The 288,358-nt window shown below is 43.1% G+C and overlaps 2 protein-coding genes across 5 annotated transcripts; one reads left to right on the top strand and one right to left on the bottom strand.

Annotated features, from left to right (window-relative positions):
* Positions 1-63,728: 63,728 nt before the first annotated feature.
* Positions 63,729-134,364, top strand: EMP2 (epithelial membrane protein 2). 3 transcript variants are annotated; one of them, XM_075831333.1, is made up of 5 exons: positions 63,729-64,013; positions 113,974-114,085; positions 116,725-116,824; positions 117,132-117,278; positions 132,490-134,364. In XM_075831333.1, the coding sequence occupies exons 2-5, from the start codon at positions 114,008-114,010 to the stop codon at positions 132,657-132,659; spliced, it is 495 nt and encodes a 164-aa protein (XP_075687448.1). In that variant the 5' UTR covers positions 63,729-64,013; positions 113,974-114,007; the 3' UTR covers positions 132,660-134,364. The 3 variants fall into 3 exon arrangements, with proteins under 3 accessions (XP_075687448.1, XP_075687449.1, XP_075687450.1); XM_075831334.1 differs by lacking the exon at positions 63,729-64,013 and adding an exon at positions 93,554-93,711; XM_075831335.1 differs by lacking the exon at positions 63,729-64,013 and adding an exon at positions 96,500-96,780.
* Positions 134,365-143,136: 8,772 nt separating this feature from the next.
* On the bottom strand, positions 143,137-235,744 carry ATF7IP2 (activating transcription factor 7 interacting protein 2). 2 transcript variants are annotated; one of them, XM_075830091.1, is made up of 11 exons: positions 235,586-235,741; positions 211,077-211,929; positions 209,950-210,041; positions 207,835-207,966; positions 180,376-180,483; positions 170,103-170,254; positions 148,442-148,503; positions 146,948-147,009; positions 146,704-146,764; positions 145,008-145,213; positions 143,137-143,578 (listed from the first exon to the last, which is right to left on the bottom strand). In XM_075830091.1, the coding sequence occupies exons 1-11, from the start codon at positions 235,625-235,627 to the stop codon at positions 143,180-143,182; spliced, it is 2,169 nt and encodes a 722-aa protein (XP_075686206.1). In that variant the 5' UTR covers positions 235,628-235,741; the 3' UTR covers positions 143,137-143,179. The 2 variants fall into 2 exon arrangements, with proteins under 2 accessions (XP_075686206.1, XP_075686207.1); XM_075830092.1 differs by lacking the exon at positions 180,376-180,483 and having other exon boundaries at positions 235,586-235,744.
* Between the last annotated feature and the right edge of the window lie 52,614 nt (positions 235,745-288,358).

Genomic DNA, 288,358 nt, shown 5'->3' with positions numbered 1-288,358 from the left:
AAGGATTTCTCCTTTTTTTCCAATCCACACAATTGTTACTCCAGAATTGACATGTTCCTCATAGATAAGGAACTCTTACTCCTTATGGACAAAGCTACCATAGAAACTATCAAATGGTCCGACCACGCAGCCATAACACTTTCCTTAAAGGAATATCATAATTCCAACCCCGCATTTATGTGGAGATGTAGTCCGTTTTTGTTATCCCACTCTAGATTTCAACTGGATATAATTAGAGATCTGGGGGAGTATTTTGAGATGAATGATACAGGTGGAATCCATATCAACTCACTCTGGAATGCACATAAGGCATTCATAAGGGGATCACTAATACGGATGGGACATATTGCTAAGAAAGTACGTCTAAGCAACATTACAAAGTTAACGGAACAAATCCACGAACTAGAAATACTAAATAAAACAGCTCCTTCCCCTATACATGCCACCAATTTAAATAATTTGCGCCAGGAGCTCAGATTGAATATGATCTCTGAATATGAAAAAAATTTACGCAAAACTAAAACGAGATATTATTCTCAAAACAACAAAGCGGGCAAATTACTAGCAGCACGTCTAAAACACCATCATCAAAAATCTAGAATACCATACCTCATAGACTCGAATACGCAGGCTCAAATTACACATCCAGTAGATATTGCTAATAAATTTAAGGACTTTTACGAAGCATTATACAACATCAACAGAGATCCCTTCACATCACAACCAAGGGAAAACGACATCAGAAATTTTCTAAAGGACATTCCCTTACCAAAACTATCACCGAGTCAACTAAATAGTTTAAATGCTCCAATTACAGAAACGGAAATATCTGCCATTCTTAGATCCTTACCACCAGATAAGGCACCAGGTCGAGACGGTCTAACTAACGCTTACTATAAAACATTCCATAAAATTCTTGCCCCATACTTAAGCAGATTTTTCCAAGCAGCTCAATCCTCAGGATCCTTTCCTAAGGAAAATCAAGAGGCACTCATAATTACGCTGCCCAAAAGTGGAAAAACGAATGATCAACCAAAAAATTTTAGGCCCATTTCGTTACTGAATATTGACCTGAAAATATATGCCAAATTAATAGCGAACCGATTGGCTCCCATTTTACCACACCTCATAACAGACGATCAGACGGGCTTCATAAAAGGTCGACAAGGTTCGGATAACACAAGAAGGGTGATAGGTCTTCTACACCACATTGAAAGTAAACACATCCCGGCAGTATTATTAGCATTAGATGCAGAAAAGGCGTTTGATCGAGTCTCCTGGAGATACGCCTTTTCTGCATTGGAACACATGGGCTTCTCAGGGAGTATATTGTCGGCCATCCAAGCTCTATATTCGGAACCATCTGCTAAAGTCTACACAAATGGGGTATTCTCAGGTGGATTCGATATCTCGAATGGCACCAGACAGGGATGTCCACTATCACCCCTCATATTCGTGCTGTCCATAGAACCACTAGCACAACTACTCAGAACACATAAAGACGTAAAGGGTATTCAAGTGGGGACGAAAACCCACACAATATCCTTATATGCAGACGATATAATTTTATCCCTGTCTGAGCCGGAGACATCTCTAGAAGCTGCAATAGAGTGTATAAAGCAATTTGGACAGATATCTCTTTATAAATTGAATACACAAAAGTCGCAGAGTCTCCCTCTAAATCTTAATACCTCAACCCTACACTTTCTCCAGTCCAAATATTCATTTCAATGGAACGCAATGGAAATCACATATCTAGGCCTCACATTGACAGCCACACACAAAAAGTTATTTGGAGTAAATTACATACCACTGATACAGATGTTTCAGGAAGAATTAGATAGAATGATGAAAGTAGAGGTATCCTGGCTGGGTAGAATTGCCGCTTTTAAAATGCTTCTCCTACCAAAATTATTATATTTATTTCGAACTCTTCCCATACATGTTCCTGCATCTTATTTCTCTCGCATCCAACGTATCATGATGGACTTCATTTGGGACAAAAAGAAACCACGGGTGGCTTCTCACATTCTTACCAAAGATAAAGGAGCAGGGGGTCTGGGAGTCCCCAACATATTTGGATATTATGTCGCGACAGTAGCGGCCCAAGCAAGGGCGTGGTGGAAGGAAGACAACCCGAAACATTGGGTAGACATGGAGGCATCTTATTTAAGGTCAGGTAGTTTAAAATCACTTCTCTTCCTCACACTATGTGACACACCACTACCGAATGAAATTTCCCCCCTTACCAAGACTACTCTGACATGCTGGACATTCTTACACACCCATGCAACACAGAGACTGCCTATATCTAGGTCGTATCTGCAATTAGATTTTTTAGAACTTGCTATACCATATATGACGCTCCAGGGATGGATAGCAAGGGGACTGACCTCCTGTGAACAATTGTTCCAAAATAACCAAATGATAAGCTTTGAGCACTTACGGTCTGCGAACGATATTCCTCAGAGAGAAATATTTACATACCTTAGGGTAAAACATTTTATACATAGCCACGCAAACCTTATTTACCAAGGTAACCTCACAGTCTTGAATGGTTTTAATAACGGGAAGAAGGGGTTGAAATATCTATATAACTCCATTTCATTCCACTCAGAGTTCCAAAGAAATGGTCCAATTGTAAGATGGGAACATGACCTGGGAAAATCGTTTGCAGACCACCATTGGATATTAGCCTTTAAATGGATACATACTTCACTGAAATGTGTATCCCATGTAGAAGCAGCAATTAAGACATATATGCGATGGTATTATACACCAGATCGTTTACACGCCATGTTTTCAAATGTATCCTCACTATGTTGGCGGAATTGTGGGAAGGAAGGTTCGCTCATACATGTATTATGGGAGTGTACGATTATTAGGAATTATTGGACAGAGGTGATCAACTTACTGTCTGTTATATTTTCTATGGAGGTTGCACCAAACCCACATCTCATCCTACTTTTCTTGGAATTAGATCCGATCCCTGTTGAACATAGGAGGTTATTTTGTAAAATTTTAGTTATGGCAAAATTAATCATAACACGGTATTGGAAACAAGTAGGAATTCCCCCAATTGCTGAACTAGTCATAGCTATAAATACATCATATAAATATGAAAGGGCGATAGCACATGGCAACTTTACAATCTCATCCTTTGAGAAACATTGGATAGCGTGGACAAACTCTCATTTTTGTTCCAAACTGTAGAAGAAGAAAACCCAGACAGGAAGAGAGTTGAAATCAGATTGGGTTACTATTATCCCCCCCCCCCTGAAATAAAAAATATGCACAGAAATAGAGCAAGTATTTGTGAGATCGGTTCTGCTAGCGAATATTGTTATGCGTTGTTTATTTGTTATTTATGTTTATGTCATCTCACATCTGCTAACAACACCAACATTGATGTACCTGAGGAGTATGTTTGTACTTTGATTAAAGATAACACGTCATGATAATTGATGTATTATAAGTGCATATCATATACCAATGTTATGAGATGATACAGTGTTTGAAGTCAAGTCATTTGTTTTGTATTTATCTGAAAACTTTAATAAAAACTATTGAAGAGAAAAGGGGTCAATGTTTTCCAAAGGGGATGTAATTTAGACATTATTTTTTATAGCTCATAGCAGGTGTAGATTTAATTTCATGATTGTCAGACAGGGAACAATGTACCAACTTTATTAAGAGGTGTGCACAAAATTTGGGGCAAGTCACTCCAACTACACCCTTTACATAGACTGGTGTAAAAACCGCCAGGCTTAGTAAATGTGGACCACTGAATTGACATTTGCAGAGATCTTTCCTCGAGTCCCAGGGTGATTTTTCTTCCACCTTCTTACAAGCTTTGAAACAAGTCAAACTAGAAAATACAGTAAAGTTAATAGCCACGTACTTGCACACAAGCAGGGATTTCCTCACACTAGTTCAGCCTGTTTGACCAGTCCAGACAGTAGGAAATGAAATCAAACCTTTATCTTACAGATGTCTATTAGTAGTGCATCTTTATCATGAAAGATACACTTAAAGAGGCTCCGTCACCAGATTTTGCAACCCCTATCTGCTATTGCAGCAGATAGGCGCTGCTATGTAGATTACAGTAACGTTTTTATTTTTTAAAAACGAGCATTTTTGGCCAAGTTATGACCATTTTCGTATTTATGCAAATGAGGCTTGCAAAAGTACAACTGGGCGTGTTGAAAAGTAAAAGTACAACTGGGCGTGTATTATGTGCGTACATCGGGGTGTGTTTACTACTTTTACTAGCTGGGCGTTGTGTATAGAAGTGTCATCCACTTCTCTTCACAACGCCCAGCTTCTGGCAGTGCAGCACTGTGACGTCACTCACAGGTCCTGCATCGTGTCGGCACCAGAGGCTACAGATGATTCTGCAGCAGCATCGGCGTTTGCAGGTAAGTCGATGTAGCTACTTACCTGCAAATGCTGATGCTGCTGCAGAATCAAGTGTAGCCTCTGGTGCCGACACGATGCAGGACCTGTGAGTGACGTCACAGTGCTGCACTGCCAGAAGCTGGGCGTTGTGAAGAGAAGTGGATGACACTTCTATACACAACGCCCAGCTAGTAAAAGTAGTAAACACACCCCGATGTACGCACATAATACACGCCCAGTTGTACTTTTACTTTTCAACACGCCCAGTTGTACTTTTGCAAGCCTCATTTGCATAAATACGAAAATGGTCATAACTTGGCCAAAAATGCTCGTTTTTTAAAAATAAAAACGTTACTGTAATCTACATTGCAGCGCCTATCTGCTGCATTAGCAGATAGGGGCTGCAAAATCTGGTGACAGAGCCTCTTTAAAATACTCTTAGCAGATACCTGGACCTATTGTAGACTCAATTAGGACCATTAGGAATGTTTCCCACCATACACATTACTCCCCCTCCACTATTGTTCTTCCAAATGCCCATGTCAGATCACTAAATTTAGAAGCCAATCCCATGGGCACTTCTAACTACATAGCACATAGGCACTTTAAGCAATTCAGTAGAGAACAGTGGTGTAGGGGGGGGGGGGGGGTATTTTTCCTGACACTGCCCTGGATTACGATTAGAGGGCTCCTTTTCTCTAAATTAATTTTTCTTGCCTCCCTATCACCATTTTTATTATAGTAAATGCTTCCAATGCAATAATAGGAAGTGGTATTAGATATAATTCACAATAAAAAGGTTCACCAGAGGTAAACCTACACTATAATCAACTGTATCCTTTTTAATATATATACAGGTTTAGTAAACCATCTTATTCATTGTATTCTTATGTCACATAGAGGTCACATACAAGTTTTAATTAGTCTGTTTTTATAATAACTAAAGTGATTCATGAAAATGATTGACGATAAAAGAAACAGACAGTTCACATAAAGTGCTCTATAAGGGTGTAACTTCATTTATTATATACAAATGTTTAACATTTTAATCCTTACTCAAATTTACAGCTTTTATTTAACAAAGTTTGTACGATATTGACTTTGAATGTAGATGGCAACATTTGTATTTACCAGTCTGTGATCTTTACTGTACTAGTGACTTGGTAGACGCTGGTATGTCAACAGAGAAGAACTAAACATTGTTCAAGATGGACATGTATGAAAAAGTTCTGAGTTGTAATTTTTTTTTATATTCAGTATATTATATTATGTGCACATAGATTCTGCCTTATTTCTCCAACTGCGTTCACAGGGGACATCAAGAATTCCAATTTAACTAGCCCCAGAAAAGGGACATTTAAATTGAGTTGACTTTTACCAAGTTTTAATTATTCCATAGCATGTCCTGTAACTACTGCAGCAATGGTTCTTATAAAGACTTCTTACAATTAAATTTTTACTCATATTGTCTTTTCACTGGACTCTAACCATTTACATTTTCTCTCAATCTGTTCAATTGGCAACTGCATCTTCTGGGTTGTTTTGCCTTCCTCTGGATCAACACTGTAGGATAATTGTACAAACTTGATAAGCAAAAAGGCAAATGGGTATGTATAAGGCAAAAAACTGTTAAGTCGCTGTATGTTACACAAAAATAGATTTTATTAGAAGTATATGTGGTGTAGAAATACACCACATATGCAAAAAGAACCCCTGAGGAAGCCACAAAGTGGCGATACGCGTGGGGCATCGAGTCCCCTTTTCCCCTCCTTGGCAACAACGCTACATGCATACAGACGGTTTGATGCAACATTTTGATTTATTTATCTTCATGTATTAGCGACGCATGTTGAGGGGATTTGGTGGGTTTGTGGGGGTTATTCTTTGGCCGCTTACCAGGGTGGCAACCCCCCAAAGATTGTATGTTTATGCTATTTGAAATGGCTTTAAATTTGCTTCTAATAAAATCTATTTTTGTGTAATATAAAGCGACTTAACAGTTTTTTGCCTTAAACATACCCATTTGTCTTTTTGCTTATTGGTTTCTGAAGTTTTCAGGGTATGTGGCAAGATTGGTGCAGTGCCCGCTGGGGTAGTAGTCTTTATGACTATGAACTATAAGTAGTCTATAGGACATGGCTCTAAATATTTTGAAATCATGATAATACACTGTGTTAAAAGATTTTTTTCTACATCTGATCAAAGGTTTTTTTGGGCCTAACATTATAAATCAAAAAACTTTACAATACATTTACCTCTCACATTCTTCTCCATTTCATTGTCTGAATCCCAGCCACTGATTCTTTTGACTCTGTCGCAAGGATGTGTCACCCCTAGTGACATAATTTCACTTCACCAGCCAATCACTGATCATCAAGTTAAAACTTAGTAGCAACGAATGACACATCTGCACTCTCCACTCTACCTAGACAATTGGACTATAGTGATGAACAGCCATAGAAGTATGTTGTATGATTAAGTGCAGCTGAGTCTATTCTTCATGCAGTGTCTGAATGGGCTGCTGTTCCTCTAGGTTTATTTCAAGCAGGGGAGTAGCTATATGGTGTACAGTAGTCGCCGTCACACCCAGGCTCCCAAAGGCATAAGCGGAGACTAGTTTTATATTTAAAAAAACTAATGGTAGGTGGGGGAGGCCCATTACAGATTTAGCATCAGGGCCCAGTGCCACAGCGTTCACCTGCCAGCACAACACTTTGTACTGTAAGAGTCCAGTGGGTTGGTGCCGTTATACAGAATCATTAAAAAAAAAAAAGATCTCCCTGGCATTTTCTTTACCAAGTTCTGTCATAGGCCTAAGACCACAGGTGCCTATATTACAAACACAGTCTTGAGCTTTTGACTAAGATTTATGGTACCTAGCCACTGGCAGGGGTTTTGTTGTCCGCCTGATGTAGTTCCTCTTAAATTTTTATTTCTTATGGCATTACCTGTTAAACCTGTTTCTCCCACATCCCTGTTAATAAATACAGGAGTTTTCGTACGCTATTATATAGTGGTGTCTTTTTATTTGTTTAGTTTTAACACCTAACTGAACAGGGATTCCTTATGTTAACCACTGGTGAGAGAACAGTCCTTCATTACCCACAATACAGATGGAGGCGCTGTGCCAGCAGTTAATGTGAGAATGTACACACATACACAGACATCACAATGCTCAGTTTCCAGGGCATTACATAACGGATGTGTCAAACCTGAAAGGGAATAACTGATATAAAAGCAAAGACTAATCTACAGTAGATTGACCTGCAAACGGGAGTTGCTACAGAGAGAGCAGGTGTAGCAGTCCCAACTGGGCCCTCGTGCCTGAGGGGGCTAAAAGACCCCTCTGCCACATAGGAAACACCAGTGTTATAAGTGACACACGGTACAGTATGTAGTGGAGCTATTACAGATTTAGAATTAGGGCCCAGGAAATTAAAGTGACACCTCAGCCTGCAAATAAAATAAAGAATATCTAAATGACCCCTCATGTAAATTACCTACACATGTGACATTGTGTTCTGAATTTTCAGACTCTTTGCTAAGACTCTGTTCACATCTGCATCAAAGGCTCCGTTAGGAGCCTTTATTGCGGATTCTGTCATTTTTTACATACAAATTAGCTCTTCATGTAGCACTGTTTTGTCTGGTAAAAAAGACGGACACCATAAAAAAAAAACAACAGAACCAATTGAAGTCCATTGGTGTCCGTCATGGGACAGATCTGGTGCTATCATTTTCTCGTTATCCTCTTGCTATGATGGAACAGAATCATGTAAAACCCAGCGTAGATGTGAACTAAGCCTAAGGGTCAATGCATACGATGTGTATTATGTGCGGTAATACAGTACCAGCATAGTCAATGAGATTCCTGGAAATCTCATGTACACGCTGCTGTATTTTTTTGCACGTAAATTGACCTTCGGCGTGGATTTTAAAATCCGCAGCATGTCAATTTATCTTGCGTTTTCTCTTGCGAATTGTATATGCCTAGTGCTGAGGAAAATCGCACAAAAATCTGCAGCACGAAAATGCGCCGAAAACCGCACCAAACGTAAAAACCGCACCAAAAAACGCATTGAAAAACACACGATAAGTGCGGTTTTTACCTGTGAATTTCCTGCGTATTGCTGCGGTTTTAGTGCGTACTTTGCGCAGCAAAATACGCAACGTGTGTATGTAGCCTAAAGTCAACCCTAAGTTTATGTGACTTCCATAATTAAATGGCTCAAACTGACACTATTCAGTGTTGACTTATATATAACATATATATGTCTGAACCACAAGGACAAGAAACCACAAGGTCTGCTACAGTTTACCATCCCCATCATTCCAAGCTAATTTGTCAATCTGTGGGCAGTTTTCTCCTGATCATTACAAAGGATGATGGACATAATCTGAAATATAACATGAGCTAAAACGAAAAATAATTTTATCTACATAATTACAACTCGAAAAATGTGGTGGAAAATATATGCATATTTTTTAACCTCTCAATTCGTTTTGCAAAACTTTTGCCAAAAGCCGGAATTATTTTTACCACTGTCTAGCTCAACTCTATATTTTACCAATAATTGCCTGCTAAACTTGCCCTGAAAGTCAAACTTAATTGACCTCCCAAGTCGTGGTCCTGAAGGGAATTATGTGGCTCATGTTAGATTGCTACTAACAAGGCTTCTTACTAGCTCAAAGAAACCTAAAACATTATTGCTGGGGTCTGCTGAGAGCAGACGTGGTCTCTGAAAACCCGATTTTTTTGTTATAAATCAATATGTTTGAAGTAAAAATTTGGGGTATTCATTACAACATCAGCATCAGAAAGCCACAGTGTTCTTATATCCATTTGTATAAGCCTTCATATGCATCATTTTCAATAGAATCATAATTTCCAGTAAAAAGTTAAAACCTAGATTTTTTTGAACGGAATCAATAGCACAGCCCACTGCGCTATTGATTCCGTAAAAAAAAAACAGAAACCTTAAGGAACGGAGACAAACGGAAACCATTAGCAACAGAGCTATGGTTTCCGTTTGCCTTTACGTTGATGGGTTCCTCTGACGGAAAGGTCTAACGGAACCCATCGACGGAAACCAAACGCTGATGTGAACATGCCCTTAATGCTTGTAAAACAGGTTGTTGATCCTTGCCATTTCTACCCTTTTATAAAACTAAAAAGCTATATTTAATCTGTTTGGAATAAAGAAATATGAAAGCATCTGAAATGTTTACAATGATGTACATGCCAGTTGCATCATAGATTTTAGAAAATTTTAAATAGAAATTGTAACAGATTGTAATCTATTTTCCAACATGAAATCATTTAGTGGCAATGGACAATAATCCCGTCATCATTTCCCTAATAATCTCCAGTGCTAAGTATTACACTCCCAGGGTACTATAATGATGTCATTTGCATCCTTACATATCCTTCATAGCCATTTGCCTTCTACACTGAATTTGTGTCACTTCATCAGATGCAATAACATTACTCATTTCATGAAAGAATAAAGTCCAACTTTCTTAAAATTAGCCTGATTTCAAATAGGATTCCATGGACTTAGTCTAAGTGCAGTACTTAGGAGATCCTAATTTAAACTAAGGTGAAGTCATTATGTTCTGCACCACTTAAACTTACCCAAGATTAGTGAAGATGCCATTTACGATAATGGATAAGAGGTAATTACAAGTAACCATCCCCCCCAGTTCATACACTCTCATAACAGTCAACTCAGACACGACAAATCCATGTGTATCGAGATATCGAATGCATTATGGGTGCGCAGTCCAATCTTATATAAATAAATCCTATGCAATGTATAACGAACATTTATAAAACGTTCTAATGGTATGTGCACACGACCTATTTTCAGACGTAATTCAGGCGTTTTACGCCTCGAATTACGCCTGAAAAGACGGCTCAAATACGTTTGCAAACATCTGCCCATTGCTTACGCGTCGCTGTCTGAGCATCTGACTCTTATGGCTCTATGGGGGGAGCTAATCCCTTATAAAGCCTTCTGCAGTCAGTCAGATAATCAGTATAATCCTCCCATGGGATCGGTCAATCCCTTTAACATTAGTGGAGTGCAGTAAGCGACGCTCACACTTTTACACATGCCTGTCGCAGTTCACTCACCTAACTGCCCTGCTTTTCTCTTCAACCTCAGAATGTGAAGAGAGCGCTCCTGCTGTCCTGCTCCTCCTTGGTGGTGCGTGCAGCAGTGGCATAACTACCGATATAGCAGCCGTAGCGGCTGCTATGGGGCCTGCGGCATGAGGGGGCCCGTGTCGCCCGCCGGCATGGGCCCCCACCATGACCGGAGGCTCCGCTAGCTGCCGCTATGGCTGCTACAGCGCGACGCCACTGAACTCTATGCCGGAGCAGGGAGTTATCTCCCCGCTCTGCCATTAAAAGGCCTGTTCCTATATAAGATAGACAAAATAGACGAGGAGACAGCACTTCCAAAATATGTCAGCTTTTTTGTTCCTATATAAGACATGTATCCCTTATCCACAGGATAGGGGATACATGTGTGATCGCTGGCAGCGATAGGGAGAACGGGGGAGCGAAAGTCCCCTGAAGTTCTCCATCACAAACCTCGGATTTCCGGGGTCTTTGTCGGCTGCTCCGTAGAAATGAATGGAGCGCCGGTCGCGCTTGTGCGCATGCGTGACCAGCGCTCCTTTCATTTTTATTGAGCTGCGCAGACTCCGGAAGTCAGAGGTTAGTCATGGAGAACTTCGGGGGAATTTCGGTCCCCCGTTCTCCCTATCGCTGCTAGCGATCACACATGTATCGCCTATCCTGTGGATACGGAATACATGTCTTTTGTAGGACACACTATAGGTCGGATTTTTTGGGGGGGTTGGGGCTGTATGGCGTTACCTACAGTGGGGCTGTATGGCGTTACCTACAGCGGGGGCTGTATGCCGTTACTTACAGGGGGGCTGTATGGCGTTACCTACAGGGGGGGCTGTATGGCGTTACCTACAGGGGGGCTGTATGGCGTTACCTACAGGGGGGGCTGTATAGCGTTACCTATAGGGGGGCTGTATGGCGTTACCTACAGGGGTGGCTATATGGCTTTACCTACAGGGGGCTGTATGGTATTACCTACAGGGGGGGCTGTATGGCGTTACCTACAGGGGGGGCTGTATAGCGTTACCTACAGGGGGGCTGTATGGCGTTACCTACAGGGGGGCTGTATGGCGTTACCTACAGGGGGGCTGTATGGCGTTACCTACAGGGGGGCTGTATGGCGTTACCTACAGGGGGGCTGTATGTCGTTACCTACAGGGGGGCTGCATGTCGTTACCTACAGGGGGGGCTGTATGGCGTTACCTACGGGTGGGCTGTATTGCGCTCTCTACAGGGGTAGCTGTATGGCGTTACCTACAGAGGGGACTGTATGGCGTTATCTACATGGGCGTCTGTATGGCGTTATCTACAGGGGGGACTCTGTATGGCGCTATCTACAGGGGGTGTCTGTATGACGTTATCTACAGGGGGCTGTATGGTGTTATTTACAGAGGGGGCTGTATGGCGTTATCTACAGGGGGCTGTATGGCGTTATATACAGAGGGGGCTGTATGATGTTATCTACAGAGGGGGTGTATGGCGTTATCTACAGAGGGGGTGTATGATGTTATCTACAGAGGGGGCTGTATGGCGTTATCTACAGTGGGGCTGTATGGCGTTACCTACAGGGGGGCTGTATGATGTTATCTACAGAGGGGGCTGTATGGCGTTATCTACAGGGGAGGCTGTATGGCGTTATCTGCAGGGGAGGCTGTATGGCGTTATCTACAGGGGGGCTGTATGGCGTTATCTGCAGGGGAGGCTGTATGGCGTTATCTACAGGGGGGCTGTAAAAAAGGCACTATCTACAAGGGGGGGTTGTGTGACACCCAGGGGAGGGGGGGCCCACTCAAAAGTTTGCTATGGGGCCTAGTCTTTCCTAGTTACGCCCCTGGCGTGCTGTGTACGAGAGTCGTGTTCTACCAGATGTAGCCATGGTGCCGCACGTCTGCTAGTTAAAATAAGGCAGCCTCTAAAGATGTAGGTAGTGTGGCCATGGCGTATGCCCCCTGTTCCCTGGCCCAGCCCGCCCCTGCAATAATAGCTACCCCTACACCCCCCATCTCTTTATTAGCCGGTGGGACCGACAACCGTTTGAATGAGGCCGGCAGCAGCCCTGCATAGTTTTTTAAATTATGTGCAGTTAGTGCGGCAATGGGCCTCCTGGAGGTCTTAGGCCCCCGGGCGGCCTCACGAACCGCCCATATGAACTGTCAATGGGGTGTTTCTATCTAAATGGCAAGGGGGCGTGATGTCTTCGCTGTGACACTGTCCAATCAGCTACGGACAGTGTCAGGGCAGCTTGCGCTGTGTTCCCTCTCGCGAGAACACACACAGACTGGTGGTTCTGCAGAGAGCGCTCTCTCAGTCTGTGTGTGCTCTCGCGGGAGGGAACACAGTGCAAGCTGCCCTGACACTGTCCGTAGCTGATTGGACAGTGTCAGAGGGAAGACATCATGCCCCCTTGCCATTTAGTTAGATAGAAACGCCCCATTGACAGTTTATATGGGCGGTTCGCGAGGCCACCCGGGGGCCCAAGAACTCATTGACAGTTCATAGGATTATTTACATATCGGGCGCCAAATATAACGGCACCAATGTAAATAACGGAGGAAGATAGGAAAAAAATGGAAAGTGAGACACTGTTTGTGAAGCCCTGCCAATAACATGGTGCACTCAGCTGCACATGTATGGGCAGGTGAAAGGTTCTCTTTAAGGCTGTGTTCACATCTGCGTTGTGAATTCTGTATTTCTGTTCCATAATAGGAGCTGAAAAACAGAACGGCACCCGATGGACCCTATTGATTTATAATGGGTTCAGTTGGGGTCCATCATGGTGTCCATTGTTTTGATGGAAAAAATAGCACTGCATGCTGTCCTATTTATTCCAGAAAATATGATAGAATCTGCGATGGCTCCAAACATAGCCAACCTTACCTTTACTCCCATTAGCTCATACTCAATGGCGGATTATCATAGGGTGATTTTGCCGCAAATCGCAACGAAACAGCATTTTATATGTCAGGGGGTCTGAAGTCTGTATCATTTTAAGGGGTTTAGGGTCTGTATATTTAGGGGTCTGTGTTAGTTTAAGGGGTCTGGGGTCTGTATTTAGGGGGTCTGGTGTGGGGTCTGTATTTAGGGGGTCTGGTTTGGGGGACTGTATTTAGGGGGTCTGGTTTGGGGACTGTATTTAGGGGGTCTGGTCAGCATTTAGGAAGTTTGGTGTCTGTATTAGTTTAAGGGGTCTGGGGTCTGTATTTAGGGGGTCTGAGGTCTGTATCAGTTTAAAGGGTTTAGGGTCTGTATATTTAGGAGTATTTGTTAGTTTAAGGGGTCTGGGGTTTGTATTTAGGGGGTCTGTATTAGGTTGACATCTGGGGGTCTGTATTTAGGGCGTCTGGTCTGGGGTCTGTATTAATTTATGGGGTTTATTTAGGGGGCCTGTTTTAGGGTCTGTATTTGTTATGGGGTCTTTATTTAGGGGTCTGTACTTAGGGGTCTGGTCTTGGGTCTGTATTATATTAGGGGATCTGGTCTGGGGTCTGTATTAAGGCAATCAGGTCTGGGGTCATTATTAGTGTAGGGGGTCAGGTCTGGGGTCTGTATTTAGGGGGTCTGTATTCGTTTTAGGTCTGGGGTCTGTATTTAGGGGGTCTTTATTTAGGGGTCTGGGGTCTGTATTAGTTTATGGGGTCTGTATTTAGGGGGCCTGGTCTAGGGTCTCTATTAGTTTAGGGGTCTATATTTAGGGGTTTGTATTAGTTTAGGGGGTCTGGTCTGGGGTCTGTATTAAGGGAGTCAGGTCTGGGGTCATTATTAGTGTAAGGGGTCAGGTCTGGGGTTTCTATTTAGGTGTCTGGTCTGAGGTCTGTATTTATTTAAAGTGCTTGCTCTGGGGTCTGTATTGTTTATGGGGGTCTGGTCTGGGGACAGCAATAGTTTAGAAGGTCTGGGGTCTGTATGTATTCTATGATCTAGTCTGGGGTCCAAATTTATTAGTCTGAGTAAAAGGGGTTGTCCAGGCACATCGATAGGTCAACAGTATAAAAAAAAGTCTGTGCCGGGACAACCCCTTTAATTTATGGTACTGGGCCTTGGTGTCTAAATTTGTGTGTTTCTATAGAGGCCGGAAATGGCTGCAGCAGCGATGGGAAAAGATGTCTCATCAGGAGAAGTCGCCATAACGGTCTGCGTCAGATGGAGAAGAAAAGAGAACGACTCCCATCAGAGAAGATGTCACTTGTGAGTCACTGGATCTATAGGGGATCTGTCCCCTCTCCTGACATTTATGTTGTAGGAAATCCTTGTATTCTACATATCTTTGCGTACCCGGGACTAATAGACAAATGCATGTCACCATTCCCATTGTCAAGTGGAGATGGTTGGAGACTGTCAGTATGTAGGGACACAGCCCTTTGACAAGGGGAATCGTAACAACCATTTGTCAATGCTCGCAGAAAAAGGTGGTGTTCACTATAGACACGGCAGAGCGGCGGTGGGGAAGGGTGGCCCAAGTTTGTGGAACAGACCAGGGCCTATGGTCTACTTAATCCGCCACTGCTCATACTGGCATTTGGGTAATCCTCAATAAAGACGGTAACAAGACGAGACAAATCTTAGGAGCAAATCCTTTGGGAGACATACAAGAAGTTATCTTTTCTAAAGTCATCGAGTTTACAAACCTTATCTCACCACTGGAAAACTGTACATTAAAAGCTTGCTGATTGGAAGAAATAGTTATTGCTTAATCAAAATTCCCACTTGAGGGATGTAGGGGATCTAAACCACCCATCCTCAACCAAGTAACCAGTTTATCAAGCCCAAGAATTTTATAGTGGCTAAAGCCATCTAATTTTATGATCTTCGTTAATGAGGGGTGTAAAATGAAATAAGCCTGCTTGGTTTGTCATTAAATTTGACAGCTCTAGAATATACACTGTGTGCACAATTATTAGGCAAGTTGTATTTTTGAGGATTCATTTTATTATTGAACAACTACAGTGCTGTCAGTCAATCCAAAATGTTAATAACCTCAAACCTGAATATTTAAGAAAGTAAAAGTGAGGTTTTGGCTCTCTTAGGAGAATATCTATGTGTGCATAATTATGGGGCAATTATCGGAATTATTAAGCAACTAAATAAAAAAGGAAAATTTTCCCATCTCACTTGCTTATTTTCATCTGTTAACCCCTTAATGACCAGGCCATTTGGCACGTTAATGACCACGGATTATTTTTTGTTTTTTCACGGTCGCATTCCAAGAGTCAGAACTTTTTTTTTAATTCCGTCGACATAGCCGTATAAGGGCTTGTTTTTTGTGGGACGAGTTGTATTTTGTAATTGTACCATTTTTAGATGCTTATAATATATTGATTAACTTTTATTAACTTTATTTTAGGAGAGAATTGAAAAAAAGCAGCTATTCCAGCATTGATTTTCACATTATAAATTTACGTTGTTTACTATGCAGCGTAAATAACATGTTAACTTTATTCTATGGGTCGGCACGATTACGGGGATATCAAATATGTAAAGGTTTGATATGTTTTCCTACGTTTGCACAATAAAAACCCTTTTAGAAAAAAATTACTTGTTTTTGCATCGCCGCATTCCAAGAAACGTAATTTTTTTATTTTTACGTCAATGTGGCCATATGTGGGCTTGATTTTTGCGGGCCCATGTGTAGTTTTCATTAGTACTATTTTGGGGTACATAGGACTTATAGATTAACTTTTGTTTAATTATTTTATGGGGGGGAATGGGAGAAAAGAGAGAATTTTGCCGTTGTTTTTTGCGTTTTTTTGGACGCCGTTCATCCGGCGATTTAATTAATGTTTTAATTTTATTGTTCAAGTAGTTACGATCGCGGGGATACCATATTTGTGTATGTGTTATTTGTTTTGCCACTTTTACAAAAAAAAGTAATTTTATTTGATTTTAACTGTAAATTATTATTATTTTTTTAACAAACTTTATTTAACTGCTTTACATTTTTTTTTTTAGTCCCACCACGTACTTCACTATGCGATCTGCTGATCGCATATACAATGCTTTGGTATACTTAGTATACCAAAGCATTATTGCCTGTCAGTGTAAAACTGACAGGCAATCTATTAGGCCATGCCTCCGGCATGGCTTAATAGGCATTTTCTGAAGACAGACCTGCTATTTCTTTGCGATTTGTTTGCGGCGGCGCCGATGGGGTGACAGAGGGAGCTCCCTCCCTCTGTCAAACACATTAGATGTCGCTGTCGCTATTGACAGCGGCATTTAATGGGTTAAACTGCTGGAATCGGAGCGCACTTCGATTTCGGCAGTTGCAGCAGGAGCCAGGCTGTGTATAACAGCCGTGCTCCTGCCGCTGATCACGTGTGTACACTGTCAGTACCCACGCGATCACAGGATGGATATATCCGTCCTCCTGTGCAAACTAGCATATATATCCGTCCTTCGGCGTTAAGAGGTTAAAGTGAGAATAATAAACAAACAACAAAATTTTTTACAAATAAACATTTCCAAAAAAAAATCAGTGACCAATATAGCCACCCTTCTTTTCAATAAGGGTATGTTCACACAGCTTATTTACGGACGTAATTCGGGCATTTTCCGCCTCGATTTACGTCCGAAAATGCGGCTCGATAGCGTCGGCAAACATCTGCCCATTCATTTGAATGGGTCTTACGATGTTCTGCTCCGACGGTTATTTTTTTTACGGCCCACTGTCAAAAGGAGGGGCGTAAATAGACGCCCGCGTCAAAGAAGTGCCTGTCACTTCTTCAGACGTAAATGGAGCCGTTTTCCATTGACTCCATGGAGAGCCAGCTCCATTTACGTCCGTAATTGACTCAGCGAAAAAGCGCCTCAACATGCCATTACAACTGAAATTACAGAGCTGTTTTCTCCTGAAAACAGCCCCGTAATTTCAGCCGTAACGGACGCTGCCGTGTGAACATACCCTAACTGTCATAAGCCTTCAATCCATGGAGTCTGTCAGTTTCTTAATATGTTGACGATCAACTTTTTGTGCATCAGCTACCACAGCCCCCCAGACACTGTTCAGAGAGGTGTACTGTTTTTCTTCACTGCAAATCTACCATACAAGTTCTCAATATTGTTTATGTCAGATGAGGAAGGGGGCCATAGCATTATTCTTTCATCCTTAAAGGGAATGTGTCGCTAGAAATTATAATTTTTTTTTTTTCAGGTAAACAATTAGTATTTGAGTGATTACACATTGTTTTAATTTTTTTTAAATTTTCACAAGTCAGAAAATATTATAAATTAGATTCTAATTTATAAAATTTCCATGTGCTGACCACTAGAGGGAGCAGTCCCCAAAATTGCAGCATGGTCACTGTGGTAAAGCAACCTCATTGATTTATGCTGCAAATTTGGGGTGGACACACTCTCCTCTAGTGTCCTCACATAATCCCCCCTCCCTTCTTCTGGCTAGTGCCAGGAGAAGGAGGGGTTTGAATGTCTTCAAACCTCCTACACTGTGTGCCGCCATTTTCTGAGCGACTGCACAGTGTAGGAGGATTAGATACAGGGCTCAGCAGACAGTATCACATGAACATACACGAACATAATACACACATCACATACATGAACATAAATTACCTGCTCCTGCCGCCGCCGCCGACCCCTCCACTGGTCTACACTCCTATTCCTTGCGCCTTCGCTTCGTTGAACATATGGCCGATAGCCGCGTCATCTTACTGTCCGGCAGCGGCTTCCGGTCCACATGAAAATGGCGCCGGATTTCGCTCTACGAATGAGCTTCATTTTGGTCTGTGTGGGAGCCGTTCCCACACAGGCGGCGTATGCTTCTGGGAATGGAACGGCTCCCGTTCGCATTCTCTATGGGGTTGTATGTGCCATATAGCATCTCTGTATGTGTCGTTAATCGACACATACAGAGTTGAAAAAAAAATGGCAGCCCCCATAGAGAAGTAAAAGTTTGAATACAGTAAAAAGTAGAAAGCCACAATACTAATAAATACATTTTTTGTTTATATTTTATTAAAAGCAATATAATTTAAAATAAATAAATAAATCATGACACCTTCCCTTTAAGGCTTTTACTGGCTAGCCATGCAGTGGAGTACATCTATGCATGCAATGGAGCATTGTCCAGCATAAAAATCATGGTTTTCGTTAATGACGCAGACCTTTTTCCTGTACCACTGCTTGATGAAAGTGTCTTCTAAAAACTGGCAGTAGGTTTGGGAGTTGATTTTTAGTCCATCTTCAACACAAAATGGTCCAACTAGCTCATCTTTAATAATACCAGCCCATAGCAGTACCTCACCTCCAACTTGCTGTCGTCTGAGTCTAAATGGAGCTCTGTGCCGTTACTAATCCAGACACGGGCCCATCCATCTGGTCCATCAAGAGTCACTCTCATCTCATCAGTCCATAAAACCTTTGAAAAATCTGTCTTCAGATATTGCTTGGCCCAGTCTTGATGTTTCAACTTATGTGTCTTGTTCCATGGTGGTCGGGTTTCAGGCTTCCTTACCTTGGCCATGTCTATGAGCACTGAAAACCTGGTACTTCTGGGCACTCCAGGGAGGTTGCAGTTCTGGAATATGACAGCACTGGAGGATAATGGGTTCCTGGTTGCTTCACGTTTGATTCTTCTCAAATCTTTTGCAGTTAATTTGTGGGTTTTTTCTCAACATGTTTCTTGCGACCCTGTTGACTATTTGCAACAAAACGTTTGATAGAGTGCTGTATTCCTCTGAAAGACTTTTAACAATTTTTGACTTTTCAGAGTCAGTTAAATCTCTTTTTTGGCCCAATTTGCCAGAGGAAAACAAGCTGCCTAATAATTCTGCATACTTTGATATAGGGTCTTGATCTCCTTAGGCCACACCCTCCCTGATTACACAAATACACATCACCTGATATGCTTTATCCAATAAGCACTCAAGTTTATACAGCTTGGAGTTGGAAAATATGCATCAAATTTATGATATGGTCAAAATACTCACTTGCGTAATAACTGTGCACACAGCGTACATTGTCTAGACCCAACGTATTCCAATGCACTTTACAAAGTCACATTATTATGACCACCTCCTACTTTCGACGTCGGCTGCACGTAGCCAATGAAGGAAGTGATGTGTCATGGGCAGGCTTGGTATAAGATGTGCGATAGGCTGTCTGAACACATATCACTCGTTGTTGTCCTGGGTAAAACGGGCGATTTATCAGAGTTGCAAAAAGGGATGAATATTAGCTTTCGGCCAAGGGTGGCAGTATTTTTCAAAAACCGCAGTATGTGATCTGTTCGCATGCTGCTGTGGTGAAAGTGTATTGTTAGTGGACAAATGGCACCATTCGGAATAACCGTCATGGAAACTGTGGAGCACCAAGTGCCATTGATGTGAGAGGTGAACGTCGGCTACAGTGGACCACCTTACAGTGAAAAACAACCAGGGTGCTACCAGACGTGTGTCTAAAACAACAGTTCAGCAAACCCTACTGCGTATGGGGCTCCGAAGCAGATGGATGGTCACTCCTCCTATGCTAACAAAGGTGCATCGGAAAAAAAGGTTCCAATTGCATGGCAGTATCGGAATTGGACCACCGATGATTGGCAAAGGGTTGCCTTCCCCCGATGAATCACGTTTTCTGCTTCATTGAACGGATGGACATTGGCATGTCAGGCGAGAAACTTCAGAGAACAAACACTCTGCAACCATTGCTGGAAGAACACAAGCTGGTGGTGGCAGTGTTATGGTCTGGTTAATTTATTAACGCCATTCTCTGGGCCCACTCATCCATGTGGAAGGCACTCTGAACCGATTTAGGTATGAATCCATTATTCCAGATCACGTCCACCCATACATGCTGTTTGTCTTCCCTGGGGCATATGGAATCTTCCAACAAGACAAAGCGACACGTCACACGGCTAGAAATGTCCGACAGTGGTTGGAAGAGCACAATCAAGACTTCCAAGTATTTCCATGGCCCCCTAAGTCACCAGACTTGAACACAATTGAGCATCTGTGGGACCACCTCAAACATCTTGTTCACTCTATGGATCCTCCTCCACGCACCCTCCAGCAAATGTGGGATGTACTGCGGTCAGCATGGCTCCAAATTCATGAGACAACCTACCATCACCTAATTGAGTCACCCCCCAGCCCGTCTAGCTGCTGTCCATGCTGCACATGGCGGTTACTCGGGATATTAGCTGGTGGTTATAATAATGTGACTCAACTGTGTATATATCCACACTGGCCTCACTAGAGCTATGGTTGAATTTCTGTAGCGTCCACGGCCGCGGACCATCGGGATTACTCACACCCCGATGGCCACAGCCATGGATCTGTGAGCGCTGGCCCACCTCTCCTCCACAGGAGACACCAGCGCTGACTTCATCTCCATTCTGTTGTGTCCCATAGGGTACTCGCGCATGCTCGTGCCCGGCCTTAAAGGGCCAGCGCACGCAAATGAAAAGAATCAATTAACCCATGATCACCCTGGACTATAAAAAGGGCTCTGCCCTTTCACTCATTGCCTGAGCGTTGTTGTGTTTACTCGTGTTAATCTTGCATATGGTCCCTTAGTGTTATCCTGTTCCCAGTGTTCCCGTACCTGCTACCTGTATCCTGTATCCCGTGCTACCGTTGTTCCTGAGCCTTAGAAAGTTGGAGTCGTGTTGTGCCATCGGTCACGCCTGCTGTGTTACACTACGCCTGGTGTTTGCTGACAAGGTCCCATCTGAGCCCAGCCGTTACTACTGTCTGAACTGATACAGGTACCCTTGTGCTTGGACTATATAGACATTGACTTGGTACACTGTTTGGCCAGCTGCTATCCCGCTATGGCTGTATCGCCCAGTGGGTCCACATACCCACAGATCGTGACAATTTCCCTTAATATATCAGACGTGCACAGTCTAGGGTCATTTTCTAGACCACCTACCTGTCTGATAGTGCTATATGAATATATGTGTACAGGGTGTTTGGAGAATAACTGATGGAAGCAAGCAGTTGCATTGTCTAGAAATCAAAACGATGGCCCCAGAGTTTTAAGGCATTTGTACTACCATGGATAAACTAATTTTGTTGTAAGTCATTGGCATTTTTCATACAATTTTTTCCAAGTATTTGTCCAGTAACATTTGTGTTCTCAATCAATAGAGAATACTGTTAGCCATAACCCTAGCGCCGCCCTTGAAAATAACTACAGATGAATAGATCATTCCATCTTATATGCTTTATTCATAATCACATGGCACACAGAATTCCTTCCATTTACATTCACAAGAGCTTGGATGTCTGATGTTTGCTCCAAGACACAGGCTGCTTGCCATCTGTATCCTCCGTTAAACTGCTGAATCTAAAGGACACATTTTACTGAAGAATTTAGAAAGTGGAGCTATAAACATTCACAATAGAAAATGACTTTCTTGTGCACTGCAGAGGAATGTGACAAACGAAATATGAGGGCGTTTTCATGTGGATCTGTAAAATGGGAATTACAGTGTCTAACGTTTGGACAATATAGTATCTGGACATGAATAAAACATTTTGTGAGATTGTGTGGATCATTAAAAGCTCAAGGTTATTAAATTTACTGTTAGGCCTGATTCACACGAGCATATTTTACGTCCGTGTGACGGCCGTTAAAACAATGGCCGTCACACGGACCTATGTAATTCAATGGTGCCGTTCACACGGCCGTTGTTTCAACGGACTGTGTGAAGGGTCCATTGAAAAATAGAACAGGTCCTATTATCTTCTGTTTTCATGGATCCCTCCATAGGCTCAAGTCTATGGGGATCCGTAAAAACGGGACCCGCAAGGGGCACCTCGGACATGAAAAACGTCAAGTTTTTCCAGTCCGAGTCGTGTGAATTTAGCCTTAGGGCTTATTCAGACGAATGGGATATACATCCGTGCAACGCGCGTGATTTTCACGCGCATCGCACGGACCTATATTAGTTTATGGGGCCGTGCAGACAGTTGCGTGATTTTTACGCAGCGTGAGTCCGCTGCAAAAAAACTCACGACATGTCCGTTCTTTGTGCGTATTTCGCGCATCACGAAAGTCATGAAGTCAATGGGTGCGTGAAAATCACGCGCACAACACGGAAGCACTTCCGTGGGACGAGAGTGATTCGCGCAACAACTGTCAAACTATGAATGTAAACAGAAAAGCACCACGTGCTTTTCTGTTTACAAACATCCAAACGAAGTGTCATAATGATGGCGGCTGCGTGAAAATCACGCAGCCGTGCATCATATGGGGCTGACACACTTGCTGTTAAGTGCCTTTTGCGACGTGTGAATCCGACCTCAGAGTATGTTTACACAGGGCAGATAAGCACACAGTGTATCCGTCCCGGACGCCACAGGGAATTCTGGCCGAAAAACGGCACCAAATTGTGGTGCAGTTTTTTGGCCTTAATGTCCGCTGTGGAAAACTGCACATAAAAATAAAACGTTTCATACCTACGTAGCCATGGCCACTGAAACTACAAGGAAGGGTGAGCTTTTTCCATCTGTTCACTGTTTTGTGATGTTGTGTAGTGGTCTTTGTTGTTGTGGTGCTGTGTAAAACCCATGCCCACAGACCGTCAGGATTACTCACCTCCTGACGGCCGCAGCCAAGGATCAGTGAGCGCTTGCCCGCATCTCCTCCTCAGGAGACGCCAGCGCTTACTTCCGCTCCACTCTGCTGAATTTGATACCGAATTAGCCCATACTCACCCTGGACTATAAGAAGGGCCCTGCTCCTTCCTGCATTGCCTGAGCGTTGTTGCCGTTTACCTACGTTCATCTCTGAAAATGGTCCCTTTAGTGTTTTCCAGTTCCTAGTGCTCCGGTTCCTGCTACCTGTATCCTATATCCCGTGCTATTTTGGTCCAAGTGCAATTTAGAGTTGGAGTCGTGTTGTGCTGTGTACTGCGCCTTCCTGGTTACACCACGCCTGGTGTCTGCCTGCTACCAAGGTCCCATCCGAGCCTATCTTCGCTACTATCGGAAGTTACCACAGGTACTCCTATCCGAACTATAGACTTTGACTTGGTATCCTGTTGGCCAGCTGCTATACTGTCAAGGCGGTACGGCCCAGTGGGTCCACGCACCCAACGTGACATGTTGTATCTGTAGGGGGACGTGGCCCAGAGCCAAGGTGGCTTAGTCTGACAGCATGGGTGCAGTTTGTCTCCTGGGTTGCTCCCTCTGCAGGTGCTGAGTTGCAGCGGCACTGGTTGCCATGCGATACTGCACTTGATAGAGTAGGGACCCACTTAAAAGAGGACGCCGTGAAGCAGCAAGTGTGCTTATACAGTTTCATCAAAATGTTTACTAAGAACCTCATGTTTGTACATTTGTATTTTGCTGAGCCGCATTAGATCAAGTATAGCAAAGTGGATATGCGGTCAGTGCCGGATCATCATTAGGGCGGTTTGGGCGGCCGCCGGAACCGCACATGACAGCACGGACCCCCTCATGCCCGGTGGCGTCGCTAGCACCGGAGGGGGCCCCGAAGCTAGCGGCAGCCACATTCATTTGTATCTGAGACCTCAGGACTCAGATACAAATGAATATTAAAGGCTGCAGGCCACGTTAGGCCTGCAGCCTATAAGGCGCTGGGAAGCCTCCCTGCTCAGGCCGGCGTGATGAGGTACTGCATCACGCCGGTCTGCGCGTGGGTCTAGTCTGGAGGGGAGTGCTGTGTGACACTATGTACAAAGGGGGAGGGCTGTGTAGCACTATATACAAGGGGGGGCTGTGTGGTGCTATCCACAGTGGTATGTGTGTTGCGCTCTTTACAGGGGGGCTCTGTGGCACTATTTACAAGAGGGTGAGGGCTGTATGGTGCTATCTATAGGGGGCTGTGTGTAACGCTCTCTACGGGGGGGGTGCTAGCTATAGGGGGGATGTGTGATATATACAGGGGACTGTGTGTGGCACTATGTACAGGGGGCTGTGTGTATGTGGTGTTTTACAGTGTATGGTATTATTATATTAAGGCGCGCAGTGTTTGGTGCTATTATATTTAGGGTTACAGTATGTGGCTCCATGATAATTTTATTTTCGTTTATAGTTGTGGAAATGTTGGAAAAGTGAGAAGCCGAAGACATCTGACATTCTGCAAATTCTACAGAAATGGGTCATGGCCGGGAGAAGTCGTCATGAACTCTGGACTGGATGGAGAAGAAAAAAGGAAAAAAACAACTAGAATCTGAGACGTCGTCACCTGTGAGTCACTAGATTTATAGAGAATCTGTCACCTCTCCTGACATGTTTATTATAGGAAATCCTTGTATTTCACAAAAAGTCTTTCTGCAGTCCGGGACTGATAGACAATTCCCCTTGTCAGGAGGATGTGTCCCTGCACAGTGTGATCCTGTCAGTATGTCGGGACACAGCCCTGTGACAAGGGGAATCATAACACCCATTTGTTAATGCTTGCCCAAACAGGTAGTGTTAAAAATAGTTACGGCGCGGCATGGCGGTGGTGCGGAAGGGAGTTTTGAAAAATGGCCGCGTAAAAAAACGGCCGCGAAAAAGAAGTACAGGACACTTCTTGGGACGTTATTGGAGCTGTTTTCATAGACTCTATTGAAAAAAGCTCCAAAAATGGCCGTAAAAAACGCTGCGAAAATCGCAAGTGGCTTAAAAAAACATCTGAAAATCAGGAGCTGTTTTGCCTTGAAAACAGTTCCGTATTTTGAGACGTTTTTGACTCAGCGTGTGAACATAAGGGTATGTTCACACGCAGTGGTTTCAGATGTAATTCGGGTGTTTTACGCCTCGAATTACGCCTGAAAAAACGCCCCTAATACGTCTACAAACATCTGCCCATTGCTTTCAATGGGAATTACGATGTTCTGTTCCCACGAGCCTTTATTTTACGCGTCGCTGTCAAAATACGGTGCGTAAAATGACGGCTCGTCAAAAGAAGTGCAGGACACTTCTTGGGACGTTTTTGGAGGCGTTTTTCAATGACGGCCCCAAAAACGGCTGTTACATACGCCGCGAAAAAAGCGAGTCGCCTTAAAACAGCTCCGTATTTTCAGACGTTTTTGCTCACTGCGTGTGAACATACCCTCAGGGTAAGGCCACACGTATTGACTGACGGGCAGTTTAACCCACAAAACTGCGCAGCCATTAACAATCAACTTGAAAGGCACGCTGATTTGCTTTAAATACGCATGCCGGCACGGTTTTCTGCTGCATCGCATCCGCGTTTTAGCCGCCCGGCGGAGGCTACATGTGGATATACTCTGAGGGTATGTTCACTTGACCAATTTTGACATACTCGTGTGAATTTTCAGTTGATTTTTGGGTCGTAAATACCCCGAAAAACGGCTGAAAATACAGGGGCTGAATGCCTCCAAACATCTGCCCATATATTTCAATGGTAAAAACGGTGTTTCGTTCCCACGGGGCGTTTTTTACGCGACCGTTTGTAAAAACGCCCCATGAAAAAGAAGTGCATGTTACTTCTTGAGCCGTTTTTGGAGCCGTTTTTTCATTGTCTCAATACAAAAACAGCTACAAAAATGGCCGTAAAAAAACACATAAAAAAACGCTTGATGCATAAAAAACGGCTGTAAATCAGAGTCTGTTTTCGCCTGAAAACAGCTCCGTATTTTACAGCCGTTTTTTGTTAAGCGTGTGAACATAGCCTTAGGGTGGAAATTCTGAGCATTTACAGTAGCAGCAAAGTGAATGAAATTTTAAGAAATTTCATGTCCACTCTGTGGAAAAAAAACACAGCAAAATCTTTCATTAATTGAATTAAATTGGAATGTAAAACAAGCAACAAATAGTCAACTGTTGCGACTTTTGCAGCGGAAATGCTGCGATTCCGTCGCAAAAATCGCAAGAAGCTTTTTTTTGTATAAAATAAGCTTATACTTACCACCTGGGCGTCGTGGTAGCGACACTTTCTTCTGTTCTTCTTCTAGGCTGGCCTTCTGCGATGACATTTCTTCCTATGTGACTGCTGGAGCCTGTGATTGAATCATAGGCTGCCTAAGGCCGGGTTTCCATGGGTCGGATACGCTGCGTAATAATCACATAGAGTATCTCACCTGGATCTCACGAAGCGTATCTCACCTCATTCCGTCCAAAAACTGGCACCAACTTGTTGTGCGGTTTTTTGAACGGAATTTCCGTAGCAGAAAAAAGCGCTGGGAGAAAAAAACAAACAATCATACTTACCTCCTCCCTCTTCTCTGCACGTAGTCTGGTTTCCTGGGGTGAAGTTGCAGGCCATGTGACAGCTGCAGCCTGTGATTGGCTGCAGCTGTCACATGGGATGAAACGTCATCCCAGCATGATGGACTGCAGGAAGGAGGAGAGATTTCTTGGTAAGGCCTCATGCACACGACCGTAGCATGTGATTTTCAGGACAGACAGCCACGGAGTGTCACCCACGTGCAGCCCGCTAATTGCAGGCCGTGCAGATGAGCTGGTGAATTACGGACCCATTCATTTCTATGGCACCATGTACACGACCGTGATTTTAAGGGTATGTTCACACAGAGTGGTTTCAGCCATTTTTCGGGCCGTAAACGCCCGAAAAATGGGTGAAAAATCGGAAGCAGAACGCCTCCAAACATTTGGCCATTGATTTCAATGGGAAAAATGACGTTCTGTTCCGATGGGCCGTTTTAAAAAACGGCCGCGTAAAAAAACAGCCGTGAAAAAGAAGTGCAGGACACTTCTTGGGACGTTTTTGGAGCTGTTTTTCATTGACTATAGAATTCTAAACAGCTCCAAAAACGGCTGCGAAAAACGCAGCAAAAATCGCGAGTGGCTTAAAAAACATCTGAAAATCAGGAGCTGTTTTCCCTTGAAAACAGCTCCGTATTTTGAGACGTTTTTGAGTTTGTGTGTGAACATACCCTCACAGTCCCTTCCAGGACCGCAAATATGAGCCGCAGAAACTCAGGACATGTCTTATTACAGCCCACAAATTCGCTACGGACTTGGCGATAGAAGTCAATGGGCCCGTGGAAACTGCGGATATACCTCCGTGTGACATCCGTAATTTGCGGAAGTGTTGCTAAGCGACGACAGGAAGTCAGCATCATTGTTTTCCTTGCACTTCATTATATGATCCGCATTTTGTAGATGACACAAAAGCACTACGGATGACATTTCATCTGCAAAATACGGACCACGGTCAGGGAATTTGCGAACCAGAAAAACACTACGGTCGTCTGCATGAGGCCTAAGTATGATTTTTTGAGGCGGAATTGCTGCGACCCCGCCACAAAAGTTGCAACACTTGGCTTTAATTTGCGGGTTTTGCATCCCCATTGAATTCAATGGGGAAAACCTGTAACAGAAAACCAACGAAAACACAGAATAAATTGACATGCTGCGGAATTAAATTCCTAATTCAAAATCTAATTCTAATTCCTAAATGATAAATCTCATCCACTTTCGGCCCCATGCACACGAACGTAAAAACGCCTGTAATTACGGCACGTTTTTACGGGCCCATGGACTTCTATTGGCCAAGGGTACCTCCCCGTATGCTTACGGTAAGGTGCCCGTGCCGTTGAAAAATATAGAACATGTCCTATTTTAGGCCGTGATTACGGCACGGGCAGGCCCATCGAAGTCTATGGGGCTCCCGTAATTACGGGTGACTACGTGTGTGCACCCGTAATTACGGGAGCGTTGCTAGGTGACGTCAGGAAATAGTCACTGTCCAGGGTGTTGAAAGAGTTAAACGATCGGCAGTAACTCTTTCAGCACCCTGGACAGAAACTTCCGATCACAATATAGATCAACCTGTAAAAAAAAAAAGACGTTCATAGTTACCCAGAACTCCCTGCTTCTCCCTCTAGTCCGGCCTCCCGGGATGACGTTTCAGCCCATGTGACCGCTGCAGCCAATCACAGGCCAATCACAGGCTACAGCGGTCACATAGACTGTCGCGTCATACAGGGAGGTCGGGCTGGATGTCAAGAGAGGGACGCGTCACCAAGGCAACGGCCGGGTAAGTATGAATTTCTTTTACTTTTACCTCGGAAAGGGCTGCCCCTTCTCTCTATCTTGCACTGATAGAGAGAAGGGGCTGCCGATTAGTGCAGTGCAATTTTGCATCGAAAACGTGCCTGTAAATACGGGTGGAATACTGGTGACACCGGACCCGTATTTACGGGCACGGGTCCGTAAATACTGGTGAAATACGGGTCGAATACGTGTGACCAAGGACCCGTATTTACGCCAGTATTTACGGGAGGGAAAAAATATGTTTGTGTGCATGAGGCCTTCCTGCTACTGTAAATGCTGTGGAATTACCGCACAGAATTCCCGGCCTAATAGGTTAGGCCTCATGCACACGGCCATCCCCGTAATCACTGCCCATTTTGGCATGGCCGGCGCAATCAAAGTATGGGAGCACGGTCCGTAAAAAGAAAAAGAAAGGACATGTCCTATCTATTGCATCGGCTTTCTACGGCTCGGACACCTTCCTGTAAATAAACTGGAAGGTGTCCGTGGACAATAGACGTGAATAGATCCGTAATCCCGGATCGTAATTAGGGTCCCCAATTACGGATGATTTTTACGGTCGTGTTCATGGGGCCTCTACGTTTGCTTCTCTCCTATAGAACTTGGCTACATAGACAGACATGTGCTTCAGCCCCAATCAGAACTAATCTAAAACATCTGATAACAATTAGAGCTTCTTTTTCTATTCATCCCATGATTAAAATGTTTTTACTTTTATTGCTTTGGTATGTTATCTATTATATCTAAGCAGACGTTCATACAATCATCTTTGTTTGTTTAGACCATGTTCAAATGAGGCCCATTTGATATGGATTTTCGGTATGGATTCCACACTGAAAATCGGCGACACATTACAGTAGAATACATTTCATTATATTTTCAAAACTACTACCACATGTGGGGGCATGTTCACATTGATTTTCAGGCGGAAAAAAAAGTTTTTAAGAGAAATCAGCTTGTGAAAAACAGGCGTTTTTGGAGCAGATTTATGCCCTGTTTACACAGAGTTTTTTGTAGGAGGAAAATTCTGCCTCAAAATTCAATTTGGGATTTTGAGGCAGATTTTGTCCTTCCTGCACGTCGTTTGCCGCGATTTTCACGGCGACCATTGAGTGCTACTGGAAAAATAACTACGCAAAATACGCTTTCTCTGCATCCCATTGATGTCAATGGGAGGTCAGAGGCGTAAACGCGTGAAGATAGGGCACGTTCCCTTCTTTCTCCCGCGAGGCAGTTTTACCGCTCGCGGGAGAAAACCGCCCCCGCCTCCCATTGAAATCAATGGGAGGCATTTTCGGCCGGTTTTTGACGAGTTTTGCGGAACGGTTTCCACTCCAAAAAGCTCGTCAAAATACTCCGTGTGAACAGGCCCTTACAAAGTGTTTTTGAGGTGCATTTTCTAATCGTTTTTGGCATTGTGAGGGTATGTTCACACAGAGTGTTTTCCGACGTTTTTCGGGATGTTGAGCGGGTTTTACATGGAACAGGATTTCACTATATTTTTTGGATGTGCCATTAATATATTTATATAAATTAATCATGTCCCCCCTTAGTCGTCTTTTTTCAAGCTTAAATAGGTTTAATTCTTTTAATCTTTCCTCATAACTTAGATTCTCCATGCCCCTTATTAGCTTCGTTGCTCTTCTTTGTATTTTTTCCAACTCAAGGGCATCCTTTCTATGAACTGGAGCCCAGAACTGAACTGCATATTCTAGATGAGGCCTCACTAATGCTTTGTAAAGTGGTAATATTACATCCCTGTCCCGCGAGGCCATGCCTTTTTTAATACACGACAATATCTTGCTGGCCTTTGAAGCAGCTGATTGACACTGCATGCTGTTATTTAGTTTATGATTTACAAGTACACCCAGATCCTTCTCAACAAGTGACTCCCCCAGTGTAGCTCCCCCTAGGACATATGATGCATGCAGGTTATTCGTACAAAGGTGCATAACTTTACATTTATCTACATTAAACTTCATTTGCCAAGTGGATGCCCAAACACTTAGTGTGTTCAAATCAGCTTGCAATTCACGAACATCTTCCATAGACTGAACTATATTACATAGCTTGGTGTCATCTGCAAAAATAGAAATAGTGCTATTAATCCCATCCACTATATCATTAATAAATAAGTTGAATAATAGTGGTCCCAGCACCGAACCCTGGGGTATACCACTTATAACTGGGGACCATTCAGAGTAGGAATCATTGACCACAACTCTCTGGATACGGTCCTTGAGCCAATTATCAATCCAATTACAAACTATACTTTCTAAACCTATAGTCCTTAATTTACCCATTAGACGTCTATGAGGTACAGTGTGAAATGCCTTTACAAAGTCCAAAAACACTATATCCACAGCGGCCCCTCTGTCTAGGCTTCTGCTCACCTCTTCATAATAACAAATTAGGTTGGTTTGACAACTTCTGTCCTTAGTAAAACCGTGTTGGCTGTCACTTATAATACTATTTTTTGTCACATAATCCTGTATATAGTCCCTCAATAGCCCCTCAAACATTTTACCCACAATGGATGTTAAGCTTACTGGTCTATAATTACCCGGGGAAGACCTAGAGTCCTTTTTGAAAATAGGCACCACATTTGCCCTGCGCCAGTCCCCTGGCACTATACCAGTCACTAGAGAATCTCTAAATATTATGAAGAGGGGGACAGAAATAACTGAACTAAGCTCCTTAAGAACTCTAGGGTGTAACCCATCTGGGCCCGGGGCCTTGTGTACATTTATTTTATTTAATTTAGCTTGCACCATATCTACATTCATCCAAGTCATTAAAACCACAGAAAAGGCCATACTCACAGATTAGGTGGTGGGTAAAATACCCGTTCCAAACAGGACGCAACCAGGTCAGAGAATGCTGTTGATGGGAAGTGCCCAAGTGTGTTTAAATAATGATAGCCACTCCCACTATGCCCAATGATGATAGCCACTCCCACTATGCCCAACACACCACTCCCCTCAAGGTTAGTGGGAGTGGCTATCGTTATTTAAACACACCTGGGCACTTCCCATCAACAGCATTCTCTGACCTGGTTGCGTCCTGTTTGGAACGGGTATTTTACCCACCACCTAATCTGTGAGTATGGCTTTTTCTGTGGTTTTAATTACATTCTATGTCCCATTTTTATTTTTTTTTGTATTATTCATCCAAGTCAGTATATCAACTGATATATTAACAGCACTGGCACCAGCTACATCAACTGCTCTTTCTTCTGTTGTATATACAGAGCTGAAGAACCCATTTAGTAACTCTGCCTTCTCTTGATCCTCTGTGACCAACTCCCCATTACCACTATCTAGGAGTCCCATATGTTCAGACCTTGGCTTTTTTGCATTTATATACTTGAAGAATTTTTGGTCAAAAGTAAAAACACGCCTAGTTGTCCATTAAGAAACTAATTAGCATAAATCTAAAATTGCTCATAACTTGCTCAAAAATGATCGTTTTTCAAATTAAAAACCACTGCTGTTTTCTACATTACAGCGCCGATCACATTATGTAGGAGATAGGGCACATATAATCTGGTGACAGAGCCTCTTTAAAATGTACTATTTATTTTATATCTAGAGCTTCTATGTACACATATGTGTCTCCATGGTAACAGACAACAAACTAACTCTGTGTAGTCTGATTCTGCAGTCAAACTCCCTTTCATCTGTCCCCTACGTACATTTGGTAGGTTAACAAGGAGTAGGGGACAAATGGTTTGGAGTATGAGTGCAGGATTAGACTGCACCGATTAGGTTTGTAGGAAATCCAAAGGTCTGCATATGAGCTATAAAAACAAAACAATAAAACATTTTGAGTCAAGACCTATTGCACAGTTGCTTAATTTTTCATTTAAGATGCATTGGAGCAATACAAATGGTTAGGGTGATATAGATATATCAGAATAAACCTCTGGATTAATTACCCATCTTCAGCAATCTAATATAATCACAGCTTCGATCTGGGCCCCATAGCTCAGGGGGCCCATAGGCCTCCATACCACATTGGGGCCTTTAGGGCCTGTCACACAAGGTCCTGTCTCTGAGCTGCATCAAGGGGGGGGGGGGGTCCAGTGGCACATACGTCATCTTGATGCTGGCTGGCATAAGGACTGCATGTGCTGGGAACTAAAGAGAATAGAAGCCAGGAGGGAGGAGAGGTAACTAATTATGTGACTTTATCTTTTGGTCTGATTAATTTTGAGGTATGATCTGGCATCTGAATTAGGGGTCTGGGGTCTAATCTGTGTTCTGATTAGGGGTCTGATTTAGCAATTTCTGTGGAGGATGCAGAGATGTGTGAGGAATATAATGTTTCATATTATGAGCAAAAGGTGGACAAAATTACCTGTGGGTGAGAGGATTGTGCACCATCTGGAACCTCGAGTAGTGATATCACAGGGGATTCCCTATGACCTTTGGCAATACAAGCTAAAGTTTACCACATTTTTCACCGTGTTTGTAATATGATTGCTTGGAAAAGAATGCTTTTTTCTGAGCCTTATTATTCAAGGAGGTTTGGTACAAATGGACTTTGCAAAGCCACTCCGATTTATGATGCCCGGTTGGATCATTGATATACTGGAGTTCGTCTGCCAGAGCATCATTGGCCATTTGAAGTTCGTTATGTGCCAAACCCCTTTTCAAGTCATTAATTGCCACAGAGAGCACCCCACGTACATATGCCTTGAAGGAGTCCCACACAACTAAAGGGAAAGCACTGCCGTCATTGTCAAGAAAAAAATGATGCCACTTAGCCTGGTAATAGTCAGCTGAGGGGAGAATTTTCAGCCAGAAGGGGTTCAATTTTTTTTGGGGGTATATTTGAGAGTCTAATACGAAACGGCCAGGGGAGTGATCAGAAAGAGACCTGGAGAGATACTCCACAGGGTCTACAGCCGTCAGGAGGGAAGTGTGTACAAGCATTAAGTCAATACGGGATAATGCCTCAAATTGAGGAGTAAAGCAAGAATATTGTCGGTAAGAGGGTTTTTGGTTCTCCAGGCATCCGTAATATTGAATTCTAAAAGGAGAGACTGGAGGAAGGAGGGAGCCGGAGATACAGGGACTAAACCAGGGTAGAGGAACTTGTATAAATGCTTGTCCCAGGTGGAGTTAAAATCACCCAGCCAGATACTAGATACAGACGGGTGGCTGGTTATAAACGACAGGATGGCATTGATAGTGGCAGGGGAAAAGGGAGGAGGAACATAAACCACTATCAGGGAAAAATGGCTTATGATAAAGGAGACAGTGTAGCAGGACAAATGTACCACTCGGGTCCGAGGACATATCTACCATGTGAAAGTGGATAGAGCGTTTTATCAATATTGAGACACCCCTGGCCAAATTAGTGAATCTGGAATGGTATGACCAACCAATCCAAGGTCTATTTAGAAGACGGAGACTGTCATCCGTCATGTGGGTCTCCTGAAGGCATATAATATCACAGTCATGCTTTTTTAAATCGCAAAACACAAGGGCTCTCTTAATGTGGTCGTTAAGTCCTCTCACATTCCACGTTAAAAAGGACACTAAGTAAGAAGATATGGTAAAGGGTAAAGGTGCAAACCTGGGCCCAGCCATTCAGGACGGACGGACTAGTATATGAGCAGCATAATACACCTGAGACTTGGAAAAATTAGAAGTTTGATATGCATTGTGGAAACAAACATGTAGAAAAAACAGGTGGAAACAAATCCCCTCACCCCCACCCTACTATCATTCACACAGGCATGAAGTCTTGGTTCCCTTAAATCAAATGTAGTCATACCAACAGTAATACCAATTACAAACAGTAACTATCAAAGTGCATATGAGAGAAGGGTGCAAGGGCGCAACCCCCCCCCCCCTCCAGCAGAAAAAATGAAACTGAAGGATGAAGGTGTCCATACAGTGAATGAATGATCCACAGTTCCATCACAGAATGTCAGTAACTAGAAGTATTCCAGAAGCTTGGAACCGCGGGACAGTAGAGATACACAACTACAAATGTCAGCACTTAGACATCCGGCAGACGAGGAGAACCAGCTTGACCACGAGGACGAGTTTCATGCCAGTCGAACACCTCCAGGGGAGTGGTGAAGAAATGCGATCTGCCATCCACCAGAACTTTCATCCGTGCAGGGTACATCATTGCGTACTTGAGATCAAGTTCTTTGAGCTTTTTCTTGGCAGTGAGGAACAAAGCTCTCTTTTGGACCTCAATAGAGAAATAAGTGTAAACTGAGATCTGTGAGTTGGCATACGGAATTGATCCTTTTTCTCTTGTGAGTTTAAGGATAGTGTCCCTGTCCCGGTAGTTGAGGAGTTTAGCAATAAACGTGCATGGCGGAGCTCCTTGAGGTGGAGGTTTGGACAGAATACGGCGCGCTCTCTCCACTGCAAATATAATGAAGAATTTCTCCCTGCCAAAGGTGATAGTGACCAGATTTTCCAGGAAGGATTCAGGAGAGGAGCCTTCCGAACCCTCCGGCAAGCCTATAAAATAAAGGTTACAGCACCTCAGTCTATTCTCCTGATCGTCCAGGTGCTGATGTAGTCTGTTGAGGCCCTGTTCAATGTCTACAAGACGTCTAGAGATTGGCGGGGCTTGGTCCTCCAGGGTACTAACTCTATTTTCCACCTCCGTCACCCTTTCTCTGGTGTGTTGAGAATCTTGGCGTAGAAGGGAAATCTCAACCTTAATTTCCTCAATACGTGTGGTGAGGGTGGTCTGACATGTATGAATGGCCTCCAGCACCTTCAATGTGTCAGGATTAGAGTCTGACACAGCAGAGGCTGGCTGGTCCGACTCCACCAGGGTTTGGTCAGGAATCTGTGAGGAAGAAGGCGTAGATGCCAAGGGGTCCGCTCTGCGAAACTGGTCCAGCTTAGCGGTTGAATTGGTTTGTGATTTTGGAGGCGCCAGTGCTGAGCATTAAGTAGCTGCAAGTACAGGTGTATGGAGCGCGGAGGCATAGTTAGACCCCTGGGAGGGGATTCAGCACCCAGATAATGTTAGAGCGTTACATTACATGGGAGTGAATACGGTATATGGACCCAGGGGGGTCTTTATCGGGCAGAGGGGCACGTTGGATAAGTCAGCAAAAAACAGTGTGTTTGCAGGTGACCCACAAACAGGTATAAATACATAGCAGGTAAGCATTACTAATAGGTTATGAGGACTTACATATAATTTTATAGACTAAACTGTATTTCAACTTTAACTCTGCTTTTAAGACCGCAGTTATCATTTTTATAACCATAAGTAGAAGATTAGTCAGGATATGTTTATTTTCCTGACCTTAAAATTGAGGCATGAGGTGTTCTTCATAGACCACATGAAAATAAATAAGAAATACTGCACCTTTATCTATGCAAATCTCATCTGCCAACTGTATTGAGGGCAAGCCAAGGAACAAATTATATTGCATACAGATAGGATTGTGTGGATGTGGTTATATGATCAAACAGACTGAGATACAAAAGGAAGGAATTCCCCTTTTGAAATTACATCATAATATGAAAATAACTTTTACTTTACAGTAAGACTATGTGAGCAAAGAAAGGACCATTTAAAGGGAATGTGTCATGTATTTAGTTTTAGTTTCATTCATTAGATGTAATATACACATGATAAATAATGACTTTAGTCTATTTTTTATTTTATTTAATAAATTTTTTTGCCAAACCTTCCTCGGGGTGGCAACATTGAAGACACAAACCCTTTCTGTACTTCCTGTGTAATTAGTACACCAGGGTGTTTGCGCTTTATGGCAGATCAAATGAATGGGAGTCAATTGACAGAAAAATCTCATAGATTTTAACAGCCTCCAGGAAATTATGTAGAACAGCCCCTAACGTAGAGACTAGGGGAGATACATACAGAGCCTTATCGCGGTGTATAGTGTTGCTATCCTACTGTACCTTATCTAGGCTTCCAGTAAGAGTTACAAATAGGCAAAATGGCTGTAAAGAACCATAAGGAGGGCCATATTGTCTCCAGGATGAAAGTGGTAGTGGTGACGAACCTTAGATACTTTGCTAGGAATAGGCATAGTGTAGTTAAGGGTCATCTATGTCCAAAATGGAGCTGGCCACATGGCTGGCGGCTCCAGGCAGTCTAGGGGGAAGAGGAAGGAGAACATAAGGAGGCGGTTTTGGCATAAAGACAGGTGTAAGGTAACTGAGTGAGGGGATTAGGGGTGGAGTAAAGCTAATGTAAAGGATCTGCTAGGCACAGCTTCTGTGTCAACGCCCATAGGTAATCAGTCTGCACCTGCTTCTATGTCTGTGAGACTGACTCCATCTTCCACCTCGGATAGGCTCTCCCACTCCTAAGCCTGCCATCCTGAGTGGTGGAAGATGGAGTCAGTCTCACAGACATAGAAGCAGGTGCAGACTGATTACCTATGGGCGTTGACACAGAAGCTGTGCCTGGCAGATCCTTTACAGCTAATTGGGTGAGAGGATTAGAGGAAGCGGGATTTAAGGCAGGGCAGGTGAGGAATAACAGGCTAGTTCTGTCTACTTAAATGGAGTATCAAGACCAACCGAGCCCTTATTATAAGTTTGTTGTGATGTTCTGTGTTGTAAGGCAGGATTCTGGCACTTCACATGCAGTCGGTAGCTATGGACCACGGTGAGATGACCAAGAGCTGTGCGGCTGGTCCCCAGTGTGAACAGACCCTGAAACCGCAAAGGTTGCTCGAGGGAGCCAGTAGATGTGTGCGGGCACTACTGGCTTCTAGTCGATGGGAGGGGCAGGTGTGCCCCAGCCAATCTTAAGGGGAGCTGGCACGCAAGCGGTTGGGTTCACCCATCTGAGCTGTATGGTGTTGTAAATAAAGACTGGCAAATTTATTTGACACAATATTGTTGTTGTATGGCTATTTGTGTGAGATGAGTTGGGATTTAACATGTGCACTCCTTAATACAATATAACTGTCATTAACTGTCCCACTTTCTCCTCATCCTGTTCCTGTAAATACAGCAAAGCTGACAAGTGAGCTACAGAGAACAGGAAGTATCAGCTTTTTATGACTGCTCTAGTGGCCAGTGTGAATATTGCAATATTTCAATGTATCTGAGAAAACATGCATTTCTGCTGCATTTACATTCTCTGCTCTGCTACACCTGTATTTAGAAATTAAAACATTTTTTAAAATGTACTGAGGCTGGGTTTACACACAGCAATATGGGCCCCAATCAGGATTTATTTTCAGGACATCATCTGAGGTCTCTGTGAAAATCATTCACAAAATTGCTAATAAATCTTTCCCTAAATACATTAATTCATTCATTCATTCATTCATATATGGGTGGAACTGCAGTGTCACCATAGCTGTTCTAACAAGGAGGTGGTCCAGGTAGAGAAGAGGAGGGCAGGCCAGTTTGTATGCAGCGTGGCAGTGTTTAAAAAAACAATAAATGGCCACTTCAATAGAAACACTCATCTAATAGCATATTGGACCTCCTTTGGCCTTCAGAACTGCAGCAATTCATCAAGACATAGATTCCACCAGGTGTTGAAATTGTTCTGCAGTAATATTGACCCATGTGGACAGGATAGCTTCTCGGAGTTGCCACTAAAATGTCTTTCCACCATAGGGTAAACAGCAGTCATGAAGGGATGAACTTCATCAGCCACAATGCTTAGATAAGCCTTACTGGTCCATCAACAGGTATCAGAAGAACTAGAGTGTGCCAAGAAAACATTCCCCAAACCATTACTTCACCTCCACAAGCCTTAATTGTTCAGACCTGACAGAAAAGATCATTGTTTCATGCTGCTTTCACTAAATTCTGACGCGCCCATCAGCATGGTGAGACAGAAATCAGGATAAATTTGGAGTTTTGTCTTTCTGTTTCCCTTAGGCAGCAATGGTGCTCGAACTGGTTGTCTGCTGTTATAGCCCATTGGTGCAAAGGAACGTCGAGTTGGGCATTCGGACACGTTAGTTGGAGTATCAGCGTTATATTCGGCTTACATTTTTTGACTGTTCACCCCTGTACGTCTGGGCAATACTTGACATTTTTCCCTGACCCCTTTCATCAACGCCCTGTCCAGATCACATTTATGATCTACCCTTCACAACTACGCTGGGAAAAGCTTCTGGTGTACACATTAAAATTCTACATTTTATTGGAAAAAAAATATTTTTTAATTTTCACTACCTAATTCAACTAAATTCAGCAAAAAAAACTGTGGGGTGAAAATGCTCACAATACCCATAGATGAATTCCTTATTTGGTGTGGTTTTCTAGATGGAGTCACTTTTCGGGTGTTTCCACTGTTTTGTCCCCTTAGGGGCTTTGCAAATGCGACATGGCACCCAAAAACCCTTACAGCATAATTTGAGCTCCAAAAGCCAAATGGCGCTCCTTCACTTCTGAGCCCTGCCATATGTCCAAGGAGCCGTTAATGAAAACATATGAGGGAATGCCGTATTCGGGAGAAATTTCTTTACAAATGTTGGGGTGCATTTTCTCCATTATTCCTTATTGAAATGAATTTTTTTTTGCTAAAACTACATTTTATCAGAAAAGAATAACATTTTGATTTTCACGGCCTAATTCAATATATTTATCAAAAAAAATGTGGGGTCAAATTGCTCACAATAACCCTAGATAAATTAGGACCAGCGCTGAGAGTGATGAATCTGTTAAAAACTGGAAACTTCTTCCAAGTTTTAATGTTCCTTTAGTAAAAACAATAAACAAAGAAATAATGGTGACGGGCAGGTAATGTCCGAAGTACAGAGATAAGCCATGACTAAGGACCCAGCAGGGGTCTGAAACGCGTAGGCTACCGCCTATCTTCTCATCACTCTCTGTACTTCGGACATTACCTGCCCGTCACCATTATTTCTTTGTTTATTGTTTTTACTAAAGCAACATTAAAACTTGGAAGAAGTTTCCAGTTTTTAACAGATTCATCACTCTCAGCGCTGGTTCCAACTTTCTTTTTCTGCCGTTTCCCTTGCGTGTGCCGACACGAGGATCCGTGCGCTGACTACCATACCTGTGACAAGGTGAGCTGGAGGAAATTCCCCCCCCCCCCCTTTTTCCTAGATAAATTACTTAGGGGTGTAGTTTCCAAAATGGTCTCTTTGTGGGGGTGTTTCCTATGTTTTGGCACCACAAGACTTCTTCAAATCTGACATGGTGCCTAAAATATATTCTAATAAAAAATGAGGCCCCAAAATCCTATAGGTGCTCCTTTGCTTCTGAGGCCGGTGCTTCAGTCCATTACCACACTAAGGCCACATGTGGGATATTTCTAAAAACTGAAGGACCTGTGCAATAAATATTGAGTTGCGTTTCTCTGGTAAAAGCTTCTGTGTTACAGAAAAAAAATGGATCAAAGTGGATTTTCTAAAATAAAATGCAATTTGTAAATTTCACCTCCAAATTGCTGGAATTCCTGTGAAACACCTAAAGGGTTAAGAAATTTTCTAAGTGCTGTTTTGAATAGTTTGAGGGGTGCAGATTTTAAAATGGGGCGACTTATCTAGGTTTTCAAATTTATAAGGCCCTCAAAGCCACTTCAGAACTGAAAAGGTCCCTAAGAAACTAGATTTTGGAAAATTTTCTTGAAAATGTGAGAAATTGCTGTTCTAAGCCTCCTAAAGTCCTAGAAAAATAAAAGGATGTACAGAAAACGTAAAAAAAAAAAAGGATGTGCAAACATAAAGTAGACATATAGGAAATGTTAACTAGTAAATATTTTGTGTGGTATTAATATCTGTCAAGCAGATACATTTAAATTTATAAAAATGCTAATTTTTGCAAATTTTCTCAACATTTTGGTGTTTTTTTTTACAAATAAATACTGAATTTATTGACCACATTTTTCCACTAACATAAAGTACAATATGTCACAAGAAAAAAAATCACAGAATTGCTTGGATAAGTAAAACCTTTGCAAAGTTATTACCTCATAAAGTGACACATGTCAGATTTTAAAAAATTGGCTGTGTCCACAAGACCAAAATTGGCTGTGTCTCGAAGGTGTTAAACATGAAAAAGTAGAGCATGCAGCCATGGAAAAATGAATGGCCAACCATGAAATACATAGAGGGGCCTGGTCCACCAGATCAAGAACCATTCTTTTCAAGCAAATCTCTGCTCCAGCTCATATGACTTACAGTGAAGGAAATAAGTATTTTGATCCCTTGCTGATTTTGTAAGTTTGCCCACTGTCAAAGATATGAACAGTCTAGAATTTTTAGGCTAGGTTAATTTTACCAGTGAGAGATAGATTATATAAAAAAAAAAAAGAAAATCACATAGTCAAAATTATATACATTTATTTGCATTGTGCACAGAGAAATAAGTATTTGATCCCCTACCAACCATTAAGAGTTCAGCCTCCTCCAGACCAGTTACACGCTCCAAATCAACTTGGTGCCTGCATTAAAGACAGCTGTCTTAAATGCTCACCTGTATAAAAGACTCCTGTCCACAGACTCAATTAATCAGTCTGACTCTAACCTCTACAACATGGGCAAGACCAAAGAGCTTTCTAAGGATGTCAGGGACAAGATCATAGACCTGCACAAGGCTGGAATGAGCTACAAAACCATAAGTAAGACGCTGGGTGAGAAGGAGACAACTGTTTGTGCAATAGTAAGAAAATGGAAGACATACAAAATGACTGTCAATCGACATCGATCTGGGGCTCCATGCAAAATCTCACCTCGTGGGGTATCCTTGATCCTGAGGAAGGTGAGAGCTCAGCCGAAAACTACACGGGGGGTACTTGTTAATGATCTCAAGGCAGCTGGGACCACAGTCACCAAGAAAACCATTGGTAACACATTACGCCGTAATGGATTAAAATCCTGCAGTGCCCGCAAGGTCCCCCTGCTCAAGAAGGCACATGTACAGGCCTGTCTGAAGTTTGCAAATGAACATCTGGAAGATTCTGAGAGTGATTGGGAGAAGGTGCTGTGGTCAGATAAGACTAAAATTTAGCTCTTTGGCATTAACTCAACTGACCGTGTTTGGAGAAAGAGAAATGCTGCCTATGACCCAAAGAACACCGTCCCCACTGTCAAGCATGGAGGTGGAAACATGTTTTGGGGGTGCTTCTCTGCTAAGCGCACAGGACTACTTCACCGCCTCAATGGGAGAATGGATGGAGCCATGTACCGTCAAATCCTGAGTGACAACCTCCTTCCCTCCACCAGGACATTAAAAATGGCTCGTGGCTGGGACTTCCAGCACGACAATGACCCGAAACATACAGCCAAGGCAACAAAGGAGTGGCTCAAAAAGAAGCACATTAAGGTCATGGAGTGGCCTAGCCAGTCTCCAGACCTTAATCCCATCTAAAACTTATGGAGGGAGCTGAAGATCCGAGTTGCCAAGCGACAGCCTCGAAATCTTAATGATTTACAGATGATCTGCAAAGAGGAGTGGGCCAAAATTCCATCTAACATGTGTGCAAACTTCATCATCAACTACAAAAAACGTCTGACTGCTGTGCTTGCCAACAAGGGTTTTGCCACCAAGTATTATGTCTTGTTTGCCAAAGGGATCAAATACTTATTTCTCTGTGCACAATGCAAATATATATAATTTTGACAATGTGATTTTCTTGTTTTTTTTATTTTATATAATCTATCTCTCACTGGTAAAATTAACCTAGACTAAAAATTGTAGACTGTTCATGTCTTTGACAGTGGGCAAACTTACAAAATCAGCAAGGGATCAAATACTTATTTCCTTCACTGTGTATATGCCATAGTACGATACATGAGACAACCTGTCACTAGATTTTAGGACACTAAACTACTAGCATGTCTGGGGTTTAGCGTCCTAAATATACTCCTCTTTTAACTGTCCGTTTTAGCATTTAGTATAAAGAGATGTTATAATACAGTGTGCACTGTATGTAAATTACCAGAAATGAGTCAAGTCCAGGTGTAAAGGATCTGCCAGACACAGCTTCTGTGTCGATGCCCGTGGTTAATCAGTCTGCCCCTGCTCCTAGGTCTGATAGAGTGACTCGATCTGCTACCACTCAAGCTGGTAGGCTCAGGAGTGGGAGAACCTATCACAGCCTGGCCGGATGGTTCTAGCTCCCGCCCTCGGCCTATTTATACCTTCATTTCCTGCTTGTCTTTGCCTGTGATTTTTTTCTGTTTCCTGGCTCTGCTGCTCCTGCTATTATTATTGACCTTGCTTCATTTTGACCCTGGCTTTACTGACTACGCTCCTGCTCTGCGTTTGGTACCTCGTACACTCCTGGTTTGACTCGGCACGTTCACTACTCCTGTTGCTCACGGTGTTGCCGTGGGCAACTGCCCCATTTCGCTTAGCTTCTGTGTACCCTTGTCTGTTTGTCTGTCGTACACATATTGAGCATAGGGACCGTCGCCCAGTTGTACACCGTCACCTAGGACGGGCCGTGCAAGTAGGCAGGGACTGAGTGGCGGGTAGATTAGGGCTCACCTGTCTGTCTCCCTACCCCATCATTACACCAGGTGTACCGGCCTCAGCTTCATCTGAACACTGAGTAAATGCAGGATGTCGTTGAACTCATCTCAATACTTTACTTGGTAATTTACATACAGCGCACGCTGTATTAGAACTTCTTTTTAGACAAAATGCTAAAATGGACAGTTTTGAGAGGGGCATGTTTAGGACGCTAAACCCCAACGGTAATATGCTGGTGGTTTAGTGCCCTAAAATCTAGGCTTAATGGCTTAAGGGGTTGTCTGTTCACCTTAGGTGTATAGCGTCATACACTCCTCTGTACGCCCACTTGGTCATATAGTAAAACACGCCCAGTTGTCCATTGAGAAACTCATTAGCATAAAGCTAATATAGGTCATAACTCCGTAAAAAATGATAATTTTTCTAAATAAAAAACACCGCTGTAATCTACATTACAGCGCCGATCACATCATGTACAAGATAGGGCACTTATAATGTGGTGACAGAGCCTCTTTAAGTAGGCCACATACATTTTCCAATTGTTTTGTCAGAATAGTTCTACCGACTATTGCTCCAACTGCTCATTATCGATCATACTGAACATATTATCAAATGCTAATGACTATCGTAAAGTCAATGGAAACCTTTGATACCCTTATTTTTTTATTTCATGTATGTGTTTTGTGAAAATAAGCACATTTCTAATACTTCTATTAAAAATTTTGCATTGTTCCAGCGCTGCAGCTTCTATGTATCCACTGTACATAGAAGCTGCAGAACAACGCTGTCAGCCGAATTCATCAGTGAGCTGCACTAACGGCTCAAATTACAGCTGATAAATATAAATATCACCCAGTGTATTAAAGTGACTTTAAGGCTATGTTCACACGGAGTATTTTGGGGGAGGAATATCTGCCTCAAAATTCAGTTTGGAACTTTGAGGCAGATATTCCTCTCCCTGCACGCCGATTTTCGCGCCGTTTTTCGCCCGCGGCCATTGAGCGGCGCGGGCATAAAACAGCGAGAAATACGCTTTCTCCTGCCTCCCATTGAAGTCAATGGGAGGTCAGAGGCGGAAGCGCCCGAAGATAGGGCATGTCGCTTCTTTTTCCCGCGAGGCAGTTTTACTGCTCGCGGGAAAAAGACGCCGACGCCTCCCATTGAAATCAATGGGAGGCGTTCTCGGGCCGTTTTTGCCGAGTTTTGCGACGCGGTTTCCGCGTCAAAAAACTCTGCAAAATACCCCGTGTGAACATAGCCTAACATGCTGGGTGATATTTATATTTATTCTCTGTATGTGATCAACATGACACAGATTTTTTGATAAAAATAAATATTTATCGACTGCACTATTGATTCTGTCAAGAACAACAGAGTCCTGTCACAATGGTGACAAACGGAAACCATTAGCAACGTTTCCGTCACCTTTGAGATCAACGGCGAGGGAAACGGAAGCTAAGGTTTGAGTTTGCCTTTCCGTTGAGGGGTTAACCCGACGGAAACCTCCGACGGAACCCCTCAACAGAAGGGCAACGCTGATGTGAAAATGTATATTGCCCTGTGTGCCTCTGACACCTCATCTAACCTTGGCATCAGAAAATACATAAATTACATTAAAAAAAATTGCATCAAATGTTTCCATAGCCTTTAACGCCTTAATGACCGCCGATACGCCTCTCCACGGCGGTCATTAGTGAGCTTTATTCTAGGCCGCCGCCTTTTCACGGTGGCCTAAGCAACGTCCTGCACGGGTCTCCCGTGCAGGCTGGAGCCGGGGCTCATCTGTCTGATGACAGCCGGGCTCCTGCTCCAAAGGTAGCAATCGAACTTTACTTTGATCGCGGCCGTTTAACTCTTCAAATTCCGTGGTTATTAGCGACCGCTGCATTTGAGATGTTTACAGAGGGTGTGAGCTCCCTCTGTCACCCATCGGCGGCCCACAAGTGCAATTGTGGGCATCCGATGGGGTGCTATGGCAGCCGGGGGCCTAACAAAGGCCCCCAGGTCTGCCCTGGCTATATACCTATTAGGATGTGCCAAAGGCATGTCCAAATAGATGGCTGCCCTTTCTATACTGACAGGCACTAATGCTCTGATATACAAACTATACCAAAGCATTATATCTGCGATCTAAAGATCGCATAGTAAAGTCTCCTAGTGAGACTGAAAAAATAATTAATGTGAAATAAAAATGAATAAGGTACACATTAAAAAAATAAAACAATTTTTTTGCCATAAAAAATGGTTTTATTTAGTTAAAGTGTAAAAATAAAATATATTGTATCCCTGCAATCGTAATGACCCCAAAAATATAGTTAGCATATTATTTAAACCGCAAGGTGAGCCCCGTAAAAAAAAAATTGATATTTTTTTCCCATTTCCCCCCAAAATAATAATAATAAAAGTTTAATCAATAAGTCCGATGTACCCCAAATTGGTAGCAATGAAGTCCCGCAAAAAACAAGCCCTCATATGGCGACATTGACGGAAAAATAAAAGAGATATGGCTCTTGGAAAGCAGCGATGCAAAATAAATTTATTTTAGTTCAAAAGTGTTTTTATTCTGCAAAAGTAGTAAAACATAAAACAACTATACATATTTGGTATCGCCGTAATCGTACCGACCCATAGAATAAAGGTAGCATGTTATTTATGCCGCGCAGTAAATCAGCGTAAATGTAAAACGCATAGAACAATGGCTAAATTGCTGTTTCTTATATATCCTCAAAAAAAAAGTTAATAAAAGTTAATTGAAAAAATTCTACATACCCCAAAACGGTGCCATTGAAAAATACAACTCATCCCGCAAAAAAGCAAGTCCTCATACAGCTATGTCCACGTGAAAATAAAAAAAGTTATAGCTCTTCGAATGTGACGATGGAAAAACTAAAAAATGTGTTTGGTCATTAGGGCCCAGAATGCCAGCAGGGGGAAGGGGTTATGCAATAAAACAGTATTTTACCTCATTTAATCATAAACACAAAGCAAAACGATAGTACAGGAAGCAGAGATGTGATTTACATCATTACATTTACTACTGCAAATAAATCAAAACACAAGTGTAACAACTTAAGTCTTGCAATCTGTAACCTCTTTCCCACACTTTCCGTTGCTGAACCTGCTGTCAAGAGTATATTGATGAGTAGATGTGATACAGACGCTCCTGGGGGCTCCAGGTTTTACACACTAGGAAATTGGATTACATATTCACCCATGTGAATGTAATGAAGTCAAAACAAACAGCAGTATTCACACACTGTAACTGAAGAAGAAGAAGAAGAAGGGATGGGCAGCAATGGGCACACCAGCTGCTACCAGACTATATGTCCCTTGAGTACAAGATTTTTCTAAGCATAGTGCAAAAGAATAAGTGTAATATATATATTTTAATCTATTTAAAATCTTTAACCGCTTAATGATAATGTACTGAGAAACGGCAAAAAATAAATAAAATTATTGGCGTTTCGTTCATCGTGCGGTTCACATGTTCACTGTATTCTACAAGTTGATACAGTTAGGGCATGACCACACATGGCGGAATTCCTCCGCAACTGTCCGCATCAATGCCGCACAGAATCTGCGTTGCAGATTCTGCAGCGGATCTGCACAAAATGTGCAGAAAATTGATGCGGACTGGCCGCTGCGGACTGCAGGAAAAGTGCTTCTCTTCTCCCTATTCAGTGCAGGATAGAGAGAAGGGACAGCACTTTCCCTAGTGAAAGTCAAAGAAATTCATACTTACCGCCCGTTGTCTTGGTGACGCGTCCCTCTTTCGGCATCCGGCCCGACCTCCCTGGATGACGCTCCAGTCCATGTGACCGCTGCAGCCTGTGCTTGGCCTGTGATTGGCTGCAGCCGTCACTTACACTGAAACGTCATCCTGGGAGGCCGGACTGGAGACAGACGCAGGGAGTTCTCGGTAAGTATGAACTTATATTTTTTTTTACAGATACATGTATATTGAGATCGGTAGTCACTGTCCCGGGTGCAGAAACAGTTACTGCCGATCGCGTAACTCTTTCAGCACCCTGGACAGTGACTATTTACAGACGTCTCCTAGCAACGCTCCCGTCATTACGGGAGCCCCATTGACTTCCTCAGTCTGGCTGTAGACCTAGAAATACATAGGTCCAGCCAGAATGAAGAAATGTCATGGTAGTAAAAACAATACGCTCCGCAGCACACATAAGATCTGCGGACTTCATTGCGGAATTTTGACTCTCCATTGAAGTCAATGGAGAAATTCCGCCATGAGTCCGCAACCAGTCCGCCACTGCTCCGCAACAGACAGAGCATGCTGCGGACACCAAATTCCGCTCCGCAGCCTATGCTCCGCAGCGGAATTGTACGCATCGTGTAAACGAACACTGCTAAATTAAAGTGAAAGTCAATGGAGAAACGGCTCCGCTGCGGATTAACGCTGCGGAGTGTCCGCAGCGGAATTTAAGTGAAATTCCGCCATGTGTGAACCCGCCCTTACGGTCATATGGTGATAAAAAAAAAATTCTGTTTGAGTTTTATTTTAAAAAAAAATTGTTTTAAAAAAAAATAGTTTTGTGAGAGCCATAACTTTTTTATTTTTCCGTCGATTCAGTGATGTGATGGCTTATTTTGTGCGCATGCAACTTTTTGATCATGTTTTATTCAATTTTTTTGGGAGCTAAGATGACCAAAAAACAGCAATTTGGGCGTTTTTGATTAACTTTTTTACAGCGTTCACTGTGCAGGTTAAAAAATGCATATTGTGATAGTTTGGTCTTTTACGAATGCAGTAATACCAGTTATGCAAATTATATATATATATATATATATATATATATATATATATATATATATATATTTATATCAGGCTTGATAAAGATCCTATTGTAGGTTGAAACGTTGCTGTTGTATCTGGAGTGAATAAACCACCACTTTTTTCATATTGGAGTGCTGCAAATTTTCTTTTGCTATATCTTACATTCCGTCCGAGGATCGGGACGTTTTGCTGGGCACCTGGTCAATGATTTTTGTGTGAGTGCTGCTGCCTTCTCTTTTGCTATATATATATATATATGCATATATATATATATATATTTGCAGCACTCCAAAAGTGTGAAAAATAAGTGGTTTATTCAGCCAACAAACAGTGATGTTTCTGTCCTACAATAGGACCTTTATCAAGCATGGTGACATACTGAGTGATAACGGTTTATAAAGAGCAAAAGAGCATTTGCATAATTTATCTAATTAAAATACAAATAAAGTGCAAAGTGGCAGAATTACAGAGCATTGTGTATATGAATGGTATCAAGTACAATCAAGATATTGATACATAAAGTGCACGTGCAGATACATTTAAAATAAACAACATTATCGCATAATAAACATGCAATAATACAAGATTACAACATAATCAAATATACAACAGTTGTGTCAGAGCCAGTCACATTAGTTCCCCTCACCAATCAGAGCTTCAGGACCTTCATCATCCAAATTGCGTACAGGCTATTTGTATAACAGCACTCAGTACACAGAGCATGGTATTGTAAGATATGTGGGTGTGTGTATATAAGTTGCCGACATCCGGTTAGAGGACCGGAAGTTTTTACGTCGCTATGCAACAGGATGCTTCAGGAGCGCAGTGATGACAACGCATTCACCGCCCCGAGCACCTCCCTCGCAAAGCGTTCACCGTTGTCAAGCAACCATCAATCACAAAGCACTGTGTGATTAAAGAGATACATATTGTAACGTTGGTCATCTTTTTTGGTGACATGATTTTATTATATTATGCTTTATCAGTAATTTTTTCCTTGTTATTAACATATTTATTTTTTATTATTCTAGATTCCAACGGAACTACGGGAGCATTCTCTCATCATCATTGATCCAGTTGTATTTGCAAAAATTGATTCCTGGTGTTAGATCTAGTCCCAGCCCATATAATAAAGATAATTCTCTATATACATTGCTTATTTCTTGTCTCGTATGGTGATAGTCAGTAGATAAGATGGGGTTAAATACCCAGGCATATATATATATATTTTTATATCGCTTTTGCGGACTTGGCATTGCATCGACGAACATAGGTCCGTTACACGTTTGTGATCTGCTGGGATTCCACATACACATTACATTGTGTTTGGTTGGATCCTAGAGTTCCTGGGGACTAGTTCCCTCTTGACCACGGAAGTGTGGACAGGGATCTAGTATACCCGCGTGTGGACCTTTGGGTGCTCTGTATCCGCCAACATGTATGAATCGTTATAAACATCGCTATAATAATACTGACTGTCTCCACGAGCCTATTTTTTAGATCAAGTTTTGATCTTTTACCTGATTGGGACTATATACGATACCAGCGGTAACTACGTTACAACATGTATCTCTTGAAAAAGGCTCCTGTGTTGAGCTGAAACGTCGTGTTTTGTTTGGACCAATAAAGCACCTTTTTCTACCTTGCTTATATTTTCGAGTGTTGCCTGATTTTTGGATTTTACTACAGCAGGTCTGTTAGCCCTGACCTGGGCAGGTCGGCACCCACATACGATTTACAAGGCTGTGCGGCTGACATTTGTATTTTATATATATATATATATATATATATATTGCGCACACACACACACACATATACGTACATACATACGTTACACGCCCGCACACACACTATGGCCTCATGCACACGACCGCACTGGTTAGTTGTGCATTGGTGTATCATTAGGATTCACGGATCCACAACAATTCACCATTATTGGCAAATCCGGACCGTAAAATTACTTGTCTTGAGTTTTTGCGGTCCGGATTTGCAGCCCCCATACGGATCAGTGTAAACCACGGTTGTGTGCATAGGGCCATAGAAATGAATGGATCCGCAAATATGCGGATAAATTACAAATGAGAAAAAAACGGTCATGTGCATGAGGCCATACTGTACGTATGTACATACACACTCTGATACATACACAAATATATATACACACACATACAGTACGTACATTACATACTCGTGTGTGTATATTATATATATATACACACACACACACACACACACACACACACACACACACACACACACACTACACACATACAGTACATACATTACACATACAGTACACACTACACATACAGTACAGACACTACATACTAACATATATATATATATATATATATATATATATATACACACACAAATACACTACACATACAGTACACACTACACATACAGTACAGACACTACATACTCACATATATATATATATATACACACAAATACACTACACATACAGTACACACTACACATACAGTACAGACATTACATCCTCACATATATATATATATATATATATATATATATATATATACACACTACACATACAGTACACACTACACATACACATTACACTTACCTTTTGTGCAGGCTGCTACCTATTTGGATCTTCTCTCGCCATGCACGGAGACTCCAGAGAAAATCAGGAAGAGGTGGTGATTTCCCCTGAGCCTCTTCATGCCGGCGGCAGTGCAGTGCAGTCACGTGCTGCACGCTGCACTCTCCGTCCCGACACTGAGCAGGATCATATTACAATAGGGACAGGAGAGTGGAGAGCAGCGGGGGAAGTGGGGGGGGGGGGGTATTAAGGTGGCACAGGAGGGATGTTTTCCTAAGGAGGCAGCACATCTTGCAGCTGCTAATAAGTGGTGTAAAGTCAGCCAGCAGCTCTGTAATGCCGCCCCCTCTGACACTCTGCAGTGTGCCGCCTGAAGCCATAGGCTCAACTCGCCTCATGGTAGGTGCGGCCCTGCGTGTGTGCCACCTGAGTCTCATCCGTGATCCGTGGAAAGATAGGACATGTTCTATCTTTCCACGGATCGGAGTGTCGGGTCAGTTTTCACGGACCTGATTATCCCACTAAAGTCACTTCCCTTTTCCTGGAAAGGGCAAGGGGGCATGATACTTAGCGCTCAGACAAGTCCAATCAGCTACGGAAAGTGTCAGAGCGGTTTGTGCTGTGTGATCTCTCTGGCAAGATCACACAGTCTTGTCATCACTATCTTACAAGAGCTGGAGAGAAGGAGCGCATGCACTCACAGCTCCAAAGCTGCTGCTGCTGCCACCCCTGAACAGAAGAAGAGAAGAAGAATTCACATCCAGTATGACATCGTCGGAGCTGTGCGTGCATGCGCGGGCTCTCCCTCAGTCTCCAGCTCTTGTAAGACAGTAAAGTTAGTAAGTCTGACATGTCACATGAACAGAGTACTTTACTTAAAGAGGCTCTGTCACCAGATTTTGCAGCCCCTATCTGCTATTGCAGCAGATAGGCGCTGCAATGTAGATTACAGTAACGTTTTTATTTTTAAAAAACGAGCATTTTTGGCCAAGTTATGACCATTTTTGTAGTTATGTAAATGAGGCTTGCAAAAGTCCAAGTGGGTGTGTTTAAAAGTAAAAGTCCAAGTGGGCGTGTATTATGTGCGTACATCGGGGCGTTTTTAATACTTTTACTAGCTGGGCGCTCTGAAGAGAAGTATCATCCACTTCTCTTCAGAACGCCCAGCTTCTGCCGGATCACTGCTGTGACGTCACTCACAGGTCCTGCATCGTGTCAGACGAGCGAGGACACATCGGCACCAGAGGCTACAGTTGATTCTGCAGCAGCATCAGCGTTTGCAGGTAAGTAGCTACATTGACTTACCTGCTAACGCCGAGGCTGCTGCAGAATCAGCTGAAGCCTCTGGTGCCGATGTGTCCGACACGATGCAGGACCTGTGAGTGACGTCACAGATCTGCACTGCCAGAAGCTGGAAAGGGCAAGGGGGCATGACGTCACAGCAGTGATCCGGCAGAAGCTGGGCGTTCTGAAGAGAAGTGGATGATACTTCTCATCAGAGCGCCCAGCTAGTAAAAGTATTAAAAACGCCCCGATGTACGCACATAATACACGCCCACTTGGACTTTTACTTTTAAACACACCCACTTGGACTTTTGCAAGCCTCATTTGCATAACTACAAAAATGGTCATAACTTGGCCAAAAATGCTCGTTTTTTAAAAATAAAAACGTTACTGTAATCTACATTGCAGCGCCGATCTGCTGCAATAGCAGATAGGGGTTGCAAAATCTGGTGACAGAGCCTCTTTAACTATTGACTGTATGTGAAACTATACTACTACGTTACTATATTCAACAACACGTAAATATTGGACACTTGAGGTGATTCCTCTGAGGATTTTTAAGCACTGAAACAATTCTTATCTTCTATTATTACAGGTTCTTAAAACCATTCTGAAATAATCTGACACATGTCACTGATAGTATCAGTTTGTTTAATGCTGCTGTATGAGTCGTTTATTTTTCCTTTCTTGTATACAATGCTGTCATGAATGACATTTATTGTATTTTATGGCCATTTTCCCATTTAAAAAGTGACCAATTCCTTTTTTTTTTAGTAACTTAAAATAATATCCAAATAAAGATGTAGCCAAGTTTATCGTGACTGATAACTTGCTGCAGCGTGACATCACATAACAAAAGCCATTGAAAAAGTCAAGTTAAAGGTTCTTGCCGCTGTGCATTTAAAGAGGCTCTGTCACCAGATTTTGCAGCCCCTATCTCCTATTGCATGTGATCGGCGCTGCAATGTAGATTACAGTAACGTTTTTATTTTTTAAAAACGAGCATTTTTGGCCAAGTTATGACCATTTTTGTATTTATGCAAATGAGGCTTGCAAAAGTACAACTGGGCGTGTTTACAGTAAAAGTACAACTGGGCGTGTATTATGTGCGTACATCGGGGCGTTTTTACTTCTTTTACTAGCTGGGCGTTAGGAATGGGAGTGTATGATGCTGACGAATCAGCATCATCCACTTCTGTTCGTTAACACCCAGCTTCTGGCAGTGCAGACACACAGCGTGTTCTCGAGAGATCACGCTGTGACGTCACTCACTTCCTGCCCCAGGTCCTGCATCGTGTCGGCCACATCGGCACCAGAGGCTACAGTTGATTCTGCAGCAGGATCAGCGTTTGCAGGTAAGTAGCTACATCGACTTACCTGTAAACGCCGATGCTGCTGCAGAATCAACTGTAGCCTCTGGCGCCGATGTGTCCTCGCTCGTCCGACACGATGCAGGACCTGGGGCAGGAAGTGAGTGACGACACAGCGTGATCTCTCGAGAACATGTGGATGATACTTCTCGTCAGAACGCCCAGCTAGTAAAAGAAGTAAACACGCCCAGATTTATTGAAACAAACAGACTACACGTTTCTACGCCGAACTGGCGTCTTCCTCAGGTCAAATACCTATGAACACGAATGTCTATAAATAATGTTCTTCTTCTACTGTAGCATAAAATCATATCATCCCGACCTACAAATAACACTGCCGTTAGCTGAGGTATTGCCTCTACCTAAGACTCTTTGCTCTAAACAATGCAATAATCCATTGGCCTTGGTGTTATATAACTTCATCAAGGTGTTGTAGAGAGGGGGTTAAGTAAAAGGGGACACTGACCTCCCTTATCTCATAAAGCTTTATTACAGATGGTGCAATTTGTATTAGGGTAGGGCCACGCGGAGCGGCCCTGACACGGTCGCAACGTGACTAACAACCGCGCCGGCACCATGTTCGGTGCGGCTGTCAAACAACCTGTTAGTGGCCGCATGTTAACTCGGATAAACCGTCCCTTTATCTGCAAAATCATGCGGCCATGAATTAATACACCATTTATGGCCACACGATTTTGCAAATTACAACAACTTACCCCCTATTCATTCTCTATGGTAGCGCCGGAAAAAGCCGAACACTGCACTCGGCTATCTCCGGCGCTCCCATAGAGAATGAATGGAGTGCCAGTGCGCATGCGCATGTAAACGGAATACCCTTTAACGAGGTATTTGACAGCTGCTCCTACATAGTGCCAGCGCGATTGTTGGCCGCGTTGCGACCGTGTCTGGGCCGCTCCGTGTGGCCGTACCCTTACACTGTTTCTACATAGCAGCCAAAATATTTATCTGGGTAAAAAGATCACCATTTGAGTATAATTTCAACATGAGACCCTCATGTCCCTGACACAAAAGGTTTTGCAGAATCTAATATCCTATAAAGATCTATTTGTCTGATATTTGTACAGAATTTCCTCTGTTATTCCTCATGGCAATACATTTAAAACGGCATTACAATTCCCATTTTCAATGTGGCGTGTTCCTACACAACCTGACACTGAATGGAAAGCATCAAAGCATAGATTTTATAGTACCACTTAATTTCATATTGTAATTTATGATACTGGGAATTCCTTAAAAATCATCATGTATCCTTTAGCCAGTATCTCCACCTTCAGTTCTGCTAGTGATAGCTGAAGACCTGTCCAACTATAGTAAATCTTAACCCAGTATATAGTGATTACTCCATTTCTTCCTCCATTCTTTATTTGTTGTTTGGAGTATGGCAAACATTTACAGCATTCATATGAAACTATAAAGATTGTATTGAATGTTGTGCATATAGCCATGAAGGATAAAGCTTGTTTTGACATTGAAGTTATATCATGTTTTACACGCTGACAGCTTGTCTCCATGTTTCATGTATCAAGTTATTTTTCCCAGATGTACAAAGGAAACCTATGTAAAATGATCTTTCAGTGTAGAGGGAATCATAAAATACCTTGGGGTCAGAAACATAAATGTACAGTATAAATACTATACTAACACTAATGCATAGATTTGGCCTTTATGTAACGTGGTAGATCATGTTAAACAATTTTACTGGGTTTTCTGCACTCGCAAGTAGGAATGGTGTAGTCTACAGCAATATTCATATAAAGTTATTTTTCTTCCATGGGAGGCATACATCCGGAGGAGTTCCAACATATATCTCCAAGGTAAGGTAGCAACGTATTTCACTATAAAGGCATACAGTGGGATGCGTTGCGCAAGCTCTCCGGACACATGGCTACTTTAACCTGTGTCCGGGAAGCCCTTGATGTCACTGTCCATATATGGTCAGCGACCTTAGGAGCTTTGAGATTCTGAAATTCCCGGCCAAGGCGTCAGCAACGCTCTGGCCAAGATGATTCTACTTCTCGAAGAGCCCCTGACTTCCCTGTCCATATAGGGACAGTGACATCAGGGGCTCCTCCAGAAGCGGAATCCCCGGGCAGAGCGTTACTGATGCTGTGGCTGGGGATTCAGTAATTGAAAGTCCTTGACATCACTGTCCATATACGGACAGTGACGTCAGGGGCTTCCCTTGGGCCAGAATCCACAGGCCGCTACCTGGTGCTTTTCATGGTGACTTCGGCCCTGGGGGAAGCTCCCTGAGGTATGCATTTAGCATATACCTCTGACGGATACAATACAGTAGCATTCATCACACATAGGCTCCCATGTTAAAAAATTTATTCCACACGTTATACTTTTTTTTTGCGTGATCCCTAGGGATGGAATAGCGTAGTTTACTACATTATTTCATCCTCGAAAAAAAAAAGGCATACTGACGTATACCAGCCTGACAGAGTATTAAAAGGCACTCTGACCTTTTGGCCTTTGTCAGACTGGTACACGTCAATATAAAAAAAAATTTGGAGTGTGGAATAGCATTGGAGACTATGCTTTTCCATCCTCAGAAAAAACATATACCGCGTAGTATACTTTTTCTTAACATGGGAGCGTATGGGTGATATATGCACTGTTATAAGTGACGTAGGCTACTGTATGGTATACATACAAGTATACGTTAATGGCCTCTTCAATAGCCTTTCATGACGTACACATTACGGATACCATTATAGTCTATGGGCAACATATGCATTTAACGGATGCCTAATAGTGGCTTCTGTTGCCCATAGACTATCATGGTATCTGTTTAACGTATGCATCATGAACAGGGTCATGAGAGTTCATGACGTATATGTTTAACGTATACCATTAAACTTTATAGTGACAAATGTCACTGTTAATCTATCCGTCAAAGCCTACATTTAATGTATACGTCAGGAGCATTAAACTTAGGCCAAAAAATATGGTGTGCACAGAGCCGAAGGGCTATCATATATATTTTAACAATTTCTGGCAAACTTCTGACAAACTTTTTTTCAAAGTTTTTGCAGAATCATAATTCTAAAATTAATTTTTATCAAGGAAATACATACGATAGAGGAAGACTATGATGCTGCTATAGGGCCCTTGGAGAGAAAGGGCCAGACCTGGTTGTTTTTTATCCCCCATGCTACTGTGTGATAAGAATCTAAGCAGGACTCCCCTCTCTAGAAGAACCACATTATTAGCAAACGAAGTGTAAGGAATCAGTCCAAGGGACATGGAAAGAGCATGGAGCCTAGGTGGCAAAACTTGGCATCATAAGGGGGGGCTCATTTTGATCATTGTTGTGAGGCTCCCTCTCCCTTCTATGTACACCACTGATTTTTAGACTGTGCTTTTCCAAGGAAACAGTGGGTGCTATGAACAGAACATAAGAAATTACACAAAACAGTAAATGCAAAAAAGCTCCCAACATACACGTTAAACGTAGGCTATGATGGATGCCTAACAGTGGCATCTGTCACTATAGACTATAATGGTATCCATTAAACAGATAGAAGTCATGGACTTGGGACATGAGAGTTTATGAGTTGTTCATTAAATGGATACCATTATAGTCTATGGGTGATGAATGCCACTATTAGGCTTCCGTTTAATGCATACGTCGCCCATAAACTATAATGGTGTCCATTTAAAATATACTTCATGAAAAACTATTGAAAAGACCAAGACATATACGTTAAACTTATGTGTGACGTATGCCATACAGTGGCATATTACTTCCAGAGTTCGGACAATAGCACACATCTCCAATAGTATCCAAAAAGTGGTATTAATTCATCAAACATCATAGTCAAAATGTAAAGTAAAGTAAAACTGAAAAGTTTTAACCTATCGTGCATATAAGGTCTTTCGAAAGACCCTATATGCACGATGGCTTGAAACTTTGTTTTTGCTTATGATGTTTGACAAAGGGTCTTTACGCTTCCTGCTCTGCCATTCACTCCTCCTGAAGCGGAAACCCTCCCAGAGGAAGCCACAATGGCTCTATTTACAGGGAGGAAGGGGTGTGGCCCTATCTACAAGGGGGTGTGTGGGGGAGTATGAGGCACAGAGTGGAGTGTGCGGCATCATCTACAGGGGGGCTGTGTGGCACCATCTCCAGCGGGCTGTGTGACATCATCTACAGGGGCTGTGTGGCATCATCTACAGGGGGGCTGTGTGGCATCATCTACAGGGGGGCTGTGTGGCATCATCTACAGGGGGGCTGTGTGGCATCATCTACAGGGGGCTGTGTGGCATCATCTACAGGGGGGCTGTGTGGCATCATCTACAGGGGGCTGTGTGGCTCTATCTACAGAGGGCACTGTAGCACTATCTAAAAAGGGGATGTGTGACATTATCTACAGGGGGCTACGTGGCACTATCCACAGGGGGCACTGTGGAATTATCTACAGGAAGCAGTTGGTGGCAGTGTGGAGCACCATCTACAAGGGGCACTGAGTGTGGCACTATCTATGCTGGTTTTTAAAGTGAGACATCACCTGGCTGTAAACAAATGGATAACCAGAGAGATACTGGCCACCATAGTAGTTGTCAGACAAACTAGTGCAGAAATTTATATTTATTTGTATGCAGAAATTCTGAAAGAAAGCCACACCCACCAGATAAGCCACTCCCCATAAGACACACCCATGAAAGCCGCCACACCCTAAGTTTCCCTGGAAATTTTTTTTTGCCAACTATGCTTTTTTATTAATACCAGCCACTGGGAGGAACAGGTAGAAAACTTGGATGAAGAAGAGATAGTACTGTAGATTAATTTTTATTTTTTGTCATAGCCTGAAGTGAAAAGAAATCCTAACCAATGCTTGATGATTTATACCTATAACTAAAATAAAAACACACTGCTAAGCTGAGCAATATAAATCAATTTATTTAGTGAAAGTTACAGAACTCACATACAAAAGACATCAGAAAGTTGTGCTGAAAATAACCTCTAAAGTGAACCTGTAGTTAATCCCTTTATAAACATGCGCAATCTGACTATACAGCTGCATACATCTGCAATTGACCGCGTGGTATATTTATATAATTTTTGCATACAGTTGTATTGAAAAGCGTAGTTGACTATTCTTTTTAATACTGTTATGCCTCATGCACACGACAGTTGTGCCACTCGGGTCGTATTTGACGGCATCTGAGTGGCACCCAATAGTCTTCACGGACCTATTCACTTTAGCGGGTGAATCGTTTCCGTGAAAAATGGTCCGAGTCTCCGATCCGTGGAAAGATAGAACATGTCCTATCGGACGACACACACAGTCGTGTGCATGAGGCGTTAAGGCAAAGGTATACCACCATATACCAGCACACCAAACATGTATTACAAAAGGACAATTTTTTTTAATATACTGTAGAGTCTAGAGAAATACATATGTGGGAAGAATTTATCAGTGTCACCCATACGTGGTGTAAGCCTAGGCTTGTAATTACAGTATATTATATTATTACATTATATAAGGGAACTGCTGTTTATGCACATTGCTAATCGAATTTTTAACCCTTTAATGACCAGCCTATTTTAGACATTAATGACCAAGCTATTTCTTATGTTTTTCCGTCGTCTCATTCAAAGAGCTATAACTGTTTTATTTTTGCATCGACATAGCTGTATAAGGTCTTATTTTTTGTGGGACATGTTGTCATTTTTAATAGCACCATTTTGGGGTACATCGAATTTATTGGTTAACTTTTATTATCTTTTTTTTGGGGGGGATAGAAAAAAAACAGCATTTTTGCCACACTTTTTTGCATCCTAAATTTACGCCGTTTACCGTGTGGTATAAATAACACAATAACTTTATTCAGCGGGTTGTTGCGATTGCAATGATACCATATTTATATAGATTTTGTATGTTTTACTACTTTTACACAGTAAAAAACTTCTTTTTCAAAATTATTTGTTTTTGTGTCTCCATATTTGAAGAGCTAGAACTTTTTTATTTTTTCGCCAATGCAGTTGTATGAGGGCTTTTTTTTTTGCGGGGCGACTTGTAGTTTTTATTGGTATCATTTTTAGACGTACACCGTGCGGGTTTTTAATAATAAAGCAGTTTGTAAGGGGAAAAAGTGGGTCTTTCATTTTTTCTCACTTTTTTTTTTTTTTTTTAACGTTTTATTACACCTTGTTTTAACTTTTTTACTAGTCCCACTAACGGACTTCACTATGAGATCCTCCGATCGCATTTATTACTGCCTGTCCGTGTAAAATGGACAAGCATCTGCTAGGCCATGCCTCTGGCATGACCTAGCAGGCAAACACTACAGGCAGACTTGGGGGCCTTTATTAGGCTGCCATAGAAGACATGACACCCGACGATCTTATCACTGGGTGCCGGTGGGATGAGAGGGAGCTCCCTCCGTCTCTCCAAAACCACTCAGATGCTATAAAAAGGCTATTGCATCGGAATAAAGCCCGTTAGTGGCCGCCGTAAACACACTATGGAGCGGTTACTAACGGTTTAAAGCGATCAGAAACAGAACTTCACTTCAAAGCTTACAGAGGCTCTGTCACCATTTTATAAGTGCCCTATCTTCTACCTATAGGCGCTTTAATGTAGATAACTACTGTTTGTTTCTTTTTTTAAACATTTATTTTTTACTAAGTTATGATCATTTTTAGTGTTATGCTAATTTGTTCTGAATGCACAACTGGGCGTTTTTTTTACTTTTCACCAAGTGGGCGTTGTAAAGATAAGTATATGACGCTGACCAATCAGCATCATACACTTCTCTTCATTCATACCCAGCTTGTTTCACAGCACAGCGTGATCTCGCCACGGGACTTCCTCCCACAGGTCCTTCACCAGAGCCATGTAAGACTGAACAGATATCAAATCCAGCCGCTGCAGATTCGGATAAATGTCCTGGCACGGCTGGAGGCGATGTCTGTTGACTCTTCCGTCGCTCTGGTGAAGAACTTGCGGGAGGAAGTCCCGTCACAGCGTGATTTTGCGAGGTCACGCTGTGCAGTGAAACAAGCTGGGCATGAATGAAGAGATAACTGTATGACGCTGATTGGTCAGTGTCATACACTTTTCTTTACAATGCCCACTTGGTGAAATGTAAAAAAAAAACGCACAGTTGGGCATTTAGAACACATTAACATAAAACTAAAAATTATCATAACTTGGTAAAAAATTAACCTTTTTTTTAAAAAAAAACACCTGTTGTTATCTACATTAGGGCGGATTCAGACGAACGTGAGCTTTTAGCGTGACAGCTCCGTGTGTCCTGTTCATATGGATGCGTGGCTGCATGCTTTTCGTGCAGCCGCCATCTTTATGGCACTCCGTTTGGATGTTTGTAAACAGAAAAGCATGTGGTGCTTTTCTGTTTACATTCATTCTTTTACTGTTGTTGCGCGAATAACGATTCCAGCAAGCCACGCGTAAACGGGTTTTTAATTTCCCTTGCTGGAAATCTCACAGAAAAGATTCAGAAGTGTCAGGATTCTGAATACACATGACGTCCAGGCTGGAGGTAATGTCTATTCATTATCAGGACACTTGATTAACGTTAATGTCTGTGTATGTGGCTGCACATCGCGTTCTAGTAAGAACTCGATGCTGCTGTGTAAATGAATGGAGAGGAGTGCATGACGCTGATTGGTCAGCGTCATCAGTGGCGGATTAAGTAGACCATAGGCCCTGGGCTGTTACCCATAGTTGGGCCCCCCTTCTCCACCGCCGCCCTGTAACTATTGTTAACACTTCCTTTTTGTCCAGACATTAACAAATGGGTGTTACTACTCCCCTTGTCAAAAGGCTGTGTCCCCACATACTGACAGTCTCCAACCATCGCTGACAGTATCGCGCCGTGTAGGGACACATTCTCCTGTCAAGGGGAATAGTAACACTTATTTGTCTATCAGTCCTGGACTGCACAAAGACTTTGTGAAATACAAGGATTTCCTATAATAAACATGTCAGTAGAGATGACAGATTGTCTATAAATCTAGTGACTCACAGGTGACGAGGTAGTTTTTTTCCTCTTCTCCATCCAGTCCAGACTTCATGACGACTTTTCCTGGCCATGACCCATTTCTGCAGAATTTGCCACTCAGATGTCTTTGGCTCCTCACTTTTCCAACATTTCCACACCTATAAACAAAGATAATATTATCATGGTGCCACACACTCTGCCCCTAAATATAATAGCACCAAACACTGCGCCCCTGAATAAAATAGTACAAACACTGTGCCCCTAAATATTATAGCACCATAGATTGCGCCCCTGAATATAATTGTGTCAAACACTGTCGATAGCACCACACACAGCCCCCTGTAAATAGCGCTACACAGTCCTCCCCCTCTGTAAATAGCGTCACATAGCCCTCCCCCTCTTGTATATAGTGCTACACAGCAATCCCCCTTAGATATAGTGATACACAGCGCTCCCTTCTTTATAGTGCTATACAACAATCCCCCCTTGTATATTGTGCTACACAGCGTCTCCCCCCTTGGACCTGCAGCTCTTGTAATTGCTCAGTATAATGTCCCACGTAGCTGCCCCCATAGTATATTGCCACCCATAGCTGCCCCCACAGTATAATGCCCTTCATAGCTGCGACACAGTATAATATCCCCATAACTGCGACACAGTATAATGCCTCCATAGCTGCGACACAGTATAATGCCCCCATAGCTGTGACACAGTATAATGCCCCCATAGCTGCGACACAGTATAATGCCCCCATAGCTGCGACACAGTATAATGCCTCCATAGATGTGACACAGTAAAATTCCCCATAGCTGTGACACAGTATAATGCCTCCATAGATGTGACACAGTAAAATGCCCCATAGCTGTGACACAGTATAATGCCCCATAGATGTGACACAGTAAAATGCCCCATAGCTGTGACACAGTAAAATGCCCCATAGCTGTGACACAGTAAAATGCCCCATAGAGGTGACACAGTATAATGCCCCATAGCTGACACAGTATAATGCCCCATAGAGGTGACACAGTATAATGCCCCATAGAGGTGACACAGTATAATGCCCCATAGCCGACACAGTATAATGCCCCATAGCCGACACAGTATAATGCCCCATAGCCGACACAGTATAATGCCCCATAGCCGACACAGTATAATGCCCCATAGCCGACACAGTATAATGCCCCATAGCCGACACAGTATAATGCCCCATAGCCGACACAGTATAATGCCCCATAGCCGACACAGTATAATGCCCCATAGCTAACACAGTATAATGCCCCATATGTACGTACCTAATAAAAAAGAAAACATAATTACTTACCTATCCCGGTTCCCACGACGGTGGGGGATGCTTCTCCTCCTCTGCACTGTGCTGTGAGTGACTCCGTGCAGACAGGCGCGATGACGTCACTACATCGCGCCTGCCTGCACCGAGCCGCTCACGGCAGAGTGAATGCTGGGGCGAGGCTCCAGCATTCAACCCAACTGAATCTGCGTCCTGCGGACGTAGATTCAGTCGGAAGCGGGCAGCGCTGCATAGTTTTTTTAAGTTTGTGTGCGGTTCGGGCCGCGATGGGCCCCCTGGCAGCCTCGGGCCCCGATGGGCCCCCTGGCAGCCTCGGGCCCCGGGCGACTGCCCGAATCGCCCATATTATAATCCGCCATTGAGCGTGATACACTCCTCTGTACAACGCCCACTTGGTCGAAAGTAAAAATACGCCCACTTGGGCATTAAGAAAGCTCATTAGCATAAACCAAAATCGCTCCTAACTTTGTGAAAAAAGATCGTTTTTTAAAATAAAAAGCACTGCTGTCACCTACATTACAGCGCCCATCTCCTTATGTAGGAGATAGGGCACTTATAATGTGGCGACAGAGCCTCTTTAAGTTCATCTACAACAATATAGTATGGAATATAGTATGGAATTGCACATCTATATATAACAATATTTACTATATTCTGACTGAATCACTTTTTTTCAAATGCAAGCAATTGTAATAGAGCAGGGCGATAATAATGTAGCTGTTTCGAGGTAGGATTTTGGTTACATTTTTACTTAACCCTATGAACCTAGGAGTTTGTACATATTTTATGCATAAGACTTTATTTGATGGTCAGTGAAAGTAATACAAATTATGTTTTGATTCTTATGTTTCTAATTTGTGTGCCTGCTGCTTCAAAGGAAGAATATGGGCATTAGCCAGAAGAAACAGGGCAGTAGCAGCAACTTTGAATGCCCTGCAATAATATAATAACATTATATTAGGCAATTGTTATATATGCGATTCCCTAACTTATTATTGTGTATTGCAAGTTAGCGCCAAACCCTGTGTTTTCTCTGCTGACAGATGTTTTTAGCTCCATGTGCTAACCGTATGTTGCTGACACATATTTATTACTTTCGCTAGTTTATTAAACCAAAGCAGCAATGATAATTTTGTTCTCAGAATTCCACATATGATACAATGATGTTTATGGAGGGAATGAACACTATGTATAAATGTTTGCAAACTTACAGTTGAAATTCCATCCTGAAAGCACAACTACCCCTCTATCTAACCTGGCGCAGATTTTCAACATAAAAGTTCAATATCTTCTTTGTAGGTGGCAGCGCCAGAACGAAAACAAATACTTGAGCCTCCTGACTGGAGATGTGTGTTTTTCTCTCCATCTGTTTTGCTTTGCTAGGGTGGAGTTTAGTCTAAGTCACTTGGATACATAGTGATCCGACGTGTGTAACGTTGAAAGATAGGTCTGGGTGCATTTTTTGAATTTGAACTCTGCTGCCGGGTGGGAAAAAAAGATCCACTTGCAAGTTTTTTTTGTAGGTTGCTTTATATAGACAGAGTGGAATCTATATTTCTTTCTCCACACCCATCTTACGTGTGATCTCATAATCCAGGCATAGGAGAGAAGGGGAGGGACTGGCGTGGTGTGAGGGAGAGGTTCAAAACAAGTCCCAGATTCATACAAACTAGCAGCTGTACTTTACTTCTAGAGTTGTCTGCTCTGCAAAATCTACAAGGACCTATCTATCCCCTCGCAATAGAAGATCCCAAAAGTACAGGTGAGTAAAGCTTCATTTTACTAAGCAAGGAAAGCAACGAGAGGCAACTGGGCTGTGAGTGGAGTCTGAGTGGAGTGTGAGTGAACATCTGCTTGTTTGTTCCTGCTAGAATGTTTACTTACAATGTGTGGCAGAACAAGGTTACCATGGCGACTTTTCTTATATGTTGCAAAGTTGTTCATGCATTGCAGTGAAGCGACTTTTTTTTATTTTTGTAGGTATATAGTTACATGGGTTGCAAAAAAAAAAAAAAGACATGTTTTCATATTCTGCCACTGGGATAAAGTTTGTTGCAGTTCTTCAGTCTGTCCTATTTTTTACATGCAACTTTTTAAAATGTTTTTGAAAAAAGAAATGATATTGTTGTGTAAGGATGAGTACTGTGAAGGGCTGAGCTCCGAGGGTCTTTTCTTCTTATTTCTAGATCATCTTAGTCGTTTGCATTTGGTAAAGTACACTTAGTGACCTATCTCCTCCGATGCCCCAGGGGCTCAGGGAGGGGCGGTTGCCTAATGAGGAATGTGCCTGAGGATGGATTTGGTCAATGCAAGTCAAATTCTTTTTTTTTAACTCCACGAGATGCAAAGTGACACATTGTAAACAACTGTAATTTGTATATATTTTATATTTAAAGAGTGAATTATTATGTAACACTTGACTCACTTTTACAGTTTATATTTTAAAACTTTCCAAGCTCCCTCCGTCTTCCTCATAAAGGTGTGGCTGTCCTTTTTTTTTTTTCTGAGTAAAATGTTCCACCTAGTGGTGTAACATTGTTCTCATTCGTCACAAAATAGCAGATTTGGGAAATTAAGCAATTAAGTGTACTTAAAAATATTAAAATGTACGTCTGCTGTGTCACATGTAATACTTAGATGTGAAGTTTTCATATAATTCAAAAGCTCTGAAATAAATTCATACTTAGTTCCCTTTATCCCAGTTCACTCTGTGCATGACTCTATACTGGGGTTCCCTTCCGTCAGGGGTTCCCCAGAAAACAGCAGCAACACGAGCAGTCACTATTACAGTAGGCATTGCAAACTCCGCCTGCTCATAGATGCTTGCTATGGGTATAGGAAAGACAGTCAATAAATCTCAGCCAATAGAATTCTTAACCATCCCTACACCAGGGGTTTCTTTTTAATTTTTTAATGGGAGTAAATTGCAGATGTTTGTTACTGTATAATCATATGTCTGGGGCATACGTTCGGCGGCACACTTTAAACCTTCATTTGAACGTATCCCTCTAACACCTTGTGCAGTGTTTGCCAGTTGGAGGTGGCCTTATCAGTGTCCTATGTAATAAATATATAAAGAAAGTCATTTTACCAGTGTTCTAGGTAATAAGCACATTAAACAGTTGTTTGTTCTCGATAAACAGGGAATAATTGAGGTCAGAATCTTCCTGATACACTGTTTGTGTTGGTTAGATGTTTGCTAAGTTTTCCTGTACAGACAAGTTTGGAAATAGTTGGAGATGGCTGAGAGCGTTGCCATTATCCATTCTCTTATGTATATGCATTGCATGAATGGCATCTGCTTGACATGACGCATCATGTTTCCCACTCGCTATTGCTTTGCTGAATGACGGCACGAATAGTAGTTGTTTGTTAGGGATTTCGGCTTTATTGGGTAGAAATACAGCATTGTTGATGTGTTTTTTTTTGTGACGTTGAAATACATGAACATTATTTATTGTATATATTAAAACACAGCATATTTATGTTTATAGATGTTGTCTCATCACAGATAACCCCTTTATTATTAATATGATCAGATGATCTCAGCAGGCCTGGCATCCAAAGTTGGCTTTGGTTGCTTATTTTCCCTGCAGCATTCAATGTAATGCCCGTCCATGTAATACATGAACAGACAGGGTTTGCCAGAGAGAGACCTGTTGCTTATTGGCAGCTTTCTGCTCTGACTAATAGAGGGGTGTCTCTAATGGGGGAGCCCCTTCTATGACGTCCATATGCCCTCATAAAAAATGTGGAAAAGACTTGTCAAGATGTGTCAGTTGTTCCAGACTGCAACTGATGCCTACTTTTTATAATAAAGTCAGTAACCCGCAAGGAAACAAATATCGTACACTATACAAATGTAAGAGGCACGTGCCCGTAGTTTTGCAATGAAGCAATATATATGATACATTCATTGATATTTTTAGTGTACAGTGGCACACTGGTAAGCACTTCTTCCATGGGTGTATGTACTATAGAGGCAGACATTGCAGAAGCTTTGGGGCTGTGAAAAGGGAGGACCAAGGCTTAGGTTGCCCATATCCGCCTTACTCATCAGCAGGTTGTTCCATTTGCAAACCAGGGAAGGGATAAGACTCACTGCTCTTCTCTTATGTGTTGGAGAGGGGCAAACTAGAGTCATGTCCACCTGTCCTGAGAGGTTGCAGTTTCATGTAGCAGGACTAGGGTGAATATTGCCCTCTGGCTTGCTCCCTCTTTTTTGTGTATAACCTTGAATTGGCATCAGTGGGTACATGGGCTGCTTTTAAACAGTGCATTAATAGTCTGGTCTTTGTATTTTGTCCTGTTGTTGGCACGTTGTAAATGCAGAAAAAAAGCGCATGAAAAAATACTGCCGATATAACGAATATCCCATGTCATTTCCATTATTTTTTATGTGTGACTGTATGTCTGTAGTTAGAATGAAAGCTTCATTGAGGTGGGGCTTGATGTGAATAAAGAAACTCTCTGTACAGAGCTGAATGATATGTCAGCATTATATGAATAGGAATGAGAGTTAATCATGCACCAGGCGTAACACCTCCAAACCTGATATGCTTCTTTTTATGCATCAATTTTCTCTGGAGACATGTAAAATATTCCTCCAGGGTGAAGAATCAAAGCCACGTGATAGCATTCACCTCAGAGCTGAAGTTTTCAAATCTACGCTCACCTCCCACAATCTACAGACTGCCAACTGTGTACTAATGCATAGTAAAAGGCCGCTCGATAAAAAGCAGCTATGTGATTGGCCAGTTCTGTAGGTGGTAGAGGAGAGCAACTACAAGAGTTTTACAAAGTAGTTACACTTTAAAGTGAACCAGTCAACATTTTATTTTATTCCTATTGAATAATACTGGGCTAAAAATACAAAATAAACAAAAGGAATGCTCCTTACAGTAGTAAACATCGGATAAAATGGCATAAAAACGAAGAGTTAGGTCTTCACATATGCGTTGGAGGCTCCGTTAGAGGCCTCCATCGCAGATCTGACAGAGATTACCGGAAACAATAGAGCAGCTATTGTTTCCGGTAAAACCACGGACACCCCGACAGAAAGCTGATGGAATCCATTTAAGCCAATGGGTTCCATCAGCTGTTGGTGGTGTTCATGTTGCAACATGGCCTTATTGTGAACAGGGACTTATAAAAACTAATATATATATATATATGTGTATATTACAAAATCAAATTGTTGGTGCGTATTGTTATGCTGCTGATAGATACAACTCTATAGCATTTGGTATACTAGCTACTACTCAGTGTTACCTTAAATAGGATACAAGGTAAGCCAAAATGTGTAGATGGTTCTGTTTGGTGTCAGAAGTCCCAATGAAGAAAGGCTGTTGATCTGGTTTTTATTGAACATGATCCATATTGACAATGTCCTTCAAGGGTTGTACTAACCCCTTCATCAGCTGAATAATATTACCATGCATTGTATGATCCCCCTGTTGTGATTTCTTTTCCCTAGACTTATATTTTTGGATTTCACATTGTAGTGACAATATATTCCCAGTGTACTCTGCATAGATTGTTCAACACCTCTGTCAAGCAACCTAGGCTAATGATGATGATAATAATAATTATAATATAGTACTAATAGAATATGTATATACATACTGCTGCAGGGTTGGACTATCCCTTAGAGTACATGTTCTGTTTAGATGTAGGGTGAGTCTACAAAAAGAATTTCCCCGGTGGGCCGAAGGATTCACAGTCCGCTGCTGCACTGCATTTTTAAGTAGTGTTGAGCCCGAGGCGACACGTGGTACAAATATGGTAGAAATGTCTGCGCATAGCAGAAATATCAGCCTCATTGTTTTCTCTCCAATCATCTGGCAAGGTGAGGTCTACAATTGTGTCTCTCATTTAGAAGGTCAAAGTTCATTGGGATGGAAATTGGGTGACCTGTTGATGTCAGCAGGTATTAGTAGAAAGTACTTTACTGGGTGGCACTTAATTGCTCTATTAGTTCTTGAACGTAACAGAGACAAAGTATCAATATTTTCGTACGGCTTTTACAGAGCTTCCTTAATACTTTTGATCACATGATCTCCAATTTTGTTTGGAAAGGATTTATACAAGTTCCTTAAACTGGGGTTATTAAGATATTCTTAGTAAAATATGTCTGACCATCTAATTGATAAAACTGCTTAAGACTTCTGCATATGACTGTATTACAGCTCCATTCAAAGTGTGAGTTGTATGGAGCTGTACTATGGCATCTATAGAAGTCTATGGGACCACACAGGATGCCCATCTTCCTTCATTTTCATACAGAATTGTGGCATGCTCTATCAGACACAGTAATATGGTGCCATACAGGGGTATCTTACATTGGTTCATGTGGCTCCTTACAGGCTCTGCGCCCTCGGCTCTACCCTGTGCATTACGCCATAGACTGATTAAAATGGCACCATTAGTGGGTTCAACCGGACATCTTATGAAGACTAGGGGGCACTGCTCCAAGTGTATCAGACTTCAATAAATATGTTGTGACATTTAATACTTTATACTTCTGGGCATGTGTTTGCTGATACAGTATGTACATGTAACTTGTAGTAGTGACTCACAGCAGGGGAAGTTATGAATGAATAGTCATGAGATACAGTCATTTACTTTAGATTTCCCCCTTGGCTTTGTGATGAATGTAGATTTATCCTTAGAGGTTAGTGGAATTTTATCACAATTCCTTTTGGCATGTGTTCAAGTATGAGTGATGATTCCCAGGCTCATTCATCACCACATTTTTCCCTTGCGCTCAGATTTCCAAAAACATGTGGATATACCTTCTAAAAGGATTTTGCAAAATCCTCGAAAGAGGATATCGGGGTTTCCACTACTGTTCCATATTATGTCTACTTTATTTTATACCTGCAAAATTACTTCATGAGATTCAGTTTTATGTCATTTTATGTTAAAGGAACACTCCGGGCAAAAGTGAAACACTGTATTAAAGAGGCTCTGTCACCAGATTTTGCAACCCCTATCTGCTATTGCAGCAGATAGGCGCTGCAATGTAGATTACAGTAACGTTTTTATTTTTAAAAAACTAGCATTTTTGGCCAAGTTATGACCATTTTTGTATTTATGCAAATGAGGCTTGCAAAAGTCCAAGTGGGCGTGTTTAAAGTAAAAGTCCAAGTGGGCGTGTATTATGTGCGTACATCGGGGCGTTTTTACTACTTTTACTAGCTGGGCGTTCTGACGAGAAGTATCATCCACTTCTCTTCAGAACGCCCAGCTTCTGGCAGTGCAGACACAGCGTGTTCTCGAGAGATCACGCTGTGACGTCACTCACTTCCTGCCCCAGGTCCTGCATCGTGTCGGCCACATCGGCATCAGAGGCTACAGTTGATTCTGCAGCAGCATCAGCGTTTGCAGGTAAGTAGCTACATCGACTTACCTGCAAACGCCGATGCTACTGCAGAATCAACTGTAGCCGCTGGTGCCAATGTGTCCTCGCTCGTCCGACACGATGCAGGACCTGTGAGTGACGACACAGCGTGATCTCTCGAGAACACGGCTGTGTCTGCACTGCCAGAAGCTGGGCGTTCTGAAGAGAAGTGGATGATACTTCTCGTCAGAACGCCCAGCTAGTAAAAGTAGTAAAAACGCCCGATGTACGCACATAATACACACCCAGTTGGACTTTTACTTTAAACACACCCACTTCATTTGCATAAATACAAAAATGGTCATAACTTGGCCAAAAATTCTCGTTTTTTAAAAATAAAAACGTTACTGTAATCTACATTGCAGCGCCGATCTGCTGCAATAGCAGATAGGGGTTGCAAAATCTGGTGACAGAGCCTCTTTAAGTCTAGTGCAAGGTCTAAAAGGGCAGTACATTACACAAGTGAGAATTCCTGCCTAAGCCCTTCATAGGCTATAACACAGTGTTCCTCTTTTAGCTGGAGTGTAAGGCTATGTTCACACGGGGTCTTTTGCAGAGTTTTTTGAAGCGGAAACCGCGTCGCAAAACTCGGCAGAAACGGCCCGAGAACGCCTCCCATTGATTTCAATGGGAGGCATCGGCGTCTTTTTCCCGCGAGCAGTAAGGGTATGTGCACACACACTAATTACGTCCGTAATTGACGGACGTATTTCGGCCGCAAGTACCGGACCGAACACAGTGCAGGGAGCCGGGCTCCTAGCATCATAGTTATATACGATGCTAGGAGTCCCTGCCTCTCTGCAGGACAACTGTCCCGTACTGTAATCATGTTTTCAGTACGGGACAGTAGTTCCACGGAGAGGCAGGGACTCCTAGCATCGTACATAAGTATGATGCTAGGAGCCCGGCTCCTTGCACTGTGTTCGGTCCGGTACTTGCGGCCGAAATACGTCCGTCAATTACGGACGTAATTAGTGTGTGTGCACATACCCTAAAACTGCCTCGCGGGAAAAAGAAGCGACATGCCCTATCTTCGGGCGCTTCCGCCTCCGACCTCCCATTGACTTCAATGGGAGGCAGGAGAAAGCGTATATCTCGCTGTTTTATGCCCGCGGCGCTCAATGGCCGCGGGCGAAAAACGGCGCGATAATTGCTGTTCACACGGAGTATTTTGGGGGAGGAATATCTGCCTCAAAATTCCGTTTGGAACTTTGAGGCAGATATTCCTCCCCCAAAATACTCCGTGTGAACATAGCCGTACTTTTAACCTATTTGACTTTTACTGGACATAATAGCCCACTACATGTATTAACCTACTGCCATAGTCAATTTTTGTAGTGTCTGTATCCAAGTCCTCTTGAGAAATTAAATCGTACTAATAAGTTGTGTGGACATTGTCTAAGAGTCTGAGTATGTTGACTGAATAATGTAATGTATATAGTACAGCCACCATGCAGTAACAGTACGGTCAACTACTATTAATATACATGTGTGGCCATTGACAAACCACATTAATGGGAGCCAAGCAGTTTGCTATATTGTTGATATGCCAGGCTAGTTTGACCACTTTCAGAGACAATCTAAATTAAAGGCCAATGTTTTTTTGTACAACGGGGAGGACTGACAGTGATCTAGACCCAATAAAGGTCACCGGTCTCAGACCAAACACCACAGCTATGATGACTTTGAGGTAATAAAATGCATTTTAGAAGCATTTATCACTTGCATTTATTGTATTTTTCTCCAGAACTTAAAATTTGGCTTTAGGCCACACCCATGTACGGCAACATTTCCCAAAAAGTCTTACATGCTGGAGATCCCCACTGTACTCTACTAGGCCACAGTAGGAAGGTAGGTCCTCTCTGAAATTATGGCATTCTGTCAAGTAAAACTATGTGGAGATTATGAGCTCCATGGGACCGGTCAAAAGTTGAATTTTCATTTTTAGGGGTTGTCTGGTTTCAGCAAATTTTTGTTTTGTTTTTTGTATAATTAAAAGTTATACAATTTTCCAATATAATTTCTGCATTAATTCCTTATGGTTCTCAATATCTCTGCTTATTGTTATTCAGTAGGAACATTTATTGCTTACCTCCAGTTCATTACATTTCTGTTCATGGTCATGTGATGGACACACAGCTGCACAGCTTGTTACAGTCTCCCAGCACCTGTGTGTCCATCACATGACCATGGACAGAATTTTCATCTACTGAAAGTAAACAAAGAATTTTCCTACAGAATAACAATAATTAGTACGGACAGTATATAGGAAAATTGTCTACCTTTTAATTCTAAACAAAATGACATTAATTAGATTAAACCGGAGAACCCCATTAACAGAATTTTTTTTTTAGGTGAATTTGATGGTAAATTAGTAAACTTGAGCCCGAGTAACATGCTAAGATCAGGAGGCCACGTCTAAGATCTTCCTGACTGTCAAATAAATGTGTAAAACACTTGGTCAATACAAAGTGGGTATGAACTTGACCTTCCTTAGTGAGATATTTGTACCGTCACCCATAGAGTTCACCATTGTTATTCTGGTGTTACGTATTATGATAAAATGTTTATACGAGTACAACTAAGCAATGGGAAGGTTATGATGGCTACAGTTCTAGGAAGCCGGCTGTAAAGAATTTCCATTATGGGTTTGTATTTTGATTTACGGCTTCTTAAAATGATAATCTTTTCCGTGTATTGTTCTGATTGGTTTGTTCACTTTCACTCCACAGGAAGGAAACATGGAGAACACTTGTTGTGGAGAGATTTGTTTAGGTTAAATGAAATTTGCTGCATCCTGCTTTTTAATGTTAAATCTCATCAGAGCTTTACTTATATCCCTCTTGAGTAATTCGACATAATAGACTTCACCTGTGAAAATAATGCGCCACCTGATGGCTGTTTTGAGCGTCTGGGACCGGCTGGGAAATGAAAATATAATTGCGACGTCTATTATCTATGCACATTGGTTATGAAATTGATACTGGTGTTAAGAAGACACGTCAAGCCATACAGGCCAGAATGTGACAAGCTTTGAAGAAAGTTGACATTGATGGTAATATTAATGGAAATTGATGATTTCCCTAGGTTTAAGGTTAGGGGAGCGCATTCGTTTGCAGGAGTTTCCATCAGTTTTTTTTAATCATCCATTGACTTCAATGGCAAAAGAAAAATGGATCATGATGGAACTGATGAAGACTGGTCCCATTTTTTTATACTGCTGCAGCTCCGATGTGTTGTCCTAACACGTAACTGTGGCAAATAATCACTGGCCACAGCGGTGACTTTAATAGGGTTCACACGTCACCGCTATAAATAGTGTTAACTGCCGTGGTCATGTGTCAGGACATCACGTCATCGCTGCAGGGGTGTAAAAAAAAAAGACCAATTCGATTATATTTCGTTTTAAAGCCTATACCGCTTTTTTTACATTTATTTTACAAGCCTGGAAAACCACTTTAAGGGTATGTGCACACACACTAATTACGTCCGTAATTGACGGACGTATTTCGGCCGCAAGTACCGGACCGAACACAGTGCAGGGAGCCGGGCTCCTAGCATCATAGTTATGTACGATGCTAGGAGTCCCTGCCTCGCTGCAGGACAACTGTCCCGTACTGAAAACATGATTACAGTTGTCCTGCAGCGAGGCAGGGACTCCTAGCATCGTACATAACAATGATGCTAGGATCCCGGCTCCCTGCACTGAGTTCGGTCCGGTACTTGCGGCCGAAATACGTCCGTCAATTACGGACGTAAATAGTGTGTGTGCACATACCCTAAGGATTGGCTGTCAAAGTACTTGTTTTCCTGGTATCCTTATGATGGTGCTAGAACATCTGTTCAGAGTTCACCAAAGATGCAAACTTATAAGTTTATATGAGATAAAAGATATAAACGTATAAGTTATGAACTTAGATGAGATCGATAACAGCTCGATCCTGCGTGTCAGATACACAGGACCCGCCAACACTGAACCCGTCACTGACGGACTCAGTGTAAAATGAACGATACAGCTGTTATGTATGGAGAATACAGAATAGCTGTATCTCCAAAAGTAAAACAATTTTTTAATAAAAAATTAATTGTAAAGTTACACTAAACTGATCTCTTTATTTAAAAAAAAAAAAAAAAATGCCCTTAAAGGTGTCCATAGCCTTTAACCCCTTAGTGATCAGCCTATTTTAGGCCCTAATGACCAAGCTATTGTTTTCGGGTTTTCTATAGTCGCATTCAAAGAGCTATAACTTTTTATTTTTGCGGGATTAGTTGTACTTTTTAATGGCACCATTTTGGGGTACATATTGTATTTTGATTAAGTTTTATTAACATTTTTGTGGGGGAATAGAAAAAACCCTGAAATTCCGCCATTGTTTTATGTGTTTTAGATTCGCGCCATTCACGTTGCGGTGTAAATAACATGTTACCTTTATTCTATGGGTCGGTACAATTACGACGATACCATATTTGTAGAGGTTTATGTTATGTTTTACTACTTTTGCACAATAAAAACTCTTTTGAACTAAAATTATTTGTTTTTTAATCGTCGCATTCCAAGTGGGGTAATTTTTTTATTTTTCCGTCAATGTAGTGATATGAGAGCTTGTTTTTTGCGGGACGAGACGTAGTTTTGATTGGTACTGTTTTGGGGTACATGGAATTTATTGATTAACTTTTATTATGACATTTTTGGGGGGCAATGGAAAAATATAGCAATTTCGCCATTGTTTGTTGTGTTTTTTTTTTTACGGTGTTCACCTTGCGGTTTAAATTACAAATTAACAGTTTAAACCGCTGCGATTTAAATAAACTTCGATCGCGACCGTTGGAGCAGGAGCCCGTCTGTCATCAGACCGCCAAGCCCCAGCTCCAGCCTGTATGGGACATTAGAAAAAAAATATCCTTTTTATTTTTCCAGAAACAGCGCCACTTCTGCCTTTGGGCTGGTCTGGTATTGCGTCTTTGCCCTTTCCAAGTGAACGTGTCTGAGCTGCATTACCAGACACAGCCTATGGAGAGAAGTGGCGCCATTTCTTGGAACCACTTTAGTTTTAATTTCTTAAATTTATAGAACTACAATATTTTATTCCTCCAAAGACATTAAAGTGTAAACGTTCAACAAACTTCTGACATGACATCAAGTTTTGATTGGTGTGGGTCCGAGCACTGGGAGCCCCACCAATCGCTAAAACTAAGCAGCCGAAGCGCTCGTGTGATTGCTGAGGCGCTTAGTCTCTGTCCGGCTTTTTCTGGAAAGCAGATTTAGCGGTGTATGGGCTCATAGACTTTCTATTGAGCCCGTACTCCGCTACATCGATGTCACTATAACATGTAAGAAGTTTGAAGGTTTATTTACCCTTTAATACACTATACATCACTATAATTCTCACCAAATTAAAGTATATATCTAGTACAGTACAGTCTCCGTACTTTTTGGAACTGATATTGTAGGTCATTATTTGCCCTCTATCTGAATTGCATTCACAGATGTGTGGGAATGGAAAGGTTTTGTACAGAAATCATACTTGTTACATGAAGCAACACTTTGCATGATATAATATACATTTTTTTATTTTATTTCATAAAGTTCCTTAAAATCCGGGTGTGCCTGTTTCGCACTATCCCAAGTGGCCGACTGACCACAAGGGTTGTTTTGTTTCTTGTGATTCAATATAGCACAGCTGGAAACTGTATAAATGAACAGAGATGTCTGTTAAACACATGAACTTAATCTATTTCTCAGATGTCTGGAGTAGAAACCAGAGGCGGGCAGGAAACACAATCACGGCTTTTGTGATTTAACTATAAAGTATAGAACTTTCTCAGAGAACTTTGTGCTTTGTGAGAAAATACTTTTTACAATTATTTACTGCTCTAGGGAACCAGCATCACCAGCCAATATCTTTGAATATATTCTGCCAAACTCAAATGTGTATACAATAATATATCATTATTCAATGTAAAAATATGTTTTTGGAAAAATACAACAAACATACGTATGGAATTGATAGCATTTGAAGATGCGTTAGACATCTGGTAGTCAATATAATTGCTAACAAGGAAATACAATCCATAGAGGCAAACACTAAAGCTGCTATCCAGCCCTTGGAGGAGTCAGCTAAGGTTGGCCCCATCCCTTCTCCTTATCCGTAGTGTGAATCTATGGACCTCTCCCCCATCTCAATAGGCAAGATCTGCCGAAGTCAGTATGGAAAGTAGTGGGGAACTGGCACAAGAGTAATCCTAAACTATCAAGGTATAAGAGAAGGGAAGGGCAAACAAGCATTGTCGGCTTCAACCCTGGCTAGAGATTGTGGTTTTGTAAACCAGCAGCCGGAGATGGCATGAAATGTTCCTGTTTTCCTCTGACAGCTAGCATTGTCATAATATGAGCAGTGGCATTGATGTAGTGAGAAGGAGTTTAGTTATCTAGCATTGGATCCAAGAAAACCACACAAGGATTAAGCAATCAAATAATTCCCTGATTTGACATGTTGGGCAGAATAACAGAATCTTTAATAAACAACATGATCGTCTAGTTTACAGAGGCCTGCACACATTGTCCAGTTCTCAAAATCTGCCATTATTGACATGCCTGATTATAATCTGCAGATGTAAACTTCATGAATTGGGGTCATGGACTCCACAATTGTATTGCCAAATACCATTGCAACTATCAGGGATTGCAAATATTTGAGGTTTTGTATTGATTGGAATTTTTTCAATAAGAAATGTAAGGTAGTAACTTTTGAAAATGTGAAGACCAAGGGACCTGTTACATTGGCAAATTATTGGGCTAACGAGCGTTCACAAAACACTCGTTCCCAATAGTTGCCCTGTGCAAACAGGGCAACGATCAGCCGATTCGTATAGTTTTTGGCAGCATAAGCGATTGTCCCCATACTAGCTCCTTGTGAAAGGAACAAATGAACGCTGATCAACAAGGACAGAATTGGTAAATGCGTCAAGAAGCCTTCCAGGTTAATAATAATGTTTCTACATCTACAATCGCTTAATTATTTTGTTTTGGATTTTCTCAAGACGTTATTTGAATTGTTGCTCAGACTCCAGGCAACGCGGTCAGAGTTGTATTTTATTACAAGATGTACTAATTCTGTCAAATATTTTGACAGCATAAACTTATCAAGGCACTCAGAAGATGTGCCAAATTTATTACGCTGTATGATAAATTTGATGCATCTTGCTAGAAGTGTTAGACACTTTTCTCATTCTTATTCACCCCTTGGTTGGCTAACTTATGCAAATTTTGACGCCCTTTGGCACAATTTAAAGAGGCTCTGTCACCAGATTTTGCAACCCCTATCTGCTATTGCAGCAGATCGGCGCTGCAATGTAGATTACAGTAACGTTTTTATTTTTAAAAAACGAGCATTTTTGGCCAAGTTATGACCATTTTTGTAGTTATGCAAATGAGGCTTGCAAAAGTCCAAGTGGGTGTGTTTAAAACTAAAAGTCCAAGTGGGCGTGTATTATGTGCGTACATCGGGGCGTTTTTAATACTTTTACTAGCTGGGCGTTCTGATGAGAAGTATCATCCACTTCTCTTCAGAACGCCCAGCTTCTGGCAGTGCAGATCTGTGACGTCACTCACAGGTCCTGCATCGTGTCAGACGAGCGAGGACACATCGGCACCAGAGGCTTCAGTTGATTCTGCAGCAGCATCGGCGTTAGCAGGTGTGTCCTCACTCGTCTGACACGATGCAGGACCTGTGAGTGACGTCACAGCGTGATCTGGCAGAAGCTGGGCGTTCTGAAGAGAAGTGGATGATACTTCTCATCAGAACGCCCAGCTAGTAAAAGTATTAAAAACGCCCCGATGTACGCACATAATACACGCCCACTTGGACTTTTACTTTTAAACACACCCACTTGGACTTTTGCAAGCCTCATTTGCATAACTACAAAAATGGTCATAACTTGGCCAAAAATGCTCGTTTTTTAAAAATAAAAACGTTACTGTAATCTACATTGCAGCGCCTATCTGCTGCAATAGCAGATAGGGGTTGCAAAATCTGGTGACAGAGCCTCTTTAAGCCACACTCTTTTCATTAAGCCATGCCCCATTTTCAAGGCAACTTCGAAAAGTGTCTAGTGATGCACCAACATTTTTCCTTTTTGGTGCTTTTGCTTCATAAATTGGTCTAAAACTTTATACAACACTATTCGCCAGAAATGCCACATTTTAGCGCATTTTAGAAAAAGGTCTAGACTAGAGGTCTAAAACATGCGGCATGCAGCCCCTAAAGCTGTCATCTGCGGCCCGCTAACAGCTCGAGAGCAGAGAGTAAGCCGAAGGTGGAGCGCCGCACAGCCCCCCTATAGAAAGTGCCACGCCACAGATCCCACCCTGTGGACAGCGCTACATCCCCTCTCTACAGATCCTCATTTGGGCTCTCTCTTGGAGAGGAATCCCCAGCCAGAGCGCTCTGGTCGGGGATTCCGCTGATAGACAAGGCCTCTGACGTAACTGTCCGTATATGGACAGTGACGCAGTGGCTCCTCCTGGACCGGAATGCCCGGCCAGCACGTTGCCGACGCACTGGTCAGGGATACCGCTGATAGACGAGGCCTCACGTAACTGTCAATGTATGGACAGTGACGTCAGGGGCTTCTCCAGGAGAGGAATCCACGACCAAAGTGTCGACAACGCTTTGACAGGGGATTCCACTCCTAGAGGGAGCCCCAATGGAGCTATAGGGGATATGTGTGGCACTATCTACAAAGGGGTGTGTGTGGCACTATCTACAGAGGGCACTGGGGAATTATCTACAGAGGCATTGGGGACTTATCTACAGAGGGCACTGTGGCATTGTCTAGGGGGTTGTGGCACTCTGCCGAGGGCACTGTGGCATTATCTACGGGGTGTGGCATTATCTACAGAGGGCACTGTGGCATTATCTAGGAGGGGTGTGGCACTCTCTGCAGAGGGCACTGAGGCATTATCTACAGGGGTGTGTGGCAATATCTACAGGGGGCACTGTGGCATTATCTACAGAGGGCACTGTGGCATTAGGGCACTGGGGAATTATCTAGGGGGGTGTGGCTCTATCTACAGAGGGCACTGTGGCATTATCTACGGGGTTGGCAGTATCTACAGAAGGCACTATGACACTATCTAAAAAGGGGGTGCCCTATCTTAACATTCTTGTGTCTGCCAAATGCTGCCAACTGAGCCGCCAGACTGTATTTAGTGAAACTGGATTGTTAAAATAAGCACGTGGAGTAAACTCGCAAATTTCCAGTAAGTTTAAACCTAATGGTATTGTTATAGTAATGTAGTATTGTTATAGTAATGTAGTATTATTATAGTAGTTCAAATAACTAATTGAGTAACAATAATTTTGTATTTTATCAAATTTGAAAGTAATGCGGCCCGTCAACTTCAATTTTTTCCTATGTGTGGCCCATTTACCCGGCCGAGTTTGAAACCCCTGGTCTAGACGCAATCACGTTAGAAAATCTGAAATGTTTTTTGTCGGATTCCATATGAAATCCGAGGCATATAGAGGAACAGTAGGGCCCAATAGCAGCCTATATTACAAACTATAAAAGCTACCAATACACAATTCTTCAGTTGTACATTAAACTCGTGGTTACAGAAATATTCGGCCTGTTTACTCACCTACAGTTTGTAGTCACCTGTTTTGGGTGCAGAAAAAAATAATCATTTAGTTGTTTATGGAAGATCAGCAGAATCTTGCACATCTCGGGTCTCTCTACAATACAGTTGGGTACATAGATGATTAAAAGGTTATCAATGGGCGTCAGCTGGGCTCTGTGCATGTGTAACAGCAATAAAATGGACATGAATCTGACTACAAAGAGCTGTCTTTTATGTAGAGAAAATGCAACTTAAAATGTCAAGGGCAGGAATACAAAAATTTGTACAAATGGCTCTTTCATAAATGATTCTGCCATTCCAGGTCTGGCATTTCCATTATACTGCGCTAATTCGAAATGGTTCTTGTGTGATTTAGGAATGTCATACAAGTGTAATTACATAAAACTCATACTATTCCAGAAGCTATTTAATGACCTGTATCTGGAGTGGTCAAATATGAATAAATGATTACAGTCCGGGGGTTGGAGATAGGATAATGGCTCAAGACTATATGCCTATGTGACATGCTCTTCTTTTGCTTTTGATCACTGTTAGTGTGCATCTAACCCTTAAATGGGGTTCTCCAGGACATTAACATTGATCGACTGTCCATCAATGTTTGATTGGTGGGTTTCGAACAGCACAATATGGCTGTAGCTAGAACTAAAGTTTGTCCCATTCACTTGACAGTCTGCAGTACCAGGCACAGCCTCTCGTCTGGATGAGCCGATGTGCTTGTGTAAACAATGAAAGAGACGCAAAGCTTACAGGAGCTCCACAACACCTTCATTTTAAATAGGCCTAAGGATAGGCTATTAATGTTGGATAACCCCTTTAAATGTAAATTTGGAACACATACTGACACACCACTGTATGAAAAGGAGCATGGGAGTCAATTGACAGAAAAATGATTACAGTCCCCAGGAAGTGATGAAGTACAGGCCCTCCCCAGAGACCAGTGAGTGACGGGGGAGCTGCATGCAGAAATTTTATTTATTTGTGTTCTCGTGTTCTACTTTTTACTTTGTTTTTACTTTTACTTCTCTATGGGCATGCGCCGCTCCCACACAGACCAAAACGAAGCTCGTTTGCAGAACGAAATCCGGTGCCATTTTCCTGTGGACCGGAAGCCGCTGCCAGACAGTAAGATGACGACTTCTGCCCGCGGCTTCCGGCCATATGTTCAAGGAAGCAAAGGCGCAAAGGAATAGGAGCGGAGGCAGGAGGACATAGTGACTAACGTCATAGGCGCACATCCATCGGAGAGCAGTGGGGGGAGGTGGGGACGTGTCTCAGATTTTCATTGAAGTCTGTTATGTTATGCTGCAATGGCTAGGATCAGAACTAGCACCGATATCGGGTGTTTGACATCTCAAATGCCAAGGTCAATAGAGATTGCAGCATCTAAGTAGTTTGACAAACAAAGGGTCTTCCTCTGTCAGACCATAGGGGCCACTGTGACGTTCTTGTGGGGTGCCGATGGGCTGGCATGGCTGTAGGGGGCCTGACCAAGGCCCCTATGTCTGCTATAGATGTGAGCCTATTAGACCCAGGCAGCGCATAATAGGCTGCGTGTCAGTAGAATACTGACAGGCATAATACATTGCACCATATAAGTAGTGCAGTGTATTATGTAAGCGTGATCGCATGTCCCGTTGTAGGAAAAAAAAAGTGTTTTAAAGTAAAAGAAAAAAAATCAAAACTACAATAAAATTCTCATTTTTACGCTAGATTTTTTTATGGTAAAAAAAGAGAACAATTTACAAAATTAGTACCACTGAATCCATAAAGACCCGTATTAAAAAAATTATCACATTATTTATTTAGCATAGTGATTGTGAACACTGTAAAAAATAAAACAATTCCGGAATTGCTAGTCAAGCTAACTTGTCATTTATACTGCACATTGAACGCCGTAAAACACAAACTTCCCGACTTCCCTTCCCAGGTCTTTGATGCGGATATGTTTGGGCACTGTATTGCCCTTTTTACATATATGTTTTGCCTTTCCTTTGTTCTCTGGTGCTTCTTGTACTTTTCCTCTGTTGAGTATAACATAAAACCTAATATAAACCAGACATTTATAAATAAATAAAATAGTCGACTGCGCTATTGATTCCGTCAAAACAATGGAACCTTGTCACAAAGGTGACAAACGGAAACCATTAGCAAAGTTTCCATCACCACTGAGATTAATGGTGATGCAAACGGAATCTAAGGTTTCCGTTTGCCTTTCCGTTGAGGCATACCTCCCAACTTTCAAGAATCACAAAGAGGGACAACCGATGCGGCGCGGGCACAATTATTCTTTTAAGCCACTCCTCTAATCCCACCCTATTCAGCCCACACAGGATCATGCTCCCATAATGCCTCCCACACAGTATAATACCAAATAGCTTCCCCCACACAGTATAATGCCCTCTAGCTGCCACCATACAGTATAATGCCCCATAGATGCACCCATACAGTATAAAGCCATCACAGATGCCCCCATACAGTATAATGCCCACACAGATTCTCCCATGCAGTATAATGCCCATACAGATGCCCCCATGCAGTATAATGCCCAAACAAATTCCCCCATATAGCATAATGCCCCCATAGCTGCCCCCATACAGTATAATGCCCCCTTAGCTGCCCCTTGTGCCAGTGCCCTTGTAGATAGTGACACAGTGCCCATGTAGATAGTGCCCATGTACATAGCACCACAGTGTCCCCTGTAGATAGTGCCCCTATATATTGCCACAGTATCCATGTAGATAGTGCCACACCTCCCTTGAAGATAGCGCCACCTCCCCCCTCTAGATAGCGCCATTGGAAAGCCCTGATGTCACTGTCCATATATGGACAGTAACTTCAAGGGCTTCCCCGAGCACAGTGCTTAAAGTAGCGCTGTGCCCGGGGAGTCCTCGGCTAGCGGAGGAGCTCCCTCTGCTCCTCCGCTATGAACTAATTCTGAAGCAGGGAGCCGATGGTTCCCTGCTTCAGAATTAGTTTGACAGCTGGACATACCCCCGGAATCCGGCACTGTCCCGCTGAATCCGATACGGTTGGGAGGTATGGTTGAGGGGTTCCCCCGACGGAAACCTCCTACGGCAGCCGTCAAACGAAAAGACAACGCTGATGTGAACACAGCCTGAGCCAGTCTCACTTGCAGTCACATGACCGGACTTCTGGTGTTTATCACCTGCCTGTGTGAGTTTTTGTATTCTGAACACGTGGTTATCTCTCCTCACCCCCTCACTCATCTCCCTCTCAAAAGAACAAAACATCACAGGTCACATGACTCTTATCTCTTCTGCTCCATGCTCTCCCCCCTCCCTTCAGGTTGTATTTCACATGCTGGGCAGCAGAATGTGCAATGTCAGTAGCAGAGCCTGTGATGTGCGTAAAGACAATGAGTAATTACAGCACTACCTTGTAATAGAGAGGCAGCTGTAAATATAGTGGCATCACCTGGTGACCATTCAGAAACATAAAGGTCCTTTTCTGTATTTTTCATAATGTTAAAGCGTAACTAAACGTTCGATCAACTTTTTATTTTCTAGCAGCATGTGTAATATAAATATGTTTTGTAATATACTTTATTAATTAATTTGGGCTCCTTTTTGTGTTATATGTGTTTTAAATGTCCACTCTGACACTTTTCTACCACATTTTATTTCTTGTATGTCTCCTGTTGCTAGCAGAAATCTGTAAACCGTTTGAATGTATCAGTGTACGAATTCTGCTGCCTGTGAGTACAGGTGGGTGGTAGCCCCATCCTGACGTCAGATGTGCACGCCCCCATCGTGACGTCAGGAAGGTCTCTCTGCCTCTATACACTACACAGTTCATGGAAGAGATTGTGTGCACTGGTCTCTGTGATTCTCCCCCTGTCTCAGGACACTAATCTGAGCTGCTAATTAGCATCAGATAAGACTAGGACTGCTCCGTCCATCCCCCCCCTCCCCTCCAAGCACCCTGCCGTCCTGTCTTATCTTCCCTGCACTTGGCAGGGAAATTGAAAAGAAAATCTCTGATCGCTGATCTTCTGGAGTGTGCAGAGATATTTCCATCTCTGTATATAATGTGTTGTGCTGTGCACAGCTCAGTGCACGCTCACGGTATTATAGCTCAGTGCTCGCTCACAGTATTGTAATGATCACCTCAGAGTTCACTACAGACATCGTAACATCACACACAGTAAGACACGCCTCTAGACACGCCCCTAGCAACTGGCCAGAGTTAGGAAGTGTGAGAAAATAGATGGACGGTTTCACAAGAAAAAGTGCTGCAAAAAAGGTATTTTGAATTGAAAAAAATTGCTAGGAGTCATGTATTCACATAGAGGGACATAATAGCAGTTTAAATATTATTTTTTTTGCGAAAGTTTAGCTACGCTTTAAATAATCTCTTTAAAGGCTTTGTAAACTTTTGAAGCCCCCCTTTTTTTAAAATCATTTTTCTAATATATATTGCAAACTTTATTTAGTACTAGCGCTGCAGCTTCCATGTATCCGCTATACATAGAAGCTGCATAATGCCGCTGCAAGCCGAATAAACCAGTCCGCTGGACTGATGGCTCGACTGACAATGGCTCCTAATGCCACTCAAATCTAAGTTGATTAATTTAGATTCGATCGGTATTAGGGTTAGATTGTGTCAGAGGCACAGAGGAGCCGCTGTCCGATGAGCCGTCGGTCCAGCTCACTGACATATACCGCTTACAGCAGCATTATGCAGCTTCTATGTATAGTGGATACATAGAAGCTGCAGTGCTAAAACGAAATAAAATGTTTCATAAATATATATTAGAAAAATGTTTAACATCACAAAACACATGAAATAAAAAGGCTTCAGAGGTTTACATTGCCTTTAATGCAAAAACTTGCTGCGTCCTTAAAAAGGATCTATCACTAGTTTAGTAACACCCAATCTCCTAGCTATTCTAATAGGCGCTGTCACATTGATAATGCTAGTGAAAATTGTGTCCCAAAAAGTTTATTTGAAAAGTTACGAGCTTTTTAAAAAAAAATGCAAATGAGGCTATACTAGACAAGTGGTATTCTCCAGAGGTGGAGTGACCTCACAGCCTCTGACGCTGTCCTATCAGCATGAAGCTGCTTCACACGGCGTGAGAGACTGAGGCTGGAGGGAAGGGGGATCACTTAAAACAGCCATATCTCGGGCTGTGGACCACCTAGAACAGTGCTGAGATTCTAATCTTTCATATGACACCAGGATCGCAGTTCTGGCTGTGAAACAACCGGAGCTATCACCAATTGAAAACACAGTCGGGAATGGAAGCTGTATACTATATGATCGTGCAGTGTTGCTGGGCAGGGATGGTGGAGAAGCTGTATGCTGATTGGACAGCGTCATACAGAAAACATTACACCGCCCAGAGTGAAAAGAAAGCGTCACCTCCTATTTGGCAAGTATGGCCAAATGAGCATATTTAGAAAAATGCTCGTAACTTTGCAAATAATACAAAATTTTGAAAAAAAAATTACACTGTAGTTATCAGCAGCAAAGCACCTATTAGATTAGTTAGGAGATAGGGAATTAATAAACTGGTCACAGATCCTCTTTAAGAGGTTAAATGGAACATTTTAGGTCAGCTAGTATTCCTGGAGCAGGCAGGGAGGTGTTAACTATATTTGGCATGAAAGTATCTTCCTATGTTTATAAAGCAGGCGTTAGTTACAGAATAAAGACTGCACAATCTATTATTCATCTGAAGTACCTGGAATAGTTTCTTCTTTGTATATTTATGTATTTGTGTGTATACAAATAGAGACATCGTGCAGAGATCCTGAAAAGTAAAACTGCTGGAATATAGTAAGGGTATGTTCACACGGCCAAATTTCAGGCGTATACGAGGCGTATTATGCCTCGTTTTACGTCTGAAAATACGGCTCCAATACGTCGGCAAACATCTGCCCATTCATTTGAATGGGTTTGCCAACGTACTGTGCAGACGACCTGTTATTTACGCGTCGTCGTTTGACAGCTGTCAAACGACGACGCGTAAAAATACAGCCTCGTCAAAAGAAGTGCAGGACACTTCTTTGGACGTTTTTGGAGCTGTTTTCTCATAGACTCCAATGAAAACAGCTCCAAAAACGGACGTAAAAAACGCCGCGAAAAACGCCGCGACAAATGCGAGTTGGTAAAAAAACGTCTGAAAAGCAGGGTTTGTTTTCCCTTGAAAACAGCTCTGGATTTTCAGACGTTTTTGTTGACTACGTGTGAACATACCCTAAAGGAGTCCTACAGCATGGCACTTTATATGCTCTAACTTCCTTATATATTAGTGTAGCAAAACTATACGATAGAAACAATCAGCCTTTTTGCTCTTTTATGCAGTTTAGGGAATTAAATCTATATGGTGATTGCAATGGGTATCAGGGCCAATTTGTTGTCGTTTTTCATACATAAAGCTCTCTATGTTAAAATTCTGATATAAAGGACGGCGACTGTGGGGGATCCTGTACTTTTTCTTTTGTGTCTAGTAAGGTATCATAATTTTATTGGAATCAAATCCATATCTGTTCTATTACCGTGTTTCCCCGAAAGTAAGACAGTGTCTTACTTTCTTTTTATCCCCAAAAGCCCCACTATGTCTTACTTTCGGGGTATGTCTTATATTGGAAAAAAATTGTCGAATTATTATTTTTTTTTTTTTCACAAACTTTATTTCACTGTTTTACATTTTTTTTTTTAGTCCCACCAGGGGACTTCACTATGCGATGTGCCGATCGCATATATAATGCTTTGGTATACTTAGTATACCGAAGCATTATTGCCTGTCAGTGTAAAACTGACAGGCAACCTATTAGGTCATGCCTCCGGCATCGCCTAACAGGCAGATGCTGAAGGCAGACCTGGGGGTCTTTGTTAGACCCCCGGCTGTCATGGAAACCCGACGGCGACCCGTGATTTGTTTGCGGGGGCGCCGATCGGGTGACAGAGGGAGCTCCCTCCCTCTGTCAAACACATTAAATGCCGCTGTCACTATTGACAGCGGCATTTAATGGGTTAAACTGCCGGAATCGGCGCGCGCTTCGATTCCGGCAGTTGCAGCAGGAGCCAGGCTGTGTATAACAGCCGTGCTCCTGCCGCTGATCGCGTGGGTACAGTCTCAGTACCCGCGCCATCACAGGACGGATATATCCGTCCTCCTGCGCGAACTAGCAGCTGCTGAGGACGGATATATCCGGCGCGGTGACGTATGGAGAGGGGGGCGGCGCGGAAGTGGGCAGGAGGCGGCAATACCCCCGTGTTTCCCCGAAAGTAAGACATATGTCTTACTTTCGGGGTACGGCTTATATTAGCCGACCCCCCTGAAACCCCCGATACGTCTTACAATCGGGGGTGTCTTACTATCGGGGAAACACGGTATATCCCTGAATTCTACATGTTCTTGCTAAAAGTTGTGATAGCCTTTTGGATAATATAATTCCTCAAAAATATTATTAGTAATAATAAATACGAACAAGCTAATATATAACTCTTAAAGGGGTTGTCCAAAAAAAGAAAAATGAGTCTACACATTGGCTGTGTCTGGTATTGCAGCTCTTATTTATTTACTTAAATCGGAATGAGCCGCAATACCAGATACAGCCCATAAAAAAGAGTGGCGTGGTTTCCGGAAAAAAACAGACAACCCCTTTTACCTGATAGTGCCACTTTTATGAGGCACGTTTTTAGACAGTGTAGATTAAAGTAGGAGCACAGTAATGAGACATTTTAATTTTCTCACATTTTATATTTTGCGCAATGTTGCCTTTAATAAAGTGAATATATTTAGGACATTTTATTTTATTTTGTAAACAACTGCTTATAGTTAAGTATTCATTCAGTAATCTCCTATTAGTTGGTTGCCACACAGAATTATTTGTAGTGCTTCTTAGGTACATTCTAAATTTAGCTGAGGTTTGAGGCCCACAGTGTCCCATCTATAATGGGAATAGTATTAGCATAGTAAATATTATGATGCTTGAAACCCATTTTAGAAACCAGCTTGATGGGTAAAATGATAGCGGTCCTGACCATAGGTTAATTTTAATCTCTTTCCAATGTGCTGTGTGAGCGTCTCCTCTCCACATGCACCACAATGTTAGCAAAGAAACAGGGGAGAAGCTTGTCTAGTGATTATACTACTTTGCTTTATTACAACAAAAAAAAACCCAAATAAAATAGCTACTGAAAACATGATTACAGTACGGGACAGTTGTCCTGCAGAGAGGCAGGGACTCCTAGCATCGTACATAACTATGATGCTAGGAGCCCGGCTCCCTGCACTGAGTTCGGTCCAGGACTTCCGGCCGAAATACGTCCGTCCATTACGGACGTTAATGTGGTCGTGTGAACCCAGCCTAACAGTGACAGACCACTGGAATCAATGGGGGGGGGGAGGGGATTTAGGGTATGTTCACATGAGGGCGTCCGTAACGGCTGAAATTACGGGGATGTTTCAGCCTGAAAACATCCCCGTAATTTCAGCCGTAATGGCATGTGCAGGCGCTTGAACGCCGCGCCAATTACGGACGTAATTGGCGCTGCTATTCATTGGAGTTAATGAATAACGGCTCCAATTACGCCCAAAGAAGTGACAGGTCACTTCTTTGACGCGGGCGTCTATTTACGCGCCGTCATTTGACAGCGGCGCGTAAATTACGCCTCGTGTGAACAGACAAACGTCTGCCCATTGCTTTCAATGGGCAGATGTTTGTCAGCGCTATTGAGGCGCTATTTTCGGACGTAATTCGGGGCAAAAACGCCAGAATTACGTCCGTAAATAGTGCGTGTGAACATACCCTTAATATAAAGAACGTTGGAGTAAGATACGACACATATATTAAGAGCATCTTTTGGCAAACTGTGTTCCACAATTGTGGCGCAACGACCACAGGCGTGCGCAACAAATGCAGCAGTGTGCAATCCATTCCCCCCTTCCCATCAGACATAAAATAAAAAATAAGTACACTCGCCACTCTTCTTCTTAGTTTCCGGGTCCCCTCAGGCTCCCTCAGTATTGGGCGGCTCATACAAGGTCCTGATGCCGAGCAGCACCAGGGCCTTATATGCGATCCAGAACTCAACATCATCAGTGCTACATCACCTACAAGCATGCTGAGGGAACCTGGGAGAAGAGCACTGAGGTGAGCATACTTGTTTTTGTTTTTTAACCCCTTCCCCCTGCTGGCATTCTGGGCCCTAATGTCCAAGCCATTTTTTAGATTTTTCCATTGTCACATTCGAAGAGCTGTAACTTTTTTATTTTTGCGTCGGTATAGCTGTATAAGGTCTTGTTTTTTGCGGGACGACTTGCAGTTTTTATTGGTACCATTTGAGGGTAGATGCGACTTTTTGATCACTTTCTATCACATTTTTTTTAAGTCAGGATTAACAGAAAACAGCAATTTTTCCATTGTTTTTTATTTTATTTTTTATGGCGTTCACCGTGCGGGTTAAATAACATAACAGCTTTATAGTCGGGGTCGTTACGGACGTGGCGATACCAAATATGTGTAACTTTTTTGCTTTATTGTAGTTTTTTTTAATAGTAAAGCATTTTGTAAGGGGAAAAGCTGGGTTTTTCATTTTTTTTTTTTCACTTTTTTTTTTTATTAACTTTATTAAACTTTTTTTACTTTTTTACTAGTCCCACTAGGGGACTTCACTATCCTCCGATCGCTATTATAATACACTGCAATACTTTTGTATTGCAGTGTATTACTGCCTGTCCGTTTAAAAAGGACAGGCATCTGCTAGGTCATGCCTGCGGCATGATCTAGCAGGCATTCGCTGCAGGCAGACCTGGGGGTCTTTATTAGACCCCCGGCTGCCATAGAAGACACAGACACTCGGCGATTTTATCGCCGGGTGTCAGTGAGATGAGAGGGAGCTCCCTCCCTCTCTCCAAAACCATTCAGATGCGGTGCTCGCTATTGTGCACCGCATCTGAGGGGTTAAACAGGTGAGATCGATACTAATATCGATCTCACCCGGCAGAGCAGGGACGCCCCCAGCCCTCAGCTGCTTCTGGCAGCTGAGAGCAGGGAGATTTCACGGCTCCCTGCTCTGTTTACTTTATTCTACAGCAGCGACGTAGAATAGCGGCGCTCTAGAATAAAGCCCACTAATGACCGCCGTAAAAAGACGTATCGGCGGTCATTAAGGGGTTAATTGTCCGATGGGGGGAAGGCAGTCCAATCGGGGGGGCTAGGTAGGGGGCCCGGAATGGGCCTAAACCTTTCTGCACTCCATAGAGTGAAATCTGGGAAAGATCTCCACTATAATTTCTGCCAGTTTTCAGTCGTAAATTACAACAAATTTGTTAGGCTGCTGTGGCCCCGCCCCCTATGGGAAGCCCCGCTCCTTTTCTCACTAAAGTGACTTGGGTGGCGTAAAAAGACCAAAGGTCACAATTTGCAACTTGGGCCCTGTTGTGATTTTCTACACCAGAAAAGTGGCATGAAAAGGTTGATAAATTCCCCGAGTGTTTCTGTCACTACATTATTTTGCCCTTAGTGAGGGCAGCATAATGTAAATGTCAGGTTCTCTATAAGCAAATTGCACCAAATGTATCAAAATGTACAGGTGGTATCATGCATTTGCTGCAACTTGCGAGCCATGTAAGACGTGTTTCTGTTCCTTATGTAATCTCATGGCTATTTTGCATGTACACCAATCATTTCCAAAATAACTGTGAAAGGTGTCAGAATCGCACAATAAATCTGGTGCATGCCACGTTTTCATGTCAGATTCTCATTGTACTTTGCTATGAAGCTGCTCTTGTCTATGTACAGCTCTGAAATAATGGGATATGTCCGGTGAATCGCTGCTCCGCATGACAATTGACAGATCTTTAGTCATTGATACAGGAAGTTTGTGCGCAGAAGGAAAATGTTCCCTTCAAACAATGACACTTTCTAGCATTGTGGTAACAATTGGTCCAATGGTCATGCTGCGTGACTTTCTACCAAGTGAATGGAGGTTGAGGGCAATTGAGTAATGTCGGTGTGGGAATGTGATGTTGTAGCCTTGCACCTAGAGGGGCACCTCATTTGATTATTATTTTTACACAAACTATGTCTATGTCTGTGCTAACCATTCTGAAATAATTTAAAGTGACACATAGTATTGTGAATGGGCGGGGGAGGGGGGTTGTTCCCTGCACAGCATTTACACTGTATTTACTTTTAGGGCATGACCACACGTGGCGGATTTCCTCCGCAACTGTCCGCATCAATGCCGCACAGAATCTGCGTTGCAGATTCTGCTGCGGATCTGCACAAAATGTGCAGTAAATTGATGCGGACTAGCTGCTGCGGACTGCGGGAAAAGTACTTCCCTTCTCCCTATCAGTGCAGGATAGAGAGAAGGGACAGCACTTTCCCTTGTGAAAGTCAAAGAAATTCATACTTACCGCCCGTTGTCTTGGTGACGCGTCCCTCCTTCGGCATCCAGCCCGATCTCCCTGGATGACGCGGCAGTCCATGTGACCGCTGCAGCCTGTTATTAGCCTGTGATTGGCTGCAGCCGTCACTTAGACTGAAACGTCATCCTGGGAGGCCGGACTGGAGACAGAAGCAGGGAGTTCTCGGTAAGTATGAACTTAATTTTTTTTTACAGATAGATGTATATTGGGATCGGCAGTCACTGTCCCGGGTGCAGAAACAGTTACTGCCGATCGCTTAACTCTTTCAGCACCCTGGACAGTGACTATTTACTGACGTCTCCTAGCAACGCTCCCGTCATTACGGGAGCCCCATTGACTTCCTCAGTCTGGCTGTAGACCTAGAAATACATAGGTCCAGCCAGAATGAAGAAATGTCATGTCAAAAAAGCAAGACGCATCCGCAGCACACATAACATGTGCATGACAGCTGCGGACTTCATTGCGGAAATTAGAATCTCCATTGAAGTCAATGGAGAAATTCCGCCATGAGTCCGCCACTGCTCCGCAACAGACAGAGCATGCTGCGGACACCAAATTCCGCTCCGCAGCCTATGCTCCGCAGCGGAATTTTACGCCTCGTCTAAACGAACACTGCTAAATTAAAGTGTAAGTCAATGGACAAACGGCTCCGCTGCGGATTAACGCTGCGGAGTGTCCGCAGCGGAATTTAAGTGCAATTCCGCCACGTGTGAACCCAGCCTTAGACACAGGGGGCAGAGCTGCAATGAAAGACTGATTTTTATCATTTAATTGCAGTCTCTCTCTCCTTCTTAAACATGAATTATAGCTGTAATTCTATATGTCGCTTTACATTATTCCAGAATGGTCCCCATATACACAGTGAGTGACAGTGGTTTGCACAGATGTGGGGATCGGAAAGCAATAATGACAATGGATATAAGACAGCATGACTATCGGACCTGTTCTCTCAAAAACTATTTCGACATTGTGGATCTAGGGGAGTAACTATAGGGGTTGCAGACATTGCAATAAAGTCTTGCCTCTAGTGTGGTACGTGGAGAGGGTGCAATTCTAAAATGCCCATGCAGCCCCTTGCCTTCCATTGGGCACCATTGCAGCTGGCTGGATAGATTATGAGGTATATGTACACCCTTGCAAAGTAGAGCAATTACTGGGTTATGCCCAGGCCACATGATGCCTCCTGGGCCCACCTGTCGTGGCAGATGGGCCCACACAATTTGATTAAAATGTGCGCTAAGCACCTCTCATTTATAAGTATGGTAAATATAGCAGTAATGCAAAATTCAAAATAATAAAAAATATTAAATGTAATGTATGTTTACATCTTAGCGCCTGCAGGTGCATCTGCATCTTTGTGTACGTCTCCTGTACTGTATTTAAGGATTCTCCGAGCTACTGTGCTCTCTTCAATAACATTGAGCTACACGGTAATGCCCATCGTAGAAAATCATGGATTGGCTAATGTCAATATCTGGTGTATCACAAGGAAAAATTATTCACATTCATAATATTTCCTTCCTGCAAAAAATGTCTACTTAAAGCTGTATTAAACCCAATTCTGAGGTTAACTTCACCTTGGTGTATGTAAATAATGTTGCATCTCAACTGGAGGTGACGTCTATGCCTAAAATTCTAGGGTGGTTTTCTGTAACAATTGTGCACCTTCAGGCTGCGTTACCATGAAGCGTAAACGCTGCAGAATTTCCGTAACGGAATTCTGTGCGGAAATTCCGCAGCATTTACAGTAGCAGCAAAGTGAATGAGATTTAGAAAATGTTCATGCCCACGATGCGGAAAAAAACACACAGAAAAGTTGTGCGGAAAGTGTTATGCGGTGCTTCTTTCAATTCCCGCAGCATGTCAGTTTGGCCCACAGACTTCAATAGGGAACATAAATTCCACAACAGATTTGTTTTGTCGCGGTTGTTACATAGTTTAAGCAGTAAAAACTGCTGGAAATCTGCAGGTTCACATATACTTTGCGATATTCAATATTTAGCACTAAATCCGCAGGTAAAACTGTTGCAGTTAGATGAAATGTTTTTGGTCGCGTGGTAAAAACAGCATAAAAAAATCACGGCAAAGCCACATGCAGAATTTTTTCCTGTGCAGTTTTTACGTTTACAATAAATGTGTTTCACCTATACAAACCGCACAGGAAAAAAAACACATCTCAAACTTCCGCAATTTGCGGTAAAACCACATGCAACTTTGCTGTGATTTTCTATGCGTTTTTTACCGCACAGCCAGAAATGTCTCATTTCAATGCACCCTAAGGGTAAGGCCACACGGAGTGGCCCTGACACGGTCACAGCGCGGCTAACAACCGCGCCGGCACCATGTTCGGTGAGGCTGTCAAACAGCCTGTTAGTGGCCGCACGTTAACGCAGGTAAACCGTCCCTTTACCTGCCAGATCGTGCGCCCATGAATTAATACACCCTTTATGGCCGCACGATTTTGCAAATTACAACAACTTACCCCCTATTCATTCTCTATGGCAGCGCCGGAAAAAGCCAAACACTGCCCTCGAGTATCTCCGGCGCTCCCATATAGAATGAATGGAGCAGCAGTGCGCATGCGCATGTAACTGGAATACTCCTTAACGAGGTATTTGACAGCCGCTCCTACATAGTGCCAGCGCGGTTGTTGGCCGTGTTGTGACCATGTCAGGGCCGCTCCGTGTGGCCTTACATTTCAGATTTGTTACAAAGTGCCTGTCTAAAATAAACATTCATGAATCTGGGATGTTCAGTAGTAATATGCGAGGAAGAGATTCCTGTGTGTGGGCTTGGCTCTACAAGGAGGTGGTAATTAGGTTTGGGGCTCGGCTCCTTGATTCTGGAGTCTCGTGTACTGAAGTTCCTTGTGTGATTGGATTTGTCATGACCTGTAATATATGTAGATGGCCTCAGGGACTGCACATTCGACTTTACACACACTAAAAACAGCGGAGTACGAAAAGGATTGTCATTGTTTCTGAAAATAGCAGCTTGGAAACCTTGTGAGTAGATCTGTAGTTTAATGGAAGTTATTATTAAATTATTATTACTAGATTTTGGAGGGTGCTTCAACTTAAATGACAAACAAGTAAAATTTCTGTGTGACGCCTCAAACTTCCATATAACTGCTTGACCACACGTAATGGAATTGCTGCAGAAAACTTCTGCAGCAATTCCACAGAAACTAGCAGGATTTCCGCTGCGGAAAAACTGCACCATTTCCTTAGTTTTTTACTGCAGATAATGGTGTGGATTTTGCTGCGTTTCTCTCAATGCTGGGAGATGGTGACATCTCCTCTGAAAAACTAAGCAATTCAGTCCACTTTCCGCAGCAGGAATTTACATGCTGTGGTACGAAAAATACGCACCGCAGGTCAATTTCTGGTCAGAAATTGTATGCAGCATGTGGATGTAATTTGTTAAGTCCCACCCACTTTGCTGCTACTGTATTCTGCTGCGTATTTTCTGTCCGGAAAATACGTAGCAATTCCGCTACATGTGGACAAGCCCTATGGCTACATTCACACGAGAATGTCCGATTTGCGTGCGAAAAAATTGGACCGTATTTCCTGCATTTCATATCCGTGTAACATCAGTGTGCATTCAGTGCGTCATCAGTTTGCTTTGCATGTGGCATCTGTTTTTCACGTCCTCTACAAGCCTATTTTTTTTTTTTTTAAATTAAATTTCTCGGCATTTCTCTAGAAACTGATGTGTGAACCACGGACAGCACACGGATCTCGTCCATGTGCTGTCCGTGTTTTACACGCACTCAAAGACTTCTTCAATGGGTGACAACATCCGCAAAAACGGACTAATATATACATGCAGTGAGTTTCATACAACGGACCCTCACTGCATGAAAAATGACGCATGTCTGAATAGCCCTATTGACTTGCGCGGGTCCATGTGCTGTCAGTTATTTCAACGGACAGCACACGGACGAGGAACACGCTCATCTGAATGAGCCCTTAGGGTATGTTCACACAGGCTAACTTCAGGCGTTTTTCGGGCCGTAAACGTCCCGAAAAACGGCTGAGAAATGGGAAATACAGCGTTCTGTTGCGATGGGGCATTTTTTTACGCCTAATCTTGAAAAAACGGCGCGTAAAAAGACGTGCATTTAACTTCTTGAGCTGTTTTTGTAGCCGCTTTTCATTGACTATAGAAAAACAGCTCCAAAAACAGCCGTAAAAAACGCAGTGAAAGACGTGAGTTTGATTAAAAAACTACTGAAAATCAGGAGCTGCTTTAGTTTGAAAACCGCTCCGTATTTTCAGACGTATTTTCTTAACCGTGTGAACATACCCATAGGCTGGATTCAGATGGGACGGAAAAGCTGCTGATTTACTGTGCGGAATTGCTATGCGGGAAATACGCAGCGGATTACAGTCATAGCCATGTGGATGAGATTTGAAGAAATCTCCACATGCTGCTGAACATTTTGCGCATGGAAATCAGAGCATGCTGCAGATTTTCAAATTTCACCCTTTTCAATGTAGAAGGGATGAAATGCACAGCAAAATCTGCAGCAAATTGTTACGTGCAAATTTTGCTGCAGGAACACTGTGGAAACCCTGCTGATACACTGTGGATATCATTCCTGTGTGAATCCATCCTGTTGATACAAATTTTGCATTCCTTTTCTAAGCAAATTCCAGAATTGGATTTCGTTCTATATTTGTTCTGTTTAGGTTTTCATCCTTGTTTTGGCTTGAAAAGTACATGCAAAATCTGCATCTAATCTTCCCTTTGTGAACAAGGCCTAAGGGTCCTATTTCACAGCACGATGTGTGCCGTGTAAATGAGCGCCGATCAACAAGATAGTTTGTTAATTGGTGCTCGTTTGCTCCTTTCACACAGAACAATGATTGCTTATGTATAGGGATGAGCGCTCGTTGCTCTGATCGCTTGTCCCCATACATTTTCATCTTGCCGACAGCACGTCTCAGGGAGTTGTTCAGAAGAGGCCGTACTGAAAGACGAAAAAAGGAATAAGGGAAGGCCTCCATGACTAAAATAGATGGGAGGGACACAGAGTTGGCTGGCCTATGAGAGGAAAAGGGGGGGGGACAGCAGGAGGGCTTGAGTGAGAAGGGGTGGGGATTGAAGGGGATGTACCTGTTTCCTGTTTGTGCTCTCCCTCTCTTCGCCAGGACACAGAAGCAGGAACATGTTTGTTACCCCTGCTGCGTCTGATGAGGAGGCTATGGAGCTGTTGCGGGCCGCGGCAGCCTCTCAGGGTCCTGGATGGCTCGGAGCACGAGTAGCGACGCTGCTGCAGGGACAATCGGGCGCTCCGGTCCAGGAGCGAGCAGAGTCGGCTGGAGCAAGCGGGGAGCGCTCTGTCATGCCGGTGGTCGCGGGGCTGCTGGAGCAGGCCGAGGTACAGGACCGGCGTACCAGGGGGTCGGGCAGGAGAAGAGGAGAGCCCGTTTCCCCCATGACTCAGGCCAGGGCTGGCACTCCCGGCGTGACGCGCAGCACGAGGCGCTCGCGCCCGCCCGCAAGGCTGAGTCCTGAAGACATCCCGCGGGCGCGGCGGCGCAAGAGGAGCCCATCAGTGGACCCTGCAGGCCAGACCCCAGGGCGGCCTGCCGCTGCTCTTTCGTCTGGTCCTGGGAGGAATCCCAAAACGCGGCAGCGCCCGGCGGCAGCGGCGAGGAGGACGCGGCCTTCACTTCCGGTCACATCCTCTCCTTCTTCAGCACGTGGCGGAAGGGCAACGGCGACCCTGCATGGTGATGTGCCAGCCAGAGGGTCGGCTCATGGTGTCGTCGAGGTGGAAACGACCAGAGGTCGCAGGATGAGGTCGGTGGTTGGAGTGCCAGGGACGGAACAGCTTGGAGCTGGTTCAGCGGGACGGATGAGGCATGAACTGGAGCTCGGCCAATTGGATGATGCGATGTCACCCCCCCTTTTCTCAGACGAAAATCGGAATTCCCCGTGCACACATTGCCAATGCGGACAGCGCCAGAGGGAGTCCGGAGCATTGGAGGACGGTGAGCGGCGGGCCTCTCCACGTGGACATGGGGGTCCGGCTGACGGGTTCACAGCCCCTGGGCAGCCTGGTGAGTTGACACCTACGTTACCATTTCCAGCTTTATTGATGTCGGGTATCGGTGTAGAGGGTGTCGCGGCGGTGGGCGTCGCGGCGGAGTCGGGGGTCTCGTCGCTACAGGCGGGTGCGGGGGATAGTTTGGCGGAGTTAGTGGGATGTTTAAAAGTGTTAGTGGGGCGGCTAGGTGGTTCCCCTTCCCAAGAACCGTCAGGTGTGGCGCCGGCCGCGGTGTGAGGGGGCAGTGTTGGAAGCGCTCCGGTTCGTCAAAACGGTGGGGGGTTGAATGCCGGGGCAGCGGTGGCAGTGGCGGCGGCGGTTCAAACAGACTCGCCAAAGGAGGTTGATAGGGTGCGTCTTGATGATCGTGCGCGCGGGGAGGTTTATGTTTGTTATGAGGGCCCGTTAGGGGCGCATTTAAAGCAGGAGGTAAAGGAAAGGATTTGGAAAGACGAGTATGAGGAGATTTTTTCCTTGCTTCCGCTGGAGAAGTTTAATTTAGATAAGGTGAAGCGGGATGAAACAAAAAAGGATGAGGAAGAAAAGAGACGGTACAGGTTGATTCCAAAAACGTTCGTCAATTGGATGCAGGCTTTTGCAATTTTGGCGAGTGTTATTGGGGAAAAGGCGCCAGATAATTGTTCCGGCTTGTTTTGTTATTTGGATGCGGTGGGGGAGGCGCATCGGGTTTATGGGGGCCAGGCCTGGCTTCGTTACGATGAGCAGTTTCGGCAGAGGAAAGCGGTGCGGCCGAATATACGGTGGGACCATAAGGACATAGCCTTATGGTTGAAAGTGACGGCACTTTATAAGCAGGGGCAGTCCTTTCCCGGGAGCGGGAATGCAGCAAGAACTTCCGGCGGGGGTAGTCAGGCCTCAGGTTCAAAATTTGGGACGTGTTGGCAGTTCAATGAGGGGCAGTGCAAATTTGGAGCGACGTGTAAATTCAAGCATGCGTGTTCACATTGCAGCGGGCAGTCACATGGAGCGTCTAAATGTTTTAAGAAGGGTAAACGACAAGGGGGAGCCAGCGGTGCGTCTGGTTATGGGGGAGACTCCGGTGAAACTCATAAAGATGGCCCCCTTTCTAAGTAGGTACCCCAATAAGGAGGGGGCGCGGTTGATTAGTTTAGGTTTTGGTTACGGTTTCGTTATTCCGCCCCCTTTGCATGAGGTCCCTTTCACGCAGCGCAACCTTAAGTCGGCATATCAGCATGCGGGGGTAGTCTCGGAAAAAATCCGGAAGGAGATTGATCTGGGCAGAATGGCGGGCCCTTTTAGCACGATCCCAGTTCCAGGTTTGGTGGTGTCACCGTTAGGGGTGGTTCCAAAACGAGAAGGTAACAAATTCCGGCTTATTCAGCATTTGTCCTTCCCGAAGGGGGCGTCGGTTAACGATGGCATTGACCAGGATCTCTGTTCTGTGGTCTACACGTCGTTTGATGCGGCGGTAGCATTGGTACGTGGTTACGGAAGAGGGGCTCTGATGGCTAAAACTGATATTCAAGCGGCGTTTCGTTTGTTGCCGGTTCATCCGGACAGCCAGAGGTTGTTGGGATGTTATTGGGAAGGGGATTATTACATTGATCGATGCCTTCCCATGGGTTGTTCGTTGTCGTGCGCGTACTTTGAGGTGTTTAGTTCTTTTTTGGAATGGGTAGTCAGGGAGGTCGCGGGGGTGGAATCAGTTATTCACTATCTCGACGATTTCTTGTGCGTTGGCCCGTCGTGTTCGGGGGTTTGCGCAAATTTGTTGGAGACGGTCAATTGGGTGTCAAGGGAGTTCGGTGTACCCTTGGCTGTGGAAAAAACTGAGGGTCCGGTGACGACCATTTGTTTTTTGGGAATTACTATCGACTCCGTAGCAATGGAGTGCAGATTGCCGGAGGATAAGTTGGGGGATTTGCGGTTGGTAGTGGAGCGAGCGTGTCGGATTAGGAAAATTACGCTACGTGAAGTGCAGTCCTTATTGGGGAAGTTGAATTTTGCTTGCCGCATCATGCCGATGGGCAGGGTTTTTTGTCGGCGGTTGGCAGCGGCGACGGCGGGGGTTCGGGAACCCCATCATTTCATTCGTCTGGCTGCAGAGCACAGGGAAGATTTACAGGTCTGGCTCCATTTTCTGGCACAGTATAATGGGCGCTCTCTTTGGATGTCCCGGGCGTTAGATAGCTTCGATTTGGAATTGTTCACTGACTCGTCTGGGGCGGTGGGGTTCGGGGCGTTCTTTAAAGGTCAATGGTGCGCGGGAAAATGGCCGGTTGCATGGGTGGAGGCGGGACTGACGCGTAACTTGGCCCTACTCGAACTGTTTCCCATCGTGGTGGCGGTCACCATTTGGGGAGACAGGTTCCGGGACAAAAAAGTGCGTTTTCATTGCGACAATTTGGGGGTGGTGATGGCTATAAATAATACTTCGGCGTCGTCCCCTCCAGTGGTTCGCTTGTTGCGTCAGTTAGTGCTTTCCTGTTTGAGTTTAAATGTATGGGTGGTGGCGGTGCATGTTCCCGGGGTAGAGAATTGTATTGCTGACGCGCTTTCTCGCTCGCAGTGGGATCGTTTCCGGCAGCTGGTCCCGGACGCGGAGTTAACAGGGGTGGACTGTCCCAGTCATCTGTGGGAGCTGGTATCCAGGCGGCAGGTGCATTGATTAAACGTTCACTGGCCAGTGCGACGTGGTCGTCGTATGCGGCTGGATGGAGGCAATGGGAGGAGTGGGTGAGATCTTTGGGTGATGTGTGCTCGGATGATGATAGGATGGTGGCCTTGCTGTTTTGGTTGGGGGATGCGTTCGCCCGGGGTTGCACGGTCGCTAAGGTTAATCGCTTCGTGGCGGCCATTGCTTTCGGTTGTAAGTTACGGGGGTTGGCAGATATCACGAAGCGGTTCTTGGTGGGCCAGGCATTGAAGGGGCTGAGACGGGGTGTAGTGGTGAGGGATAAGAGGCGTCCCGTGTCATTTCAATTGTTGTGTTCCCTGGAGGTGGTGGTGCGGCAGGTGTGTCGTTCAGAGTATGAGAGCAAGCTTTTCCGGTTGGCTTTTGCGTTAGCCTTTTTTGGAGCTTTTCGGGTAGGGGAATGGGTTTCCCCCAGTTCGGTAAAAGCGGGGGGCTTGTTGCAGGATAATGTCGATTTGTATGAAGACAGGGTGGAGATAGTGTTGCGAAGGTCCAAAACGGACCAAGGAGGGGCAGGACGTCGAGTGGTTTTGCTGGCGGTCCCAAAGAATCCGGTTTGTCCAGTGTTGTGTGTCAAGGAGTACTTGGCGGGTTTAGATCTCTCAGACGGGCCGTTGCTGCGGCACGAGGATGGCTCGTTTCTGTCGCGGTATCAGTTTATTTCGGTTTTCAGAAAGTGTCTGGTGGCTAGCGGGGTGCAGGCAGAGCAATACTCGTCTCATTCTTTCCGTATAGGGGCAGCGACGGAGGCGGTGAGATGGGGTTTAGATGATGCAGCGGATAGGGCGTTGGGAGTCGGCGCGTTTCCGTTCTTATGTGCGCTTGAACATGTTGTGATATATTGATGTATAGCATGTTCCGGGTGCGTGCGTTTCCGCCTGAGTATTGATGGTACGCGGCAGCAGGAGGTGGTGCGTGTATGTTCTTCATTTGTTTTGCAGGCCGTGACTCATGCATGGTGTAGATTATGGGACATTCTTTTGTGTACTGGGGTGCCCTTCGCGCGGATGTACGGCCGGACGGTCGACAGCTCAGGATTCCGCGGGATGCGGCGGTTGTGAGGTGGATGGGTATACGGGGAATGACATGGAACAGGGTATTGCCCGAGTTTCACAATTTTGTACTGCTTGACAGGGCGCCGGAGGTACTGGTGTTGCATGTGGGAGGCAACGATTTGGGTATACGCCCTTTCCGGGAGTTGGTACGGGACGTCAAGCATGATTTGCTCTGCTTATGGGCAACTTATCCTAAATTGGTGACTGTGTGGTCTGAGATGGTCCCTAGGAAGAACTGGCGGATGGCCCGTTCTGTGGGAAAAATTAACAAGGCTCGCATTAAGGCTAATAGGGCCATATCGAGCTTCGTGACGCGTAATGGTGGGGTTGCGGTGCGCCACTGGGATCTGGAGGCTGGGACAGGCAGGTACTGGAGAGAGGACGGTGTGCACCTCAATGAGGTGGGGATGGATATGTGGAGTCTGGCTTTGACCGATGGAATTGAGCGAGCGGTGGGAGTGTGGAGGAGCTCGCAGGCGTGAGGTGGTCAAGGCCTGTTTCGCTTTGGCGGGGGGGAGTCCTTGAAGTAGGTCGTAAAAAGTGGTGGGGGGGAATGCATCACGGGATGCACCCCCAATTTGTCGGCTTCTTAGGGTGTTACCCCTTTTGAAAGCTGGGTTATATATATTTATATATATATGGTGGTCATCTGCAAAAAGGTAATTTGGTGCTCCTGGGCCGGGTTACGGCTGGGGGTAAGGTATTTGTGGGCAGATGGCCAAAATTAAGTATCGGTGGCTTCAAGGACTTGCCCCTGTCATTCTGGTTGGTTTATAATGTTATGACCCTGATAGGGTCGCAGTGGGTTATTTGTTGTTATGCTGTATCCCCTTTTTTGGGGATTCAAAAAATTATGGTATTTAAAGTTATTGTTATTTAAATAATAAACGGCTGCTGTGGCCATTAAAATCCAACTCTGTTTCAGTGTCTGCTTTGAGAGGGTAGATTTACATAAGGGGAGAAGCGACTCGACTTATTTGAGTCATGTCCACAACGATGATTTTCAATGCTGCATAAAAGAGCAGTTCAGCCGATGAACGAGCATTTTCACATCATCAGCTGATCGTTGCCCTGTTTACACAGGGCAGTAATCGGGAACGAGCATTCATATGATTGCCCATTTGCCCCGGTCATTGTCCCTTGTAATAGGGCCTTAAGGCTTAAAGGCCCATTTACACGGGCAGATTTTTTAAATGTTTGGATGTTAACTCTTAGGGTATGTTCAGACGCAGTCTTTTCAGACGTAATTCGGGGCGTTTTAAGCCTTGAATTACGCCTGAAAAAACGGCTCCATTACGCCTAAAAAAATCTACCCATTTCTTGCAATGGGTTTTACGATGTTCTGTTCCCACGAGGTGTAATTTTATGCGTCGCTGTCAAAATACGGCGCGTAGAAAGACGCTCGCAAAAAAGAAGTGCATGTCACTTCTTGGGATATTTTTGGAGCCGTTTTTCATTCACTCCATTGAAAAATAGCTCCAATAACGGCCGTAAAATACGCCGTGAAAAACGAGTGTAGTTACAAAAACGTCTGACAATCAGGAGCTGTTTACGCCTGAAAACAGCTCCGTATTTTCTGACATTTTTGGTCACTGCGTGTGAACATACCCTTATGTTCTAATTGATCCATGTCATTAGCTAAATAGTTTTCACTGCAAGCAGGAGAAATCGCTCTAAGGCCCCATGCACACGAACGTGCTTTTGCGGCCGCAATTCCCCCGAAAATCCACGGGAGAATTGCGGCCCCATTCATTTAGTGGTTGGAGCCTGGACCGCGGAAAGAACGGGCATGTCTTATTACGGCCATGTTCTGGGGTCCAGGCTCATAGAAAACAATGGTCGCGGCCATGTGCATGGCCTTCGATTTGCGGGCGACTCGCGGGTGACACACCGCTGCTGGCCGACCCGAAAATCACGGCCGTGCACATGGCTACGGTCGTGTGCATGAGGCCTAAATCCTGGTGGCCCGTCAACAATCTATGAACTAATGTTTATGGCAGTCTATTGTAAACCAATAGAATACAGTGTATTAGCTATATACATGTTTTCAGCCTTTGAATGTTTCCATTCACTGACGGAATATACAGATCTGGAAAATGGTGAGGAATTGAATCCCAAAGTATATTAGAGTGGCGTAACTTTTCCATATAGAGTGGTTAAAATTGGACTAGACGACATTGATGTCAGGTTTATATAAGCTATAAGTTATCATCGGTGTTAGGTGATCTTATATCAGGCTGTTATACCAAGTATGGATTTGTTAATGTGTAACATTTATTTTGCAGAGCAGGTTTAGCCGTGTACATTGACAACATATCTGTGAAATCTGATTTACATTTTTGTGTAATTTATGCCCTAAGAACATAGCAAAGTGTTATTCCTGTTTCAGCAAATACATTTTATTATCTAATGAACAGTAATACAATTTTCTAATCTACCTTCTGGATCAAATCCTCTGTTTTTATGCTATTTGTTAATAGTCATTGCATGGGAATATCCATTGTTTTATATCCAGGGGATGAAAATGTGTCCTGGTCATGTGCTGCTCAAACAGCCCCTCATAGTACTGTACAGTACAGTTATCAGAGCTCTTGTAACGAGCAGTTCTCATGACCAGGACAAATTGTATTTCTCTAGATGTAATCATTCAATGACAGCAAGCATAGATCTTGAAAATAGTCATAAATTGCTACAAAGTATATTAGAAAATTGCTTAAACTTTCATTATACAATAAGCTTTATTTGCTGAAAGCAGAAAACCCCTTTAAATGGTGCTGTTGAATTCTATAATAGGCATAGTTAACATATTCTGTTTTACCATGTCTAGCATTTGTTGTCTTTAAATTATAGACCTATCGCAAGATAACTAGTATGACTAAAGGCCCTTTTACACGGACCAATGATCGGGCAATGATCATGTGCTGCTAACATGATAAAAAAATTTAGCTCGTCCGACACGATGCAGGACCTGGGGCAGGAAGTGACATCACAGCGTGATCTCTCGAGAACACGCTGTGTGTCTGTGCACTGCCAGAAGCTGGGTGTTAACGAAGAGAAGTGGATGATGCTGATTCGTCAGCATCATACACTCCCATTCACAACGCCCAGCTAGTAAAACAAGTAAAAACGCGCAGATGTACATACACAATACACGCCCAGTTGTACTTAAGAAAGGCTCATTTGCATAAATATAAAAATGCTCATAACTTGGCCAAAAATGCTCGTTTTTAAAAAAAACAAAAAACGTTACTGTAATCTACATTGCAGTGCCGATCTGCTGCAATACGAGATAGGGGTTTGAAAATCTGGTGACAGAGCCTCTTTAATATGGCACATTATGTCTTGACCTTTTTGCCTCCTTTTGGGGATGGGTCCCATTGTGAGTTTTGCCCTGAAGGCCCTTTGATTTCTGTGTACATCCCTGGTCCCAGTGTAAAGGATCTAGTTAGAATTATAACAAGAAAAATAAGAAATTATAGTCTGACACGTGTAATTTCTTGATAGAGCACAGTAGGAATTCTAGTTTAGAATGGAGGCTATCTTTAGGCCTAGTTTACATCACGTTAAACGGCCTGTGTTTGATGTATATGCCAGGAAGAGCTCCTAACGTATAGGATAAACGAAGGCAGTGACAGATCCCATAACAATGGCATCCGTCACCATAAATTATAATGGTATATGTGTTAAACAGATACATCATGCACTGTGGTTATGATGTATTTGTTAAACAGATACCATTCTAGTCTATGGGTGCCCGATGTCATGATCAGGCATCCACCACCCATAGACCGATATGGTATTTATTTCATGTATACATCATGGAAAGTTTCGAAAAGACATATATGTTGAAGACATGCTTGTGATGTATGCCATATCATGGCATACGTAACCCATAGGCTTCCATGCTTCCGTGTAGTATATGTTTTTCCGTGGGATTGAATAGCGTAGTCTACTTTGCTATACCATACCTAAAAGTAAAGAAAAACTATACTGACATGGAGCCCTATGGACACGTTAAACGTGTCCAGATATGACCGATATTGTATAAGCTTATTGTTGAAGATACCAATGAGAAAAGCAGCAAATCTTCACATGACCACCAAAGGTTGTCCGCCTCCTGGGTGCAGAAATGTATATCCAGTCTTGTTTGTAGTGCTTATAATATGAATATTTTTATGTTTTCAGTGTTTCTTTAATAGTTGATGACACAGAACCTTCCCTTTGTACTGTCAGTCTACAGCTCTACGCCGCCCTGGGCAGTCTTTTGTGTATGCTTACAGGAGAGTCGCAGCAATGTGCAGTATTTGAATTGAACAACTAGAAAGACAACCTGGTACAGTCTCCTCTAGGGCAAAGAGTATAAGACGCGAGATTGTAAAACCCTTCTGGGCATCCCAACCTCTGGGCAAGGCTTACCGAAGTAAACCACTATAGTTATGGCTTTTTAACTTTTTGTATAGTTTTTGAAAAACTCTGGGAGAAAGATGTCTTTTTTTTTTCTCCGTCCCCCACACCTTCCCCTCAAGCAGCTAATAATAATAGTAATAAGATATAATGAATCTTTCATAAGGGATGGAGCTAATTTTTCTGATACAGAGCTGCAAATCCCTTGCTTCCATTCACACAGTCATCGATGCAAATGGTAAAATTCCGGCTGCCTGGAGGAGCTTAGTAGTTTACTACATATGGATTTATTATTGATTTTCAATGATAGCTGTGTCAATCCATATGCTGTAAGTTTCTAAGCAAGCGGCTGCTAGAGGCAGAGAGAATTTTATCATTTATCTCTAGGACTATACAGTGTATTTTGGAGCTCTGTTTCAGTGTGGTTTAATGCAGGTTGACCTGTCTAAATTGAGTATTGCTGTATAGCGCCTAAATACCGCCCTGTTTGGATCAAATTATATAGGCAATACAGTACCAACCTGCAGAAGAAAAGCTGCCTAATCATCAGTGTAATGTTTGTCTCTGATTATGCAAAGTGGTTTTGGGGTTATTTGAAAAATAATTCTAGTGGTCTAGGAAAGTCAAAGGGGTTCTCTGGGTCTTTGATATTGATGGCCTAATGTTAGGATATGTCATCGATGTCAGACCGGTGGGGTCAGGGTCCGACTCTCCGGCACTTTCACTGATCAGCTGTTTGAAGCGGCTTTATATTGATTGCCTGTATTCAGGAGAGATTATCAATATCAAATTGGTGGGGATCCGACGCCCACCGATCAGCTGTCTGAAGGGGCCGCTGTCTCTTCATAGTCTACCAGACACAACGCCATACACTTCCGTAGCGAATGTGCCTGGGATTGCAGTTCTGGTCCTATTCAAGTGAATTGGACCGGGCTGCAGATGGCTGCAATCCCAGGCACAGCGACTACAAAAGTATACAACGCTATGTCTCAGAAACTATAAAGAGGCCACAGTGCTCGTCGCCACGGGCCCTTCAGACAGGTGATCATTAAGTGTGCGGGGAGTTCGTCCCGCACCAATCTAATACTCATGATTTATACTAAGGATAGGCTATCACTATAAAGTCCCGGATTGTTCGGTCCAGGATTGTTTGGTTGGCACATTGTCGCAAGCGTCTCCCCTGTTTACACGGGGAGATGTTCTAAAGACCACAATTATTATTAAGGCAGCATAAAAGATGCGATCTGCTGACAAACATGCGCTTGCTCTATGGTCGGCTGATTGCTGCCATGTTTACACGGGCAAATTATCAAGTTCAACTTAGGGCCCTTTTACAGTTGATAACTATCTGGCAAACGAGCGTTCATATGAATGCTCGTTCCCAATCATTGTAAACCAGGGCAACGATCAGCCAATCGGCTGATTGTGTCGTTTATGCAGCATTAAATATTATCGATGTCGGCAGCACATCTCCCTGTGTCCAAAATCATGGGGACGAGCGATAGTAGTAATGATCGATCGTCGCCATAGACAGCTCCTTGTGAAAGGAGTAAACAAGTGCCGATTAACAAGCTGTCTTGTTGATTAACGCTCGTTTTTCCAGCCAATATTGGCCGGTGTAAAATTACCCTTACAATTCATCAGCATAAGGCCTCATGCACACGAGCGTGTTTTTGCGTCCACAATTCATCTGCAAATGTGAGGATGAATTGCAGACCCATTAATTTCTATGGGCCCATGCACACGACCGTGGCTTCCACGGTCCGTGCGTTGGCCGGGAGCCCGGACCGCAAAAACATTGGACAAGTCATTATATGATCCGGATTTGAGGTCCGGGCTCATTGAAATCAATGTTTGCATGGTCCGTGAATTGCGGACGGCTACGGCCGTGCGCATGAGGCCTAATTGTTAGATTGTGCGTCAGAGGCACAGAGGAGCCGCTGTTAGCCAAGCTTAGTTCAGCTCACTGATGGATACGGCTTACAGCAGCTTTATGCAGCTTCTATGCATAGCATATACAGAGAAGCTGCTGCGCTAAAATTAAATATATATATATTTTTTTATAAAACTATGTTCAAAAAAGTTTTGTATGCCCAAATACTTACACTACATAAAAAACTAAATACCACATGAAAGGTTTTCATAGCCTTTAGATAGATACATGGAAAACCAACTGACTTGTTTGAGTACAGTCGGTCCGCTACGCAGGATGAAAAACATTGCAATTGACAGAATAAGAAATGCTGACATCGAAGTAACACATTAGTTCATACCCATCCTGGATTCAGCGGGACAGTCCCGGATTCCGGGCGGGGGAGGAGCTCCCTCTGCTTCTCCGCTCTGAACTAATTCTGAAGCAGGGAGCTGATGGTTCCCTGCTTCAGAATTAGTGGCTACTCCTTGAGCGGAATCCCCGTTGTTGATGATCTGGCCGTGGATTCCGCTCCTAGAGGAAAGCCCTGAGGTCACTGTCCATATATGGACATTGACGTCAGTGGCTCCTCCTGGAGCGGAATCCCCGGCCAGAGTCTGCAACGGGGATTCTGCTCAAGGAGTAGCCACTGACATCACTGTCCATATATGGACAGTGAGATCAGGGCTTCCCTCTAGGAGCAGAATCCCCGGCATATGCTCGGCTGGGGTTTCCGCTCCAAGGGGAAGTCCCAATGGCGCTATCTACAGGGGGGTGCTATCTTCAAGGGGGGTGTGGCACTATCTACATGGACACTGTGGCACTATAATGGGGCACTATCTACAGGGGAAACTGGCGCTATGTACATGGGCGCTATCTACATGGGCACTGTGTCCCTATCTACAAGGGCACTGGCACAAGAGGCAGCTAAGGGGGCATTATACAGTATGGGGAAGCTATGGGGGCATTATGCTGTATGGGGGAATTTGTTTGGGCATTATACTGCATGGGGGCATCTGTATGGGCATTATACTTCATTGGAGAATCTGTATGGGCATTATACTGTATGGGGCAGTATACTGTATGGTGGCAGCTATCGGGGCGTTATACTGTATGGTGGCAGCTATCGGGGCATTATACTCTACGGTGGCAGCTAGAGGGCATTATACTGTGTGGGGGTATCTATTTTGTATTATACTGTGTGGGAGGCACTAAGGGAGCATGATACTGTGTGGGCTGAATTGGGTGTGTATGGGCGGGATTGGATGGGATTAGAGACGTGGCTTAAAAGAAAAAAAATTGGCGCTACGCGCACGAAATCCATTAACCCTCTTTGTGGTACTCAAAAGTTGGGAGGTATGGTAAGACAAAAAAAAAATTACATTATAAATGTACACTAAGGGATCCTTAACAAATTTCTTCTAGTAGGCCTCCTTTAAGAGCATAAATACTATACTATACTATACTATACTATACTATACATACAGGTAATTTGTATAAGGAATATACAGCAGGAGAAACCTATTTCATTTACTTATCAATCATTTAGACATTTAATTCATTTTGTTTCTGTATGAGACCAACCCAAGATCAAGTAAGACAACTGGTTTTAAATTATCCTGAGGGTTGTTGTCGTAGGTGTGTAAAGGTTTCTTCTATCTCATTTCATCAGTGTTACTTTGTTACAACATGCAAATAATCAGGCAGGTAATATAATTATTAATATGTAAAGAAGGTGTGCAAATTATTATTTACACCTGGTGCAGTGGGCGATGAACGCTTAGCACATGCAATGGACTGTCAGGGACCATGCCGTGGCTTTTCTTATGTATATGTATGTATATTATATTTCTATACAGCCAGTGAACCACATATGTTTCTATATTATCGGCTAAAAACCGACTCCAGTATGTGGGTATGCGCTGGAGTTCAACGCGCCAATTTTATTATGAGGTTAACATGCTATGGGCAGGTGTAGATTTGGCATAAGTTTCTGGATTAAGTGATGGTAAATTTTGTCAGTCCTAAACCCAACAAGCTTTTTAAAAGTCGCAAATATGGCATGCACCATAATTTGTGACTTCACTGTGTTTCAAAGTGGCATAATGCCTTTTATACATTTTCACCAATGCCTCATGCACAAGGGAAAACTGTGTGCATGTACCCTGTATGGCAGCACACCGAGTCACTACTGGACCGTATTATGGAGAAGTAGGCACTCCGTGTGTCGCTGTATGGTGACTCATTGAGCACAGGTGTAACTTGAAGCTCCTAAACCCTTATGCAATATTTCGAACATGGGCCACCAACCTACCATGCATTTTTTATATACTGGGGTATTCTTATGTGGCAGAAGGACCTTAGGACCCCCTCAGGCACCAAGGACCAGGTATGACTGCTACAACTGCACCACCTATAGTTACACCCCCGTTAGTGAGGCACTGTATTCTACCCTAGAAGCAATAAGAGATATTTTCTTATTTTCAATATACACATGCATTACATCTGGTAGGTCTATTTAACCCCTTTATGACAAGCGACTGATATATCCGTCACTCAGATCTCGTGGGTATAGTGGCAGGAGCACGAGATCAGCGGCACGAGCACGACCTTTATATACAACCTGGCTACTGCCGCAATTGCCAGAATTGGAGTAAATTCCAATTCCGGCAGTTTAACCCCCTTACATGCCACGGTCAGTAGTGACCTGGGGCATCTAAGGTGTTTGACAGAGGGAGGGAGCTGCGATCGCGTGGTACCGATCCATTACCATGGCAGTCGGGGGCCTAATAAAAGCCCCATCAGCAACTACCTAAAAGATTGGCTGTCAGTTTTACGAAGTATACCCAAGCATTATATATGCGATCATAAGATCTCATTGTGAAATCCCCTAGAGGTACAATAAAGATTATAGTAAAAATAAAATAAAACCAATGTAAAAGAAATATGGTATCACCGAGATTGTAATGACTCGAACGATGAAGTTAACACTATTATACTGGCAGGTGAACAATGTGCAAAAAAACAACGGCAAAATAATTTTCTTTTTCCATTCTCCCCCCAAAAATAAGTTAATGAATTAGTCTCATGTCCCCTCAAAATAGTACCAAAGAAAACTTTATACCCCGTCCCGCAAAACACAAGTCCACATATGGCCACACCAACAGATAAAAAACCTATACATATTTGGTATCTCTATAATCGTAACGACCTATAGAATAAAGGTAACATGTTATTTACGCTGCGTAGTGAACTACGTGAATTTAAAACGTGGAAAACAATGCTGGAACAGCTGTTTGTTTGTTTTTTCTTTTGATTCCCTCGCAAAAAAAAAAGTTAATAGAAGTTTATGTATTATATGCACCTAAAAATGGTGCAATTGAAAAACACAACTTGTCCTGCAACTCAAATAGAGGAAATTCACAGGTAGTGCAGCCTTCTACTATTCACTTCAATGGGAGAAGAAGGCTGCAATACCTCGAATCGCGCGCTACATCTGTGTCGACGATTCACAGTGAGCAAGCAGAAATGAAGGGGAAGAAGCAATCCTACAAGCGCTGCTGCCCCTTCAAAACAGCTGATCGGCGGGGGTCCCCGGGAGTCGGGCACCGACCCATCAGCTATTGAAGACCTATCCTGGGGATAGGCCATCAGTTTTTAGGGACTGGACAACTCTTTCAAGGCCAAAATAGGCCATCAGTTTTTAGGGACTGGACAACTCTTTCAAGGCCAAAATAGGCCTAAGTCATTTAGAGGTTCAGACCTCTACTTGCAAAATTAAAATTCCTCTCATTACATTGGACAGGTTTCTTCTCTTCTGAATGGTATATATCTGATTACTTATAATTGTAGCCATTTCTTATTGTCTTATAGCTAGTGTTTTGTATGATGAGTAAACATCTATCTAATCGCTTCTTAGATTGTATACGACAAATAACCCTATTGTTAGCCGGGCACCACTAAGACATATTCATTGTAGAGTTACTTTTCTAGGTTTGACATTTCAATTTGACCTGTCCCTTTAGTTCTACTCTTCACTTCATCCACATTTCATGTCGCTTTGGCTTGATGGTTCACATTAACTAAAGCATGAGCGTTGCTTGGGATACAGTATTAATGAATGCATTGTTTGTTTGGAGAAAGCATGTGTGTTTTATTGCTCTGGAATAAGGGACAGGAAAGGAGTGGCTGCCATTCGGAGGTTTGGACCGGAAAATCCATTTTTGTTTTGCAATTCATTTTGTTGTGAGTTTTGCGAACATGGTTGTAGCTTTTATTCATGGAAATTTTTATAAAAGAAAAACATATTTCTGTTATCTACCATGGTAATCCAGGCACAGCCTATTATATCATGCCATGTGTATGTAACATTAATATTTCTTCCGCTATGGGTGGTGCATTGTGATTCACAATAATGGATGTTGTTACAGCCGTGGGAGATGCCTTTGTTTAGGATTTCGGATACATACTCCTAATCTGTACTGTATTTTTACAGTATACACACTACATACAAATATTACGGCTCCATACAGTTAAATCGTGAGGGCGTACCTCTTAGCTGAGCGTTGTGCCCCTTTAACTGCTGTCGGCTTTTTACACCTCTCCTCCAAGTTTGGGGTAATGAAATATGAAAAATTCTGAAAAAATATTTGTAGAGCTCTGCTGCCACCTAGTGTTGGTTACTAATATTGAACAGAACAGCAACATACAAGTAAAAAAATCTTTCAGCAACAAAATGGCGAATTTCCCACTTTTTTCTGTAAAAATCAATCACAATTCGAGTTTGTGTGGGACACGGCTTGACATGTTTGATCCATTTGGTTATTGATTAAGAAAGTGAATGGCAGTCATCCCTAAATATTTTAAGGTATTTCCCTTCGAGATCTCCTTTGGCCTTAACCAAACAAGACCAAGTAGGAGATTATTGTTGTGATCCTAGTTTGAGTCTTATTAACGCACAATTTATGCAAAGTTCCCACATTTTTACCCTATGTTTATTGCTAAATGTCTCCATAGGGGTCCATTAGTCAGATGTGTCCTTCTGGCCTCCGTATGGACGGTATACATTAGTATACTTCCAAAATATCAGTTATAGAATAGTGCTTGCACTATTCCATCCCATGGTATCCTGTTAAAGAACATATCCATTAAACAGATACTATATTAGCCTATAGGTGACGGATGCCAACAAATGGAATCCATCACTGGCATCCTCTTACCAGATATGTCATGAGCTTTTCATGACTTATCCGTTAAACAAATTCCTTTTATATTTAATAGGTGATGGATAAGTCAAATGGATGCCAAACAGTGGTATGACAATGGTGTATACACCTTATAGCTTCGGAAAAAATACAAAACCTGAAGCAGAAGGTGTAAAATAGGTCACTCCTATTTGGAGAATATGATTCTGGTTTAATTTCTATGGATGAATTCATATAATGTACGGTTCTGTTCTTGCTGGGGAGTTACCCGTGAGTGTAGAGGTTACAGTCGCACCTGTGCTATGGAGCCCAGTACTGTAAAACGTATGAGACAGTTTTGCATTGGAACATAGGTTCTAGTTACGTCTTTTTATTCTTGGCTACACACTTGTAATTTTAAGGCCAGGGCTACATGGGGACTTTGGCCAAAGATTGCTGTGTCGCGCTGTCTGAATCGAAGTTCTAATATAACAGGAGTGCGTATAATTTATGACTCCCTTCGTGTATGTATGTATGTATGTATGTGTGTGTGTATATGTGTATATATATATATATAAAATGAATTTTGGGAGGCATAATGTATGAGTCTAGATATAAAATATCTGATGCTATTAAATGCAATTGCAGATTACTGAACTGCACCATTTATATACTGTGCAAGCTCTAAAGGCTATGGACACCGTTTGCACCAAATATTTTTTTTATTGTCTATTTGCTTCCTATGTACAAAATTAAGAAACTTTCTAAATAGTCCTCAGTATGTGCCAACCATTGCGTTTTTTTTTCTGCTTTCCTCCTCCTGTCATTGTTAGAGCTGGGATTAGGTTAAAGAGGCTCTGTCACCAGATTATAAATTCCCTATATTGTACATGATGTGATCGGCGCTGTAATGTAGATTACAACAGTGTTTTTTATTTAGAAAAACTATCATTTTTGACGGAGTTATGACCTATATTAGCTTTATGCTAATGAGTTCCTCAATGGACAACTGGGCGTGTTTTACTATGTCACCAAGTGGGCGTTTTACAGAGGAGTGTATGATGCTGACCAATCAGTGACCAATCAGCGTCATACACTTCTCTCCATTTATTTACACAGCACATAGCGATATAGCTATATCGCTATGTGCAGCAACATAAACACACTATAATGTTACTGCAGTAATTACTGCATTAAAGCTAATATAGGTCATAACTCAGTCAAAAATGATCGTTTTTCAAAATAAAAACAATGCTGTAATCTACATTACAGCGCCAATCACATCATGTACAATATAGGCCACTTATAATGTGGTGACAGAGCCTCTTTAAACACAGCAGATCAGAGTATGGAGAGGGGGGAGGTATCTAAGTGTTCAGGATCACACAGTCTGTCAGTATCAGAGTGTAGATAGTGAGGAGAGCACACCAAACAGTCTGCAGGAGTAGAAGGGAGATCACACATGCTGTATATGAGTGTAGAGAGAGAGAGCGAGCGAGAGAGCTAGGAGAGCAACCATGGCAGACACTGCAAGGAAGAAAGGGGGATCACACACACTCAGCATCAATACTTGTCAGCATAAGAGAGCAGAAAGCCCTCATGGGCTGTAGTAGGGAAAGCAGTACAGAAATGAAGCTGTGCTTATAAATGAAAGCTAGTGAAGGCAGTAGCATTCTGGAGTCAGAGCTCACATTTACAATGTATTACTAGGAGGACACGTCCACATGAGAAAAATCAAACTAGGAGCGGGCTACAAACTGAATATCAAGGCGTCTGAAAATTAATGAAGGAATGGAGATTGCAGTCTGAAACTTAGTGCAACCTTTTTTTAACTCAGGGTATCATATGTAAAAATAATTTCTTCCATGTCAAAGGTATTTATAGCCTTTGAAGCATCCCAATAGTTGCAAACTTGAATATTAGTGAATAGTTATTGACCATTAACTGAATCCCTTGCATGTGTTTTGTTTTTCAGTTTCCTTTTGATCTAAAAGAAGAAAAGAGTGAAGATGTTGGTTGTACTGGCTTTTATTATCATTTTCCACATAACCTCCATAGCATTGCTATTCATTTCTACAATAGACAATGTGAGTCACTGCACTGCACAATGCTACTGTTACGTCCTCCATTCTCTGCAATGATTTTGCCATGAAAAGTAACATTGTTACAGTATATGTATGGAAAATGTACACCAAAGCAAAAAAAAAAAAAAAAGAAGAAGAAAGCTAGCTAAAGACAAATTGCTGGTTACTGATGTGTCTGGTTTACCTAATGTGTGCTCCTCTCTTTTTCACAAAAACTACGTTTTTATCTATTTGAAATTTTGGTTCTGAGACCCCCACCATTTGCAAGAACGAAGCTGCTAAAATGTTTATTAAAGTGCATAGTAACTTCAGCTTCACTCAGGTTCTCTTGGCTTTAATCAGGAAGATAGGTGATAGATTTACATTTAGTCTACATGTCTCTAGCTTTCCTAAATACAGCTGGAAAAAGAAGATGCCAAAACTGTTATACACCCCAGGGCTGCCAACCGTCCTGTGAAAAAATAAAGCGCTTTTTTTATCCCAGTGTCTGTAAAAAAAAAAATTGCGGCTGGGGGTCTTGATTCTATAGTTCACATGCTGGTAATATGTTTAAACTAGTTTTTGAGCTATGGACATACATCACTTATCTTTGATTCATTGTGGTTGTAAACAAATGTTGGCTGAGAGTGATTTAGGAATAAATTGTCCAGAAAAAAGAAAGGTAGGCCACCCCTCCAAAAATCACTATAGCAGTTTCACCAATTTTTATTTATTTTATTTTTTTATCTTTGCCCCATTTATAATTGACATTGGGTATATAGTTGTTTCATTAAAAAAAAGATTGGGAGGATTTTGAACTTTTTATCAGACTCTGTTTTGGTGCTTTTATTGCACCACGTGACCGCACTCTGACTCTCCGAATTATACAAGCTCTTCTGTGTGGACCAGCGGTCAGTTTCTCTTTGCAGGCCTATGAGAACCTCGATGTGAGTCTCGTAGGCTTACATAGGGAAACTGACTTTCGGTCCACACATAGGAGTCTGGATAAAAACTGATAAATCAGGAATAAAGCGATCAGTAGAATTTTTACCTGAACAGCTAAGTACCCAAAGTCCATTACAAACGGGAGGGGCAAAGATAACAAAACTGTCTAGAGTGCTTCTTTAACTAAGTGTACTTTTACAGGGCCCGACGTGGGCTGTGTAAACGAGCACCGATCAATAAGACAGCTCGTTGATCTGCGCTCATTTGCTCCTTTCACAAGGAGCTAGCATGGGAACGAGCGCTCCTTACTCTGATCGCTCTTTCCCCATACATTTCTATCATGTCGGCAGCCATCTCCCCGTTTACATAGGGAGATGTGCTGCTGACAACGATAATATATTTAAGGCATTTAAAACTATACAATCAGCCGAAGAACGAGCGTTTTCTTGTTCATCGGCTGATCGTTGCCCTGTTTACACTGGGCAATTATCGTGAACGCTCGTTTGCCCGATAATTGGCCGTTGTAAAAGGCCCTTAACGGCAAAGATGGGAGTAGGAGGCATGGTAGGATTTTAAACACACTTTTCTTTATTGCTTAGAGATAAATTATGTTATTACTCATGGCTAGAATATCTGTGGCCTCTGTGACTCCTGCCAATCCCATATAAGGACAGTAATGTCAGGGGCTTCTCCAGTCCTGAAGTCCTCGGCCAGAGTGCTACAGATGCTCTGGCCAGGGACTCCGTAGTTGAAAGTCCCTGACATCACTGTCCGTACATAAACCGTGATATCAGGGGCTTCCCCAGGGCTGGAATCCCTGGGCCAAGCGCTGCCTGGTGCTCTTCCCAGGGATTCCAGTCCTAGGAAAGCTCCCAATGTCCGTTATTCCATCCTCCAAAAAAAAAAAGGTGTGCCAACGTATACCAGCCCAAAAGGACACTCTACCAGCCCTATGGACATGTTTAGCGTGTACGTAGGGAGCTTTCCCATCGTACACACTAAATGTAATGTGAACAGGGCCTTAGATAAAAATTCTCTTTTACAGTTGTTGGGCTTTGCATGCACAGGAACTAGGCACGAGACAACACCCTCAGATTATAGCAAATAGAACAGCTTAGATCAAAGGTAAAATTTAGTTGTCTCTGGATTTCAATATTACATTTATCTGTTAATCATGGAAAACATAACAATTGTTGAGTTGAAATAATTGTAAAATGTTTTTCGTGTATCTAGAAAATTAGAGATTGATGTAGCATACCTGTTATGGCGCCCCCTTTTTATTCCCTCTTAGTACGTTCACCTGAGGTGTCCGGTGACGGTGGACACACATGCCCAGTCCTACTGCCGTATTCCCTTGTACGCAGATGGTGAAGCGATTTCTGTTATTCTGCAAGCCAACCGATAAGAATCTGCACACAAGAATCTGCACACTAGAAGCGGCTTCTCACCAGCACTAGACACATTAAGTGGATGTTCTGAGAGGGAATCAAAACAACACCAGGGGATGCCAAAATAAGTATGTAACAGCAATATCTAGACACAGGAGCATCTAATCGAAAATTATTCCAATAGAAAAACTGATTTGCTTTGCCTGAGAAATTTTACAATTCATTGTGGGACTACCCCTTTAAGTAAATTAATAACAAAAATAAAGCTAAGTAGAATTTCAAGAAAAAATAGAACCGGTCTTTAACTTGTCCCATCATTTTGATCCCCAGGCCTGGTGGATTGGAAGTGACTATTATTATGACATCTGGAGAACCTGTGTGAACTCTACTACAAACACAGTATGTTCAGAGATCGGAAGTGACAACAACTGTAAGTTCTAGCATCAGCGTCCGATGAATGTGTTGACTTTTCTTTTAAAAATGGGAATAGAGAAAAGGGAGAACATGGAAACACTTCCCAAATCTTTTTGTGTGTAGGTTCAGATAGCACCAGATACTGGGTGGAAGTGATTTTGCACGGATAGGGGCCCAACCCAAATGTTGAGTATAAAAATACTCATCAATACTCGGATACTTTCTTTTATACTTCCCAAATCTCTGTCCCTCCATCATGGGAAATATCTGTGCTGGGGCACAAGTCAATGAGCATATTAATAATCATATATTTTATATTTTAGCGTTTCAGGCCATCCAGACAATTCAGGCGACCATGATCCTGTCCACCATCCTGTGCTGCGTTGGACTCTTGAGCTTTGTTCTCCAATTGTTTCGGCTTAAACAAGGAGAGAGATTTGTGTTTACTGCCGTTATCCAGATGCTGTCATGTGAGTATTGCATCTACTTTGTGAATGTAGTGAACAGGATGACATTATATGAATTAGTTCTAGAAGACAAGCAACAGAAATATCTCCATTTTTAAGTGGTTCTATACATTGTTTACGACTGTATTCATAGCCAAGAAAAACCACTAAGTCTATCCTACCTCTGTACTTTCATAGAAAATATAATAAAAAGATTCAGATCTCTGCTGTAATCCCTATGTAGGTATGGATAAAGGATCAATCAGAGGCAGAAGTAACCAAAGTGCAGAGCTCCTTCCAGATGTCTGTCCACAACACTTCTGAACTATGGAGCCTTGGGGTGCAATCCCGCGTGGCGTACTTGCGTTGTATTTCCGCAGTGTAAATATACGCTGCAGAAAACTAGAATGTTACGGCTATGGGGGAAATATTGCACAATGCAGACCGATTTCTTTGGTTCTTGTGTTGCGGATTATTTTTCCCATAGGCATACATTGTTGTTTTACACTGCAGTAATACAATTTAAGTACGCCACGTGGGATGGCACGGGTACACACTGTGCAATTTTGTTGCGTTTTTAACATGTATTTTTTTTATTGCTTTTGGTTGATGACTTCCCATTAAAGGACATGGGAGTATATCAACCGAATCTCCTCCAATCCAAAAAAAAACAAAAACCTGCATGTTAAAATGCAGCAAAAACACAAACCAAGTGTGAACCCAGGCGTATGGTTTACTATTGTATGGAAAGTGTTGACCTGCCAGTACAGAACCATCTATCTTCTTAGATTTACTACCTATTGTTTACTTATGTATGTAAGCTGTTTTTAGTAAAGATTGTATATATAGTGCAATCCTCATTGTATGGGTTATTTAGGTAAGGTTGAATCTTCACCGATATCACAGTCTGCCTTTGACTTCCATTAACCCCTTCCCGCTTTAGCCACTTTTGACCTTCCTGACAGAGCCTCCTTTTTCAAATCTGACATGTTTCACTTTATGTGGTAATAACGTCGGAATGCTTTTACCTATCCAAGCGATTTTGAGATTGTTTTCTCGTGACACATTGGACTTTATGTTACTGGCAACATTTGCTCGATATGTTCAGTATTTAATTGTGAAAAATTGCAAAAATTAGCATTTTTCTCAACTTAAATGTATCTGCAGTTATAACACACAAAATTGTTGCTAACTAACATCCCCCATATGTCTACTTTAGATTGGCATAGTTTTTTGAACATCCTTTTATTTTTCTAGGACGTTACAAGGCTTTGAACTTTAGCAGCAATTTCTCACATTTTCAAGAAAATTTCAAAAGGCTATTTTTACAGAGGCCAGTCCAGTTGTGAAGTGGCTTTGAGGGCCTTGTATATTAGAAACACCCAAAAAGTCACCCCTTTTTAAAAACTTCACCCCTCAAAGTATTCAAAACAACATTTAGAAAATTTCTTAACCCTTTATATTTTTCACAGGAATTAAAGCAAAGTAGAGGTGAAATTGACAAATTTCATATTTTTTTGCAGAATAAATTTTAATCCAATTTTCTTTATAACACAAAGTTTTACCAGAGAAATGCAACTCAATATTTATTGCACAGGTTCTGCCGTTTTAGGAAATATCCCACATGTGGCCGTAGTGTGCTACTGGACTGAAGCACCAGCCTCAGAAGCAAAGGAGCACCTAGTGGATTTTGGGGCCTTATTTTTATTACAATATATTTTAGGCACCATGTCATGTTTGAAGGGCTCTTGCGGTGCCAAAACAGTGGAAATACCAAAAAAGTGACCCCATTTGGGAAACTACACCCATTGAGGAAATTATCTAAGGGTATAGTGAGCGTTTTGACCCCACAGGTTTTTTGCAAAAATTATTGGAAGTAGGCCCTGAAAATAAAAATCTACATTTTTTTCAAAGAAAATGTAGGGTTAGCTATTTTTCTCTTATTTCCACAAGGACTGAAGGAGAAAAAGCATTGCAGCATTTGTAAAGCAATTTCTCCTGAGTAAAACAATACCACACATGTGGTAATAAACGGCTGTTTGAACACACGGCAGGGCTTAGAAGGAATGGAGCACCATTTGGCTTTTGGAGTTCACATTTAGCAGGAATGGTTTGCGGAGGCCATGTCACATTTGCAAAGCTCCTGAGGGGACAAAACAATGAAATCGCCCAAAAAGTGACTCCATTTAGGAAACTACACCCCTTGAGGAATTTATCTAGGGGTGTAGTAAGCATTTTTACCCCATAGATGTTTCACAGAATTTATTAGAATTGGGCAGTGAAAATAAAAACAATCCTTTTTCTTCATTAAGACGTAGCTTTAGCGCAAAATTTTTCATTTTCTCAACAAATAAAGGAAAAAAAGAACCCAACATTTGTAAAGCAATTTCTCCCGAGTACGGCAATACCCCATATACCCCATACAAACCCCATATACCCCATACAAATGTTGGGTTCTTCAGAAGGGAAGGAGCGCCATTTGGAGTGCAGATTTTGCTGCATTGGTTTCTGGGCGCCTGTGGGACCAAAACAGTGGAAACCCCCCAGAAGTGACCCCATTTTGGAAACTACACCCCTCAATGCATTTACCTAGTGGTGTAGTAAGCATGTTAAACCTGTGTAATGATAGGGGTAGGGAAACGGACAAGTGAGCCCTAATCTACCCGCCACTCTGTCCCTGCCTACTTGCAACGATCCGCCCTAGGCGACGGGGTACAACTGGGCGGCGGTCCCTACGCTCAGTAAGTGCACGAGACAAACATACAAGGGAATATAAAGCAAAGGAAAAGGGGCAGTTGCCCACGGCAAAACCGTGAGCAACAGAGTGGTGAACGAGCCAAGTCAAACCAGGAGAGCACGAGGTACCAAACGCTGAGCAGAAGAGTAGTCAGAAAGCCAGGGTCAGAATGGAGCAGGATCAAATTGTTAGGAGCTGTAGCTGGGCCAGGAAACCACATGGAAAGAATCACAAGCAAGGAGGAACATGAAAGGCAGGTATAAATAGACAGAGGGCGGGAGCTAGCTCCGTCTGGCCAGGCTGCGATAGGCTCTCCCACTCCTAAGCCTGCCAGCCTGAGTGGTGGAAGCTGGAGTCAGTCTCAAAGAGATAGACTCAGGTGAAGACTGATTACTTATGGAAATTAACCCCGAAGCTGGGCCTGGCAGATCCTTTACACCCTGCAGGTGTTTTGTGGAAATTAGTGTGCACTCGATGTTGCAGAGTGAAAATGGGAATTTTTTCCATAGATATGCCAATATATGGTGCCCAGCTTGTGCCACCAGAACAAGACAGCTCTCTAATTATTATGCGGTGTTTCCCGGTTTTAGAAACACCCTACATGTGGCCCTAATCTTTTGCCTGGACAGTCGACCAGGCTCCGGAGTGAAAGCGTACCATGTAAAATTGAGGCCTAATTTGGCGATTTACAAAGTATTGGTTCACAATTGCAGAGGCTCTGATGTGAAATAATAAAAGAAACCCCTGAGAAGTGACCCCATTTGGAAACTACACCCCTCAAGGCATTTATTAAGGGGTGCAGTGAGCATTTTCACCCCACAGGTCTTTTGCATAAATGAATGCGCTGCGGATGGTGCAAATTAAAAATGTATATTTTTCCCTAGATATGCAATTTCAGTGGCAAATATGTCATGCCCAGCTTATGCCACTGGAGACACACACACCCCAAAAATTGTTAAAAGGGTTCTCCTGGGTATGACAATGCCATATATGTGGAAGTAAACTGCTGTTTTGGCACATTGTAGGGCTCAGAGAGGAGGGAGCGCCATTTTGGCTTTTGGAGAGCCGATTTTGCTTGGTAGTAGATTTGTTTGAGTATTGCTGGTATTTCCATTTATAATGTGGGGGTGCATGTAAGCTGGGCAGAGTACATCAGGGGCATAGTCAGGTGGTATAATAATGGGGTAAAAAAACAATAAAATGATCCATAGATGTGTGTTACACTGTGAAGCAATCCTTTCTGCACAGGCCGGTGTCGCACTGATCACTGATATATGGCGTTCTTTCTTATGCCCCTTTTGGTCCACACTCCGCACCTTTGCAGTTTGGGGAATTTTGCTAGGAAGTGTTGTCCTGGTATAATACGGGCACCGTCGCTTCCAGCGGATATGTTTGGGCCCTCCCCTTCCCGGTTCCCTAATTTTAGGTCCTTGATAAATCGCCTCTTGAAACAGAAGAAATGTTCCCCTCGGGCCGTCACAACTGCATATTTTTTATTTCCTGACTTATTGGAGCCATAACTAATTTTATTATTTCATAGATGTAGTGGTATGAGGGCTGTTTTTTTGCGGGACGAGCTGTAGTTATTATTGGTACCATTTTGGGGTACATGCGACTTTTTGATCACCTTTTATCCTATTTTTTGGGAGGCCAGGTAAACAAAAAACCGCAATTCTGGTATAGTTTTTTTTAATACAGCGTTCACTATGCGTTATAAATTACATGTTAACTTTATTCTGTGGCTGAGTACGATTCCGGTGATACCTAATTTATAGAACTTTTTTTATGTTTTACAACTTTTTGCACAATAAAATTACTTTTGTAAAAAATTTATTGTGTCTCCTGTTGCCATAGCAGCAGTCGCCAGTCCTGATTGCCTGTCAGGGCTAGCGATCTGCTAGCAACCGCTAAGATGCAGCGATCGCTTTCGATTGCTGCATCGAAGGGGTTAATGACAGGGATTGGAGCTAGCTCCGGTTCCTGCCATTACAGGTGGATGTCAGCTGTAACATACAGCTGACTTCCACCGCTGATGACGCCGGATCAGCTCCTGAGCCGGCGCCATCTTGCCGGTGGCTACGGAAGCCGATCAGGCTCCGCCGCCGGGCGGGTCCTGAACGGCTTCCGTGCTAGGCAGACCAGGACGCCAGTATTAGGCCTCCGGTTGCCATTGCAACCACCGGAACCCGGGCAATTTCATTGCTGGGGTTCCGATGAGCTGCAAACACCTTATGTGCATGGATCGCGTTTGAGCGCTGCACTTAAGGGGTTAATGGCGGGGATCGAAGCTAATTTCGGTCCCCGCCCTTACAGCCGGATGTCAGCTGTAAGATACCGCTGAGATCCGGCGATGATGGCACAGGCTCAGCTTCTGGGCCGGTGCCAAATATTTGCCGTATGGATACGGCAATTTGCGGGAAGTCATGGCTTTCCATGGCGTACCGATACAGAAGGGGTTAACAACTAGAAGACGTCTGTATTGTTTACTTTATTTATTTATTTCCGTTATATAGCGCCAACATATTACGCAGCGCTGTACATAGGTCCTCTTTTTTACTGTCGCCATTGGGGCTCACAATCTAAATTCCCTATTGGTATATTTTTAGATTATAGCTGTGATGTACAATAGATCATCACTATTTCTGCCCTTCTCTAGGACAATGTCTTAAAGGGACTCTGTCACCACATTATAAGTGCCCTGTCTCCTACATAAGGAGATGGGCGCTGTAATGTAGGTGACAGTAATGCTTTTTATTTAAAAAAACGATCTTTTTTCACAAAGTTAGCAGCGATTTAAGTTTATGCTAATGAGCTTTCTTAATGCCCAAGTGGGCGTACTTTTACTTTCGACCAAGTGGGCGTTGTACAGAGGAGTGCATGACAATAACCAATCGGCATCATGCACTCCTCTCCATTCATTTACACTGCACTAGCGATATAGATATATCACTATGTGCAGCCTCATACACAAGCCCTAACATTACTACAGTGTCCTGATAATGAATACACATGAAATCCAGCCTGGACGTCATGTGTACTCAGAATCCTGACACTTCTGAATCTTTTTTTGTGAGATTCCGGCAAGTGAATCCAAATCTCGTTTAGTTCGGAGATCTCGCGAGATTTCGTATCCGTTGCTGGAATCTCACAAAAAAGAGTCAGAAGTGTCAGGATTCTGAGTACACATGACGTCCAGGCTGGATGGTCATGTGTATTCATTATCAGGACACTGTAGTATTGTTAGGGTTTGTGTATGAGGCTGCACATAGTGATATATCTATATCGCTAGTGCAGTGTAAATGAATGGAGAGGAGTGCATGATGCTGATTGGTCAGCGTCATGCACTCCTCTGTACAACGCCCACTTGGTCGAAAGTAAAAGTACGCCCACTTGGGCATTAAGAAACTCATTAGCATAAACTTAAATCGCTGCTAACTTTGTGAAAAAAGATCGTTTTTTTAAATAAAAAGCACTGCTGTCACCTACATTACAGCGTCCATCTCCTTATGTAGGAGACAGGGCACTTATAATGTGGGGACAGAGTCCCTTTAAGGCTGTGTTCACATCAGCTTTGCTTTCCATTGGGGAACCCATTGAACGGAAAGGAAAACGGAAACCTTAGCTTCCATTTGCATCACCAAATAGTGACGGAAACTTTGCTACTGGCTTGCGTTTGTCACCGTTCCGTGAGGGTTCCGTTGTTTTGACGAAATTAATACTGTAGTCGACTATTTGAACTATTGATTCTGTCAAAAACAATGGAACCCTGTCACAACGGTGACAAACGGACACCATTAGTAAATTTTACGTCACCATTGAGATCAATGGTGATGCAAACGGATGCTAAGGTCTCTGTTTTCCTTTCTGTTGAGGGGTTCCCCCGATGTGAATACAGCCTGAGGCTGGATTCACACGAGCGTGGCGTTTTTGCGGACGCAAAACGTGGCGTTTTGCACGTGCAAAAACCACTTGACAGCTCCGTGTGTCATCCGTGTATGATGCGCGGCTGCGTGATTTTCGCGTAGCCGCCATCATAGAGATGAGGCTAGTCGACGTCAGTAAATAGTCACTGTCCAGAGTGCTGAAAGAGTTAACTGATCGGCAGTTAACTCTTTCAGCACCCTCGACAGTGAATTCCGATCATAATATCGAGCAACCTGTTAAAAAAAACAAAAACGTTGCCTTGGTGACGCGCCTCTCTTGACATCCGGCCCCACCTCCCTGGATGATGCGGCAGTCCATGTGACCGATGCAGCTTGTGATTGGCTGGAGCGGTCACTTGGACTGAATTGTCATCCCGGGAGGTCAGACTGGAAAAAGAAGCAGGCAGTTATCGGTAAGTCAGAACTTTTTTTTTTTTTTTTTTACACGTTCATGTATATTGTGAGCGGAAATCACTGTCCAGGGTGCTGAAACAGTTTAACTCTTTCAGCACCCTGGACAGTGACTATCTCCTGAAGTCTTTTTTTGCCGGGTTCGGTCAAAACGAGTTGGGCCGAACCCGGTGAAGTTCGGTTCGGTTGTCCGGGTTCGCTCATCTCAGACACTCCGTTTGGATGTTTGTAAACAGAAAAGCACGTGGTGCTTTTCTGTTTACATTCATCCTTTTGACAGCTCTTGCACGAATCCCGCAGTTCGCATGGAAGTGCTTCCGTGCAGCATGCGTGGTTTTCACGCACCCATTGACTTCAATGGGTGCGTGATGCGCGCAAAACGCCGAAAGAACGGACATGTTGTGACTTTTTTTCAGCGGACTCACGCTGAGGAAAAATCACGGACATGTCAGCACGGCCCCATAGACACATATAGGTCCGTGCAACGCGCGTGCAAATCACGCGCGTTGCACGGACGTTTTTCCCGTTCGTCTGAATAAAGCCTTAGGACATTGTCCTAGAGAAGGGCAGAAATAGCAATGATCTATTGTACATCACAGCTATAATCTAGAGTAAACAATACAGACGTCTTCTAGTTGTTTAATGGAAGTCAAAGGTAGACTTTGATATAGGTTAAGATTCAACCTTACCTAAATAACCCATACAATGAGGATAGCACTATATATACAATCTTTACTAAAAACAGCTTACATGCATAAGTAAACAATAGGTAGTAAATCTAAGAAGATAGATGGCTCTGTACTGGCAGATCAACTCTTTCCATACAATAGTAAACAATACGGCTGGGTTCACACTTTATTTGTATTTTTGCTGCAGTTTAACATGCTGTTTTTTTTTGGAGGGGGGAGGGGGATTTGGTTGATGTACTTCAATGTCTTTAATGTTGACTGGTTGTCACTGCACAGCCTACATTGCTGCAGACAAACAGCCTTCAGGGATCAAAAGCTCCTGGATAAGTTGAAACATTGATAGAAAGGGGTGAACAATGTGTAGTTTAAGGTTCGAACGCACTAACAATAATTTCTGGTGAATTATTTTATTAATTTTTATTTCTTTCAATGGGAAGAGTAGGTATTGGAGTAAAATGAGCATCACTCAGACTTCACCGTGTGCCTTTAGCCAGTCAGTCAATCTGAATTGCCCAATTTGGGGTAAAACTTAGGGCCCCACCATTCCCCATACTGCTTTCATTGTGTTGCTCGTTCTGAGCAGAGGGCAGTTAAACGGTATACCAATGAAGAATTACTGTAGCATGACATGTTGCAGGTTGTGACTGCCATTGTACATTGTACACTGCTACATCACTGCGTTTTTGTTGGCATAGTGTTTTTTTTTCATCCAAAAAATGATGTGGCCAGATGTTAATTCAAAGTCTATAATGAAGTGTGAAAGCCTAACATTGTTTTGTGGTGGTTTTGTAGCATTTTTGGAGCAGTGGTGTTTTTATCAGGTTTGGAGTTTTTCTCTCTAGGCTTCTCTATGGAACTTCCAAAACACCAGGAAACACGCATATACAAAATGTCAGAAATTAAAAAACAGCAACAAAAAAAACACGTAAAAAAATGACCTAAAAAACCTTGGAAACGCATGGTGCTTTTTAAAGGTCGCCATCACACAGCGTTTTGCGCGCGTTGCACTTCCGTGTGTCATCAGTGTTGGCTGCGTGATTTTCATGCATATGCCATGCTTATGACACGCGGTTTTGAAGTTTAGAAAAATAAATAAAGAAATGAAGGAAAAAATAAAAGCACTTCCTTCATCTACTGTTGCGTGAATCACGCGCGTCACACGGAAGTGCTTGCGTGTGCCGTGCGCAATTTTCATACACCCATTTACTTCAATGGGTGCGTGATGCGCAAAAAACTGCCAAGTATAGGACATGTCGTGAGTTTTACGCAGCCCACATACGCTCTTTCTCGATAGAGAAACAAAAAAATGTTTACCGCACAGTCAGTTCATAAAGATGAGGGTGCAAGCCCGCCAGGGACACAACCAAAGTCACCCAAAATGTATATTCCAAGAATCAGGCAGCACTCCAGAGATGTAGCAAAAATAGAAAAATTTGCTTTATTCCATCAGTCAAAACAGCAACGTTTCAGCTCTACCATAGAGCCTTTCTCAAGCTAGTGAACACGTTACAACACTGCATATATAGGAAAGCCTCAATCAAGAGGAAAGTGTTTGCATCAGAAAATAATTAACCATACACAGTGAATATGGCATACAGTTAAAGCCAGGGGCGTAAGTAGGAAAGACTGGGCCCCATAGCAAACTTTTGACTGGGGCCCCCCCTCCCCTGGGTGTCACACAAGCCCCCCCCCCCCTTGTAGATAGTGCCTTTTTACAGCCCCCACTGTAGATAACGCCATACAGCCCCCATGTAGATAACGCCATACAGCCCCCCCCCTGTAGATAGCGCCATACATCCCCGCCTGTAGATAACGCCAAACAGCCCCCTCTGTAGATAACGCCATACAGCCCCCTCTGTAGATAACGCCATACAGCCCCCCTGTAGATAACGCCATACAGTCCCCCCTGTAGATAACGCCATACAGTCCCCCTGTAGATAACGCCATACAGTCCCCCTGTAGATAACACCATACAGTCCCCCTGTAGATAACGCCATACAGCCCCCCCTGTAGATAACGCCATACAGCCACTTCTGTAGATAGCGCCATACATCCCCCTGTAGATAACGCCATACATCCCCCCCTGTAGATAACGCCATACAGCCCCCCTGTAGATAACGCCATACAGCCCCCTCTGTAGATATCTACAGGGGGGGCTGTATGGCGTCATCTACAGAGGGGGCTGTATGGCGCCATCTACAGAGGGGTCTGTATGGCGTCATCTACAGAGGGGGGCTGTATGGCGTCCCCTACAGCCCCCCCTGTAGGGAACGCCATACAGCCCCCCCCTGTAGGGAACGCCATACAGCGTCCCCAACCCCCCCCAAAAAATGCGACCTACAGTGTGTCCTACAAATAACATGCATCCCCTATCCACAGGATAGGGGATACATGTGTGATCGCTGGCAGCGATAGGGAGAACGGGGAGAACTGAAAGTCCCCCGAAGTTCTCCATGACTAACCTCTGACTTACGGGGTCTGCGCAGCTCAATAAAAATGAAAGGAGCGCGGGTCACGCATGCGCACAAGTGCGCCCGGCGCTACATTCATTTCTACGGAGCTGCCGACACAGACCCCGGAAGTCCGAGGTTTGTGATGGAGAACTTCAGGGGACTTTCAGTCCCCCGTTCTCCCTATCAGTGCCAGCGATCACACATGTATCCCCTGTCCTGTGGATAGGGGATACATGTCTTTTGTTTAATGGCAGAGCGGGGAGATACCTCACTGCTCTGCCATAGTCTTCAGTGGCGTCCCGCTGTAGCAGCCATAGCGGCTGCTAGCGGAGCCTCCGGCCATGGTGGGCGACACGGGCCCCCTCATGCCACGAGCCCCGTAGCAGCCGCTACGGCTGCTACGGCGGTAGTTACGCCACTGGTTAAAGCATAGTGTTAACAAAGTGCTATAGAAAAAAACATGTCATGTCATAATGTATATATCTCCAGAAATTACAATCCATAAAACGTACTGACAGTCAGTGCATACCCATGATTGTGCACAATTAGGTATTTTTTAGCACCTGTGAATACATTAAGAGAATAAATGGAGACACTCACCCTGATGATATCGGCTGTTAAAGTTCAAAACAACCGCGCTATTCACGGCGTCCCCTGTGCGCTATTTCGCATGCCCAGGAGACCAAATATGTCAGAGGTGAATTGTTCAACTGCGCATGTCCGCGCATGCGCCAATGTAGATACTGTGCCGAGAACGCCATATTATATAAGGGCAAACTGACACCGTCTGTCAGGAGATTTCCACAAAAGTGTGCAAGAAAAATGTGGTGCAAACTGCAATCATGAGATATACAGTACAGTATGTCGTACCCTCTAACTCCACCAGGACGTCCAGGAATTGTAGTGTTGTCCTTGAACTAACCAAAGTTAATTTAACAGTCTGATCAATAGTGTTAAGAAAATCATGGAATTCAGTCAAATCTGATGATCCCTCCAGACGAGGAAGAGGTCATCTATGTACCGCCACCATCTCAGCACATGCCGAAAATAGTGGGATACATAAAGGCCCTCCTCGAGAGAACGCATATAGATATTAGCATATGTCGGTGCTATATTGGAGCCCATTGCGGCACCTTGGCATTGGACGTAAAATTGGTCATGAAACAATAAATAGTTGTTGGTCAATATGACTTCCAGCAATGACAGTAATAATGTGCTACTCTCAGTTGAATATTCCGATTCAGCCAGCCTCCCTTCAACTGCTCTTAACCCACACTCATGTTGGATTGATGTGTATAAAGATACCACATCAAATCAGGCAAGGATAACCTCACTACCCTCTTCCAGCCTCAAATTCTGTAGTTTGACCAAAAAAATCTGTGGTGTCCTGTATATGTGATTTGAGCATCAGTAGCAAAACATCTAAGGGTTCAATCCAAAAATATGGCAATGTTAGAGAAAATTGATTGAGGGGTAAGTCTATGATGCGCTCCTGTGGGTCTCGGTCTATCTATCTATCTATCTATCTATCTATCTATCTATCTATCTATCTATCTATCTATCTATCTATCTATCTATCTAATCTATGTTTATCTGGTTTCCTGTACATATGTCTATGGATTGAGGTGCCTTGCTACATAATATAGTTACATTTATATGGGGTAAAATATGGGTTAAAAGGTGCGTAGTCTGGTCCTATTCTTTTGGCCTTTTCCAGATTGTATTCTGGTCCCTGTACTGTATATCTCATGATTGCAGTTTGCACCGCATCTTCCCTGCGTTTTCCTTGCACACTTTTGTGGAAATCGGCTTGGAGCAATACTGACAGATGGTTTCAGTTTGCCCTTCTATAATATGGCATTCTCGGCACAGTATCTACGTTGGCGCATGCGCGGACATGCGCAGTTGAACGATTCACCTCTGACATATTTGGTCTCCTGGGCATGCGCAATAGCGCACAGGGGACGTCATCAGTAGCGCGGTTGTTTTGAACTTTAACAGCCGATATCTCCGGTTGAGTGTCTCCATTTGCTCTAAATGTATTCACAGGTGCTAGCAACACCTAATTGTGCGCAATCATGGGTATGCACTGACTGTACGTTTTATGGATTGTAATTTCTGGAGATATATACATTATGACATGTTTTTTTTCTATAGCACTTTGTTAACACTATGCTTTAACTGTATGCCATATTCACTGTGTATGGTTAATTATTTTCTGATGCAAACCCTTCCTCCTGATTGAGGCTTTCCTATATATGCAGTGTTGTAACGTGTTCACTAGCTTGAGAAAGGCTCTATGGTAGAGCTGAAACGTTGCTGTTTTGACTGATGGAGTAAAGCAAATGTTTCTAGTTTTGCTACATCTCTGGAGCGCTGCCTGTTTCTTGGAATATATGAATATATATATATATATATATATATACACACATACACACACAGGCATATATAAGGGTTAAACACGGGGGGGGGGGGTGGGACGACGATCTTGATTGGAGTTCAGTGCTGCAAGGCAACTATACTACCTACTGAGCCGCCATGCAAGGAATAACACCACACACAGATTATAATCTCAAACTGTGCATGGCACTGTTACACTAAATAGTCGTCGATCTTCTTAATTAGACGTTCTAATTGTTCATTGTTGTCATTTCATAAAATAATAAATGCTTTCATTATGAAACTATTATCATTCTGTATTCCGTATCATAGTTTTATAATATTGATCTATTTGTTATCTTAATTGAGGCCGGTTGCAGTCTTGTAATGCCTAATTAAGGAGATTAATGAATACTTCGCTTAGTCCTATCTTTTGTGTTTTGTTTCTATATCATTGTTTATTTATGTTCTCTACACTCTGGATAAAACATTTCTATTGTGTAGAGAATGAGGACCCTCCAGATAGAAAGCAGACCTTGCTGCTGGCAGGCCCTTGAACAGTAAGGGTATGTGCACACACACTAATTACGTCCGTAATTAACGGACGTATTTCGGCCGCAAGTACCGGACCGAACACAGTGCAGGGAGCCGGGCTCCTAGCATCACACTTATGTACGATGCTAGGAGTCCCTGCCTCGCTGCCGGACAACTGTCCCGTACTGTAATCATGTTTTTAGTACGGGACAGTAGTTCCACGGAGAGGCAGGGACTCCTAGCATCGTACATAACTATGATGCTAGGAGTTCGGTCCGGGACTTCCACCCGAAATACGTCTGTCCATTACGGACGTTAATGTGGTCGTGTGAACCCAGCCTTAGGCTGGGTTCACACGACCTATTTTCAGACGTAAACGAGGCGTATTATGCCTCGTTTTACGTCTGAAAATAGGGCTACAATACGTCGGCAAACATCTGCCCATTCATTTGAATGGGTTTGCCGACGTACTGTGCAGACGACCTGTAATTTACGCGTCGTCGTTTGACAGCTGTCAAACCACGACGTGTAAATTGACTGCCTCGGCAAAGAAGTGCAGGACACTTCTTTGCAACGTAATTTGAGCCGTTCTTCATTGAACTCATTACGAGGAGGAGCATTTACGTGTGAAACGAGGCAGCTGTTTTCTCTTGAAAACAGTCTGTCTTTTCACACGTAAATGCCTGCTATCGTGTGCACATACCCTTATTGCGTTTGGTTCCTGCTGCAGGGAGAAGATGTGACACGATGCCATTAGTGAATGGTTGATGCAGATTTTTAGTGCCGGGAGTTTCTATAGGATGGAACATGCGTTTTTTTTGTTTTTGTTTAAATTTCTCCATATTGACTTTAAAAGCAGTTGCCCTGGATTAGAAAAATAAAGATTTTTTTTTCCAGAAACAGCGCCACTCTGATTCGTGGACTATGATTGGTATTGCAGTTTATCTCCAAACATGTGAATGATAGCGGAATGCAATACCGGACATGTCCTATGGACAATGGTGGCACTGTCTCTGGGTGGAGAAATAAAATCAGATTTTTTCTAATTCTGGATAAACTCTTTAATGGTGTCTGAAGCTACCAAATAAGATTCCTCAAGCAAGTTAGATATACTTTCTGACCAATACATTTAATTTTTTTGTTCACGTTTGCCGCACAGATTCATTTATTATTTAGTTGACTGTAGACTTGGGTGATTGGCCCGAAATCAAGCAATAACCCTTTGACCATTAGTAAGTTCCCATGGCAACTGTAAGCACCGGGGAAGGTAGTGGAAAAAAATCTCCTTATGAAATTGGCGGTATATGGATGTAACGTAGAGTAATGCAGCCTAGAACAATTCGTAGGTTGAACGGAGCCATAAGACGCCTGTGAGGCCTTAACAGATTATTCTGCACTAAGCAGACTGTAGTTGCGGTCCCCACACATGTGGTGGATTTGTTACAGGTTCTTCCGCAGCAAAACCTGCATGTTACAGATTTCCCCCCCCTCTGATTTCCATGCGGAATGTTTTCACAGCACGTAGATGTCTTTTTCTAAAATCTCATCCACATAGCTGCTACTGTAAGGCCCTGTTTACACGGAGTATATAGGCAAGCTTTTTGGAGCGGAAACCTCACCGCAAACCTCATAAAAAACCGGCCGAAAATGCCTCCCATTGATTTCAATGGGAGGCGGGGGTGGTTTTCTCCCGCGAGCGGTAAAACCGCCTCGCGGGAGAAAGAAGGGACATGCCTTATCTTCGCGCGTTTACGCCTCTGACCTCCCATTGACATCAATAGGAGGCAGAGAAAGCGTATTTCGCTGAGTTTTTTGCCCGTAGCACTCAATGGGCGGGAGCGAAAAACGCAATTTTGAGGCAGAATTTTCTTCCTCCAAAAAACTCTGTGTGAACGAGGCCTAATCGTCCATGGATTTTCCATCCTGTGTGCATGTTTTCTCTTTCCTTTTGTTCATTTGCATAATTTGTCTTTATGGATTAAGAAAAAAGTATGACAAAACGAGCACCATCTCAGCATCTGCCGCCCCAAGGCACTGGCCTTAATTATACATCTAGACCTATAGAATTTTATATGTTGACTATATATTTTTTTCCTTTTAATCTTTTAGGCCTGTGTGTTATGATCGCTGCTGCAATCTACTCTTCCATGCATGAAGAATTCCATCCGAATATGAAAAAGGACGGCACATTTGGATACTCCTTTATTCTAGCTTGGATTGCCTTTGCCTTCACTTTCATTAACAGCATCATGTACTTGATACTTAGAAAGCGTAAATAAGCCATAGTATCAGCAAGATTAATTCTATCATTACAAAAACCAAATGCAGATAACCATTTTGTATATAATCATTTTAATGTGGTTTTGTAGTAAATGGTAACGTTCCTTAAACATGTACTGTTTTCTTAGCGTGCTTAATGCTAAGAATGACACATTATACAAGAATCCTGGAACATTGGCCCTTCTTGGGTTAATGGGAAAGAATTAGAATATTACAATACATGTATAATGTTTTACAACTTGAACTTTTTTGTTTTAATTTTATATAAATATATTTTTTGGGGGTTGGTAGATATAACAAGTTTTTATTGTCCAAGGGAGGGGGACGGGGAGGTTTTAAAACTAAAATTCATACATCTCAGTTTTCATTTCAGAAACTTATTTTTCCCCTAAAATTGCTGAAATGTTTAGTGTGGGTTTACACAACACTGAATAATTACAGCAGTATAAAAAAGAAAAGATTTTTGTAATATAGGTTATCTTAACTTTTTCTTGGTGTAGTCAGATCCCCCATTATTAAAGTGCATTGAAGCATTCCATGTTCCCCGACAGTTGTGGAACAAGCCATTAAACAGATAATGGGGGTACTGACAACACACAAGTGACCTCAGTTACCATAATTTGTGTTTTCGCTATAAAGTGAAAAATAACAATAAGGAAAATATTACAAACACTTTATTTTATAATGCTGGATAATTACTCGATATCGTGTTGGAGATAAAATGACACTAAAAATTCAATGTTTCACCAATTTAACTAAAAGTACACCATGAAAACATATAAAGCAGCAGGAATGATTTACATTACCCATGATGCATAGAAAGAAGACTAAAACAGATTATTTTTTTGTGATATGTTATAAAAATAAACTAGCCGTGCTGCAATTCATTGGACATTCCAGAATTTCAACTTTGTCTTGCAATTTACAACTATGTATTGTTTCTTTATCATAATTATTGGAAGTTTAGCGTCTTTATAGCCAGATTTTACCCCTTGAAGACTGTACATATATAAAAATGCAGATTTGTTCCTGGATCTGTTTTGCATGTAGTTTCAAATCTAGTTATGGAAATTGGTCATTTTATTGTTACAAAAGAAAAATATTACTTAAAAATGAACTTGTTGGTTTTTTTCCCCCCTTAATATATTATTGAAGAAATATTTATATATGGCATGGGCTAAAATTTTTCTAAAGGGGGCTGTGTGAATTAAAACAAAAACTGCATCCCACACCCCAGCAACAGCGCCACTCTTGGCCATGGGCTTTGTCTGGTATTGCTGAGAAGCCTGTTAAGGTATGGACTCCACAAGACATACGTAGGTGTCCTGTGCGACACTAGCAGCAGAACCTTTAAGTCCTATAAGTTGCAAGGTAGGGCCTCCATGGATTGGACTTGTTTTTCTAGCACATTCCACAGATCCTCGATCGTATTGAAGTCTGGAGAATTTGGGGAACAAGTAAATACCTTGATCTCTTATCATGTTCCTCAAACTATTCCTGCACAATTTTTGCAGTGTGGCAGGACGCATTATCCTGCTGAAAAAAAAACACTGCCACTAGGGTATACCATAGCCATGAAGGGGTGTCCTTGGTCTGCAATAATGCTTACGTATGTTGTATGTTTTAAGGGAACATCCACATAAATGTAAGAACACACGATTCCCTAGCAGAACATTGTTCAGAGCATCACACTGCCTCTGCCAGCTGGCCTTCTTAGAATAGTGCAGCCTAAGGCCTTATTTACACAAACGTGTTTCACGTCCGTGATACGCGCGTGGACCTATGTAAGTCAATGGGGCCATTCAGACATTGTTTTTCACACAGCGTGTGTCCGCTGCGTGAAACTCACTGCATTTCCTATACTTTAGCGTTTTTTGCGCATCACACACCCATTGAAGTCAATGGGTGCGTGAAAATCACGCGCAGCACACAGACGTGATTCGCGCAACACTTCGAGAAATGACGGGAAAAATAAAACCACCTCCTTCATTTCATTTTCGAAACCTCAAAACCGTGTCATAAGGATGCCATAAACAGAAAGAATGCCTGCAGGCAAACAAACCCTTTTTCCCAACTACCCCAAAATACAATAAGAACAATATTTTATTATGCTACGTATAGCAGAACAAGACAGACCACATATATGTTTTTAAAATAGTCACTGCCAAGAGCCGGACATGAAGGTAAACTGCTGATACAAATGCCGCACTGTGTTAGCAACCATGAGGGCCATCATAGGTAGCATTAACAAGTTAAATTGGCTAAGTGATAAGGCAGTAGATACGGCTTGAGGCAGGAATTAAAACAGAGCCCCCTCGACATGTTTCGCTAACTAGTAGCGTCCTCAGAGGTACACGGGACTAATTAGAGGACGCTACTAGTTAGCGAAACATGTCGGGCGAGGGCTATGTTTGTTTTAATTCCTGCCTCAAGCCGTATCTACTGCCTTATCACTTAGGTAGCATTTACAAGTTAAATTGGCTATGACGGCCCTCATGGTTGCTAACACAGTGCGGCATTTGTATCAGCAGTTTACCTTCATGTCCGGCTCTTGGCAGTGACTATTTTAAAAACATATATGTGGTCTGTCTTGTTCTGCTATACGTAGCATAATAAAATATTGTTCTTATTGTATTTTGGGGTAGTTGGGAAAAAGGGTTTGTTTGCCTGCAGGCATTCTTTCTGTTCATTGTATATTATACCTGCCAACTACCCTGGGTCTCCATTCATTTTTTGTCATAAGGATGCCATATGCGCGAAAATCACGCAGCCACGCACCAAACACTGATGACACACGGAACTGCAACGCGCAAAAAACGTAAATAAGGCCTAATGCTATCTCTTCCCCAGATAAGAGACCACACGATGTAAAAGAAAACGTGATTTATCAGACTTCTTCCGTTACACCATGGTTCAGTTCCGATGCTCACATGCCCATTTGTAGAAGCTTTTAGTGGTGTACAGGAGTTGGCATGGGCACTCTGACCGGGTTGTTGCTATACAGCAAGCTGCAATGCACTGTGTCCTAACACCTTTCTATTAGAGCCAGCGTTAACTTTTGCAATTTATGCTACAGTAGGTTGCCTATGGAGTTGGACCAGACAGGCTTGTTTTCGCTCCACACATGCATGAGAGTCTTGGACAACCCGAACTTGCTCACTTTTGGTAGGTACTAACCACTACATACTGGGAACTCCCCAGAAGACCTGCAGTTTTGGAGATGCTCTGACCAAGTCGTCGAGCCATCACAATTTGGCCTTTGTCAAAGTTGCTCAGATCCTTAAGCTTGCCCATTTTCCCTTACATCAACTTCGAAAACAGACTATTCAGTTGTTGCTTAATATAGCCCACCCCAATGTTGCCAGTTAGTTGTTCTGTGTGTATAAATAATCCCATTCACATGGGTGCTAAGGTTTCAGCTTGCCTTTCTGTTGAGTGGTTAACCTGACGGAAACCCTCAGCGGAAAGGAACACAGATGTGAAAGGGCCCTAAGCTGCCTCTAGTGGCAGCTGCAGGAAGCAATCAATTTATGTTTTAAATAGGTCTTTGCAGGGGATTTGAAGCTGTATAAGTGTACTCATATATAGTATCTGAGAAAGAGAAACTGTAGAACATACTAGTTTCCCCGTTTCAGATGGTGAAATTAAGATAATTGTTCCCACTTGGTAGCAAAAAGATGTCCGGTGTAAAAATAATAATTCTATATATAGCTAAGAGACACTGATTAGTCATCTAACAGCTAAATGATATAGTATCATTATTAGAATCATAGTAGGTATAGTAGTATAACTAGGATTCAGAGCTGCCCAAGGTTCTAGAATTTCCAGAGTCCAAATTTGGAGTTATGATGGGAACACTGGTGACACAAAGAGTTGGGGGTCTGTGACTTACTTGCCAAAGACTTTAATCATGAAGACTGAAAATGACAACTTTAATTTCAAGGTATGCTGGAATTAGATTTGAGTGAATTTTTTCTTGAGTAAAGAATTTAGATGGTGTAATAAAGTTGTAAAATATTCCCATCAAAGAATGGATTACAATAGCAAATGCTTAGAACATTAACCCCTTCAGGACCCAGCCTGTTTTGGCCTTCAGGACACAGCCAATTTTTTCAAATCGAACATGTGTTACTTTATGTGGTAATAACATTGGAAGCGATTCTGAGATTGTTTTCTCGTGACATGTTGTACTTTGTTAGTGAAAAAATTGTCGATAAATTTGGTATTTTTTTCTGAAAAATACCAAAATTTAGAAAATATATTGGAATTAGTCTGTAAAAATGAAAATCTACTGTCTTTCTGAAAAAACATAGAAATTTTTAATATTTGCAAGGAATAATAAAGAAAATGCACCCCAACATTTGTAAAGCAATGTCTCCTGATTACGGCAATACCACATATGTGGTAATAAACTGCTGATTGGACCCACAGCAGGGCTCAGAAAGGAAGGAGCACTATTTGGATTTTGGCGCACAGATTTTGCTGGAATGGTTTCGGTGTCATGTCGCGTTTGCAACGCCCTGGAGGGGCCAAAACAGGGGAAACCCCCCAAAAGTTACCCCATTTTGGAAACACCCCTCAAGGAATTTTTCTAGGGGTATAGTGAGCATTCAGACCCCACGGGTCTTTTGCAGAATTTATTAGAAATATGCTGCGAAAATGAATATCACTTTTTTTTCCACTAAAATGTTGAATTTTCACAAGGGATAAAAGGAGGAAAAAAAACACAATTTTTGTAAAGCAATTTCTCCTGAGTACGGAAATACCCCACATGGGGTCATTTTTTTTTCATTAGAAATGAATTATCCCATGGAGGACGGATCCATTTTTTGATTTATTTTCGTTTTTCACTCCCCACGTTCTTAGCCATAACTTTTTTTCTTTTTCCGTCAGTAGAGTGGTGTGAGGGCTTCTTTCTTGCGGGAAGAGTTGTAGTTTCTATTGACACTATTTAAAGTGCCATAAAATGTACTTGGAAACAGAACAAAAATTCTTTGCGGGCTGATATAGGAAAAAAATCTGATACCACTTTTTTGGGTTTTAGTTTTCACAGCTTTCGCCGTGCGGTAAAAACGAAAACTTTACTTTATTCTGCGTCTCAATACAATTACGGTGATATCAAATTAATATAGTTTTTTTTTATATTTTACTACTTTTACAAAGAAAAATCTAATCGTTAAAATAAAAATTGTTTTGTTTCACCCCATTCTGAGAGCCGTAACTTTTTTATTTTTCGGTTGATTGAATGGTGGGAGATCTTATTTTTTGCAGGACGAGCTGTAGGTTTTATTAGTACCATTTTTGGTACATAAGTTGTATTTAATTTTTTTTTTGAGAGCTAAAGTGACAAAAAAAACAGCTTTTGGAGGTTTCAATTAAGTTTTTTACGGTGTTCACCGTGCGAGTTAAATAATGGTAGATTGTAATAGTTTGGCCTTTTACGGACGTAGCGATACCAATTTTGTTTATTTTTTTTACATTACTTTAGAAGAAAAAATGGGAAAAGGTTTTTTTTTTACTTTAAACTTTTTTCTCTCACTACTAAGACGTTTAATTCTTCTACACATTTTATTAGTCCCCTTCTGAGACTTGGACCAGCGATCATTGGATCGCTGGTACAATATACTGCAATACTAATGTATTGCAGTATTGTTATTTTTACAGGCTTCTGTAACCGCACGATCACTGTTCCTGTCCGTTAGTCCTGGGTGTCAGCTGTAATACACAGCTGACACCCGCAGCGTATGGAGCGGGCTCAGCACGTGGGCCCGCTCCATACATCAACCCCCACACCATGACCATCTATTAAGTCATAGTGCGCAAAGGGGTTAATGCACGGATGGGTGTGAATATTGCAATTTTCCACTGGTATGCCATTTTAGTGCATAATATGTTGTGCCCAGTTTGTGCCACTGAAGACAAATACCTCAAACGTTAAGCGGGTCCTCTCAGGTATGGCGATGCCATATATGTGGGCGCAAACTGCCCACTTGGACTTAACTTTAAACACGCCCAGTTGTACTTAAGTCCAAGTGGGCGTGTATTGTGTGTGTACATCTGGGTGTTTTTACTTGTTTTACTAGCTGGTCCGACACGATGCAGGACCTGGGGCAGGAAGTGACGTCACAGCGTGATCTCTCGAGAACACGCTGTGTGTCTGTGCACTGCCAGAAGCTGGGTGTTAACGAAGAGAAGCGGATGATGCTGATTCGTCAGCATCATACACTTCTATTCACAACGCCCAGCTAGTAAAATAAGTAAAAACGCCCAGATGTACACACACAATACACGCCCACTTGGACATAACTTTAAACACGCCCAGTTGTACTTAAGAAAGGCTCATTTGCATAAATATAAAAATGCTCATAACTTGGCCAAAAATGCTCGTTTTTGAAAAAAAAACAAACCGTTACTGTAATCTACATTGCAGCGCCGATCTGCTGCAATACGAGATAGGGGTTTGAAAATCTGGTGACAGAGCCTCTTTAAGGCCAGTGCATGCTTTTATATTCTAATCTGTAAAAAAACAAAACACATCTAAAATATATGTCAATATGCAAATGAAATATCTAGAGGATACATGAAGCACGCCGAATAATCCCACACATTAGGTTTTATTGACATAGACAGAAAAACAAAATAGTTACACAATCTGAAAAGCAACTCATATTTATAAAAATTCATAGATGTGTAGTTTTAAGGAAGAAAATAAAAAAGTAAAGTTACTTAAAACCTATACTCCGAGTACCTGCAATGCAGAGGCCAGCCGTGTCCCCCACCAAATTTTAAATGTGACGGCAGTTGGGAGAGAAGATGATTTTGTTGTCCAGGAATAGTGTTTTAGCACTTTACACTATTCTTGCCATCAAAAAACAATGGAGTCGGCAGTGCTATTCTTGCCGTCAAAAGCAGCGAAACGCCAATGGACCCTACTAGAAGTTAATAGCATCTGTCAAACATAAAAAATACTCAGGATTTGCTCCATAGAAAAAGTATGGGTATGTCACACTATACGTTTATTTACAAATATATACATCAGGTGGGTTGGGGTTCAAACACAAGGAAGGGAAAGGTACACTCAGGGCAGCTTTGGATGCTTTTAATGGACCAAAACTGCCCTGTGTGATCCTGGCCTGGTTACCTTACAGGGCAACATAAGAGCACTGGAAAAACCTCTAGTATGGCAAGTACTCATGTCAGGAAAACCCTGTCAACCTCAATGAAAACCCATCAACATCAAAGAAAGCATAGAATGGGCTAAACATACATAAAATGATGTTAACACATTTCTAGACATTTTATACTTCATAAAAGACGGTCTATAAAGTGAAGTACAATCACAGCATAATACTTGTACAATTTCATCAATGATGCCCTGCACCCATTCTTCCCTGAGTTCACGTACTTGTCGAAAGTAACTAGAAGTGCATTTGCTTGGAAGTCATTTAGTGGTCTAGAGTTCTCCTTCACACCCAGTCTGTACTGCATTGTTGGTGGACTGCTCAGAAAGCTACCACAAATCCTCAGCCATCATAGATGGTATCTCTAGGACAGCTACACTAGTCTTTCGACATAACAGAAGCCACATTGCTTTGCCTGATCCGTTGTGAGATGGATACCACCAGCACCCGACAGACCCCTTTGACTTATAATGGGGTCGGACAGGTTCCAGAATGGGGTTTATGATTTTCACAGGAAAAATAGCGCTGCATTCAGCGATATTTTTCTGAACAGAGCCACCAATGCAGATGTGATCAGAGCCTTAAACACAGGAGCAGATTTCTCGGTTGCCCTGGACTCCAGGCTCATAGCACTTACCTATGCTGATGCATTTCAACTAGAGAGGAGTAATTTTGCTGACTTGCCAGCTACTAGAATGCATTGGGTGAATAGATTTGCCAGATTCCATTTAAGAGAACAAGCCAATTTAATCTCCCGTTGTAATTCTATGTAAACTGGTTAATCTGATAGTAAGAACAGGAGTGGTCAGGACGGTTTTCAGCCTATAGATGTAGCCATTCAATTCACTAACGGCAAGCATAGAGAAAAAATTCATTCTGAAAAACCTGCGTAAGAGAAGGAAAGTTGATAGAAACAATTAAAAAAAAACAATACTCACCTGTTCAATCCCCCAGGCGTTCCCATCGGCCTTTGTTGACTTTTCCCCAGAAATGACATGCCGTTCATGCATGTAACCACTTCAGCCAATCACTCCCCTCAGGGGTGATGCTAGAATGTAAGGCACGAGACAGCTGAGGCCAGTGATTGGCTGATGTGATTACGTGTATGAATGGCACATCATCACTGCGGGAAAGTCAACCAAGACCTGCAGGGACCAGACGTGCAGCGGTGCTGCTCTTAAAGTATTTTTACAATCCTGGACAATTAAAGACAGTGAGGAAATATATCAAAGTTGCTTAACTCTTCATTAGATCAGGATTACATGTTATTTACAGGACAGGACGGCAGTTGTGCTGCTGCTAACACTCATTTTGTTTAACCATAAGGTTTCTTTTGCTTGGCAAGAATCGCATAGTCTGCAGCAATATTGTTCCCCAGAAGGTAAACATGACTGATCCATTATAAAAGCAATGAGATTTGTCAGGATTAATTTCAAAGCCACCCTGTCAAAGTGGTCATGGCTCCTTTAATAACAGAAGCCATTAACCGAACGTGGACAAAGCGTTAAAAAAATGCATATGGAGGGATGCAGATACCGCCCCACCCTAACACTTGCAAATACTAGTAGTATCCTTTTAGAATTCATCTATGCTCGATTGACATTTTAGTTTGAGCGGTTGCTTTTATTAATTAATTACAATGAAAAATCTGCATTACCCTGTAGATAGTCCAAGATGTCCAACAGACACCGGCTTGGCGAGTTGCTCGTTCTACCTTTGAAAAGTCAGAACAAAAAAAAGGACATGCAGCCTCTTTTCTATAAATAGGACTTCAAAATATGAGTTTTGCTATAATACAAGTTAAAAAAAAAAATATTCCCACAACCACCCATGTCCTTTTCTGAAGCACTTGGATGGATCAGCAAACCATGGCTATTGCCTGAATTATAAACTATGGCAACTTCTGCCCAATAAGCAGTGATGTGTAGAGATCCTTGCTTGAGGTGATGGAAAGAAATCCCATTCAATTCTACATAAAAGGAAATGAACAGAAAATCAAAGTCCAAAAGGTGATCGCCACCTTCAAGAACTAAGAAAAATCCTGTAAAATGAGGCCTCCGGCACTGCACAGATCAAGTACCAGAATGTGCTACTTTACAAGAAACCTCTTTTCAACCTAAACTAAATGATAAAATATGTTGAGCTCAATAGTAAGGCCATTGGAACTAACGAGGTATGGAGTAAATATATAGATGCAGTCAAGCTATATTTAAAGGGATTGTCCAGGATTAGAAAATTAAATTAATGAATGGAACGGAACTATTAGATACAATGGGCAAGAATGGCGCAGTTTCTTTAAAAAAAAAAAAAGCAAGCAGATCCTTTCGAATGCCAGACTACCTATTTAATTGGCTGAAAGTTTAAATTGAACAGGGTTTGGAATTAAAGGGGTTTCCCCATCAGGGACAGTTATGACATATCCACGTTCTACCTCTCTGCGTTGCGGCTGAAGCGTGTCATTTCCGACCATGAAGAAGAAGAACACCGTGTAGCTCGCTGAGCTACTCGGTTTCCTTAAGTCCCATAGAACTGAACTCTAGTTACGGAAACAGCGTAGCTCGCTTTCTAGAGATAGGTGCAGGTCCCAGAGGTGTGACCCACATCTGACATTTATGATATATCCTGTGAATATGTCAAACGTCCCTGATGGGAAAACCCCTTTAAAAAGGGGATTGCGGGGGAAAAACATTGATGGCTTATCCTTAGAATAGGTCTTCAATGTGTGATTGGTAGGGGTCTTCAGCAGAAGGGCCTTTAGGCAATGTCCAGATGTGGCGGTTAATTTCCACCACAGATTTTGAAGAGATGCACAGCAAAATTTGTATGCGTTACATGCGGATTTCACCCTTTGCACTGCGGAACCTGCACCGCAAATGCTGAGAGTCTGAACCTGGCTTTAAGGTTTATCCAGGCACATGTGCAGCTGTGTTTAGTTCTTCAGCTCAGTCCCATTTAAGTGAATAGGGCGGAGATGTAGTACACATCCGCACGTACCAATGAGCCACTTTGCCTAGGTAAACAACGATCATTTGCTGATTGGTAGGGGATCCTGGGAATCGTACCGCAACTCCCCCTCCCCCACACATTGATGGAAACATTTTTTGCCAGAGAATCCATTTAAAAAGGTGTGTGGATTGTTAAACTTATTATAAAACTGTACAACACAACCCTATACCATCCTGTACAGCTCAAAGGCAGCAGTAAAAAAAAAAAAAAAAAAAAAAAAAAAAAAAGGATTATACAAAACAAAAGTAGCTTTAAAATAGAAGAACCATAAAAGAAAACAAAGACTCAATATGAGTGAAAACAATTCATATACTTTGGGTAACAGTGACAAACTATTTCTTAGAGGAGCTCAGAGGCTTTAGCGTAGTAGACTGTATATCGCACAGTGGTCCGAAGCGTCCATTGGCATCTTTGGCTCTCATGGCAAAAGAATATGTGGTGTCCTCAACAAATTGTGTGAGCGTACAAGCCATTGGTAATGGTAAAGCCTTGATTTCACCTATCTTTTTCCAGAGTTTTTTGGGGTTGTTTGGATCTCCCTGGTGTACATAAAGGCAATAGGCTTTAGCAGGAGCACAGCTGGGATCAGAATTGTGGATGTTCCATGACAAGGCGATGCCTTTGGGGTTTTGGACTTGAGCAAGTCTTAGATGAGGCTTTTGTGGAGGCTTTAACTCTGCACATTCAGGGTTTGATGACGTTTTTAGTATGGCCACTGACTCGTGTATCTTCTAAGAAAGAAAAGGACAACATAAAAGTGACTACGTTATAAAAAGGCTTCTGAGAAAGTGTTAGGGTATGTTCACATGGCAGCGTCCGATACGGCTGAAATTACGGAGCTGTTTTCAGGAGAAAACAGCTCCGGAATTTCAGACGTAAATTGCTCGTACTCGCGTTTTTCGCGGTGGCAATTACGGACTTAATTGGAGGTGTTTTTCAATGGTGCCAATGAAAAACGGCTCCATTTACGTCTCAAGAAGTGACATGCACTTCTTTGACGCGGGCGTCTTTTTTACGCGCTGTCTTTTGACAGCGGCGCGTAAAAAAAATGACCGTCGGCACAGAACATCGTAAAACCCATTCAATCGTTTGCCGACGCTTTGGAGCCGTATTTTCGGACGCAATTCGAGGTTAAAACGCCCGAATTACGTCCGTAAATAGGGTGTGTGAACCCAGCCTTAGACATAATATGCAGTGAATCAAAACAAATTGGTACAAGGGGCCATAATGAAGGTCTATAAAAACTACTAAACAATTAGACCACAACACACATTTAGGTATACTGAATATTAAACTGTGCACCGATTTGCAGTGGAATAAAAATTTGAGGTGGAGAGAAAACTATTTAACTTTTATTTTACGGAAAATTGCTCTCCAGGGCCTAATATTTAGGAGGTGGGCATTCCGAATTGACATGAAGTTCTGGTGGTTGCAGCATCTACTGCTCTTCTACCCACACACCTGTATTGATATGTGCCTCATACAGGCAGGAATCACACAATGTTTACGCAGGTTTGCAGTTGTGTTTTTTTGCAGCATTTATTATTTGCCAAAAAACACTGCTGCCGGATGTTCTTGAAGATCTATAATAAACTATGAGAAAACCTATATTCACAGCATTTCGATTTTTGCGGATCAGTGTCTTTTTATCCAAAAGGCAGTATGCTGGAGGTATCGGTTTTTTTCTAGTGTTTTTGCCCCACAGGCTTTTGTATAAAATTTCACAAAAACGCCTGGAAAATGTATGTGCAAAATGACTCGTTTGTGAGGCCTAAATGGGTTGTCTGTTAAAAATGAAGCAACATTGCAAATATTCTTCATTAAAAATATCTTCGTTTTAGGTCGACAGCTCCTATGGTAACAGACTACAAAAACTCTGTGTAGTCGGATTCTGAAGTCACACTTGTTTTCATGAGGACATACATTTTGGTAGGTTAGCAAGAAGTAGGGGACAGATAGATGGCAACATGACTGCAGGCTCAGACTACTCATAGGGTTTGTTTGAAGTATGTTACGGGCATGATGCAGATTTTCAAATCTGAAGTATGCCCTATCTTTTATGGATTTCACTCATGGCAATGCAAAGGGTAAAATTAGTACTTGCCAGTGGATGAAAATATAGTATATAATAATATTATTATTTAATAGCGGTTCTCTTACCTCTGATGAAGGCGATTTGGGAATGGCCTGTTTTCCTTCCTTTACATCACAGCTTAATGAAGACTCATTATTATCCCCCGACGTCAGGTCGTTCATGACAGAGTGTTTATCAGAAACATTTTCAACACTAACTTTCTCTTGAGACATTGTTGCTGATGCAGACGGACCGCCATTTGGAATACATTCTTCAGTAACCATTTTTGAATCTGAAAAAAACAACTATTCTTATATTCTAACATTTTGGACCACTACTTCAACTACAAACTTGACCTTCAATAGTCATACATCTTATTAACAATAGCTCCAGAATACATGAAAAACAGGTGTTTAAAGCGGATCTGTCATATGCTGCCCTGTCTGAGGTCAGCATATAGAAGTGATAGACAATGATTTCAGGGGTCAGTCACTTTTTGGTTAAATTAACATAGTTTAGGAGAATTTAAATATTATATTTGTGGCGCAATTCACCTTGATTATCTATCTATCTATCTATTCATGCTCCCCCGCACTACAGTCGCACAATTTTCCCTCTGCCCAGCGTGTCCATCACCTGTGACGATTCCCCTTTACCATTTGACATGACAGATTTTGTAAATGTTGGGGTTCTATGAATCATGGCCCCAGCTAATCACTAGAACAGAAGGGCTGCAGCGCTCTACTATACACTATGCCCTTGACAGAATATTACCACTGAAAACAATGACTTGAGAGGAATGAGTAGATAGATTTTCAATGACATTAGATGATGTGTAAAGATAAACCTTCTGAGAATTCTGCTTAATCCGCACCGCAAAACCGTGACGATTTACAGTACAATACCCCATCTACACAGAAATATGAGAACGCAACAGATTTTTAAATGCATAGGGTGAAATTTGTGACATATCTGCAAAACAATCCGCCAGTAACGTCTGAACATGCCCTTAGCATTTGGGTCAGTGTAGCGCTAGGAATGACATAAGCAGCATAACAGACTTCTTTCCTATAAACATTCCACTCATTGGTATGGCAGAAATTTTCCTTTTTCAGTAAACTGTGTACATCAAGAAGCATAACTGCTCTCTTCCCACGTCTCGGTAGTGAGATGGCGCATGCGGGTTAGCGGCGCTCTCACTACACACAGGGCGAGCATGCGCAGTTCAGCAGCACTTGCTTGTTCTGTCTCTTCAGCTCCCAGGGTTGCTTGGGTAACGTCCTTTTGAGTGGGGCAGCGGGTGGTCATGTGGTCTGAAACTTGGACCGTCCATTCTGCCATCCGAGAAATGACGGGGCTGCCGATTAGGAAGGGAAAAGCATCTAGGAGATGGTTGGGAAGGAAAAATTCTTTATGCAATTCCTGTAGTGTAAAGTTGGAAGTGGAGGTACTGTTTATGGTGGACTATAATGCTACGTTCACACATTGTGGAAGGACCAACTAATTGTTACACATATTCAGTAGGAAATCGCACATAAGTACAATGCAAGTGAATAGGGTTTAGAAATCTAGATTCACATGCTACTTAATAAATGTGAGAGCTTGCTGAATAAATTTACTGTTACAGATTCCCTGCAGGAATTCCACAGGTTTCACCAACTGTATAGGAATGGTGTGAATCTGCATCAAAACCTGCATGTTAATACACGTAGATTTGCTTTTGGATTCTTCAGGTGTGAATATGGCATCACTGGCTGTAAACGGTTTATCACTTGACGGTACCTTTATCAGATTTTTGCCCTTCATCATCAGTTAGATCAATTACTGTCTTGACTGTCTTTTCCTGTTGAAGAAATACAATACCTTATAATTTTTTTTTGGGAGTAATTAATTATGGCATCATACAGCATCATGAAAGCAAATACACAATCCATAGAGAATAGGATACAGAAATCACTCAGAATGTTACTATCATAAGTGATTTTCTATAAGCAGCTCACATAAAATACGCTAAAAAGGTTCCTACCGTTCGCGAAGAATGAGCTCTCTTATTATGCTCCATGATGGAGTCCATGATTTTTTTCATAGCTAATAAAAGAAAAATGTAAAGGGTTATATTTCTTTACAAATATGACCAAAGCAGCTAGATGATTATAGAAGTGTTCTCCAACCAGAGGTTCAAGAGGCACATACGGCTATCAGGACCCCTTATAGGTGGCGACACAGCAGGTGTCTGTTTTAGGCTTCCTGCACACGAGATGGAAATGCTGCTTGCAGAAAGTCTGCAGCGTTAAGGCAAAACAAATGAACATGCTGCAGGTTGACAATCCGAACCAGAGGTTAATTTCTGCATGTGTTTTTTTTTTTTACAGATTTTATCGGCAGCGTGTGGATTAGATTTGTTTAAATCTCATCCGCTTTGCTCCTACACTTCCGAATTTCCACACTGAAATTCTGCTGCATTTCCGTCCTGTGTGCAGGAGGCCATAAAGCGAATGTCCCCCTTTATCATCATGTGTTTTAGGTCCAATAGACATCCGATAGAGCATGGAAAAAAAGACGTTTAACAGAATCCCACTGGAAAAAAATATGTCTATTTCTCCATAAGTAAATCGGAGGCATGCAGCGGTACAGTAGATCCCTATGTAAATCTATGGGTTCTGTATTTATGGCCCTGTGCATGAGGCCCTCAACACACAAGTTTTGGTCAGACAGATTTCCTACAGAATGGATGTATCATTTTCTAAAGGCTTCTTTCACACTGCGTTTTCCTTATATATTTGACATGTATTGGGAATGAATCCGGCGCATAGGTCAAAAGTACCCAGAGGCTTCCATTACACCAATATAGGTTAAAGAGCTTTGTTTGCTGGATAGCACAGCCTAGTCCACTACGCTATTCTATCCAGAGGCATCAGTAAAAAAAAGTGTGTGTAAAACGCATACTTTTTTTTTTTTCTCTTATCCTGGTAGCCTATGGGTGACAGATGCCATTCCATATACTTCGTGGGCTTTAATAGCTTATAAACAGATGCCAACTAAGCCTATGGGTGATGGATGAATTAAATGGATGCCTAACAGCGGCACCCGTCAACCATAGTCTATAATGGTATCCGTTTAACGCATATGTCATGAAAATGGTAATGAGAGTTCATGACTTATCCGTTAAACGGATATTATTATCGTCTATGAGTGATGGATGCCACGGTTAGGCATCGGTCACAGCCTCAGTTGAACACATACATCAGGGACCATTAAATACTGTGTGAAAAGAGCCTAAACTAAGTGCACAGTATCTATTGCGTATCTGTCTGGGAGGAAGAAAACATTATGCTGTCATGTACTCTTTAATTTTTGATGGCTATCCTGCTTCCTGGCAGTCTCACACTACATATAAGCTATTTTCGGTAATAAAATGCTGGCACATCATGCCATATGGAAAGTTAGAAGTTAGTAAAGGCACTACATAACAAATGCATACATATGAACTAGTGAACATTGTATTTTTAGAGCTTCGTACCTGCGCTGTCCATTTTTGTTGAAGGATTATTTGGACGTTCTGTTTGGAATGGTTCTAGGTTGCTGAAAAGAAAATCAATGCATTTAATGGTTTTCTTTTAATGAGGATGTAAAACATTGAGCAGAATAAATTGGGAAGTCATTATAAAAAATACAATGATTTATGCAGCAAAATAGTAGTGCAAGAAGTCTAGTACATACACGACAAATGATACAAAACCTGTGTTACGAAAAACAGATGAGCGCAAACCGATTCATTCTGTGTTAGATTCCCCTATAGGTTAGAATTTTTCCTTGAGCAAGACATTAATATGAATCTTCACCTCAGTGCCACGAAGATATTAGGAACTTGTAAACAATATATTAGGGAATATATACAAATTATACAAATTAGGCAGCACTTGACCGAACCTGCTGAATTATTGTGTAAAGGGGTCTACCGACTCTCCCTTGACCGCAGATGTCGGAGGGAAGGAGGATTGGGCAGGTTGTCTTTCAACATGCCTGATCCTTTGTTCCCACAAGAAATAGTCTGCTGCAAGGTGTCTGTCAGTGACCTATTCCCCTCTGCCCATTGAAATAAGCATGAATGCTTGGCCGAACCCAGTGTGCATGTTTTTGAGATTCAGATTTTTTTTTTTTAAATATGTATGGACATCTTTAGTTATAAAAGAGGAATACAGGAAATTGGGGGGGGGGGGCTCTAAAAAGATAGCCATCAGTTACATCAGTTCTGACCCAAACTGAATGGTAAAAAGATGTGAGAAATTAGTCTTCTGTCCATCTGAAATGGATTCTGTCATTTATGTTAAAGTGTAGCTAAACGTTTGACAAACTTCTGACATGTCATAGTGATATGTCAGAAGATTTGATTGGTGGGGGTCCGAGCACTGAGACCCCCACAAATCGCTAGAGCGAAGCAGCTGAAGCGTTCGTGTGAGCGTTCAGCTGCTTCGTGTCTGTTCGGCTTTTTCCGGAAATAAATGTATCGTGTACGGACTCAATAGAAAGCCTATGAGCCTGTACTCCGATACATCGGCTTTCCGGAAAAAGGCGAACAGACACGAAGCGGCTGAGCGCTCACACGAACGCTTCAGCTGCTTCGTACTAGCGATTGGTGGGGGGTTTCCGTGCTCGGACCCCCACCAATCCAAACTTCTGACATGTCACTATGACATGTCAGAAGTTTGTCGAACGTTTAGCTACACTTTAAAGTTTGAAATGAATAAAGAAAGAGGACTATAAAAAAAACAACTGCAAATTATTCTTGGACATATCCAAAGCTTGTAAAATCCGACTTCAGTGCCTAAACGAGATTAATGTACATTCCAGACAACTACAACGTGGCTCTCAGAGGCGGTGTGAGATTTTCAGAGCTGGGGAAATACCTAAGCAGCACACAAGATCTCGGGGCTCTGGTGGTACTGGAAACCACTTCAGGTATTAGAATAGTGAGGATTCCAAAAAACAGACACCTACCATTCCATATTCATTTTCATGGACTGGCAAGTATGAATCCATAAGGAAGTTGCAAACAAAATTCCCCCCAGACCCTTTCCTTGTGGTTCTGCAGAACATCCTAGCAACAATGTGGGTCTGCATTTAGAAAAAAGGTTGTCCTGGTGAAAATTGGAACGTATGTAAAGGTAAAGAGTATGGGCAGCACAGCAGAACCAGATAAGCCTGCAGGGCCCAAATGGGTGCCAGACTCCAGGGAACTGACTTGTAGATCCCACAATGTCCAAACAAAAAGTAAAAGAGGCAGCACTCCAAGCAGATGTCGGAAATAAGGTAGATTTATTCTCCCATCAGTGCAAAAGCCAGTGCAACGTTTCAGCTGTTCAATGCAGCCTTAGTCAAGCATTTTTACTTTTCGTTCGGCTTTGTATGTGGAATTGAAGTGGCAGATACCATCATTATTGGCATAGCGTGTCTTCATTAGAGGAATGATCCCCAAACTCTTACAAGTCAGGATGAGCTAAAGTAAGGCTCTGTTCACACCGCACTTGGGGCATACATTTTGCATGTCCGATTTAAGTCCATGGGATAGGTCATACATTTCTGATAGGTGTGTGTCCTAGTTCTGGGACCCACACTTATCTCGAGAATTGGGCTTTGTGGTTTCCTTAACTCCCTTAGAAATCAATGGAGGGACAATATCAAACTGGTCATGCCCCCTGAGGAAGCTGGAAGGCGAAAACAGTCGGGTATATCATGGAGGAGAATGTTTTGACTTGAAAGCAGTTCTGCCTAAAACTTTGGGCACATTTTTAGGGGATTATAACATTAAAAGAAGCATGGCTTGAATCCTGTAAGGTTTTGCACAGTGGTGTATATTGATATACCCAACAAGGTGGTTAGGGCTCAGATTAGGGACACAGGCTTATTCAGACGAACGTATAATACGTCCGTGCTACGCGCGTGATTTTCACGGACCTATGTTAGTCAATGGGGCCGTTCAGACCGTCCGTGATTTTCACGCAGCGTATGTCCGCTGCATAAAACTCACGACATGTCCTATGTTTACAAACATAAAAACAGTGTCATAATGATGTCGACCGTGCGAAAATCACGCAGCCAAGCACCATATGCTGCTGACACACGTAACTTTTATGGACTTTTTGCGCACGCAAAACGCTGCGTTTGTGAATGCTCGTGTGAATCCGGCCTTAGGGAAATGCACTACTACCTTGATTGGCCTACATAGACATCTGTAGCGTACAGACAGAGGTGGAGAATTAGCCACTGGATTCTCAAAAAAAGGAGAATCTGAATCGTGCTATATAAAATAGATGGAATCCTCTGTTAAAAAAGGCAAATCTATTACTCTGTTAGCTCCTCCCACACAACGCAGAGTTATCCGCAACTACTAATCTGTACAGAAGGGAAGCTTCATTGTTATCAATGGGGGAGGAGCTACATGTTGAATTGTTGGGCTACTTCAGTCTGTACATAAGCAGGGGGAGCAGAAAAACAAGGAAATGAGCAAAAAATCTGAAATCAGAAAACCGTCCAACGGACAACCATCCACGTAAAAACAACAATTGGGAGGAAGCTGTGTCCCCCGATGGATGAGCAAAGCGGAGTACTTAAAAAAAATATTGTTTGTCTCACTAGGGAACACAGACCAAGGGCCCCAGACGTGGGAGCAGAAGAAGAAAAGAAAAAAAATGTAATAATCTACTCCACAGATGCCTACCAGACCTTGCGTCCCAGCATAGCATCTGCTGATGCAAAAGTGTGCAATCTGTAAAACTTGCCAAACGAATGTAGTCTTGTGCACATGAAGAGAAGAATGGGGGTGCTCTCCCTTTGACCGGGTAGGCTTCGCGAATAGTCAACCAAATTCAGTAGGCAATAGTAACCTTAGGCCGGGTTTCCACGGGTCGGATACGCTGCGTAAAAACTGTGCAGCGTATCCCACCTGGAACCCGCAGCACCTTCCTTCGAAACGGAATTTCCGCTGCAGAAAGCAGCACTGTGAAAAAAGCAAAAAAACTTTCACACTTAGGGTATGTTCACACGGCAGCGTCCGTAACGGCTGAAATTACGGGGCTGTTTTCAGGAGAAAACAGCACCGTAATTTCAGCCGTTATGGCAGGTTGAGGTGCTTTTTGCTGCGTCCATTACGGACGTTAAATGGAGCTGGTTTTCCATGGAAAACGGCTCCATTTACGTCTGAAGAAGTGACAGGCACTTCTTTGACGCAGGCGTCTTCTTTACGCCCCGCCTTTTGACAGCGGGGCGTAAAAAAAATGACCGTGTGCACAGAACATCGTAAGACCCATTCTAATGAATGGGCAGATGTTTGCCAACGCTATCGAGGCGCATTTTCGGACGTAAATCGAGGCGTAAAACGCCCGAATTACGTCCGTAAATAAGCCGTGTGAACATACCCTTACCCTCTCCCACTTCTCCATTCGTAGTCTGGTCTCCTAAGATGAAGTTGCAGGCCATGTGACACTGCAGTCTGATTGGTTGCAGCTGTCACATGGGATACGTCGTCATCCCAAGAGGCTGGACTGAAGGAAGGATTCTGGGTATGTTTTGTGATTTTTAAGATGTGATCACTGCAATTCCACCGTAAAAGTCGCAACACATGGCTTTGTTGCAGGTTTTGCATCCACATTAAATTCAATGGGGAAAACTCGCAACAGGAAATCAACGAAAAAACAGCATACATTGATATGCTACGGAATTAAATTCCGCACCACAGGTCAATTTATTAGCGTTTACGCTGCGTTTTTTCCCCGCAGCGTGGGCATGAGATTTTCTTAATTTTACCCACTTCTCTGCTACTGTAAATACTGCAGAATCTCCGCACAGAATTCCGCAGCGCTTACACTACGTGGGTACCCAGCCTTAGAGGCCATCAAACCCTTCCGCAAACCTTCCGAAAGAACAAACAAGGAATCAGACCTGCAGAAGGAGGAAGTGAGTGACAAGACCACCCCTTAAGGCATGGACAACATGTTGTGAAGAGAATGTTCCCCGAGATACATCGGGGACGAGCAATAGGAATGTAAGAGGACTTTCTCGTTGAGATCAAAGAAGATCACCTTGGGCAAAAAAAGAAAGGCTCTGTACGTAGCACTGCCTTATCCTGAGGCAGAGTTAATAACAGAGAACAAGAAAACGGGGCTGGCAGCTCAAGATCCCTCCTCATAGAGGTCACTGCCACGAGGAACGTCACCTTTCCCAGTGAGGAGACATAAGGAGATCTCTCGTACAGGTTCAAACAGAGCTGGTTGCAGAGCTTCTGAAAACAAGGACAAGTCCCATGAAGGGGTTAGTGATCGATAGGTGGAACTGCGTGAGCAACCCTTGGCAAGAAAGTCCCAATGTCAGACTTGGATGCTAGTGGTCTGTTGAAGAGCACAGACAACGCAGAGACCTGCCCTTTAAGGGAACTCCAGGCAAGACTGTGGTCAAGCCCTAAAATCCTGGACAGAGAAAAAAAAAAACTATGGGAGGAAGATTCACACCAATGTAGGCAAGTCTTCCAAGTACAGTGGTAACTTTGGACTGAGAAAGGCTCTCTAGCCTACATGGTGTGGATCACCCGCTCTGACTGCCACACCGTTAAACGTAGCGACTGAGAACTGGGATGGAAGAAAAGTCCCTGAGAGAGTGGATCAGACCGGAGCAGCAATGACCAGGTGACGTCAGCCAGCAAATACCAACAATGACTAGGCCAATCCAGGGTCACGCGGATGGTGGGAATCCCCTTTGCCTTGGTCCACCTGAGAAGTGTGGGAAGAGGTAGAGGGGGTAGAAATAAATTAGTCCTATTGAGCCACTAAAGTGTAGACCGCTCATGCTTTGGGATCTAAAGCTCAAGATATGAATCGGGGAAGCTAATGGTTGTGCCTGAATGCCATGAAGTCATCATCTGGCCTGCCCCACCTGGCGTGGATCTGGTCGAAAACCTATTGATGGAGACCACGCCCCTGGGATAACCCATTTGAGACTGAGGAAATCTGTGATCCAATTGTCAACCCCTGGGATGTAAACTGTCGAGAGGGCGGGAACATGAAGCATCACCTACTCCAGGATCCTCGCAGCTTCTGCTATTGCTGCTGAACTCTGTGTTCCTCCCTGGCAGAAGTCGCACTACATATTTTCCAGCAGAGCTAAAATACTCCTTTTTTTCTGCTGCTGGTAATGCTGCAACAGATAACAGTCTAACCACAGCACTTACAACAGATGCTTTACATATACATACACAACTGGGGGGGGGGGGGGTGAATAACAAAACGTGTCCCCTCATGCACTACAGGTTCCAATCTGGGGCCACAAATTGTATTATCCCTCCGAGGGCCACATTTAACTTACCAGACATAAAGAGTACACCCGCAGGGGCCACAGCAACAATCATAACAGGGTCACAGTTAGCTAGAGCCTCGTGATATCCACACCTTAGGAGCCAGTATGGTTAGGATATGTATGAGGTCCCTACTATGCGGTCATACTAGGAGCACATCAGGGGCCACACACAGTTCCCATTATTTGATACTGGAGACAAGCTGCCTGCTTCGCCCTGTCAGCAGCACTTGTTATCAACCTTTTTCCCCACCTGCCATTGCAGTGGAAGAAGGAGCAACCCTGGGGGATGGGTGAGGATGAGAGCCACCAGCTGAGGGACCGTCGCACGGTCAGGCGAAGTATAATTTGTCGGTCCAAGGAATCCAGGGAGCGGTTCCACCGGGAGATATGTCTAACACAGCAGTAGAGGGGTCGCTATGCTCCACTTTACAAAAGAGGGGACATGGTGGTAACAAGGAGTCCACCCAGGTACCGCAGAAGGCAAGAAAGATACTTTCCTTAATAAATGTGGTAATAGCAGAACCGAAACTATCACTGTGCTGCCAAGTAAATAGTCCCTAACTCAAAAGTAACTGGCTCAGAGTCAGAGGGGGGATCTGAGGGTAAAATATATGCCCAAGGGCTGATTGCTGGGAAGAAGACCGGAGTACTGGTAGTTCCACCCACGAAACGCAGGAGCAAAGATGGCGTCCAGAAGGAGGTTTGCTGCCGTAGGTTGAGAGCAACTCATGGCAGTGCGTACTTGTCTGCACCATCTGGTAGGAGATCTGACAGGAATGCGACTGACATGCAACAAGTGGAGTGGGGAGGAAGGCCAGGCTTGCCATATTTACCTCTAATGGAAGGCCACCTGCACTTCCAATATACAGGGGACCTTTAAAGACACCCCCAACCTGTGCCATCCTCTGACATGGTGGAACACTGATGGGGAGCAGCAAAGAGGGGTGACCCTCAAGCTGGTGGGCAACAGAAGAGTTTAGGCTTAGTTTTGTATTATGATTTCAACCATTTAAAGTTAAGTCGCTAATTATTATTGCAACATCTATGTGGAACTAAATATTAATGGCCGAGGAGATGCAACCAATGTCTTAACTGTGTAGGAGTGCCCCACCGATCACGAGTATAAAAGGAGTTTCAGCATTCAGTTAATCACTGCAGCACCTTCTTAGGGTATGTTCACACACACACTAATTACGGACGTAAATCGGGCGTATTAACCCCCGAATTACGTCCGAAATTACGGCTTGAATGTGTTGACAAACATCTGCCCATTGAAAGCAATGGGCTGACGTTTGTCTGTTCACACGAGGCGTATATTTACGCGCCGCTGTCAAAAGACGGCGCGTAAATAGACGCCCGCGTCAAAGAAGTGACCTGTCACTTCTTGGGGCGTAATTGGAGCCGTTATTCATTGACTCCAATGAAAAGCAGCGCCAATTACGTCCGTAATGGACGCGGCGTTCAAGCGCCTGCACATGCCGTTACGGCTGAAATGACGGGGCTGTTTTCTCCTGAAAACACCCCCGTAATTTCGGCCGTTACGGACGCTGCCGTGAGAACATACCCTTAGTTTTCCCAAAACCGCACCGCTCTTGCCTATGGGCCGTGTCTAGTACTGAAGTTAAGTCCCTTTCAAAGAATGGGTTTGATCGGTTACCAGAAAGCAGACATAGCGCACGGACAAGTCCCTGGTAAAATTTGGAAGAGAATGTGTTTCTTCACCTAGTAGCATGGCCCCATATTTTTATGGACTGGTGGGGGTCCTTAGGATATGCCATCAATGTGTAGTCCTAGAGAACTCCTTTTAAGGGGTTCTCCGGACATTTTATATTGATGGCCTATCCTCAGGATAGATCAATATCAGATCAGTGGGGGTCCAAATCCAGGAACCCCTATCAAACATCTGATTGAAGGGGCCGGAGTGACTAACACCATGCCCGTAGCGGCTGTGCCTAGAGTTTGCAGCTCAGGTCCCATTCGACTGGAACTGCAATCCCAGGCACAGCCGCTACGGATGTGTATCGTGATATGCATGGTATGCATTGAAGAGGCTGCGGTGTTCATCGCCGCAGACCGTTCAGTCAGCTGATCGGTGGGGGTGCCGGGAGTCACCCCCCTATCAGATATTGATGACTCGGTCGAAGAATAGGTGATCACTATAAAATTGACAACTGGGGCACTTTGTATTCCCGGCCTTAAGATCACAGGGTTTGCTGGTGTTATTCAGCTAAGGAGATCATGTTAGGGTACTGTAGATTTACATTCACAGAATTTTCTGTCAACTCTCTATCTCAGGGTACTATACGACTGCATTGAGGTATGGCAAAGTTAGATTTACTGTAAATTCTCATTTAACATTTCTGCTACTTCGATTCGGAAAAGCCAAACTAGTGAATAATACAACAGTGTGCTATATACAATGCATTCGGAAAAACTTCAATTTTTTCATAATAAGGCCTTGTGCTAAAATAAAAAAATAAAAACCATTTTCCCATCATTCTGCACTCATTACCCCATAATGACAAAGTGAAAACAAAATGTTAGTAATCTTTGCTAATTTATTGAACAGGAAAATCTAAAATATTGCATTGATATACAGTGAAGGAAATAAGTATTTGATCCCTTGCTGATTTTGTACGTTTGCCCACTGTCAAAGACATGAACAGTCTAGAATTTTTAGGCTGTTAATTTTACCAGTGAGAGATAGATTATATTTAAAAAAAAACCTGAAAATCACATTGTCAAAATTATATATATTTCTTTGCATTGTGCACAGAGAAATAAGTATTTGATCCCTTTGGCAAACAAGACTTAATACTTGGTGGCAAAACCCTTGTTGGCAAGCACAGCAGTCAGACGTTTTTTGTAGTTGATGATGAGGTTTGCACACATGTTAGATGGAATTTTGGCCCACTCCTCTTTGCAGATCATCTGTAAATCATTAAGATTTCGAGGCTGTCGCTTGGCAACTCGGATCTTCAGCTCCCTCCATAAGTTTTCGATGGGATTAAGGTCTGGAGACTGGCTAGGCCACTCCATGACCTTAATGTGCTTCTTTTTGAGACACTCCTTTGTTGCCTTGGCTGTATGTTTCGGGTCATTGTCGTGCTGGAAGACCCAGCCACGAGCCATTTTTAATGTCCTGGTGGAGGGAAGGAGGTTGTCACTCAGGATTTGACGGTACATGGCTCCATCCATTCTCCCATTGATGCGGTGAAGTAGTTCTGTGCCCTTAGCAGAGAAACACCCCCAAAACATAATGTTTCCACTTTCATGCTTGACAGTGGGGACAGTGTTCTTTGGGTCATAGGCAGCATTTCTCTTCCTCCAAACATGGCGAGTTGAGTTAATGCCAAAGAGCTCAATTTTAGTCTCATCTGACCACAGTACCTTCTCCCAATCACTCTCAGAATCATCCAGATGTTAATTTGCAAACTTCAGACGGGCCTGTACATGTGCCTTCTTGAGCAGGGGGACCTTGCGAGCACTGCAGGATTTTAATCCATTACGGCGTAATGTGATACCAATGGTTTTCTTGGTAACTGTGGTCCCAGCTGCCTTGAGATCATTAACAAGTTCCCCCCGTGTAGTTTTCGGCTGAACTCTCACCTTCCTCAGGATCAAGGATACCCCACGAGGTGAGATTTTGCATGGAGCCCCAGATCGATGTCGATTGACAGTCATTTTGTATGTCTTCCATTTTCTTACTATTGCACCAACAGTTGTCTCCTTCCCACCCAGCGTCTTACTTATGGTTTTGTAGCCCTTTCCAGCCTTGTGCAGGTCTATGATCTTGTCCCTGACATCCTTAGAAAGCTCTTTGGTCTTGCCCATGTTGTAGAGGTTAGAGTCAGACTGATTAATTGAGTCTGTGGACAGGAGTCTTTGATACAGGTGACCATGTAAGACAGCTGTCTTTAATGCAGGCACCAAGTTGATTTGGAGCGTGTAACTGGTCTGGAGGAGGCTGAACTCTTAATGGTTGGTAGGGGATCAAATACTTATTTCTCTGTGCACAATGCAAATAAATGTATATAATTTTGACTATGTGATCTTCTGTTTTTTTTAATATATAATCTATCTCTCACTGGTAAAATTAACCTAGCCTAAAAATTCTAGACTGTTCATGTCTTTGACAGTGGGCAAACTTACAAAATCAGCAAGGGATCAAATACTTATTTCCTTCACTGTAAGTATTCAGACCCTTTTCTCAGTACTTAGTTGAAGCACCTTTGACAGCTATAACAGCCTCCAGTCTTCTTGGGTATGATGCCACAACTTTTGAACACCTGGATTTGGGGATTTTCTGCCATTGTCTGTAGATCCTCTCAAGCCGGGTCAGGTTGGATGGGGAGCGTCCTTGGACAGCCGTTTTCAGGTCTCTCCAGAGATGTTCGATTGTATTCAAGTCAGGGATCTGGCTGGGCCACTCAAGGACATTCACAGAGTGGTCCCTAAACCACTCCTATGTTGTCTTGGTTGTGTGCTTTGCTTAGGATCATTCTCCTGTTGGCCCAGAGCACTCTGGATCAGGTTTTCATTAAGAATATCTCTGTACTATGGACAGGGTTGAGGGAAAGATGAATTGAGCAGTTTCCCTGTCCCAGCTGCTGAAAAACACCCCCACAGCATGATGCTGCCACCACCATGCTTCACTGTGGGGATGGTATTGGGCAGGTGATGAACAGTGCCGGGTTTTGCTTAGAATTGAGGCCAAAAAGTTCAATCTTGGTTTCATCAGACCACAGAATCTTGTTTCTCACAGTCCGAGTCCTTTAGGTGCTTTTTTGCAAACTTCAGGCGGGCTTTCATATGTCTTTTACTGAGGAGAGGCTAGGAGCTCAGTCAGAGTGACCATTGGGTTCTTGGTCACCTCTCTTACCATGGCCCTTCTCTCCAGATTACTTAGTTTGGTGGGGTGGCAAGCTCTATGTAGAGTCCTGGTTGTTCCAAACTTCTTCTATTTAAGAATTATGGAGGTCACAGTGCTCTTGGGAACTTTCAGAGCAGCAGAATTTTTTTTGTACCCTTCTCCAGATCTGTGCCTCCACACAATCCTGTCTCTGAGCTCTACAGGCAGTTCATTCCTCCTCATGGCTTGGTCTTTGCTCTGATATGAAATGTCAGCTGAGAGACCTTATATAGACAGGAGTAAATCTTTCCAAATCATGTCCAATCAAATGAATTTACCACAGGACTCCTCCATTCAAGGTGTAAAAACATTTCAAAGATGATCAAGAGAAATAAGAGGCCCCCCAGAGCTAAATTTCAAGTGTCATAGTCAAGGGTCTGAATACTTATGTCCATGCAAAATTTGAGTTTTTCATTTTTAATAAATGTGCAAAAATTTAAAAAATTCTGTTTTCACTTTGTCATTATGGGGAATTGAGGGCAGAATGATGGGGACAAACTTGATTTTATTTTTACTTTAGCACAAGACTTCAACATAGCAAAACATGAAAAAAGTGAAAGGGTCTGATGACTTTCCGAATGCAATCAAGATTCAATTCTCACATCTCCAAAGTTTACTGAGAGTGAACACCACGTATTACATTATAGTTAGAGTTAAATGGCCAAAACAAATTTCTTAGGAGCTATACTTTAAAACTAGAGGGCTCCACCTAACTACCAAAGGCCTAATAAGCCACTGATCTTATGACCATATCCTCCATCCCATATCTATTCCGCTTTAAAACTAAAGGGTGTTTTACACTGGGTAATTATCGGGCAGACAAAAACGTTTATAGAACGCTCGTTCATCTGCTGATCGGATAGTTTTAAAAAAGTGAAATATTATCGCTGTCGACAGCACATCTCCCTGTGTAAGCAGGGAGACGCGCTGCCGACATGATAATAATGTATGGGGACGAGCGATCGGAGCAACGACCGCTCGTCCCCATACATAGCTCCTTGTGACAGGAGCAAACGAGCACCGATCAAAGAGTTGTCTCGTTGATCAGTGCTCGCTGCACCGGCCAAAATTGGCCCGTGTAATAGAGCCTTTAGGCATTTATTTGTATATAGCAGTCTAGCTTGATCAGTGCAGAAATTACCTTGAGTTATCATTACTGACTCATCCCAGGACTCACTAAGGGTGCTTTTACTGGTAAACGAGCGGTGATCAATGTTACAGTACGCCGATTGACGCTAGTTCGTTTTTAACGGCCGATTTTGCATCCGTTTATTTCCCTGTCCGTTTTAAAATCGGATGTATTTAATTTAAATTTGTTGCCACACACAGCCCTCTGTAGATAATGCCATCCAGCCCCATGCAGGTAATGCCACCCAGCCCCTGCAGGTAATGCCACCCAGCCCCCTGTAGGTAATGCCACACAGCCCTCTGTTGGCAATGCCACACAGTCCCCTGTTGGCAATGCCACCCAGCCCCCTGTAGGCAATGCCACACAGCCCCCTGTAGGCAATGCCACACAGCCCCCTGTAGGCAATGCCACACAGCCCCCTGTAGGCAATGCCACACAGCCCCCTGTAGGCAATGCCACACAGCCCCCTGTAGGCAATGCCACACAGCCCCCTGTAGGCAATGCCACACAGCCCCCTGTAGGCAATGCCACACAGCCCCCTGTAGGCAATGCCACACAGCCCCCTGTAGGCAATGCCACACAGCCCCCTGTAGGCAATGCCACACAGCCCCCTGTAGGCAATGCCACACAGCCCCCTGTAGGTAATGCCACACAGCCCCCTGTAGGCAATGCCACACAGCCCGCTGTAGGTAATGTCACACAGCCCCCTGTAGGTTGCACCCATCCCCCCCTCCAGGAGAAGTCACGGACTTCAATGTCCATATATGGACAGTTTAGTCACTGACTTCTCCTGTAGCGGAATCCCCGGCCAAGGTGTCGGGGATTCCGCTTCAGAAGTGAGTGACGTCGCTGTGTCCATATGTGGACAGTGTAGTCACTGACTTCTCCTGTAGCGGAATCCCCGGCCAAGGTGTCGGGGATTCCGCTTCAGAAGTGAGTGACGTCGCTGTGTCCATACATGGACAGCGTAGTCACTCACTTCTCCTGTAGCGGAATCCCCAATCCCCGGCCAGGGATTGGAGATTCCGACTTCTACAGGGAGCGTAAAAAGACCCTCCGCCTCCTCACATGCACTGTGAGGAGGAGGAGGAGGAGAGCGAGCGACGGAATACATGGCCATCACTCGGGACACATTCCGGTGATAGCCGTGTATTACCCGGCCCCATAGACTTCTATGGGAGCTGGGCGGCCGGGTAAACGGCTGAAAATAGGGCATGTCCCATTTTTTGATGGCCAAGTTTCCCGGGCCATCACAAAATCGGTCGTGTGAAAAGCCCCATTAGGGGTCTATTGTTCCTAATGCAGCCGGGTGACGGCCGATTTATGAACGGCCGTCACCCGTCCGGGAAACCCTGTCGTGTGAATAAGGGCTAAGAGACTTGCCACAGAAGTTATGTCCAAAAAGCAGTCATAAGTCACATGCAGACTTTGGGGTTAATTTATCAACCTTTCCACACCAGAAGTGTCACAAAAGGGCCAAAAAGTCACAATTTGCTGCGCAAATTGCAACTTGCCCTTTTTACGCCACCCACATCATCCCATTTGCTCTGGGAAAGAGAGACCACTGCGGGCCAACAAAATTATAATTTTACGCCCGGCTAATCGTAACATAAGGACACGTTAAAGGGCCTATTACACAGGCCAATTTTGGCTGATGCAACGCGTGCCGATCAACGAGACAGGTCATTGATTGGCGCTTGTTTGCTCCACTCACAGGAAGCTATGTATGTGAAGGAGCGCTCGTTACTCGAATCGCTCGTCCCCATACTTAATCATCACGTCGGCAGCACGTCTCCCTGTTTACACACCAAGATGTTCTGACAACAATATTAATATTAAAGTTTTGTAAAACTATACGATCAGCAAATGAAAGAGCGTTTGCTCGTTCATCTGCTGATCACTGCCCTGTTTACACACGTTTTATGAATGCTTGTCTGCCCGATAATTTTCCAGTGGTACCTTAACCCCTTCCCGACCTTTGCCATATGGGTACGCCATGGAAAGCCATGACTTCCCGCAAATTGCCGTATCCATACGCCAAACGTTTGGCATCGGCTCCGAAGCTGAGCCGGTACCATCATCGCCAGATCTCAGCGGTATCTTACAGCTGACATCCGGCTGTAATGGCGGGGACCGAAATTAACTTCGATCCCCGCCATTAACCCCTTAAGTGCAGCACTCAAACGCGATCGATGCACTTAAGGTGTTTACATCTCATCGGAACCGCAGCAATGAAATTGCCGGGGTTCCGGTGGCTGCAATGGCAACCGGAGGCCTAATACTGGCCTCCTGGTCTGCCAAGCACGGAAGCCGGTCAGGACCTGCCCGGCGGCGGAGCCTGATCAGCTACCGTAGCCGCTGGCAAGATGGCGCTGGCTCAGGAGCTGATCCGGCGTCATCAGCAGTGGAAGTCAGCTGTATGTTACAGCTGACATCCACCTGTAATGGCAGGAACCGGAGCTAGCTCCCATCCCTGCCATTAACCCCTTCGATGCAGCAATCAAAAGTGATCGCTGCATCTTAGCGGTGGCTAGCAGATCGCCAGCCCTGACAGGCAATCAGGATTGGCGACTGCTGCTATGGCAATAGGAGACACAATGGCCTCCTGCTCTGCCATTACGGAAGCCGATTAGGCCCCGCCGGGAGGCAAAGCTTAATCGGCTTGCTGTCAGTGAATAACTGACCAGATCTAATACATTGCACTACGTAGGTAGTGCAATGTATTAGAAAAAAACATCAGACAGTTGGACCTTCACGTTCCCTAGTGGGACTTGAAAAAAAGTGTAAAAAAAAAAAAAAAGTTAAAAAGAAATAAGAGTTTGAATACAATAAAAGTTTCAAGTAATAAGAGTAAAAGGGGGATTGTGTTTTATTTGATCGAGTCCTTTATTATTGAAAATAAATAAATGATACGTATTTGGTATCGCCGCGACCATAACGACCTGAGGTATCAAAATATTATATTATTTATTGCACGCGGTGAACAGCGTAAAAAAAAACCTTAAAAAGCTATACCAGAGTTTGTTTTTTGGTCACTTTGCCCTACAAATATTGGAATAAAGTGATCAAAAAGTCTGACGTATCCAAAAATGGTACCTATAAAAACTATAGCTCGTCTCGCAAAAAACAAGCACTCATACAGCTCCGTCGACAAAAAAGTTAAAAAGTTATGGTTCTCACAACTTGGCGACAGAAAAAATACATTCTTTTTACAAAAGTAATTTTATTGTACAAAAAGTTGTAAAACATAAAAAAGTGCTATAAATTAGGTATCGCCGGAATCGTACTGACCCGCAGAATAAAGTTAACATGTAGTTTATAAAGCATGGTGAACGCTGTATAAAAAAAAAAAACTATGCCAGAATTGAGGTTTTTTGTTTACCTGGCCTCGCAAAAAGTAGGATAAAAGATGATCAAAAAGTCGCATGTACCCCAAAATTGTACCAATAACTGCAGCTCATCCCGCAAAAAAACAGCCCTCATACCACGAAGTCTGTGAAAAACTTAAATTAGTTATGGCTCCAATAAGTCAGGAAATAAAAAATATGCAGTTTTGCCGGCCCGAGGGGAACATTTCTTCTGTTTCAAGAGGCGATTTATCACGGACCTAAAATTAGGGAACCAGGAAAAGGAGGGCCCAAACATATCCGCAGGAAGAGACGGTGCCCGTATTATACCAGGACAACACTTTCCCAGCAAACTACCCCAAACTGCATAGGCGCGGAGTGTGGACCAAATGGGAGATAAGAAAGGACGCCATATATCAGTGCGACACCGGCCTGTGCAGAAAGGATTGTGTCACAGCGTAACACACATCTATGGATTATTTTATTACCACATTATTATACCACCTGACTATGCCCCTGATATACTCTGCCCAGCTTACATGTACGCCCACATTATAAATGGAAACAACAGCAATACTCAAACAAATCTACTACCAAGCAAACTCCGCTCTCCAAAAGCCAAACGGCGCTCCCTCTGCTCTGAACCCTACAATGTGCCCAAACAGAAGTTTCCTTCCACGTATATGGCATCGTCATACCCTGGAGAACCCTTTTAACAATTATTGGGGTGTGTGTCTCCAGTGGCATCAGCTGGGCATGACATATTTGCCACTGAAATGGTATATCTAGGGAAAAATATAAATTTTTAATTTGCACCATCCGGAGTGCATTCATTTATGGAAAAGAACTGTTGGGTGAAAATTCTCACTACACCCCTTAATAAATGCCTTGAGGGGTGTAGTTTCCAAATGGGGTCACTTCTCAGTGGTTTCTTTTTATTTTTTCACATCAGAGCCTCTGCAATTGTGAACCAATACTTTGTAAATCGCCAAATTAGGCCTCAATTTTACATGGTACGCTTTCACTGCTGAGCCTGGTCGAATGTCCAGGCAAAAGATTAGGGCCACACGTAGGGTGTTTCTAAAACTGGGAAACACCGCATAATAATTAGAGAGCTTTCTTGTTATAGTGGCACAAGCTGGGCACCACATATTGGCATATCTATGGAAAAAATCCCATTTTCACTTTGCAACATCGAGTGCACACTAATTTCTACAAAACACCTGCAGGGTTAACATGCTTACTACACCATTAGGTAAATGCATTGAGGGGTGTAGTTTCCAAAATTGGGTCACTTCTGGGGGGTTCCCACTGTTTTGGTCCCACAGGCGCCCAGAAACCAATCCAGCAAGATCTGCACTCCAAATGGCGCTCCTTCCCTTCTGAGCCCTGCCGTGTGTCCAAACAGCAGTTGATGACCACATATGGGGTATTGCCGTACTCGGGAGAAATTACTTTACAAATGTTGGGTTATTTTTTTCCTTTATTTGTTGAGAAAATGAAAAATTTGCACTAAAGCTTCGTCTTATTAAAGAAAAAGGATTGATTTTATTTTCACTGCCCAATTCTAATAAATTCTATGAAACATCTGTGGGGTCAAAATGCTTACTACACTCCTAGACGAATTCCTCAAGGGGTGTAGTTTCCTAAATGGAGTCACTTTTTGGGCGTTTTCATTGTTTTGTCCCCTCAGGGGCTTTGCAAATGTGACATGGCCTCCGCAAATCATTCCTGCTAAATGTGATATCCAAAAGCCCAATAGTGCTCTTTCCCTTCTAAGCCCTGCCGTGTGTCCAGCCAGCCGTTTATTACCACATGTGGGGTATTATTTTACTTGGGAGAAATTACTTTACAAATTTGGTGGTGCTTTTTCTCCTTCAGTCCTTGTAGAAATGAAAAAAAAAATAAAAAAAAAAAATAAAAAATCGCTAAACTTACATTTTCTTTGAAAAAAATTTGGATTTTCATTTTCACCGCCTACTTCCAAAAATTTCTGTAAAAAACCTGTGCGGTCAAAATGCTCACTATACCCCTAGATAATTTCCTTGGTGTGTAGTTTCCCAAATGGGGTTACTTTTGGGGGATTTCCACTGTTTTGGCACCACAAGAGCCCTTCAAACCTGACATGGTGCCTAAAATATATTGTAATAAAAATAAGGCTCCAAAACCCACTTGGTGCTCCTTTGCTTCTGAGGCCGGTGCTTCAGTCCAGTAGCACGCTACGGCCACATGTGGGATATTTCCTAAAACTGCAGAACCTGGGCAATAAATATTGAGTTGCACTTCTCTGGTAAAAATTTCTGTATTATAAAGGAAATTGGATTAAAAATTAATTTCTGCAAAAAACATGACATTTGTAAATTTTACCCCTACTTTGCTTTAATTCCTGTGGAAAGTCTGAAGGGTTAAGAAATTTTCTAAATGCGGTTTTGAATACTTTGAGGGGTGAAGTTTTTAAAATGGGGTGACTTTGGGGGTTTCTAATATAAAAGGCCCTCAAACCCACTTCACAACTGAACTGGCCCCTGTAAAAATAGCATTTTGATTTTTTCTTGAAATTGCTGCTAAAGTTCAAAGCCTTGTAACGTCCTAGAAAAATAAAAGGATTTTCAAAAACGATGCCAATCTAATGTAGACATATGGGGGATGTTAATTTGCAACAATTTTGTGTGTTATAACTGCCTGTCTTACAAGCAGATACATTTAAGTTGAGAAAAATGCAAATTTTTCGCTAAATTTTGGTGTTTTTCACAATTACATTTTTGCCAGTAACATTTGCAAGTCCAATGTGTCACGAGAAAACGTTCTCAGAATTGCTTGGATAGGTAAAAGCATTCCGACGTTATTACCACATAAAGTGAAACATGTCAGATTTGAAAAATGAGGCTCTGTCAGGAAGGTCAAAAGTGGCTAAAGAGGGAAGGGGTTAAAGAGGCTGTCACATTATAAATGCCCTATCTTGTACATAATGTGTTCAGCGCTGTAATGTAGATTACAGCAGTGTTTTTTATTTAGAAAAACGATCATATTTGACGTAGTTATTACCTATTTTAGCTTTATGCTAATGAGTTTCTTAATTGACAACTGGGCGTGCTTTACTTTTTGACCAAGTGGGCTTTGTGGAGAGAAGTGTAAGACACTGTGTAAATCTTGTTGTAAATCTCAAACAAACGCTACAGGAGTGTCAGGATTCTGAATAGACATCAAGTCCTGGCTGGAGGTAATGTCTATTCATTGTCAGGACACTTAAGTAACGTTATAGTGTGTTTATGTAGCTGTACATAGTGATGTAATAAGATCACCATATGCTGTGTAAATGAATGGGGAGAAGTGTATGACGCTGATTGGTCAGCGTCATACATTTCTCTCCACAACGCTCTCAAAAAGTAAAACACGCCAAGTTGTCCAGTAAGAAACTCATTAGCATAAACCTAATATAGGTTATAACTCCGTCAAAAATAATAGTTTTTCAAAATAAAAACACCGCTGTAATCTACATTACAGCGCCAATCACATTATGTACAAGATAGGGCATTTATAAATGTGGTGACAGAGCCTCTTTAAGCGTGTATGTCTGGAGCTTTCCAGGCGTACCCACTAACTGTAGGGAAAAATTGATGTATATTTTGCCTCCGGTCTCACTGTTCTCCTGCGGCTCATATATGAACCACACCATATACACTGTACATTGCTTACTAGCAATGTACCATATATACCCAATTATTTTTTTCTTTTTTTCAGTTTAACAACAATCGAGATTCAAATCAAAAATCGTCCATAGTGTTGAATAAAATCTAGACTCTAATTTGTGGCAAAATCGCCCAGCCCCACCTTTAAGGGTCTAAAGGCCCTTTTACACTAGCCAATTATCAGGCAAACGAGTGTTCAAAACACGCTCGTTCCAGATCATTTCCCTGTAATCAGGGCAGCGATCAGATGAACGAGTAAACATTCATTCATTGCCTGATCTTATCGTTTTAGAAGTGCAAAATATTATCGCTGTCTGCAGCACATATCCCTGTGTATACATGGAGACGCGCTGCCCACAGGATACAAATGTATGGGGAAGAGCGATCGGAGTTACGATCGCTCGTCCCCATACTAGCTCCTTGTAAAAGGAGCAAACGAGCGGTGATCAACAAGCGGTCTCGTTGATCGGTGCTCTAACTGCACCAACCAACTGCCTAGTGAAGATGGTGCACAAAGTACAGCAGATTTTGGCAGACATCATTTGGTTATTTACACAGCTAATCTCTTGTGGGGAACAAACTAAAGAGAAGATTATATACTGCATGATACTGGTATCAGTTGTGGTGCCCACATACACATTAGGCTTCGTTCACATCTGCGCTAGGGCTTTCCATCGGAACGGAGCCCTGACAGACACAAACATAGACCATAGGTTTCCGTTTCCATTATCATTGATTTCAATGGTGACGGATCCGGTGTCAATGGTTTCCGTTGGTCTCCGTTGTGCAAGGGTTCCGTCGTTTTGACGGAATCAATACCGTAGTAGACTACGCTATTGACTCCATCAAAATATCGGAACCCTTGCAGTAAACCGTATTGAGCAGTGCAGTTGAAAATCCAGCACTGGGGTGATTTATAGATACCAGAAACTGCAGCACGCCTGTGTGTGTGTCTTTCTCACTCTGCTCCTGCTTCCCCTAACCTCTTCATAGACTTGCATGGGCAGTATGTCTGTGTGTCTCTCTCTCCATGCTTCCTCCTTCTGCTCCCCTCCCCTCTCCATAGACTTCTATTGGCAGACAGTGAAGTGACACTATGTCTTCTCTGATCTGTAACTAGGGATGGATTTTGCTCGACAACAGGGGGTGGACAGCAGATTACAGGAAGGGAGACACCTAGTAGCAGTTACTTCACAGAGAATTTACATGGATAAAACAAGTAAAATTTTAACTGCTAGTAAATTAAATTTGATATATATCAGGTATACTATTAGATTAGCATAATTTGTTATGCCAGAGTTGCTGTTCTTTGGTCACCTTGCCTCAAGAAAAATGGATAAAAAGTGCTCAAAAAGTTGCATGTACCCCAAAATGGTACCAATAAAAACTACAGTTCGTCCCGCAAAAAAACAGCCCTCATACCACTACGTCTATGAAAAAATAAAATTAGTTAAGACTCCCATAAGTCAGGAAAGGAAAATATGCAGTTGTGCCGGCCCATCAGAGAGAGACCATAATAATTTTAGCAAATTATTATTATTTAAAGCAGATCTGTCAGCTTAATAAGCTGCATATTACAGCTACAGGTCTCGGAGTAGCCATAACTGCAAATTTTTTTTTTATAGTTAGGAGTGAAGCGTATTCATGAGGAGAGCACTCCCCTTGTGCTGTGATTTACAGGCTGCTGTGTAAACATGTGGAGGGAATGCCTCCCTTACAAATACGCTAGAGTTGCAAGGGGAGCTCTCCCCTCATGAATATGCGAACTTTCAATCCAGTGTATTCTTTCAGTGCTCCTATTCGCCAAATGGCAAAAAAAAATTGTGCCGTTTTGGCTTCTAGGAGAACAGACATGTAGTTGTAATATGTCCGCTCACAAAGAAGAATATTAAGCTGACAAACCCGCTTTAAGGGTATGTTCACATGAATAGGATTTGCTACAGGAAAACACGACATGGATGTTTAAAAGAATCCGTGGCAGAAATCCCAGGCCAACAGTCCGATTTCGAGACATGGGACCCCTGTTCTCAGGAACAGCGGGGGCCCCAACCATCAGACACTTATCTATCCTCTGAATAGGTAATACGTGTGCGTGGGAAAACCACTATAAGCAAATGTTTGGGCACCCTTCAACAAATTAGGCTATGTTTAGGCTTTTTATTTAGTTTTATTCCCTACGCGTATGCATTTTCTCGGTATTGAAGAGCATAGTTGACTATGCTTTTAGATAAAGGGATATCTTGCCAAAAGTTTATATTTACAACGCACATCAATGGACAACTTATGCAAGTGTATGTCATACTACAGAGTACCCACTTGAATAATACACTTTTACACACCATTGCTTGCCAAATTTATCACTAAAACTACTTTTTCAGCGTGGTATCTATTTTTGTGCAGCCCGGAGGACGGTGCGGCAATTTTCTCAAGGGAATGGGATGAGCAGAAGTACCAGGCATAGCTGCCCATACAAATGAACTGTTGTGCCTATGTAAACAATGAAGCGGACGCAGTGCTCAAGATGAGTGCCACGGCTCCGTTATTGTGCTGATGGGCAGAGGCCTTGGAGTTTGGACGCCAACCTATCAAACATTGATCGCATATTCTAAACTGAAAAAGTAACTTGATAAGGGATGCCAAAACTTTTGGATAAGACCGTTAATTATACAGAAAAGGTAATCCTAAACAAACAATATTTATCTGCGGCAATAAACATTTTATTTCAAGAGTTAAGTAGGACGTTAGGTGTGCAGTCTCACCTCTGCTGCTCAGACTCATTATCACTAAGCACAACGAGCTCCATGCTTTTGGTGGTTGGATTTAGTGCAGAGGGTGTTCTTTGAAGAGTCTCTGTTGCTTCTGCCGGTGGAATGACTGTAGAAGCATTGGGTATTGCATCTGTGTTGCAAACCTGTAAAGGAGAACAAAGGAAATGCATGAAATGTATTCAGCATAAGGTTGTCTGCCTACTTTCTACACTTGTTTTCTTTGTTGGAATAAGTTTTCTATGGAAAAAAATACAAAGGATTCAGTTGATTTAGAAAACCACTGTTCACATATGCAGTAATTTTACCACTGTATATTACAGAACTGTATATAAAAAGGTAGACAAGTAAGGATTGATTATGGCTTCCAAACCCCACGCCACTGTAAAAAAACAAAAACAAAACATAAAAAATGAAATTCTTAAGTTTTTTTTTTAAACTCTTTCAAGGGTCATTGAGGCCCGTGTCCATGTCAAATGTTCTATTTTTGATATGCACTTCTTTAACCCCTTCCCACTGGGGCCACTTTTGACCTTCTTGACAGAGCCTTATTTTTCAAATCTGACATGTTTCACACTTCATGTGGTTAAAAACTTCGGAATGATTTTACCTATCCACGTGATTCTGAGATTGTTTTCTCTTGACAAGTTGGACTTTGTGTTACTGGTAAAATCAGGGTGACACGTTCAGTATTTAATTGTGTACGACAGCAACATTAGCAAAAAATTGCAAAAATTTGCCTGATCAATTGAAATGTATCTGCTTGTAATCGTTATACCACACAAAATAGTTGCTAATTAACTTTTCCCATATGTATACTTTAGATTGACATCGTTTTTTTGAACGTCCTTTTATTTTTCTAGTACGTTACAAGGCTTAGAACTTTAGCAGAAACTTCTCACAATTTCAAAAGGCTATTTTTTCAGGGACCAGTTCAGGTGCGAAGTGGCTTTGAGAGGCCCATACAATACAAATCCCCATAAATCACCCCATTTTAAAAACTGCACCTCTCAAAGTATCCAAAACAGCATTTAGAAAGTTTAACCCCTTAAGGACGCAGCCTAGTTTTTTCAAATCTGACATTTCACTTTATGTGGTAATAACGTCGGAATGCTTAAACCTATCCAAGCGATTCTGAGATTGTTTTCTCGTGACACATTGGGCTTCATGTCCGTGGTAAAATTTGGTTGATATATTCAGTGTTTATTGGTGAAAAATTGCAAAATTTAGAGGAATTTTTCAAAAAATAGAATTTTTCAGAATTTAAATGCATCTGCATGTAAAACAGACGGTTATACCACCCAAAATAGTTACTAGTTCACATTTCCCATATGTCTACTTTAGATTGGCATCGTTTTTTGAACATTCTTTTATTTTTCTTGGACATTACAAGGCTTAGAACATAAAACAGCAATTTCTCATATTTTGAAGAAAATTTCAAAAGCCTTTTTTTTAAGGTACCTCTTCAGTTCTGAAGTGGCTTTGTGGGGCCTATGTATTAGAAACCCTGATAAAACACCCCATTTCAAAAACTAGACCCCTCAAAGTATTCAAAACAGCATTCAATTTTTTTTCTATAACACAGAAGGTTTTACCAGAGAAACACTACTAAATATGTATTGTCCAGATTCTGCAGTTTTTAGAAATGTCCCACATGTGGTTCTACTGCGCTCGTGGACTAAAACACAAGCCCCAGAAGCAAAGAAGCACCTAGTGCATTTTGAGGCCTCTTTTTTTATTCGAATATATTTTAGGCAGCATGCCAGGTTTGAAAAGGTGTTGAGGTGCCAAAACAATAGGAATCCCCCAATAGTGACCCCATTTTGGAAACTACACCCCTCAAGGAATTCAAATATGGTTGTTGTTACAATTATGACTGCAGTTTTTCACAGCACTTATTTGAATTGGGCTGTGAAATGAAAAAAAAATTCATTTTTTCCAATAAGATGTCATTTTTTATCAAAATTTCTTATTTTCACAGGGAACAAAATACCCCATTTTGTTGCCCAATTTCTCCTGAGTGCAGCAATACCCCATTTGTGGCGTTAAACTGCCGTTTGGGCCCATGGGAGGGCTCAGAAGGAAAGGAGCGCTATTTGTTCTTTGGAGTCCAGATTTTGCTGGATTGGTTTTCGGGTGCCATGTCGCATTTGCAGAGCCCCAGAGGTATCAAAGCAATGGAAACCAAACAGAAATGACCCCATTTTGGAAACTACACCCCTCAAGGAATTAATTTACGGGTGTTGCGACCATTTTGACCCCATAGTTTTTTCACAGAACTTATTTGAATTTGGCTGGGAATTAAAACAAAATTATTTTTTTCCAATAATATGTAGTTTTGGCTGAAAATTTCTTATTTTCACAAGAAATAAAATACCCCATTTTGTTGCCCAATTTGTCCTGAGTGCGGCAATACCTATTTGTGGTGATAAACTGCCGTTTGGGCCCATGGGAGCGCTCAGAAGGAAAGGACCACCATTTGGCCTACTGGGGATTTTCTGGTGCGAAGTCATGTATGCAGAAGCCCCTGAGGTACCAGTACAGTTGAAACCCGCAAGAAGTGACCCCGTTTTAAAAACTACACCCTTAAGGCATTCATCTAGAGGTGTAGTGAGCATTTTGACCGGAGACATACACCCCATAAACTAATGTGGGCTCTCCTGGGTACGGCAATACCCTACATGTGGCTGTTATCAGCTGCCTGGGCACACAGCAGGGCCCAGAGGGGAAAGACAAGGGGGGATAAGCTGTGCGGAGTGCATCAGGGTAAGTAAAATTGGGGTAAATTATAAACCAAGGGATGTATGATAAATTTTAAAACACTCTTTCATACAGAGCTCTGGTTTTTCGGGACACGTGTCACATTGATATATTGTGTCCTCCCTTATCCCCTTCTTATAGCAGACTTTGCACCTCTTTTGACTTTTTCCCTTCTTGCCAGTTTGGGGAACTTCTCCTGGAAAGGGTTGCCCTGGTACGATGCGTGTGGACTCGCTTCCAGAAGAACTGGGTGCCCCCCCTTCCTGGTCCCTAAAAATTAGGTTCTTCATAATCACCTCTTGAAATTCCAGGAAAGTTCCCATCTGGCCTGTACATCGACGTAGCACGTACATATTGTACAATGCCATGTGTATGACGTGCCCGGCCAACTTCTTATACCACACCGCATGGCGCTGTAGGGCTTCAGGACTTGATTTGACAAGTCCACCCCTCCCATGTACCTATTGTAGTCCAGGATGCAGTCTGGTTTGGGGGTCTCTGTACTGGTACCTCGTACTGGTACATGGGTACTGGTGTGGCCATGTATTGTTGTCAATACAAGGACATCTCTCTTGTCCTTGTACTGGACACACAATATGTTGCTGCTAGAATGTGCCCTGCTCTCACCCCTTCTTGTTTGCCCAAGCAGAGTCTTAGGGAGGCCTCTCAGATTTCTTCTAGAAGTGCCGCAGGGGACTGGAAGCAAGGCAGTTGAAGAGTGGGACGCTGGTATAAAAATTATCCAGGTAGAGGTGGTGACCCTGGTCCAGCAGTGGGTGCACCAAATCCCACACAATTTTTGCATTAATTCCCAGTAAGGGGGGGGGGGGGCATTCTGGGGGCTGAGCACTGGTGTCCTTCCCTTCATATATCCTAAATTTGTAGGTATACCCTGATGCACTCTCGCACAGCTTATACATCTTCACGCCATACCTTGCCCTCTTACCCGGCAGGTACTCGCAGAATTGAACCCTCCCTTTAAAATGTACCAAGGACTCATCAATAGAAATACACTTCTCGGGGGTGTATGCTTGGGAAAACCGGCCACTGAAACGGTCTAATAGGGGTCCCCGTTTATACAAACGGTCAAAACTGGGGTCATCTCAGGGTGGGCACGGCTCATTATCAGTATAATGTAAGAAGCAAAGTATTGCCTCATTTATTTATTTTTTTAGGTTCCAGTTCAGTTCTGAAGTTGCTTTGAGGGGCCCATATATTAGAAACCCCTATCAAACACCCCATTTTAGAAACTAGACCCCTCAAAGTATTCACAACAGCATTTAGAAAGTTTATGAACCCTTTAGGTGTTTCACAGAAATTTAGAGAAAAGTAGAGGTGAAATGTACATTTTTTTTGTCAGAAAATCCTTTTTATACCATTTTTTTTATAACCTAAAAGGTTTTATCAGAGAAACGCAACTTAATACTTATTGCCCAGATTCTGCAGTTTTGAGAAATATCCCAGATGTGGCCCTAGTGCGGTAATGGACTGAAGCACCGGCCTCCGAAGCAAAGGAGCACCTAGTGGATTTAGAGGCCTCTTTTTTATTAGGCAACATGTCCGGTTTGAAGAGGTCTTGTGGTGCCAAAACAGTGGAAACCCCCCAAAAGTGACGCCATTTTGGAAACTAGACCCCTTGAGGAATGCAATGTCGTTTTCTTGGGGTGCATGCGGCTTTTTGATCTTTTTTTATTCTATTTTTAGGTGGCGTGGTGACTAAAAAACCGCAATTCTACTATTGTTTTTCTATTCAATTTTTTTACACCGTTCACCGTGCGCTATAAATGACATATTCACTTTATTCTGCAGGGCGATACGATTACAGCGATACCAGATGTTTATAGTTTTTTTTATGTCTTATGGCGTTTGCACAATAAAATACGTTTTGTAAAAAATCATTCACTTTTTGTGTTACCTTATTCTAAGAGCCAGAACTTTTTTGTTTTTCCATCAATAAAGCCGTGCGAGGACTTATTTTTTGCGTAACGAACTGTAGTTTCGATCAGAACCATTTTTATGTACATGCGACTTTTTGATCTCTTTTTATTCAATTTTTTGGGAGGTGAAGTGACCAAACAATTGTGATTCTGGTACGGTTTATTATTTTCTTTTACGCCGTTCACCGTGCAGGATAAATAACGAAATAATTTTGTAGTTCAGGCTGTTACGGACCAATTATGTATCGTTTATTTGTTTATATATTTTTATTAATAATAAAGGAATGATAAGGTAAAAAGGAGGATTTTTACTTTAAATACTTTTAAAACTGCTATTTTCTTATTTTTACACATCTTTTTTTTTACTTTATTACTTTGTCCCACTAGGGGACTTGAGGGCAGTAGGCCCTGATCGCTATTCTAATACACTGCACTACATGCGTAGTGCAGTGTATTAGAACCGTCAGCTACTCACTGACAGCAAGCATAGTGGGTCCTGACTGTCAGGACCCACTAGGCTTCCGTCGATGGCATAGCTGGACGCCATTGTTTGGTGTCCGGTTGCTATAGTCACCATCGCCGGCCGCTATCGTGTAGCAGGCCGGCGATGGCAGCTTAACCCCTAAAAAGCCGCGATCTCTTTTGAACGCGGCTTTTAAGGGGTCGTTACTCCAGAGACGTACTATTCGGTCACGGAGCGCGAACGATACAGCTACCATGACCTAATAGTACGTCCAGGAGCGGGAAGGGGTTAAACCTTTAGGCATTTCACAGGAATTAAAGCAAGAGTAGAGGTGAGATTTAGAAATGTTATTTTTTTTTTTTGCAGAATTTTTTTTCTGTAACAGAAGGTTTTACCAGAAAAACGCAACTGAATATTTATTGCCCAGATTCAGCAGTTTTTAGAAAAATCCCACATATGGCCCTAGTGTGCTAACGGATGGAAATACAGGCCTCAGAAGCACCTAGAGGATTTAGGGGCCTTCTTTTTATTAGATTATATTTTAGGCACCACGTCGGGTTTGAAGATGTCTTGTGGTGCCAAAACAAAAAGGAAACACCCCAAAAAAGACCTTATTTTGGAAACTACACCCCACAAGGAATATAGGGGTGTAGTATAGATTTTATTAGAATTTGGACATGAAAATAAAAAATGTTGTAATTTTTCCTTTAAGAAGTCGTTTTAGCTAAATAAAAAAATAAAAAAAAATCTATTTCCACAAGGAATAAAGAGGAAAAAGCCCCCCAACATTTTTAAAGCAATTTCTCCAACATATGTAAATACTCTATATGTGGTCATAAACTGCTGTTTGGGCACACAGTAGGGCTCAGAAGAGAAGGGGCACCATTTGGATTTTGAAACAGAGATTTTGCTTGATTGGTTTCTTGGCATTATGTCGCGTTTGCAAAACCACTGTGGGACCAAAACAGTCAAAACTCCCCACAAGTGACTCCATTTGGGTAACTACATTAGCATTTTCACCCCACAGGTCTTTTCCATAAATGAATGTGCTGTAGATGGTGCAAAGTCAAAATTGCAATTTTTCCCCAGACATGCCATTTCAGTGGCAAATATGTCGTGCCCAGCTTGTGCCACTGGAGACACACTCCAAAAATTGTTATAACTGTTCTCTCTGGTTTGGGGATGCCATATATGTGGAAGTAAACTGCTGTTTGGGCAGGCTGTAGGGCTCAGTAAGGAGGGAGCGCTATTTGGATTTTGAGGCGCGGATTTTGCTTGGAGTTTTACTTGTATTTTAGTTTATAATGTGGGGTGGGCAGAGTACATCAGGGGCATAATCAGGTGGTATAATAATGGGGTAAAAAAATAAAATAATAATCTATAGATGCATGTTACGCTGTGGACCACAGGCCAGTGTCGCACTGATAAATACTGTCCTTTCTTATCCCCTTATGGTAGACACTTTGCACCTTTGGAGTTTGGGGAATTTTGCTGGGAAGTGTTGTACTGGTATAATACGGGCACCCTCGTTTCCAGCAGATATGTTTGGGCCCTCCACTTCCTGGTTCCCTACTTTTAGGGCCTTGATAAATCGACTCTTCAAAACCGAAGAAATGTTCCCCTCGGGCTGCACAACTGCATATTTTTCTTTCCTGACTTATGGGAGCTTTACCTAATTTCATTTTTTCATAGACGTAGTGGTATGAGGGCTGTTTTTTTTCGAGACGAGCTATAGTTTTTATAGGTACCATTTTTGGATACATGCAACATTTTGATCACTTTTTATTCCAATTTTTGGAAGCCAAAGTAACCAAAAAAACAGCAATTCTGGCATTGTTTTTATTTTTTTTACTGCGTTCATCGCACGGGATAAATAAAAATATTTTTATAGAAGGCTGGTACGGATGCGGCGTTACCAAATACAGTATTTTTCGGACTACAAGAATAGATCTTGGTAATAAGTCTGATAGTCGGCAGTCAAGCGACACGGCTGCGACGGGCCCCCTGACTGCTCCCTTACTTACCCCTTTCCCGAAGCATGATGTGCATGCACCGACACCGCTCTTTCCTTAATTCAGTAGCTACGAAAACCGCGTACATGGCCGCGTTACGCGGTTTCCGTAACTCCCATAGAACTGAATAGTAGATACTATGGGAGTTACGGAAACATCGTAGTTCAGCAAGTTACACTGTTTTTGTAACTCGTGTATTGCAGTGTATTGATTCAGCGATCTAAAGATCGCTGTTTCAAGTCCCCTAGGGGAACTAATAAAATGTTCAGGAGTGTAAAAAACTATTAAAAGATTTAAAAAAAAAAACCCTCTTCCCATATTTCCCTAAGCAATATGTAAAAAAAAAAAATTGGTATTGCTGCGTCCGTAAAAGTCTGAACTATTACAAAATAGCATTATTAATTATTATTAATATAGTTTTTTGGTCACCTTTGCGCTAAAAATGTTTAAAAAAAAAAAGTTCTAAGAAAACAAAAGTCGTATGTACCAGAAAGTGGTGCAAATAAAAACTACAGCTCATCCCGCAAAAAATAAGCCCTCACACTGCTCAATCGATGAACAAATATAAAAGTTATGGCTCTCAGAATGTGGTGAAACAGAACAAATTTTTTTTTTTAACAAATAGTTTTTTCTTTGTAAAAGTAGTAAAATATGAAATTTTTTCCTATTTTCTCTTGTTTAAAACCTGGGTGCGTCTTATGGTCAGGTGCGTCTTACAGTTCAAAGATACGGTATGTATGGTTTATTTTTTTTAATAAAAGAGACTTGATAAGGGAAAAGGGGCGATTGCATTTTATTTGCTATGAACCACTAAGATGCAGCGATCGGGATCTAAGCTAGTTTGCCGTCTGCTACGTTTAGGTCCCGCCTCCGGGCGGGGCCTTGGAGGCTTCTGTAGCCGACAGACCGGGAGGCCAGTGTTAGGCCCCCGGTTGCCATTGCAATCCCAGTGATCGCATCGCTGGGGTGCCGATGGCCAAAAAAGCCTCAGATGCTGCGATCTCTATTGAGCGCAGCATCTGTGGTGTTAAATCGGCCGGATCGGAGACTAGCTCGGGTCCTGGCCGTTACAGCAGGGTGTCAGCTGCAACGTACAGCGGACACCCGGCATTGATCGTGAGGGCTCTGCTCCTATGCCCGAACTATAGCCGCGACGTAACTGTACTGCACTTTGCGGGAACCCCTTCCTGACCGCACCCGATATATACGGCGGATGTCTGAAAGGAGTTAAACGATATCTTTGTAACCGCTTTTAATATCACAACTATTTTTACTTTTTTTTTTTTACAAGACTTATGAGGCTTTCATTTTCTAGATTAGTTTAATTCCAAGTTTTTATTTTTTTTGTAAGCAGACAAAAAGCAAACATTTTTAAAAAACCCCACTTTTTTCGTATTTTTTTTTATATATACTGTATCTATCTAGCTATATATATATATACACACACACACACACACACACACACTGTTGCAGCTCTGTAACAATTAGTCGTCTTCTCTCTCCGTCACTCTGGATAACTGAGGGGAGAGCAGAGAGGGCCACGAGGGGAGAGCGGAGAAGGCCACGAGCGGTGAGCGCAGAGGGCCACGAGGGGAGAGGGCCACGAGCCGAGAGGGCCACGAGGGGAGAGCGGAGAGGGCTAGGAGGGGAGAGCGAAGAGGGCTAAGGCTATATCCACACAATGTGAAAAAAACGGCAGTTAACAGCGGATCAACGGTTAGTTTTTCATGGCTGTTTTGCATCAGTGTGCCTCAAAATTTGAATCCATATCCCAGCCGCCTGAACGCTTTTCATGGGCGTTAAAAAAAAAAAAAATTTTAATTTTTTTTAAATTAACTTTTAGTTGTTTTTTTTTGTCTCAACCCCTAAAATCAACACAGTGCCGCAATACCCCTGTAGATAGTGCCCCATTCCCCATGGTAGATAGTGCCAGTGCCCACTGTATAATGCCATATCCCACTGTAGATAGTGCCCACATCTGTGTGTGGCACTATGTATATAGCACCCCCTTGTAGATAGTGCCACAAGCCCTGTATATAGCACCCCCCTTGTAGATAGCGCCACACTGCCTGTAGATAGCGCCACCCATGCAGATAGCGCCACCCCCTATAGATGGCACCATCCCCTCCCATGTCAGAGCGCTCTGGCCAGGGATTCCGCTCCTAGAGAGCGCGCCTGACGTCTGTCCACATATGTCAGGGGCTCCCTCTAGGAGCAGAGTCCCCGGCCAGATTGTTGCCGACGCTCTGGCCGGTAATTCCGCTCATTGCGGGAGCTTAGGTGGCTCCATCTACAAGGAGGGTCTATTTCGGGGTTCCCAAAGCCCCGGCAGACGAGAGTGCAGCGCTGCTTACAACCCGTTCTGGGCTGCCGAGTATATACGTGACAACTGCACTGGGCATCAGCAGTTGTAACGTATATAGCCGTATGGCTGTCGTGAAGGTGTTAATATCAAGGTTATTATGACATCTCTTCCCTGTGCAACCAAGGGCTACCAGTACAGAGTTCATAAGGGGTTAATTCTGCAAAACTAGGCAGGCATGCCATGCAGATACTGGAAGAGTGTGCATAAATCCCCACATAACAAAGATTTGCATTCAAGCTCCTTTTTTTCAGATTTTGATAGGGACTACGAAATAACTGAACAAACAGCAGCTAAAACATTTTCAGCAATTTTTTTTTTTTTAAATCTTAATGGGGTTATATACACTTTGGACAATCCCAACTTCTTAGAAGGTTCACTTGACAATAAGCAGACCATAAAGTGTCCCCCTGCTGGCAACCACAGCGATCAGCTTTAATCTCTGAGGATTTATGGAAGTGTTAAACTCTTGCAGCACCACCACAGGTGAAATGAAGCATTACACAGTTCTTATTCAAATCAAAGAGTTGTCTGTGTACTGCAAGACAGGACATGTTCTCCAGAATGAGAGAACGGTTTGCTCTGTAGAGTTCCATCAAAGAGTCAGTTGTTACGATAAGGAAAATAGTGCTGCATGCAGTGCTGTTCTTCCCCGTCAAGTTTGTCAGAATGTGCGACAGAGCCCCCGATCCAGATGTGAACAGAGTTTTACTGTAACAAATCAACATATTACCTGCTGAGGTGAAGAACGGACGGGTGTCAATTTAGTTGAGCAAGCACCCAACTGTCTCTGAAGGTGTATAGCGTATTTAAGACGTCTTTCCAGTCTTTTTATGCATTTCTGTCCAAAAACACAAAACAAGATGAGTTTGTTTTTAGTAACGTAGGATTATTCAATTCCCAAGATTGTTAGTGAACTTATGGATAAATCAGATTTATGGGAAGTTTAATATGGTTGATATCAATAACACCTTATACATCCAATATAATTTTTAGGGCTTAGTGAAGTACTTACCGATTGCCAAAAATGCGGCTATTCCATTTATAAAATCTCAACACGCTATAGTCCACTTAAACCTTCATGACCAAGCATTATTTTTCGTTTTTTCACCGTCGCATTTCTGAGTCATAACTTATTTCTACGTCCACATAGCCGAATGAGGATTTGTTTTTTGCAGGACGAGTGGTATTTTTTCAATTGCACCATTTTTGGGTGCACATAGTGTATCGATGAACTTTTGTTAACTTTTTTTTGGGAGGGAATTGAAAAAAAACCCCAGTTATTCCAGCATGGTTTTTCAAGTTTTAAATTTACGCCATTCACTTTGTGGCGTATATAATGTTACCTTATTCTATGGGTCGGTACGATTGCGGCGATCGTAAATATGTATAGGTTTTTTTATGTTTTACTACGTTTGCACACTAAAAACCTTTAAAAAAAATAAAATGGTTTTTGCATTGCTGCATTTCAAGAGCCGTAACTTTTTTATTTTTCCTTCGATGTGGCCATATGTGGACTTTCCTTTTTTTTGCGGGGCAAGGTGTAGTTTTCATTCGTACTATTTTGAGGTACATAAGACTTATTGATTCAATTATAGTTGATTTTAATGGATGGAGTCGACAAAAAAAAAAAGGAATTTTGCAGTTGTGTTTTTTCTTTGTACGGCGTTCATCCATCGGTTTAATCAATGTGTAAACTTCATTATGTGAGTCGTCATGATCGTGGCAATATCATATATGTGTATCTTTATTGATTTTTTTACACGTAGGCAGAGTTCACACGGGGCAGATAGCTGCATAAAGTTACACTGCGTTTATGCCACAGGGAATTCTGGGTTGAAAAACCGCAACAAACTGTGGTGCAGTTTTTCGCCTGGAATGTCCACTGCGGAAAACTGCAGCATTTAGCCGGCCTCCTAGCAGGCTGGCCTCCTGGGATGACGCTTCATTCCAGGAGACCGCTGCATCCTGTGATTGGCTGCAGCGGCAGTCACATGGGATGAAACGTCATCCCAGGAGGCCGGCCCTCTAACATCATCTAGGCCGGCCTCCTGATATGACGTTTTATCCCATGTTACCGCCACTACAGCCTGTGATTGGCTGCAGCGGTCACATGGGATGAAGCATTATCTCAGGAGGCCGGCCTGGAGAAAGAAATAGACTTCTAGGTAAGTATAAGGGTATATTCACATGGCAAACTAAAAACGGTTGTAAAATACGGAGCCGTTTCCAAGGAAAAACAGCCCCTGATTTTCAACAGTTTATGCATCGAGAGTTTTTTTTAGGTGTTTTTTTTTTACAGCCGTATTTGGAGCTATTTTTCTATTGAGACAATGAAAAACAGTTCAAGAAGTGACATGCACTTTTTTTTTTACGGGGCGTTTTTTTATGCGCCGTCTTTACAAATGGCCACGTAAAAAAAAAATGCCCCACGGGAACTAAACAACATTTTTCCCATTGAAGTCAACGGGCAGATGTTTGGAGGTGTTCATCCTCCGTCTTTTTAGCAGTTTTTTGGGGCGTTTACGGCCTGAAAAAGAACTGAAAATAAGCCAGGTGAACATACCCGAAGAATTTTTATTTTTTCCGAGTTGCGTTTTTTTCGGGGGAAATCGCTGCGATTTTGCCGAAAAAAAAGGCAACTACTGCTATTTGTTGCGGGTTTTACCTCAAAATTGAATTCAATAGGGGAAAACCCAAAACAAATAAGTAGTGTTTACGCAAATACAATGGACATTAAAATTCTGCACCTATGTCAATTTGAGCTTTTTTTTCGCTCAGTATTTACGCATGTCGATTATTTGTTCTCTCTCATCCACTTTGCTGCTACTGTATTACGCTGCAGATTTTCCGCAATGAATTCCGTTGCAGAAAATCTGCAGTATTTACGCAACGTGTGAATTGACCCTTCTACGGAATAACATACTTAGTAAAAATAAAATAATTTTATTTTCTATAGTCATTTTTATTATTTAGTCCCACTGGGGACTTCACAACGCGATCTTCTTATCAGAGATATAATGCTTTAGTATACTTCGTATACATGGAAACCTATAAGTGTCCTGCGATCGCGTCGTAGTTATGCCGATGGGGTGATAGAAGGAGTTCTCTCCCTCTGTCAAACATCTTAGATGCCGCGGTCTCTATTGACCGTCGCATTTCTTCTAAGGGGTTAAACTGCCAGAATCGGACTACTCTCCAATTTCGACAGGAGCCTGGCTGTGTATAACAGCCGTGCCCCTACCGCTGATCTCGTGGGTACAGTCGCAGTACCCACGAGATACGAGCGACAGATATATCCATCACTATGCGAGAACTAGCACCCACTTGTGACGAATATATCAGTCGATTGTCGTTAATAAGAATCTTGGCAGACAAAGAGTGGAATTTATTAAACATTGAGTTTTATATGCCAGTCTTTATAGGAACAAGCTAGAGTTAGATGCGACAAATTTATTAAAAGGGGTTTTCGATGCGTAACAAAAAAAAAGTTATACATTTGTTCATGCTACTTTTGCAGTGATAATGTCCCACAAATACCTCTTTCCTCGTTTTGCCGCTGTCTCGTTCCGATGGCCACTCCCATTGTTTACGTTTTATCTATTACAGTCAGTAGCAATTTCCGGTTATGTTCCCCTACTACAAAGCCCATGCTACCTTGCACTGGCTGACATCTCAGCCAGCTGTAGAGACACCAAGGCCTTATTCACACGACCGTGAAAAAAAATGTCCATTAAAAACTGATCAACTGTCAGTTTTTCATGGCCATTTTGCATCAGTGTGTCTCTAAATTTTCATCCATTTCCAGTCCGTCTGTCCGTTTTTAATGGCCGTTTGACATCCATTTTGCATCAGTTTTTCATGGCCGTTAAAAAAACTGATGAATTTCATTGGTCAGGCTTTTTTTGTCCCAACCCCTTGAAAACACCCAAAGGAAGGTCACATGTTCACCTAGACACTATTTACAGCCTCCCTGTAGATGATGCCACACTAGCCTCCCTGTAGATGATGCCACACCAGCCTCCCTGTAGATGCCACATCAGCCTCCCTGCAGATGATGCCACACCAGCCTCCCTGCAGATGATGCCACACCAGCCTCCCTGTAGATGATGCCACACCAGCCTCCCTGTAGAGGATGCCACATACTCACAGGTGCAGCGCCGACTCTCGTGGTCACTCGTCTGCATGGGATCTGGCAAGGCAGCGCGACGATGACGTCATCGAGGCGCCTTCAAACCCATCAAGATGAGTGACGATACCTGAAGAAGTGCCGCCAACCGTGAGTATGCCAACGATAGCCAGCAAGGGAACTAGTAGTTCCCTTGCCAATCCCCATGTAACAGATCCGTTTTTAACGGTTGTTACATGTATTGACAGCCGTTAAAAATGGATCCATTGACTTCTATGGGGGCCGTCAGGCCGTTAAAACGGCCCAAAAAGAAGACATGTCCTATTTTTTGACGCCCATTATTCACGGGCCGTTAAAAAAACGGCCATGTGAATGCACCCATAGAATATCATTGTTCTGAAAACGGCCATGTGAAGGCCGTTAATAGGACGGCCATCACACGGCCGTTTTTCACTGTCGTGTGAATAAGGGCTAATTCTCTCTACTTCCCACTTTAGCCAAGACCCCTCCCACCTCCCGTCACCATCTTGGCACTCCCAGTCCGGACACGCTATAATATCTTATGTTTATCGATCCATCCACTACCCCTCCGATTGCTTTCCAATTATGAAAAGCACCACAGAATTTCCTCAAACAATGGTTTTTCTAGCCGGGCATATGCAAAATAGGTTATTGGGCAGATGTTGGAAGGAGGAAAAATTACGCAGGAGCAGTAAGGACTGAAGTCTGAGCATAAGTAGTGAAAAGATTATCATGTACTATACCACGTATGTTCAGAAGAGGAAACAAAAGAGGAAACCCGTCCCCCCACCGCAGGGATATTTACAAATGACGTGACGTCGGCGGTAGGGCAGAAGTCACAGGGTAAGGCATTACATGACCGGCTAGGAGATACAGAGAATGGGAAGCTTAAAAAAATATTTTATAAAAAAAAGTCATAAATTATCCTCACTCCGGTTATATTAAAACCTCTGTTGGCCGCACTGTCTTATCAGCACTTTCCATATGAGGTCGCGGTCTCCCAGTCACGGGAGGTTTGAACGCGTTATGTCTGTTTGCGACTGCGGTGTGAGAAACAACGGCTGCCCAGCTTCTAATTTGCATGAAAGGGCAGCGTGCAATGATTTGCTTTTTGTGGTCTGAGGCCGATATTTAATTGAAGACTTGTGCACGGTATGTAGAAAGTGCTTTGTCGCGAAGATGTGTGAATGAATGGAGAAGTTCAAGGAAGGTCGCACAAGTGTCAGCCATGTAGGAGTCGGCCGCCCGTCCACGACAGATGACAACATTGAGCGTGCACGTGAACGGATTCTATTGGATAGACTATCACCTGTTTGTTCTCCTGAAAAAAGCCCTACGAGGACGAAGATTCACGTCTGATGAAGCGGTGAAGACAGTGGTGCATCCGTGGCTCACAGCTCTGCCTAAAACATTTTTTGTGTGGGAATATGAAAGCTTAGTTACAGATGGACAAAGTATATTGAAAAGCAGGGAGATTATGTCGAAATATGATCTATTTGAAAATTTATTAAAATAAATTCTACAGCCAAAGCGGATTGTTTTTGATTCACCCTTGTGATTATGAGATAGAGAGAGATTATATATATGTAAGTTTGCCCACTGTCAAAGTCATGAACAGTCTAGAATTTTTAGGCTAGGTTAATTTTACCAGTGAAAAAATAGAATATATTTTAAAAAAAAGAAAATCACATTGTCAAAATTATATATATTTATTTGCATTGTGCACAGAGAAATAAGTATTTGATCCCCTACCAACCATTAAGAGTTCAGCCTCCTCCAGACCAGTTACACGCTCCAAATCAACTTGGTGCCTGCATTAAAGACAGCTGTCTTAAATGGTCACCTGTATAAAAGACTCCTGTCCACAGACTCAATTAATCAGTCTGACTCTAACCTCTACAACATGGGCAAGACCAAAGAGATTCTAAGGATGTCAGGGACAAGATCATAGACCTGCACAAGGCTGGAATGGGCTACAAAACCATAAGTAAGACGCTGGGTGAGAAGGAGACAACTGTTGGTGCAATAGTAAGAAAATGGAAGACATACAAAATGACTGTCAATCGACATCGATCTGGGGCTCCATGCAAAATCTCACCTCGTGGGGTATCCTTGATCCTGAGGAAGGTGAGAGCTCAACCGAAAACTACACGGGGGGAACTTGTTAATGATCTCAAGACAGCTGGGACCACAGTCACCAAGAAAACCATTGGTAGCACATTACGCTGTAATGGATTAAAATCCTGCAGTGCCCGCAAGGTCCCCCTGCTCAAGAAGGCACATGTACAGGCCCGTCTGAAGTTTGCAAATGAACATCTGGATGATTCTGAGAGTGATTGGGAGAAGGTGCTGTGGTCAGATGAGACTAAAATTTAGCTCTTTGGCATTAACTCAACTCGCCGTGTTTGGAGGAAGAGAAATGCTGCCTATGACCCAAAGAACACCGTCCCCACTGTCAAGCATGGAGGTGGAAACATTATGTTTTGGGGGTGTTTCTCTGCTAAGGGCACAGGACTACTTCACCGCATCAATGGGAGAATGGATGGAGCCATGTACCGTCAAATTCTGAGTGACAACCCCCTACCCTCCACCAGGACATTAAAAATGGCTCGTGGCTGGGTCTTCCAGCATGACAATGACCCGAAACATACAGCCAAGGCAACAAAGGAGTGGCTCAAAAAGAAGCACATTAAGGTCATGGAGTGGCCTAGCCAGTCTCCAGACCTTAATCCCATCGAAAACTTATGGAGGGAGCTGAAGATCCGAGTTGCCAAGCGACAGCCTCGAAATCGTAATGGATTTACAGATGATCTGCAAAGAGGAGTGGGCCAAAATTCCATCTAACATGTGTGCAAACCTCATCATCAACTACAAAAAAAGTTTGACTGCTGTGCATGCCAACAAGGGTTTTGCCACCAAGTATTAAGTCTTGTTTGCCAAAGGGATCAAATACTTATTTCTCTGTGCAGAATGCAAATAAATATATATAATTTTGACAATGTGACTTTTTTTTGTTTTTTTTAATATAATCTATCTCTCACTGGTAAAATTAACCTAGCCTAAAAATTCTAGACTGTTCATGTCTTTGACAGTGGGCAAACTTACAAAATCAGCAAGGGTTCAAATACTTATTTCCTTCACTGATATATATATATATATATATACACATATACACACACACACACACACACTGCTAACTACAATGGTTCTACATTATATGGTATTTAGAAAATACTACATATAGCCCGGAGAACCCCTTGAAGCCTAGGCTATTTTTCCTTTTTCACTCCCCTCCTTCCAAGAATGATAACTTTTTTTATTTTTCCATCAATAAAGAGGTGTGGTGGCTTTTTTTGTGTGGAAGGAGTTGTAGTTTCTATTGGCACTATTTAAAGCATCATATAATGTATTGGAAAACGGGAACAAAAATTCTTTGTGGGGTAGATTTGGAAAAAACTGATTCCTCCATTGTTTTTTGGGGTTTGTTTTTACGGCGTTTACCATGCGGTAAAAACGACATGTTAACTTTTCTGCAGCTTAATACGATTAATTAAGACTATACCAATTTCAGATTGTTTTTTTTAATGTTTTACTACTTTTACAAAGAAAAAAGTATTTGTTAAAAAAAAAAAATTTGTTTTGGGTCGCCACATTCTGAGAGCCATAACTTTATTTTTTCGTAGTTTGAGCAGTGCGAGAGCTTATTTTTTGCAGGATGAGCTGTCGTTTTTATTGGTACATACAGATGTAGCCATCTTTATCTTGACTAACGCGTTAAATACACAGTGGCAAGAAACTAACTTGACTTTTTCAATGGCTTTTGTTGTGTGATATCATGCTGCAGCAAGTTATCAAATTTAGGATGAACTTGGCTACATTGGAGCTAAGGTGACCAAAAAAAAATAAATTGAGATTCAGACTTCTAGCAATTTTTTTTTCTTTTACAGCTATCACCGTGCAGGTTAAATAATGAAATATTGTAATAGTTCGGACTTTTAAGAAATAATGCGAAAAGGGTTGTTTGAGCTTTTATATTTGATTTATTCTTTACTAAAAACTTTAAAAACTGTATAACATATTCGTCCCCGTAGGGGATTTGAACCAGCCATCAGATCGCTGGTACAAAACACTGCAATAAAACACTACCACTGTGTACTGTCAGATTTACCAGCGCCTATTAAGCCCTGCCAGAGGAAGCAGGGCTTAACCGGAGCAGAAAGATGGTATTCCTGGGTGCCATCATTAGGCCCCCGGGCTGCCGTGACAACCATCGACAGCCCGCTATCGCGACCTGGCCGATGGGCTGTAGGAAAGGGACGCCCCTCTTTCTAAATTGACTTTTTGAAAAACTAAATTGCGATACATAGAATCAACTGAGACAGAACGATATCTTCTGTCAATTCAGCCGATTTGACGGCTCAGCTGAGAGCAGGTCCTGCGTGCGTCTGACACATAGGATAATAATAATCTTTATATATATAGCGCCAACATATTACGCAGCACTTTACAATTTAGAGGGAACATAGACAATATCAGACATTACATAGTGACAAAGCTAGTTTACAATTCAGACAGGAAGAGTGAGGACCCTGCTCGCAAGAGCTTACAATCTATGAGGAAATAAGGGAGATACAAAGTGTAATAGTGTTTGTTCTGTACAATAGTCCAGCCATCTTTTATACACATGGGGTGGTAACATAAAACAGCATGAGCCGGTCACCAGCCCGTATCTGTGTATGACGGACATGAAGTGCATTATGGTGCAAGGAGTGTGAGGGAATCTTATTCTGATGACTAATGGGGCCAAGGAAAGGAGTCAGATTAGGGAATGTTACAGGTCTGTCTAAAAAGATATGTTTTTAGGGCACGTTTAAAACTGTGGACAATGGGAATTTATCTGATGGTCTGTGGTAGCGCATTCCAGAGGACTGGTGCAGCACGAGAAAAATCTTGGACGGGAGTGGGGGGTTTGGATTATAGAGGATTTTAACCTAAGGTCGTTACCAGAACATAGAGCGCGAGTAGGCTGGTAGACAGAGATGAGGGAGATGTAAGGAGGTGCAGCGCTGTGGAGAGCTTTGTGGGTGAGAGTAATAAGTTTGAATTTAATTCTGAAGGGGATGGGCAACCAGTGTAGCGATTGGCACAGGGTGGAGGCGTTGATGTGGTGGTTGGTCAGAAAGAGGAGCCTGGCTGCTGTATTGAGGATAGATTGGAGAGGGGAGAGTTTAGTGAGGGGAAGACCGATTAAGGCCTGATTCACACGAAAGTGTTAAACGTCCGTGGGACGGCCATCCCACGGACTTATGTAATTCAATGTGGCCGTTCACACAGCCTTTGTTTCAACGGACCGTGTGAAGGGTCCGTGGGAAAATAGGAGATGTCCTATCTTTTCACGCATCACTCCATAGACTCAACTATGGTGGATGCGTGACATCGCGTCCTGCAGTGCTGAGCACAGATGCACATCGGACGTGAAAAACTGCAGTTTTTCATGTCCGAGATGCGCAGCGCTCATGTGAATCAGGCCTGATAATGAGTTACAGTAGTCAAGACGAGAGTGAATCAGAGCAACAATGAAAGTTTTGGCTGGTTCCACAGTAAGAAAAGGGTTGATTCTGGAGATGATTTTGAGGTGAAAATAAAAGGAGCGTGTAAGTGATTGAATGTGAGGAGTCAGGTATGAACTTAGATGTGATCGTTATTAGCTGGATCCTGTGTATCAGACAGGAGGGACCCGTTCTCAGCCGACCCGTCAGTTCAACTTAAAGGGGTTTTCCCATCAGAGACATTTAGGACATATCCACAGGATATATGTCATAAATGTCAGGTAGATGCAGGTCCCACCTCTGGGACCAGCACGTATCTCAAGAACGGGGCCCCCTAAACCCCGTTCTTCTGCTCGGTTATGGCTGAAGCGTGTGATTCGTGGAGCTACGTGGTTTCCGTAAGTCCCATAGAACTGAATGGTAGTTACAGGAATATCGTAGCTCGCATGCTACGCTGCTTCCATAACTGCCATTTACTACTATGGGAGTTACAGAAACAGCGTAGCCAGCGAGCTACGCTGCTTCCATAATTCATAGTCGGAAATCACATGCTTCAGCCACAACACAGAAGTAGAACGGGTTTAGGGGGCCCCGTTCTAGAGATAGGTGCCGGTCCCAGAGGTGGGACCCACATTAATCTGACATTTATGACATAATATGCCATAAATGTGTGATGGGAAAACCCCTTTACCTGATGGATTCGGCTGAGACTGAATGATACAGCGTCTGAGTATACAGGACACATAGAAGCTGTATCGTAAAATGTAAAAAAAAAAAAATTAATGGAAGTCCATTTAAAAGTTGTTTTTAAAAAAAAAAAAAAAATACAAAACCCCCTAAAAAAGCGGATGTATTTAGAAAAAAAAAACAATATATATATGTACTTTCAAAAGGTGTACATAGCCTTGAAGCCTGGTCAGGCTGAAACAAATATATGGCTCTACAAATGACACTTGTTGGAGATGCAATAAAAATATAGGAAGCTTTCTACACATCTGGTGGGAGCGTTCAGGGCTCGTTCTGGAAACAAATATTTAAGCACATGAACACTGTCTGTGGTACAAAACTCTCAACAAACCCAGACTTGTCCATCAGACTGCCAGATAGAGAAGCGTGATTCGTCACTCCACAGAACGCTCCATAGTCCAGTGGCGGTGTGCTTTACATCACCAACGCTTGACATTGTGTTTGGTGATCAAAGGCTTGCATTCACCTGCTCCGCCATGGAAACCCATGACGCCGTTTTTGTGAAGATATTAATGCCAATGAAGGTTTGGAAATCTACAGTTGAGTCGACAGCGGGTTGGCGACTTTTATGCACTATGCACCTCAGCGACCCCGCTCTGTAACTTTACGTGGTCTGCCACTTCATGAGTTCATGTGGTTCCTAAACGCTTCCACTTGGCAATAATAGCACTCACAGCTGATCGTGGAATATCTAGGAAGGAAGAATGGTCACGAACGGACTTGTTAAAACGGTGGCATCTTATTACAGTGCCACGCTGGAATTCAGTGATCTCTTTAGTACTACCCATTCTTCACAAATGTTTGTAAAGGCAGACTGCACGGCGAGGTGCTGGATTTTATACACCTTTAGCAATGGGAATGAATGAAACCTCTTAATCATTGAATTCTGGTGTATGTCCTAATACTTTTGTTCATATAGTGTTTATAACCAGGAATCAAGGCAAGGATACCTAGAAGATCTCGAAACCTGCCATGTTATTACTAGCTGGTGCTCGTCTATTGATCCTATTATATTGGAAATCGACAATCTCCCTCGGTCTTGCATTGGTTGAATAAAGTCAAACAAATTACTAGACTTGCAGAACTTTCATACTGGGAATTTAGAACACACCACACCTTTTCTCAAGTTTGGAATGGATGGCTCGTGAATAAATCTCAATAATATAGTTCATGATCTATGTTCACTCAAGCACATTATTAGATCTTATTACACATATTAGAGATTTAGATTTAATCAGCCTCTCTCGCTGGCCAACATTCTATCCTTACTCAATACATAGTATAGTAGTTAGTAAAGTTTTACGCTAAATCTGACACCTATGTTTGTATTAATGGATACATATACGTACACACCTGTCTTAGGGCCCTTTCACATCAGCTTTCCTTTCCGCTGAGGGGTGCTGTCTGAGGATTCAGTCGGGTTAACCCCTCAACGGAAAGGCAAACTGAAACCTTAGCTTCCGTTTCCCTCACCATTGAACTCAATGGTGACGGAAACCTAGCTAATGGTTTCCGTTTGTCAACGTTGTGACAGGGTTGTCATTTTTTATGTAATCAATAGCGCCGTCGACTGCGCTATTGATTACGTCAAAACAACGGAACCCTGTCACAACGTTGACAAATGTAAACCATTAACAACATTTCCGTCACCATTGAGATCAATGGTGAGGGAAACGTTTTGCCTTTCCGTTGAGGGGTTAACCCGACGGAAACCTCAGACGGAATACCTCAGCGGAAAGGAACACTGATGTGAACACAGCCTTACTGGTGGCCATATCCACCCCAGTCCCCCTTCCATATCCTTTTCTACTGTTAGAGGATTGCTTTATGGTTTCAACTGACCCGTTTATACGATTTCTATTTCAGATACAAATTACTGGTCTGGTATGCAAATTAATTACTTGCGCTGTGCCTTTTGTTGCCTTACACTTTTACTCATTCTATCATCTGTTTTTAATGTGAAGCTGACTTGAAAGTGTACTGTATGTTCTTTGTAAGCTTAAATGTAATTCAAAGAAAAAAGAAAATAAATTGAGTGAGAATATGAGCAATAGCTCATCTAATCATCCCGCTGCGCCTAATTAGGCTGTTTATTAACTCTGAGACCCAGACATTCACCAGCATCTAGATTGGCCATCAAATAAGTTGCACCACACACACTAAAGTTTGTACATTTCAGGCTTAATTCTCCTACATAATCTTCTCTTTACAACGCCCAGTTGGTAAAAAGTTAAAACACGCCCAGGTGATAACCCTGATCCAGCAGTGGGTGCACCAAATCCCACACTATTTTCCCACTAACTCCCAGGACAGGACGGCATTCTGGAGGTTCTATCCTGGTGTCCTTCACTTCATAAACCCTAAACCTGTAGGTGTACCCTGAGCTGCTCTCGAACAGCTTGTACATTTTAAATTCCATACCTCGCCCTATTGCTTGGCAGGTATTGGCGGAATTTTAGTCTTCCTCTTAGAATGTACAAGGGACTTGTCTATTGCAATGTTCTTTTCGGGGGGAGTAAAATTCTTCAAATTTTATGCAGAAATGATCAATGACTGGCCTGATTTTGAATAGGCGCTCATATGTGGGGGCAGGCACTGTGCATTATCATGATTTTCTGATTTCAAAATGTGTCTGGGGTATTGCCATGCGGTAAAATGGGGTGCTGTATAAAATGTCCGTATTCCAGTAGTACCTAACCTCCGGCTTTTTTTTATTTTTTTTTACTAGGCCCATATGTAGCACAAGGCACAAAAATGTCCTAATCTCCGCTGCCTGTATGCGGCCTATGAAATCTGGAATGTGAGTCTCAATAATATCATTTTTATATAATTATCAGGGGGTGGGTTCCATATGGTATCACTCAGCTGATGTCCTGGGGCGTCTTTGCAGGGGTTCCTCATCATTGGATGAGGATAATGAGGAGGCAGAAGAGGAATGGGGCAATTTCCTCTTCTCCCTCACTGGCCGAATCAGTATCCGAGACCAGGAAGGCGTATGCCTTCTCGGTTGAATAGACCCTTTGGGATGCTTCAACACATGTATTACTCAATTACATGTAATACTCAATTTATTTTTATAGAGGTGGTTGTGTGTGTTGTGCTTTTACACGTGTATATGAAAATTCAAAAAGAAAAAAAAAAAAAAGGAAGAGAAGAAAAGAATAAGATAAAAATGTAGGAGAAAGAAATTTACTGAACGTCCAATATAAAACTGTAAAAAAAAAAAAAAATTGAGCTACAACGGTCGCAATGCTATCAAAAATTTAGTGACCAAACTTTAGTTAAATTTATACTAACTGTAGAAAGAATATATAAAACAAAACTTCTGCTACGCCAAAAATTGAGCACGGATGTCGATCAGTGATGCCGGTCACTGATCAGCGCTCAGCGGCCGCAGGATGCACACAGTGAATTGGTGCAGGTAGAACAAGACAAAAAAAAAACCTGCGTCAAAAAAATAACCACAGATGCTCAGCAGGATCGCAAGACCAGAAGGCCTCAGAACCGGTAAGTATCAGCTCACAGCCTAGCACCAGCTCCGCTTACCGTTCCTAACCGAAATGAGGCTGGCAGAGCTGGTGTTAGAAACACACGCCACGGCTGCAATTAGTCGGTTGGTGCAGACCAACCAATTGTAGCGATTGGGGGGGGGGGGGGGTGGCATCACCACCTCCTCAATACATGGCAGGGATTGGTGCTGTCCTAGACCGCACCATATCACTGTGCTCTCTGAATTGACCGGCCAATCGCAGTGACCCACCCCCATGGGCGGTGTAAAGATGGCCTGCTGTTAGGAACAGCAGCCATCTTTACTTTGTAACATTTAATTTTTACCCTGTAGCCCCTTCTCTGTTTGTCGTATGAATATGGCAAATTGTGGGAAGCACTGGCTTTCCATGACGTATCCATACGACAAATGTCGGGCAGGGATTAAATAATAAGTGATCTTTATTTTACAGGTCATTACAATCGCAGGCGTACTCAATGTGTATTTTTTTAACCCCTTAATGACCAAGCTATTTTTTTACGTTTTTCCATCATTGCATTCCAAGAGTTCTAACTTTTTTATTTTTTCGTCGACATACAAGTCCTTCTCAATGAATAAGAATATCAAAAAGTTAATTTATTTCAGTAATTCAATTAAAAAAGTGAAACTCATATTATATAGATTTATTACACACAGAGTGATCTATTTCCAGCATTTTTTTCTTCTAATGTTGATGATTATGGCGAACAGTGAATGAAAACCCAAAATTTAGTGTGTCTCAGTCAACGCAGCCGTCTGCCAAGAAATTTTCGAGCACTTCATGCTTCCCTTTGCAGACAAGTTCATCGAGATGCGGATTTAATTTTCCAGCAGGACTTGGCACCTGCCCACACTGCCAGAAGTACCAATACCTGGTTTAATAACTTAATAACCACAGTATCACTATGCCCGATTGGCCAGCAAACTCATCTGACCTAAACCCCATAGAGAATCTATAGGGTATGGTCAAGAGGAAGATGAGAGATACCAGATCCAACAATGCAGACGAGCTGAAGGCCGCTATCAAATCAACCTGGGCTTCCATAACACCTCAGCAGTGCCACAGGCTGATCGCCTCCATGTCACGCCGCATTGATACAGTAATTCATGCAGAGTCGGAGCCCCGACCAAATATTGAGTGCATATACTGTACAGACTTCTCAGTAGGCCAACATTTTAAAACATCAAAAATAATTTTTGAAATTGGGCTTACATAATATTCAAGTTTTCTGAGACACTAAGTTTGGGTTTTCATTAACGGTTACCATAATCATCAACATTAAAAGAAAAAAGATGCTGGAAATAGATCACTCTGTGTGTAATGAATCTATAGAATATAGGAGTTTCACTTTTTGAATTGAATTACTGAAATAAATAAACTTTTTGATATTCTAATTCATTGAGAAGGACTTCTAGCTGTATAAGGTCTTGTTTTTTGCGGGACAAGTTGTATTTTTTAAAAGCGCCATTTTGGTGTACATGTAATTTATGGATTAACTTTTATTAACTTTTTTGGGGGATAACGGCAAAACAAACAAATTGACACTTTTTTGCATCTTTGATTTACGCAGTTTACGGTGTGGTATAAATAACAACTTACGATTGCGGTGATACCAAATCTATATAGATTTTGTATGTTTTACTACTTTTACACAGTAAAAACACTTTCAAAATTATTTGTTTTTGTGTCGCCATGTTTTAAGAGCCATAATTGTTTTATTTTTACGCTGATGCTGCTGTATGAGGGCTTGTTTTTTGCGGAACAACTTCTAGTTTTTATTGGTACTATTTTGGAGTACATGCGACTTTTTGATCACTTTTTATAAAAAATTTTGAAGGCAGGATGAAAATAAAACCGCAATTCAGGTGTTTTTTTTCCGCCGTTCACCGTGCGGGATAAACAACGTATAGGTAGGGTCCGTAATGGACGCGGCGATACCAAATGTGTAATGTTTTAATTAGTCTTGTTGTTTCATATTAACCCCTTAATGACCAGGCCATTTTGCGCATTAATGACCAAGGATTATTTTTTGTTTTTTCACGGTCGCATTCCAAGAGTCGTAACCTTTTGTTTATTCCGTGGACATAGCCGTATAAGGGCTTGTTTTTTGCGGGACGAGATGTATTTTGTAATTGGACCATTTTTAGACGCTTATAATATATCGATTAACTTTTATTAACTTTATTTTAGGAGAGAATTGAAAATAAGCAGCTATTCCAGCATTGATTTTTCACGTTATATATTTAAAACTTTTACTATGCAGCGTAAATAACATGTTAACTTTATTCTATGGGTCGGCACGATTACGGGGATATCAAATATGTAAAGGTTTTATATGTTTTTCTATGTTTGCACAATAAAAACCCTTTTAGAAAAAAATTACTTGTTTTTGCATCGCCGCATTCCAAAAGCCGTAATTTTTTTATTTTTCCGTCAATGTGGCCGTATGTGGGCTTGACTTTTGCAGGCCAAGGTGTAGTTTTCATTAGTACTATTTTGGGCTACATAGGACTTATAGATTAACTTTTAGTACATTTTTTATGGGGGGAATGGGAGAGAATTTTGCCGTTGTTCTTTGCGTTTTTTTTGGACGCCGTACATCCGGCGGTTTAATGTGTTCATTTTATTGTTCAAGTCGTTATGATCGCGGGGATACCGTATATGTGTATGTGTGATTTGTTTTGACACTTTTACTAAATAAAACCACTTTTTTTTAAAAGTAGTTTTATTGGATTTTGACTGTAAATTATAATTTTTTTTTAACTTTATTTAACTGCATTACTTTTTTTTTTTTAGTCCCACCAGGGGACTTCATTATGCGATCTGCTGATCGCATATATAATGCTTTGGTATGCTTAGTATATCAAAGCATTATTGCCTGTCAGTGTAAAACTGACAGGCAATCTATTAGGCCATGCCTCCGGCTGCCATGGAAACCCCACGGCGCCCCGCGATTTCTTTGCGGGGGCGCCGATGGGGTGACAGAGGGAGCTCCCTCCCTCTGTCAAACACATTAGATGTTGCTGTCGCTATTGATAGCGGCATTTAATAGGTTAAACTGCCGAAATCAGAGCGCGCTTCGATTCCTGCAGTTGCAGCAGGAGCCAGGCTGTGTATAACAGCCGTGCTCCTTGCCACTGATCGCGTGTGTACACTGGCATTACCCACGCGATCAGAGGACGGATATATCCGTCGTCCTGCGCGAAGTAGCAGCTGCAGAGGATAGTATTTCATTTTTTTTTTATTTGAGATTTTTATTTATTGATTAACATTTTTGATAACTTCTGTATTGCCTGTCAGTGTAAAACGGACAGGCACTTGCTAGGCCGTGCCACAGGCATCCACTACAGACCTGGGCCCTTTGTTAGCCCAACCCTGGCTGCCATAGAAGCCATTGGCACCCTGCGATTGCAATTGCATGGTGCCGATGGGGTGAGAGGGAGAACCTCCAAAACCACTTAAATGCGACGCTCGCTATTGAGTGCTGCATCTAAGGGTTAAACGGGTTAGATCGATGTTGAAATTGATCCCGCCTGTTAGAGCAGGTGCACGGCTGTCTTTCGACCGCCCGACACCCGCTTTAGCCGGCACAGGACACACGTGCCGGACTTATGTCACCATGGCGTGAAATGGCGGCACTCTGGCATTTAAAAAAAATTTTTTTTTAATTAAAACTAGATTTATTTATTATCTGTGTGTGCCACTAGGGTACTTGAAGTAGCCATTCTTTGATCGCTTGTATAATACTTTGGAATGAATAGTATTCCAAAGCATTATTGCCTGTCTGTGTATCGCTGAGGCATGGCCTAACAGGCAGATGCCGATGTCAGACCTGGGGGCCTTCACGTGTAACAGTCGCGCTACTGATTTTGTTTCTACAGCAGATATATCCGTTAGGATGTGGGAACTCGCAACCGCTTGTAAAAGGCATGTCCATCATTTGTCATAAAGAGGTTAATTCTATCTAAGGCTTGCCTAGGTTTTTACCTACATTTTATATTGCCTTTTAGCATATCTTAACATGACAAGCATTCTAATGTTAATGTTTACTTATGAATTCTGCATGTCTATTGTTTGTGCAAATTTTAACGTAGTGGGAATCATTTATCAAAACGGTGTAATAGAAAAACTGGCTGTGTTGCCTATAACAACCTATCAGAGCGGTTTTAGTTTCTTAAATCGGCTATGGAAAACTGAAAGCACTGCCAATGGTTGCTATGGATTTCAAGTCCAGTTCTTCAGTTAGGGTATGTTCACACGCAGAATCAAAAACAGAAAATGACAGCACCGTTTTCAAGGGAAAACAGCCTCTGATTTTCAGCCGAAGATGTTTTTTGAGGCGTTTTTTTAGCTGTTTTGCCAATGACGCAATGAAAAACAGCTCCAAAAACGGCTCAAGAAGTTACATGCTCCTTTTTATGGTACGTTTTTTTTACGTGGTGTTCTTTAAAACGGCGGCGTAAAAAAGTAACTCATCTGAACGAAACATAGTTTTTCCTATTGAATTCAATGGGCAGATTTTTGTAGGCGTTTAGCTGTTTTTTTTTAGGTGTATTTCGGATAGTTTACGCTCCGAAACACGCCTTAAAACACAGGGTGTGAACATACCCTTAGACCGTTTTAATCGGTTCCCGAACGCTGGCTAGATATAGATATATAAAAGTCCGGCAGTCGGGGCACTTAAAACCAGCGCCGCGGTACATAAAACCAGCAAACCAGGCAGCTGAGTGTCGGATGCCCGGCAGTCAGTGACTGGCAGGAACCCTGAGGAGAAGATAGAACCATATTTTTACTAGTATTTTCAAACTTTAAAGGGAACCTGTCACCAGCATTTCACCTGTTAAACCAGCAATACACGGTGGAAGTGGGTGAAGAGTCATTTTTATGTAACCAATAATTACCTTCTAGGTAGGCTTTGTATCTTTAGTATTCCATTTTTTAGTGTGCCCGTGCGGTATACTAATGAGCAAGAGTCATATCTTTGTTTGCACGTTAACCCAGTCGCCTTACTTTTGATTGACAGCTCCTTGCCTCCCCTAAGCCCACACGAAATCCTGCACTTGCGCATCAATTTCCTGTTCTGGTGCATTGCACAATGGGTCACCATAGCAGCGCATGCGCAGTAACTAGATGTGAGGCCCGGACCAAGCAGGGAAGAGTGTCAGACCGTACACGACAGGCGCATGCGTGCCATCTCAGAGGAGATTTCGGCATTCAGGGCAGGTCAGTTTTCGGCGGTGGGCGGGCATAAGAAGAGGAACGAATGAGATTGCCGGATTACTACCATAAACGGAGCAAAACGTTATTTACGGTCGGAGGAGTTTAGGAGAGGGGATAATGGCAATGAACTTTTGACAGCAGCGGCCAGCGAGGAGTGAGTATCGTTCAATAGGTGAACTGCTGGTGACAGGTTCCATATAAGCCTAGAAATTCTAACTTAGCAAAAAGTATGTGTATAAAAAAAGAAACCTGCATGGTCTACGAAAAAAAGCATTGCAAAAATCACGTCGCTAGCCCAATGAAAAAAGTTTTAGCCGTTTAACCCCTTAATGACCGAGCAATTTTTTACGTTTTTACATGGTTGCATTCAAAAATCTATAAACTTTTTTATTTTTGCGTCGACATAGCTATATAAGGGCTTTTTTTTTCTGCAGGACAAGTAGTATTTTATAATAGCACCACTTTGGGGTACATATAATTTATTGATTAACTTTTTAATAACTTTTTTAGTGGGGTACTGGAAAAAACACACAGAAATGTCGCCATTTTTTTTTGCGTCTGAATTTTACGCCGTTTACCGTGTGGTATAAACAACAACTTTATTCAGCGGGTCGTTACGATTGCGGCGATACCAAATTCATATGGATTTTTTTATGTTTTGCCACTTTTACACAGCGAACATTTTTTTCAAAATGATTCGCTTTTGTGTCGCCATATTTTAAGAGCCATAATTTTTTTTAGTATTTGAATGATGCAGCTGTAGGGGGGCTTTTTTTTTTTTTTTGCGGGATGACTTGTAGTTTTTATTGGTACCATTTTTGGAGTAGATGTGACGGTTTGATCACTTTTTCTCAAATTCTTTTGAAGGCAGGATGAAAGGAAAATAGCAATTCTGGCGTGGTTCTTTTATTATATTTTTTACGGCGTTCACCATGCGGGTTAAATAATGTAATCGTTTTATAGTTGGGTTCGTTACGGACGCAACGATAACAAATATGTGTAACTTTTTTTCATAATAAAGTATTTAAGGGGAAAAAGTGTTTTTTTTTTTTTTTTTTTACTTGGGACATTTATTTATTAAAATTTTATCTAACGTTTTTTTTACTTTAGTTTTAGTCCCACTGGGGGACTTTACTGTGCAAACTTTTGATCGCTATTATAATACACTGCAATACTTCTGTTTTGCAGTGTATTATTGCCGGTCAGTGTAAAACCTTACAGGCACCTGTTAGGTCAGGCCTCTGGCATGGTCTAACAGGCAATTACTAAAGGCAGACCTGGGGGCCCTGGTTAGGCCCCTAGGCTGCCATAGAAACCATCATCACCCCGCGATGCACGTGGGGATGCCAGTGGGATAAGAGAGGGAGCCCCCTCCCTCTAAAATCACTCAGATGTGGCGCTCGCTATTGAGCGCCGCATCTGAGGGGTTAAATATGATCGGAGAACACTGCTAGTGGTCTCCGATCGTTGCCCTGGAGCCGGAGCCTGTTACTAACTGCCCAGGCTTCAGCAGCACCCCACACAATACTAGAAAAGTTCTTCTGAAGTGCCGACGTGAAAAGGCGGAGCTTCAGAAGAACTACCCTCAACGGCCGACGTAAAAACACTATACGCCAATCGTTAAGGGGTTAACTAACGCGTGCTAAAAATTGCTAAATAGTGTTTGGTCCTGAAGGCTTAAAATAGCCCGGTCCTTATGTAGTTGATGCAAACTTAAAATACAAGTTTATATTAACCGATTTACGACCACAAACAGTATTGTATTGTATTGGGAGGGTGGTTTTATGGAGTCGGCTCACGGGCTGAGTCTGCTCCATATGCCGCGGTTGTCAGCTGTATATTAATTACAGCTGACACCCTTGCTCTAACTGCTGGGATTGGAGATTACACCAATCACAGCTGTTAAATTCCACGGTCAATAGTAACCACGCTATCTAAGCTGTCGAAAGAGTGGGGACCCACCTCCGACAGCCCATCGCCGCTCCCCGCAATGCAACCACGGTGTGCCGATGGTGGTCATGGCAGCCTAATAAAGGTAGGCTTAAAAGGAGAATGTAAAAAACACAATATACTGCAATACATAAGTATTTCAGTATATTGTGCAAGAAATCCAATGATCACTGGTTCAAGTCCACTAGAGAAACTATTGAAAAAAGTAAAAAACCGCTAAGATATATATATATATATATATATATATTAACCCCTTAAGGACACACCTGTTTTGGCCTTAAGGACAAAGTCAATTTTTTTCAAATCGGACGTGTCACTTTATGTGGTAATAACTCTGGAATGCTTTTATGTATCCCAGCGATTCTAAGATTGTTTTCTTGTGACACAATGTACTTTATGTTAGTGGTAAAATTTGGTCGATATATTCAGTGTTTATTTGTGAAAAACCCCAAAATTCTGAGAAAATTAGCAAAAATGTGCATTTTTCTAACTTTAAATGTATTTGCTTGTAAGACAGATCGTAATACCACACAAAATAGTTACTAGTTAACATTCCAGTATGTCTACTTCATGTTTGTATAGATCTTTAGCATTTTTATTTTTCTAGGACGTTACAAGGTTTAGGCGGGATTCACACGACCGGGTCGTTCCCGAGCCCGCGTGTCGGCCGGTAAAATCGGCCATTTTGCCCGGCCGGTTTGCATAAAGTTATGCATCCGTGCCGGGCCGGGCAGATCCGGACAGTGACATCAGCGGCAGCTCCTGAAGGGGAATCACCATGTGTTCGGGGATTCCGCTTCAGGAGTTTCCCCTGATGTCACTGCCCAGATATGGACAGAGACATCAAGCGCTCTGTCCAGGAGCGGAATCCCCGAAAACACGGGGATTCCGCTCCTTCAAGGAGCTAAAGTGCGGCTAGCACATAGCAGAGCGGGGAGATACCTCCCTGCTCTGCTATAGTGGCGTCGCTACAGTAGTAGCAGCCGCAGCAGCAGCAGCTGCTGCTACTACTACTAGCGGCGCCATCGAAGGTGTCGCCGAGCCAGGGTGCTTTTAACAAGCAGGGGAAGGGAGCCAGCGCAGCGCTCCCTCCACCTGCTGTACACCCCGGCCCTGCAACACAGTGTACAGCGATGCCATTCGTCAGAATGGCATCAACTCCTCCTCCTCACATGCACTCTGCGCTGTGAGGAGGCGGAGATAGAGCGCAAGCGCCGGGAAACCCGGCCATCACTCGGAACACATTCCGGTGATGGCCGTGTAATACCCGGCCCCATAGACTTCTATGGGAGCCGGGTGGCCGGGTGCCCGGGCAAAGTTAGAGCATGTCCTATTTTTTGACGGCCGGATTTACCGGCCGTCAAAAAATCGGTCGTGTGAATAGCCCCATTAGGGGTCTATCATTCCTAATGCAGCCGGGTGCCGGCCGATTTATGAACGGCCGGCACCCGGCCGGGAAACCCTGCCGTGTGAATGAGGCCTTAGAAGTTTAGCAGCAATTTCTCACATTTTCAAGAAAATTTCAAAAGGCCTTTTTTTCAGAGACCAGTTCAGTTCTGAAGTGGCTTTAAGGGCCTTATATATTAGGAAGTCCACATAAATCACCCCATTTAAAAAAAAAAAAGACCCCCTCAAAGCATTCAGAAAGTGTTTTAACCCTTTAGGCGTTTCACAGGAATTAAAGCAAAGTAGAGGGGATATTTACAATTTAAATTTTTTTCGCCAAAATCCATTGGTAATAAAAAAAAATTCTTTAACACAAAGTTTTACCAAAGAAACGCAACTCAATATTTATTGCCCAGATTCTGCAGTTTTTAGAAATATCAAAAGGCCCTAGTGCCCTAATGGACTGAAACACAGGCCTCAGAAGCAAAGGAGCACCTAGTGGATTTTGGGGCCGCCTTTTTTAGATTATATTTTAGGCACCATGTCCGGTTTGAAGAGGTCTTGTGGTGCCTAAACAGTGGAAACCCCCCAAAAGTGACCACATTTTGGAATCTAAACCCCTCAAGAAATTTATCTAGGGGTATAGTTAGCATTGTGACCCCACATTTTTTATTTTTACTAAACTTATTGGAATTAATCTGTAAAAATGAAAATCTACTTTTTTCTAAATTTGTAATTTTTGCAAGGAATAAATGAGGAAAAAGCACCCCAACATTTGTAAAGCATCTTCTCCCGATTACAGCAATGCCCTATATGTGGTAAAAACGGCAGGACTCAAGGGAAGGAGCACCATTTCGATTTTGGAGAGCAGATTTTGCTGGAATAGTTTTCAGTGCCATGTTGTGTTTGCAACGCCCTGGAGGGACCAAAACAGCGGAAACCCCCCAAAAGTGACCCGTTTTTGAAACTACACCCCTCAAGGAATATTTCTAGGGGTATAGTTAGTATTTTGACCCCCACACAGTTTTTGCAGAATTTATAGGAATTATGCCGTGAAATTGAAAATCGAAATTTTTTCTAATAAAATGTCGATTTAGCTTTATTTTTGTCAATAGATAAAGGAGAAAAACCACCCCAACATTTGTAAAGCAAACTCTTCTTAGCACAGCAATACCCCATATGTTGTAATAAACTGCTGTGTGGACACACGGCAGGGTGGAGTATGGACAGAGAGCCATTTGACTTCTGGAGCTCAAGTTTTGCTGGAATGGTTTGGCGGCACCACGTCACATTTGCAAAGCCACTGAGGGGCCAAAATAGTGCAAACCCTGCAAAAGTGACCCCATTTGGGAAAGTACACCCCTCGTGGAATTTATCTAGCGGTATAGTGAGCATTTTGATCCCACTGTTTTTTTGCTGAATTTATTGGAATTAGGCAAGTGAAAATGAAAATCTACATTCTTTCCACTAAAATGTTGAATTTTTTTAATTTTCACAAGGAATAAGAGAAAAAGAACCCCAACAATTGTAAAGCAAATTCTCCCGATTACGGCAATACCCCATATGTGGTCATAAACTGCTGTATGGACACGGCAGGGCTCAGAATGTCAGGAGTGCTACTTGGAATGTATATTTTGGTTAATTGTTTTTTTTGGGAGCCATTTCGCATTTGCAGAGCCCCTGAGGTACCAGTACAGTAGAAACCCCTGAGAGGGGACTCCATTTTGGAAACTACACCTCACAGGGCATTCATCTAGGGGTATACTGAGAATTTTGATCCCACAGGTGTTTCATAGATTGTATTACAATGAGGCAGTGAAAATGAAAAAAATAAATGTTTTCCCTAAAAATATGTAGTTTTGCACCACCCAATTTTTTTTTCCGCAAGGGGTACTAGGAGAAAATACAATGCACAATTTTTTACCCAATTTCTCCTGAGTACGGCAATACCCCATGTGTGGCCCTAAACGGCTGTTTGGGCACATGGCAGAGCTCAAAATGGAAGGAGCGCCATTTGGCTTTTAGAGTGCAGATTTTGCTGGACTGGTGTACGGGCGCCATGTCACATTTGCAGAGCTCCCTTAGAGTAGAGTGTAAAACCCTGAGAAGTGACCCCATTTTGTAAACTACACCCCTCAAGGCATTTATCATTTGCCTGGATATATGACAGGGCTTCGAGTGAAAGGCACATGTGAGGCCTATTTTGGTGATTTTCGCAACATTCGCCCACAATAGCAGGGCTCTGGGGTCAAATAGTAAAAACAAACCCCCAAGTAGTGACCCCCTTTTTGGAAACTGCACCCCATAAGGCATTTTGTAAGGGGTGTAGTGAGCATTTTGACTACACAGGTTCTTTTTTTTTTTTATTAGAAATGAATGCTCAGTGGATGGTGCAAAGTGAAAATTGCAAATTTCCACAGGTATATGCCATTTTAGTGCACAATATGTTGTGCCCAGTTCGTGCCACTGAAGACAAATACCTCAAACTGTTAAGCGGGTTCTCCCGGGCATGGCGATGCCATATATGTGGACGTAAACGGCTGTTTGGGCACGCTGCAGGGCTCAGAAGGGAAGGAGCAATTTGGCTTTTGGAGCGCAGATTAAGCTTGGTAATAGTTCTGTTTGGGTATTGCTGGTATTTCAGTTTATGATGTGGGGGTATAGGTAAGCTGTGTGGGGTACATCAGGGCATAATAAGAGGGTATAATAATGGGGTAAGTAAATAATAATTCATAGATAGGTGGCCGGCGTCGCACTGATATCTTATCCGCTTTTGGAACACAGCATATTTTGCATCGCCATATTATGAGAGCCGAACTTTATTTTTTCTCCACCGGAGCTATGTGAGGGCTTATTTCTTGCGGGACAATCTGTAGATTTTATTAGTACCATTTTGGGGTACGTGATTTTTTTTATTTTTTTCATTTTTTGGCAAGCGAGGTGACTAAAAACCTGCAATTCTGATGGTTTTTATTTTTTTTTACGGCGTTCGCCATGCGCTATGAATGACAATTATTCTGCGCGTCGGTACGATTACGGTGATACCATATGTATATAGTTTTTCTTATGTTTTGCAGCATCTGCACAATAAGATCACTTTTGTTTAAATTTATTTTTTTGTGTCACAATATTCTGAGAGCCATAACTCTTTTATTTTTCCGTCAAAATGCTGCGGGAGGGCTTGTTTTTTGCGGGACGGACTGCAGTTTTTAATGGTATAATTTTGGGGTACATGCAGCTTTTAGATCCTTTTTTTATTCTGTTTTGGGTGGTGTAGTGACTAACAAACAGCGATTCTGGAATAGTTTTTATTTTTTTACGGTGTTCACCATGCGGGTAAAATAGCAATATAGTTCGGGTCGTTACTGACTCGGTGATACCACATATGTGTACTTTTTTTTTAATGTTTTTTTCCTATAATAAAAGACTAATGGGAAAAAGGCTGTTCGTGCTTTTTAACATGAAACGTATTTTTTTTTTATACTTTTTCAACATTTTCATTAATGTTTTTTATTAAAGTTTTTTTTTTTTTGGTCCCACTAGGGGACAGGCATGAAGCCCTGATCGCTATTCTAATACACTGCACTACCTACATAGTGCAGTGTATTAGACCTGTCAGCTATTCACTAACAGCAAGCCTATTAGGCTTCGCCTACCGGTGGGGCTTGATAGGCTTCTGTACTAGGAAGCGATTGTTAGTCTACGGTTGCCATAGCAACCATCGAAACCCCCGCGGGTGCCGATGGTTGCCATTAGCAACCATAGCGTGCGATCAAATCACCTAGATGCAGCGATAGCTGCATCTAAGGGAATAATCGGCCGGATCGGAGCCTAGCTCCGGTCCTGGCCGTTAAAGCAGGATGTCAGCTGTGACAAACAGCTGACACCCGCGCCGTGGCAACCAACATGGTTGCCAACAGACTAGAAGACACTTAGATGCAGCAATCGCTTTGATCGCTGCATCTAAGGACTTAAATCGGCCGGATCGGAGCCTAGCTCCGGTCCTGGCCGCTAGAGCAGGGTGTCGGACAGCCGATGACCGGCGGTGATGGCGCTGGCTCAGCTTTTGAGCCAGCGCCATAACATAGACCTTCTCATGGAGCTGTGATTGGTCAGTCACAGCAGATCGACCATTCACAGCAATCGCCGGCCGGGGACCGCTGTGATTGGTCCCCTGTCGTCTTACTGTGCCCATCAACTGTCAAAACAGGGTGAGAGTTTTTATGTCCCGGTGCCTTAAAGCACTGCAATACAGTACAGTACATACCGGTGCGCCCTGGTGCGGTAAGGGGTTAAAAGTTGTATTTTTCCCATCTTACTATAAAAGTAATTAAAAAACATACTGGAATCGCGGCGTCTGTAAGTCTGAACTATTACAATATAACATTACTTAAAGAGGCTCTGTCACCACATTATAAGTGGCTTATCTCCTACATAAGAGGATGGGCGCTATAATGTAGATGACAGCAGTGATTTTTATTTAGAAAAATGATCTATTTTTACCACTTTGAGCGATTTTTTAGCTTTATGCTAATTCGTTTCTTAATGTCCAAGTGGGCGTGTTTTTACTTTAGACCAAGTGGACGTTGTACAGGGGAGTGTATGACGCTGACCAATCAGTGTCATGCACTTCTCTCCATTAATTTACACTGCACTAGCGATATGGCTATATCGCTATGTGAAGCCACATACACAAACACTAACATTACTGCAGTGTCCGGAGAATGAATATACATCACTACCAGCCTGGACGTGATGTTTATTCAGAATCCTGACACTTCTGAATCTTTTATATGAGATTTCCAGCAAGGCAAGCGTAATCTCGTTTTAAATGACAGTTTACATCGTAATCTCACGAGATTACGTTTGTCTTGCTGGAAATCTCACAGACAAGATTCAGAAGTGTCAGGATTCTGAATACACATCACGTCCTGGCTGGAGGTAATGTATATTCATTGTCAGGACACTGCAGTAATGTTAGTGTTTGTGTATAACTATATCGCTAGTGCAGTGTAAAAAAAATGGAGAGAAGTGTATGACGCTGATTGGTCTGCAAAAACGGGCTAAAAAAAAGGACACAGTGAGCTTCATGCAACGGACACACGGTGCGTGAAAAATAACACGTGTGAATGGCCCCATTGATTTGTATGGGTCCGTGTGCAGTCAGTTATTTCAACGGACCCCACACGGATCTAAAATACGTTCGTCTGAATAAGGCCTTAACAAAATGTTTCAAGTCTTGTAAAAGCAGTAAAACATAAAAGTAACTATATAAATTTGGTCTTGATGTAATGGTATTGACCCACAAAATAAAAGTTAACATGTCAAAACTAAACCCCCCTCAAAAAAAGTTTTTTTTCCATTACACCTTACAAAATTATTTTTCAAAGTTTCCAAGTACATTATATTGGAAATTAAATAGTGCCATTAAAAACTACAACTCGTCCCGCAAAAAAACCCAAAAAACCTCATACGGCTATGTCAATGGAAAAGAAAAATAATGGCTCTTGAAAGGCTAAGAGGGAAAAAACGAAAATGAAAAAATTACAAATGGACTGGTCATTAGAGGGTTAAGTCAAAAATAACCTTCATGCTAAAGGACACAGTGGCCTTCTGTGCCATTCCAGGGAAATGTAAAATTGGCTAAAAAAGTGAAAACCTACCAAATGCCTAGCAATATCAGCGTGTGTCCCATTTTTTCGGACCAGATCGACTTGACGAGTTAAAGCTTGCATTCGTTGCTCAAAAACGTTCTCGAACAATATATTGATCCGCTTGTCAATAAGACATTGAATCTGTTAAAGATAAAAAAAAAAAAAAAAAAAATAACAGTTTTACAAACACAGTTTAGTTGTTTTCACCTATATAAAAATTTGTTTCCTTTTAATCTAACTTATTCCGTCTCCTAACGTTCCCCTGGCAGCAGCTACCATAATGCGGTGTGGGGTCTGCTGCTTATTTCCTATGTAATACAATTCTGACTTGTTAGACCCAGGAGAATCAGTATTTTGTTACACAAGGATAAAACATGTTTCATGTTTGCGAGCAGGCAGCGAGTGCAATCTTATAACACCCACCAGGGGATAAGAGCCTAAACATGAAATCACACATGCCGTAATATGTCAACTACAATGATTATGTTTGCTCACAGATGGTAAGCTACCCAACACTCTAGGAGTCGGGGCACAAAATTTACTAAAAAAAAAGCCTGGTCACCAGGGCAAGTAGAAAATCTGCCCATTCATGCATTTGTTGACTGAGTGCTTTCACCTGGTGCTGAATGAATGGATCTGGATGCGGTTGCTGACAAGCTCTGTCTTTCGGCAGAAACTACCACTGATATATTCTTCTGACATGTCAGAAAGTACATTCACTTTACTTCATTACTGCGAGATATTAAATCACACATCACAGATCTTCTAGGTTTTGTTTATCTAGAGATTTTACACAACTTCGCACTTAAAAGGGGTTATCCGGGGACCAAAAATTGCTTTGCATTCATATTTTTATGTAAAAAGAAGTCACTTACTAATGTACTTTAATTAAAAATTCGGTACTAAACGGTGCCGTTCAAACCCGGTGAATTGTTCCTGGAAGTCCTGGAGCTTTGCTAATTTTGATGCGCCGATATGGCCCCACGTGACTGAGGGCTTGCTTCCTGTGCTGTTCGTGTCAGCGTGTTATCAATGGCATGACCGCAAGGGGCTGTCACATTGCCTATTGCTCGAGTTCCCGAGCAGAGAATCAGCTAGCGCTCCCGACATTTGGTCAGTGACTTCAAAGGTTTCCTATAGCTGGAGTTCCCGAGCAGAGCATCAGGAACTCCAGCACTGTATATGGACAGTGACATCAGCAGCAGTACGGGAGTCCCCAGGCAGAAGCATCAGCTGATGCTCTGCTCGGGGACTCCACCACTGCTGCCGACGTCCCTGTCCATATATGGACAGTGACTTCAGGGTTTTGCTATCTCCCGAGTCCCCGAGCATCAGCTGATGCTCTGTCTCCTCCACTACTGTTGCCGATGTCACTGTCCATATATAGACAGTGACTTCAGGGGTTTCCTATCGCTGGAGTCCCCGAGCAGGAGACTCAAGCACTGCTGCCAACGTCACTGTCCATATACGGACAGAGATGTCGGCAGCAGTACGGGAGTCCCCAGGCAGAGCATCAGCTGATGCTCTGCTCGGGAACTCCAGCTATAAAAAGCCCCTGACCAAATGTCGGGAGAAGTGCTGGAGTAGCGAGCAAAGCGTTCGCGGATGCTCTGCTCGGGGACTCCAGCAATAGGCAATCTGACAGCCTCTTGTGGTCATGCCATTGATAACACATTGACAGGAACAGTACAGGAAGCAGGCCCTCACTCACGTGGGGCCGTGTCAGCGCGTCATCCAATATTAGAAAAGCTCCAGGACTTCCGGGCACAATTCACAGGGCTTGAACGGCACCATTTAGTACCGAATATTTAATTAAAAAGTACATTAGTAAGTGACTTCTTTTAACATAAAAAGAACGCAAAGCAATTGGTCCCCGGATAACCCCTTTAAGGCTACTAAAGGGTTAATTAAGGCTAACCTGTAAGACATTTCCATATCTTGCCCAAATAGGAGATACTTCACATAGGAAAAACAATGGTGTGACGTACACTGCAGACTACGCTTCTGTAGTAGGCAACATGGCCAGGCTGAAAGGCAGACTACTCCAAAATATCAGTATTTATTTGAAAATAACATTTCTGATTTCTGCAACTGTTCTATTATTATAATGAATATATTGTGTACCTCATCTAATAGAACATTTTTAGAAGGTTTGGCTCGCTTCGTATCAGGAGAATCGTTGCTTTCTGAAAGCGTCCTTTTCTTTTTACAGTTACCTTTAAGAAAAAAATAAGAAGCCATCATATATCTACAGGCCTAACAAAATAAAAGTCTTTTATTAACACAAAAAATGTCAGTCTAAAACACAGCTGTATTTTACGATCATAATTCTTAGGTATATACATGAGAAATACACTATGCTAAATATTCACTGAATATAAACTACGAGGTGCTCTTTAGAATTACAGCATTTTAGTCCCTTCCCAGTTACATGGACTTAATTTGCATAGCCTTCCCCAAGTACAATTTTTGCAAATTTTTAAATTCACGCCATTGTGTTTTTTTGTTTTTTTTTTATCAGTCTGTGATGTGCATTCACGGTGTACGTCAGAAGCAACTCCTGGAATAAATGTCGACAGGCCCATTAAAAAAAAAAAAAAAAAAAAAAAAAAAAAAAAGGGTCCTCTTACCATACTTTGGACAGTGTAAATACAGATACATATCATTTTATCTAAATGGTCACAGTTATTTCAACAAATGTTGCATAAACCAATAGCACATGAGAATATAAAAATAACTTAGTAAATTTTCTCTATTAAGATATATTACACTTTCTCCACTATTGAGCCACTTCTTCTCTTCCCTGCCTCCTGGGATAATTTATCACTGAGGAATCAGATTACATGATACCCATAGAAAGTCTAAGGAGTGGGGAGGTAGAGGGAGCTGATAGGATACAAAGCCAAGGATACACAACCAGAGACACACAGACGCTGCTGTAGCTTCTAGTAAGGGTTCTCTCTCACCCCACTGCTGGATTCACAGCTACACTGTATCATGTCCGCCATGTTGCTGCTTCAGAGGGTGTGCTACAAGGAAATAGGGGAGCTGGATCTCCTATTTCCTCTATGTTAAGAGTATTGGAGACATAGCAGCTAGTCTTCACCCCTTCTGGAGCAGAGCTCAGGGAAAATGGATAATTACAGATAAAGGTCAGTTAATGGCCAAAGAGGCAACATTCTCAGACGTAGCCACAAAGTACTGCTTGCATGAAACAAGCATACAATTCACAACTTACAAAGCAGACTTACCTACAGTCGCATCACACACTTCCTCGGGTCGGACAGAATGAGAAACTGTGCTGAGGTTCAATGGAGAAGTGAGTGCATTAGAACCGTGAGAAGTGCAAATATCAGGATCAAGCTCATTTGTGGGAACTACAGCACTGTTTGTATCTGGAAGTCCTGTTGGAGTCACAATATCAATGGATGAAGTCTTCTTGAAGCCCTGGTCTTCATCAATTATTTTTAAAGTTATTGATGCATTCAGATTCTCAGAAATGGTGCTGCATTCAAAATCAGTCTGTTCACATCCTACATTTACATCCTGAAAAATTGTGCTCTCAGTAGTTAGCAAGGTGTCCTCGCTCAAGACAGGACTTCCTATATGTGCTGGGGAACGGACTTGATCTAAACTAGTAATGTGATTTTCTGTTGTAGCAGTGTTGAAGTCACGGACTACAAAATGTGTTGTGTGAGAAAGATTGATCGGGTTCTTAACAGAACTCAGAAGATTGGAAGGGACATCTTCCGATTTTTTGGAAATCCCTTTCCAGGTTTCGTTATATAAACATCCAATGTTAATCCCAGAGTCCACTTTTGAAACCTCTATTGAAACCTTCAATCCGTTAGGGAATACACCCTGGCTTTTATTTATTTTAGACGTGGAGTTATCCTGGGCAGTCAAGTATCTATCACAGATTAATTCAGGCTCTTGAACAGTGGTTTTTGAGGGGATAAAAAAGGATTCATTAACTATGCTCTCGCTTTTGGGAGAGTTTTTTAGTTTGAGTGTGGCCAGTTGCTGTCGACAACTTGCAGTCATAGTTTTTCTGGCTCTGAATTTTTTTTTCACAGACCCATTCGTAGGTGAAAGTAAGGGGGCCTAGAAGAAAAAACAAATATCTAATAAATTTCAGTCTCAAGAAGAATTTATTTAGAGAAACATATTTAGAGGAATGTCAGAGCAAAACTATGTACACCTTTGAACTTTTTTGGTTTCTTTTTAATAAAAATGTTTTTAATTACATTTTATTAAAAAATATTTTTACTTGAGATACAGCTGCTTTGTATACTGTATACAGAGCAGATATATCTTGCGCTGAAACCTGTATCCGTGAGGTCAGAGGGACTGACTGGTTCAGTGACAGCAGGTCCTGCGTGTATGACACGCAAGATCCACCAGTTATTGATCACATCTACGTTATGAACTTAGATGCGATAGATAACAGCTCGATCCTGCGAAGCGCAGTCACTGAACCAATCAGTGCCGCTGACCTGACAGAAACAGGTTCCAGTGCAAGACACAGCTGCTCTGTATACAGGATACGAAGAAGCTGTATCTCAAAAAGTACATATAATTTTTTAATAAAATGTAATTACAAAGTTGCACCAATCACACGGACACGTTTTTTAAAATGTATTTATTAAAAAAAAAAAAAAAAGTTTGCAGAGGTGTACAGCCTTTCACTTCAAGGGAGCCTCCTAATGAACAGACCATCTCTAATTAGTGTTGGCAGAATTTTGAGGCAGATATTTTCTACCTGCAAATTCCTCTGTGTGAACTAGGCCTTAGTCACTTATTATCTCTTAGTCAAACTTATAATATTAGACAAAGGGAAACAGAAAAAAACAAAACACAGATTTAAAAAAAAAAATTTACAATTATTATGCATTTATTTCACCGGCTAAGGACCACCCGCCATAATATTTATGGCGCAAGCTTAAACTGGCTGCACGAGAGAACAGGCAGCCAAAGCCTGCTCAGTACCCTGAAAAGGAGACCTCTTTTCTCACTTAAGTGTTCAAGGGTGCTGTGCATGAAATAGAGGCAGCGGCTCATTGATCATGTGATCACCAGGATGCCGTTAACAGGAGGATTCTGCTGGATCCAGCACAGTCCTAACAGTGACAATTTAAATTGAAACAGGACAGGTTTCCCCTGCAAATAGGGTTCCTGTGCAGTTGAAACAAATAGTGTAAAAAATAATAATGTCCCCCAATGGACTGTTTTGACCTTTGAAAGACCATTAAAAATGTAAAAAAATTACATTACACAAAATAATCCCCGCTGCCAAATACCCTAAATTGGACCCGTAATACGGTAGACAATGAACACTAATAAAAAGTCTATTTTAGAGTAAAACTCTATACTTTTTTACATTCTAGTTAATTTTTCTAGTAAGAATTTTCAGGAGAAAAAAAAATAAAAAAATGTTCACCCAACATAAAAAAAACGTATAGCCATAAAACTAACGATTACTAGAAACGGCTACACAGAGTCCGGTCCTAAAGGCTCAAAATACCCTGAATCTGAACCGGTTAAATAAGCACTCCCAGAATCGACAATTATCACCTATACACAGGATAGATAACGGTCTAATTGCTTGGATCCCCAGCGATCTCACTCGACCTCAGTGATGTGGACATTGAATGCTGCGGAAGACGGGCATGCATGACCACCAATCTATTCAAAGGCTATGGGAATGATGAATACAGTCATGTAAAGAGATCGACTGTTTCAGACCGTCCCATGGAACTTGAATGGAGTGGCGGTCACATGCTCGTCCACCCCTCCGTTTAAGCTTTTTACTGGGGGAGTGCAGTGAGGAACGGGGAAGGGATTGGGTACCGCGATCTGTGGGGGTCCCAGCGATCACACAATCCTGTGGATAGGTGATAATGGCCAATTCTAGGACAACCCCTTTGTGAAAGTGAGTAAAATGTGTTTAAGTGATTCCATTTTGTATAAAGAATTCATTTTATATTTTGAAGAATCATCTGTTTCTCTGTAAGATTAAATTTATGCTGAGACTATCTGGGAAATTAGGTTTACCATTTCTTGTTATGAGAAACAGGCCTGACGTCTCATACGGTCTGGGAATTCGTTTACTTACCATTCTTTGTTAGGAGAATTAGACCTGGTGACATTCCAGCTGTAAAATTGTTGAGAAGCGGTGTCTTAATCATGATTTCCCATGAGAACCTCGTCTTACTTGTGATTGGCTGAGCTCAATCAACTCCCCATTGTATGCGATTGGTTTCTGCTAGAGCCAACTTCCTATTTGTAAGTGATTGGCTGAGCTCAAGCCTACTCCCCTTTTGTGAGATACTATTGTAACTACAGTTGAACAATAACCCAGAGGAGGATTTTTGGGTATACAAAGCATGTCTGTATGTCTTACTTCTCTCTGATATATGTAACTTATGGATTTGGTTCTGGGCAAGAGATTGAAGGGTGTCCATTGACACACCCTTATAAAACCTTCAGTCTAAATATATTTTGCACTAGATTACATCAACACCCTTTAAGGAAGAAGATAATCTAACACCCATATCCACTTATGTGCAAAACCATCTGACTGCTTAAAATTAGCCAAGTTTCTATATCCGTACGGATGCAGCGATACCAATTATGTATAGTTTGTTTTTCTTCCATTTTTTTCTACTAATAAAAGACTTCTGGGGAAAAAAAAGGCAGTTTGGCTTTTTTTACTTGAAACTTGTGTGTTTTTATTTTTTATACGACATTTTTATTAACTTTTCTTACTTGTCCCACTAGGGGACTTGAGGGCCTGATGCCCCGATAGCTACTCTAATACACTGCACTACATACGTAGTGTAGTGTATTAGAGCTGTCAGTTACTCACCGACAGCAAGCGTATGAGGACCCGCCGTTCGCTGGGTTGCCGTTCGGGTTAAGACTACTCAGATGCTGCGCTCTATTGAGGGCTTAATCGGCCAGATCAGAGAATAGCTCCGGTCCTGGTAGTTACAGGAGGGTGGCCAGCTGTATAATACAGCTGTCACCCCACGGTGATGGTGCGCGCTCCGCTTAACTAACTGTTCTGCGGTTTGCGGGAACACCTTCCCAACAGCGCCGTATATATATGGCGGATGTCGGGAAGGGGTTAAGGCCGTGCTCACATGTAGCGTATTTCATTGCGGAAAATCTGAAGCGTGTTACAGTTAGAGCAAAGTGGATGAGATTTCTACAAATCTCATCCACACGCTGCGTAAAAACACCCGTCGAAAAAAACTTTCATAAAATTGGCTTGCGGTGCGTTTTTCCAATCTGCAGCAGGTCAATTTATTATGCTGAATCGCTGATTTTTGTTGCAGGTTTTCCCCATTCAAATCAATGCAGATGTAAAACCCACAACAAACAGTAGATGTAGTTGTGGAAACAAATAGTTAGGCCGAGTTCACACGTAGTGTAAATACTGCGAATTTGCTGCAACGGATTTCATTGCGGAAAATCCGTAGAAAAATACAGTAGCAGCAGAGTGGATGAGATTTGAACAAATCTCATCCACACGCTGCTTAACAAAATCAGCCGGAAAACCGTCCAGAAATTGACATGCTGCGGAATCGCTGCTTTTCTGTTGCGGGTTTTCCCCATTGAATTCTATGGGAAAGTAAAACCCACAACAAATAGCAAATGTTGCGATTTTTGTTGAGGAATCGCAACTCAGAAAATAAATTATATAGTGCTGCTATTGAAGTACAAGCAAAGAATGAACAGAGCGGACATTGAGGAGGCCTTGGACCAATAGGATGCCTCAAACTCGGGACTTCTAACGTATACCTGGGTTTGAGACATCCTATTGGTCCACAGTCAACTCAATACCCACCCCTTTGAATTCTTAGATTACACCTCAATGCCAGCTCCATTTGCCTCTTAATAAAACTCCTCAGTGCTCGTGCACGGCCTGAGAAAAACATGGCCCTGGAAAACCCTTTTAAGAGCTTAAAATACGTCATGCGGTGTAAGAAAAACATTATAAAGTAACACTGGAATGGATCTTATGTCTAAAGGGTTTTCCCCTGTTCACTTCATGGAGAATTACAAAGAGGGTTGCAGGCTCTTATTATGCATGTTATAAAATGCATTAGGAACAAATCATTAAAAAACATGTTGCTCGGTATCATCAGCTAAAGAACAGAACCCCTCATATAAAACGTAATTCCCAGTTGTCAAAATTCTTCTTTGAAGAGAGGACGTTTCACATCCTATTTATTTTACAAGAGTGTCAAGGTTTTGTCTACAAAGCCCTTCTATTTCTGACTTATTGGTTAAGTAATAGCTAGTTGACAATTGTGTAAAATGATGACAAAGCACATTGCATGTAGCACTCATTGCACAACTGACTCGAAAGCCTTGTCAATAGTTAATTTCTACTTCCCTGGTGTATATACATCTAATGATGACAGCACACGGATAGTAGAACAAGTGTCCCCCATAACTAACAATATCAGAAGACAACCTTCATATAAACCCGAGTGTAGTAATCTTGTGAAGTAACCTGGCTGTTCTTTCAGAGGGTTTATGATCAACTGCTAAGTCTTCTTACCGAATTGTATTCCCAAACTGTAAAAACACTGTGTGACAAAAGGCAGGATAACCCTGTGCGTTCCACCTCAATACAACCCCAAATCAAATCTCTCAGTTCTGGAGAAATCGTAGCCAGGTATAAAAGGCGCAAGCTTCAAAAGTATAGAACCAACAACGACACTCTGTAGGGTTGGGTCCACATTGCCACTGCGGGTTGCATAATTCTGGACTTACACACTAGTTGAGGATTTTTGTCCCTCAGTAGGCAAACTTTAGCTTCCCTTAGTATTTACATCCATGCGCCTTCTCTAGTACTACAAAATAATCTTACACTCTCCCCTATTTGCTAAGTAGGCATAGCAGCCCCCCCTCCACCAGTAGTCAGAGCTGCCTTCAAATTCCGTACGAGGCACAGCAGCCCTTCCCACGCAACATTTCAAGTAGTCACAACAGAATTTCTCCCACTTGCCCAATAGTCAGAGCATGGCCTTCTTTGAGAGAGTTCTCTAGAACTGCCTCTTTTGGGAGAGATGGAACTAGATTCTTTTAGCTCAGCCACCATAAGTCTAATAGATAGCTGAATAGTTGCTACAAAAGCATTGCTTCTAGAGATGTATACGGTGCCATACAGGCACAAGCTCTGTGCATACGGCTTGTAGACCATATACACAATGCTATATAACTGGCATCGTCATACCAATTGACACACCATAAAAAATTCTGGATATCTTTATTAACATAAAGCATCAGGCAGGCCGGCAGGCAGACACACACACACTACTGTCCAAAAGTTTTAGGCAGTTGTGCAAATTAAGAATGCTTTCAAAACTAGAAAATAAACTGAATAGAATAACTAAAATACAAAGTGGACAGATGAGAAATCTAAAATCAAATCAATATTTGGTGTAACCACCCTTTGCCTTTAAAACAGAATCAATTATTCTAGGTACACTTGTACAAAGTCATGTTTTTTTTTTAGGATTATAGTCAGGTGTAGCATTAGCCAATTATACCAAACAGGTGATAATGATTTTCATATGTAGCTTGAAACAGTCATTAACTGTAACAGAAACAGCTGTGTAGGGGGCCTAAAACTGGATGAGGAACAGTCTACCGCTGCTACAAAGGTGAGGTTGTGGAAGACAGTTTCATGTCACAGGTCCACCATTGCAAGACTGAGCACAGCAACAAGACACAAGGTAGTTATACTGCATCAGTAAGGTCTCTCCCAGGCAAAGATTTCAAAACCGACTGGGGTTTCCAGATGTACGTTTCAAGCTCTTTTCAAGAGGCACAAAGAAATGGCCACGGTTGAGGACCATATACGCAGTGGTCGGCCAAGGAAACTCTGTGCAGCAGAACAAAGACACATCATGCTTACTTATCTTCGAAATCGGGAGATGTCTAACAGTGCCATTAGCTCAGAACTGGCAGAAAGCAGTGGGACCCAGGTACATCCATCTACTGTTTAGAGAAGTCTGGCCAGAAGTGGTCTTCATGGAAGAATTGCGGCCAAAAAGCTGTATCTTTGACATGGAAACAAGGCCAATCGGCCCGAATATGCAAGGAAACACAGAAACTGGGGTATAGAAAATGGCAGCAGGTGCTCTGGACTGATGAGTCAAGATTTGAAATATTTGGCTGTAACAGAAGGCAGTTTGTTTGCCGAAGAGAGGTACAAATAATGCAAGTTTGGGGCTGCATTTCAGCAAGTGGAGTTGGGGATTTGATCAGGATTAATGGTGTCCACAATGCTGAGAAATACAGGCAGATAATCAATCATGCAATACCATCAGAGAGGAGTCTGATTGGCTCCAAATTTATTCTGCGGCAAGACAGCGACCCCAAACATACAGCCAATGTCATTAACAACTATCTTCAGTGTGAAGAACAAGGAGAACTGGAAGTGGTGATATGGCCTCAACAGAGCCCCGATCTCAACATCATCGAGTCTGTCTGGGATTACATGATGTTCTCCAAGATGTTTAGAACAACCTCCCTGCTGAGTTCCTTCAAAAACTGTGTGTAAGTGTACCTAGGAGAATTAATACTGTTTTGAAGGCAAAGTGTTGTCACACCAAATATAGATTTGATTTAGATTTCTCTTCTGTTCATTCACTTTGTATTTTGTTAATTGATAAAAAAAATGAAACAATATTTACACTTCTATTTTTTAAAGCATTCTTACTTTGCAGCATTTTTCTATGCCTTAGGTATACAATAATAATAAAATAGGCAGAACTCCAAAGAGAAGTGAAAAAAGTCTGGACTTTAATACCCACGTGCAACGTTCCAGCCCTTGAATAAGGTCCTGGACACAAGGACTGAAACGTTGCACGTGGGCTTGTGTGTGTGTGTGTGTGTGTGTGTGTGTGTGTGTGTGTGTGTGTGTGTGTGTGTGTGTGTTAGAGATGTGTGAATATAGTAGCCAATGGTACAGGGTAGCTTCAGTTGTCAAGCCTTGGTTTATTTAATAAACCAGATAGGATTTACTGCTTATGATATTCTGCTGAAGAAAGCTAGCACAGGAGTCCTTACTTCAGGCAAGAGGTTATTAAAAAAAAAAAAACCCAGGTTGGTCTCACAGTTTGTGTGGTAGGGGTAAAGCAGAAGTTCCCAGCTACAAAGCTTGTCCAGCCTGCAGCCAGTATAACATGTGCAGCTCTAGTACAACACACTCCTCTCTGCTACTAAGCTTCTAGTCCTCCCACTCTGCACCTCACACACCATACTCTGTCTGTTTTCCTAGATTGAAGACAGGTGGAAAACCCTCAATGGGAGTATGGGATCGACCTTCCCACCCAAATCCAACCTAAATCCTGGACCCCAAATTCCGGGATCTACATCACTGAAGCAAGCAACCTCAGTGACACACACATTATCCAGGAATTTTCCTCCTGGATTATTAGTGTATATACACACACGTACACATACACACAGGTGAGTTTTACTGCCCTTCACTCTAGTTTCTTAATGTTTTATTCAAAGCAGTGTTAGAACAAGTCTCTATGGAGAGAAGTAATGACAGTGCAGGCAGGCAGTGCAGATGCCACAGGAGGCAACACTGGGAAAGGAAGGGTGTTCTGCTACAAGACAGAAGGCAAAAATGTTGACCAGTAGCCGTCCCTAAAGAGATAAACAGGAAATCATTGTGTGACTTTTATAACAGTCCTGTGTTCTGATGACTATGGACAAAGCAGAGAAATTCCAGACAATATACAATACAATGGTAATCAACACTATATAAAGAATTCCTCCAGCTCAGATACCCACAATCAAATATGTGCCACGGAAGAGGTCATAGATATCGGATAGAGGCGGTTCCCACCTCTGTAATCTGCACCTATCTTGATTAGCGATGTCACGATACCAGAATTTAGACTTCGATACCGATACTTCGTTTAGTATTGCGATTTCGATACCAATTCGATACTTTGCCAACAGTAATAATAAAAAAAAAAGTTCTTCCGTTTTCTGATGTGAGGCGCGAGGTGTGATGAATTTTGAATGTGCCTCTGTAATGACGGGGTAGGGAGACAGACAGGTGAGCCGTAATCTACCCGCCACTCAGTCCCTGCCTACTTGCACGGCCCATCCTAGGCGACGGCGTACAACTGGGCGACGGACCCTACGCTCAATAAGTGCACGACAGACAAACAGACAAGGGTACACAGAAGCTAAGAGAAATGGGGCAGTTGCCCACGGCAACACCGTGAGCAACAAGAGTAGTGAACGAGCCGAGTCAAACCAGGAGTGTACGAGGTACCAAACGCAGAGCAGGAGAGTAGTCAGTAAAGCCAGGGTCAATATGAAGCAGAGGACAATAGTATAAGCAACAGCAGCAGAGCCAGGAAACAGGCAGATTCACAGGCAAAGGAGGAGCACGAAATGAAGGTATAAATAGACAGAGGGCGGGAGCTAGCTCCGTCTGGCCAGGCTGTGATAGGCTCTCCCACTCCTCAGCCTCCCAGCCTGAGTGGTAGAAGATCGAGTCACTCTATCAGACTTAGGAGCAGGTGCAGACTGATTAACCACGGGCGTCGACACAGAAGCTGTGTCTGGCAGATCCTTTACAGCCTCACATTAATAGTAATTAATCCCATCATGTTTCTCAGTCATAATGGGTTAATGTGTAAGGTACATGATGGGGTTAATTACTATTAATGTGAGGCACATGGAGGTTAAATTAATCGCACCTCGTGCCTCACAATAAGTGAAAGAAAGCAGTTTATATTTTATTTTTTTACAGCGTACACATCATAAATGATGCAAAAAAATTGTTGTGAAGGTTATTACGGCCGCGCCAATACCCAATATGTGAATATTTTATGTATGGAGACTTATTTTAATGTTTATTGTAAAAAAGATGTATGTGTATTTTTGTTTATTTAGCATTACTTTATGTTTTTACTTTATTTTTAAACTTTAATGTACTGGCATAAATCTATATTACAGTACATTAGCCCGTGTACTGTTGCCCCGCTCCAGACAGTAAGTGCGCACGTGGTCAACATGAGGTGATGCGGCCGGTGCTGCACTATAATAAGCGGCGGCGCAGGCACGGAGGACAGAACAGGGGGGTGTTTCGCAGTGCGCCCGCCATGTTCTGTCTTCAGTGCCGCCGCTCATTAGTGCAGCGCTGGCCGCATCGCATCATCCTGACCCCGTGCACATGTCAGGACTCAGGAGCAGGGCAATGACTATTACACAGCCGCAGCCCCGTTCTTGTACATTAATGTGTTACTACACTAAGCTGTGCGGCCTCACAGCTTAATATCGAAATACATGAAATAATGTTATCGAACTGTTTGGGGATGCACAGTATCGAAGTTTCGATGCATCGTGCATCCCTAATTTTTTCTCTACATTTTGCAATTTTTCACAAATATACACTGAATATATCGAACAAATTTTACCACTAACAAAGCCCAATGTGTCATGAGAAATTTCAGAATCGCTTGGATAGGTTTAAAGAGGCTCCATCCCTACATTATAAGTGCCCTATCTCCTATATAAGGAGATCGGCGCTATAATGTAGGTGACAGCAGTGCTTTTTAGTTAGAAAAACAATCTATTTTAAACCACTTACTTTATTAGCGATTTTTAGCTTTATGCTAATGCGTTTCTTAATGCCCAAGTGGGCGTCGTACAGAGGAGTGAATGACGCTGACCAATCAGTGACCAGTCAGCGTCATACACTCCTCCATTCGTTTGTACAGCAGCATCGCGTTCTTACTACTTTTTAGGGGTTAAGCTACAATCGCCAGCCTGCTACGCGATAGCGGCTGGCGATGGCAACCGGACACCAAACAACGGCGTCCGGCTATGCCATCGACGGAAGCCTAGTGGATCCTGACGAAGTGAGTAGCTGACAGCTCTAATACACTGCACTACGCATGTAGTGAGGCATTAGAATAGCGATCAGGGCCTCCTGCCCTCAAGTCCCCTAGTGGGACAAAGTAATAAAGTAAAAAAAAAAAAAAAATGTGTAAAAGTCAAATTCCCCCCTTTTTCCTTATCAGTCTTTGATTATTAATAAAAATATATAAACAAACAAACTATACATAATTGGTATCGCCGCGTCCGTAACGGCCTGAACTACAAAATTATTTCGTTATTTATCCCGTGCGGTGAACGGCATAAAAGAAAATAATAATAAACCGTACCAGAATCACAATTGTTTGGTCACTTCACCTCCCAAAAAATGGAATAAAAAGATCAAAAAGTCGCATGTACCTAAAAATGGTGCTGATCGAAACCACAGTTCGTTACGCAAAAAACAAGTCCTCGCACGGCTTTCTTGATGGAAAAATAAAAAAGTTGTGGCTCTTAGAATAAGGCAACACAAAAAGTAAATGATTTTTTTACAAAAAGTATTTTATTGTGCAAACCCCATAAGACATAAAAAAAACTATAAACATCTGGTATCGCCGTGATCGTATCGCCCCGCAGAATAAAGTTAATATGTCATTTATAGCGCACGGTGAACGCTGTAAAAAAAATGTAATAAAAAAACAATAGTAGAATTCCTGTTTTTTAGTCACCGCGCCACTTAAAAATAGAATAAAAACTGATCAAAAAGTCGCATTCCCCCCATGAAAACTGCAATGAATTCCTCAAGGCGTCTAGTTTCCAAAATGGGGTCACTTTTGGGGGTTTTCCACTGTTTTGGCACCACAAGACCTCTTCAAACCAGACATGGTGCCTAATAAAAAGGAGGGCTCAAAATCTACCAGGTGCTCATTTGCTTCGGAGGCCGGTGCTTCAGTCCATTACCGCACTAGGGCCACATGTGGGATATTTCTCAAAACTACAGAATCTGGGCAATAAGTATTGAGTTGCGTTTCTCTGATTATACCATTTTTTTTATAACACAAAAGGTTTTAAGAGGATTTTCTGACAAAATAAATATGTACATTTCACCTCTACTTTGCTCTAAATTCCCGTGAAACACCTTAAGGGTTCATAAACTTTGTAAATGCTGTTGTGAATACTTTGAGGGGTCTAGTTTCTAAAATGGGGTGTTTCATAGGGGTTTCTAATATATGGGTACCTCAAAGCAACGTCAGAACTGAACTGAAACCTAAAAAAATTAATAAATTAAGCAATACTTCGCTTCTTACATTATACTGATAATGAGCCGTGCCCACACCGAGATGACCCCAGTTTTGACCGTTTGTATAAACGGAGACCCCTATTAGACTGTTTCAGTGCCCGGTTTTCCCAAGCATACACCCCCGAGAAGTGTATTTCTATTGATGAGTCCTTTGTAGATTTTAAAGGGAGGCTTCAATTCCGCAAGTACCTGCCGGGTAAGAGGGCAAGGTATGGCGTGAAGATGTATAAGCTGCGAGAGTGCATCAGGGTATACCTACAAATTTAGGATATATAAAGGGAAGGACACCAGTAGTCAACCCCCATAATGCCCCCCCCCCCCCCTTACTGGGAGTTAATGCAAAAATTGTGTGGGATTTGGTGCACCCACTGCTGGACCAGGGTTACCACCTCTAAGTGGATAATTTTTATACCAGCATCCCACTCTTCAACTGCCTCGCTTTCAGTAGTCCTGTGGCATGCGGCACTGCTAGAAGAAATCTGAGAGGCCTCCCTAAGACTCTGCTTGGGCAAACAAGAAGGGGTGAGAGCAGGGCACATTATAGCAGCAACATATTGTGTGTCAAGTACAAGACCAGGGAGATGCCACACCAGCACCCATGTACCAGTAGGAGGTACCAGTACATAGACCCCCAAACTAGACTGCATCCTGGACTACAATAGGTACATGGGAGGGGTGGACTTGTCAGATCAAGTCCTGAAGCCCTACAGCGCCATGCGGTGTGGTATAAGAAGCTGACCGTGCACATCATACCGATGGCATTGTACAATGTGTACGTGCTACGTCGATGTACAGGCCAGAGGGGAACTTTCCTGGAATTTTAAGAGGTGGTTATCAAGAACCTAATCTTTAGGGACCAGGAAGGGGGGGCACCCAGTACTTCTGGAAGTGAGGCCACACGCACACTTTCCAGAAGTTCCCCAAACTGGCAAGAAGGGAAAAAGTCAAAAGAGGTGCAAAGTCTGCTATAAGAGGGGAATAAGGGAGGGCACAATATATCAATGTGACGCGTGTCCCGAAAAACCAGAGCTCTGTATGAAAGAGTGTTTTAAAATTTATCATACATCCCTTGGTTTATAATTTACCCCAATTTTACTTACCCTGATGCACTCCGCACAGCTTATCCCCCTCATCTTTCCATTCTGAGCCCTGCTGTGTGCCCAGGCAGCTGATAACAGCCACATTGAGGGTATTGCCGTACCCGTGAGAACCAACATTACAGTTTATGGGGTGTATGTCTCCGGTCAAAATGCTCACTACACCTCTAGATGAATGCCTCAAGGGTGTAGTTTTTAAAACGGGGTCACTTCTTGCGGGTTTCAACTGTACTGGTACCTCAGGGGCTTCTGCATACATGACTTCGCACCAGAAAATCCCCAGTAGGCCAAATGGTGGTCCTTTCGTTCTGAGCCCTCCCATGGGACCAAACGGCAGTTTATCACCACATTGCTGCACTCTGGACAAATTGCACAACAGAATGGGGTATTTTATTTATTGTGAAAATAAGAAATTTTCAGCCAAAACTACATATTATTGGAAAAAATTTATTTTGTTTTAATTCCCAGCCCAATTCAAATAAGTTCTGTGAAAAAACTATAAGGTCAAAATGATCACAACACCCACAAATGAATTCCTTGAGGGGTGTAGTTTCCAAAATGGGGTCAATTCTGGTGGGTTTCCATTGCTTTGATACCTCTGGGGCTCTGCAAATGCGACATGGCACCCGAAAACCAAACCAGCAAAATCTGCACTCCAAAGAACACACAGCGCTCCTTCCCTTCTGAGGCCTCCCATGGGCCCAAACGGCAGTTTATCTCCACAAATGTGGTATTGCTGCACTCAGGAGAAATTGGACAACAAAATGGGGTATTTTGTTCCCTGTGAAAATAAGAAATTTTGATCACAAATTGACATCTTATTGGAAAAAATGTCATTTTTTTAATTTCACAGCCCAATTCAAATAGGTGCTGTGAAAAAACGGAGCGGTCAAAATGGTTACAACAACCATAAATGAATTCCTTGAGGGGTGCAGTTTCCAAAATGGGGTCACTATTGGGGGATTCCTACTGTTTTGGCACCTCAACACCTCTTCAAACCTGGCATGCTGCCTAAAATATATTCTAATAAAAATGAGGCCTCAAAATGCACTAGGTGCTTCTTTGCTTCTGGGGCTTGTGTTTTAGTCCACGAGCGCAGTAGAGCCACATGTGGGACATTTCTAAAAACTGCAGAATCTGGACAATACATATTTAGTAGTGTTTCTCTGGTAAAACCTTCTGTGTTACAGAAAAAAAAATGTAATAAAATTGAAATTCAGCAAGAAAAATCAAATTTGCAAATGTCACCTCCACTTTCCTTTAATTCTTGTGAAATGCCTGAAGGGTTAAAAAAAAAACTTTCTAAATGCTGTTTTGAATACTTTGAGGGGTCTAGTTTTTAAAATGGGGTGTTTTATCAGGGTTTCTAATACATAGGCCCCTCAAAGCCACTTCAAAACTGAAGAGGTACCTTAAAAAAAAGGCTTTTGAAATTTTCTTAAAAATATGAGAAATTGCTGTTTAGGTTCTAAGCCTTTGTAACGTCCAAGAAAAATAAAAGAATGTTCAAAAAACGATGCCAATCTAAAGTAGACATATGGGAAATGTGAACTAGTAACTACTTTGGGTGGTATAACCGTCTGTTTTACAAGCAGATGCATTTAAATTCTGAAGAATTCTATTTTTTCAACATTTTCCTCTAAATTTTGCAATTTTTCACCAATAAACACTGAATATATCGACCAAATTTTACCACGAACATGAAGCCCAATGTGTCACGAGAAAACAACCTCAGAATCGCTTGGATAGGTTTAAGCATTCCGACGTTATTACCACATAAAGCGAAATATGTCAGATTTGAAAAATGGGCTCTGAGCCTTAAGGCCAAAACAAACCTGTGTCCTTAAGGGGTTAACGTTAATGTCTGTGTATGTGGCTGCACATCGTGTTCTAGTAAGAACGCGATGCTGCTGTGTAAATGAATGGAGAGGAGTGCATGACACCGATTGGTCAGCGTCATACACTCCTCTGTACAACGCCCACTTGGTCGAAAGTAAAAACACGCCCACTAGGACATTAAGAAACTCATTAGCATAAAGCTAAAAATCGCTAATAAAGTGGTTTCAAATAGATTATTTTTCTAAATAAAAAGCACTGCTGTCCCCTACATTATAGCGCCGATCTTCTTATATAGGAGATAGGGCAGTTATAATGTGGTGACGGAGCCTCTTTAAGCATTCCGATGTTATTACCACATAAAGTGAAATATGTCCAATTTCAAAAATGGTGTCTGAGCCTTAAGGCCAAAACAAGGTTGCGTCCTTAAGGGGTTAACAAGTAGCAGATTTGTTGCAGAAATATCTGGGACTGTCCCATTTATCCAAATGGGGATTACAGAGATGCATGTGCTTGCTGCAAAGACTACATTCAGATGAATCGAGCCATGTTTGCATAAGAGCTGCAGACACAAAATGGTATGATTTTTTTTTGCATTGGAAATCACAAAAATGGTTGCAAAGGCAGAGCTACATACACACACATATATATATATATATATACACATATATATATACGATCCAGAAGCAAGGAAACACAGCACTCCATATATCAAGCAAATCAGGCCATGTGCTCGTTACCAGGGGATGAATCAATTCCCCTTCTTTTCAGATAAATACCAACATAGAACGAAGTAACGGCACCAAGGACATCTGATGGCTTGAGAAAGGTTCCTGTTGAACAGAAACGTTGCTGTGATTTCTTGAGGTGAATAAATCCACCCTGTTTTTCATCCGCCCTGAAGTCCTTGGTGCCGTTACTTCGTTCTATGCTGGTATATATATATATATATATATATATATATATATATATATATATACACACACACATCTAACTGAGTGAAGGGAATCAGGGATTTGAAGCAAAACTGAGCTTTAACCCATATAGTGACACTATAAAATCAGCACAGAACTGTAAATCTTTTAACCCCTTAAAGGAACAGTGTCATCACAATTTTTTTTTTCATATGTTAAAGATGTTAGTGCTTTATTAAAAACGTTTATATTTATTTGTGTGTTTGCGTTTTACTTTTTCTTATTTTTACACTTTTTCTTCCCTATGGGGGCTGCCATTTTTTGTTCCATTTCTGTATGTGTCGATTAACGACACATACAGACATGGAATACGGCAGCCACAGTCCCATAGGGACTGCGAACGGCTCCCGTCCCATCCACTTCTGTGTACGCCGTCTGTGTGGGAACTGCGCATGCGCCGCTCCCACACAGTCCAATTTGAAATTGGCGCCGTCCGGCGCCATTTTCCTGTGGACCGGAAGTCGCGGCCGGAGAGTAAGATTACTACTTCCGGTCGCGGCTTCCGGACTTGTGCACTTGGACCAGCGGCAGCAGACGGAGCGGACGGGCCGGAGGGAGCCGCGGCGGCAGGAGCAGGTAAGAGATTTCAATGTATGTTCGTGTACGTTTACTACTGTATGTAAACCTACTACACCGTGTGTTAGCTCAAAAAATGGCGACACACAGTGTAGGAGGTTAGACCGTTCAAACCCCTCGTTTATCCCGGCACTAGCCAGGATAAAGGAGGGGGGGGGATGCTGAGAGCTCACTAGAGCGAGGGCTTTTTACCCAATTTTGCAATGCTGCAATTTTGGGAATAGCTCCATCTAGTGACCAGCAATGGGAAATATGATAAATTAGAATCTAATTTATAATATTTCCTGACTCGTGAAAAAAATAAAAAAAATGTGAACAATGTTTAATCACCTACACACTAAATGTTTAATTAAAAAAAAAACAAACATGTTTTTCTGGCAACACATTCCCTTTAAGAATATGGACTAGCTGGCACGTTCAGGACGCAGCCCCATTTTTCAAATCTGACATGTGTTACTTTATGTGGTAATAACTCTGGAATGCTTATACCTATCCAAGCGATTCTGAGATTGTTTTCTCGTGACACATTATACTTTAAGTTAGTGGTAAAATGTTGTTGATAGATTCAGTATTTTATTGTGCAAAACACAAAAATTTGGCGAAAAAATGCAAAAATTTGCATTTTTCTAAATTTAAATGTATCTGCTTGTAAGACAGGCAGTTATACCACACAAAATAAATGCTAATTAACATTTCCCATATGTCTATATTTCCCATCTACTTTAGATCGGCACAGTTTTTTTTAACATCCTTTTATTTTTGTAGGACGTTACAAGGCTTAGAATTTTAAACAGAAATTTCTCACATTTTCAAGAAAATTTCAAAAGGCTATTTTTACAGGGATGAGTTCAGTTGTGAAGTGGTTTTGATTTACAATGCAAATCCCGATAAATCCCCCCATTTAAAAAAAATGAACCCCTCAAAGTATTTAAAACAGCATTTAGAAAGTTTATTAACCCTTTAGGCGTTTCACAAGAATTACAGCAAAGTAGGGATGAAATTTACAAATTTCCTTTTTTTGCAGAAATTCATTTTTAATCCTTTTTTTTTCTGTAACACAGGTTTTACCGGAGAAACGCAGCTCAATATTTATTGCACGCATTCTGCCGTTTTTAGAAATATCCCACATGTGGCGCTAGTGCGCTAATTCACTGTTTCGGAGGTCTGTGTTTCAAAGGAGCTCCTAGAGGATTTTGGGGCCTTTTTATTCAAATATATTTTAGGTACTATGTCCGGTTTGAAAAGGTCTTGTGATACCAAAACAGCGAAAACACCCCCAAAAAGACACCATTTGGCAAACTACACCCCTCAAGGAATTTATCAAGGAGTATATTGATCATTTTGACCCCACAGTTTTTTTGCTGAATTTAGTGTAATGAAGCCGTAAAAATAAAAACCGACATTTTTTCCAATATAATGTAAAATTGAAAATTTCTGCAAGGCATAAAAGTAGATGAAACTCCAACATTTGAAAAGGAATTACTCCTGATTACGGCAATACCCCATATGTGGTGATAAATTGCTGTTTGGACACACGACAGGGATTAGAAAGGAAGGAGCACCATTTGGCTTTTTGAGCAAGTTTTGCTGAAATGATTTTCGGGTGCCATGTCGCATGAGCAAAGCCCCTGAGGGACCAAATCAGTGGAAACCTCCCAAAAGTGACCCCATTTGGGAAACTACATCCTTCAAGAAATTATTTGAGGGGTATAGTGAGCATTTTGAACCCACAGGTTTTTTTGCTGACTTTAGTGGAATTAGGCCGTGAAAATTAAAAGCGACATTTTTTCTAATGAAACTAAAAGGAGAAAAAGCACCCCAACATTTGAAAAACAATTTCTCCCAATTATGGCAATACCCCATAAGTGGTCATAACCTGCTGTTTGGACACACGGCAGGGGTCAAAAGGGAAGGATCAGCATTTAGAGCTCAAGTTTAATTGAAATGGTGTTCGGATGACATGTCACGTTTGCAAAGTGCCTGCGGGACCAAAATAGTAGGAAACACCCAAAAGTGACCCCTTTTGGGAAACTACACCCCTTAAGGAATCTATCTAGGGGTATAGTAAGCATTTAGACCCCACTGGTCTTTTGCAGAATTTATTGGAATTAGGCCGTAAAAATGAGTTTTTCCCCTAAAAAGTTTAATATTTTTATTTCCTCAGAGTAAAAAGGAGAAAAAGCAATTTCTCCAGAGTACGGAAATACCCCACATGTGGTCATAAACTGCTGATTGGACAAACGGCAGGGCTCACAAACGCAGGAACACTATTAGGCATGCAGATTTTGCTGGATTAGTTTAGGGCGCCGTGTCGCATTTGCAAAACCCTAAGGTACCAGAGTAACAGAGGAAGCCCCCAAGAAGTGACCCCATTTTGAAAACTACACCCCTCAAGACATTTAACATTTGCCTGGACATATGACAGAGCTCAGAAGTGAAGAGCACCATGCGCATTTGAGGTCTATTTCGGTGATTTTCACAGCATTGGACCACAATTGCAGGGCTCCGAGGTCAAATATTAAAACAAACCCCCAAGTAGTCACCCCCATTTTAGAATCTACACCCCTTGAGGCATTTTAAAGGGTGTAGTGAGCATTTTGCCCCCACAGGTGTTTTTCCATTAATAATTAATGCGCAGTGGATGGTGCAAAGTGAAAATTTCAAGTCATTAGATCGCTGGTACAATACACTGCAATGCTAATGTATTGCAGCATGTTATTTTTACAGGCTCATGTGACAGCGCGATCACTGTTCCTGTCCATTAGTCCAGGGTGTCAGCTGTAATACACAGCAGACACCTGCAGCATATGGAGCGGACTCAGCGCATAAGCCCTCTCCATATATATTCCCCGCGCCACGACATGCTATTAAGTCATGGTGCGCGAAGGGGTTAATACGCAGCGGATGGTAGAGTGAAAATTACAGTTTTCCACTGATATACCATTTTAGTGCACTGAAGACAAATACCGCATACAATGTTGAGCGGGTTCTCCCGGGTATAAAATGTCATATGTGGGTGCACCATTTGGCTTTCGGTGTGCAGATTCTGCTTGGTAGTAGTTTTGTTTCGGGTTTTACTCGTATTTCAGTTTATAATGTGGGAGCATGTGTAATCTGTGCGAATAAGAGGGTATAATAATGAGGTAACTAAAAAATAATTCATAGATATGTGGCCGGGGGTGTACTGATAAATAGTGCCCAATCTTAGTCTACTTTTGGAACGCTCTCCATGTTTTGCGTCGCCATATTCTGAGAGCCAAAACCTTATTTTTTCGCCAACGGAGTTGTGTGAGGGCTTATTTGTTGTGGGACAACCTGTAGTTTTCATTGGTACAATTTTAGGGTACATGCGATTTTTTGATCACTTTTTATTTCATTTTTTGGCAAGCAAGGTGATCAAAAACCAGCAATTCTGACAGTTTTTTTTGTCTTTTTTTACAGGGTTCACCGTGCGCTATGAATGACATTTTACTTTATTCTGTGGGTCGATACAATTTTGGAGATACCATACGTATAGTTTTCTTATGTTTTGTAGCGTTTGCGCAATAAAATCACATTTCTAGAAAATTATTTCTTTTTTGTGTCACCATATTCTGAGAGCCATAACTTTTCTATTTTTCAGTCAAAAAAGCTGTGTAAGAGCTTGTTTTTTGCGTAACGGGGTGTAGTTCTTATTGGTACTATTTTTAGGTGCATTCGACTTTTTGATCACTTTTTATTCTATATTGATGCTGGCATTGTTTTTTACTTTATTTTTTTTGCGGTGTTCACCGTGCGGAAAAATAATATTACAGTTTTATAGTTTGAGTCGTTCCGAATGCGGCGATACCAAATATGTGTACTTTTTTTTTTTTAACGGTTTCATTTTTTTCCTATAATAAAAGTCTTATTATAGGAAAAAAAAAAGCATTTTTTGTTTTTGTAACAACTTTTATCAAACTTTTTTTTTACTTTTAGACCCGCAGCACTGATAGCTGCTATAATACATTACACTACCTAGGTAGTGTAACGTATTATAAACTGTCAGTGTGACGATGAGAGTCACACCGACAGGAAGCCTATCAGTATCAGCCTCCGGCTGGTCCTCATAGGCTTCCGTGCATGGCAGACCTGGAGGCCGTATGGCATCCGGTTTTGCCATGACAACCAACGGCAGCACCCGCAATTGGTCCCTGGGAAAGTTTGCTACAACAAACTTTCCCTGCGATCAATCAGGGAAACCAATCAGGCCCTGATGAGAGCACCCAGGATCAGAGGGTGATAGCAACAGCCCGTTCCGGGTGCTAGACGCACTCTTGGGGACCCGATCGCCGACATGAGGAACATAAATTAACATCGGCACAGCACAAAGCCCAGCAGGCGCCGACGTTAATTTAACGTTGATGGTCGGGAAGCGGTTAATAAGGTCTGTTTGGTTTCCGTCTTGGTGTTCGGCATCTCACGGGAAAAAAACAGCGCTGCACGATGCTCTATTTTTTCTGCGATTTTTGACAGCATCTCCGGCTTCTATTATCCTAGAACAAGCGCCCCTCTAAGGCATCCTTAGAGGGGCACTTGTTCTAGGATAATACCAGATGGACCACATTCCTTCTGTTATTTTCTATACAATCATAGACAGACCATTTTACCCATTTTACTTGCATTAAGATGGATTCACATGGGTCAGATTTTGTTGCAAACATTTCTACAACTAACTGCACCCATAGGCCCTATTCAGACGAGCGATGTTTATTTCTGTGGGCTGACCAATTGTGGAACTGACCGCACACAGACTGAACGCCAAGACATTAAAGTCAATGGGCTTATTCACACATTCAATTTTCTGCATGCACTAGTTTGGTCCGATTCTCGCGTTAGACGTCCATTTAAGTCAATAGGTCCATGAAAAAAATTGTACAACAGACAGATGCCATCCGAGTGCGGTCCGTTTTTCACTGATGGGTTGCTAGAAAAAGCTGAAAAGAAAGCAGGAAGTTTCATTTGACGGACATGAAAAACTGATGCTACATGAACGTTAAAAACGGACACGCATTCTGACAATCCTGATTGAGCGCTGATCCAAAACTGTCAGTTTTTCCCTGGTGAAAGATGAGATTTGCAACGCTCATCTGCATAAAGCACAAAGTCAAAACTGGTCAGTATATAAACGGGTGCTCTGATTTATATATACATATCACCGGTCCTTCTTTCCATTACATAGTTTATCTAGACATGAGGCAATATAATGTATACACCGACCGCCCATCAGGGGAAACGGTGATCGGAAAGGTTTGATTTAATTTGTTCAATCCTATTATTTATTTATAGATAAACCAGAAGCATCTCCCTCCCTCGATAATTACAACACCCCATATGGGTTGGCTGGTACACATGGAAGGTAGGGGAACATAGTGGTTATGAGAACGATTATTCGGCAAAAATTTGGGCAGTCTATAGCCAATACTAAGGGGTTCAATCCATATACAGCTGTATACAAATCTGGCCCTGGAGTGGAAGATGCAGGGCTCCAATACTTCTCTGTTCACATTTGCGCTATGACATTCTGTTGAGGTTTCGGTCACTTGATAGCAAGAATAGGGCAGCAAGCAGGGCAATTGTTTCCATTAAAACGTCAGAAACGTCAATGGGACCCAACACACCCCTTTAGAAGTCAACAGAGCGACAGTAATTGTCTGCATCGATCGTATAACGGTCAGCCATCATTTGGCTCCATCGTGCACAACATCATGGCTTATTGTAAATGAGAGCCGTGACGCAACTGTGAGCAGAGCCTTATCTTACACGTGTTAGGAGGAAACGTGCTCTGTAACACAAATGGCTCAACAACCCCTAATTAAAATGGTTGCCTCATGACAACCCCGATCATGTGGCCGAGCCAGTAGTGGTCTATACACAATGCATTTGAGGGATACCTTCGGGAGGCTGTACCACCAATGGAAGCCTCAGACGTAAGACACTGTATAGGCATGCAGTGACATATGTCGCTACGTAAATTAGGGCTGGGCGATCAAATTAATTCAATTAAATCGCCCTCGAGGCCTCGGACTATTCTGTTTTTTAAATTGATTCACTCGTCACCTGCCTGGTCGCCTAATCTGCTCACTGTTCTGTCCCGGCTCTGCCATTGTAGTCATATACGGTGCTAGGAGTTCCTGCTTCCCCACGAAACTGCTGTCCTGTACTATCCAAAATGATACAGCACGGAACAGCAGTTCCGTGGGAAAGCAGGGACTCTTAGTATAGTGCATCTACACTGCCCAGTAGATAGCAACTCCCCCTTGTAGATACCATCCCATCTAGGAGCAGAAACCCCAGCCAGAGCGTCCATAGTGCTCTGGCCAGGGTTTCCGATCCAGGAGCAGCCCCTGACGTCACTGTCCCTCAAAGGCCCCATGCACACCACGGTAAAATCGCACGTAATTACGGACAATAAATACAGTCTGTAATTACAGACACATTCATTTCTATGGCCGACGGACACCTTCCCGTATATTTACATGTCTTATTTTTTTCTTTTACGCACTGTGCTCCCATACTTTAAAATGGGAGAACGGCCCATAAATACGGACGTCTGTCCGTGGCCAGCCGTGCTCGTAATTACGGGCACGGTCGTGTGCATGGAGCCTAAGAGCGGAATCCACTGCTAGAGCGTCAGCAACCTCTGGTCGGGTATTCAGCTCCAGCAGGAGCCCCTGACGTGTCTGTCCATACATGGACAGTTACTTCAGGGGCTCCCTCTAGTAGCAGATCGCAAGATCTCTGGCCGGGGACTCCTGTCTTGGGGAAGCCTTTGACGTGTCTGTCCATATATGCCACCGCCCTGGTCTGGGATTCCGCTCCTAGATTGAGTCCCTGACGTCACTTTCCATATATGGACAGCGACATCAGGGGCTACTCCTGGAGTGGAATCCCCGGTCAGAGCGTTGCCGGGGATTCCACTCTTAGAGGGAGCCCCTGACGTCACTGTCACTGTTTAATAACCATTTTTTTTTTCATGGTCGTGAGAATGTAGCCTAAATAACTATGATGACAGGAGGGTCCCGTTCGCATGTACCGTTGATAAGCTAGGAAATCTGGCTGACACATGGATCGCTTTTCACGGTCCAACCGCGGTCGTGTGAATCCGGTCTTAACGTCATTTATTTAAAATACCATCGTGGAACCGGTAATGCACAGGGTCCTGCTCGAGCTTAGACACTATAATGTAATCTCCCCCCAAAGTGACCGCTCTGCTGCAATTTACACTGCTCTCACCCGCAATGTCGGAGACCGGCCGAGGTGGTGATGGGCAGGGGGGGGGGGGGGGAACAGGTTAACAGAATTTCTAATCAATTAGATAAACATTTTTCCAATTGCATTTCTGATAAATATTTTAAAAAAAAGGATGTGCAGAGGCTAAAAGTTGTGAAGTTATGGACAATCATTAATGTAATATATGTTAAAAAGTTATTTATATAAAGAAAATCTATTAGATCTTGGTATTTTTTTTCAGTTTATTTAATAGTAATAAGAAAAATCGAGATTCAAAGCAAAAGTCGCCCATAGGGTTGAAAAAAATAAATAAAATCTAGATTTAATTTTTTGTCAAAATCGCCCAGCTCGAACGTAAACGGATAGCGCACATACTGGCACCATTGACCTCACACCCATGAGGTGAACGGGGCCATATAAATAAAGGCGAAAGCTCATGTGGCAAGTGCGAAAGGACCCGAAAAGCAGTTTCTGCTCTGGTGGGCCTAGCGTGGAATAGTAAATTTGCTCTTAGGTGCTGGCTGCAGGGAATGTGTGTGGCCTGACAAGAACGGTCAGGTATTATGGAATTGCTGCCTAAGCAATTGCCTCCAGAGAAGAGGGATTCGACTTGTAAAGACCACAACGCCATTATTTCATTTGCATATCATACAAGTTCCTCACCCAGAACAGCCCTTTTGAGAAGTTTGACTCTATAAATCTTTATTTATAAGATAACCATTGTCACAAGAACAGCTCAGACAGCAGTAATAAAGCTGCCAGTCTCACATAAGCTACAGCAAGTTTTGCTGTTGCTCAGGCCAGTGAGACTTCACACATTGGTCCTGCACGGTTCGCCCCACATGCTCTACGCTCACCTCGTCATTCCTGGCAGCGCAGCCCACACCCGCCGCCTCCATCTCTAGCGCTGCTCCCGGGGCCCGGTCACGTGGAAGAACGAATTCGTTTAGTGCCAAACTTGGTCAACAGTTACAGCCACGCCCCTAAACCGCTGCGTCACGAAGAGGGGGCGTGTCTGCTACACGGGTCATCTGGTTGCAACAAAATCGTGTGGTGGAGATTGGCGGGTTCGAGTGTTGGGGAGGGGCTTGCGGCTAATTTTATTGTGCCGTAAGTGAGCAATGTAGCCGGATCCCCGCAGGGATAAGTGAGCGAAAGATGCTGGAGGCCGTAGAGACCAAATGAGTGGGTGTCAAAAGCAGAACAGTCAGGAACCACTGAAATGTAAGGAGGAAGTTCTCCCCCTGCTGGCACTAGGAAATGGAGCAATATTTTGTGACTCGCACATAGCTTTGGTTTCCAGGACGTAGCGTATTTTTACATTTTTGCCTCATTGAATTTTGAAATTGTTTTTTTTTCTTTTTTTTCCCGTTAATGTTTCTGTGTGGGGTCTTGTTTATTGAGTTTTGAGATATTTTTATTTCATTATTTGCATAAAACAGCGGTTAACCCCTCTTAGGACTCAGCCTGTTTTGTCCTTGTGGATGTAGCCGATTTTTTTTTCTTCAAATATGAGCGTGTTCAGTCCATGATATACGGTCTGTACGTCGGCCACATTTCCTGGACTGAACACAGTGTAGGGAGATGGGCTCCTAGCATCGTAGTTATCTATGATGCTAGGTGTCACTGCCTCGCCGCGGGACAACTGTCCCGTACTGTAATCATGTTTTCAATACGGGATAGTAGTTCCACGGAGAGGCAGGGACTCCTAGCGTCGTACAAAATTATGATGCTAGGAGCCCGGCTCCCTGCAGTGTGTTCGGTCTGGGAAATGCGGCCGACGTACGGACCGAACACGCTCGTGTGAATCCGGCCTTACTTTGTGGTAATAACTTTGGAATGCTTTTACCTATCCAAGCTATTCTGAGATGGTTTTCTTGTGACCTATTGTACTTTATGTTCGTGAAAAAATTTGGTCGATAAATGCAATATTTATTTGTGAAAAACCCCAAAATTTTGAGAAAGTTTGCAAAAATGTGCATTTTTCTAAATTTAAATGTATCTGCTTGTAAAACCTATAGTAATACCACACAAAATAGTTACTAGTTAATATTTCCCATATGTTTACTTTAGATTGGCATAGTTTTTTTGAACGTCCTTTTATTTTTCTAGGACGTTACAAGGCTTAGAACTTTAGCAGAAATTTCTCACAGTTTCAAGAAAATTTCAAAAGGCTATTTTTACAGGGGCCAGTTCAGTTCTGAAGTGGTTTTAAGGGGCCCATACAATACAAACACCCATAAATCACCCTATTTTAAAATTGCACCCCTCAAAGTATTCAAAACAGCATTCAGAAAGTTTCTTAACCCTTTAGCTGTTTCACAAGAATTAAAGCAAATTAGAGGTCAAATTCACAAATTAAATTTTTGCAGAAATGTATGTTTAATAAAAAAATATTCTGTAACACAGAACGTTTTACCAGAGAAACACAACTCAATATTTATTGCCCAGATTCTGCAGTTTTTATAAATATCATGTGGCCCTAGTGTGGTAATGGACTGAAGCACCGGCCCCAGAAGCAAAGGAGCACCTAGTGGATTTTGGGGCTTTCTTTTTATTAGAAAATATTTTAGGTACCATGTCATGTTTGAAGAAGTCGTGTGATGTCAAAACAAAGGAAATACCACCAAAAAGACCCCATTTTGGAAACTACACCCTCAAGGAAATTATCTAAGGGTATAGTGAGCATTTTGACCCCATAGGTTTTTTTCAGAAATTATTGGAAGTAGGCCTTGAAAATGAAAATCGAAATTTTTTTTCAATAAAATGTAGGTTTAGCTAATTTTTTTTTCATCTCAAGAACTAAAGGAGAAAAAGCACCCCAACATCTGTAGAGCAGTTTTTCTCGAGTACAACAGTACCCCATATGTGGTCATAAATGGCTGTTTGGACACACGCCAGGGCTCAGAAGGGAAGGAGCGCCATTTGGCGTTTAAATTTAGCTGAAATGGTTTGCAGAGGTCATGTCACATTGAGTGGCCAAAACAGTGGAAAACCCCCAAAAGTGACCCCATCTGGGAAACTAAACCCCCTCAAGGAAGTTAATTAGGGGTATAGTGAGTATTTAAATAGATGATTCAATTAAGAATCCATGGATGTGTGATATACTTTGAAGCACTCCTTTATGCGCCGGTAGGACCGGGCGATTAATCAAATTAATTCGCCCTCAAGGCCTCTGACTATTCTATTTTTTAACAGAATCGTTAAATCAATTATTTAGTTGCACCATTTCCTGTGCTACAGGAGGAAGCTCCACCCCGCTACCTCGCCACTGCCTGGTCCGCCCAGTCTGACAAGCTGTGCCCCGTTCTGCCTGCTTACCCATGGAACCTGATGTTCTATAGTGAACAAAATGATAGTGCAGAACAGTTCCGTGGGGAAGCAGAGACTCCTAGTATATATAGCCACACTGCCCTGTAGATACTATCCCTCCTTGTAGATAGCACCCCCTACCAGATCGCAACCCCCCTTGCAGATCACACCCACCTTGTAGATCGCACCACCACCCTCCCTTGCAGATCGCACCATCACCTGCCCTTGTAGATCACACCACCACCCCCCCTTGTAGATCACGCCCCCCCTTCTTATAGATATCACCCCCCCCCCCTCTTCTTGTAGATCGTGCCACTGTAGCTCCCACTAGGAGCTGTATCCCTGGTCAAAGTGTCGGTAACCTCTGTCCGGGGATTCAGCCCCTAGTGGCAGCTACATTGGCTGCTATCTTCAAGAAGGATGGGGTGGGGTGCTGTGATCTACAAGGGGGGTGGGAGTGCGATCTACAAGGGGGGTGGGAGTGCGACCTACAAGGGGTTGGGGGTGCGACCTACAAGGGGTTGGGGGTGCGACCTACAAGGGGTTGGGGGTGCGACCTACAAGTGGTGCTGCGATCTACAAGGAGGGGGCGGTACTGTGATCTACAAGGGTGGGTGGGGGTGCTATCTGCAAGGGGGGTTCTATCTGCACGGGTGTGTGGCACTATATATGGGCCCTGTGTCGCTGTTACTATAAGGGTCACTATATGGGGGCCCTGTGTCACTATATGTGGGCAATCTGGCACTATCTACATGGGCAGTGTGGTAGTTTCAGGGGATTGGGAAAAAAAAATTCCCTGACAAAGGAAATCCATTTGGAGACACTGATGCAAAGTGGACATGAAAAACTGACAAATGATCCGTTTTTAATGGCCGTTTTTTTTTTCCCACTGTCGTGTAACTGCAGCCTAAATGACTATGATGCCAGAAGTCCCGTTCACATGTACCGTGATCGGGCTGGGATCTGGTGGACACACGGACTGTTTTCTGTTTTTCATAGTCCAATCACGGTCATGTGAATCCGGATTTAATATCCTTTATTTAAAACCCCATCAAGGGGTCGGTACTGCACAGGGTCCTGCTCAGACTTCAGACACTATAATGTAATCTTGCCCCAGAGTGCCTTCCTGGCCCTGCTGCAATTTACACTGCTTTCGCCTGCAATGTCGGAGACCGGCTGAGGTGGTGACGGGCATGATGTAAAAGAGGGACGTAATATGGCCGGTATTACCGCGCTTTTATGCTTAAAACCAGCAGTCCTAAGTACCTCACCCTCTCTTGGCTGACCTACTTGCTGTGACCATGAACCGGCAAGAGTTGGACAAAATCATTTGCATCCGCCTTCAGGATGAGGGCTCCGTCTGGCTACAGGCTCTCTTCAACAAGACTGCAGTACCTGTGTCTTTTCTACCCGCCTCTCTCACTGCTCGGTGGTCGTCTCGGTGTTCCAGGCCACCTGTTCGCCTCTCCCTGTCCACAGCGGTGAGTACCTGCCCCGTGCCTGTAAGACGCGGGGCGCATGCTCAGGCTATAGTACGGCATCCAGCCCATCGCAGATCTCTCGGTCGGCGGCCGCTATTGATGCCATCGTACCTCCGTTCCCCGACATAACTTCTCCCTCTGGCCTGGGACTGCCGTGACTCCCTCCATCCCTAATGCCCCGCTGATAATTCCGGGGGGGATTGGGCCCTGCATACATATTGTCTGAGAATATTGAGCGTTCCCCTTCCGTCCATTCGAGGGAGAGCGGCCGCGCAGGTCGTTCCTACTCCCGGCAGGGTCGATCCTCTAGACGCAGGTCTTCTCGCCGTTCCAGCCTCTGATGCCACTGTCCGTATATGGATAGTGACGTCGGGAGATTTCGCTCAGAGTAGTCAATTGTACCACGCCTGGCCCGGTGATCCCCTACCATCTCTCCCAGTTGTGCCCGGAGCACATGCCCCGTCTGCCCCGCCTAGCTACACACCTGCTAAAACTGTCGCTACTCTATCAAAAATTTAGTGAACGAACTTCAGTTAAAAAAAACTGATATGTGGGAAAGGGGATTTTGTGTAAACTGTTATTGTGGGGGAGGGTGGGACCTAACTAAATGCTATTTGTGGAGGAGGGGATTTTGTGGGGGAGGGTGGGACTTGGCAGTGATTGCTATGTGTGTGAGAAGGGATTCATTATTATATTTTTTGGGTGGAGGAGGAACTTAACCATAAATACTGTGTGGGGTGAAGGGATTTTGTTAAAAGGCCATGTACACCTTTGAAAACATTTTACTTTTTTTTAAAATAAAACAATGTATCAGTGTGTTTGATGCAACTTTCGAAATACTTTTTATTAAAAATTATTTTTACTTTTTGAGCTACCGCTTCTTTGTATCCTGTATACAGAGTAGCTGTATCTAGCGCTGAGACCGGAATCTGTCAGATCAGTGGGACTGACGGGATCAGTGACAGCAGGTCCACCTGTTATAGATCATATATCTTTGTTCATAATTTAGATGTGATTGATAACAGGTGGTTTCTACGTGTCAGAGACATGCTGGACCCGCTGCCACTGAGCCCATCAGTCCCGTTGATCTGACGGATTCAGGTCTCTGTGCAAGATACAGCTGCTCTGTATACAGAATACTCAAAAAGTAAAAATAATTTTTAATAAAATGTAATTGCAACGTTGAACAAATTACACTGATTGAAAACTTTTTATTTACTAAAAATTTCTAGGGTTTACATAGCCTTTAAATAGTTTTTGTGGGGAGGGAAAATTTGACTGTAAATGTCATGTGTGGGGGGACCTATTTAACATATTCACAGGTAATGGTCATATCGCGGGTTTTTTTGCAGAGATATTCGCAAACTCAAGGCAAAGGACATTGTTATAAAGCAATTTTACAAAAACTGTAGCAGAAAAACTTGATTTGACCTCGATGTGTGATGAAACCCTTGTAGTTCATTTGTGTAGGGTAAGGGGGCTTTGCTGTAGATGTTATGCGAGAGAAAATTCTAGTTATAGTTTGTGTGGGGGAGGGAGGCTTGAATATTTAGTTCCGTTAGGGTAATTTCACCACTTCCCTCTTCGGGGAAGCTTCTCCTGGGGTCAGGCCTGGCTCCACTTTACAGAGAGGGAGCCAGGACTCGTGGCCCAGCGTTCGTCTGCTTCCGGCTCACTGCAGTGACCATTTCCGACCGTGGCACATGTCCCTTCCTGTAGGGGTGACGTGCGGGCGTCCCAGGAAGCGGCCTTCCGGCCGCCCAGTTAGAGAGGAGCGGCTACAGTGCGTCATAGCCTAGGAGCCTCCCCAGCCAATCCTAGGCTTGAACCAAGATTGTTCCTTCTCCAATCAAGCAACCAGTATGGAAGCTCCAGGAGAAGCAGCAGGACAGGCCGACACTGTAGCATCCATGGCCACGGGCCGTCTGGTTTACTCACCTCCCGACGCCCGCAGCCATGGATCCATGAGCGCTGGTCCTCATCTCCTTCCTAGTAGATGTCACCGCTCCCTTCCGCTCCGGTCTGCTGTGACCCGTAGGGTGCGTGCGCATGCTTGTGCCCGGCCTTAAAGGGCCAGCGCGCGCACAAGAGGAAATCCTCATCAACTGCCATGATTTCCTGGTCTATAAGAAGGCCCCAGCCCTTCTGATCCTTGCCTGAGCGTTGTTAGTTATCCCTGTCTTGCAAATGGTCACTTAGTGTTTCCAGTTCCAGTTGTTATCCGTTCCATGTTACCTGTTCCTGTATCCCGTGCTGTTCTTGTTCCTGTGCCTACTAGTGTCTGAGTCGTGTCACGTCCTGTGTTATCTGCCATGTCCAGAGGAATTTGCCACGTCTGCTACAACCTGCGGCACCTGTGTAATCCGCCACGTTTGGCGTTACTTGCTGCACCCATCTCCATTAGTGCCAGAGCTGCGTCCATTGTTTGGACTATCCAGGTGTAATGACGGGGTAGGGAGACAGACAGGTGAGCCCTAATCTACCCGCCACTCAGTCCCTGCCTACTTGCACGGCCCGTCCTAGGCGACGGCGTACAACTGGGCGACTGTTCCTACGCTCAATATGTGCACGACAGACAAACAGACAAGGGTACACAGAAGCTAAGGGAAATGGGGCAGTTGCCCACGGCAACACCTTGCGCAACAAGAGTAGTGAGCAAGCCGAGTTAAACGCAGAGCAGGAGAATAGTCAGTAAAGCCAGGTTCAATATGAAGCAGAGGACAATAGTACAAGCAACAGCAGAAGAGCCAGTAAACAGGAAGAATCACAGGCAAAGGAGGAGCAGGAAATGAAGGTATAAATAGACCGAGGGCGGGAGCTAGCTCCGTCTGGCCAGGCTGTGATAGGCTCTCCCACTTCTCAGCCTCCCAGGCCGAGTGGTAGATGATCGAGTCACTCTATCAGACGCAGGTGCAGACTAACCACGGGCGTCGACACAGAAGCTGTGTCTGGCAGATCCTTTACAGTACCCCCCCTTTTATGAGGGGCCGATGGACCCTTTCTAGGTGGACCTGGCTTATTGGGGAACCGAAGATGGAACCTCCTGAGCAATACCTCCCTCCTTAAACGCTGCTCCCCGTCCTTGGCTCCCTCGAGGAAACCTCCTGTCCCCGTTCTCACCCCTGAGAGGATAGAATTCGAGGTGGCCAAGATTGTGGACAGCAAGATGGTCCAAGGCTCCCTCCAGTACCTGGTCCTTTGGAGAGGATACGGGCCTGAGGAGAGGACTTGGGTACCCGCCCGGGATGTTCACGCTGGGGTATTGGTCAGGAGGTTCCACCTTCGTTTCCCCAGTAAACCAGTTCCATCTAGAAAGGGTCCGGTGGCCCCTCATAAAAGGGGGGGGTACTGTTAAGGATCTGCCAGGCACAGCTTCTGTATCCACGCCCATAGGTAATCAGTCTGCACCTGCTTCTATGTCTGTGAGACTGACTCCATCTTCCACCACTCAGGATGGCAGGCTTAGGAGTGGGAGAGCCTATCACAGCCTGGCCAGACGGAGCTAGCTCCCGCCCTCTGTCTATTTATACCTGCCTTTCCTGTTCCTCCTTGCTTGTGATTCTTCTCGTGTGGTTTCCTGGCCCTGCTGCAGCTTCTGAACTATTTCACCCTGCTTCATACTTACCCTGGCTTACTGACTACTCTCCTGCTCTGCGTTTGGTACCTCGTACACTCCTGGTTTGACTCGGCTTGTTCACTACTCTCCTGCTCAGCGTTTGGTACCTCGTACACTCCTGGTTTGACTCGGCTCGTTCACTCTTGTTGCTCACGGTGTTGCCGTGGGCAACTGCCCCATTTCCCTTAGCTTTGTGTACCCTTGTCTGTTTGTCTGTCGTGCACTTACTGAGCGTAGGGACAGTCGCCCGGTTGTACCCCGTCGCCTAGGGCGGGTCGTTGCAAGTAGGCAGGGACTGAGTGGCGGGTAGATTAGGGCTCACTTGTCTGTTTCCCTACCCCCATCATTACAATAGGTGACCAAAAAATTTAATCTAGTAAAAAACAACACCCATCGAGCTTGTCTCTGGTTTAGCCTCCGGGCAGATTCTAGGAAAACCAGATTCTTGTGGTCAGTAAGGACCGTTACCTGGTGCCTAGCCCCCTCCAAGAAGTGGCGCCACTCTTCAAATGCCCATTTAATGGCTAAGAGTTTGCGGTTGCCAATGTCATAGTTACTCTCAGTGGGCGAGAACTTCCTGGAGAAGTAGGGACGGAGATGGGTGAGGGACCTGGTACCCTGGGACAAGACAGCACCCACTCCCACCTCGGAGGCGTCAACCTCCACGATGAATGGCTCCATTTGGTTAGGCTGAATCAGCACTGGGGCCGAGATAAAGCACTTCTTAAGGACCTCAAATGCCTGGACCGCCTCTGGAGGCCAGTGGAGAAGATCAGCACCTTTGCGAGTAAGATCCGTAAGAGGCTTAGCAATGACCGAGAAGTTAGCAATAAATCTCCTGTAATAATTACCAAACCCCAGGAAGCACTGTAACGCCTTCAGGGAGGCAGGTTGGACCCATTCAGCCACAGCCTGAACCTTGGCAGGGTCCATGCGGAATTCATGAGGAGTGAGGATTTGACCCAAAAATTGTATCTCCTGCACCCCAAACACACATTTTTCGGTTTTAGCAAACAGTTTGCTTTCCCGAAGGGCCTGGAGCACCTTCCTGACATGCTCAATGTGGGAGGACCAGTCCTTGGAAAAGACAAGTATGTCATCAAGGTACACTACAAGAAATACCCCCAGGTAGTCTCTTAAAATCTCATTTATGAAATTCTGGAAGACCGCGGGAGCATTACACAACCCAAAGGGCATGACGAGGTATTCGAAATGACCTTCGGGTGTGTTAAACGCAGTCTTCCACTCATCCCCCTCTCTGATGCGGATAAGGTTATAAGCCCCCGTAGATCAAACTTCGAGAACCATTGGGCCCCCTGAACCTGATTGAAGAGATCAGGAATCAAAGGAAGGGGATACTGGTTCCTTACAGTGACCTTATTCAAGTTTCGGTAATCGATGCACGGCCTAAGACCACCATCCTTCTTCCCTACGAAGAAGAAGCCAGCACCTACCGGAGAAGTAGAGGGGCGAATGTAACCCTTGGCCAGGCATTCCTGGATATACTCTCTCATGGCTTCACGTTCGGGACAAGAGAGATTAAATATCCTACCCTTAGGGAGCTTAGCTCCTGGTACCAAATCGATTGCGCAATCGTATTCTCTATGAGGAGGCAACACTTCGGAGGCCTTTTTAGAAAAAACATCAGCGAAGTCCTGATTAAACTCAGGTAGAGTGTTCACCTCCTCAGGGAGAGAAATAAAATTAACAGAAAAACATGACATCATGCATTCATTACCCCATTTGGTAAGATCCCCAGTATTCCAGTTAAACGTGGGATTATGCATCTGCAACCAGGGAAGGCCTAAAACCAAATCGGACGATAATCCCTGCATCACCAGTACAGAGCACTGCTCCAAATGCATGGAGCCAACAAGGAGTTCAAAAACAGGGGTATGCTGTGTAAAATAACCATTAGCAAGAGGAGTGGAGTCGATACCCACTATCGGGACAGGTTTAGGCAAATCAATCAATGGCATAGCTAGAAACATAGCAAATTCCACAGACATAATATTAGCAGAAGACCCTGAATCCACGAAGGCACTGCCGGTAGCAGACCTACCACCAAAAGAGACCTGAAAGTGAAGCAAGATTTTATTAGGTTTCATATTTACAGGAAATACCTGTGCGCCCAAGTGACCTCCCCGATGATCACTTAGGCGCGGAAGTTTTCTGGCTGCTTATTCTTACGCCTGGAACAGTTGTTCACTTGATGCTTGTCATCCCCACAGTAGAAGCAGAGACCCTTCTTCCTGCAGAACTCTCTACGTTGTTGGGGTGACACAGAGGCCCCGAGTTGCATAGGTACATCCGAGTCTTCCATGGAAGAACGAAGCAAAGAGGGATAGCTAACTAGCAGGTCTTTCAGGGCGTTCGACAGACTCAATCTAAACTGGCACCTTAAGGCAGGGTCATTCCACCGAGAAGCTACACACCACTTCCTAAAGTCAGAACAATACTCCTCAACAGGTCTCTTACCGTGACGTAAGGTCACCAGCTGACTCTCGGCAAAGGCAGTCTTGTCAGTCTCGTCATAAATGAGCCAGAGAGCAGAAAAGAAAAGATCAACGGAGGAAAGTTCAGGAGCCAAGGAGAAGGCCCATTCTTGGGGCCCGTCCTGGAGCCGGGACATAATTATACCCACCCGCTGGCTCTCAGAACCTGAGGAGTGGGGCTTTAAGCGAAAATAGAGCCTACAACTCTCCCGAAAGGTCTTCCGGTCCCCTGAGAATCGGTCAGGCAACTTGAGGTGGGGTTTAAGAGGTGAGGTGGGGGGCACTACTAGGGTAGCATCATGCTGGTTGTCCCTCTGAGCCAGGGCTTGGACCTGTAGGGAGAGGCCCTGCATTTGCTGAGCCAGGGTCTCAAGGGGGTCCATAGTTGTGTCAGGGACCAGGGTAGACTAGGTATATGGGCCTGTGATTATGTAATGACGGGATAGGGAAACAGACAAGTGAGCCCTAGTGAGCCCTAATCTACCCGCCACTCAGTCCCTGCCCACTTGCAACGACCCGTCCTAGGCGACGTGGCACAACTGGGCGACGGTCCCTACGCTCAGTAAGTGCACGACAGACTAAACAGACAAGGGTACAAAGAAGCCAAGGGAAAAGGGGCAGATGCCCACGGAGACACCGTGAGCAACGAGAGTAGTGAACGAGCCGAGTCAAACCAGGAGTGCACGAGGTACAAAATGCTGAGCAGGAGGGTGGTCAGTAAAGCCAAGGTCAATAACAAGCAGAGGATCAGTAGTTCAAGCAGCAGCAGCAGAGCCAGGAAACAAGCAGAGCAGAATCACAGGCAAAGGAGGAACAGGAAAGGAAGGTATAAATAGACAGTGGGCGGGAGCTAGCTCCGTCAGGCCAGGCTGTGATAGGCTCTCCCACTCCTAAGCCTGCCATCCGGAGTGGTGGAAGATGGAGTCAGTCTCACAGACATAGGAGCAGGTGCAGACTGATTACCCACGGGCGTCGAGACAGAGGCTGTGTCTGGCAGATCCTTTACACATACATCTTAGCATCAGTATTGATGAGAGAGATCGGTCGATAACTAGCACAGTGTTGCGGATCCCTACCCTCCTTTGGTATGACCGTAATATGAGCCTGTAAAAACGAATCAGGAAATTTAGGTAGGTCAGATATCGAACTAAACTATTCCAGCAACGATGGCACCAACTCCTCCACTAATGACTTGTTTTAAAACCCGCCGTATACCCTTCCGGCCCCGGACTCTTCCCAGCTGGCCAGGCTTTAATAACCTGAACTATATCCTCCTTAGTGAACGACGAATCCAGAGACTGAGCCTCATCTCGGGACAGTGTAGGAAGCGCAGTATCCCGAATATACTTTGACAGGGATAGCAAAGGCTCGGGAGGGATATTACCAGAAATTGGAGGGGGCAAATTGTAAAGCGAGGAATAGTACGCACAAAAGGATGATGCTATATCCTCCATCTTGTACGCTAACTCCCCCGACTTAGTTCTTATGGAGGGTATACAAGAAAGAGCAGCAAGATCCCGCTTCGCTCTAGCCAACGCCTTCCCAGCCTTATTACCCCATTCATAATAAAAGCGAGAGCAGACCTGATGAAGCCGAGCGCTTTTCTTATCCAAGAGAAGCTGAATGTCATGGCCTGTTCTAGTAAGTTCCCTCAGCGTATGCTCTTGCAACGTCTGTTTATGTTGAGATTCTAGAGCCTGCAACTGTGCTAGAAGAGTATTAAGCAGCTCACCCTTCTCCCTCTTGAGACGAGAACCATGCTTAGTTAGAACCCCCCTAAGAACACATTTGAGGACCTCCCATTTCATGGCTTTGGCAGTTGTATGCCGTGCATGATCCGCATGAAAGTTCTCAACTGTCCTCTTCAGCTCCAACATACACAAGGTATCCTTCAATAAAGATTCGTTGAGACGCCAGGTAAATTCTCTACGCAGCTGTGGTGAAAAGTGTAATGCGCAGTACACCGGAGTGTGATCGGAGAGAAACACATTACCTATGGAGTTATCAACCACTGAGGATAGTAAGCTATGATGAACCAAGAGGGCAGGTGTCACGGGCAGGTGTCACGAATCGAGAGGGTGTTGTGATTGGTCAGTTCATGTATTGCCGCCAAAACGAGGGGTGGAGTTTGGGGCTTATAGTAACCCAGCGCCTGTAATGAAGTATGCCGTTGACATCGATACGAGCATCTTCCCGTGACGCACAGCAGAATATCTGCTGTTGAATACCATTATCGCTGGTGATGAGGCCAGAGTGACCAAGATACGGACCCCTGAGGATGAGTATCTGAAACGCGTAGGGTCTTTCATTGTATACTGAATGTCTGCATAGGGGACAGTAGCATTGTTTTACACCCAGCGCTAGTAGTTCCGGTGTTTTTGTTCACGGACACTGGTGCACTTTGGGGATTGTACTACTGTTGTGCCCAGGTCAAATGCTGTTGTCAGTGAAACATTGTTACAAACACTGAGATATATTTATCATAATGACTCAGTGTTTTCTGTTTAATACGTTTTTAAATTATCACGGTGGGGCTTATTTCACAGTGGTGTGTTACCCCTGTTTTTAAATGAGTTACTAATAAAAGGTATATTTTACTCAATTGTCACTTCAGTGAACCTTCTAATTTTCTCATATTGTGGGAGCACAATTATATTTATATCAATTTATACAGTGAATTTATATTTAATCCATACAGTTATTATTTTCAATATATCTGGGTATGGCAGCCTTTGCACTCTCTGATTTAAACACGGAAGGGTGGATGAGTGAGGCTAAAAGTGTATTTTCTGAATGTGAACTGATGTATACAGCACAGGGTGCGTCTCTCAAAACTACCTTTAAAAACCTTAATAGACTACATAAGGATTATACTAGAAGCTGGTGGGAGATCCAGAGTTTGGAAAACTATCTAAAAAACAATATAGTTCCCAGAGGCCTGAGGGTCCCCATTGTTCCAGCATCAAGATTAAAAACCACTAATATAAAAGAAAGGTGGGAACAGGAGATCACAGGGAGTTCACTTAGGCTTATGCAGATTCTAGTGGAGGAAGAGAAAGTCCAGTTTGACTCTATTAGTGCGGAGCTCAAAAAAGAGATCGAGGCCGCTAAGTCTTTGGTAGATACCCCTGGTTTTGATAAAAAAGATAAAATCCTACAACAAACTCTAGAAAGGTTCACTAATCATTTAAAGGAACGTAAACACTTCCAGTTCCAGAGAGACCTACAGGAATTTAGGGAGAGAAAAGCTTACGACTTTGTTAATACCCAACAACAGCAATATCAACAGACTAATAGGGGGCCGAGGGAAACTGACCCTTCCACATCAGAGAGTGAAACAACAGACTCTGAAAGAGTGGGCCCTTTCTTTGGTGGTAGTGGTGGGAAACAAAAATATAGGGGAGGAGCTAGAGGTAGGAATAGAGGCCGTGCTAGAACCTCTTCTAACAGTGGCAATAATTTTTTAGCCAACAATCCCCCCATTTCCCGCTACATGCTGAGGGGACAAAAGGATTAGTGAAGGGAAATATGGATAGACTACGAATCATAAACCTATCTGATTATAATCTGAGTGCATCAGAGAACACGTTATTAGAAAAGGGCCTTTCCTTTGTCCCCACTGTCAAGTTTGACTCATTTTCTTGGATAAAGGATCTTAATTTGTTTGCTCGCAAACTTAAATGGATCAAATTCTTCAAACACCATAATAGAAAAAAATGCATTGAATTAGGGTTAGAAGAATCTGATATGGAAGGCCTGGTGGCCTTAGAGGGGTTACTAGAGGAATCTGGTAGAACCCCAGGTCTAGGTCCTTTCACCAATCTTAAATTGAAGAGTAGGAAGCTGCCACCTATAGGAGATTTTACCAATGTGGATTTATTTGTGGAAATGGTGGAAGATGAGATCAAAAATCTCAGTCAGGACATTAGGGGCATAGACAACAACCTGTCCTGGTCCGAAAGAGTAGCTCTGACCACCTTAGAGAAAAAACAAAGTATCGTTCTAAAGGCATCTGATAAAGGTGGGAACATCGTGGTCATGGGCAGAGATGACTACAAAAAAATGTGTGAGGACATTTTACTTAACCCTGACTGTTACACCATTTTGAAGGATAACCCCACAGCACTGTTCAAGAAAGAGTTGCTGGGCATTCTGAGTGATGCAAAGAGCAGATCTCTGATCAGTGCTAGCGAGTTTGGGTTCCTGTTTCCACAATTTCCCATCATGGCATGTTTTTATAGCCTGCCCAAAATCCACAAAGGGTATCCCCCCTTACGTGGCAGACCAATTGTTTCAGGCATTAATAATCTAACTCAAAATGTGAGTACATATGTTGATCAGGTGTTGCGCCCTTTTGTTTTGAGTCTCACATCATATGTACGTGACACTATGGATGTTCTGAAACAGATTGATGGTATTTCTTTGGAGAAAGGCACACTGTTGGCTAGCCTGGATGTTGAGGCGTTGTATTCATCCATACCTCACAAATTGGGTTACAAGGCGATCGAGTACTTCCTTGGATCAAGGGGCACTCAGTTTGCAGCCCATAACCAATTTGTTTTGCAGTTATTACAATTCGTTCTTGAAAAAAATATATTTATCTTTGAAGACAAGATCTTTCATCAGCAATGTGGCACTGCAATGGGGAGTCCTGCCGCTCCCACCTATGCAAATTTATTTCTTGGCTGGTGGGAGGAGACAATTGTCTTTGGGGACAATTTTACAAAATGGACTTCGTCCATTGGACTATGGATTAGATATATTGATGACGTGCTGCTTCTTTGGAACTCTACAGCAGAGGAGTTCCATAGTTTTGTAGCAGCCCTCAACACAAATGATATAGGGCTTAGGTTCACGTGTGAGATTAGTGAAAAAGAATTGTCTTTTCTGGATTTGAAAATTATAAAAACAGGAGAAGGTACAATTCGTACAAAGGTACACCGGAAAGAAACAGCAACCAATAGTTTCTTGCAATGGAACAGCTGTCATCCTTATCCCCTCAAACGTGGCATTCCAAAAGGCCAATTTATGAGCGTATGCAGGAATTGTAGCTCCATGGGTGACTTTGAGTGCCAGGCTCAGGAACTCAAGATAAGATTGAAGGATAGAGGCTTCCCCAAGGGTGTAATCAGAAAGGCCTATGAGGGAGCAAGGGACGCAGATAGGCAATGTCTTCTGGTTCCTAAAAAACGTAAACAAGAACAAGTTACGAGACTCATAGGCACATATGATTCTAAACAAAATGATATCATGCAAATCCTGAAAAGGTATTGGCGTATTCTCAGTTCTGACACAGATTTGGTTGATCAGATCACACAGTGGCCCTCTGTCACATATCGGAGAGGGAAAAACATCAGGGACAGAGTCATGCATAGCTGTTTTGACCCCATTTTACCTAGGGGTACGTGGCTGGATAGACAAATACCAGGCACTTTTAGATGTGGTAGCTGTAAAGCTTGTGACTTCATTCTCAAAGGGAACAGCTTTACCAGTGTTGCAACACAGGAGAAATACAACATTCGGGATTTTGTCAATTGCAAAACAGCGGGGGTGGTTTACCTCATTACATGCCCATGCCCCCTTAATTATGTGGGAAAAACGGCGCGACAATTTCGGCGCCGGATAAGGGAGCATGTTGGAGATATTATCCATGCTAGGGACACCCCAATATCTAAGCATGTGCATGCCAAACACCAAGGCCAAGCAGCATGTTTAAAGTTTCAAGCAATTGAACTTATTAGACCCCCCAAAAGAGGAGGTGACTGGGACAACCTAATTCTACGCAAAGAAGCCCAATGGATCCATAGACTGGCATGCATACAACCAGCGGGTTTAAACGAGCAGACTAATTATACTTGTTTTATTTAATATGTTATACCATTCCTCCACCTTAGACGGCCAATATTCACCTTGGGTGGCCTTTTTGGTTGGGTGGTTGTATTTTGCATAGTTACTATGTTTGATATGGCCATATTGGCCACTTAACATATTCAGAGATCTTGTGTTCAAATATTTAAATGGGAGGGATTCCGCTATCTTGTCCACCCAATATGTGTTTTTAAACTAAAGAGTTGCTTATTTGAGGCAGTCCACTTGCGGTGGGTAACTGTCCCGCAAGATATACTCACAAACAAATTATCGGCTTGCTCTTACCTTCCTCTTACTTGGCAGTCCGGGCGATGCGTCCCTGGCTTCCACTGCGCCTGCGCGTTCGGTTTGATGCGGCCGATGATGACCCCTGGCTGTCAGCTGACGGCGGGGGGTCACATGGGCAGGTGTCACGAATCGAGAGGGTGTTGTGATTGGTCAGTTCATGTATCGCCGCCAAAACGAGGGGTGGAGTTTGGGGCTTATAGTAACCCAGCGCCTGTAATGAAGTATGCCGTTGACATCGATACGAGCATCTTCCCGTGACGCACAGCAGAATATCTGCTGTTGAATACCATTATCGCTGGTGATGAGGCCAGAGTGACCAAGATACGGACCCCTGAGGATGAGTATCTGAAACGCGTAGGGTCTTTCATTGTATACTGAATGTCTGCATAGGGGACAGTAGCATTGTTTTACACCCAGCGCTAGTAGTTCCGGTGTTTTTGTTCACGGACACTGGTGCACTTTGGGGATTGTACTACTGTTGTGCCCAGGTCAAATGCTGTTGTCAGTGAAACATTGTTACAAACACTGAGATATATTTATCATAATGACTCAGTGTTTTCTGTTTAATACGTTTTTAAATTATCACGGTGGGGCTTATTTCACAGTGGTGTGTTACCCCTGTTTTTAAATGAGTTACTAATAAAAGGTATATTTTACTCAATTGTCACTTCAGTGAACCTTATAATCTATTCTACTATATGAGCTATGTGCAAAAGAAATCCGTATCATCTGGATGAGCTAATTGCCACGCGTCATTGAGTTGCAGATCTCTGAGCCTTTTCCTCATTTTATTCAACTTATTATATGCTAATGATGTCCGACCGGAAGATGTATCAATTAAGGGGTTAATGGCCAAATTAAAATCCCCACACAAAATAGGAGGGCCTGGCGAAAAGGAGCCCAAATCATCCAACATTTTGAGGAAAAAAGGGACTTGGTTAGTATTAGGAGCATATACGGTGGCCACCGTGACCGTACGATCACCCAATTCACATTTAAGAAAAATAAACCGTGCCTCAGAATCCAGGAAGGAATCCACCACCCTACCTTGGAATGATTTATGTAGAAATATAGAAACCCCTCTAGTTTTACAATTCGGATTACTACCATGATAGTGTCACAGTTTGTGGGTATGTGGACCCACTAGGCCGCTCTGCCGTAGCAGGGAGGCAGCTGGCCAAACAACAGGAACCCCAGAATACAAAGTCCCGCACAAGGGTACCTGGATAGTCCAGACAATGGCACGGATGGAGGAAGGTTACATAGTTACATAGTTTGTACGGTTGAAAAAAGACACATGTCCATCAAGTTCAACCAAGGGACGGGAAAGGGGAAGTGGGATGGGAAAGGGGAAGTAAAACATTTCTACACATAGATGCTAATATTTTTTTGTTCTAGGAAACCATCTAAGCCTTTTTTAAAGCCATCTACTGTCCCTGCTGTGACCAGCTCCTGCGGTAGGCTATTCCATAAATTCACCGTTCTCACAGTAAAGAAGGCTTGTCCCCTCTGCAGACGGAGGGAGTGCCCCCTTGTTTTTTGAGGGGGTTTCACATGGAACAGGATTTCACCATATTTTTTGTATGTGCCATTCATATATTTATATAAGTTAATCATGTCCCCCATTAGTCGTCTTTTCTCAAGGCTAATTAGGTTTAGTTCTTTTAATCTTTCCTCATAACTTAGATTCTCCATGCCCCTTATTAGCTTCGTTGCTCTTCTTTGTATTTTTTCAAACTCCAGGGCATCCTTTCTATGAACTGGAGCCCAGAACTGGACTGCATATTCTTGATGAGGCCTCACTAATGCTTTGTAAAGTAGTAATATTACATCCCTGTCCCGCGAGTCCATGCCTCTTTTGATACACAACAATATTTTGCTGGCCTTTGAAGCAGCTGATTGACACTGCATGCTGTTATTTAGTTTATGATTTACAAGTACACCCAGATCTTTCTCAACAAGTGACTCCCCCAGTTTAGCTCCCACTAGGACATATGATGCATGCAGGTTGTTCGTACCCAGGTGCATAACTTTACATTTATCTACATTAAACTTAATTTGCCAAGTGGACGCCCACACACTTAGTTTGTTTAAATCTGCCTGCAATTCACAAACCTCTTCCATAGACTGAACTATATTGCATAGCTTGGTGTCCTCTGCAAAAATAGAAATAGTGCTATTAATCCCATCCTCTATATCATTAAGAAATAAGTTGAATAATAGTGGTCCCAGCACTGAACCCTGGGGTACACCACTTATAACTGGGGACCATTCAGAGTAGGAATCATTGACCACAACTTTCTGGATACGGTCCTTGAGCAAATTCTCAATCCAATTACAAACTATACTTTCTAAACCTATAGTCCTTAATTTACCCATTAGACGTCTATGGGGGACAGTGTCAAATGCCTTTGCAAAGTCCAAAAACACTATATCCACAGCGGCCCCTCTGTCTAGGCTTCTGCTTACTTCTTCATAAAAACAAATCAGGTTGGTTTGACAGCTTCTGTCCTTTGTAAAACCGTGCTGGCTGTCACTTATAATACTATTTATTGTCACATAATTCTGTATATAGTCCCTCAATAGCCCCACAAACATTTTCCCCACAATTGATGTTAAGCTTACTGGTCTATAATTACCCGGCGAAGACCTAGAGCCCTTTTTGAAAATAGGCACCACATTTGCCCTGCGCCAGTCCCTTGGCACTATACCAGTCATGAGAGACTCTCTAAATATTATGAAGAGGGGGACAGAAATAACTGAACTAAGCTCCTTAAAGGAACAGTGTCGCCACAATTTTTTTTTTTATATCCGTTTGATGTTAGTGTTTTATTAAAAACGTTTGTATTTATTTGTGTGTTTGTGTGTTACTTTTTTTTATTTTTACACTATTTCTTCCCTATGGGGGCTGCCATTTTTTTTTCCATTTCTGTATGTGTTGATTAACGACACATACAGACATGGAATACGGCAGCTCCAGTCCCATAGGGACTGCGAACGGGGCCCGTTCCATCCACTATGGTGTACGCCGTCTGTGTGGGAACGGCGCATGCGCCGCTCCCACACAGTCCAATTTGAAATGCGCGCCGTCCGGCGCCATTTTCCTGTGGACCGGAAGTCGCGGCCGGACAGTAAGATTACTACTTCCGGTCGCGGCTTCCGGACTTGTGCACATGGAGCAGCGGCAGCCGACGGAGCGGACGGTCCGGTGGGAGCGGCGGCGACTGGAGCAGGTAAGTGATTTCTATGTATGTTCGTGTTTTACTGTGTGTTTACTAGTGTATGTTAACCTACTACACTGTGTGTTAGCTCAAAAAATGGCGACACATAGTGTAGGAGGTTAGACCGTTCAATCCCCTCGTTTCTCCCGGCACTAGCCAGGATAAAGGAGGGGGGGATTCTGAGAGCTCACTAGAGCGAGGGATTTTTTTCCAATTTTGCAGCATAAAGCAATGTGGTTGCTTTACCACATGCAATGCTGCAATTTTGGGAATTGCTCCATCTAGTGACCAGCAATGGGAAATATTATAAATTGAATCCCATTTATAATATTTCCTGACTCGTGAAAAAAATAAAAAACATCAGAACAATGTTTAATCACCCACACACTAATTGTTTAAAAAAATAAATACATTTTTTGCTAACAACACATTCCCTTTAAGAACTCTAGGGTGTAACCCATCTGGTCCCGGGGCCTTGTGTATGTTTATTTAATTTAATTTAGCTTGCACCATATCTACATTCTTCCAATTCAGTATATCAACTGATATATTAACAGCACTGGCACCGGCTACATCAGCTGCTCTTTCTTCAGTTGTATATACAGAGCTAAAGAACCCATTTAGTAACTCTGCCTTCTCTTGATCCCCTGTGACCAACTCCCCATTACCACTATCTAAGGGGTCCTACATGTTCAGACCTAGGCTTTTTTGCATTTATATGCTTGAAGAATTTTTTAGGATTTGTTTTACTATCCTTGGCCACCTGCCTTTCATTTTGTATTTTTGCTGATTTTATTATCTTTTTACAGATTTTATTAAGCTCTTTATATTTTACAAAGGCTACAGCTGTACCCTCAGATTTGTATTTTTTAAATGCCCTTTTTTTGTCACGTATTGCCCTTTTTACAGAAGGTGTAAGCCATGTGGGGTTTCATTTTAGTCGTTTATACTTGTTACCTGTAGGAATAAATTTTGCACTATAATAACCCAAAGTAGATTTGAAAATCTCCCATTTATCATTTGTCTCATTATTTAACATTAGTTCTTCCCAGTCTATATCCTGAATTGCAGCCCTCATCCTGGGGAAATTGGCCTTCTTAAAATGAAGTGTTTTTGCCCTCCCAGCCTGTGTTTGTTTTTTACAGTATAGGTAAAATATAACTATATTATGATCACTGTTACCGAGGTTTTCACGAACATTGACATTCCCAACAAGCTCTGCATTATTAGAAGGTGCAGCAAGTAACGCCAGACGTGGCAGGTGCCGCAGGTTGCGCCAGACGTGGCGAATCCCTCCGGACGTGGCAGATGACACAGGATGTGACGGATGGCAGCAGTTGCCGCATGTAGCGCCAGACGTGGCAAATCCCTCAGGAGTTGGGGATTCTGAGGTTAGGAGACAGCCACAGCTTATAGGAGACAGGGTTTATTTGTTGCAGAATTTCTAAAGGACCAAGGAACCTGGGAGCAAACTTGTATAAAGTCACCTTCAAACGAATGTTCCAAAAGGACAGCCAGACTTTGGAACCTGGTAGACACTGAGGCTCTCTTCTCCTTGTATCTGCTTTTCGCTTCATGCGATAGACTGCCAGCAAAATAGAGGACCGGGTCCGCAGTGGGTAACTGAGGTGTAGTCAACACTGGAAGAGGGACTCTAAGATGTTGACTGTAGACAATGTGAAATGGAGTGGAAATGGTGGACTCACTTATGTGGCTGTTGTACGAGAACTCGGCCCATGGAAGAAGCTGTACCCAGTTATCGTGTTCTCCATGATCTGGTTGATCCTCTCGACTTGCCCATTGAACTGGGGGTGATTGGACTTTTCCTCAGCCTATCTTACATCCAGAAGTTTACAGCGGGCTTTCCAGAACTTTGGGGTAAACTGAACTCCCTGGTCAGACACAATGTGAAGAGGCAAGCCATGCAAGCGAAAGATGTGTTGAATGAAGAGACTCGCCAGTCGGGGAGCAAAAGGTGGGCCGGTCAGCAGGATAAAATGTGCCATCTTAGAGAACCGGTCCACCACCACCCAGACAGTGTTGCATCCTGCTGAGGGGGGGAAGGTCTGTGACAAAGTCCATCGCAATTTGCTGCCAGGGGGCATTGGGTACAGGCAGAGGTAGAAGCAGGCCGGCAGGCTTGGAGTGAGTAACTTTGTTAGAAGCACACACCGTGCAAGAAGAGACAAAGTCCAGAACATCTTTAGGTAGCGTGGGCCACCAGAAGTGACGAGCAACCAGGTCTCGGGTTTTACGGACACCAGCGTGCCCAGTCAGTTTAGAACTGTGTCCCCATCGGAGAATTCTTCTCCTGTCTGCCAACCAAACAAAAGTTCTCCCCGGAGGGATGTCTCTAACTTGCAGAGGATTAGCAATGACAATGCAGGACGGGTCTATGATAGTTTGAAGGGAATCCACCGCGTCTTCCGTTTCAAACGATCTGGACAGGGCATCGGACCTCACATTCTTGTCCGCGGGATGGTAGTGGAGCACAAACTGAAAACGGGTAAAGAACAGCGACCACCTGGCTTGACGGGGATTCAGTTGAGCAGACTGAAGGTAGGTAAGGTTCTTGTGGTCGTTGAAGATCAGGATGGGGTGAGCTGCGCCCTCTAGAAGATGTCTCCACTCCTCCAGAGCCAATTTGATGGCCAGTAGCTCCTTATCTCCAATAGAGTAATTGCGCTCAGCAGAAGAAAAAAGTCTAGAATAGTAGACACATACTACTGTCTTTCCTTTCGAGCTCCTCTGGAACAGAAGTGCACCAGCACCAACAGAGGAAACGTCCACTTCCAATGAGAACTGCCGAGATACGTCAGGATTATGGAAGCTGAAGTGAAGGCTTTCTTGAGGCTAATAAATGCGGACTCTGCCTCTGGAGTCCAGACCTTGGTGTTCACACCCTTCTTGGTAAGGGTAGAGATGGCAGCCGACAGAGATGAGAAGTTTGGAATAAACTGCCGGTAGAAATTGGCAAATCCCAGGAACCACTGTATGGCCCTTAGGCCTTGAGGACGTGGCCACTCCAGGACAGCTCTCACTTTCTCAGGATCCATCTTGAGACCTTGATCCGAGATGATGTAGCCCAGGAAGGGCAGAGAACTCTTCTCAAATAGGCACTTCTCCAGCTTGGCGTATAAACGATTCTCCCTTAATCGTAGTAGTACTTGACAGGCATGCCTCCGATGAGTCGTCGAATCTGGGGAGAAAATCAAAATATCCAGATAAACAACAACACAGACATAGGGGAGATCTCGGAAGATATTATTAACGAACTCCTGAAACATTGTGGGAGCGTTATACAGTCCGAAGGGCATCACTAGGTATTCGTAGTGCCTGTCCCGGGTGTTAAATGCCGTCTTCCATTCGTCACCCCGGCGAATCCAGACTAGGTTATAAGCCACCCGCAAGTCTAGCTTAGAAAATTTTTGGGCTCCTCGTATACGATCAAACAGTTCGGATAGAAGTGGCAAAGGGTATTTGTTCTTGACTGAGATCTGGTTGAGACCACAGTAGTCAATGCAGGGTCGAAGGGATCCGTACTTCTTTTTAACGAAGAAGAAACCAGCCCCGGCCGGGGAGGAAGACTTTCGTATGAAACACCTCTCCAAATTCTCCTTGATATAGGCTGACCTGGATAGAGACTCTGGCAAGGAGAGAGGATATACTCGGCCACGGGGGAGAGAGGCATTAGGAACCGGTTCAATGGGGCAGTCGTAAGTCCGATGTGGAGGCAGCGTCTCAGCCTCCCATTTGCTGAAAACATCTGCAAACTGGGGGGGGGGGGGAGTCCCGCCAATGACTGAGGCTGAGGAGGCTGGACAGGATGGATCTGCAAGAGACAATGACCAAGGCACTTGGAGCCCCATTGGAGAACCTCCTCTAGAATTCCAGGACTGGGGCATGTAGTCCAAGCTAAGGCAGGCCCAGCAGAACAGGATTGATGGCCTTGGGGAAAACAAGGAAAGAAATCAGTTCAGAATGAAGGACTCCAAACTAGAGCTTCAACGGCTTGGTTTTGGAAACGATGGGATCAGGCAGAGGCAGTCCATTTACTGAGGCAACAGCCAAAGATGTCTCCAGGGGAACTGTGGGCAACAGAAGATGATCCACTAGCTCCTTTTGAATGAAGTTTGCCACAGACCCAGAGTCAAGATAGGCAGAAACCCGATGCGTCCTCCTGCCGAATAGTAGGGTCACAGGAATAGTCCGCTTGGAACAGAATGCTCTATTAGGTACCGTTCCACCTAGGGTTGTCTCTCCAACCAATCCTAGGCAATGGGGTCTCTCTGGCCTCTGGGGACACAGACGCACAATATGGCCCCCGAGGCCGCAATACAGACAAAGTCCAGAAGTGCGTCTGCGTTGTTTCTCCTGGATAGACAATTTGGCTTGGTTACTCTACACAGGATTCTCTGGTGGGACGACTGAGGAGGATTGCTGAAAAGTAGAATCCAGCCTAGGAAGTTTTCTCTCCCGGAGAACCTCTTGGGAATGCTCCTGGATCCTCATGTCAACCCAGGTGGTTCACATCCTTTATATATAGAGCACATACGTGTTCTTTGTCACGATAAACACATTCATTACTACATTTATTTACAGAGCTTTTTGTAGTATGCCTATTCATGTACACGTACTTGGGTAATACAAACCCCCCCCTCTCTTTCTTTTTTTTGGCCTCATGTTTTTTTCACATCTTTCACTCTTTTATTTTTCGTTTATGGTTTCCAATTTTGCCACATATCGGTCCCGTATTTATTGATTTTACTTTGGACCGTCTTCTTTTCCTTCCACATGTCTTTCACTCTGACACATTTTTCATCATGTGCACTTTCATACTTTTCTGTCTCTCACAGGGTCTTATACATTGTCTTATCAGCATTTATATTAATTTTATTTTTCATGACATTTTTTTACCTTTCCTTTAATTTATTATATGCATACACATATGAATGTTTCTTATACAATTGGACAGCACAATATGTATGGTCCTCTCAGGTTCTGTTTCCTGGTCACACATATCTTTGTTATGATTTCATCTGTCATCCTCTAACTACTTCATATGCGTTTTCCAGTGTCCCTGGTCTGACTCCCCGGATCACAGCGGTGGGCGGGTGCGCTGAGGGAAGGGAGTGGCAGCCATCTTTGTACCCCCTGTCTGACGCCGTCTTCCTCCTTCCACCTGATCCGGAGATTTCTGACCTGGAACACATGAGCCAGGCAGTATATAGGAAGGGGTCCCGCTAGGATGATGCCACTCCCAAACGAAGGCATTTTCCAAAACGCGCGTCGGGTGTTGGCGTCCTCTCTTTGCGAGACCATGACCTCTGGTATGTATTTACTTTCAATACTTGTCTGCATCTCAAGTTGGTAGTCTGATGTTATTCAGTTCTCTGGATTTGGCAGTACATATGTAATGACGGGGTAAGGAGACAGACAGGTGAGCCCTAATCTACCCTCCACTCAGTCCCTGCCTACTTGCACGACCTGTCCTAGGCGACGGCGTACAACTGAGCGACGATCCCTACGCTCAATACGTGCACGAGAGACAAACAGACAAGATTACACAGAAGCTAAGGGAAATGGGGCAGTTGCCCACGGCAACACCGTGAGCAACAAGAGTAGTGAACGAGCTGAGTCAAACCAAGAGTGTACGAGGTACCAAACGAGCAGGAGCGTAGTCCGTAAAGCCAGGGTCAAAATGAAGCTAAGGTCAATAGTAATAGCTGGAACAGCAGAGCCAGGAAACAAGAGAGAATCACAGGCAAAGATGAGAAGCAAATGAAGGTATACATAGACCGAGGGCGGGAGCTAGAATCGTCTGGCCAGGCTGTGAAAGGTTCTCCCACTCCTCAGCCTACCAGCCTGAGTGGTAGCAGATCGAGTCACTCTATCAGACCTAGGAGCAGATGCAGACTGATTAACCACGGGCGTCAACACAGAAGCTGTGTCTGGCAGATCCTTTACAACATAATTTCTAGCCTCACCATTGATTGATACTCAATATTAGCATGTGGCTATAGGCTCTATCACCTGTACTTTTTAGCACTTTATATTATGACTACTATCTTACATTTAGTAACTACCTGATGCATTTCTCATGTGGTTTGGTTGTCCTTTCTGCACTCCGGCACACGTGTGTTTTGTATTTTGTTCAATTGCATAAACATTCCGATTGTACTTACTTTTTCTGGTCTTGCATAGGCTGACGCCGTCTCATTGTGTGACTCATCTTTTTTATTCTGTCTTGTCTATTTGTAATAAAATTTATATATTTTTACACTCTATCATTTTGTGCCGAAGTTGATAATTTTTCCTCTTAGCAGTTTTCTCCCAGGTGGCGAGTAGCCAGCTCGTCCTTAATCCCCGAAAACAGTCCCTGCCAGAAAATGGCCACCAAAGCCTCGTTCCAGGTTAACTCAGCAGCCAGGATACGGAACTGAATGGCATACTCTCCCACGGAGAGGTCTCCCTGGTATAGGGTTAGCAGGGATGAAGCAGCCGAAGAAACTCTCCCAGGTTCCTCAAAGATCGAGCGGAAGGTCCGTAAGAAGCACTGCAAGTCACGGGTCTCTGGTTCCTGATGTTCCCACAGAGGATTAGCCCATGCCAGGGCTTTGCCTGTAAGGAGAGAGATGATGAAGGCGATCCTAACGTCATCCGATGAGAAGAACCTGGCATGAAGTCTGAAGTGGATCAGGCACTGATTCAAAAATCCCCTGCAGGACCTCGGATCTTCGTCATAGCGTGGGGCTAGAGGCAAGAAGCACAGGTGGTCGGTATTGGTACAGACAGGAAGTGTAGTAGGAGGAACAGCAGGAATGGGTGCGGTGACGACTGTGGTTGGAGCAACCAGCCGATGGGCAATGGCATTCACCGACAGGAGAAGTTGGTCTTGCCGTGACTGGAGATCCTCCATCTCGGTCAGCATAGCTTGTGTCATCAAGGTCTCAGGTTGACCAGCGGGGTCCATGGCCTGAGCATACTGTCACGGTTTGTGGGTATGTGGACCCACTAGGCCGCTCCGACATAGCATGGAGGCAGCTGGCCAAACAACAGGAACCCCAGAATACAAAGTCCCGCACAGGGGTACCTGGATAGTCCAGACAATGGCCGCAGCTCTGGCATGGATGGAGGTGGGTGCAGCAAGTAACGCCAGACGTGGCGGATGACAGCAGGTTGCACAGGTGTGGCGAATCCCTCTGGACGTGGCAGATGACACAGGACGTGACGGATGGCAACAGGTGCCACAGGTTGCGCCAGACGTGGCGATTCCCTCAGGATGTGGCAGATGACACAGGACGTGGCAAGGCAACAGCAGGTGCGGTAGATACAACTCCAGCTAGTAGGCACAGGAACAAGAACAGTACGGGACACAGGAAACAGGGCATGGGTAACAACTGGAACGGGAAACACTAAGGGACCATTTGCAAGACAGACTGGGATAAACTAACAATGCTCAGGCAAGGATCAGAAGGCCTGGGGCCTTCTTCTAGACCAGAAAATCATGGCAGAACGGAGCGGAAGTGAGCACTGGCGTCTCCTAGGAAGGAGATGGGGACCAGCACTCACAGATCCATGGCTGCGGGTGTCGGGAGGTGAGTAAACCTGACGGCCCGCGGCCATGGACGCTACAGGATGTATGATACTTCCCTATGCTTGGCAACCAATAATAAACTCATTTTAATGTATGAGATATAGTTCTTAAATTTAAGCATGTTATTTAATTGTTTTGTTATTAATCTGCTGTTTATGGACTGATGGCTGTTGGGAACCCTTGAGATCACATTTAAATATTAGAAATGATTATGAGATTTGGTAGTCTACGTACCTGTGTTTAAATTATTCAGATATCTACTGGTGAGGTGCGCATGCGCCTGACGGACCCCTTCAACATGCGGTGCCGGAAGCTGTCAGAGTTTGGGCGGAAATGCATATGACGGAGATTCTTCTCCCATAGCACTGACGCTCATGACATGGAAGGCACATGTGGATCGGATTCATCAACCGCTATGCGCCATTGGTCACCGATACACAGGGTACTATATTTAAACCTAGTTCCATTACACTATGTCCTCTCCTGACGAAGGGTGCGAAACGCACTTCGAGGTGTTTTTTCCTGAGACCACTGACAGCCATCATGCCAGCTACAGCTAATTGAGATTATCTCACGTCCCTCACCAATGTATGTATTATACTCTGGGGAGTGTATTATTGTATAGACTGTGGATTGTGTTAGGGGGATTTGGGATAGAGGCACACTGCATGCTTTCATTGTTTACCTGTTTCACATTATTCATGTAATATACCCCTACGGTTATGCTGGTATCTCTCTGGTGGTCTTAGAGCGATTATTTTTAAGTATGTTTTAATTATGTATGTATATTTGTGTGGGTTCTGGGTATATCCATATTTATGGAAAAATAACATTTTATAATTTTTGGACAAATACATGTCTAGAACTATTTTTGTGTGTTTGATACAGCAGTCACATGAGATTAACTATTCTGGATATGTAAAATACGACCCAGCTTTCACCTAGATGCTCCCCCTGGCCCCGCATTTAATCTCTGCCTCCTCCTATGCCCCTCTCCCCCTCCTCCCACAGAGCCTCAGCCACCATCTGTGTCCTTCACCACAAATAATGTTCAAAATCCTCTTCTGTGTCCCCTGCACCCTATGAGACCCCCGTGACACTTTCTGTTCCCCATAGTACTCCTACCACTTTCTGCCCGGCATTTTACCGGACACAATAGCGCCGCATTCTGCACTATTTTGGTCCCGATTAATTTTTTTACCTGCAGTGGAAGCTTCTTCAGCTTCTTTCACACCGAGGTATTTCTATCAGTTTACTGTATGTGGTTGGAAAGCTCCTGATATATATGATAAATGGATCCATAGACCCCCATGCACCCAACGGAGGCTAAAAAAACTTTTTTTTTTTTTTTTTGCTGCGCGGAAAAGCTTAGAAGCCTGTGCTGTTCCATGCATATGTGATTTTTTTTTTGATTTTTTTAACATGAGAGCCTATAGAGGACGGACAGCAGAGACATCCATTTTTTCAACTGTTTAATGATCTACTGGGAGCTTTACCAGCACATACATTATATTAATAGAAATACTGTGGTGTGAAAGTGTCCAATGCAGATGTGAACACAGCCCAATGCTAACAAGAATAATAAGGCTGCATTATTATATCTATCACCAATGTGGCTACAGCTAACTGTTTGCTGACTCCACCTACTTGTGCTGGCCCCACCCACAAAATGGGGCCACTTTTTAGATTTTCTTCCAGGGCCACTTTAAGCTCCCAATCCGCCCCTATTATTCAGTCATTATGTGGTTATGGTGTAGCGCTATTATTTGGACCTTATATTGTGTTATTATTGGTAATATTGGTCTTATAATAGTGAGTTGTGTTCAGTAACATTATGCAGGTAATCTTTAATCTGGTAAAGTGGTATGATTTAATAACTGTGTGTGTGTGTGTGTGTGTGTGTGTATATATATAATATATGTTTTCTGTGAGAGGGGGGACATATGCTTTGGGGCTTGCAACACTCCTGGACGTGCTGGAAATCAGCGATGCAGTTCTCTGCACTCCATCTTCTGAATTGACTGCAGTATTGATACAATAAGGGTGTATTCACATCTGCGTCAGGGTTCCATTGATTACTTTCGTCAGACCTTTCCATCGGAAGAAACCATCACTTCAAAGGCAAACAGAAACCATAGCTTCCGTTTGCATTACCATTGATTTCAATGGTAATGTTTCCAATGCAAATGTTTTCCATCTGTCTCTGTTCCGTAAGGTTTCTGTTTTTTTGGCGGAAGCAATAGCGCACTGGACTCATAGACTTTCTACTGAGACCATATCACTGCTTGGAGGAATGCTGATCAGAAACGAAGCAGCACAGTGCTTACCCGAGCCCTTCTTTTAAAAACTACTTTTTGAGATACAGCTGCTTTGTATCTTGTATATCTAGACACGCAGGATCGAGCTGTTATTGATCACATCTAAGTTCATATACTACGCTTTTACATTTGAAAAAATTATTAATAGGAATGGTTGTTTTAAAGTTTTAATAAATGTTTAAAGAAGAAAAGCATTGTTTAGGTGTCTCTCGGGAAAATGGCATTGTGGGGGTTGCATTGCGTGTAAGGGAGAAAGAGGGGGCCCATGTTGTATCAACAGCCCTGGGCCCATGGTACATTAATCCGCCACTGTGTGGACCCACTAGGACGCTCCGCCGTAGCAGAGAAGCAGCTGGCCAAACGACAGTCAATAACAGTCTTTAGGGTAAGATTAGCTTGGAAGTTGATCTGGCAGATACTCAGAGTAGCAAACACGTAGTGTAGCATACACTTGGCACGAGTGATGTTTGGCATGGCAGATGACACTGGACGTGGCAGATGACACCAGATGTGGCAGGTGACACCGGACATGGCAGATGAGACACACGACTCCAACAATAGACATTGGCTCAGGAACAAACACAACAACGGTACAGGATACGGGAAGCAAGATACAGGAACACTGGTAGCAGGATACAACTAAGGGACCATTTGCTTAGACTAACATGGGAATACAACAGCAATGCTCAGGCAAGGGGTGGAAGGACAGAGCCCTTTTTATAGTACAGGGTGATCTGGGGATTGATTGGGGAACTTTTTACCGGTGCGCACACTGGCCCTTAAGGACGATCACGCGTGCGCACCCGCACCCTTTGACAGGCTTATGGACAGTACAGCCGTTTGTGTTGGCATCTCCAGGGAGGGACATGCCGGCATGAGTGCAGAAGTCTGCGGTTGCGGCCGTCGGGAGATGAGAGAATGCGGTTGTTACAGTAACCCCCCCTTCCTTTTTTTTTAATGAGGGTAGGCATTAATGTTCTCTTCTGGCTCCCAAGACCTCTCCTCAGAACCAAACCCTCTCCAGTCCACCAGATAGAAAGCCTTTCCTGCTACTCTCTTGTTGTCCAGAATCTCCCTCACCTCGAAGACGTCAGAAGAACTGCTGGAAGCAACTGCAGAACTAGGAGATTTACTGTAGCGTAGGAGGTAGCCGAAGCTTATAGGACACAGGGTTTATTCGTTGCAAGACTCCGAAAGGACTGAGAAGGCATCTTGAGACTAAAGTTTCTAGAAGATAGCCAGACCTTGACTCCGGGTGTTAGGGATCTGCCAGGTACTTCATCTAGCTACACTCCTGGGATTAATCAATCCACACCTGAGGCCAGACCTGTTCGACTGACACCTTCTCCCACCAACCAGGGTGGCAGGCTCAGGAGTGGGAGAGCCTATCGCGGCCTGGTCTCTCGGAGTTAGCTCCGCCCCTTGCCCTTTATTACCTGCCCTGTGCTCTCCCTCAGTGCTTGTAATTCTTTTGGATTCCTGGCCCCACTGCTGCTTGCTCCAGCCTGCTTCTGCCGTGCTTCTGCCTTGCTGCAGTTCTGCTTGACCTGCTTTGCTTGCCCTGGCTTGCTTCTGTCTCCGTGTCCGCTCGGGTGTACTCACTTCGTCCTGGTCCTGACTGTTCGTTCGCCGCCCCGTTTCCTCGTGGCGTTCCGTGGCTACTGCCCCTTCCCTTGCGTGTTCCCTGTTTGTCTTCCTGTGCACTTAGCCAGCGTAGGGACCGCCGCCCAGTTGTACCTCGTCGCCTAGGGCGGGTCGTTGCAAGTAGGCAGGGACAGGGCGGTGGGTAGATTAGGGCTCACTTTCCCTTCACCTCCTTCCTGCCATTACATAATTACAAGCCCTTACCTAGTCTACCATTTCTCCTACGCTGACGCTTTCATGGACCCCCTTGAGACCCTGACCCAGCAGATGCAGGGCCTCTCCCTACAGGTCCAGGCCCTGGCCCAAAGGGTCAATCAGGGTGACGCTGCTTTAGTAGTACCCCTCACCTCACCTCTAGAACCCGACCTCAAGTTACCTGACCGGTTTTCAGGGGACCGTAAGACGTTTCTCTCCTTCCGGGAGAGTTGCAGACTGTATTTCCGCCTAAAGCCCCACTCCTCAGGTTCCGAGAACCAGCGGGTGGGTATCATCATATCCCGACTCCAGGAAGGGCCCCAAGAGTGGGCCTTCTCCTTGGCTCCTGACGCCCCTGAACTTTCCTCTGTTGATCGTTTTTTCTCTGCCCTCGGACTCATTTACGACGAGACTGACAGGACTGCTTTAGCCGAGAGTCAGCTGGTGACCTTACGTCAGGGTAGAAGACCGGTTGAGGAATACTGTTCTGATTTTAGGAAGTGGTGCGTAGCTTCTCAGTGGAACGATCCGGCCCTAAGGTGCCAGTTTAGGTTAGGATTATCTGACGCCCTGAAGGATCTGCTGGTTAGCTACCCCTCGCCTGACTCCCTTGACCAGGTTATGGCCCTAGCAGTACGACTTGACCGACGTCTCAGGGAACGTCAGCTAGAACGCTTCAGTGTGCTCCCCTCTGACTTTTCTGCGATTCCCCCCGAGGTCCCGTCTCCTCGCCCCTCCACGGAGGACTCGGAGGTACCTATGCAACTCGGGGCCTCCATGTCCCCTCGACAACGTAGGGAGTTTCGCAGAATGAATGGTCTCTGCTTCTACTGTGGGGACGACAAGCATCTACTGAACACCTGTCCCAGGCGCAAGAATAAGAAGCCGGAAAACTTCCGCGCCTAAGTGATCATCGGGGAGGTCACTTGGGCGCACAGGTATTTCCCGTTAATGTGAAACGCAATAAAATTTTGCTTCCCTTTCAGGTCTCGTTTGCTGGCCGGTCTGCCACGGGCAGTGCTTTCGTGGATTCTGGCTCATCTGCTAATATCATGTCTGTGGAATTTGCTATGTCTCTAAAGATGCCTTGTATTGATTTACCTTATCCTATCCCTGTAGTAGGAATCGACTCAACACCCCTTGCTAATGGTTATTTTACTCAGCATACTCCTGTTTTTGAACTCCTGGTTGGCTCCATGCATTTGGAGCAGTGCTCTGTACTGGTGATGCAGGGATTATCGTCTGATCTGGTTTTAGGCCTTCCCTGGTTGCAGTTGCATAATCCCACATTTGATTGGAATACTGGGGATCTCACCAAATGGGGTAATGAATGTCTGATGTCATGTCTTTCTGTTAACTCTATTTCTCCCCGGGAGGAGGTAAACACACTTCCTGAGTTTGTTCAGGACTTCGCCGATGTGTTTTCTAAGGAGGCCTCCGAGGTGTTGCCCCCCCATAGAGATTACGATTGCGCTATCGATTTGGTGCCTGGTGCCAAGCTTCCTAAGGGTAGGATATTTAATCTTTCATGTCCTGAACGTGAAGCGATGAGGGTGTATATCCAAGAATGCCTGGCCAAGGGTTTCATTCGCCCCTCGACTTCTCCTGTAGGTGCTGGCTTCTTCTTCGTGGGGAAGAAGGATGGTGGTCTTAGGCCGTGCATTGATTATCGTAACCTGAATAAGGTCACCGTAAGGAACCAGTACCCACTTCCTTTGATTCCGGATCTTTTTAATCAGGTTCAGGGAGCCCAATGGTTTTCTAAGTTCGATCTACGGGGGGCATATAACCTTATCCGCATCAAAGAGGGGGATGAGTGGAAAACTGCGTTCAACACACCCGAGGGTCATTTCGAATACCTGGTCATGCCCTTTGGGTTGTGTAATGCCCCTGCTGTCTTCCAGAATTTTATTAATGAAATCCTGAGAGAGTACCTGGGTAATTTTCTTGTTGTGTACCTTGATGACATACTGGTGTTTTCCAAGGACTGGTCCTCCCACGTGGAGCATGTCAGGAAGGTGCTCCAGGTCCTTCGGGAGAATAATCTGTTTGCTAAGACTGAAAAATGTGTCTTTGGGGTACAGGAGATACCATTTTTAGGGCAAATCCTCACTCCTCATGAATTCCGCATGGACCCTGCCAAGGTTCAAGCTGTGGCGGAATGGGTCCAACCTGCCTCCCTTAAGGCGTTACAGTGTTTTTTAGGGTTCGCCAACTATTACAGGAGATTTATTGCCAACTTCTCGGTCGTCGCTAAGCCTCTTACGGACCTTACCCGCAAGGGTGCCGATGTCCTCCATTGGCCCCCTGAGGCCGTCCAGGCCTTTGAGACTCTCAAGAAGTGCTTTATCTCGGCCCCTGTGCTGATTCAGCCCAACCAAGAGGAGCCATTTATTGTGGAGGTTGACGCTTCCGAGGTGGGAGTGGGGGCCGTCCTGTCCCAGGGTACCAGCTCCCTCACCCATCTCCGCCCCTGTGCTTACTTCTCTAGGAAGTTTTCGCCCACGGAGAGTAACTATGATATTGGCAACCGCGAACTTCTAGCCATTAAATGGGCTTTTGAGGAGTGGCGGCACTTCCTGGAGGGGGCCAGACACCAGGTAACGGTCCTTACGGATCACAAGAATCTGGTTTTCCTAGAATCGGCCCGGAGGCTTAATCCTAGACAAGCTCGGTGGGCACTATTCTTTACCAGATTTAATTTCTTGGTTACCTATAGGGCTGGGTCCAAGAATATTAAGGATGACGCTCTGTCACGTAGTTTCATGGCCAATCCTCCTTCCGAGAAGGATCCCGCTTGTATTTTACCCCCTGGTATAATCGTCTCTGCCACGGATTCTGATTTAGCTTCTGATATCGCGGCTGATCAGGGTGCAGCTCCCGGGAACGTCCCTGGGGACAAACTGTTTGTTCCCCTGCAATACCGGCTGAGGGTACTCAGGGAAAACCATGACTCCGCTCTATCTGGTCATCCTGGCATCTTGGGCACCAAACACCTCATTACCAGAAACTATTGGTGGCCTGGGTTGCCTAAAGATGTTAGGGCTTACGTCGCCGCTTGTGAGGTTTGCGCTAGGTCCAAAACCCCTAGGTCCCGACCTGCGGGCCTACTACGTTCCTTGCCCATTCCCCAGAGACCTTGGACCCATATCTCCATGGATTTTATCACCGATTTGCCTCCATCTCAGGGCAAGTCGGTGGTGTGGGTGGTAGTCGACCGCTTCAGCAAGATGTGCCACTTTGTGCTCCTTAAGAAGCTACCTAACGCCAAGACGTTAGCTTCTTTGTTTGTGAAACACATCCTGCGTCTCCATGGGGCCCCAGTCAATATCGTTTCTGACAGAGGGGTACAATTTGTTTCCTTATTTTGGAGAGCTTTTTGTAAAAAGTTGGAGATTGATCTGTCCTTCTCCTCCGCCTTCCATCCCGAAACCAATGGCCAAACGGAAAGGACCAACCAATCCCTGGAACAATATTTAAGGTGTTTCATCTCTGACTGTCAATTCGATTGGGTCTCATTCCTTCCCCTTGCTGAATTTTCCCTGAATAACCGGGTCAGTAACTCGTCAGGGGTCTCCCCGTTTTTCTGTAATTTCGGGTTTAACCCTAGGTTCTCCTCCGTCTCCCCTGGTTGTTCCAATAATCCTGAGGTAGAGGAGGTTCATCGGGAACTGTGCACTGTCTGGGCCCAGGTTCAGAAGAACCTAGAGGCGTCCCAGAGCGCACAAAAGATTCAGGCGGATAGTAGACGTTCTGCTAACCCCCGGTTTGTCGTCGGGGATTTGGTCTGGTTGTCGTCCAGGAACTTGCGCCTTAAGGTCCCGTCCAGGAAGTTTGCTCCCCGATTTATTGGACCTTATAAGATCATTGAAGTCCTCAACCCTGTATCCTTCCGTCTGGAGCTCCCCCCATCCTTTCGCATACATGACGTCTTCCATGCCTCCCTCCTTAAACGCTGCTCCCCGTCCTGGTCCCCCTCGAGGATACCTCCTGTTCCCGTTCTCACCCCTGAGGGGGTGGAATTCGAGGTGGCCAAGATTATGGACAGTAGGATGGTCCAGGGCTCCCTCCAGTACCTGGTCCATTGGAGAGGATACGGGCCGGAGGAGAGGACTTGGGTACCTGCCCGTGATGTTCACGCTGGGGTATTGATCAGGAGGTTCCACCTCCTCTTCCCCACTAAACCGGGTCCCCTTAGTAAGGGTCCGGTGGCCCCTCATAAAAGGGGGAGTACTGTTAGGGATCTGCCAGGTACTTCATCTAGCTACACTCCTGGGATTAATCAATCCACACCTGAGGCCAGACCTGTTCGACTGACACCTTCTCCCACCAACCAGGGTGGCAGGCTCAGGAGTGGGAGAGCCTATCGCGGCCTGGTCTCTCGGAGTTAGCTCCGCCCCTTGCCCTTTATTACCTGCCCTGTGCTCTCCCTCAGTGCTTGTAATTCTTTTGGATTCCTGGCCCCACTGCTGCTTGCTCCAGCCTGCTTCTGCCGTGCTTCTGCCTTGCTGCAGTTCTGCTTGACCTGCTTTGCTTGCCCTGGCTTGCTTCTGTCTCCGTGTCCGCTCGGGTGTACTCACTTCGTCCTGGTCCTGACTGTTCGTTCGCCGCCCCGTTTCCTCGTGGCGTTCCGTGGCTACTGCCCCTTCCCTTGCGTGTTCCCTGTTTGTCTTCCTGTGCACTTAGCCAGCGTAGGGACCGCCGCCCAGTTGTACCTCGTCGCCTAGGGCGGGTCGTTGCAAGTAGGCAGGGACAGGGCGGTGGGTAGATTAGGGCTCACTTTCCCTTCACCTCCTTCCTGCCATTACACCGGGAGAAAATTGAGGAGGAACCTTTCTTTTTCTATCACCTACTGTGATCGACTGCCACAAGGATCGCAAACTTGGTTTGCTGCCAGATGTGAAGGAAATTCCCAAATGAAGAATTAGCTGCCGGTACTTGAGTCCTGGCTGGCACAGGAAGAGGAACTCGTGGATGCTGACTGTGCACAATGTAGAAAGGAGAAGAGGCAGTAGACTTACTTGTATGGTTATTGTAAGAGAATTCTGCCCAAGACAGAAGTTGTATCCAATTGTCATGTTGAGCAGAAACAAATCGACAAAGGTAACTCTCTAATCTTTGATTGGTCCTCACCACTTAACCATTAGACTGTGGGTGACAGGCAGAAGAGAAGTCCAGCTTCATATTTAGCAGATTGCACAGGGCTCTCCAGAATTTGGACATGAACTGTACACCCCGGTCCGAGGCAATATGGAAAGGTAGGCCGTGCAGACGAAAGATGTGCAAAATGAACAGGTTTGCCAGACGAGGAGCAGAAGGAAGCATTACAATGCTCTTGCCCGCTTCAATACATCGGGAGAACAACACCGCCTCTACATTGTAGGCTAAACAAACACAGATCAAACTGCATGAAAGGTTTCATGCAACATAGCATATCGAGGCATTGCATATTGCAACACAATAAAGACTTTGATTGCAACACCATCATACCCATAGACTTTGTGGACACAACAACGAATAACAGCCTTGACACCCTGAACAAACGTGAAGTATATTGGATGTATAAATTAAACCCCTTCAGCCCCATAGGCCTCAATATCATTACCTAAACTATTATATAATATAAACATCTAAACCTCTGTTGGAATCATCTCCGGCTGTGATATTCCCCCTTCCTGTTATGTGACAGTTAACGTGAGAACAAGTAAACACACACCATTTTGTGTATGTCAAATGTACCTGAAAAACACCGACTTTCAAAACCAATAATAACATATATCAACATCTGACATCCTCAGTTCTGTCATACTGTGTGAAAGTGATTAGAATATGTTTAAAAGATAACATTTTGCATGGACTCCATTTTGTATGGTAGGTGTCCATTTTGGATCGTTGGAATCCATCTTTTGGCCTGAAGGAGCCATCTTGAGATTAATAAGTAAAAAGTAATATGTCAGCAGATGTCTTGAAGAAATTCTATGTTATGTGTTCTTGAATTGAATGTTTTATTACTCTTGTGAGGAGCAGATCAAATAGCCTTGGCCGAATGAACAATGACATTGTTTACCATGAGGAAAGGGGATTCAGCCCTCTGTTTAAATGATTTAAACTTATCTGCAGTCTCCATTCTCTAGTGAGATAAGGAGACAAATTAAAGAGGCTCTGTCACCAGATTTTGCAACCCCTATCTGCTATTGCAGCAGATAGGCGCTGCAATGTAGATTACAGTAACGTTTTTATTTTTAAAAAACGAGCATTTTTGGCCAAGTTATGACCATTTTTGTAGTTATGCAAATGAGGCTTGCAAAAGTCCAAGTGGGTGTGTTTAAAAGTAAAAGTCCAAGTGGGTGTGTATTATGTGCGTACATCGGGGCGTTTTTAATACTTTCACTAGCTGGGCGCTCTGAAGAGAAGTAACATCCTCTTCTCTTCAGAACGCCCAGCTTCTGACAGTGCAGATCTGTGACGTCACTCACAGGTCCTGCATCGTGACGGCCACATCGGCACCAGAGGCTACAGTTGATTCTGCAGCAGCATCAGCGTTTGCAAACGCTGATGCTGCTGCAGAATCAACTGTAGCCTCTGGTGCCGATGTGGCCGTCACGATGCAGGACCTGTGAGTGACGTCACAGATCTGCACTGTCAGAAGCTGGGCGTTCTGAAGAGAAGAGGATGTTACTTCTCTTCAGAGCGCCCAGCTAGTGAAAGTATTAAAAACGCCCCGATGTACGCACATAATACACACCCACTTGGACTTTTACTTTTAAACACACCCACTTGGACTTTTGCAAGCCTCATTTGCATAACTACAAAAATGGTCATAACTTGGCCAAAAATGCTCGTTTTTTAAAAATAAAAACGTTACTGTAATCTACATTGCAGCGCCTATCTGCTGCAATAGCAGATAGGGGTTGCAAAATCTGGTGACAGAGCCTCTTTAACTTGTGTCTCTGAAATGTGTGTCTTCCCATGGGACAAGGTTCAGGCCACCTGGGGCTTGGAGGGTGAAGAATTATTATAATGCATTGAAATATTCTCATTGGCTGAATCAGAGTCATTATCATATTGTAGATGATTGGATGAAACCAAAGCCTACACCTTTCCTTTCATTATACTTATATACTTGTTTGGATCAATAAACCGCAGAGAAGGATTTTGAGCATACAAGCATGGTCTCTTGTGTCGTCTTTTCTCTCCGATATATATATCTATCACCTATGATTTGGAAACTGGATAAATCACTGGAGGGCGGGTATCGGTTGACATACCCATTACAAATTTCAGTCTAATATTTTGGCCCATGATTGCGTTAACAGTTTTTGGTGCCGAAAACGCGGGAGATTGCTCGTCTGATACGCTGTCGCTGGAGGCCTGACGGCATTTGCATCAGTGAGTATCAAAAACCGGCCGGTACGTAAGAAGCTTATTCTTACAAACATGGTTCACTCATTCATTGCCGAGGCCGGAATTAGCGGTCATGACGTCACATCTCCTGATACGCAGTGTTTATCCAGCAGGTATGTTGAAAGCTTTTAATGTGATGAATGATTGCAGATACGTACGTTATCTTGAGTTGTTGTACAGATGTGTGAATCTTGGAGGTTCATGGTATGGGAGAATTTTTGCCGGCATTGAATATTGAAATTGTTACGATTGTGAGAACAGAAGCTGTAAGGAGTGAGTGCGTCACCCCCTCATGTGGAATGTGATGACGTAGGACAAAAAAAAGAGAGAAACTTGTGTAGAAGTAGTGTGAATCCATGGCGTACATCTGTCTGTGTAAGATGAGGAAGCTGAATGTGGTGTAGTGAACCTGCAATGAACTGTGTATTGTTATAGGTCTGTTGAAAATTGTATTTATTATTTGGCTGTTGTGTAGAAACTGTTAAGGATCAAAGGGGAATGTTTTCCTGTTGCCTGGTTGTTCTGAGGGAGCCGAGTATCAGGGACGCCTGACTTGGCAACTGTCCGAATAGACAGACTGCGCGTTTATAGCAGAAAGTTACGAACATCGACAGACTGCGCGAGTATAGCAGAGAGTCGCGGATAGACAGACTGCGCGTTTATAGCAGAGAGTCTGGGACAGAAAAGTTGGATATTCAGAGGTGATATCCAGTAGTATCATTAGGACTTCTGTGGTTAAGTCCTGATAATGGAGAACTTGGGGAGCAGAGCAACAGGGGAAGCTCCGTAGTTTGATATACAGCCAAAGATTATTGTGACAAACAGGGGAAGAAAATGCTATAACAACTAAAAGGGGTTCTGTAATAATAGGTTCTTTGTCAGGATTGTAGTAGTCAAATGAATATATATGAAAGTGCATGTGAGATGTGTGATAAGGGTGTATGTACCATTACCCAGTGCAATAGGGAAAACTTTTTGAATGTTGTTTTGAATAATCATTGATACACTTTTTGCACACACTGCCAGCTTGTAATATTGTGTGTAAGGGTCCTTAACAACCAGTTGTATGCATTGTCAGACTGGCATAAGGTGGGGATCAGTACAGACTGATTTCTAGCACGCATTTGATAATCTGGTATGGACTTTTGATGTAGTATAACATCCAAGTCAGTCAGTCTGTATTAATATGAGACTGCTGGAAATGAATACCGTTGTAACATAACAATCTGTGTTCAAAGCAAAGAATGACCCACATGTGTCGTAGTAGTATAACTACCTACACAATTACAGTGAAGGACATTGGTATTGGCGCACACCCGAGGCCCTTAAAGAAATGATCACCAACATACGTAGCAAATCCCCGGACTACAGCCCACAGAGTAAATGGCTGAGTGGGGAGGATGAGAAATGTAATCAAATTAGTTGATTGTTCAAAAATGTAGGTGGATGTTAATAAATGGCTGTTTGTGAATAGACAGAGACAGAAAATTAATCCGGAGTGCTGCATATAAGGAATTGATGATGATGATGATGATGATGACAAATATTGATTGTGACGGAGAGGGGCTGTGTGATGTAACGTGTGTGATATAACGTGTGCAGTGTGAAGTCTGAAAAGCAGACTGATACAAGCTTATATATAGAGCATGGACTGATTAGACAAGGGATTACAATATTGCACTGATTTTAGATGTATATTGTAAGTTCTCATTTTTAATAGCAGTACTGTGTAACATTTTTAGTGTTTTGTGTATAGGGTTAAATTGGAGTCATTTTAGAAAAAGCATTGGCCTGAAGAAAAGGGGGGTTATATGTGTGAAACAGGAGAAGGCCGCTCGCTGGTTGTAGTGGTTAGGAATGTTTCTTATCTTTACGCATGCGCTGTTGTCCGTAAGTACCGAGTGTGTCAAATATTATGTCAGAATTTGTCTGCATAAAAGATAAAAGTTACGCTGCATATATTTGTGTTTATAATGTGATAAGATTTAATGTCGTAATGTTTTTAACTTAATTCAAATGAATTAAAATACAGATATTGTGAGACATGGGGTCTTGAAGATGTATGTACCCCTACTGTTCCCTACTCCCACATATAGTTTATTGGTTTGCAGTAATTAATATTAGCAGATGCATTATTTTCTGTTTTATTGGATAAAGAATTATAGTTGTTGTTTTTGTTTTTACATATGCATAGGAAGTGCTATAGTGCTGCCTAAATGTAATTTTTGAAAATGTATGAGGTTTTTAAAAGTAAATGGTTGCAAGGTATCTAAAAAGATAACATGCTGTTTTGTCAGGAGAAAGTCACTTTTGTTTTAGGCTATTGTGTATTAAAAGGGGTCAAACTAGTGCCCTCAGATAGTGTCCGCCCTTATTATGTTGAGATATGTTGTTTTGAACCCTGCTACATTACTTTCGCAGAGTCCAAAAAGGAGGGAGTAGTGAGGGGACTGATCAGGTACAATTTAATTTTGTTTGGAATGAATGAATTTGGTTCCAGGAGATCTACAAAATGGGTATGAGACCCCAATGAGTAATCCACATTAAATGTGTATGACAGTAACCTAAATGTTGAGGTTTTTGTGTGTAGATTTTTCCAGAATGGTAAATATGGCACTGGGTATGCTGTGCTGTAGTCTCCACTCAATATGAGGTATTGTGTAAGAGACCATGAGTCCTTACAGATTTAATTGGGAAGGAGGTAAAAATATCTGAACATTGTTAATTTTATGCCAGATTTTTAGTAAGAATATTTTTATTGTGGTATTAATCAGGTATCTATAGGACCTGATGGGGGTGGGATTCTCAAGCGTTCTAGGTTATCTGATGAGTGTGAAGAAGTGTATAACATTTGTTTTTATTTTTGAGAATGAAGACGCCACCCCTTTGAAATGTTCTATCTATATGTGACATGGTTTTTGTTTTTTTTTATGTAAATTTGTAATGTAGAAATACTTCATACAGTATGTACAAGACAGGATACGAGGCACCAGGTAAATTACCCAGAAACCACTCTCACCTTCTTGTTCATCTCAAGGAGCTGGAGGTGCTTGCTGAGGCTTGTAACCTGGCAGAAGGTAAGATGGCCGACATTTACACTGACTCTAGGTACGCTTTTGGCATCGCCCTCAATTTTGGGCCAATTGGTAGTAGGAACTTTATTGGATCATCGGGTAAGCAAATTGAGAGCGTAAGAGATGAAAGACCTGGCAAATAGAGTATGTGCGGCTAGGTGTCAGTAAATTGGCTTGTCCCTGGATACAATAATGCCACCACTAGGTTTGTAGCAGCCGGCATGATGTGCGCACGGCATGACATAGGTAAAACAGCAAAGGTACCTATGAAAAGTGCAGCCCGGCCAGATTACCCGTCCCAGCGACTGCAGAACATACAACTACCTGAGGTAGAAGTGTATGACAATGTGCTCGTATGTGTAGACCTGTTCTCAGGGGGGCCTGAAGCCCGGCCGGTATCTTCCCCACTGCAGACGTTGTGTGTAGTGACAGGGGAATAGTGTTCTCCCAAGTATTGAACTGGTGTTTGTACATTGATAAGATATCAGCAGTTCTCCAGATGATATCCCAACGTTAGTTTGTTTAATAACTGTATTCAAGAAGTGTTGTGGGAATATTAAATACTGAAGTTAAGTTTTATGTAAAGTTCTGGACCAGCCTTAGCATTGGACTATTGGAGGCGTCAGTATTATGTTTGTGTAAATGAGAACTTCTTAGTGCAAGTAGATTCCCACTTGAAAATATTTTTGTTGTGAAAGGAAAATTTTAGAGCAGAGAATTCTGTGCAGTAAAAATATATAAAGAAGAAGAATCAGTTTGTATGTATCAGTTTTAGTTACTGCCCAGTGTGAACATTTAACATAAATCCTGCCATTCTTAATGTTTTTCTTCAACTGAATTATCTGATTAAGATCAATTAATGATTATGTGATGAAAAAGATTGTTCTCCACAGGAAGAGTCCAACTGGGAGCAGAAGGCGTGAAAACCAGATTCTAACAGAATGTGGACAGATAAAGGAAGGTAAAACGGTAGCATCCAAGACATTCTTGATGGCACTTGTATTGATGGGGTATGACCTCACATATGCCCCAAGACTGCAAGGATCGATTTGGTAAGATCTAATTGGTATGTCCCAGGTTTTTATAGCTGTTGCTGCTAAATTCTGTTAGAGCTGTTTGATTTGCCTACAGAACAGACCCGGCAGACCGGTGCCAACCTTATCATACCCGCCTCCCACGAAGAGAACAGACCTTGGGAGGCCTTCCCAGGTAAAACAAACCAGAGTAGGGGGAGAAAATTGGTTTGAGACACTTGTCAGATAAAACGTATGGTATCTGTATATTTCTGTGAGTAGAAGCTGTTAAACGTAATCAGCTCAGAATAAGGTATAAATACTGCTGAAAAGTGTAACACCAAGTGCAAATATAATATGCCCAGTAACTACACATCTTCTAGGTAACTGTCCAGTGGAACAGAGAAGTTTTCCTTACATAAAGGTATTTGTTTGATGTAGTTTAAGGGCCTGTCATTGTTATTGTATGTACTTAGAACAACTTTTATAATGTATGCGGATGATGTTATCACCAGATGAGAATTTATTCTAACAATTGACAAGGGTTGGGTCCCCAGCAAGTGCCAGTAAACATGAACTAGAAGACTTTTAATATGATGAATTCCATCACTGAGATGCGGCAGGCGCAGCCTGAGCCAGTACAACGCGTTTGTCATGAACTGACGGCAGTGTCACAATTCTAAGCAGCCGTGCAGACAAGTAACTTACCGGAGGAAGAGGACAGATACGGAGGGTTTGTGGTGGTCACAATAAAACCCCACTAATCCGTCTACGTGGGATCTCACCCCAGGCTCACAGCATGAGGTGCTATGTACAGCCCGGTGACGTATACTAAAAGAGACGGTGTCTGACAGATGAGAAGGACCAAACCAAGTCCTGATGACATCAGCAAAGTTCAAAGTAAAGACCAAAGACCTGAGTGAATCCGTCAGCAGTAGCAGAAGACAGAAGAAGAAGAGGACGATGATGTACAGGACTTGCAATGAACTGATGGGACCCAAAACCTGAGAGTTGATAGTATGAGATTGGTGATAGCATTATTTTATAAGTTGAGGCCCTATTGTTTATATTGTCTGAGGTTTATAATTATAATGTATGTAAACATGCCACGGTACTGTGAATAACAACTTGAGGTGTTTTATGTGGAGGTGTGAGGTGAAGGTCACTGGTTGTTGTCACTCATATGTAAGAAGTACATGGCAGCAATGAGAGCACGGAGGTTATGTTACTCGGGTGTCTTTAGGTTTGAGGAAGATGCTGCCCATGACTTGTTATATCTGCAGGGGTAAAAGTCCCATTAGGACAGTAAGTGACAGTGCGACAATTATTACCAATACAAGTACCGTAGAGGAGAAGTTTGGATTATTGCCAATATTAGTAGGTTTAACAGTAAAAAATGCTCATAATATAGAGAAAGTGGCCGACAGATGGGACACTTCACAGATTATGTGTTTGATGTTTTTAATGCTGCCCAAGGGGGGATGTGCATGTGCCAAGTAGTTGTCCCAGCCTGTTGCCATTATATAGACCCTACTGGCATTATGCAGGACAAGTATGACTGTAGATAAAGCTGAGAAAATAAAGGAAGAGTTCAGGAAAGACAATTCTAAAGATGATTGAACCTGGAGTGGCCGGATTGGTTGTCATGGCTCAATCCCTCTAACTGGTTTAAGGGTGTTAGGGGATGGGTAATGGGTCTGCTCTAGAGTGTCCTGCAGGTTTATTATGTATTGCATTATATTTGCTTCTGAGGCTCATATTTTGAGGCCTGACAAAACTTTGGCAATGTTTCGCAGCAAAGGTTAAAATGATTACCCGCCATACTGGATCAGATGTATCAAGTGTACCCTATGAGTGAAACAATTAGGGGAAGGAATTTTGTTGAAATGCCAGGGGTTGAGGTGAAATGGTTAGGTAAGTCTTCAAGGGGGGATAAGCCCTCCTTTAAGTACCTGGTGTGGATGCAAAATGTCCTCATATAAACAAAAGGTGGGAAATGTGAAAGTGATTAGAATATGTTTAAAAGATAACATTTTGCATGGACTCCATTTTGTATGGTAGGCGTCCATTTTGGATCGTTGGAGTCCATCTTTTGGCCTGAAGGAGCCATCTTGAGATTAATAAGTAAAAAGTAATATGTCAGCAGATGTCTTGAAGAAATTCTATGTTATGTGTTCTTGAATTGAATGTTTTATTACTCTTGTGAGGAGCAGATCAAATAGCCTTGGCCGAATGAACAATGACATTGTTTACCATGAGGAAAGGGGATTCAGCCCTCTGTTTAAATGATTGAAACTTATCTGCAGTCTCCATTCTCTAGTGAGATAAGGAGACAAATTAACTTGTGTCTCTGAAATGTGTGTCTTCCCATGGGACAAGGTTCAGGCCACCTGGGGCTTGGAGGGTGAAGAATTATTATAATGCATTGAAATATTCTCATTGGCTGAATCAGAGTCATTATCATATTGTAGATGATTGGCTGAAACCAAAGCCTACACCTTTCCTGTCATTATACTTATATACTTGTTTGGATCAATAAACCGCAGAGAAGGATTTTGAGCATACAAGCATGGTCTCTTGTGTCGTCTTTTCTCTCAGATATATATATCTATCACCTATGATTTGGAAACAGGATAAATCACTGGAGGGCGGGTATCGGTTGACATACCCATTACAAATTTCAGTCTAATATATTTTGGCCCATGATTGCGTTAACATACTGCAATATCATAGTGTTAATATTACATCAAAATAAGTATATTCCACTTACCTGCCTTTCACGGTCGGTACTTCAGTACAGGGAGTCAATTCACCCTTTCTAAGTAAGTTTCCTCCAGTGTCAAAAAGTAGCTCCCTGCTTTTCATCTTCTTCCATCTTCCTCTTCCTAGGTGGTCTCTCGAGTTGTTTTGCAATATGTTGAGAGGACTGCACTTCATCCAGACGACTCCTCTAGGATAGCCACACGACTACTATGTGACGTAGTTAATTCTGCCAAATGCATAAGTAAACACTATCATGTCTCTTCCAGCAAAGACAAGCTACACAATTGAGACTCCTTTGTAAGGAACCAGACAAATACATTTAAAAAAAAAAAAATCCTCTAGTGTGTACACATCACAGATATGTAGCTTTCTCTAGGTATCCAGCCATTAAATTTTCATATACATTTCTATCTACTGGATTCTAACCCCTTTCTTTTTATGTAGATTACCATTGACTATCGTAACTAATATTGACAGTTCACATTGAGCGGTTTTTGACATGTTAACGCTCATGTTTCCTGTCTAATCACCTTTTTAGAATTTAATAAGGCCAATACCGACTAACATTTATTTGCCTATCACACCAAATGTCTGCTAACAGTAAATGCTACAATTGCTAATGTTCCAAATGTTTTTATTGTGTGTTCTTTTACCAATGTTTGTTTTAATTTCAACTTTGAATATATGAACTCTGACCCTGAGCCTCTATGTGGATCCATGACGGGCTATATAGCCTCAGCTCAGGCGGGTCACCGTCATTGTGTTTTTTACTAGTCTGATGAAGAGACCGGTCCGGTCTTGAAAGGCGTAGCATTCCCCCCGATGTATTTTATTTCCCTAAAAATTCAATAAATAGTTCAAAATTTTTATTGTAGCAGTTCAGGATCTTATTGAAATCCATACCAGCAGCTCTTTACCCAAGGAGCCTGTTGGATTCTTTTCTTTTGTTTTTGGGAGAATCCGCGCCACCCAGTGGGATTTCCTCTTTCTTACCGAATAGCTACAATTTTAGAGAAACTGTCCACCCCTACCCAGACAATAGTACATCCAGCCAAATGAGGAAGGTCTGTAATAAAGTTTATAGAGATATGTTGCCACGGGGCCTCAGGCACTGGCAGGGGTAGGAACAGACCAGCAGGTTTGGAATGAGTAGACTTGTTTAAGGCACAGTTCGTACAGGAGGAAACATAGTCCACAACATCTCTAGGCAGCGTGGGCCACCAGTAGTAATGAGATATCAAGTCCCATGTCTTACAGACACCAGAGTGCCCAGCCAGTTTGAAATTGTGTCCCCAGAGGAGAATTCTCTTCCTGTCTGCAGGACGAGCAAAAGTCTTTCCTGGTGGAATGTCTCTAATTTGCAGATGGTTAGCGTCAATAATCCTTGAAGGATCTATGATATATTGAGGAATTTCCTCAGAGTCATTCGTTTTAAATTAATTGAGACAGGGCATCAGCCCTCACATTTTTATCTGCAGGACAGAAGTGGCGCAGGAATTAGAATCAGGGCAAAAACAGCGTTCATCTGGCTTGGCGAGGATTTAGTCGTGCAGACTGTAGATACGTGAAGTTCTTGTGATCCGTATAAAAGATGATAGGATGAATAGCGCCCTCAAGCAAGTGTTTCCACTACTCAAAGGCCAACTTCATTGCCAGTAACTCCCAATCCCCGATGGAGTAGTTGCGGTCTGCAGGAGAGAATAGTTTGGAGAAGAAGCCACAAGCCACTGTTTTACCCTTGGAGTTTCTTTGAAACAGCAGTGCTCCAGCAACAACCAAAGACGCATCAACCTCTAGATAGAAATGTTGAGACGCATCAGGATTGTGAGGAACTGAGGCTGAAGTGAAGGCGCTCTTGAGGCTGGTAAATGCTGACTCTGCCTCCGGAGGCCAAACCTTGGCGTTCACCCCCTTTTTAGTGAGAGCTGAGATTGGAGCAGTCAGAGACAAGAAGTTCAGGATAAATTGGCGGTAGAAATTTGTGAATCCAAGAAATCGTTCTAGAGCCCGAAGACACTGTGGACATGGCCATTCTAAGACGGATTTCACCTTCTCTCGATCCAATCAGAGATAATGTAGTCCACGAAGGGCAGAGAGTTCCTCTCGAACACACACTTTTCGAGTTTAGAATATATTTCCTCTTAACCGCAACAGGACTTGGCGAACATACTTCCAATGCGTCGGCAGATGTGGTGAGTAGATCAGGATGTCGTCCAGATACACCACAACACAGACATACAGCAGGTCCCAGAAGGTGTCGTTTATGAACTCCTGGAACACAGCTGGAGCATTAGGCTATGTTCACACGGAGTATTTTGCAGGCAGAATTTCCTCCTGTAAAATCCCTTCAGGTTTTCCCTTCAGGTTTTTTACAGTTTGACACAGATTTTGACGCAGTTTCCGCTGCGGTTTCTGCTGCGGTTTTTTAAAGACATCCCACAGGAAAGGCTGTACCAAGAGGGAAAAACCTCCTCCCAGCCTTCACAATCACCATTACACAGTGTTGGAGAAACCGCTATGGACCAAAATGAAGAGCAGCGCAGCAGTGTGGCATTACCACAGCCACGAATAAAGGTGAGTAGCTGCTACGGGGTACACTGCATAAGGGTGCCCGTGCCGTCCTCAAACACCGCCCCCCATGCCCGTAGACGCCGCTAGCATGTTATATGGCCACACTACATTGAATAGTTTGTGCTTCCTTGGACGCATATACTATTGAACAGTATGGTATAGCAGGGATGAATCTCCCTGCTCTGCCATAGGCTAGAGGCCATCTTTGTAATGCATCTTTATCATGCGCAGAGACAGGATCCCTGCGCCAGGTGGCGTGATGCCATCACTGCATCACGCCGGTCTATGCAAGGATCCCGTTGTTCTTGATGTTGTGGATCAGCTTGATTGCCTAGATGAGTATTAACTTTTTTTTGTTTTATTTGGGTGGTGTGGCTGTATGTCGCTATCTTCAGTGGTAGCTGTATGGCACTATCTACAAGGGGTAGTTGGGGTTCGCTATCCACAAGTGGGTTGTGACACTGTCTACAACAGGGGGGCTGTTATTTATATTTGGCAGGGGTGAATGTGAAAACTTAATTAAAACTTCAAAATTCTTAATCCAAATTTTCTTTTTAATTTACAGCTATCCGGAGAAGTTTTTTGATTTCATCAGATTGACAATAAGCGCATTTGATCGACTGGATGAAATCCTGCAGTGCCATTTGATGCACCAGGACACCACCATGAGGGAGGCCATCTCTCCTACGTATAGGCTGCTTATCACATTGCGGTGAGTTTCAAAGGAAAAAAACCAAAAAACTTCTGTGTTTTGCCTTCTTTACCATCGATTAAATTTGTATGATATTACTGGGTATGGTCAAGATAGGCTTGTATATACGCGATTGATCCTTGGTCTAATTTTATTCTCTTTCTCTCTCTTTTTCAGATTTTTGGCAACTGGGGAGAGTTACGCATTTCTGCACCTGCAATTCCGGGTTGGTAAATCTACCATCTCCAGAATTGTGAGTAGTACATGCCAACTGATCTGGCAGCACTTACAGCCGATTTCGATGCCCAGTCCGACCCAGGAGACTTGGTTGCGGGCAGCAGCAGGCTTTCAGTCTGTGGCCAATTTCCCGAACTGCATAGGTGCCGTCGACGGTAAGCACATACATGAGAAGCAGCCACCGCACTCAGGATCACATTACTTCAATTACAATAAGTACTTTTCTGTGGTCCTGATGGCGGTGGCTGACTCCTCGTATAAGTTTGTTGCTATTGAAGTCGGCGCCTATGGCAGTACTGGGTACTCCCGGGCGCTACTGACATCGACATTCGGCCAGCGAATGCTGGTAGATCAGGTGACTCTGCCCCCTCCAAGACCTCTTCCGGGTACCACGCATCCATTCCCTTTCGTCATGGTAGGGGATGAGGCTTTTCCGCTGATGACCAACCTGCTGCGCCCATACCCACGAATGGGACTGGATGCCCGGAAGAGAGTCTTCAACATGAGGCTGAGCCGGGCACGACGCTTCGTGGAGTGTACCTTCGGGATCATGAGTAGTAAGTGGAGGGTCTTCACCTGTGCAATGCAGTTGGCTCAAGGCACAGTTGACATGGTCATTAAAGCTGCCTGTGTGCTCCACAACTATGCTCGGGACTATGACAGTTTGGACATTGGCGAGCAGCAACAGGTAGCTTTTCGTGACATACCTGGCAATTGTTTTTTTTTGGCCGTTCATCCAACGTGCTGTACAGGTGAGAGATGGCTTTGCGGACTACTTTGAGTCCCGAAGGTGCCGTGCCCCGGCAATTTTCATGTCTCATCGAAGAGCAGCCTGTCCAGGATTGATGGTTTTCCTCATGGGTCCCATCCAAACTCTCATCAACCAGCCTGCTATCAACTTTCTTCTGCCGGCTTTGGGGCATGTCAATTACTTAGACTTTGATGTAAAGGCCTTGTATACTTTATTAAAATCTAATTTTTGCTTGTAATACATGTGTTGTGTTGTGTGTGTTTTTTTTTGCAGTTACGTTTGAATGAAGGCCTTGTCCACACGTAACGGAATTTGATCAGCAATAGCAGCAAACTTTCCGCTGCAGAAATTCTGTAGCCTTACCACAGCTGGAATTGACATGCCGTGGGCAAAAAAATAGACCATGCACGTCACGTTCGGCTTTGATTTTTTGGGCAGTGTGTGTATGCGATTTGTTAAATCTCATACACTTTGCTGCTACTGTATTCAGATGTGTATTTCCCATCCACATTTCTGTGTGGTAAATACGCAGCAATTCGGATACATGTGGACAAAGTCTTTTCTTTCTGACCAGGACACTCTACAGTTGTGTTGCTGCGGAAATGTAACTTATGCTTCGTTCACATCTGAGCAGACACAAAGTGACACCGTCGGAAAACAGAGGTTTCCGTCTCCATCACTATTGATTCAAAAGGTGACGGAGCCGATGCATGTGGTTTACGTTTGCTTCTTTTGTGCACTACATCAGTCATTCGGTGCACAAAAGAGTCAAATGTAAACCACGGGCACCGGTTTTCACATGAGGGACATTTATGAGCTATCCGCTAGATATGTCATTAATGTCAAGACAGATGCCGTTCCCAGGTCTTGTACCCACACGTTACATTTATGACATATTCCGTAGATGTATCATAAATGTGTCTCGTGTGAAAACATTAACACAATTAACGTTAAAAGAAATAGACACACACACAATGTAAGGAAATAATTAACAAAAACTTTATTACAAAACAAATCACATAAAAAAACAACGGATCCCTTATTACCCACCCCCCATAATTTACCCCAATTTTAAACTTGTCCGCAAAACATAAACATGGACACCGTCACCCAGAGATAAACTACAAATTATAATACCGAGGTGGTGTGGTGGGGTTTGAGCAAGAAGGATGTTGCCCAGGGCTGCGAGGGTGGTATGAGTTAAATGTTTGGTAACATTGTCCTTCAGCATTGGGCAGGGGAGGAGCGGGGTAAGTGGAATACCGGGGTTGGCTGTGAGTGGCGGTGGTGGCCGCGCCCGAAAGTTGATCCAGATGGAGCCTTATGTCCTGCCGGAAATGGCTCAGAAAAACACACAGTTCTGGCAGGGAGGGGGCGTTAGAGAAGTCTGCCGCCACGGCGTGACTGAAGGCAATGAAGTGGTCTTGCCTATCTGTTGGGATCTGGCGGCAGGAAGATGCCAATGCGTACCCAAAGTAGTCGAACTTGTCATCGCCGTCCAGCCCCCGATAAGGGACATGGCCTTGGACTCCACATCCAATTGCTTGTCCCTTACACGGGGGGTCCTTCTACGCCCCCGCGTGGAAGAGGTGCTGGTAGGGGGGGCAGGATCTCTGACCTGGGTGGCCACAGGGGGGCCTCACGCTGAGACACCGTCAAGGGTGAGGAGATGGGTGTCTCCTCCCCCAGCAGCATGTCTGTGGCCACCAAGTGTCCCGCAAGATTATCTTCCCCCTCCGCTTAATGCTGGCTGGAAGTTGACGGAGTGGGTTCCCTCTCCATCTGCTGCTGCTCCTCTTGGGTGGCAGGGGCCTCTGGCTCGTGGAAATTGCCTGCAGTTCTATTGAAAAAAACAAACATTAAGTACCTAGGAGAATTGTTTTGGGAAATTAAAACATAGGCATAAATACTTACGGCCGTTGTCCCCTGCTAGGCAAGATGAACAGCAGCTCTTCATAATGAGGGAACTTAGGTTTTTTCAATGGAGAGGTCCCACTCCTCTCTGCCTTCCGCACCTCCTTCATAAAGCGGTACCGCACGCTCCTCCTTTTTCACATCTTCCTCTGCAACGAAAAAAAACCATTTAAAAATAGTTGTCAAAAAAACATAGCATGTGGAAAAAAAATGCAATTCTAAGAAAACAAAACATACTCACCGTTACGACTTTTTTGCGCAGGTGAAAGACTACTCTAGTCCGGGCACAGTGCCTTACAAATTGCAATCCATGCATCCTCACGGACATTACGGTCACTATACCAGTGGGCGCCTTTGTCCCATAGGCAGGGATGTGACTGGACCCGTAATAACATATAATTGAAACGTCAGTTTATTTACTACATTAACACAAGTTATCATCCCCAAGTATGTATGTTCAGATAAAAGTTATTCATGTTTGAATAATCTTCAGCGTAGAGTAGAAGCAGAGTGGATGAGATTAAAAATCTCCTTCACACGCTGCATAAAATACAATAATTCAGTGAAATCGTGAGGAAACATGCTGCGTAACTTTCACTTGGCCTTCCACAATGGAAAGCTCCGACGGGACCCCTGAATGGAAAGCCAACGCTGATGTGAAACAGCGCAACAGTTGCACAACTGAGCCAAAGTAGAAACATTAGCGACAAATGCATCATCATTGAAATCAATGGTGATGCAAAGGGAATCTGTGCTTTCCGTTTGACTTTCCGTTGCGGGGTTCCACAACGGAAAGCTCCGACGGGACCCCTGAACGGAAAGCCAACGCTGATGTGAAACAGCGCAACAGTTGCACAACTGAGCCAAAGTAAAAACATTAGCGACAAATGCATCATCATTGAAATCAATGGTGATGCAAAGGGAATCTGTGCTGTCTGTTTGACTTTCCGTTGCGGGGTTCCACAACGGAAAGCTCCGACGGGACCCCTGAATGGAAAGCCAACGCTGATGTGAAACAGCGCAACAGTTGCACAACTGAGCCAAAGTAAAAACATTAGCGACAAATGCATCATCATTGAAATCAATGGTGATGCAAAGGGAATCTGTGCTTAACGTTTACCTTTCTTTTTTTTTATCACATTTATTTTTATTGAATTTTTCAAAACATACATACATG

The sequence above is a fragment of the Rhinoderma darwinii genome, chromosome 6, assembly GCF_050947455.1.
Source record: "Rhinoderma darwinii isolate aRhiDar2 chromosome 6, aRhiDar2.hap1, whole genome shotgun sequence".
Taxonomy (NCBI): Eukaryota; Metazoa; Chordata; class Amphibia; order Anura; family Rhinodermatidae; genus Rhinoderma; species Rhinoderma darwinii.
The sequence above is the reverse complement of the archived record's forward strand: the minus strand, read 5'-3'. Positions and strand labels throughout refer to the sequence as shown.

What these genes read in the sequence shown, in the direction of transcription:
- ATF7IP2 (XM_075830091.1), bottom strand. Translation starts at nt 235,627, where the DNA reads ATGGAGGCGGCGGGTGTGGGCTGCGCTGCCAGGAATGACGAG. An exon ending in GCGCTGCCAGGAATGACGAG is followed by an intron (nt 211,930 to 235,585) that starts GTGAGCGTAGAG and finishes TTTTTCTTCTAG; the next exon opens with GCCCCCTTACTTTCACCTAC. An exon ending in AAAATGTTCTATTAGATGAG is followed by an intron (nt 207,967 to 209,949) that starts GTACACAATATA and finishes TATCTTTAACAG; the next exon opens with ATTCAATGTCTTATTGACAA.
- EMP2 (XM_075831333.1), top strand. Translation starts at nt 114,008, where the DNA reads ATGTTGGTTGTACTGGCTTTTATTATCATTTTCCACATAACCTCCATA. An exon ending in TCATTTCTACAATAGACAAT is followed by an intron (nt 114,086 to 116,724) that starts GTGAGTCACTGC and finishes TTTGATCCCCAG; the next exon opens with GCCTGGTGGATTGGAAGTGA. An exon ending in CGTTATCCAGATGCTGTCAT is followed by an intron (nt 117,279 to 132,489) that starts GTGAGTATTGCA and finishes TTAATCTTTTAG; the next exon opens with GCCTGTGTGTTATGATCGCT.